We start from the raw sequence: 263,623 nt of genomic DNA, 5'->3' as shown, positions 1-263,623 counted from the left end.
CCCAAAGTTTTAGCACACAATGCAAAATAATATTATCATACTATCATACTTAATCATTTAGTAAAGGTAAATATGTAACATATCCCATATCTGCATGACTGTCTTTAGTACACCAGTTTCTAAAGAAGCCTCAATTATATTTTTCTGTCTTACCCAGAGCAGACCAAGATAACTGATTTGAAATTGTTTGAGGATTATCTAAGCAAGTTACAACAGGAAACCTTTGTAATTAACTTAGCAATGGGTTTTATTGGAAGAGATATGCTCTAGCAGCCCAGTCGCTCTGGGCTCTGAGAATTAGGCAAGATACAGCAAAAACTACTGTGGGTGCAGCTCTCCTATTTAAGGTTTTTCTTCCCCAGAACACTTGATTTCCCTTCTTGGGTAGATCCAAGTTCAAAGTTGTCCCTGCTCTGAGTGAGGAGATGGACCAGACACTCTTCAATGTCTCCTTCCAACCTCAATTATTTTATGATTCTGTGATGAAAGACATTTCTAGCAGATTGCATGACCTCTTTCTGGGCTGCTCTATTGAAAAACACAGGGCAAGGGGTGGAGGAAAGTACAGTCAATCCAATCTTATCATATGCATATTTTGCTTCTCAGGAAGTGCAGAAAAAGTTGAGAAGTAAACCCCTATTAAGTCACTGCGAGTCAACCTTTCCATTCCAAAACCTGACCCAAATACTTCTACTTACACACTGGTTGTCGGGCTCAACAGTTTCACAGAGAAATGTGCCTTTAAAAGGCTCTGGCACCAAGCAAGTGCCACAACTGTTCCTCTGCACAGAGCAGATGTTGGGGCTTCGGGGTGACAATCTGTTCCAGTGCAGACCTGGAAAAAGCAGATGTTTGTCAGGCTCCTTGGCTCTGAGCGACTCCTGACCGCACCAGCAAAATCAGTAAATAACACGTTACACAACTAGGAATCTGAATAGTAAGTTCAGCAGAGGATTATTCTTCACAGCTAGTGTGTTGTCAGGCTCCTCAACTCACCCAACACTTTTGAAGGCATTATTATGTTTGACAAAGATCCCCACATGTCTCTCTGCATCTGCAGAGGACATTTAAAACGCTGAGTCTAGATTTTGTCATCGTTACTTTCTTGGGATATGTAAACTGGTAAGTCTAAGAACAGATCTGTTTGCTTTCAGTAAGAATTTTTTAATTGCTTGGGTTTTACCTTATAAATATCAGCATTAAATTGAATCGTCCTGTGGTTTTTGGTTTGGTTTTTTTGTTTGTTTTTGGGTTGTTTTTTTTTTTTTTTTCTGGAGAATGTTTTCTAGGTTAAAAATGGTATGTGCTGAATGCAGCACTGGTACCTTAACAAAGCCTTTCTTTCTCCAAACAGACACACTATTTAAATAGTTATTTGCAAAACCAAACACAAAGATTCTGGCTAAATATTGCCTTGCTGCTCATGTGGCTGGTTTTAGTGTCTTGCCTCCTACAGCAAATAAATACATCAGTTTTCAACATTATGGTATAGGAAAGATCTATTTGGGGTGTAAAAGTCAACCAGGTCAGAAACAGATAAATCCCTTTCAGCATCATTTTTTAAACCTTAAAAGATCCAGAAATAGTTTTTGCTTTGTGGAATCTCTCACAGGTGTTGTTGTCCACTTTTCTCTCTATGTTTGCCTCTGATAATATCATGACTTTACTGCCTGTATCAGACTAAAGAGTTGTTTTTCACTACAGTCACCTAGAAATAGTCATAGTACAGTACATGGCTCTCTTTCCAAAGGATTGTGCTGTGTGTAAATTCCTGTGCTGCAGAAAATACAGGGACCATCTAAAGAAGAAAGGAAACATACCTATAAATAAAATGTGTTGAGATGAGACCATGCACATCCAAGATCTACTTTAGAATTTTAGGGGTTTTATTAGCAGAAGTAACTGAAGGAAGGTTGTGATCCCTTTCCTAAGTCTTTGGAAAGCAATGTGATGGGAAGATTGAGGGTGTTCATGACAAACAACACTCCAGGGTATTCCAGGGGTTTAAAATGTTGTTCTTTTAATCCCGTGAGGTCAATGTGCAACAGCTCATCATAAAAATCCTCAGTCACAGATTTAACCTGATTTCTGGCACTCACAAGCAAGTTGTTGTTCAACAGAGACACTCAATATTACACAAGCCTTGAGGAAGAAGTGATCTTGACAACTTGCAATGGGAGAAGAGATGGCTCATAAAATAACCTCCTTCACTTTGTCATTCCCACCAGGAAAAATCTGGCTTCTACTGCTAAGGGCTGTTCCTGGCCCCCTGTTTTGTAAGTCAAATGACAGTGTCACCAAAACATGAGAGGTATATGAGGAACATGCCTGTGATGTGAATTTCTGTACTTGTTCTCATACATTGATATGTGCATGCTGTGCTTCAAATTACAGCTGAAGCCTAAATACCAAAGTGGTGAGGACAGCAGATAACTGGTAGTGTTGCCAAAACCTTTAATGGACACAGGTAATAACTTCTTAAAAGGAACCAATTTCTGACCCATCTGTTTCCTCACTCCTTTTGACAAGGCTTGTAACCCACAGATGAGGAGCGGTATTACAGGGAGTGCAGGAACTGCAGCTGTGTCAAGCAAGAAAAATGGATGACCTAACTACTACCACCAGCACTCAAGTCAAGAACGTGGGTCAATTCTGTCTCAAATGGTCTCCGATGTCTGTGAAGAAAACCTCACAGAAATCAACCACAACATAGTTTGGACATAACCTTCTCGCCACTTGTTTTGAAGTTACCAGTTTCTGTTGTTTTCCAGGGAAAACCTGCAGCATCATTGTAAGTGCATTGATCAATGAAAGCACAATGGAAGCTTCTACAGAGTAAGCCCAATATGGGTCTTACTTGCATAAATATCTGTCAGCCATTGAACTGCTGGTGTTGAAAAAAAGCTTGCAGAAAACTTGTCCTTAAGAAAAGTAGGGAAGTAATGCAGATGTTGCTTTTGTTTGCTGGAAAGTAAGATAAGGCATCATTTGAGTTTTACTTTGGTGGTTTGGGGGGTTTGCAATTAGATCGCAACAGCTTTTGCATCACTATACATTTAGCGGACTTTAAAACATGGTCAGTAGTGTAGCAAGTAGGTTGATAAAGAGGATCAGCATGTGCACCCAGCTATGCAAAAACTTGGGGGATTCTCCTGAACTGCAAGGAAGGAATGCTGCAATTCCCTGTTTTCTGATGACAGCCCAAGCATTTCCAGCCTTGCATAGCAAGGTTGATAGGAGCATGGTTTTTCAGTCACCACTGCAAGACAAATACGGTCAATACATCTTTTTCTCTCTGCTGCTACTCAAACAGCAGGCCAGGTAGGCACTGGGCAATTGTAGTAGCCCAAAGTCATTCGTTATGGCTTTGGCTATGTTTTTTCTTCCACTGTCTCCTGGATGGGACTCTGGAATAATCACAACAGGCTGTGGAGGGGTTTCGTTAGGTGGAGATATGTTGTTGAATTAGTCAGGCCCAAAGGAATCTCAAGGCCACTTTGAGAAGCTGAGAACAGAATCTGCTGTGAGAAAGAGGGGCGTTTCTTCATTAACAGGGCCTCAGCATGTTGTGAGTCGTCGGACCTATCATCGGTGGGGCGCCAGCGTGTGGACTGCCCGTGATACTCATTTAGCGAATCCACGCTTGGAACGTGGACGCATGATTACAGAATAGTTGCGTATATAAGGAGGCTTGTTTCTGTAATAAATGGCTTTGCGTGATTCACATTAAATCAGAATGCTGAGTCCTTTATCGCTCCAACAACAGGCTCCTCTAGAGAACTCACACAGGATTTATATTCAGCCCAATAAAGGCCCAGACAGGATTTTGGAAGTCTAGTTAGTGTCTCCTAGTTGCACTGTGTACATCAGCAAGAATACATCTAACCATGACACCAGTGTGGACTACTTTACTTGCACGTTTTCAAGACCTTTTCCTCCACAGTATCCTTTTGTCTGGAGTTATTCCAGGCGTACAGATGATAAATGCATATGAACAGGGTACTTCATCATGGAAACTTTCTTTACTTTCCAATATTAATAAACAGAGTTTTCGAAAATGGAAAAAAAATATCCAGATACTCAGAAATATAAGTCAAATGTGCAGGGAAGCAATGAGAGCTTTATAGGTCCTGAGTCCATCTAAACTTTTTGGGATAACAGAAGCAAGTTAGTCTATAAGCAAGACAACAATGATAATTTATCCGCATATTGATTCAGTTTTGGACTATGTCTACAGGGTACACCTATAGACCTCGCCTTCTAGGGAAAGCAGAAGATAAACACTAAGAAATCTGTACAAGTTCTTCAGGGATGCCTTATAAAAGTTAGGAAAATCTGATAGACATCTTAAAAATACCTTTTAGCAAAATTTTAATCTAAAGAGAAATTCCAAAGAGAGCACTCTCATTACACATAACATGGTACACTCAGAATCCCGGGTCTTTAATTTTCTTGAAATTATTATTCTTTTAATATGTTTCCTCCCTTCATGTAGAATTGGTCTTCACATATTAGCCAGGACACAGCATCAGAACTCCTGCCATGGGACACAGGGCTCAGTGACAGTGTCTGAGCAATACTCTCTCAAGCTCTCTCTGCTCCAAGGTTTTTCACGCAAATTTGTTACCATTAATGTGACCAGGAAAGTGACAGCATGGGCTGGTGCTCCCCCCAGAGCCCTCCTAAACCAGCAGCACGTACGATTTCAACAGCAGTGTTAGCAGGGTTACGAAACTTTTCTTTGACAGTCTGTATTTAATCATGGAACAGAAAAGGCATCTTTAGAATATGCATCATATAGAATATTACATAGATATGGAATATTCTACTTCTTGTACCAGTTATGATTTGCTGTTTTGTATTTCTTACGGTGTTCTATATACAAGAGGACAGCAATAACAGATGAGGGGAAGAAAGAGCATCAAAGAGTGGAAGGCAGCTCACAGTTTAATTTTATAACCTTGTTAGAAGTAAAATTGAGAAGTTACCAGAATTTGTGCTGCATTACAACCTGAAGAAGGAAAAAATACAGTTACCAAATGGTCCTACACACTAGCAGAGACAGAGATAATATAAGACAAAAGCTGAAAGTTAAAGTCAGATTCATCGAATTGGGAAATAAGGTCCATGTCCACAGCAGAAAATATAGATAATTATTGGAACCATCAACCAAAGGAACCAATGGATTCTCCATCCCTTGACATTTTCTAAATATGATCAAAGTAGCTGTTTTTCTCTTTTACAGATAGATAGATAGATAGATAGATAGATAGATAGATAGATAGATAGATATTCTCCTATATAGAGATATTATCTTATAGAAAGATATTTATCAAATAAGTTAGTAACAAAACAAGTTGAAAGTCTATATCTCTTGCTATGCAAGTGATCAGATATGCAAGAAGTGACTTCTAGCTTATAAATGTATTCAGAGAGAAAATTGATGAGATTATTTTTTTTTGCAGCTGATTAGTTAAACCATGCTGGTAATGACTGAATTCCTTTCACTGCTGCTGTGCCAATATATGGAACTGTCTCTGAAAAACAGAGTTTCTTTGGAACCCCACAGGAAGGCATTGTAGCTTCTTAACAGTGTAGGGAAAAAAAAAAAAGCATATCATGTTAGCTTAAGCTATTTAGCATGAATAACCCAAGGACGCAGTCAAGAGAGATCTGACAGATTTAGATGAGGTGATTGAAGATGATACCAATACCAGCTGTCTGCTCCGTGGCCCTCTGCTTGGTGCCTCAGCAAATATATGGTGTGTGAAACAGGCTGGCCGAGGTACAGGTTTCATATTATTTGGCCTTGTCTGTGTTGGCAGAAAGGTGGATTGGACCTCAGTGCCAGTAGTGTCTTAAACCACCGCATTTTGGACTCCCAGATCCTCTCTGTTGGTGGTCTCAGCAATGATGAAGTGGCAGCACAGATTTCAGAGCAGGAAGGACGCCAAGCACAAGCGCCTCAGGGATCTGGAATGCATACTGCATGTACTGTATTCTGCAAAATAGCACCCTGGCTAACAAAGCAGACAAGGAGAAATTATACTGCATATGTCAGTAGGAGCTACTTATTTCCTAATGTAAAATGACTTTAACATAGGGTGAAAAACAATGAAAAGTAACTGAAATTTTTGAGATAAATACTTCCTTTTTGTACTAAAAATGAGAGACATATTTTGTGTGTGTTTGGCAAAAATCAGACAGAAGACTATACATATACATGCAGCCAGGTAATGTCAGATACTGTTATCAGAAAGTCTCATTTGAAGGCAAAAATTTCAAGGCAAATTTGCCGACAGATTCAGAAGCTATTGCTTCACACAAGTCATTCCTACCCTGCATACCCGTTTGGGATACAAAATGCCACAGGTGGCTTTGCATTCTCTGGACTGATTGCATTTATGTTATGAAGAGCCAAATTAAAAAAGAGGCTTGTTCAGCTACATTTCTGAAGACACACTCAAACATCCCTCCCTCATAAAGTCCAATCTCAGGCTGACATTGGCTACGTAAACACTTTGAAACTTTGAAGATTACTGCAAAGCTGAGCCAGGTGAAATCCACGAATGGCTAGAAAGCAAATCCAAATTCTGATTCTACAACCTTGTCCAAACACCACTCTAGAGAACCTCATACCAAGTCCTATTGCCACATCCATCATTTCCTAGGAGGTATGGAGCAGCCGCCAGTCTCATCAAGCAATACTCAAGGTGGGTTTTTCCACACAGTAGTGCAAGGGAAGCAGAAGTAGATTGAGATAATACCAAAGCCAAGTAGCACAGACAAAAAACACTACAGCAAGGACCTCCCAGGAGGTGTCCTACCAAGCAATGGCTCTTGTCTCCCCTTGCAGGCACAACACCGCTCCTAGACAGCGGAGGTAAGAAAAAATACATGTTTTGGCAAAATTTGCTAGCGATTTTGGGTATGATGCTCTTAACTGTAACTCTTTCATTTCCTGTACGTGGTAATCCACATCTGTGTAGAGAGATGACAGATGGCATTTCACACTCTGTAGCACACATACTACATCAAAAAACCTATGCAGTTCCAGTGTCTCCCTTCACTTAAGTGATCTACCAGAAACCACCAGTAGTTTAACATAGCACAAGCTGAAGCTGTTCCTCCTTTTCGCTTCTGAAATTGGTACATGTGATTCTTGCAGATTCTTGCAGAGTCCTGTTCTAATTTGGACAAATGCTGGTGTGAAAGTACATGAACTTGGATGACATTCTAACAAAGCAAATATTCTCACAGCATTTCTACTACTTTGTTTTCCCTTATCATCATGCAATGGAAATGACCTGGACTACACCAACTCTTTTTTTTTTTTTTTGCAGTTGCTTTTCTCCCAGCTGACCCAGTTGATCTTTTACTGGATGTGCTGACACCTGCTATATACTCAAAGACCACAGTGAGGCAGGTATGCTCAGTGAGTTCTTGCCAAGACTTCAGGATTAACAGTTTATTTAGTATTCCGCCTACACCCTGTCACTCTGGCCTATGTGGGATTTCAAGCAGAAAGCAGTGATTACTCAGAATGCTGCTCCTGTTACTTTTAAATTTCCTTGGCTGACTCAAGAGGGACTGAACTAAGTCTGCACATGCTCGAGAACTTCCAGTCCTCTCAACAATTATTTTAAGGTACTAAATATTGCTCCTGTTGAGAACAAATAACACACATACACAGCTGAATTTTCTGAAGGACATAATTAAAACATACAAGGCTTAACATAAACACCTGATTGCAAAAACAAACCAAAACAAACCACTCAGTATTTCAACAACCATAATATCAGAAGCTCAGGACACTGAAGCAGTGATTTTGTGTGCTTACTATGCATCTAATTTTTCTCTGAGATTACCCAGCATAGAAACAAAAATCATCCCAGAACAGTTACTCCTGACATAAACTTGGATGAAGAGAAAAATCAGATCTTCTGTCGCTGCTTCAATTCCGTTGGAAAAAATGAGCAGAGTGTTGTGAAATGAAAAATAATGAGGTGCTGGGTATTCTTCCGTTTATTTGAGAAACATCCAACTATGATTGATTTCAAGCACACATGAAAAAGACAGAGAGGACAAAAAGAGCCAATTTGTGGCTTTGGATGTGCTACCCAAGTGCTTATTCTGACAAGCTGCGTCCCTTCCCTGGCAACGTGCCCTCTTCTTCCCTTCTCTTTTGTGTGTCCACATAGCTTCCTGATTATGCAAATGCACAGCAGAAATAGTACATCTGAAAATGAAAATCAAGGCAAAACAGAAGACTGAACTGGTACATGAGGGTTTTGTTTGTTTTGTTTTTTTTGTCATCAGTCATTGCACAAGGCAGAGTTTCCCAGTCTGACTTGAGGATGACAGTGTTTGAGCATGAGGGTGAGCAAAAGCTTGAACAGTGAAAGCAGGTGAAGGTCCAGCTTTCTCATGCAATTTTTTTCCAGCTCAACACACTCTTGCCACACAGCTAATGTTTCTGTGAGATACCTCACGGGTTTCGCATGTTATACTGGGTTTTGTTATTCTAAAATTCTGGATTAAGCTATAAACCATATCAGATTTTCTTAGACAGAGTTAAGATACCCATGCATCACTGGGAAAAATCGCAACTAACTGGCTAAGGGAAAGCTTCCAGATGGCAGCATGACTTTCAGAGAGACACTCCTCCTTCCCAATATGCTTTTGAGCAACTTCCTCATCTCTCCCTTCACACAGAGCTGCACTGAGCCAAGGTGCTCGATCAGAGACTTTGTGATTCACTTGGAATGAACAAAATACTGTGTCTTTCTATTCCTGTGCCAATCTGTGAGGCACTTCTGTCTTGTGCATGCGAAATTTTTGTCATCCCATCCCAAAATAGACATACTAGAACCAAAAGCAAAATGAAAGCCAAAAGGGAAGAGAAAGTAAATTCCATGCAATAGGAAACTGCATAAACTAATACTTGGGTGGATCCCCAGCTAAGAGATGTGATATGACAGAAGCCCATTAAATCAGGAATAACACAGAGAAGATGGACAGGCGACAATTATTCACAATTTGTCATCACACATGAGTAGGGACGTGGAGTAAAACGTCAGGTTTGAAAACAAATTCATGGAAATATTTATTCATATAATTAAATTGCAGTTTTAAAATAAGAATATATTCCTATAATGAAACACCACTGCAGCTGAAAATGTAGATGGGTTAAAAATAATTGAAAAATACTATTAAAACGCTGATCTCAAGGGCTTATTTATTCAGTTTTTGTGTATCAAAACCAACCCAACCATTTCGACTCTGAGTTCTGCTTTTCAGAAGAATCCTCTGCTCTTTACCATGTACAAGGAAAAGAACAGCAATAACAAATGGCACCATCCCTGGTCACTCTTCCCAAGGCAGGAGAGCAGCCTGAACCTATGGGTGCCACACCATACCCACCCATGCCAAGGTCAGAGAATCCCTTTGAGGCACAAGTCTGGCCTCCCCTGGCACACCACCTGCTATGACAGCAGTTGGAGGACATGGGACGTTTGGAAGTCAGGACGCTGACTACTGGGGACAGAAGCTGGTGGTGCCCCTGGGCCTGAGGCCTGTCTGCTCCCCAGTGGGGACCCTCACACACAGTAAGAAGGAGGCACAGCTGTGGACACGTTCCACTCTGCACCCCAGTGTGAGGGAGAGTCTCCAAGCTTGGGTAGGACAGTCTCCACAAGCCTGCCTGCAGGTTTCTATTTCAGCAGATAGCCGTACATGGGAAACATAGCAGCCTGCGTGAGAAGGAAACAGATACATGAGCTGCTAGCTGGTAGGAAGCAGGCTCTATTTTGAATTCTTAGCCTTCAGCACTGCTTCTAAAATGCACAGATCTGATTTGTTTTATACTTACTAAAAAACAGAAACTCTGAAATAATTGCGTAGTTGTTGCTTGCTCACTTTGGGACTCACTGACCGCAAACACAAATCTCCACTTTGCCCTGTTTTCAAGAGAGTAACCAAGAATCTAATAACCCCCACTATAGATAAATATTGGACTAAAAATCAGTGAGTGAATGATTTTGGCACTGTGGTGAGGGCATGGAGAGCAGATTTGCACCCCAGCCTCCAATGTGAGGAACACCCGTACTGCATGCAATGCCTCCAAGAGGAGAAAGAACAATCCAAGAATAACCAGGTGCCGATGACAGCCACAGGGATGTGGTAGACCAAAGCCTTGATTCCAGCACCACGTCAAGGATGTATCCATGAAGATATGCTCCAGACTGGTAGAACCACCCCAACCCCTGCAGCACGGCCAAGTAGGACACTTGAGGATGGCCATGGGGCCTAAAGAGTAAAGGCAGCTGTTAGCTTCTGCTAACCCACAGGGGTTTAATCTGAGGGAGACAGCACCTGTTTTCCTGCATAAGAGCACTCTTTCCCCACTCTATATCTGTTTCTCTGAGCAGTCACTGCACTGTGTCTGCAATTATCCTCTGAAGGACTCAGATTCTTCAGATACAGTATAGGTGAATGGTGTCCTAGATTTAACACAGGATGAGAAGTAAAAGGCTATTTCACTTCAAGTGAAAAAGAGGTGTCATTAAAGGAACTCAGAAGTGCCCTGTCAATATTAATGCAAACTGTAGGGTCAGACAGGCACTGAGACCCTCTGCAGAATGTGACCAACTCTGACCAGATCAGGAGCCGTGTCTAGAAAGGGACATTTCTCCTTCACTTTCATAACATCTAAATGAAATGGTAGAAAATGAGCTGGTCAGAAAACAAAATATCCATTTGGAAAGAAAATACAGTCAATTTTAACCACTACCATGACTGCTAATTGTATGTTATATATAGTGTTTATAGTGTTTCACAGAGCACTAAGAAACAGCATTCCCATCCATGACTTGAAATAAAATCCTCCTCGTTTACACATTTAAAGGATCTGTCAAAATAACAGATGCCATATTTGCATTTGATAACGAGATGTACCTTTTATGAAGAAAGGGCTAATGTGTCTACACCAAATTATTAGCCATCTTTTCAAATGCAGTCTCTTCATAGGAAATGGTGGGGACAACTGATAGAAAACATATTTGCTGGCTGAGACAAGCAGTTTCTCAGCTCCAGTGAAGACGATAACAAGTAACTGTAAAGGCAGTGAGTGTTGAAAGAGTTCAGTAATGCATTTTCTTGCTAAAACTGGGTAACACCATTTTTCCTCTCTGTAATAAAGATAGTGAATGTGCCTCCAAGTTCTCTAGCAAATCCCTGTAAATAACATAAAAAGAAATCTGTTTCTACCAAGCATCTGAAAAATCTGCAAGGAAACACTGTGTAAGATAACCTATTAATAGATTGTCTTACTCTTCTTAATTACACTGTGTGGAACTAGATCCCACTTCAGAAATCAAGTATGTAATTACAGCCTAAACCATAGAAGTCCCATTTTTAATCCTAGCTACTTGATATAATAGTATCAGTGCTACCTATCTGGATCTTACTAGCACAGTAACATGGAATAATTCCTCTGCTAGCTGGGAAATAGTTTGGATTTGTAACAGTGCAGCTGAGAACAAATCAGGGCCTCATATTTATTGAGGTTATTTGTATCTAGCACAGTCATTGACACCAGGGTAGCCATAAACCCTGGTGCTGCTGTCAAGTGAATGAGCAAGCTTTCGCACGTATTTCTATCCAAATTACAGCTGTTTCAGCTTCTCTCTTTGAAGTAGATAAATATTTATTTAGGGATTACTGTAGCGGGATTATAGCACATCTGAAGATTTTCTCGCAGATGTAAATTTGTTTAAATATCAGCTGAAATCTTGAAATCCTTCTGCTAGAGCATTATTTGTAGTTCGAACCTGGATTTAACCACTGACTCAGCAGAAATGTGCTTGGGGGTAGCTGTTTCAAAAGCACTTGAGTGTTTGGAGAAACAATGTTGCATCAACATTTAATGAAAGGTGTATGTCCTGGTAAGCCTCGGTGCTTACCTTCCCGGAGAGCTGGCAAAAAAAGAGGCTTTTCCTTGATTCTTGAATGCACTAAGTGGAATGTTCCACATCTCAAGAACACCCCAAATGTTCTTGGACCTTGAAAGCTCTCACAGATCTTGCAAGTATCCTTGTGTTGGGGACATAGGTCTGCAGTGAAAATAATATTTGATTAAACATAAAAAGTCACATAACACCAGCCCATAGCTCAATGGACAAACCCATTGCCAGAAGGACACTCACAGAGTTGACAAGCTCAGTGTTAGCATCTCAGGTGAGACATGCTCTTGTACCCTGAGAAAGACATCCCAAGAGCACTCTCCAGAGTATTCTTCCTCCCTGCATTTTGAAATTTAAATAACCAAACAGATCAAATTTGAAATAAGATATCCTGCAAGACAGATTATACTGTTTTAAAGTTGTATTCACTGTTAAACTATGAGAAGCTTTGGCCAAAAGCCATGGATCACAGTTTCAGAGTAAATCTTGACCAAGCAATTGTGCTCAGCATGAGAGAGTTGATCAACTCCTTCTGCTGGAAAGACAGCAGAGGCAGCGCGGCACTGCTGGCACTTGCCTTGTAAGTATATACTCTGTTCTTAAAACCCCTGTATCCATATGATTTCTAGACTGTAACTCTCCTTAGTTGGCTTCCTGAAAGACAACATTTTCAGAAATGTGCTAAAATTCCAACTGGTCATTTACAAGTTTTCCAGATGTGACAAAATTATCCTGTTCCTGTATTACATATTTAGTTTCTTCTTCACTGCAAAAAATCAAATACAACTGAGGCATTTTGTTTCCATACTTCCCCTACCCCCAAATTCCTTTTGAATTTATGTGTTCAGTAAAGGTGCACCAGCAGCGAAGTCCTGCTGCACGAGGCCTTTGTGACAGATCTGTTGGATCTTGAGCTTCTTGCTCAGTGTGTTCCAAGGACCCCAGGGATGTTCAGAGCCCCTGTTCAGGCGTGGATGTGAAGCACCAAGTGCTTTGCTGTTTCTGGGCAGCTGTAGAGCTAAGCAAGCCCTGACCTTTACACAGCTGATACAAAACACATGGAGTTTACATAATAAAATCAATGCTTCCCCTTGGATTAGCTTCAAAATCAGTCACTAGATCAAAGGCTTGATCCTGCAACCTGTCCCCATGTAAGTGATCCTATTCAACACCATGGTACTGTTTACCTGGCAATAGGAAGTAAAACATGGCTGCTGTGTACTGACACAAATGTCACTGAGCAAAGGGGCTTTGATTTGTTGTAGAATGAGGGATGTACTGTAAAAACATGCTGGAAGAAATTCACCTCATGTCCAGTCCTCATTGAAGGGGGAAGAAAGAGAGGAGAAAAGCTCCAAAGAAACCCAGTCTCCCATTAGATAAGGTGGTTATGATAGATTTTCGCAGAAGCTAAAAGAAAAAAAAAAAAAAAGACTAAGAAGAAGGGAGACTCAGGGGCTACCAGCACCCTGATTTCAGCAAGCAGCTCTTTGAAAATAATATATATAAAAAAAAAAGGACTGTCTGCATCGAAGTGACAATGAACTAACAAGCCAACTGGGTTTGTAGTGTGCATGATTCAGGGCCATGGAATATTTTTTTAAAAGTGGCTTGCTCCATAAATCAGTCTTGTATTTTGCTTTTACAAACAAGCAGAAGAAAGTTTTATTAATAAGGTGTTTTGAATGTTGATCTGCTTGGCACAATCAAATGGGCAATTGAAACCAAAATAGTCACTGCAAAATATATTTTGGAACATATTTTCCCTCTGATCCAACATCAGTGGTTGCCAACAAAACAGTGAAAAATGGCTAAGGCACAAATTTTTATATTATAAACATTGTTTGTCAGTTGTGGGTTATTTTCATAATGCCCTTCTTAGAAGTTTATTTATTTGGTACAACTCTTCAGAGAAGCATAGGATAACCACAGTGTCCAAAATAATGCCTTATGTGCTGATACACCTGATTTTTTGTTTTCTTTAAAGAGATAGCCAAAATAAACAGCAAAACCACCAGAACTTGTAAAAATAATGAGGCAAATGATCCATGGATGTATCTCAACAGTCACACAAGTATTCCCTGTGCAGTCCCTGACATATTGAAGGATCCTTTCAGTATACAAGGACTGCAAAGCTGATCCTAATTCTCCTTTATGTGTTGTGGTGGTACAGGGAAAAAATAGTAAAGAAATTTAGCTCAAGCCTCGAGATCAGACATTACTCATTTGCAGTTCTGAATGTCTTCATTTGGCTCCAACGAAAACAAACAGAAGCAAAATAATCTGAGAACAACAAAAATCTTAATGGTTATAGCAGCAGTGACCTAGGAATATGAACCTCCGTCCTTCACTTTCTGGGAGAGGCGGGCGGCTGCTGCAGCTGCATTTGCCACGGGGTAGGAAATGTTTTGCTGCACTTCCCAGCCTGGGGATGGCCCCGTTGCCTGACATGTCCCCTGCTGTCCCAGAAAGATGATTGCTTCGTAGGTTGGGCTGTTGTCCTCTAGCACTGGCTCCAAGCCACATTGCTTTTGTGTTATTACATGTATTGGCATGTAAAACCTTTAAATCCAAAAGTTATGCTTTCTTTCTCTGCAAAACTTAGAGTCAGAAAATTATAAGAAACCAGATTTACAGCAGCTTTTGCATCTTTAATCCTACTCTTTTGTATCCTTATCCTAGGAAATGATTGCATAGTAGAGTCACATAGTTAAATGCTATATCATAATGCACAGTGTGTACTTGTAAGGCTCACCTATTTAAATTAAAAATAGGTTTTTACTTGAATTTTAACACCCTCTTCTCTTTGTTTCATATGTTACCCACAAGAAAAGGGTAGAGAAAAATCAGCTGAAATATTTATTTTGTTATAATTTTCCAATTTGGTGATGTTGAAACATTTTGTGGAAAGGTTGTGACTTTGACAAAGTTCCAGCAGAGCTCACACGTCCTGAACAGTCCATCAGCATTATTCCCTGTTGCCTGACAAGGAGTCATGCACCAAACAATGCAAGTTGCTATATTTTCAACTGCTTGGGAGACAACAGTCCCACGATTACCAAGGTCTGAGACTGGCTACATTCCCCAGAGTCAAGGTTGCAGTCCCTTACATTAAAAATATGATGTATTTTGGTTTTGTGGCTCAGTGGAACAAAACCAAAATATTAAAATGCCCCATGAAGGTGTCAGAGGAGGCCTCCAGTGCAAACTGCTTCCTCCTAACTCAGTAGTTGCTCCGTCAGCTGTCGGGTTCTTGCAGCCTTGCTTGGGTAGGGACACAGGCTGTCATTGCTGTGGCACGTTGCAAATGCCCAGAACAGTAGACTGAAGAGAGCGAAACAGCAGTGACGGTTCACCCTAAACAGTATTTTCTTTGAAACCCAGAGATATTTCTTTTTGTTTTCTCCCAGTCTTTTGCAAACAGGTTGGAGGTGGTGGTGCTTAAAGAGAAGTCATAATGTCCTCAGTAAGAAACAGCACAAAATACCTTAAAGATGGGTTGACGCTTAGTCCATTTTCCCTCCAATTGTGTTTTAACTGGCAATCAGAAGCCAAGTCAAGAATTAGCAGAGCCACACCTGCTGGGTGCTGGGGTTCTAGGAATCTCTCTTAAGAGTCTTCAACTCAACAGGTCCAAGCAACTTGAGAATAAGAGACAAATCTCCTGTGCACTCTTATTGACTACTGACACAAACGTATGTGCAGTCTATTTCTACACTGCTTTCTCAGCAGAGGCTGCATCCACACTAAAACCCAGATGCTGACGGCTGCAGCAACACAAAGCTCAGCCTAGGCTTCAAACCCCATCCAGCAAGCAGGGGAAATGGCCATGTTAGGAATAAAGCCATGTGCCTATGTTGTGCTGTAATTTCCAGGGTGGCTGCCACCTTGACACACTCTGCAGGCAAACCAAAGGCAAGGTTTTATTAGAAGGCCAATTCACACCAGTACCTTGGGGTAACAGGACAAAAGCTGCTTTACTGAAGTAGGTCTCCCATCACCACCAAGAAGTCCGTGGCTGTTCTCTCAGTCAGTTCCCCAGCTGCTTGCTGATGCCCCTTCACACTGTTTATTCCATCATCTCCTTTACTCCTTCACTCCATCTCTCCCAGACCCTGGAGGTGCTGGTGAGCACTGGCCAAGGATGGGTTAATACCTGCCTGCAGGGCCCTTAGGGAGTTATCCCAGGTGGCTGTGGGTGGTCCATTGTTCACTGTTGGTGGTCAGCTCCATGGGCTCTCTTCTCTCAGACTAACAAAAGTGTTCCCACACCGCAGCACCACCTCAGCACTGTTGCCTATGCATTATTGCTTCTCACTGCCTTCAGCAAATGGGACATGAATGCTAAGGTGGGCCTTAAACAAAGACATCCCACCCGCAGCACTGCTGTCTCCATCCCTGTCTCTCACCATGCTCACCCACGTCTTCCCCCACTGAGGGCTGTGCACAGGCTGTGGGACCCCACACCTCTGCTGGGGGAGTTCTGGAGAGCACAAGCCATGCCATGGCTATGCTGTCCCCCACTCTTCAAGCAAGGACAGCAGCAAAGTCATGGGCTGTGGAGCACCCAGAAGGGTATTACCAGGAGATGCCCCTACCTCCTCCCTGTCTTCCAGGTCACTGCAGCTTGTCATGTCCCTATCTGATCTCAACAACCCATCAACTTGTGTGACTCACAGCAGCAAATAGCATCCTCCTATCTTCACACACCCCTGCTCTGGGTTCACTGGTCCCTTCACTGCAAAGGGCACAGCAGAAACAGTATCTTTTCTGCACTTGACACCTGGCTATGACAGCCTGGAAACTGCCCAGCTGGCTGGAGACCTTCATGGCCCAGAGACCTGATTCAGCTGTCACAGGAAGGACCGGCTTCTTCCTGGGCTAGTGTGGTTCACAGGCTCAGCAGTCTCTTCCCATTTCTAGGCAACCAAGCCACAACTGCTCCAGTCTGTGAAGGCATCACACAATACAGCACACACACAATAAACAGACAGTACCACTCACCCTTTCCTGCACACAAGACAAAAGGGCAGGCTCAACCGGAAGCAAGGGTGAGTCAGAAACAACCTGCCAGGCTTCAGCTGCTCTAACTCAGCCAAGGAAGCTTCAGGTGGGGGTCCTGCAGGGTGAGGTGGTGCAAAATGGTGCTGCGAGACACCTTTCTCTCCCTTGGAGCAGGGCTTTCTGCAGCATCTCACACAGGTATCTGGCAAAAGCACAGCAAATTTGTTTCTTTCATTACCTTCTAAAATTCCCTGCCATTATCCTTTCAGCCACCAGTAGATGGTGATACTTTATCTCCATCCAAGATGTATGTGTACACTGGAGAACCTGGGAGGCAGCGTGACAGCCTGTTTGAGACTGAAAAATAAAATATATATATATATGTAATTCCAAAAGTCAGGCTCCGGACAGCCTCCTGCTTGTGCAGACGCTGATTTTGGAGGCCTAGCTAATATCCCGAACCTCACTCAGGCATCCTGGTTAGATTTCCAGAGCTGCAAAAACTGCAACTTCGACTATATCACTTGCTTCCTGGTGTGATCCTCTGTGTGTGTTTGAATGAGTGCATGAGGGGAGGCCCGAAGGCACAGCTCTGCAGGGAGACTGCACAGTCCAGGCACCAGAGAGATCAAGGAAATTTATTTAGTACTGAGAATGCAAATAACAATCTCACCACCTCTAACAAGGCAAAATCCTGGAGGTGTGTTTGGTGATCACATTCTCTTGAAGATCTGCCTTTATTTTACAGGCTTCTCTTCCTGCAACAAGTGAAAACCAGTGTAAATCTCTGACCTACACAGCAGTGTAAATTGCTGATCTACACAGTCCTCTGTAGAAAACTTATTCTCACACTTCCAGCTCATGTAAATTGCCTTCGTAGTTGTGCTTGTGGAAGAACTAACCTGATCATAAGAAAAAATAGATTGGATCTGGCTAAATCTTGCCTGAAATTGCAATGGCAACATTTTTGTCATTCATGATTTATTGATTTATCATTTACTTAGGGGCAAGACTGGTGTGGTCATGAATGACGTGATCCTAAGCACAGGCAAAGGGTGGCAGGATAAGAAAGCACTGCCTCGCGCTATGCCACGTGGCCAACCGCCTTGCAGGCATTTCAGGAGTGACTGAAAAAACATGGACCATGGCAGATCTTCCCCCTGTTATTGCTCCAATTACAGGCCTGGTCTTTTTCTCCCAGAAGCTCTGTGGGTTACATGCGCGATCATTTTGTCTGTTCTAAAACCATTGCTAACACATGCTCTCGCCCATTCAGCTGGGAGTCGTTTTCAGCAGACACATTTCTTAGATGTTCCCATCTCCATTGTCTGGAGAAATTACAACCTCATCAAGTCATCCTTGTTTTGCCCAGACACATCTCCACAGCTGCTCCAGGTTATGGCTTCAGTGCCACCAGCCCATATGAGCATTTCACAGCTTAAGGTTTTCCAGCTTGTGGCCTACAAAAGGCAACAGCAGATGCCAAACCTGCGGACACTTCATGGTAGGGATAGTAGGGTGCAAGTCAGAACACAAGAGGCTGAGGTCAATTCAGTAGTTTGAATTCAGGGCATTGAGATACTACCAATGCGAGCTCATCAGATAGTTACGAAAACAAGGATCTAAAATCAGCTCTCCCTCTTACACGAACAGTACACAGAGCCCAGTAAAATGGTCATCTGAGAAGAAAGCAGCCTCTGTTAAGCTTCCCCAGACAGAGGACGTTGCTATCAGTTGGGTTTTAGCCTTACCTACTGCACAGTCAGCAGCAGTTAGCAGTATGGTTTTTCCCTCAAAGTACAATTTCCAGACAACTAATTTGGACTCAAAATATGTCTCTCTGATTAGGGTTTGAAGAAGACAGAAACCCAAATTAGAGAGGAACTATTCGGATTTAGCAAGAGGCTGTAAACATTTCACCCAATGAAGAGAATAAACATCAGACGATAATTTTAGAATCCCATAAAAGAGGCAAAAGCCACCCAGGCAGACCTCAGAGAAAGACCTCCAAAACACACATACAGAAATAGGAGATGAAACAATAAAGTACAATCAGTCCTCAGAAACTCCCACCCAGAGCAGTGAGGCTGAGATTATGCTGGCCAGTCCCAGGAGAGAGCTAAAAGAGCAGTTGGGGCTCCAAGAGCACCCCGCTGAGGGAGCAGTGCCAGGCAGCAGCCCCAGCCTGCGCATTTCTCACCTTTGGTGGCATGAAGTCCCGCTTTGAGCCCCTCCTGCATGTGTGGGGAATAGCTGAGTGCGGCAGCTGGCAAATGGCTCTGGTGAGAACAGCAAAAGCCCTCGTTAAAATTAAAAAAAAAAAAAAAAAAAAGAAGGTGAGAGCAACAGATACATTTGAAAGAAAAATCACATCAGAAGCAAGTTATGGGGAAATGCCTGCTGTGAAATTGCAGCTTTGGGCTAAAGAAGTACCTGCTGTGCTCACTGTTAATTAATTGGTGTCAGATGTCGCCAGAAGTGCCTCACTGTGGCTATGCGACATATTGTAATGTTGTGAGATGTGCCTTGCCTGTGAAAAATTTCCACTCCAAGCACCTTGCTGGGGAATAAAACCCCTCAAGCCGTCTGGTAGGATAAACGCTTCCAGTTAGTCTGGATCCCACCATCCTGGGACAGGACTGGGACAGGTGGAGGTTTGAGAGCCTGTGCCAAGGAGGCTTCAAACCTTCGTCACCTTAAATCGCTGGTCTCAATCCAGGCTCAGGAGGAGCTGCTTGTAAGAGATGTTCCCCATGCAAACTGCTCCACACAGTTTTGATAATTTCTGCACTCCTTCTTTACAATGCCGTGAGGGATGGCAGAGCACAGCCAGCCGGGAGTTGTGGCAGCGGCATCACCTCTCAGCTCTGCTCAAGACTGTGGAAGAGAAACGTGAGTCCACAGACCAGGCACTCAGCCCCAGACTGGCTGCACACACTTCCCTGAGGGCACAGAGGGTTCCCCCTGCCAGCCAGCAGCTCCTGCCTTCCCTTCGTGCTGCCCCCAGCCTGCCATTAGCTGGAGCTCAGCCCACCCTTCTGCGGGGCAAAGCCTCAGAGCTGTCCCCCAGGTCAGGCTCCATCCCCACTTCCTTCCTCTGTCCCATCAAGTCACTTGTCACCTACAGGCTGCAGGGACCCAATTGCCCCCTGCCTCCATCCTTGATCATCCTATTCCCCATCCTGCAAGCCCCATGTCCCTGCTGTCTCTGCCCGGAGGGGACCAGCTCTTTGCAGGGGGTGAAAAGCCTGGACCAGCGCTGACAAAGGATGTTCCATCTCAGTGCAACATCAGGAGCAGCAGCAGGTGTGTAATACCTTCGTCCTCTCTCCTCTCAGCACCAAAGTTTTTTCATTACTTCCATGCTGCTCAGCTCTCTTATCCCTTATTTTTAGCCATGAGCCCTCCCAGCCCAATTTATAAAATACTCTTAAGAAGGTACCTGTCATGAGAGCAGCTCCCTCTCTGAGCCCCTGCCGCATGCCAGGGACGCAGACAGCCCTGACTCTGTGGCATTTCAGCATCAGATTTATTATTAATTATAGATGTCATTATTATACAGCACCTACGAGCCCTGGCCATCTAGCAAAGCCCCGCGCAGAATATTAAAATGCTAATTTCCCTCTGAGACGAGAACTTGCTGGTGTCTCTCTGCTCATTTGTTTGCAAATGTCGTTTTCCTGCTGAGGCTGTATTCCCAGCAGGCACGGCAAGGAAATGTTTGCATAAACAGCCCCTGTTTAAGAAACCATGTATCTCACACATTCATGCATTATAACCCTAATTGGGATTACTGTGACACTATAAGAAAACTGCTTCGTTTTGTCTGATGCATTTTTAAGATCTTGTTGTGTCTTCAGAAACCTCAATGAAAGCTTGAGGATACATAGCGGAGGGCGTATTAGTAATTTTCTTCTGCAAAGCATGGCTTATCTGGCTGTAAAAAGTTATATTAAGGCACAGCTAAGGTTTGTGCCCCTCTGCAAGTCTCCAAATGGCGTGACTGCTGCAGCTGTCCCAGGTTTGCTCTGTTATCTGGTTCTCACTCGGAGGGCAGTCAGCAGCGTGGCTCTTGGCAGTGCTGGCTGTCCTGGGCCAGGAGCCAGCGCTTGCTGTAACCGATGAGACCCCTCGGACCACTGCCAAAGGGCTCGGGGGCTGCGCTCCTGGACAGAGATACCCTCTCTATTGGCGCAAGACAGAAACCCCTCTATTTTTAATGACAGGGATTAATAGGGTGTGCTTTTTAATGCTCGTGATAAGTAGGTGGGAAGGTGGCTCAGGGAAAGGAGAGTAAAAGGCTTCAATGAGGATTGGACGTGCGGTGAATTTTTTCCAACATGTTTTTACAGTACATCCCTCATTCCACAACAGATTAGAGCCCCTTTGCTCAGTGACAGTTGTGTCAGTACACAGCAGCCATGTTTTACTTCCTATTTCACGGTATCCTCGCTGCTGGTGGGACACTCTGATGAGCCTCCACAGCAGAGGAGGTAAGTGTGGCAGCTGAGGAGGGAAGTCCCAGCCACTGGTGGGAAGCGTGGAACATCGCAGCTCAGCTACACCAGCTCTGTGGCACATGAGCAAATCTGCTGCTCCTGCTGATGGTGCCAATGGTGCCTGACCCGGCAGGCTGGGCTCTTGGGATGCCTTTGCTCTGCTCATTAACTTAGTCTGCAGCATTATCTGACAACTCAGTCATAAAGGAGCCATAATATATGCCCACTAATCTAGAAAACAGGTTCCTTGTGCAAGCAACAAGACTCAGGCAAAACACTGCTTATCTACATGGCAGAGATACGAGGCAGGAAGGCACTTGCTGTAAACCATGGTGCTGCTCTTCCTGCACTGGGAACACGTACAGATCCTCTTTGCCTGGTTGCCTGGGCCCCAGATCACAAGAGCACTCTGGTATGTAAACAGATTCAGGCACTGCTGCCCAGAGGCACAAAACTCCCAGACAGCCAGTATGAACCCCCTGACATCTGTCCCATCACATCGCCGAAGTGCCCAGCTGCCTGATCCCCCCTGGCCCAGACAGACCGTGCTGCTCTGACTGCACCAGCCAGGGTTCTCGGCAGCTCCTGCCCAACCTGCGGGACATCAGCCTCAGCTCTGGTCTTGGTCCCAGTGTGGGCAGGTGAGGAGCCCATCCCAGGGGCTATTTCCCTTGGTGGTCTTGCCTCACTGGCCCCACAGCCAACACTCTGCTGTAGGACCATCCTCATCTCATCCTCCTCCAGCCCTAGAGGAAAAGCACTGATGACATCTGCTTTGGCAAGAAAGTGCCAAAGCCCTGAAGCCAGCACAGCTCAGCGATCCAAAACTCTGGAGAAAACAGGCTGACTGTGGGGTGGTGTGTGAGGAACTGTGTGGTGGTATCTACGGGCCCTGTTGGAGGTGGGCAAATGTTGGACACAAAGGCGAGGTGTTGGCATCAGGCTGTTTGTGGTTGCCAGGCAACAGCAGATCAGGTGTTTCAGGGCTTCTTTTTGCCAGGGCCACATCCTTCTGCAGCCCAGCCAGAGCAATGGGGTTATGGAAACAGGCTGGGTGGTAACGCAGACTTCATCCTCGCCAGCTGGAAGCATCACTCTGATGGGCCCCTGGCCCTACTAGAAAAGCATAGCATTGTCTCTGGCCAGAGAGATGCCATCAAACCACAACAAGCTTTCTTTTTTGAGCTCACTCCTGGGCTCCATTCGTCCCAAGGGATTTGCCAGCAGATGGCAGGCAACCCCTAGCAGAGGTCCTGGCTAGCCACAGAGATCCTGGCAAGTTGCACTTGGCTACTGAGCTCCTCTGTCCCATGCCAACAGCAGAAAGGTCTCCTCCCAGCTCTCCTGTCACTTCCTCAGGCACCCCCGCACCTGTGCCTGCACCAGTCACCGCGCTGAGCCAGACCACATGGACTGTGCGTGCAGTAACACTCTGTGGGATTTTGCAGCACTGTAAGGAGGTGGACAAAGAAAAGCCAGTGTTCAGCTAAGGCTACTTGGAGGTGTTCAGTTCCCACACCAGCAGCACAGAGAAGAGAGCTGCATTCAGGTACCTGATAGCCATTTAGCCCAGAGAAACACTTTTGCATTAAAATTTAGAAGAAAAAAAAAAGAGTAGGTTTCTGATTCCATGCAGGGTTATGCAGATCAGACTTTGATTTTTTATTTATTTATTTAATTTTTATTTAAAGAAAAAGATACCCATGATCAAAGACACCTTGTCAGCACCAAGGAACAAACAGATACTGCACCACAGACTTCAGATTCAGGGCCTCTGAACCTACTCACCTTGGTTGGGTGTTGCCAAAGACACAGGCAAATAAAACCACATTTACAAACCCCATCATAACACCATGGGCGCTGCTGGCAGAGAGACTTGCCAACCAGAAAACAGCAAGGGCTAGGGACAGGCATTTCAATTTCAGGCCTCAAGAAGCTGCCTGCAAAAGCAAAGTCAGACTGCAACAGCTTTGCTTTGAAGTCTCCCGATGAAACCAGTGACAAGACTGCTCTAAAAGGCTCTAGAAAAGGAACTGGCTCAGACCTGTGCTCAAATTGTTTGAGGTTTGTGTGAAGTAGAGCATTTAGAGAAACTCCTGTCAAGAGATGTTAATTTCAACATTTGTATGTATCTACCTACAAGGGGGGAAAACCCACCAAACAAAACCCCTGTCTGATAAACAGGACCAGCTTCCTAAAAAGCAATTCCACTGCTGGGAGGGCTGCAAATCCTGGCTGTCCTGCAGTGTTCCTGGGTCAGCCACGGCTGGTACCAGTGAGATGGTACCAGCTTCATGGCCATTTCGGCTCAGCTGAACAGCCTCAGCTCCATGAGCTGCTGGGCTGGGCAACAGGGCTTCATGGCTCTTCCCCCTCCTCCAGCTTGCATGTATTCTCACCAGCTGCCAAAGGGCACCGTATGTAGCCTGCACATTATTCATGGTCTGGCAGTGGGTATGTGCAGGGCCTGAGTGATTCTCACTGCAGCTCTCCCCTTGCAGATGCACACATAGCTGTTCAGAGGAGTTAAATGTCTCTCCCAGGCTTTGGTTAACCAGCACGGCCAATGGGGTTTCGCCCTCCCATTGGCACTGCCAGGGCTGGCTGGCACTGCTGACCACAGCATACACCAGCCTGACCTTGTCTGCCCCATCTGCCCGCACACAGCACGCAGGCTGGCGTGCTCCCTGTGCAGCTGTGGGGCTGCTCTCCTCTCCAAGCATGACGGGAGCTGTGGCACAGTCCTTGCAGGGCCAGCTCTGCCCATGCAAGGTGCATGTTACCTCATATCTCTCGTCTTCTACACATGTCCTCCCAGGAGCTGCACCAGCTTCTCCCAGCCAGGACAGCCATCACGCCTGCAGCAGTGCCCAGGGGGCACTCCTTCTCCTAGCAGGGATGGGGTTTGGGACAGTGACATCTCTACTGTCCTGATGAGTGAGCTCATCGTAGCCCAGCCATGGGCAGACCTACATCTTGTCTCCATGGGATGGTCCTGAGCCTTCAGGCTAGCAGCGGCTCAGAGAGATTTCAGGCCCTCTGCTCTCAGGCTCAGGTAGCTTTTGGAGCTTTCAACAACCCTCCTGAGAGGGGGTTTGGACTTAATGACAGGCAGCTTCATGGAGGAGCTTCTAATGAACACTGTCATATTGCTGCTGTGGACATTACCACAAACATCTCTCTTGGCCTGGGCGTGCCTCCAACTGAGGCTGCTGCCTTGGAGCTGTGTTCCCCTAAACAGAGCAGCGTAAGATGATAATACCATCTCCTGACTCTCAATCCTCATCCCGAGATGCTGCTGCTCAACACAGCCCTGCTCATGCGTAGGTGAATTTAGTTAGCCTCTTAATGTTAAACAGGTCAGAACTGACTTCCTCCTTTACACTTCATAATACAACAGGCAAGAAACTTTTAGACTACATCGCTCTGGGTAGTGGATGGGAACCACGGGTCTGTGGTGATGCCACCACCACTGAGGTCCAACAGCAGTGACTGCTGCAGGGCTTGCGCTGCCCAGCTACACAGCGAGGAGAATCAGTACGCTGATGGCCCAAGAGTCCAGCGAAGGAGTCAAAAAGGGGCTCCTGACCCCTCATTGCAGAATCTCAACCTTGTGCGAAAAACAGAAGCTGGGAGAAACTCTTCCAGACTGGCACTTGCTCATGGTTCAAGCTGAGACAAAGTCAGCCCAACCTCTCCCCACTAGGCTCGCTGGGTCACACACACACACATGCACACACACATGCACACACACACACACACACACACACACACACACACACACGGCTGTTAAAGCATGTTCTGCTGATAGAGAAATGTGTGATTCAAAAGAAAACAATGAAGCCACTCCCACCTGCCCATGTGAATGTGAATCATACGGGCCCAAACCCCAGCCAGATTCAAATCAACAGATCATAAACAAAATTTAAAGAAGTACCCCCTGAGGCCTGGCAGCCTGTCCCACCTCTCTCCCCCTCCCAGGATGTCAGTCCCTCTAACGCGCTCTGACAAGGTTTGTTCACATCCTCCCTAAACAATGCTGTGCTTGTTCCCTGCCAGCACCTGCACAGGGAAGCAAAAGTGTTAATCTTCCAGGGCTTTCCCAGAAAGGCCCAGTTCTTGCCCTGTTCTGGAGCAGAAAAGTCATTTGGATCAGTGTAGGTCTTTTGCTGGTGTTCTGTGCCCAAAGCAGCTGCCACCTGGGACTTTGGGGTGGGTAGCTAGGGCTGCAGAAGGAGGAGGACAAGGAGATGATGTCAGTGGGGTGCTAAGGGTCCCTCTCTGTTGAGCAGGAGGGACAGACAGGCCAGCAAGTCATCCTGAAGCACAGCAACGTGACGCTGGAAACTCCCTTCTTGCTTCAGCCCCTCCGCTGCCTCCCTTCCTTCATTGGGAAGGGGCTGCCAGCCCAGCAGATGATTTAGGGAGGCAGTAGTTTGCACCAACCACACCTCGCCTAATCCAGAGGGGCTGGTGGGAGACCTGCATCTGTACAGCATTTGCAGAATTTCTTTTGCTTGTCACAGCCAAGGAATCCAAGTTTCCACCAGCCCTTTCTGTTTGACTTGCAGGTCAATGAAATGTGTTTCGTCAGCAAGACTCATGTCCTCCAAGCACAGGATCCAGCTTCATAGCAGATGATGTCTGCCATACTGCTGAACTGGCTGGCTGGCTGACTGCTATGTAGGATTTTTGTCTTCTTCCTAGCTACCTCAGTAGTATCCCATGAGGCACACAATGCTTCCATCCACACTGGTATAATATGTAAGAAAATGTGAAGACAATAATCCCAGGAGGGCTCAGGCTGAGCTCTGAAATATGTGTTGTAATGTTAGACGGCCTGACGGACAAACACCAGAGCTGTCAGACAGCTCCCCAGGACCAGGCAGCACCAGCAGCAGAAAAAACCTCCCCAGCAGTAAAAACAAAGTGAAATAAACCACTCAAGGGCTCTCTGAATATACTCTTTTTTTTCTTTTTAGTGCATCTACCATTGACCATAAAACGGTATCCTCAGGTGCCGGCTGCAGTAGGTCTGGAGAAGAGAGGGTTTGTGTAGGACTGGCCAAGCTGCACCACAGTATTTAGAGGGGTATTTTAGCCAAAGCTTACAGCAGCCCTAGCAGGTGAGAACAAAGTGGGGAAGATCAGAGGGGATCACATCTCTCCCAAATCCATCTGAATTCAATGAGCTGCCAGTGACTGCGTGGCCTTCCAGCAGGACAGACCTTAAACACAGCAAAACGAAGTCTGGATCTGGGGCACCGCAAAGAGGCAGTAAGATACACTTCAAAAAACTTCCAAAATTCCTACCCTCACCCACGTGCGGGACTCGTCAGACCCTCTGAGCAATGTCAGAGCCTCAAAGGGGTCGGGTACTGCAGACCCACTCCATGGAGACACGCAACCATGGAGCTGCGGCAACTCAGTGCATCACCTTTTCACAGTCAGGAGTGAGCTGGTCCTCACGTGGCACCTTCCACCTCTGACTGTCCCACCTGGAGGCCCTCAGGAGTGGTGTGCGTGGGGAGGAGAGGCAGCATGCAACATGCCCATCGCTGCACTGGCTGGCACCTCACTTCTGGCTCCTGCCTTTTCCATGCTTTCAGCTGCTTCTGCTCCAATTTGCAAGGGCGTGAATTGCGATCAGGCTTCAGGGGGTTCAGAGAGTTCTTCTGAAGCACCACATTTTTTCCACAGCATCTGAGAAAGCAGACCCCACTGCCAAGAGCCTCTCTGTACCAGGGAGGAGAGCAGCACAGCAGCAGTGCTACCCTCTCCTGGCTCGCCCCAGGTGCTTCTGGCACCTTCTCGAGACGCCCACTGCCTGCAACGTGTACTGACAGCTTGTGTAAGGTGGGTCCATTGCTCCTGGGGGCTGGATAATCTCCCTTCCCATCTCCACACGTGGGTCTCACAGTTGGAGACGCCCTGTGATGGCACGTTGTGTTCACCACCACTTGCATTCACCACTACAGCTGTAGCCCAAGAGAGGACCTCTGCATTGACCCCACAACTTCCAGACCTTCTCAGAGGACCTACTCACTCAATACTTTGAAACATTCACAGTAGCAAAGATCCACAACAGATGGGTGCCATGGCCCATGGAGGAGCTGACAAAAAAGCCGAGACCCCACCTGCAGTCCTGTGTCCAGCTCTGGAGCCTTCAATACAGAAAAGACACAAAAGTGATCAGAGGGCTGGAACACCTGGGCAAACACCAACCACATGAAGTTCAACAAGGACAAGTGCTGGATTTTGCACCTGGGACACGGCGATCCTGGCTGTACATACAGACAGGGCAACAAGATGCTGGAGGGCAGCTCTGCGGAGAGGGATCTGGGGGTTCTGGACGATGGCGAGTTGAACATGAGTCAACAGTGTCCCTGGTAGCCAAAAGGGCCACCCGTGTCCTGGGTGCATCCAGCACAGCATTGCCAGCCAGGCGAGGGAGGTGACTGTCCCGCTCTGCTCTGCACTGATGCGGCCTCACCTGGAGCACTGTGTGCAGTTCTGGGCACCACAGGGTAAAAAAGGTATTAAGCTGCTGGAGAGTGTCCAGAAGAGGTTCACGAGGTTGGCGAAGGGTTTGGAGGGGAAACCATATGAGGAGCAGCTAAAGTCACTAGGTTTGTTCAGCCTGGAGAAGAGGAGACTGAGAGGAGACATCATGGCATCTACAGCTTCCTTGCAAGGGGAGGAGGAGGGGCAGGTGCTGTTCTTTTCTCTCTGGTGACCAATGACAGAACCCAAGGGAACAGCAGGAAGATGTGCTGGGAAGGTTTAGGTTGGACATCAGGAAAAGGTTCTTCCCCCAGAGGGTGATGGAGCACTGGAACAGGCTCCCCAGGGAGGCAGTCATGGCTCCAAGCCTGACAGTGTTCAAGAAGAGACTGGACAAGGCCCTCAGACACATGGTGTGAACTGTGGGGTTGTCATATGCAGGGACAGGAGTTGGACTCAATGAGCCTTGTGGGTCCCTTCCAACAGTATATGATTCTATGAGGACAGGCTGACAGAGTTGGGGTTGTTCAGCCTGGAGAAGAGAAGGCTTTGGGAAGACCTTACTGTGGCCTTTCAGTACTTAAAAGGGGCCTATAATCAAGATGGGGACAGACTTTTTAGCAGGACGTGTTACAACAGGACAAGGGGTAATGGTTTTAAACTAAAAGAGGGGAGATGCAGGCTAGACATGAGGAAGAAACTTTTTACAATGTGGGCGGTGAAACACTGGCCCAGGTTGCCCAGAGAGGCAGTGGGTACTCCATCCCTGGAGACATTCAAGGATGGGGCTCTGAGCAACCTGACCTAGTTGAAGATGTCCCTGGTCATTGAAGGGGATTGGACTAGGTGACCTTGGAAGGTACCCTCCAACTCAAACCATCCTTTAATTCTACGAAATTTGCCCACGGCACAGATCACCTCTTCTTGCAGGCGGGATGGTTCTGGCTGGGAAGAGGTGAGTCTGAGTCAGGTAACTGTGCTCCCCACCAGCAGCTGCAGGGCTGGGAGAATGTCCCACACATAGCTGAAGGAAGAGGTCATGTTACATGGCGGGGATGCCTGGCCCCGGACATCCCAAGCTGTGGTACGTGGTGTAAACCTGAAACCTGCTCGATGAATGTTCAGCACCGTTAGATTTAGTATGCACAGCTATTCCAGCTACAGGGGGTATCCTGTTCTATCACGGCATTTTTGGGAAACAGAGTAATCCTTAACTCCATATTCGGATATGTGTGTGAGAGGAGCAAGATATAGGAAACTTGGTTAGTCTTTTTTTTTCAAATTTAAGAGGGGACAGATGACTGTCAATGTTGACATGGTGTTATTAGCCACCCCGGCCTAAACAAACCTAATAATTTAAATGAGCGTACTGCTGGGGTTCACCTGTCTGGCAAGATCATGAAATCCAAAAGCAGGAGCATGTTTTGTTTTGACATCCACGTGTAGCATACCCAGAGACCATCCCTGACCCCACACAAGTAGGGGTCCTTCCCACTCTCTTCCCCTGTCCCCTCCATAAGTGAGCCATGTCGCATGCACTGGAACCTCAGTGCACATGAGGGCAAGTCTGAACACTGTGCTGTGATGCTCTTTTGATTTCATTTTCAAGGCAGTGTGGAGACTACCCAGAGTCACAGACCAGTGAATTTCTGGTCTCCCCATAGTCAGGCAAAACATCATGAAGAAGCTAGGTAGAACACAAATGGATTACCTCAGCTCTGATACGTGAGAAGCTGTAGTGATAACGCTGTCTTGGAACAGCACAATCACTGTATATTAATAAAAGCATGACGCACTATGACTGGTACATGAGTTTGGCACATTATGTGGGAAAGAACACGCCTGTTTCTGATCTAGCTGGCAGGTTGTTTCTTACATCCTCCAGCACACATGATCCACTGACAAGTATTTTATAAGATTTACATTAACAAGCCACAGTTGAGCATTACTCCACAGACAATATATGTAAATGTTATCATGTGAGATTGAGTTCTTGGAGATGAAAGCATATGGCCACTGTGCACGTATGATACACTTCACAATCTCAGATGACTCAAATACACTTAAAAAGCTCTAATACCACCCTGGGTGATAACAGAAGTTATAATACTTCATTCCTGCTTCCCAGAACCAACTGTCTCAAAGTCACAGGGGACTTCCAGCTTTCATCCAGGAGCAGCACAACGTACAAGCAACTCTTGATAATCCCCGTTGGGACATACCCACCAGGGCGTGTTAGTAGATGTCCCTATTGTTTCTTAAATGGGTAGGGATTTATTTCTATGCTTGTGGGATACTGCGAGCTACAAGAAGCTTTTAAATGTTTAAACAAAAGCTCCATTATTACCAGGAGCAGTATTTTGAAACCATAAACTATGCAGATTTTTATGCATTTATGGGTGGCTAAACCCAAAGTCTATAAACTTCTTGATACGATTGAGTCAGCCCGCTTGTTATCTGCAGGGAATTTTGTAAAGGTGACTCACTCCTGTCAGCTTCGCTAGTTATACCTTCTACAGTTGTGATGCTGTACTTATGAGATAAACATTTCTCTTTCAAACTTAAATGTTTCCCAAGAACTGCAGTTACTACACAACACCACGATATGATCTGCCTGCTCAAATCTCCTCTGCTGCAGTGAAAGGAGGAGACCAGCCAGAGAAAAGCCTGATCCCTTTTGGCTTCTCTTTGTTAGCAAGTTAATGCTCTGAGTTTTACTGCCAAAACCAAACTATTGGAAACTGTCCTTTCTTCTGTACCACTGCAAGAACAAATCATACAATAGGTTGAAAGCAGAAAATCATAATTTCGCAAACTACTCATTCTACTTCATATTAGATAATGGCAACACCAGCAACAGATGTTTTTGAACTGCACAGCCTAGCAATAATAATGTGATCTGACAATTTACAACCATCTCGTAGCACTATCTGTCAAACTGCAGGACTAGTGAAGCGTTTTGCTGTGAGACTTTAAGCCTTGAGATTTGCAGTTCTCTGGCTCACCTTTCAGCCAAGGAAGTATGTTTTCTTTAAAAGCTGATTGCTTTTCCATAGACCTGTGTGACCTGAGCTTACAGGTTAAAGTTCAGTGTCCACTTCTGTAAATTTTCTGCAAGACTCTGAGTTGACAACCGTGTCCCTGACCAGGTCAAGCATGCAGAGTTAGAGGTCATCTTTCCAGAGTATGGCTGTGCCATGTTGCCCAGATAAGGGTAGAAAGCATTTTTAACAATATGAATGGTAAATTTACACATTTAAATGCATTTAAAAGTTCATAATGTTCTGGAGAACTTCAGACATGTAAACTTGACAGCACTAACACTGTTACAAAATCAAAAGGCTGCACATTTCTACGGCTTTTTTTTGTTGTTGTTGTTCTTCTTGCTAACATCCCAAGGAATTACTATTTGTGGATGTAGGGAAGAATCTTACCAATGTAAGCCATGGAAGGAACGTCTGAGCCATACATCATTCGGCAGGACCTGGTCCATAATTAAACTTTCATCTGCTGATGATAGGTATGAGGAATTCCTTTCTTCAGTGCTTCACGTATTGGGTTTTTTATTACTTAAGACACATGATCAGTCTTGTGGGATGGAGATAGCATAAAATGCATTATGCTGGCTACCATGTCACATCCAAGACTCAGTGACAAATACCTGAATTTTTGTTCCTTATTTTTAAAAGTTATATTTAAAAAATAATGCAGAGTCTCCTTTACTGCTTTATTTATAATATTTACTGCTAGTGTAAGCAAAGCAAAACTCCATTCTGGCAATGGACTGGGGCAAAGTTATCCTTTCTGCAATGACTTCAAACACTATTTGGAGGCTTCACATAACTTTTTACTAAACATCAAAAGACATTTTAGCTAAAGGACTGTATTGCTGAATACTTCATTCGGCCGTGTGTTCGATGTGTGCAATGTACGTATAAAAGTTACATACTCTCAAGCTCTCTGTCCTCTTCAAGATACTTTGAAGAACACACTACAAAATAATCACAGAAATGGTCTGTTACAGTTTGTACAATACACTTACCAGCGTGCTGGTATACAAAGCTGGAAAAACTGATCCTATAGCAGTATTCCAAGGCAAGCACGTTATGTAAAAATTATTAGGTAGGCTGGCATTACTTTCAGCCTTCAAATAATAACAATCATCATTATTTTTTTAAACACCTACTCTGGATTATCTTGGATCTCTGTTACATAAGAGCCATGGTGCTCCCACAGCCCTTTCAGCAGCTCAGCTGTGACTTTGCACACATCTTTCATAACCTTGCTGGTGGTTTTAATCTATCTCAAACAATTACTGTTCTCATAAATATTTCTTGCAAATGAAAGAATCATTGTAGTAATCATGCAATAATATTTTTCTACATTACTATAAAAATACCAAAATAAACCAAAGCTTCTGTTTTTTCTGCGATATTAAACAAGGGCATGAAGTTCTCTGGAATGTAAAAAAGCAGTACCTACCTCTTAGAAAAACATTGAAAGTAAACCATTGTTGACCTTTGCTGGCTATTGGAACAATGCTTGCTCAAGTGCCATGTTTAGCCAGATCAAATTGCTACTTGGCATCAACATGATGCTTTCTGTGGTCAAGCAGCACGTGGAAATTACTCCCCATGCTATTGCTGCGTATTGTCTAGTAGTAAAAAACCATGATATTACAGTGATTGTTATTTGCACTACAGAGTGCCTGCAAGTGCCAGTCATGAAGTTGCTTTATCCAGACAAAATTACCATTTCTGTCCCAGGAAGCTTCCAATGGGTGTGCAGGGAGGTGGATACAGGTAGACTGGAGGGTGTAGTGAGACATGGGGACAGTTTTCATTAACACAATAGGTACGACTCATAGCACAGCAGTAACTTACAATATTAAACTTTTGTAGATGTCAAAGCCAAAGGGTTTTAATGAGTGATGCAGAAGACATCTAGGAGGGAATTTTTCAGAAGTTTCTGCAACAGGTCTTCAGGAAGAATGGGTAATTGGAGTCGGAGCATAAAAATTCTTATTTGGGAATCTAAAATAGGGGAATGTAAAGGCTGACCTGGTGGGATGGTCATATCCGAAGGTAACTTAGATTAACTTATTGATTTGAGTAAGAGGGATGGGGTAACAGCAGGCATTGGCAGTGATGTGCAAGGGAGGAGAGCAGCTTTACATCTAACATACCAGAGATGGCTAAGCCAGGGCAGTAACACAAAGCAGGAAGAAACGAGTCAAAGCAAGAGACTAATAAACAATCTGCTCTGCAACCTTCTTAATGGATGTGAAATAGAAATTGTTTAACTGTTAAGAGCAGAAAAAGAGACAACACAATAATTCAAATCAGTATAATGAGGCTGGATTAGACTGTAAACAGCATGACCAGGTACGAAAACTAGTGAGAGATGCTGTAGAAGAATGAAGACTGGGACAGAGGAAACATAGGAGGTTTTAAGAATTACATTCAAGTCAAAGCTGTTGACTTATCAGCACACAGGACAGCAGAAAAAGAACGGAAAATATAAAGGATATAGAGCTGAGGATGCTCAGTTGCATTCAGGCTGAAACAACAGCTCTTTATTTATGAGGTGTCGGAGGTGCAGAATAAGCTTTTCGGCAAAAGGTTACTTCTATTTTCACCCTTGTGCAAAGCGAAGCCTCTTTCTTAACACAACTGGTAGCACAATTAAATCCCAACCATTCTTACCCATGCAACTGTTATGGAGAAGACAAGTGGGATTTTTGGAAGTGTACCGGGTTTGCGTGGCAAGGTTTTGGTAGCAGGGGAGCTACAGGGATGGCTTCTGTGAGAAGGCAGTGGTGTGGTTTGCTCCTCCCATGGGAAAAGACAAACCCATTCGTGGAGTTGTCTTCGCTCACAGACCCGGGTGTACTTGATGGGTATTGTGAAAGCATGGGGAGACCCAGTGTGTGCCTCATGGAGATTTAACCTTGTGGGAAAAATAATCTGTGATGTGAGTCCTATGTTGTAGGACGTAATGTAGCAGGAATGAAGGGTGAGTTCCACAAAGAGCCAGATGAGGGCACCGATGACGCAAAACTAGCTGGTGTTAGTGTCCAACAATCAAACACACCGCTTCTCCTGTCCTGAGCGCTCGACAGATGGGCCCCAAGTCATAGTCAGTTCTTTATGAACATCTGGAGGAGTTGAAGAAGCCCGTGGAATGGCCTGTTGAAGGAAAGGGGATAGCAGTTAATGAGAATGTGTGTTGGGTATAAAGATGGTTTAAGTATGTAGTTTAATTTGTTCAGTGTTGGTAAGAAGGGATTTCAGTAATGAGAATTAAATACAATGGGATGGTTAGAAGACAAATACATATGTATTAAATTATGTGGGACCTGAGTACGATGCCAAGGGGTGGATATTGTAATGGGACTGGCTGAGATGGAGTTAATTTTCCCCATAGCAGCCCTCATAGTGCTGTGCTTTGTATTAGTAGCTAGAAAGATGTTAACACACCAGTGTTTTGGCTTCTGCTGAGCAGTGCTGACACAGCACCAAAGCTCTCTCCAACATGCCCCACCACCAGTAGGCTGGGGGTTGGCAAGATCTTGCGAGGGGACACAGCCAGGACAGCTGACCCAAACTGCCCAAAGGGGTATTTCACACTATTTGATGTCTGCTCAGCAATAAAAGCTAAGAGAAAGAAGGAGGAGGGTGTGCATTTCTTATTACGTTTGCCTTTCGGAGCAACCCCTACACGTACTGAAGCCCTGCTTCTTGGGAAGTGGTTGGATATCACCTGCTAATGGAAAGCAGAGAATAAAATTTTTGTTTTCCTTTGCTTCCACACATCCTTTGCTTTTGTTTTATTAAACTGTCTTTATCTTGACCCACGAGGTTTTTTCCATCTTCTTTTCTCTTCCACCACGTCCTGGCTGAGGTGAGCAATGTGGCTTGGTGGGCAGCTGGTGTCCAGCCAAGGTCAACCCACCACAGTCCTTTTCGGCATTGATAGCCTTACTGTGCTGGGGGAGCTCTTTTGTGGGGAGGATGAGGGAACTTGGGAACATGCTAGCACAAACAAACGCTGTGTGCTTTGCCCCAGCATTGATGGCCTTGTGGTGCTGGGGCAAGCTGTTTTGGGGAGAGGATGAGGGAATACATCTCCCTCTTCCTACCCAGGATTGATGGGGATAGTTGAAACGTGCCCTGAGGTGGCCGGTCCCTGGGTGGCAGGGTGCGTGTTGAAGGATTTGGGCAGGTTCCTAGGGCAGTTATGACCTCTCACAACCTGGGACTTTACACCTGACCAGGTAAGCAACCCTGGCAAACTCATGTGCCACCCCAACGAAAATCAGCAGCTTCTAGCACTGTATTGGGGCCTGGCCTGTGCCCATCGGGCCACAGCTCAGTCCTGTCAGGGGACTGTGGTTGAGGCAGGGACCCAAACAACAACTACAGCAATCGACCCAGTAGCGAAAACACAACAGTGGACAAGGGAAACAACAGGCCCATATAATCAATCAGCAAGGGGGAAGGACGGTGAGGAAAGGTTTGATCAAGCAGCTGGCTCTTCAACAAAGAAATGGGAGGAAGGAATGAGAGAATTCAGACAGGAAGTGGAATCTACCCAGTCCTTGACCTCATCAGGACTTCAAGGCATGTGGAAAGATTACAGCCAAAAAGAGGCAACAATTTGCAGTCTCTGGAGACAGCTCCTCTCAAGTGTGAGGGAAAGATATCCATTCAAGGAAGATCTTGTGAACTCCCCAGGAAAGCGGACTACTGCAGACGAGAACATCCAGTACCTGAGAGAATTAGCGGTGCTGGAAGGCACCTCCAGTGATCTGGACAATGATGAGGTCTCCAAGGATCCAGAGGACGTCCTGTGCGCATGGGCCATGTGGAAGAAGTGCTTCAGTGTAAAACCAGCTTTTTTTCAGAAGACACATCTACAGGATTGACACTTAAGTAATAATGAATCTCAACAAGCGGCACTGGTGTGGCATGCCAGAACAATTTTAAGCAGAGGGCAAAACCTAAAAGAACTACTCCATTGATTCTGTTTTCCATAAGGCTTCGTTCTATTTTGATAGACACATACCCATGAATATCCTTGTGGGCATTTTAAAAGCTGTAATTTCAACTCTGAGGTTTTGCAAGCTTTGTTTTGTGTGGTGTATAATATCATAAACATCCTGAATATAATTACAACTGCAATTTTGTGGGCTCAATTTTCCCTCTTGGTAGCCCAAAGCCAATGTTTATAAAAACTTTTCAGTGCACTTATTTGATTTGAACTTTTTATTATTATTACAAATGTATATTATTTTATTAAAAAAATTCACACTGAAGCAAAGTCAATTCCATTTCATTACAACCGAGAATATAAAATAAATGCAATGAACTCATAGTTTAGTTTTAACAGTCATTTCAAGAGTGACATCAGGACAACTTAAAAGCAGTAAACTCTCAACTCTAGAATAAGAAACAAGAATTTTGCTTTGTTGTTTCGCTAGCCCATTGGCACGAGCACTGCCAAATGTGGCCACCACAGAGCTAGAGCGGCAAAGTTTTGTGGCGGCATGAGGCGCATACACAATAATTTCTAATGAAAACTACAAAAATGAAAGATGCGTGCACAAAAATATTAGAAAAAAATAACTGAATAGAGACAGGCACACTTCCACAAATAGTAAACATGGGAAAATACAACTAGAACAATTTGAAAAGTTACTACCTTACATATATAAAAAGTTATTTAAATTGCTGTTAAAAAGGACATGTTCTGTCCAGATTTTGTGTAATACTTTTTAGTGTCTACACAAGACAATTTTTTAAAAAAATTAAATAGTATTAATTTACTACTAAATATTTAGGAGATAACAGTGCATTAAGGACTTTTTTTCATATAGTAATACACATCGCTCCTGTCTGGCGACATTTTTAGAAGATTACGTATGGCCTTATGTACAATACATTTATTTAATCCTAAAACAATTCTTTGCTTAATGGTGTTAAAGTACCATTCCTGAAGATTATGAAGGGGAACTAAGCTTATTATGCTTATATAAAATATTATACATATTTGAACACTTCTAGCTTCCCGCCACCCCTCCCGCTACGAACGCTCTTCCCTCCCCCTCCCCCAGATACAGTGTCACAGATACAGTGCAGGACTCGCAGCTTTCCCTATATTTTTTCCTTCATTGTGCAGTTTGTGCTACATAAGCTTCACCGATGCAGACCAGGCTGCTCATCCCGCTCATTCCCCGCACGTTTGTTTCCTCTGAGTCGCGATGGGAAAAGCTGTAACTCTGTGTCCTGCTCTCCCACCAGGAGACCAGGATGGAGAAGACAGCTCTGCCGGTGTCACCCGCCTCTCTCGGCACCGGTGTGAAACACTTTGGTGAGGGTGTAAAGGTTATGGGCAGAGACAGAACTATGAGTACTAAAGAAACTGCACAGGCAAAAAATAACATAAAAAATTGACGTGGTCCTGGCTTCTCACGACACACTGCACAATTCACTTCTGAAAGCGGAGTATTTTGACCTCATGGGATGACCCCTGGGAAGCAAGGCTTCTTCCACCACGACTGCCACCCATCCTGGCAACACACATCAAGCTCCCAAGCAAAGGCAAATTATTTCCCCAGCAGGAAGGAACCAGAAGTGTGTGCACAGCCTACATTTCACAGCAAACACTTTTGCTTTTAATCATTCTCCTCCCAGTTGTGAGTTTGAAGGCAATGGAGAAAGTCATCATGGCTTCACGTCTGCACAGAGAAGCTGGAGAGGAGCAGCGTGTGGTCATCTGCCAGACCCAACCAACGCAGAAATGCCAGTTCAGCTCAGTCGCGCTAGAAACTGGAAGCTCACTCAGTTAAAGCACCTTACATTGCTGTTTCACACTCTAAACACAGATTAATCTACACTGTGACTTTGCCTTATTGGCAAAAGAGCCCACCTTAACTAACTGTACAGTAACATGTCTCCCCGCCACCTCCTGATGTTTGTGAATTTTGGTCACAAAATTCTTGGGAGAAGAAACGTTAGGTAACTACAATGGAAAAGACAAAAGGATTTTGAGAGAATGGAAGGGTGAAAACAGGGTGAAAACAAAAATTTCTCTGTCAAAGGTTAACTTCTAGAAATGTGACATTCAAGTCACAAAATATAAAACTAATATTACTTTATAGCATTGGCCAAATACCCATTAGCTCAGAGGTACCTCAGCCTAACATCAGTAAGAGTGAGACATTCCACCCACAGAACACAACCACAGACTCACTGAAACAAAATAAAGGAATAATTAAAATCTGTTCTTTCAAACATGCTACTATGGTACATATTAAATGTAGCATTTCAAGGGTTACACAGTGAAAGTATCCTTTGGGAGATTATTATTCCTCAGAGCTAATTTTTTCCTTCAAATTGCTTAGTTTCTTTTTCACCACCTTCTTACCCATTTGATGACAAAAGCAGGTTTTATTTGCTTTTCCAGAGAAGCTGGGTGTTGTCAAAACCACATGATGGTAGATAGGGCCAAAGCAAGCCAACTGTTCACAAAGGGTATGAAAACCATCTTTGAGGGGGAAGGGGTACCGAAGGTGACCTGGAGATCAAATCCAGCAGGAACATGTATGTGTCTAGCTGTGATGAAAAGCATTCTCCTCAGAGCAAACAGATTTACTCCTCTTGTTAGGTCTGACCACAACTTCAGCGTGAATGTCTATGGGTATATACAATTTTTTTTTGCAGGGACACAGGACAGAAGAGAACAAACACACTGCCGTGTAAAACCCTGTAACATTAACCGTTTACATACAAATTCTTCTCACTTCACCTCTTCTCTGGACACCAGTTGCAGCAGCTCGCTGAGGTTACGTTGCCAGGGGTTTTCTAAATGCATTTTTCCAGGGTTTCTGCAACAAGAGCCAGCCTTATTTCTGAAGGCAAAACAAAGCCGTCCTAAATTACACGTTGTGTCTCTCTGAATAACTGTGGTTGCAGAAGTTGGACAATGATCCTCTGATTATGCTTCTGAACTCTTGCTTATTTACAGGGGATTTTCTGCCAGCTACCCATCCACTTACAGTCCTCAGGCACAAGCAAAACATGTTTGCTCTAGGGAAAAAGAAACATTTCAGTGCAATCAAGCGCATCTGGTGTAACTAATCTGGGTTAATCACAGCAATGTGAGGGACACAGAATATGCATCATAAACATGAAAAAGGAACAATTTTCAACATGCTTTTGAAACTGCACAATAATTTCTCTTAGTCATTAATTCTAACAGAAAACAATGAAATGCACTTGTTTTCACAAGTCTTAGTATTTCTGTCACCTTTATATTTAGAAAACTGACTCAGGAATGTGAAAGAAAGCTAAATTTATAGAACTCTCACGTACATTATTCAGGTGCTTAACAGAAAAAGAAGCCCATCATCCACATTCCTATTCAGACGTGAGGGCAGTAAATACATTTTCCTGACTATTTTGGTGTCCAGCCTGGGAAGACATTCCATTCCTCTGTTCCAACAGATCCTGAAAGCATCTCCTTTTTATTTGACTGTCCTGGTTTCACTTAAAATAATGCTTAATTTAAAACTAGTCAGCGCATGATCACTGTGATCTCAAGAATTCAATGTGAATGAGTTAAAAAATACCAGCAATCTTTTGTTTGGCGTTCAGTCCAGTAGCATGAAGCATATTTGTTGCTGCAAAGACTTGGGTGGGTTTTTTTCTTTTTTCCTTTTTCTTTTTTTTATTTTCATTTTTTTTTTTTTAATTTTTAAGACCTCGCCTGAAAACTAGACTAATAAAAACAGAATAGTAAAATACTCTGGAACAGTAAAATTTTGCTGTTCTTGACATCCATGAGCAAAACAGTAATATCCTGTGAAAATAACATAGTGCTTTAAAAAGGTGCAATATACCTGTATAGCTAAACTGGTTTGCCTAGTATAAAACTAACTATATACAAGCTTGAAAGCCTGGGAGTTCAAGATTTTAAAACTTTAAAATCCCATCAAAGAGATTGAAAAGACAGATTTATGGCAATCACTACAGCATAAGGAAGGTGCACCAGGAATCCTTCAAAATTCCAAAGGTTAAAGAAGTTAAGTGCTGGGTTCAGATCAGAAGGGTTCATTAGAGTAACCACAATGAAGCACATGCAAGGGCAGGGAGGAAGGAAAACTTCACGAGAATCTCCTTTATGGCAATAAAGGGACAGGGATAGGGTGGGGAAAGTCTTCAGTGAGTGAAGTTTTCCTTTTGTCATCGCGAATTTTCATTCTGCATCACAATCTGTATTTTTGGTTCTTCTCATTGTTATGAACTTCATATTGCTGGAGTCTTCTGGCTTTTAGTCCGTTCCTTTCTCAGTGCAGTCTGTCAGCTCTCTCAGTACCTGTGAGACTGGTGAGACTGGTGATACTGGGAGCTCTGCTGAGATGACGTAGAATAGCCCATTGTACTCTGGGACTGAGAAGATCCCTGAATGTTGCTTTGGTAACTCAGGCGTGAGCTGGAGTGCTGCAGAAAGAGAGAGCGGCATCAGGGGAATGAAAACCAACCCGTCAGGACTATGCAGCTCAGGAAACTTTTAACCTCTCTGAAGCTCATTAAAATGTGGCTGTCGGAGAAGCTGACTAGTGGTACTGCTTGAGGTCCCATAAACCAAGTAATTTATCTGATCTGCAATCAGCCTTAACACAGCACATAAAATCCAGGCATCTAGAAGTACAGTACGTACACACCCATCTTTTGAAGGAAAAATACATAAGGCACAAGAGAGAGCCGACCCAATTTCAAAATTCAGCTGTTTCTTAATCTTGCATCTATCATTATTTTAAGTGTTATTAATGCAAAACCAAGCTGCTAAGGCCACAAACACCCTTTCCTAGATAGGTAATATTAAATGTTACAGAGAAACAATATATTCTTTTCCTGAGAAAGAGACAACCATGACCTAAGGGTTACTCAATTTATCTAAACGAAAAAATGCCCAGTAGGATAAACTAATATGATTTTAATTGAGTCCTTCAGCCTGCTGCCTTATCTACTGGAAGCAAGGACAACTGCTTAAAGATGGGCATGTGTATGTGCAATAACATAACATTTATTTTCCTGAATGCTTTTTTTTTCCCCTCCACTGTTGGCTCAGTGGTCCCCAATCTCAGCAAGTGAATTCATGGATCGTTTGTGATCTCCAGCCTGTTGAATGTGCCCTTTTATTACCATATCCACTCCCTGTCCAGAATTAATAGTGAGCTGCAATAATGTAAAGCTGCAAAATAATGCAAGCTGCAAAGCCACTTTGCATGAAAAGTACTGCTCCATGGACAGGAGACTCTCCAGCAAGGTCAAACTCACCTCAATCCAGAAGAAAAGTCTACAAAACAACCCAAAACTCTTTGGAGTCAGCAAACTGTTTGTTTGCAGTCAGGTTAAGTGCAGGGTCAGACAGCTAGTCAACAGAGTTCTGTCCACTGTCTAATTGATGGTTCTACTTGGCTACGTCCAAGGGTCATCAGCAAGACTGTAGCCAACAGCAATTATTTAGGAAAAGCGTTAAGAACCTACATTCTGATTAAATATCAGGATTATGAATTACAGAAGGCCTCGAGAGAAGTTCTGAGTTCCAAACGGAAATTCCATGGAGACAGTGGGTCTGTAATACCATCACATCCTCCACAGACCAAGAATCTGCGCCAGGAAGGCAAGACCCTGGTCAGTGGTCTCCATCTAACCTTTGGATACCAACCAGGTGAGCTGTGAAAGCCTCCTGACAACTTTTCAGCTGCAGGATGAAGAGCAGAAACCTAAGGCTCAGGCAGCATAAAACGCTTCTGCCCTTTATTTCTGTACATAGCTTTACACCTTCAAGTTTTACATATATTGTAAAATGTACTAAACCCTAAAAAATATCAGATTACTTTTTATGTGTTCTGTCTAATGCAGGAACATGAAAGTTGTTTTCAAGGTGAAGTACAGTGAGGCTAACAATAGAGAGATAACAGCTCAATCTTGCAGACCTCTGTATCTCAATACAATATCTATATAACTAACAGTTGTACACAGTAACTTCACTCATTTTTAAGTGTCAGTTTGGGAGATAACAGCTCACCACACTGGCTTTGGAAGAGATGTCTCCCAGCAGTATGTATGCTGTTAATAACCACATTATGGCTGGCCTGCATGGTTAGCCTGTTGATGGAGTGTCTGAAACATCAAATTTGTCTCAAAATTCTGAAAATTTTTGCAGCTTCTCACAGAAAATAAAATAAACTGTGATAAATGCTATGACGTTATAGGAACTTGTTCTGGACGAAAAGCATCAGCTCACCATGCTAAGCAAAACACCCAAGGTCACATAAGGAATGCTCAGTATTAATAAAATTCAACAAGGAATTCACACTGTCATTTGTGGAAGCAACCTACGTTGAGGTTGGTGAACTACAAAAAAATTTCAAAAGAGACTTTGGATCACAAGCTTAATGAAACTCAAAGCAAAAGGAATCTTCTTCCTATATCTGAATGAGATATAACAGAGTAAAATTAATGCCATGGACTACAAGAACGCATTAACTTGCCCATGCTTATTTTTGCTCCACAGAAGAGAACTTGTTTTTAAAGTAGTCTGACTTGGACAAATTGCAGACATTCCTTTCTAGAACAGAAGACCGTCAGTTAGAATTTAAGGGCAGATAGCCAAACACAAGTGTAAAAATGGATAATCAGGCCATACGATTTAGCAAGTGACATAAAGGAAACATACAGATCATCATTTTGATGCCTGTGCTGTTAAAGCTTAGAAGGAAAAAGTTGTAAGGGGTTAAAAAAAAAAAATCTGACTGAATCAAAATGATATTTTGAGTGCTAGCAACTTCTAAGGGGGAAGTCTGCCAACAATACAGAGAGCTGTATGAAGGTTTTATAACGGACATCATCAGATGCAGCACACCCATCCTCAAAATACAGACCGAAACAGGCCAGCCATAAATACTGTGTAGTCAGACAGCCGTAGTGATCTGTCCAGACCTCAAGCCTGTCTGCAACTTTTCAAAAAAGAAACCTACTTGTCTTTACCCTTAAATTGCCCTCAATGCCTTCATGGTAATTTGTAATTAAAAAAGTAAAACAGAAATGGGAGAAACATGTCTGGCACTAAGAAATCAATTGTCTGTGGAGAAGGTCTGGAGGGCTAAGTCAAAGCAACTCCAGATCTGAGTTTTTTAAAAGCTACTTATTTGAAGTTTCAAGCAGCCTAAAAAGGCCATTCTCCAAGGTAGGATCCTCTCGAAGGCTCATAGTAGACAGAATCCCTAACATCTTTTAAAATCTGCCTTTAATATCTGCCTTCTTTCTTATTCTGCCTTTAACTCATTACTGTCCTGGCAAGTATAAACTCACAAGTATTGAAGCTCCTGGTAAGTTCAATGCTTTCTACGTTTAGTGTAAGTCACTTTTTCACTGGAAAATATAATTCTAGTAAGCAAAGACAAGTACGTAAATTAAAAAAAAAAAAAGTGATACTGCCTTCACCTATGAATGTTACTGTGCTAGCAAACATCAAATCTGTTCACCTTTGGTCACATTAGAAACCATGTGTGTCTCTGTGCCCTGTTTCAGCATGAATCATACTGAGGAACCAAAACATCATTCTTGTGCTAACATGCATTTTTTATTTTACATTAGAAGTAGACTTAGCAAGATACTAGAACAGACTACAGATCCACTCCATACATGGGATGATATGAGGTAAAATGAAGCAGGAATGAAATGAGAGACGCCCACTCTAACTTTGATTCTGCTTCTCAGGACCTTGTCAGATCTGCATCTTGCAGAGGATTTGATGTTGCAAAGAGCTGAGTACCCGGAACTTGATCTAACGCAGCATTTACATGCATGAAATAGTTCCACTGGCATCAATAAGATTAATCTGAAACATAAAGTTAAGCATATATTCAAGTGCTTTCCTGGAGTGAACTAATCTGCAATGCATTATAGGGTACAGCAGATACAGCTCTTACTGGTATTCTATCAAAAATTACTAACCACAGAACATAACCTTTAAACCCACATTTTTGTCTAATATATCACAGCATGCCTGCTCAGGTTACAAGAGAAATTCATTAAAACATGATCTGTTCTTGCAGTGGGGAAGGGTAAAAATGACATTTTGGCCCTACAGTATCAGAAGCAGGAAAAATCCAAGAAGTACCTGATAATCTGAAGGCATGACAGGCCCGCCTGAGTTAGCGCCTGAAGGCCCTATGCGTGGTTTCTTGTTGGGAGGCACCTGGTTGAGGCTGGAGTCTTGGCTGTGCTGGAGCCCTGTGCCCGTGCCCCCTCCTCCCGTGCCGGCACCCCCGGCCGTCCCGTTGGTCTGGGTGCTGTTCTGCTGCTGCGGTGGCTGCGGCTGCTGCGGTGCTGCCTGCGCCTGCTGCTGCTGAGGTGCTGTTTGCTGCTGATGTTGGTTCTGCTGCTGTTGATTCTAGGGGAAGAAGCGACACGAGAGGGTCACTTGGCTCTGATCTAGGCTGGGAGCTTTATGGAGTTGCCCGCCCCAGTGCCACCGTGCCTGTGGAGAAGGATGCAAGCCTGCCAGCTTGACAGGCAAACACAGCACGGCTGTGTGTCGGAAGAAACATGTCCTCTGTACGCTCTTGCATACTTTGTGGGGGTCGCTCATTTGTGGTCATTTTGTTTTTTTTAACAGAGGGGTGTAGAGCCCTGGAACAGGCTCCCCAGGGAGGTGTCATGGCCCCAAGCCTGACAGTGTTCAAGAAGACACTGGACAAGGCCCTCAGACACATGGTGTGAACTGTGGGGTTGTCATACCCAGGGACAGGAGTTGGACTTGATCCTTGTGGGTCCCTTCCAGCTCAGGACATTCTATAATAACGCCAGCTAAGCTAAAACTGGAAGGACAGTCTAGTGCCTCCTACAGCTAGAAAAACACAGAGAGTAAGATGGAAGGAACCATTTATAAAGCAGCAATTGCCTAACTGACTTAATCAAAAGCCCCAAAATTTCACTTGTGCTCAGTGGCAGATGTGGTGAACCACAGTAAACTACTTCAAGTGCTTCAACAGCCTTCTTCACTCAGAATCAAAACCACTTTTCAAACTTTCACATTACGAAGGAGGTGGGCAGCATTACTGCCAGAAAGGTAAACAAATCAACACCAGAGAAATGATACCATTTCTTCCAGGTTGTGAAGAAATTCTGTGGCAGAACCAGAAATGGGTTTCATTACCATTTTATGTCTCCTGTGCTTCTAAGTACCTTGTAATGAGTGGTATGTTGGGAATACAGTCCAGAGTGGTGCACTAGGTATAGGGTCAGAAAATCTTATTGGAATAGCAGAAAAGTGAAAACTGACCAGAGACAAATAGTTGAATGCAAAAGAGGAGGAAACAGTAGAGGGAAGAATCTGGCAAGGGAAGGAGAAGACTAGCAAAGCGAGAGGAGGCAGGCAAGTAAGATGACCTTGGGACCTAGCAGGAAGAAAGACAAAGAAAAGTACCACAAAAGGGAGAAAAAAAATTCAGAAGGGGGACACAAGAGTAAAAGACATTGTGCTCTTCTGGCTTCAGAGAGTTAAAGCAAGTACTAGGGAACAGAGAGAAGGAGTGCAACTCTGCCCTCCGTGGTGGGACAACTGCAAGGAAAGACCACCCATGTGTCAGCTTTTGAGCACCAGGGATGGCTCCTCCACCCAAGCACTGAGGCACATAACAGAATTGCAAAGAAAAGCAATTTCACTCCAAATATGAGACATATTACTTGTTAATCACAGAAAAAACCTACAGATGTCATGGTTTGAATTGAAAAGCCTTACTGCTCTCCCCCCTCCAATACACTGTATGAAACATTCCAAGACAGTCTTTTTTTTTCCTAGGATATCTGCTTCTATAATTATCAAAGCTTTGAGTATGGCAGTCTTTTATAAAAACCTGAGTTTATTAGTTTCTCAGAAATCATGACAACCAGTTGCCACTAGCAGAAAATTCTTGATGCCCCCAATCACCAAAAGGCATTTAGTTACCTCTGAGAAATGACAGAAAACATCTGTATCTATGCCATTCATCACAACGGTCTCCCAAGATACATTCAGATCAAATCTGCAATGATGTATTCATTAAACATTACAAAGCAGCCTTGCGTCTTCAAGTATTTAGAGGTGGTTTGAATCTCCATTTCACATTTAGCAAAACCAACAAAGTATCCTCCTGCTTGTAGTCCTCGAATCTCAGTTAGATTCTGCTTCTCAGGAGATTTAAACTTCAATAATTTTTAAAGTTAATCAAGCCAGCTTGTAAAGAAAAATTGTTAAGCAGCAATTTGTCTTTTCATAATGGTTTGAGCTTCACTTATACAAACAAACACCAATAACTAAGGTGGTATTTGTGCTAGAATTCTGAAAATTGTCTTTTCATAGGGGTGTTTGGATGTGAGGCAGTTGGTACTGTGAGAGCTGACTGCAATTTTGTTACGTGTAAACAAATACTGAAGGAACTCTCACAACTGAAGACAAGGGTTTGTCGTAGGTCCCCTGTTTTGCGCTTTGGATATTAGCACAAAATTTACCTGACTAGTCTGAGTTTGCTCTTCTGTGCAGCTACTGCTGCTGCTGCCTGGGCAGAGACCGAGCTCTGCTCTGTCAGACTCCGGCTGGGCTCTACCTGCACCACCTGAGCACACAAAAACAGCTCATGCAGCAAAACACTGTCCTCAGGTTGGTGTAGTTCATGGTGTTTCCTAAATGAATAAACTTGTAAAAGGTCTACAGTTAGTAACACATTGCCACCTGTCACCTCCCAGGTACAAATTACCAAAAGGAAGCTTGGGTCCTACCTAGAAACCAACCCAGTAGAAACGTGCCTAACAGAATCTGAATGAGAAAATAATCTTTTCACTTTGTTTTACAAAGACTCATTTTAGTTTTGATGACTAACGGTTAACCATTTCCAAGAATGGATGCTTACATTAAAGGTTATCCAATTCAGGTGTAAGTTCCAATTAAACAGACTCAGAAAACTAATCTAGGTTTCCAAAGGACTATACAGATATTTATGGTTTTAAAAACAAACCACAAGCTAGTGCTATTAAAAACAAAAATCCTTTCTACTTGCAACATTATTAAAAAGAAACAAAACACAGTGCAGATTCAACTTCCAGAATACCCTTTACCTTCAAGTTTTCTACACTGTGGGAACACATTCAATGAGTAATGTGTGACTTATATTATTTAAATGGTCTGAAAATAAGTTTAATTTGGAGTGTACATAAATATGTCACTGTCCCAAACAATCTCAAAGATCATTTATATAATGGCTGTTTTGAATATAAACATGCCATTGTTTCCCACCCACCAACACTCCCAGGAAAAAACACAGATATTTACTTTTAGATACAAAAGCCAGAGTCATTTTAATTCTGTGTGTCCTCTTTTTGGGAAAAAAAACCAACAACAACAACAACAAAAAACCACCCAAAAAACAAAAACCAAAACTATCTGGACACAAAATTCCAGGATGTTACCACTTGTTCTCGGTACAGAAGAACCTACAGTATCTGTTCTAAAAACAAAACTTGCTGTTTCAAATGCATTGTCATAGGTTTGTTTTTAAATTTGGCTAGTTTCTCATGTTACACAAAAAAATCTGAAAAGAGAAAATGCATGTAGTCAAATGGTCATTCCAAAAGAGTAACACCCCAAATAGTCCTCAGATAATTACAGTTTAAGGTCTTTTTCTTCACATTTTGCTAGCTATAGGTTACTGTTGGTGTCTCGCTGTACACTTCTAAGTGAAAATAACAAGCTGTATTGTCCACCCTTCACAGGACGGGACAATTACTGCAGTCACGTAGCACAGCTGAGCTACACACACAAAGCAGGTCAGATTATGTTGCAAACACACCAAAATTTACTGTGCACACAAACAAGTTCTTGCCCATGTCTACAGGGCTATGGGAAAGGGAGTATTCAGAGCAGATTGTTGCTACCAGAACATTTCATTGTCCTTATTGCTCCTTTGTCTGAGGGCCCTTAAAACACGATCAGGAAACCGCATGCAGAGGGATGAAATGTTCTGATGTAGTGCCAGAAGCAGGCTGCCACTATTGATTTGAGACCCTGACAGCCACCTACTTTCAAATGTCTGGATATATGCCAGTCATACAATGGAAATGCCATTCTTTTCATGTGATCACAATGTATTTTCATCATGCGATGTTGGAGGAGGTAGCAAGGTCCTTTTGGAAGGATGGCAGCAGAAAGCAAGCTACTGTTGACAGACCAACCCGTCCAGCTCATTCCCCACAGGTCAGGGCAAACTGTGCTGGTGATACCGCCTGAGACACCCCAACGTCATCTGATACTTCTAATCTGCATGGGAAGCAGTTTTAAGAGCGCCTTGCCTGGAGAACACATTTTGGGTTAACTCTTCATGTTTCATTATTTTCAGTTGGTAGCACCATGAGTCTTCCTTATTGCATACTTAAAAGAAAAAGAAAAAAAAAAGGCGTTTTTTTTTAATACCTTATCCCCTTTCTCTTCGGGTTCATCTTCATTGAGGAATTCTCTTTTAGGATATGGAATCTGACAGCCAGCAAATACACTGAAACACAGTGAACAGTAAATACCCAACAAACATGTACATATTACACACATTTACTTCATGCTATATTAAAAACAAGTGCATATAACAAAATTTAACTTTTTGTAATTTATGAGTTCTGTTTACATAAGTGAGCAGCACTGTGAGCACCCAAGATAGCAGCAGATACCAGCAGTCAGGTGCTGATCGTAATGTCGGATCTCTTTGCTGTTGGCATGAGGCCATCATTTAGAAATCATGGCATGGTTGAGCATGCCCAAAAGCCAGAACGACCACTTGTTGATCCAGATGGCAAAACGAACAAACACAGTGTCAGAGGTTCCACAACACCTAGTTGGAACATGCATGGATCACCGAACAAAGGGCCCGATCCGAAGAGTGCTCATGTCGTATGAACTCACCTTGGCTTACAACAGGCTTAAATATATTTGCCAATCACAGCTGCAGAGTTATTTTTAATTAGCTTCTCACGTCTTATTTAGAGAAAAAGAGATAGCTTTTAAATTCAGCTGGTTAATACGATTTGGAACATTCCTTAATGTTTATGGCAGAGACTTTACCATAATGTTACCCTGTAATACATGGGGAACTATAGCTCTACATAGAAGACTATCTGACAAACACTAGATAGAAAACTACTGGTAGATATGACCACTATCAGTTTCTTAGATTTCTGTGCCAGCATTCAGAATTTACAATACAATAAATGTGACATGATTTTTTAAAGTGTGTAAACACTTCCTAATCTAGCTGCTAAGTAGTGTTTGGCTTATCCAAACAGACAAAGAAAGGAAAAAAAAACCACACAACTAGTCTCAGCTAGACTCTTTTTACACTCCAGTGGCTGTTGTCTCCTTTTAGTGTTGCCTGCTAGCTGAGGAAACAGCGAAGGCAAAGGTGGAAGATTCCCCGCATTCAGCTCCTGTGGACCATAATGCTATGAACCACCACGCTTCTGAAAACAAAGTCAGCCAGTAGGAACTGAATATATCTTCTGAATTTTTCATGACAGTAGAATATATAGAGATATAAAATCTGTACTGTTGAGTCTTCTGAACAAGGGACCTGTGGGATTTTTGGCAGACACAAGTCTCTTCACCCTTCTCTCGTCATACTGCTACTGGGTACACGAGGGCACAGGAAGGGGCTGTAGGTCAGAGAACTCTCCTAGTCCTAGGGAGAGGCCCAGTGACACTGGGCAACGGAGAACAGGGCTCTGTGAGGCTGCGGATGGCAGAACAGAACAGGGCACAGATTAAATCTCTCAATACTGCAGTAATACGGTCACACTAGCTTTGGTAGTACATTCAGAATTAAAACACTAGTGTGGTACTGGGTTATTGCCCATGATGACTTAGTTCTGGCACCAGCAGATGCAGACACTTCAGTACTACACTAATAGCTTCTACTGAGCATGCCAGAGGTACTACTTCTTGTGGATACAGCTAGATATCTGTGAATTTTTCAGCCATCATCCATCTCATTTCAGGGATTAGCATTGAGCAGAAAGAAGACACTTCTGAAGAGCACAGAAGAGGTAATACATACTCTGATGTAGGCAGAGGATCCTCTTGAAAGTAGGGGTCCTGCAAAGCCTGCTCTGAGGTAATTCTCTTTGTAGGGTCCATAGTAAGAAGCTTCTGAAGCTGCAAAGTGTGACATTGAAAACAGCAAGAAGTTTATAAAACTATCATTTTTCTAACTATGATTTATATGTCTTGGATTGTGGATTGTTAGATTATTTGTGGCTTATCCAGACAAGCCCAAGTTAGCATTGGTTGTTCAGAAAAGTTTCCAAGAACTAGCATGTACATCCATCAAAGCGCTGTGGTTGTGAAATACTTCTCACGTAAGAACTACAGTTATCAGGCAATGTAAATCGCTAAGGCTGAACCACTGTGCTAAAGTGACACTAAATGCAAGTACTACAGGTTCATAAGGCATAATTTCTAAATAATGGTGTTTCATTGTGGCACATGTATAGATTTTATAATGTTCTGTACTGCTGATGCAACAGGAAGTGTCAGAAGAGAGTGAATGTGATCAGGACTCTCCATATCGCTTTAGGGACAGAAACAATAAATCTTCATCTCTTGTGCTGGTGTCATTCCCCAGTCAGAGCCCTTTGCCACTCGCGCAAGTTCCCAATCCCAGTCTGATTGGTACTGAAATGAGAAAGAGGAGGAGCAGACCCTTCCTACTAACCTTTCTTCCCTGATAGGAGGAAAGCAATACTAAATTTATTAGCTAGAATGCTGCTGACTGCAGCAGGCTTTAAAATAGGATTAGAATATATTAGTCGTATAAAACAGGTATTACAGGGATAATGTACCATTTCTAGTTATTTATTTATCACATTCTGATAAAGTCACAGTAAGAGATTTGGTTGCTCAAATTATGTCATACAGGATCCTGCTCTCACACAATACTCTCTTAATTCAAGCCAACAGTGAAAATTAAACTCCTCTGCAGAGGGCATCTTAGCTCAAACTCTGTCTTCAAGATCTCCAACAAAAAATCCCTGGATATTCAGCAAAAGAATGCAATTTTGGTATGGGTGTTTGGGGCTTTTTGTTCCAATAAATCAAAAATCTGATATACAATTCTATAGCTATGGTAAACAGCTTCAGTAAAAGCACACATCCTCATCAAGAAAGATAATTCTCTGTATTTCCTTTCTCAACAGTTAATCCTACTTTGTAGATAGGGTCTTAGCAAATTCTCTGTACTTTTGCCACTTCCTTCCCTCCTTAAACCCATACTTTATGTGCCATAGACCCCAACAGACTGACAAGACATCAAAGAGTCACTTGGGCTGTCACACCATCTATCAGTTCACTTGAAACCAGCTCCTGAATTGACTCCTGCATCTTGTCCAGAAAAACACCTCCAGATGGTCCTGCATTGCACACACCTGGAGAGTTTGCATGGCACACTTACTTACTGTGGTTTATGTTGTCAGACAGCCCTTAACACTATGTTTCCCGTGTATCTTGACAAAATTCAACCTGAAATGTGCTACCAGCTCTCTACACAGTGACCTCATGTGTTACGATGAACACAAGACAACATTTAGGATCTTTATTTCAAATCGGCAACTCTCCCTATGTGTAAAATTTTTGTTAGTTTTAGTGGCTTGTGACACCATTACGGGTGACACAAATTTATTCTCCCCTGTTCCTCCATAGTGACAAACACTCACAGAATGTTTGGGATTGGAAGGGACCTCGAAAGATCATCTAGTCCAATCCCCCTGCCGGAGCAGGAACACCGAGATGAGGTTACACAGGAAGGCATCCAGGCGGGTTTTGAATCTCTCCAGAGAAGGAGACTCCACAGCCTCCCCGGGCAGCCTGTTCCAGTGCTCTGTCACCCCACTGTGAAATGTGTTCTGTATAAGGCAACTCCTGATCTTCGGTACCAAATGTGGTCATGGACAGAAGAGTACAGGGCATCAACCTCTGTTCCCTGGACTCCTTCTTCAGAACTGGCTGCTGCAATACTACTCAACAGAAAGCTCCTCCAACTTTCTGCCATATAGCACCTTCATCACAAGCTGGCTCCAAATGTGACCTGTATTCTTCACTATTCAAAGATAAGACCGTTGTATCACAGCAGAAGACCTATCTAGAAGATTTTTGACCTTTTAATGATGTACTCATGCCCTTAGTAATCCCCCTCCAACCCAGGGGTTATGATCAGTTTGCCCATTCCAGGTGATACCACACATAACATCACTCCAAGTAAGATAACCTGCCTATCAGTGATGCTACTGTGAACCAACTTTCTTTGACAAAGTCTGGTTTTCTGTAGCTTTTGTTGCTCCTAAAAAAGTGAATAAAATGTCTGGATACTTTTTTCTTTTTTTTCTTTTCAGTGTAGCAACTCCTATCACAATATAGAAATCCTGTGAGACTGGGCTTCATCAGTCTCACACTTCTCAGCAGCTCTCAAGATTGCTCACTGTCAGGCTCTACTGGCCTGACACGACAGCTATAAATACTATGCTTATAACTTTTCCAGGACAGTAAGAACAGATGCTTCTTCCTGGATGGAAAACATTCTGCCCTCCACATAGCTACTAACATTCAACGTCAACCAGCAGGACAGCACAAAATGCTCCTCTTTGTCAAGAATCGACTTGCTGTCCTGCACTGGTCTACTTGATGCCACATTTTCTCCATGCATTGCACTTTCTGTACTCATTAGCGTGAAGTCTTGACCAACCAAAGTTACAAAGTAGATGTGTTCTGAGATCACCTTGCAAGATGGAGGTTACCTCAAAAAAATAACTACTTTGGATATGAATAGGAGTTTTAGGGAGTCTGCTTCAGAATATATGTACCTCCAAGCTCATTAGCAGACACATTTCTAATACCTTGATTTGGGAGAGCAAAGCACATCTTTTCTTCAAGATCTGCTAGTTTTTAGGATCTTTCACAATATAAGGCAGGAACTGAGCCTCTTGGCTACAGTATGGCTGTGGCAATTTAGCTACATGGACCTCCTCGGTGCAGTAACGAGGTGCTAAGATAATTGCCCATGTTCCTGGGCACTCTTATGCAGAGCCCTGGAAGACTGACCTATTTGAGTCCAGTCTCCATATCCGTGGTTGATGACTAAACCACCATTATCCATCTCTAATTACAAACACTGAGAAAAAAAATGACTCAGAGAACCTACCTTTCTAAGCGAACCATCTTCACAATGTTCAGAAACAGCCCTTAGATTTCTGGATATCCCAGTTCTCATCCTTACAATCATATAGGGGAATACATAGGTAGACAACTATCTGTTTCTTCAGTCACCCTGTAATAACTTACTTTCACTACTTCTCCATCATATAAAGTTTCATTATTTCTATGTATATAAACATACATTCTATGCCATATATTTTGCCACCCTATGGTTAGTTTTGTGTTCTTTACAGATCTGGTCAATATTTCCCCCTGGAAAAGTAGCCTACCCACTCAAGATGACTCTAAACTTAGTGTTTACAGTTTTGACGAATTTGCCATATGAGCTAACAGCAACATACCGGCTTCTTTGCCTTTCCACCAGGTTTTCTGGTGGCTTCCACCCTTAGTGGGAAAATAGAGGGAAATTCAGATGCTAACTAATGAGGTCTCTTATGACTGTTGCCTTTTCAGTTCAACTCTTCCTTCTGATCATTCCAGTATGTGCCCAGTAAGTTGAGTTTCAGAAATTTTAATTATTTTTTCTTGAAGTCTCACACTTCTTATGTCTAAGAGCAAATCTTTGTCAGGATCTAGAGAGAAGACTGCTAAGCTGAATCTGTAACTAGTGATGATCACCCTGATAGTCTTCATGTTTGACCAACCTGATAGCTTTCTATGATGGTATGACTGGGTGAGGAAATGAGGGAAGAGCAGTGGATATTGACTACCTTGACTTCAGCTAGGCTTTTGACACCATCTCTCACGAACTCCTCATAGGCAAGCTCAGAAGTATGGGCTGGATGAATGCATGGTGAGATGGATCATGAACTGGCTGGATGGCAGAGCTCAGAGGGCTGTAATCAACGGTGCCAAGTCTAGCTGGAGGCCTGTAGTTAGTGGGGTTCCCCAGAAGTCAGAGTTAGGTCCAGTCCTCTTTGATCTGTTCATCAATGATCTGGATGAAGAGACTGAGTACACCCTAAGCAAGTTTGTTGATGATATCAAACTGGGAGGAAGGGCTGACACACCAGAAGGCTGTGCTGCCATTCAGCGAGACCTGGACAGGCTGGGGGACTGGGCAGAGAGAATGTAATGAAGTTCAACAAGGGCAAGTGTAGGGTCCTGCACCTGGGAAGGAATAATTCCAGGCACCAGTACAGGTTAGGGGCAGACCTGCTGGAAAGCAGCTTTGCAGAGAAGGACTTCGGAGTTCTGGTTGACAACTGGTTGACCATGAGTGAACAATGTGCCCTTTTGGCAAAGAAGGTCACTAGTATCCTGGGGTGCATTAGAAGAAGTGTGACCAGCAGGTTGAGGGGGGTTATCCTTCCCCTTGACTCTGCCCTGGTGAGGCCACATCTGGAGAACTGTGTCCAGTACTGGGCTCCCCAGTTTAAAAAGGGCAAGGAATTACTGGAGGGAGTCCAGCAGCGGGCTATGAAGACAATTAAGGCCCTAGAGCACCTCTCTTATGAGGAGAGACAGAGAGCTGGGTGTGTTCAGCCTGGAGAAGGCTGAGAGGGGATCTCATCAATGTTTATAAATATCTCAAGGGTGGATGTCAAGAGGATTGGACCAGACTCCTTCCAGTGGTGCCCAATGACAGGATGAGGGGGCAACACGCACAGACTGAAGCGCAGGAGGTTCCATCTGAAGAAAAACTTCTTTACTTGGAGGGTGCCATAGCACTGGAATAGGCTGCCCAGAGAGGTTGTGGAGTCTCTTTTTCTGAAGACATTCAAGACCTGCCTGGACACATTCCTGTGCAATCTACTCTAGGTGAACCTACTTTAGCAGATGGGTTGGACTAGATGATCTCCAGAGGTCCCTTCCGAACCCAACCATTCTGTGATTCTGTGATGGAAACAGACCACTAGAACTCAAGCTGCATTAAAAGCCTCATTACAGAGACTCCCTTTTCACTTTGAACTTCATTCCTAAATTTAGACAGCACTAAGTCATCACAGAGGCATCCAGAAACGATGCTGTATTAGACACAAAAACCCTGTAGTCACTTACAATGAATGACTCAACTAGGTAACCAGCAAATACATGTTTAGAGACACTGTTTGGAATCACCCACAGAGCAGGGGTGGACTATCATTAGAGGCAAGAAATAAAAAATAAAGAAAAAAAAAAAGAAAGAAAATTACTGCAGGAAATAATTTCATTTCTTCAAGATGTTTTGACACATGCACATTCATTTTTCTTTCCTCTTCTCTTTCTTCACAAAATTCTTTACCTCCTGGGAGCCTTTGCTAGCTCTCCAAAACAACATGGACTCAAGGGATATATAATACTAATTTTCTTATTTGCACAGCAGAGCTAAGGGTAAGGCTGGATATACAAGTGCCTTGCAGATCTTAATTAGATAAAAGCTTCAGATGTTGAATACCAGAAGCTTAAGAACACCCTCAGCGTGAACATATATGAAGAAAACAAATCTCAAAAATGGCCAGTTAGTGATAACTTGCTTGCTTTAATGTCAGTGTTCATTAGAATGAGATGGAGTAACAGACAGAGATATCACCATCAGAAATGCATTTAATTCCTATTATCATAGTGATTCTCAGGTTGTACTTACCAAAAGAAAAACTTTGCTGTCAGGCTTGACTTTGTGTTTCTCCATGTATTTTATGAGGCTACTGTTGGCATATCTGAAAAATACAGTTAAACACAGACATTTCTGAAATAATACAGCATTAAGAATATGGAACTGCACCAAGCGATCACAAAACCATTTACCAGCCCTTATGAAGTAAACCATAAAAAGAACTGCTGTTGGAAAAAATGTCAGATATTTATCTACCAGTTGACACTCTAAGTGTGACACTCTAAGCTTTTCACTAACAGTAATAGTATCAACTGTGTACAGATTATTTCTGTGGAACATGCAGCTTTTATAGTATATAGATAAGTTGTTGATACGGGCATATGACAAAGAAACTCAAACTTTATACTCTAGTTTTCTAAAGCAACTCTGCCACAGAAAGCATACAGCAGTTTGTAGCAGCACAACAACTAAGCTATTAAGCTGCTTCCAGTTGAATTTGGCAGAGCAGTTACTTTACCATTCTGTCTCCCCGACCCCAACCTGCAGCAAACCACACAGTCCTTATGGTTCCCTAGTTCAAAAATGTCAAATATGCACACTCTATGCCTTGCCTTCAATCTACAAATCCACAGGATACCTATAGCCATTTTCAGAAGGAAGAAGCTTCAAGCACAGACAAGCTTCATATCTTGTCTAAAGCCAGTGTAATGAATCCAGGAAACAGAATCTAAAACTCCTGAACTCCTGTCCTCTGCCTTACAACTGAGTCTATGTTGCTCCTTACACCCTCTGATCTATCACCACCACTTGACTAATTCAGACAAAGCACCAAGAAACACTAGTAGTGGAAAATTCCCAGACCCCAGATAGGTTTTGGATCACAACCTATTGACACATCACCTTCCACAGGAATTTCTGCCCTCTGCTTTACTGTCTCCACATATCTGCTGGTCAAAAGGACCAGGGAGGTGCTTCCCTATTTTTTCTCACACAAAATGGATGAAGTAACAGCAAATAAAGTGGTTTAACCAAGCTCATTTGTCTGTGCCTGCCATAGATTAAATGGCACTTACAAGGACCCCTTCTAGGGAAATGAGAGGCCACTCAGTTGATGCTTTTAACAAGCAGCTGAGGGAAAGAACACCAGTCAAGCAAAACAGCTAATTCAAAACAGATCAGCTGTCACAGTGTGAACCCAAACACTCCAGAATCCCCTCCTCAAAAAGCCAGAGGATCGAAGGCAATTTCTGCCTATTTGCTACACTCACTGAACTGTTGTTGCATTATCATCACTTACGTTGTTCTCCTGAAATCTTTCTGAAGAGTTGGATATTCTGGCATCTTCCTTATGTCTTCCCAGTCTTTGTCTTTGGTGGAGGGGGAAAAAAGGAGAAGCATTTACAGCTCTCAAAGTGTAGTTTAAGTAATACATGAGAAGAAACAACAACAGCAGCCATTTGACTTTCTGGTTTTTGGCCAGTGCAATTGTTCCATAATTGTCAGCGTTTTCAAATCCATCAGACTGACATCATCTTTATAACTACACAAACAACTCATCATTTCCTACAGAAAAAAATCAACTCAGTTGCATTACATCTGACACTTCAATGAAAATAAATTACCTGCAGGGAATCCCATTACACTGAAAATGCGATCTAGCTGGTCGTGATGAAAAGGATTACTTGTTTTGATGTCCTCCTGACGACAGTGAAATATAGGTTCTGAAGTCAATAGTTCAGCAAATATGCAACCAATTGCCCAAATATCTAAGAAAGAAAGGGGATAATGAATGCAAATTTACTGTATTTTGTCACTCTGTTTTTCGTTTATGCACAATTTCTCAACAACTTCTATAACCACAGTAAGATAAAATGCCTCACCATACAATTACATACCGTACTTTAAAAATAATGCATTAATATATTAGATTTTAAAAAGGTAAAATGTGGACACAGAGGTTTTTTTCAGTCAAAGTCTGAGTCTTCAAAATCTTTTTCAAGCTGTACACGGGCAGTCCAGAACTTATTCACAGTTATGGCAGAAACATATGTAATATTTGCTGATGACACAGCTTAAAGGGCATTCAACTGACCATCAACAATAAACGATAAATCCTCCATAAAGATACACTGAAATAAAAGTTCTATCACATATTTCAGAACAATTCAAAACACATTATTTATAACCAAATAAATACTAATAAGGAAAAGACTAATGACACGTATGTTTAGCCAAATAGTGCAGGCTAGTTAAAACGCAGAAACAAGATCCTAACTTCAATCGACAGTAGAAGAGTAATCACCCAACTTAAAGAAATCTCCTACTTGACAACTGACTTCCACTGGAACAATACCAGAATTGACTCATCTACATCTCATGTATCTACAGAAAACAACAGCATGATATACTGATGTTGTAGGGAAATAAAATCACTTGTATTCATGAATTTATCATTAACATGTCTTTCAAAATTACATCTGTTGTGGACAAGAGCATTTATTTTGTTTTCAGGAGAAGAAATTTCTAGATTACATGTACTTAGTCTAGTTACTATTATCACCAGTCATCTTAGTGTTCTGTATGGCCCAAATGCTTTATTATTCATCTTAAAATGAAAGTGTGGATTTGTCAGCGAGAAGGTGGTTACTAGCAGAAAATAAATGGATTGACAATGGATTGACAAATACGTGTCTGGGATATAACTCTGGAAAAGATGTTGAGATCAAATGGATTAGGAACATAGATTGCTGAATACAAGAGTGTGGAGACTTGCTTAGTAGCTGAGATTAAACTAGATGACACTGGGAAACCGTTTGGATTTTATCAAATTTAATATCATAAATATAGAAAACTATTTACCCCTATTTTATAGGTTTAAGACAGGAGTGTCAAACTCATTTGCACCGGGGGCCACATCGGCCTTGCGGTTGCTTCCAAAAGGCCAAATGTAATTTTGGACTGTATGAATATAGGACTGTGTAAATATAATTACTCCTACATTCAAATTACATTTGGCCCTTTGAAGGCAATCACGTGGTCGATGTGGCCCCCAGTGCAAATGAGTTTGACACTCCTGGTCTAAGAGATTAAGAATTACCTTACCGGAGTTTGGTGTTTCTTTGGAATTCAGACTAAAGAGAACACCAAGAAAAGTCTCTGCTTTGTTACCTGCACACAACTAATCCAAGACTCAGAAGCCCACCTGCTGTCTGTGGGGGTGGTTGGCTCAGGCTGCCTGGGAGATGTGCTCTCATGAACAAAGAGAAAAGTGTGGCTCTCCTGATCGGTTTACGCAGGGAAGGAATATAGAGTCATCACACTCTCTTGACCAAAAGAGGTCAGTTCCGTTTCGACCGTGTTACAGGTGTGGAGCTGTGGGTGTCCCAATTTATAGGCTTTTCTCTCTGCTCCCCTTACAGGAAAGTCTGATAACATTTCATTTATATTTCACAGTTTCGACAGGGTATAACTTGCTCTGTGCATTACATCACTTTCTCAAGGTTTCATCTTCCTTTCATTTTCTTATTAACCTTATCTGCAGGAAAACAAGATCTTTAGCTCCTGAGATTTTATCTGCTCAAGCAGCTAATGCGGCATATTAATCAAAATTCCTGTCTGGGCAGTAGGCATAAATTATCTACTCCAGCATAGCAATCACTATTTGAAGAATGGCATCTTCATTTAACAGCATCTACTCACTTTTTTTTCATACTAGATAGCAAACCATTTTGGAGATGCTTTTACTAGAGGCCAGCTGGTTTTCATGGCTTTCTGCAGTGCTCACTATTCATCGAATTCTGAGGGAGAGGATGGGCCACTGCTCATTCTTCTATTCACTACTGTTGAATCTAGACTGACCTTTTCCTTTTAAAGAAAAAAAAAATCTAGTATTCTTGTTGACAGTAAAGCTGAACTGGGAAATTTCCCTGATGTGACAACACAGCAAACTTCAAAATTCTGGTTCTCCTTCATAAGCTGAACTGTGCAAGAACAGGACCACTGTGGCAACACATTTCCATCTCCTGACAGAGAGCACATTTTAAACCCTTGGAGAATTCAGAAAGACAGACATTCTACCAACTGGAAGTTACATCTGAATAAACACAGGTCACCCCCAAGCTGGTGTTGCATTTTCTATGGAATGGCATTAACTGGAGAGACTGGACTCTGATGAGTCACTGTATTATCCACTAGTTCATAGTGCTGGGGTTCAACTCTTTAGGTTTCTTGCCAGATACTCTTCAGCTTCAAAGAACTAATATAAAGTAATCCAAAATACTTACTACAGAAAACCTGAAGCTTTCATTTCCGTAGGCAGCTCAAGCAGGTCAGGGTTTTCTCTTTGCGAATCTAACTTTAATGTAACCTGATCTCAAATACATCCTTGGCACATATTGAAACCATTCTTACACTTAATGATTTGCTGGCAAGTTTGGCTAGTCCTTTTTTTTTTAAATAATATTCATAATTTACAGTAATTATTTACCACATGTGCCATGTTTTCTAGCCAGAACGCCTTGTTAAATTCTGGCAAGTTTAAAAGCTTCATCAATACAAGCCGTCCTAATAGGTATTTATTTCCTACATTGTTCATATTAGGCAACCAAATGCAAACTTCAGCTCTAACTACAGAAAAACATGTCAAAAATTATCCATTTCCCTACTCAGTGCCATTTCATATGTTTTCAGTTTGTGGTCCCTAAAAGAGATTAATGATTATTACATCTAATTCAAATAATAAGTACTACCCCTCTGAAATGGGTATTTATATGGGCAAATCTTAAAACACATATGCAGTATTTTTCCAGTATAGTACATTATTGGTGCACATCATCTGCCTCTAGCACAAGAGTAACTTCTCATAATGTTGTATAACAATTTCATTACAAATACAATTTCTTTTTAAAAGCAACCACCAAAACTAAGCGGCAAAAAATATCCAAGAATTGGTTCTCTGCTCCCCCCTCCACTAATGATCAAGAAGGTGAGTTGTCTCATTGTTCCCGAGCCAAAGCAAAACTACAGACAGTATCCACTTTAACTTGTTATGTCCTGGGAAGATCCTAATAAATTCACCAGACCAACACAACCATTCCTGTAAGGATAGTTCTGTTTCCTACAGCCTCTTCAACTATCATTAGGTTTCAGGAACGATCAGTGGGCTTTACTGCTGTTTTTTTGGGGTTTTTTGTTTTACTTTGACCTCAAAGACAGTTTCCTCAGGTTCCATTAAAATCTATTCACCAGTGAAATATCCTTCCACTGTGACAATATATCTCAAGTACTACATAACTTTATAAAGAGAAAAAATAGCCTTTTAAAGATGTTTACTTGTGGCTGGTAAACAGACTTTCCATATATATGCCTGGGTGTACATATTATTAGAATATTTGTAAGGGTGCCCATGTCCCAGTTTTAAAACCTGTGACTCTAATAGCTTTATAGGTCAGCTACTAAAGCTGAGAAAATCCTGCATGCCCTGCTCTACTTTAGTGTTGTAGCCAAGGAGCAAGTACAAGAGGCTGCTGACATAGCCATTTCAATGATAGGGCTGATTAAGCACATAAATGCTCATGTATTCTTTCCTTTCTATGGCACAATAATCTCACTTTTGTATTTGTTCCAATATTTTGGAAATACTCTTTAAGAACATTATTAGCACTTAAGACAATAAGACAATTTATTGAGCAATAGCTTTGATTCTCAAAATGAAACATCTTTTCCCCTGCATATTAACTAAAATGTTTCACAGAGTCCAAGATTAAATACTTTGTGTTTCTTAACTACATCCAAGAAAATAAATACATAAACAAGCTCTTAGTCTCACACAATTCTTGAACAAAATTCCATTAAAGAAAGTAAGTCAAGAATTGCAAAACATCTATTGAGCTGCAATTGATCTGAGGAATTCATCATCAGTGAGGTTTGGTTTAGTAGCATCTGTACGTCTAACAATCTGGGGATTTTTTTGTTTTGAACATAAAGTCTAGACTTTAGGACATGTCTGAACGCTGGTAAAGGAAGCAAACAGTGGAGGGACACCAACATACAGCTTCTCTATGTCCACCAAGTGCTAACTCAATGACCAGGGTAACCAAAAGCCAGTTAGTGAAGCCTTAGCCCAAACAAGGCCCCACCCAGGTCATCTGAAAGAGCTACAAGATTCACTCAAACTTTCAAATCAAGGCAAGGACAACAAATACCTCACCAGACTGGAAACCTGAATGGGGGCTGTGCAGGCAAACATGATATTTATTTGAAAAAAATAGGCACAATTGGTCTAACGAAAATCTTGTACCTCTTATGCTGAGCACAGCAGCATTTTCTAAATTTATCTGGAATTCTTATACATGGTCACCTAGGAACATGGAGATACTATAGAAAAAGATTTTATTAATTTTCACACACACCTAAAAGTTAGATTTAAAAGAGCAATTTACCTTTAGAGGGGAATTTCTTATTTCTTTGGTCTGATAACAGCAACAGAATATACCTGTTGCTATCATACACATGGGGAAGGTCTTCTTTTTTGTATTGGAAGGTCTCAATTTTGGTAGTTTCATTTAAACTTCAGTCAGCAAAATATAAAGTCAAGGAAAGAGTAGTTACTAGCTTTTTAAATTTGTCACTTTCTATGAAGAACTGAGAATGAGGTCAAATATTTACATGTGACAAGCTTTTCATGGGGAAGCAAAAAGTGGTGTCAGTGGGCTAAGGGTCAGAAAGTTACTCTTACTCATTGGTAAGTTAGGCAATGTTTACTGATCTTTAACAAAGATCAGTAAACTTGACTGAAGAACAGACAGTTTATACTGTAAAGCCACAAAAATGAATGTTCTGCAGACAGAACAAGAAGTACCTCTTGGTAATCTGAAGGATGCTCATGGGCAGCCAGACACATGTCTAAGAGCAATGTTTTATTTCAAGAGCATGTAATCTCCTGTGCCATGATGTAGGGTCAAGGTAACGCAAAACTTTTAAAGGCAAAACCATATTCATTCAAATCAGTCATGAAATCTATTATCCTCACACTTTTTTTTTTACCTTTGTGCCTCAATCCTAACCATTTAAACTAAGCTGCCCTCCTTTCATGTCTGTACTTAGAATTTAATTAATTTCAATTACTACAACCTTAAACATTCTCAAGTATCTTGACGATATTCTGAGTTCACTGAAATCAACTGTAATTTTCTATAGGGCTTTAGTGGGCCAGGACTAATTCATCCTCTCCAGAGTCATTTTATGTTGTTGAAATATTCACCTTCCCACTTGAATTTCTCTTCCTCAGTATATCAGCATTAAATGAAGATCCTGGATCATATGACTTCAGACTTCTGCTGTGCATTAGACACATTATCTAGCTTGCAACATTACACTTGAATTACTGTGGTAAGTTGACAACACAGGTACAATAGATTTAATACAGGAAGTGGCAGTAGGACCAGAGGTAGTAATCCTCTCAGGCAGCAAAAACATGATTGCAAACAAAGAAATCCTGTTAAAGAACTTAAATCTTCAATGTACAGAACTTCACAATCAAAAATGTGGAAATTCCAGGTTTATGGTTCTATATGCAACCTTGTATTTTCCTTTTGCAGCTTACATACTGAAGAAGACAGGCATCCTCAAAGAAAGGAAAATGCAATCTTAACAACAATTGTACTACAGAGCACAAGAGCTAAACTTTCACCAACATTATACTGCTTTTGTAAGGATTTTCAGTACATACCTTCCCAAATGCTTACCCCCCTAGATCCCCCAAATCCTATATACCACATTTTCATCAGCAATTCTTTCAACTCTTCACTTGCGTCTCCAAGACTACTACTGTATAAACCACAGATTAACTACATCAGCTAGCAGCAGAGCAGGTTAACATCCTTGAGAGATGGTATAAAGCGATGGTTGCATGAATGCAGAACAGAACGATGGTTTCCTCTACCCAGAAACTGGGGTGGGCTCCAGACTCAGGTGATGTTGCTTCAGGGCAGGGAATTAGGTCACTGGGACAAGCACTGCGTTCTGGCAAGGACAGTGTGTTACAGCCTCATTTTCTTCCTAATCCTAAGACTTCAGGTGCGTCAGAGGGGCTATTATTTTTCTGCCAACTCCAGTATCTCCAAGATGTAGTAAAGAACGTACTGTTAGTTTTGTTCCAGCAACAGCAGTGCTTGTACCTCGGAGGGTCCATGAGGTACCCTGGCGGGTTGCCAAGGCTCTTCACGGAAACAAAAGTAAAAAGCAAAATGTTCTTTCAGTGACAATTCATCGAAAGCACAAGCAATGTAACAGCTGACACAAAAGGCAGCTTTGTAGCCTCAGGGCTACTTCCCCCTACCAAATATCAAACAACTGCAGCACGTAAAGTAATTATGAAAGCTTCTCATTGCAAAGGTCACGAGCCTCTTTTCTACTGCAAAGTATTAGGTAGGTCTAACACACAAATTGTTACTGATTGCTCCAGTAATGACAAAATAATTAAGAACAGGCAAGATATGTCGCTGTTTGGTACAACAGTATTTAGAAACCTTTTCAGAAACATCCACAGCTTTGCATTTACAATTTATCATATGAAAAAAAAAGCCTGATAGTATCATCTGATCATAGGACTGGAAAGCCAGGAACACCAGGTTCTTAACTATGGTGCTTTAGCAGTAATTTCCCCCCTCCTTCTCCATTTTTTTTCCATCTTATTCCACCACTGCAGGTAAGTGTCTAATATAATATAATCTATATTGTACAGATAGCATACCATATTAGCAAATCGTTGCCATTTTTTGTGCTCTTCTGAACTGCAGTGAATGAGAAGAGAGCAGTACATAATCTTTGAGAGGGAAATATACCTTTTTTTTCTGAATTAAATGCAGAATATTTTAACAAACCAACTTTTCTGTACACAGTGGAGCTCTTTGGAGGTTAACTGCAAGCTAAATGAAGAGGGACAGTGAGTTTATAACCTGTTGTGTGCTCTCACTCAGCTTGTGTCATTAACTATTACAACTTTTTACTAGGTCCAACATGTCAACATCTTCAGAGCTAATACAAGGTGAGCAAAAGGCCTGCTATCTGGAAGACTGAGTCATAACAAGGACCATGTGTGAAGAGTACTCCCCTGGCCTGTTCCAATCCACAAGGCAAGACAGTCTTTTCTGGGAGTTATTAAACCTTTCGATGTCCACTGTATTTCAGTCAACAGAGGAATGCACACAAATAAGCTTTGTGTCTTGGCACAGAGACTTATTTGTCCTTCTAAACAGAGGACTTTACAATATCTTAACATTTCTCTTACTAAGGGGTTCAGCCTAACAACTATTTCTAATAAGGCACAGAGAATAACTCCTACATAATTACAAGCGAATCTATTGGATGGGCAACAGAATAAACTGCTGTGAAACTTAATCCTGCTGTCAGTCACAGCTATTGCCAAGAAGCCTATTTGTGAAGCAATCCTACCTGTCCTGAGAACAAGTCATTCTACTCAATCAGTGCTGTCGTGATGAAAGTTTCAGTTGATATTGCTGAAATAATTGTACCTCAAGATCAAACTGACGGATTAGCTAAAAAAAATTCCTCTGCATCAGAAGTATGCATCTTGTTACAACAGTAAGTACTTGGTTTTTAGCCAAAATCAACTTTTGTAAGTGAACTTTTCAGATAGGGTAGTAAATAGAGCATATTAAAAGCCTTTGTTACTCCACTAGTTAGCTAGGGTAAAGTGTTTATGGAACCAAGGTTTTAAAACAGAAAACCTTTTGGATCTAGAAATGTCAACCTCATGTTTCATTTAAGAAAATGAAACCAGCCTTTAGTCCGCTGCTTTGTAAAGGAAGCCTTTAAAAAAACAAACAAAACAAATTAAACACCTTGGAGATGCAAGTTCAACTCTGCACCAAATTTCTCACACGCTCATATATAAAAGGAACAATATATTTCCAGTATATCCCAAAGAATCACAATATATCCCAACTGGCATGTACAGAATGGAATTGAGTATGAAGAGAAAATGGGCAAAATACATCTCCTGACCTTCTCTAAATGCTGAGTCTTGCTTTTTTGTGTCATCATTCATGTTCCATTTCCACGTTAGGATCCATTATTTGCTCTGGGTTATGTAAGACATTGCAAGAGAACTCCTGCCTTACTTCCCTAAATATTTATTTTCTTTCTTTTTTTTTTTTTTTTTAAACTAAGTTCAGTGTAGGTTGCTCAGGGAGCTTAGAGAAACAACCCTGCTGCTGCAAAGCTCATCTGCCTGGTAAAGTGAGACACCAGGGAAGGAAAAGCTAACCCATGTAAGTGGCCCTATATTTATTAACACTTGGGAAGAACACAGAACTGTAAGGAAAAAATAATTTGAAGGAAAAAGACATGAAACAGAGGGGGTTTGGCCCACAAATCGGTAATGATTTTTCATGTACGTGGACCTAAGCATAGACAGATTTTTTGAAGGCATCTCTTCTTCAAGGTGATTTTTAATGACAAAGTTCTTACTAAAGAATATATTCTGCCATCTAAGTATTTTTATGTTATTTTTCCTGCTCTAAAATCAATCATACACAGTTACATCATAGTAATCATCACACAATAGCAAATCTGCCAAAATACTGAATAAAAAGGCAAAAGGTTCTTCCTTTCATATGTTTTGCAAGAGGAAAGAATCATGAACATATGAAAAAGTATTGTGTGACCATGAGTGAAAGTTTACAGGTTAATTTACAGAGCAATCTAAATCAGGACAACTAGCAGATTCTAGTTATGACTGAAGATTCAGTGGGTTTGTTTTTATTTTCTTTCATAATATCCAGAATGTGTATATTAATATAACAATTCTGTGGACAATTGAGTTGCTGTCAGCACTCTCAAGTTTCCCAAAATACTAATTAAAATGTAACTTTGAAATGTTGTATTTAAGTGACCTAATAATCCTCTATATAATTTTACATTTCTTATGTGACTGCAGTGATAAGATTGTGGAGTGCAGCAATTTTTTTTTTAAAGAAGAAACATGCATAGTATTTTAAAGATCACTGTCAAGCAAGAGGAAAGAACAGCAATAAATCATCCAGCACCTGCAATAACTAGATAAGACGGCAACAATTAATCTTTGGTATTAAAATATTTTGCCTCTCAGAAAAAGCATGAGAACGGCTGTGATAATCAAAATGAAGAAAGTTTACCACATGCCAAATAAGTTTACCACAAAGTATCATCTGAATCCAATTACTTCCCATGTCATATAACATTGCCCAGGGCATGAACAAGGCTCCGTTCTTGGCGTAGTCTGAGTTTTTCTTTTCAGAGCGAATAAATGAACATTTTCCAAACTTCTCTACTTTTCTTGTTTTTCCACAGCTCCTCCTCCTCAAATCAAAATCTCTAACAAACAGGAATGTGGATCCTATGCAGCAAACGGAAGCTGACTGACTATAGATTTACTTTTCTGAACTCTCTCTCGTGGATGTTTCAAAGCCGTTCCCATACTCCCATGGCTCCACAGACTACAGGTGGGGAACCTCCCCTGTGCATTTTTGCTAAGGACTTTCCAGTCTTCTGGTTGGCCCCATTTGTAATGTTTGGTTTACCAGATTTTCCAAGTAGGTCTTATTTTTCCTCCTTCCTCCCAGCTCTCCCAGAGTAAGAGATCAGAAGAGCTTCAGGCATCGTTCCAAGATTTCCAGAGGCCCCACAGCCCGGCCAGCGTGCCAACAATCTGTGCGCACACAGTAAGGACATCTGATGCACTCGGAACGTGTGGGACTTGCTGCATAGGCAATATGGAACACATATGCACATATTTCCATCCTAAATCCTACATAATACACCCCTCTTCTTCCCCCCTCTCCCCCCACATAAAGTTGTATAGAGTTGTTAGAACTCTGAGGGATCCCAGCAGTCGTTATATAAATGAATTCCCTTTGTTACAGCTAATATTTTCCCATGATGTTTGCTTTTAAAGGCATTTTGATATTTGCTTATACCTTTCACACATTTCCAGCTTCTATAACCATATGTTATTCTGGAAATAGGATGAGGTGACAGTGTACTGCCCAAGCTTTAAATTACAGTTTCTCTATACCTAAATCTTTTTCGGGCTCGTGAATGCGATTGTCACATGGCCATTTATGACACTCCTGACGACTTATGATCTAGACAAGTGAGGAAAGATAACCACGCAATAGAGATTTCTCAGGTTCCCAGACTTTCTTTTTCACAATAAATAATCCCATCCTTTTTTTGGAGCAGGACAGTGTTTTATCCTTGCTTCAGGAGTGGCTGAATGATCATTCTGAAGAACTCTTGCCAACAAAATCCAAACCACCTACAATACTCTAAGCTGTCTGATACCATTTATCGAATATACTATTTAATTAAGGTAAGTGCTAAAGAGAGGTAAGATAACATGTTCTTGTTTGATAGCACTGCTAACTATACAAGGTGCAACTTGATAAAAACCAAGTCATAATTATGCTACTTCCTTGATGTTATGCTACAAGATGTCCCAGAATGAATCACAGTAGACTGCCACATGCTTACTTAAAAACCTGTGACGAAAAGGAGTTCTTACTACTTTACTTACTAAAACATTATATTTTGATGTTCTGAGAGTGAAAAAAAATCTGATTCATGTCTCCTTTCAAGCTGGAAGCCAGCTTAACTTTACCTTTATTTTGCCACAATCATTTCCTTTACTTTCCTTATAGTGCAGAAGCCTTTGCCCATCAATTAAAGCAGCACTGTATCTTTCCACTTTCTTCAACCTTGTTTCCTTAGTACTTTGAGTAAAAAAAATCATTTTCTGTTGTGCTGCAGACTTTCTAAAAGTTCAGTAATTTCATTAACATTTCCACGATCACAAACATTTTACATTTTCCCCCATTACTTGTTTTCACCTGAAGCCTGTTCAAGTTACTTTCATTTGCATGTTTTACCTCTTTCCTAGAGTATCTGATGAACACAGAGGAACAGATTCTGCTTTTAAATTATGGTGGTGGAAATGCAGACCAACTTCCACAGGCTGTAATGAATTTAGTACAGATTTATATTGTGGTAACACACAGTGACCTTTGGCTTATACAACATCATATTCCCAATTTGTATTCATCTGCTAAGTTAGTTGCCTGTAACTACAGTACCAGGGAGGAAACTTTATTAACAAATAGGGTTTAGATTATAAATATACACAGTTCAGGAAACTAAATATTATTCCCCATGAAACCTTAACATGGGCTTTTTATGATCCTTTTAACATGCAGAAAGCAAAAGCTATTTCTGTTTTTCAGCAACACTATTTTCCTGACTCCTGTATCTCCTTAAACCATGATGTTAAATACATGACAAACAACTACTTGTTTGGCAAGCAAATAAATGAAAAGTAGAATATTACACTAGTACGAAGGTACAAATCAAATAAATGCAAAAATGTCACTGAAAAACTACCTCTAAAATAATGCAATCTGTTGTTTTGTATAACGCATATAATTATTTCTAAATAGACTGTATTTAGTTCAATTTTTCCCCAAAGTCAAACCCACAAGATGTAACTAAGATCAGATCCAGAAAACACAGACAAAAATCCTGAATGAGACGCAAGTCAAATTCTAATTTCATTCTTTGATCATGTATGAGAATTATTTACATGCAAGTAAGCCTCCCTCAAGGATTTATTTCTACAAAACAAAGACAAATTGGACACTATAGTGGACAGTCTCCAGGATATTATGAATACACTGCTAATAATTACATGCGAAGCTAAGATAACAAAGGGAGTATTAGATACAGTATATAGAAGATATATTTAAAATAAAATCGAGACTAACCCACTAAAAACCTAAGCAAACATCCAACTTATGTAGCAACTGTTAGACAATGTTCAGCATGTTGCAGTAGAGAACTGATGACAATGCATTCCTTGTTAATTCAAACAAAAATATTTCTCACAATGCCAAAATTGGCAGAGAACAGACTAAAGCTGGCATGACGATGCTTTTAGCCTTTTATTGATATTTACTAATTATACAAAATTATGTATTATATAAAAGACATAAGAGAATAGCTATGGAAAATAAGCAGCTATATGAAATAGCCTGTCATTTCCTTTTTCATAAATTGCTCTATCTAATCACCTTTCTTCTCAATTATTTCTAAGTGAGGAGTAGTTAAATGAGAATCTTTTATAATCTATGAGTTATTACTAAAAGCAATACATAGGGCTCCTGAGAATAATGTAATATTAAGAGATGTTAAAATTATATGTCTTGCACAGAGATTTAACAGAGAGCTTTAAGCATTAACATCCTTTGCAAAAAACATTAGCATTCACGTTAAACTCTCACTATCACACTTAGCTCATAAAAATTGCCTTTTTTTAAGTGCACATAATGCTAGAAGCAAAACACAAGTCTGGACTCAAACTGCATGAACATCACCGCTGTCATTTTGTTACCCACTTCTTCCTTTTGTCTTAAAGCTGCACACAGATCACCTACACGTACCTTTATTCTTTTCTATTCAGTCACATGCTCCTCTAGTCCTCAGTCAGCCTACAAATCCCACCTTGCAACTTTCCTTGTTTGCATTTCTGTACTTTTTACCTTCCTGCCCAAACTGTTTTGGGTGTCCTCAGCACCCACACTGCACACCAGGTACTACATGACCAATTCGCACCCCTCCTGGGGATTCACTGAGGTAGGTCTGATACAAAGAAATAAAAGCCCCAGAAACAATAAACTAGTAGAAAAAACAGATCTCTCCGAAGTAGCATCATCCCTTAAAGTTTCATAGGGACTCCTTCTCTGTGTTTTAGTGTGGAATACATATCCCTTAGGGCAAGAACCAAGTAATTTATTACTTAATTAAAGAAAACAATGGCATTATACTAGTTCATTCTTCAAACAGATATCCCGAGATAATGGTACGTATCACGCAGCCTAATCTGCAAACAATACGCTATCAATCAAACACAGGTAACTGTCAGTTAAAGTAACTTCCCAGGGCTACACATCCAGGTCATTCAGTAATCTGCTCCACTCACACTGGTGTCTCACAAAATCAACAGTCGGGGCAGCTTAAGCACCTAATTTGGCATTTCATTAATTTACAAGCATTCAAGGCAATTCTGTCGGCATCTTCTTTGAACACTTCTAGTAACTGTTTTCACCCACTACAGGCTGCAGCAAACAGAGACTTTGGAAGTTAGCAGCCCAGTCTGCATGGTGGCAGATGCAAAGCAAGCCCTAAGAGTCTGCTGCAGACAACATGGGATTGTGCCACAACCCCAGGGGTAGACTACAAGGATTCATCCCCAGCACCCCCTGGAGAAGATATCCTGGAAAGTGAGAAGCTTCAACTGACCCAGAGCTCCAGGGGTGCTCCCACCCAGGACTCAAACAGCAGGGTGACACTGGCCTCACAGCAGGCACAGTATGCTCTGGTTGGAACACTCAATCACCAGCAAAAGGAGCTGTGGGAGGAAGTGAACAGACTCTGTACCATCATAGAGAATAAACAGGGTCACCTCAGGGAGCTTGCAAAGATTTCTGGAGGATGCTGGGGTAAATTTTTTCATAGAGGTACTACATGTGTCTTCTCTCAGATCTGCTACTCAGGAAGAAGGAAGAACTGGTTGGGGATACAATCATCAATGGCAGTCTTGGCTGTAACAACCATGAAACAGTGGAGTAGTAAAAGCAAATAGCAGAACACAGGCCCTGGGCTTCAGAAAAAACTGGCTGGATCATCAGGGTCTGAGGATGGTGGTTAACGGTTTACACACTAACCTGGAAGGTGATTACAAGTGAAGTACCACAGAGGCCTATGAGACTTATCCAACTTAGCATCTTTACCAATGCCAAGGAGGAGGATCTGGAACACCCCCTCACCAAGTTGTGGATGAGAGAAAACTGGGGAAACAGTTGATACGCTCGAGTACAGAGTTGCCATTCGGAGCAAACTAGACAGGCAGAAAGAGGAATGGACCACAGTAAACTCATGAAATTCAATGAGGACAAATATAAAGTCCAGCATCTGTGAAGGACTAACCCCCTATGATGTTTCGGGCTGGACTGACTGGCTGGATAACATCTCTGCAGAAAAAGATGTGGGGGTTCCAGTGGACATCAGGCAAAACAAGAGCCAGCAGCATACCCTGGTAATGATAAAGACTAACAGCACCAATAGGATATATTTGCTGTATCAATAGGAGCACAGCCAGTAGATTGAGAGAAGTGATTATTCCCCTTTACTCAGCCCTTGTTGGACCATATTTGGGACAATCTGATGACCTGAATACAAGACAGACTTTGATAATGTGGAGCAAGTTCAGTGGAGAGCCACCAGGATGGACAGAGGCTGGAGAACCTGCTCTGGGAGAGGAGGTTGAGGGACACGGGCTTGTTCAGATTAAAGAGGAACCTATGAGAAGCCTTCCTACTACCTTCAGAGGTGACAGAGATTATGAAGCCAGGCTCTTTACCCTGGTATATGGCAAGAGAATGAGAAATTACAGACATAAACAAGAAGTTTTGATCAAGTATAAGGAAAAAATGTTCACTATGCAGATGACTTAGCCGTGGAAGAGGTCATTCGGAGAAGGTGTGGAATCACTGTTCTAAACGGTTTTCAAGACCTGGCTGGACAGATCCCTCAGCAGCCCCATCTGAATTCAGAGCGGATCCTGCTTTGAACAGCAGGATGGACAAGAGACCTCTTAAGGTTCCTTTCAACCTGATTTAATCTACCTGCAATTAGTATTTTACTTGGCCCAGGAGTTTGCTTTAGAAATGGATCTGACTGTCCACATCTATGACACTTCAGCTCGTGCTGCAGAGTTCACTCAGAATACACAATATAAATTCCTTCGCAATGAAACTAAACCAAAAGCTGTGCATCAGCCACTAATGAGCAGTAGTCTACTGGACCAGGCCAGAGGAAGCCCAAAGTACTCCCCATTCTCCAAAACACATACAATGTGAATGCTAAGGTACTCAGTACCATTTTGTCTCTACGGATGCACTGCTACAGTGTCACACTACTTGCTAATGTAGACACGACCATCTGAAGAGTTACACTTTTTCATTTCAGCAGGGGAAAGGGAATTCCTGCATATAAATCGCAACTTTTTGGCTTTTTGATGCTGACAAACTTTGTCCAAGGATAGAAACACATGTTACTTGCCTTCAAGACTGAACACACCCTCACTAAAGCTATGCAGAAGGCTTTTTGCCCTTCTTAATAGTTCCCACACACTCGAGGCAAGACCAACAAACAAAGCTGCATTTTGCCCAACTTGGGTCCTCCTGCATTAGAAGATTCCAAATGGGACAGGAGAACAATAGAGAAATCTGAAGTACCAAATCTGCATCAAAGAAGTCAGGTGACAGTTCATTCATTTTTAAACCTTTTATTGTATATGATAGTTTGATAAACAGGAGTCATATGAAAAAGCCGGTTTCTGAGACTTAATTAAAAGTGTTGGTCAAACCAACTGAACATTCAATGGAGATGTTAGTAGAAACGTGTTTCACAGATCTCTGAACAAAGACCCACGTGGCATCTCCAAAAACTTACGTAACAGAAAAACACCTGCAGCTGCCAAGAAAGCCCCCTCTGTAGACACAGGAATAATTTAACCCCATTAACAGGGGGACAGAGTTTCCTTTGCAGTTCTCTTCCATGTATAGCCTACTAATGTAGACAGGACACCTCCCGTGCATCGCAGTGTTTTGATTCTCTGACTGTGCTTACAGAACTCACTAAGGGGGCAGGGAAGACAAGGGCCTGGCCACCAGCATTTTCTGAACATGGAGCTTCTCAAGTCATCAGGAATGAACGATGGAGACCTCCCTTCTCCTGATCAAGCCACGCTTCATAGAAGCATCTGGACATGAAGCCCCTCAGAAAAATGCCACTTTAACAGCCATAGCTCTTTCCCTTCTGAAGGTTTACAAGATTACAAGATTTTGGAGCCCTTATCGGAAAACCATATAAACTAACGTGAAGAATATTTTTATTTCAAAACCAAAACAAACAACACATGTAAAATGTCTGACATCAACCTTATCTCATATTGAAAAATAAAAGCACAGTTCTCAGAAACTTTCTATCTGGATTAAACTTTTATGAATTGGATCATACTCCATCTATGGCTACTCCAGGAAAAAAATGAGCTTGTCAGTTGATCATCATATCTACTACAAGGTTACCCTCCTTTACAAAACTTAAAGGTAAACCTCCTTCTTACACACAACTTACCAATGGCCTTTGTGTAATGTCTGGCTCCAAGTAACAGCTCTGGAGCTCTGTACCAGAATGTCACCACAACCGGATCCAAGTCTGCCAATGGCTTCAAGGGTGAGTTGAATAATCTTGCAAAACCCATATCAGCTGGGGGAGGGGAAAACAAACAACAAATTCAAAATTGTAATATAAATACACGAGAATTTAACAATATTGCGAAAAAGCAATCACAACAGAAGTTCAAAAACATTAAATTTACTAATCAAAGTTTTCAAGAAAGCAACAACTTACTCATAACAATACTGGGCCAAATTTATCTAAGGCTAAATTCCATTCACTTCATTTATAAGACTATGAAGCATGATGTTTGACTTCAAAGTGTTCTCATAATTGAAGTAAAACTTCACATAATACAGATGCATGCTTACTTAAATAGAACTGTAACAGAAACCTGGTTAAGTAGAGTCCATAGTAGTAGGTCTCTGAAGTAAATTTTCTCTCTTATTTATATATATATTTACATAAATGTGAGCCCTTGCAACTGCTATATGTTTACCCAAAACGACTGCAGTGTAGATTGGTTTACACTATTTTTCAAGTTATGACTCCTCCTTGATTTGGAGGAATGAACTCCAGAATCTGGAAGAAGTTTAAACTGAATCAGTGAGTATACACTATTACAGAGACGTGTTTTAAATGTAAGCATTCGTTTTATATAACTCAAAAATTCTCTCTAGGAACAACGCCGTAAGTAACATTAAGAAATGCCAGACAGGAAGGCACAGAATTTGGATATATATTCAAAACTACATATCTTAACCCAAGTCTGTAGCTTATCTTTTACATGACTTCACCTAAACCTCTCTGGTTCCGAAGTTATGAAATGCCCAGTATCATTTTCTTGAAGTTACCCATACTAATATAAGCATATGAATAGAAAAAAAGACTAGTGGAACATTTTCAAATGCGACAAAAGTTGATGAACAGAAAAGATGTTCCAAGATATTACTCCTTTCTGATGATTGCCACATGCTTTATTATAAAAAAAGTTTATATCCATATGACTAATGCTCATGATCTGCACAGGTGTTTTGGATAAAGACCATCAGAGTTACCATGTGTTTCCCACCTTGATGTCAAAAAGCCTTTTGCATAACAAACTTTTGGACACCTACAAACATGTTCATTTATGTTATTTATATAAATATAATTAAGAACAAATAACACAACTTATAAGTAACAATGTTATACTAACTAATCATAGTAAAAGTCAGAAGAACTTTGGCCACAGCCATAGTTCCATGTGCTTATTACTTTCTTGTTTCCTGCAGATGCTTTTATCTCACCAAATGTCCTTGGCAAGATTTATAAATGTCTAATAATATGCTTTAAATCTCTTAAACTTGTAAACTCAGCGAATGAGATTTAAAAATTGAATTAAATGTTGTGCATTCATATACTTCTAGAACAATGAAGATTTGTTTCTATCTTACACTGAAGATGCAGCTTTTGAAGTAATTCCTTAGCTGTGAAATGAAAATTTCTCATGATGTTTACCTATTTTGACTCTTCCTCTCTCAGGACCTTCACCCATTACCAGAATGTTTGCTGGTTTCTGGAAAAAAAAAAAAAGCAGATTATTTAGCCAACCAGCCCTTGATGATTATCTTAATGAATAATAAAAATTTGTACATTTATTTTATAATTGAAACATTTCTATGAATTCCCTTAGAAATCTAAAATTACCATACCTTTATGTTTTGCTGACATTTAGTTTTTATTCCTAGTTCCCAACATCACAGTTAGAAAAAATAGTACTTTGACATTTCACAGTAAGAAATGCAATTTTAAATCAAATCTGCATTTTCATTTTTATCAGAATGATCATGTTCATTACTGAGATTTTCTTCTACAGAAACTTCTTCCACCAGGCCACCATTTATGCCACACATCAATAACCTGGCAAGAACTACTTTCGGTAACTTATTGAAAATGATGCCAAATCTTGGTATGCAAATGCATAGATGAGAGTTGCTTTTGTTACCATCATATATAATTACATTTTTAAAGCTATGCTTGTTTTTAGTGTATGAATGAAAAAAATCACATCAGCAAAAGCAATTTTTTCCACAAAGCACATCTCATGCTGAGATTTCACTTAAAACAGGCCTATACACAGACAGCTGCGTCCACAAGCTTTTGACAGTGTAGACAACAGCTTTACAAGTAGAACAAAACCTTTATAGGCATTTTATACAATCTGCAGTTGTTTGCAACCAGCTGCTTGTGAACACCATATAAAATCTGCACATGACATCACAGCAATTGTTCTGCAATTAGGATCTAGGTTCCCTCAGACATCAATAGTCATTCCTTGGAAGCTTTTCCCCCATTGTGTTAACAGCTGTGAAAAAGTAAACAAGATTTAAAACATTAAGTGATTTGAATGAAGAGATGCATAACAAAGTTCCAAAGCAGAATTTTTGGAAGGTTCATCCAAACATTCATTATGTTTAAAATCCCTAATGCCTGAAGAGGTCTGCTCAAGCAGGAATTACTCAAGAATCTGAAAGAGACATCCAGAAAGCCAGCACCACAGTCCACTTAATTTCTCGGTTCTTCACGCTTGCCACTGTTTACCTTGAATTAAGACACTCTAAATTAAGGTTACTAAATTTGGCTCAAAATTGCAAATCCTTAGCTTTTTTTTGGGGAAAACAAACAAACACCACCAAAAAACCCCACCACCACAAACACCAAACAGCACTACTTCACCTATTCTTTCTCCTGCTCCCCAGGCAGCTGTTCTCCCTTCCCACTTCCCCCCCAATCCCAGCCATCGCCTCCTCCCTGGCTCCAGTCACAGCCTCTTTCCAACCCTGCTCCAGGTGCTCTTGTCTCTTTTACTCATCACCATCTCCGACTTCCCATTCCCCAACGTATTTTTGGAACCCTTCAAAGAGGGGAATACGCATTCCATTCCTGGAGAACGTAATAGCTATTTTAATTGATCTTGAGTAAACACTCACCAGCAAAACTAGGACAGATAAAGATCATGCTTGCTCTTAGCTAATATTTAATGATCATGAAATCTATACTCCAAAGCAACTGGTCAAACTCTGGTTTCACATTTACGTATTACTTGAATTGAATATTCTGGAAAAAGAGAACAATCCTATTCTGCCTATTCAGAAACCAGGCAGCAAGGGAAGCATGCAAGTTCACATTATATTTTATCCATTAGAAATCACATAGCTAAAATTGTCCCAACCGAGACAGCAAAATTCCAGTCTTCTTGTCAGAATTCTTGTCTGAACTCCTGCCTAGCAACCTCGATTGAGAATTGAGTATTAATCAAAACAACTTCAATAGACCTTTACATTCAGGATTAGATTTTAGGCACTATAAAATGCATTTATTTGTTAAGTGAACAGAGTTGATAAAATGTAATTATTGCACTGATTTCTAGTTGGGTTTTTTTTGTTGTTGTTCTGTTGTTTGTTTTGGTTTGTTTGTTTATTCCTAGAGGAATTATGTTGTAAGAAATAAAGTGTGTAACACCAGAAGATGTTCTAAGAGAAAATTTAAAATCTAAGCAGATACAACAAGATTCTCAAAACAAAACACCTTATAAGATTCATATTTTATATGTCTACTACAAGATTCTTCACGCAACAATTTCTTCATGGAAAAAAAGTACTATATTATTCACTGACGTAAGCCACACCATGCACAGAATAGTTCAGGTCATAGAAGACCTCTGGAGATCAAGTCCAAATCCCCTGCTCAAAGCAGGGTCAACTACAGCAGGTTGCTCAGGCCTGAGTGCAGTTGGGTTTTAAGTATCTCCAGAGATGGAGACTCCACAGCCTCTCTGTGAAACCCCAGTGTTTGATCACCCTCATAGTAAAAAAAGGTTTCTTTGTCCATTTAATTTATGACCCTTGTCTCTCGTCCTGTCACTGGATAGCACTGAGAACTCTGGCTCAGCTTCCGTTATTCCCACTTACCAGGTATGTACACACATTGGTAAGATGCCCACTACCCGAGCCTCCTCTTCTTGAGGCTGAACGGCCCCAGCTCTGTCAGCCTCAGAAAGACACTCCAAACCCCTAAGCAACATAGTGACCCTATACATAGAAGGGATACCCTAGGTTGAAAGCTGTGGAAGCAAGGAACTCGTCCATTTATGTATTTTTAAGCCAGAAAGTTTTGAAGAGATGTTGTTCCATACAAAACTTAAATCTGTACTAGTATTTAATCCACGGAGGATCAGAACCCTGCACAGGCAACCAGTAGAGAAACATGCTAATTTATAAACTTACTAGATGACACATCCATTAGCTCTTGTGAATCTCTCTATCTGACAGAGTCATGGCAGGAAGAGAGAGTGAAAACAAAAAAGAGTAAAGTGTGAAACAATTGAAAGCTTAGTCTTATTTCAGAAGACCAAGTGCCTCTCCTGAGGCACCACCACTAATGTGGAGACAACAGGTATTTTGTGGATGGCAATCTGACACCTGTGGGATCCCCACCAACCTGCAGACCACTGTCTCAGTGACAGCTTGACGGTGGCAGCTTCCCGAGAGGTAGGAAATCTTCATTCAAACGTGCTCCTTACGTCAGAAGGAGAACACACCTGAACTTGCTTCTTATTTCCCACACAAGCAAATTACTGCTTGGTTATCAGCTACTAAAAAGACGAGAACTTTCCCAGTTCCGCTTGCTGGTTCTGTTCTGGTTAGGAAGCATTTTCTACTGTATGCATGCTGAACCAGTCGAAGAGTAACACTAACTGGAGAGGATCCATCTTTCTGACAAATGATATCCAGCTCTGCTGCCCATACATTTTTATTTAATAAAAATTAAAAGCTTCACAGGAGCTTAAAACATAGGTAATGTGTTTTGTGGTTGTGTCAGCAGGGGTGGTTCCTCAGGGTCTTGGCCATACGAGCGGTGCCAAGGCAGAGTAGAACTTCGGGTGCTCACGTATGGAGGAAAGACTTTGGGTTATTTCAGAGGGATTAATTTGGTATCAGAGATACTCAGGAAAGTAGGTAATGAACATTTCCAACATGAGGTAAGTCAGAGGACTGCTAAAGGGAATGCAAACAACTGCTTTTTGGAGAAGGGAGAACATGTTGGTCTAATCTCTAGATACATAGGATTTTAAGTATCAAAACATTTTACTCTGAGATAGTCACTTAATAGTCTACTCTAGAATTGCATTCTAGTATAGTATAGTTTCTGGACAGCTGCAAAAATCAGATTAAAACGTGGGAATGAGAGAAACTGAAAAGCCTCGTGCTTCATGTATGTTCAGGTTAGATGCAAGTTACAAGCACCAGTCTGGTTCCTGAAACAAATCTTGCTGCTGTGCATGTGATGAATAAAATGGAGTTTTAGGTGGAAGAAAACATGAAGGCCCAAGCAGCTAAGAGACCAAAACATGACACACACTTCAAGTAAATCATGTCTCTTTCTGAGAGGACAGAATTTTAGTCAAGAAAGTTTGAGAAGCCCTGCTTAAAATATTTAACTAACTACTCAATAAAGGTGAGGTAACTCAACAAGGACTACACTTCTGAGCCAGTTACATCCCGATTAATAACCTCCCTATTTTCCTTGAACCTCCCCTTGCTGAGAACACAAAACACCAGCTGGGAAGCAAAGCGATGCTGCTGCATCTCCACCTATCCAGTTGCTATAGAAACAACAGAAACAGAAAGAGTTAGGAGTCTCACATTTAAGATCAGCTATAAAAATGAACAGAGAAATCCCTGCTGAGAAATGCAGTTGAGGTTTGACTGTCTAAAGAATATTTGCGAAAAAGAAGAAGGTCAATAGCAACAAACAGCTGAAGCAAAAACCTGAACTATCTGCAAAAGGAGATGCAGATGGCAATGACTGAACAGGTTCTCTTTCCAAGTAATAAGCATGGATAATATATTTACTTTTCTACATCAGTGGGAGAGTGGGAATAAAGCAATTAACAGATCATGGTGGGAGAGAAATGAAAATGTTTGGCTAACAAGTATGTTTTAATAAATAATAGAAGTATCACGGATGGGACTCATATGGATATCCATGCTACCTTAATCAATTTATTCCTATTTAAATATTTAGACAGTAGATTAGAATAAAGGCTGAAGGAAAAGAAACGATTTATGCTTTTGAAAGAGCATAACAGGTCAAAACAGGAACAACAGCCTAACAATAGATGGCAATACTTCAGTTTTAATGGTTATTGTTGTTATCTCCTCAAGTACAGCAGTGACACAATTCTTCAGAGATTTGGTGGAGAATTATATTCTTATGAGAAAATGTCCATAGGGACATACCACTTTCCATACACCATTCTTTATTGTTTATATCCCAACAAATGTGTTTCCCTTTTGGAATGTATCACTGAACAAAGAATAATCTGAAATTAAGAGGTTTCCATTGTGAAATATATTGCAAGTCTTTTAGATAAAAGCTCTCCCCACAATTAAAGAAACTGGCTTGTGATGAGATCCTTTCAAGTCTCCATTATTTAAAAAAGCAATTGTAAACAGCACAGTGTTGATACATAGACGTGCTTGCAATATACAAGAACCAGAGCAGTGGTGATGTTGTCTTAGCTTTTGGCACACTGCTCTACCAATGACGTGGCTCTTAAACAAGATGAGAGTGCTCTACTCCGCGGGCACTGAGTCTTCTTCTGGAAGATTAGGAAGAAGCTGCAGATTGTTCACAGAAATTTGGAAACAAAGCTTTTGCTCTTCTCGTCCAGAAGGTAATGTGGGCACTTCCCTGCCTTGGGTCAATGCTGTTCAAACGCAGACAATGTGTTCAGATCAATACACTGGCATACCGGCCCTAACGCTTTTGATAACGATCGATCTATTTAATGCAGGATTTTAAAAAGAAATGGTTCCAAAAAGATTTTATCATGGACTGCAAACCTCCAAATCATTATCACTTCCATTCTCATTACTTCCACATACTGAAAACCATACAGAATTTTTTTTTATCATCATTTCCTTCTCCTTTTTTAGAAAACCATTTGGTGAACATTTTCCTGATATTGAAGCACCAGACAAAAGTATATCATATAGACTAATGTATCTTCACTTCTGCTTCTTTTTACAAGCATTACATACTGTGAACTCATATTAGAGTCACTGCTCTGTCTACACAGCCTCACTTTCAGCTTGGTTTGTTTCAGCTGTTAGCCTTACCTTTACAAAAAAACCACCACCTATTTAATGTTATTGTTTGCCTAGATTTGTAAATCCATACCATTTTCTTCTACTCTTTCTCTGCTCTGTTAAAATTATTGACCTTGCAAAGTGATATCATTAACAAATCTCATCAATACATTTATCATTTGATTCAAATCAATAATGTTTCTACAGATATTATCAAATCCAAAAATAAAACTGATTACTATGGCACATCTGAAAAGGCAGTAAAATCACAAGGAATGTAAAATGCTTTGAAATAGTACATAATTCAAATGAAATAAAAACTTGTTTGAATCTAGAAAGGAGGAAAAAAAAAAGAAGCAGACACATTAAGTAAATGTATGGCAACACAGCAATCAGAGAATACCACTAAAGGCTTTTACAGTTAAATTAAAAAAACAAAATCCAAAACAACTAGAATCAATCAGTCCACAAGATTTTGCAATAAAAAATGAAATTACAAACAAAAGCAGACATAAAATTTTACAGCTGTCACTAGATTATCTTTGAATTCAAAAAAGTACTTGATTAGCTATCATCAGAGGAACATCATCAACAACAAAAACACTTTAAAATGTATTCATAGCACATAGGAAACTATATTTAATGCATATAAACATTAATATGAGAATAATACATACACGGTAACAGTTCTTTTTCTCTCCACTCTTCTTTCTTATAAAAATAATTTTAAAATGAAACATATACAGAACTGATAAAGACATTGGTAGTGGGTGCCGTTGTTTGAGAGGAAAAAATCTTTTGTATAATTCTGAGAGATGGAAATGGGATATTCCATCATAAACCTTGGTGTCAGATTATCTTAGGGACTTGCATTAACTGTTGAACTGATATGGTCAAAATAATCACTAATTCTAGACATCAGCAATTCTAATAGCAACCAGAAGTGCAGAGTGCACCTCAAGCTCTGGAACCAATGGTAAGTAGCTAGAAGCAGGAAAACACTGCACAGAAAATATCTGAAATATTTATTTGGAATGCCTTAGATAAATATTTCGGTTAAACAGATTCCTTGCCTGTGTCTGTTATGTGTTGAGAGGGGAAACGTAGCTTTTTCTTATCAGAGCTGGCTATCAAAGAAATCTTTTCATGTTTATATATTCTTATAAAACTCCTCTATGCACAGAGAGCAAAAGCAAGCAGAAATACTAAAACTATGCCTACAGTGCAATCATAGATCACCACATATTAAAAAAAAAAAAAAGTCCCTGAAATAAACTTAAGATTAAGCCTACAACAACAGCAAAGATGTGATCACGCTGGCTTCATTACAGACTGATTCAAACCAGTCCATGACCCTGGACACTCTTGGAGAATCAGTCAAAACCATACAATGCGTTGGGCTGGACAGGACCTCTGGTGCTGCAAACAGGGAGGTCACCCCGCTCAAACCGGTGCCAACTTCCAAGATAGAACTGACTGAAGCTTCATCAGGTCCCTGAGCATCATACCCAAGGTAGTTGCAATTCTCCAAGGATGGAAGTTCCTGAGCCTTGCTAGTGGGCAACCCCTTACCCTGTCTGACCTATCTCATGACGAAAAATTGTTTTCCTTCACATAATCGAAATGCCGCTTGGGGAAATGTGTTTCTGTGCCTCTTCCTTTATCTTCTCTACAACCTCCCACTAGGCAGTTAAAGTCCACGTTGAAAACGCTGCATGTGGACGAATGCAGTGGCAGAAAAGCTGACACAGGCAGAGCTCTCTCCATCACCCTGCTGTACTGATATTGCACCTTGGGCTGAACAGTTACGTAGCTGCTATATTTTAACACTGGAAACATATATTTAAGAAGACAGAGCCAGCCTAGAAGTCCAGACTCTAGAACACACTCAGTACAAACTTACTTTACCATGCCTTCCCTTACTCTCATACATAACCACCCTTATGATAATGAAATCAGTAGTCAGGTGAAGCATTCATATCTGTTTTGCTTCATTTTTCACTGGCTGGATGTTCTCTTGAGAGGCATATACCGCAACTGACATTAATTCTTTAAATTCACTCCAAGCACTCTCCTGAATTAGCCAAAATATACATGTTCCTTGTAAGAAGACTCCGCTTCAAAAACAATTTGAAACAATGGTTTCTTAGGCAATTGCTAGAAAAGATATTTAATTTATAAACTCAAGGTGTTTGATGATTGTTGAAACAGGAAAAGACTATTCAACAGACTCTATTCCTTGGTTAATCTATGGATAATATAGTTACAGTTATGTCACTGGAAAATGGACTGCAGACACAAGGGGAATATGAAATACGAGCAATCACAAGAGGAGAATATAACTCTGAGCTACATAAAAGTTCAGAAGTGAAACAATCTTCCTTCCATACACCATTCTTTCAGGTTTCTTATGGCTGACAGAGCATTAAATTACCGCAAGACAAAAATGAAAATTCCAGACAAATTTGGATGCCGGGCATTGCTTCTATTATGACAATCTCCACAGTGTACTAGTTTGCCTGTGGTTCCACTCCAATCAATGACAATGAAGTACAAGTGACAAAGAAAAGAACGAGAAATCCTCACATTAGAAGAATGCCAAAATATTAGACATCAATTAAATTTTATGTTGCTATGCAACATTATCCAAAGCATTCTGCTCGTGCTAGTGCTGCAATGGCATATTTGTACTTATAATGTGACATGTAACCTTGAGAAGGACAAAGAAGGGGGAAGATGGAAACAAAAAGAAAAATATGATCATAAATTATCTATGAAAATTAAAATGTCACAAAGTGAATGTTTAAATAATACACTGAATTCATATTGTCCCTGGGATTTTCAACACATTGCAGTACACACTCCAGCAAAGTTCCCATGAAGGCCCTCAGCAATCATCTAGGGCCTTCTCTTCAGGCTTTGTCTGGGCTCTCTGAGAGCACCAAGGGGGGCACGGGACAAGACAAACTCAACCTCTGCTGCCCCATTTCTGACAGTGCAGATGTGCAGGCCCATTGTGCATGGGAACAGATGACTCACCTCAGAAATAATATGGAAGAATGTTCTGCTTTTTAAGATATTACGAATAGGAAATGGAGAAATAAATTTCACTCCATAGAAGCACAAAGTCTTCTCTCTGTTGGGGCTTCAAGAGACATCCCAAATGCCCCAAAATACTGCATCCGAGCCCAGTCTGTGCATCTCTGCTGTCAAGTCCCTATTAGATATTCTTCACGCATGATCTTTACTCTGAATAACAACCCAAAGGCAAACAAACTGAGAAGATATCTGCATGTGTGAAAGATTACAAACACTACCACTTTCTTCACCTATTTAAAGGAAAAAGTGAAGAGACAGCAAATCTGACAGAACTCTAACCTGAGAAAGCCTACAGCTGTACGAACCTTGGGACTGGAATTTGAGAGGAGGGGGAAATAAGATCATGAGATTCTCACCTGTTCCTGCTGTTAGAACTCTTCATCTATTTGCATGAGTTTGTTTCTATTACAGCAGTGTGAAAATGAGATACCATCAATGTTCTAGCTCTAATTCTTTCAGCTGCAGCACTAAATTCCACCATTGCCAAATCCTGGTATTTGTTTTATTCGACTGGTTCTGACTACACCCAGTTTAGTAGGGTTATTAAGACAGGAGGATTAAGCCTCTACCCAATCAAAGGACATATGACTGAAAGTGAGAGTGCTGACACTGTCATAAAACATTTTGTTAATTGCCTTTCACAAAGCATCTTTGGCAGTAAAACTCCAGTACCTCCATTCCCCTGAGAGTCTGGTAGACTCAAAGAATTAACAAAGCTTTTCTGACTGCAATAAATAATATAGTACCAAAAGAATAGATACAAATGTAACCCATTTTCATGACAAATCAGCTTCTGTTTGGATAGCTTAGTTTGAATGTATTAGGTTGAAACAGAAAAGTCCTTTAATGGAAATTTCAAAGGAGGGAAAGAATAAGAAAAAGGTAGCATGGTTATCTGAAGAGGTTATTTCCATATTAATTGGGTCTTAAGAGTCCCTTTTTGTCTGCACACAGACACACGAATACAGCTTAAGGGAGTCAAAACTATGGAATATATTTCATTATTATTTTACAGCATAAACTTTTGGTAAGATTTAGAAAAGCAATAAATACACTAAATTTTACAAGACCTTATAGTTTTATGTCTAATAATATTTCATATTGTTTAGTTAGCTCTTGTCAGTTTATTAAGTAATTCTTTTGCAGCATTAAGCTACAATATTTATCCACTTATCATTTATGCTCTTTTACTATACTTAGAATCTCAAGGGAAAGAAAGATGAGGACCCATCTTTCCTCCCTGCTTCTTCAATGCTGAGTCTGAAGACTAAAAAAATCTAATCCTTATATGATCAACTTAAATGTCTGTTATACTACAGCATCAATTTCTCTCTCGTGTGGAAATAATTTATATCATAACCCAAATATTTTCATACTCCTTCTAAGACTGTTTTATTGAAACAAGCTCTTGGTTTCCAGTGTTTACAGGAATAAGTTACATGCCACCTTCTCACTATGGTTTATCCAGCAGATGAGTGTTCAGGTTTCAGGAAGAAATTTTAACACTCTATCACCAGCCTTGTCACCTACAGCAATACTAATTGGGATTTAGCAGTCTAGTAGACCCTAAGGTCTCAGACCCACCATCCAGTTACCACGTTCTAGATGACTTAGTAATGTACCAGCTGAGATAGCACAACCTTACATGGTTTGCAGTGGAAAAAAGCAACTATGGACCACAAAGTGAGCAGAGGCACAAAGTACGTCAGCTGACACATTAATTACAAACAACATTAAGCAAAACATAACCTTTAAAATCCATTCTAATACAAACTCGTTTCTTAGTTGATCACCATCACTCTGTTAGTCCCAGGCCCCAGATAGAACCTCTCCATCTCTCAGTCAGTTCATGTTGAAGCTCTTCCCTCACTCTACAGTTTCCTGACTTTTGAGGATCTTCAAGCCCATTCAGGCTCTGATTTTTAAGGAGCTGAGCATCAATGGCCAGGTTCTTTAGCAACAATTGTATTTCAAACCCAGCCTTGTATCATAAAGCTGCATAAAGCTCCTTGTTTTCCCTTGGGTGTGGTCCCAAGGTGTCACCATCTGAACAAGCAACTACAGAGTTTTAAAAGTGACCAGTAAATAAGTCTGCCTTTGTGGTAACAAATCCTCAGTTTGTTTCCCACTGTTATTCAGAAGTGCAATTGTTTCATAACTTCAACCAGAGTTCACAGGAGAAGAGAATCTCCACATCAGAGAGTCACAGAATGGAGGGGGTTGAAAGGAACTTCTGGAAGATCATCTTGTCCAACCCATCTGCTAAAGTATTTTCACTGAGAGCAGATTGCACAGGAATGCGTCCAGGTGGGCTCTGAATGTCTCCAGAGAAGGAGACTCCACAACCTCTCTGGGCAGCCTGTTCCAGTGCTCTGGCACCCTCCAAGTAAAGAAGTTTCTCCTCATATTCAGATGGAACCTCCTGTGCTGCAGACTGTGCTCGATGCCCATCATCCTTTTGCTGGGCACCACTGAAAGGAGTCTGGTCCCATCCTCTTGACATCCACCCTTGAGATATTTATAAACATCGATGAGATCCCCTCTCAGCCTTCTCTAGGTTGAACAGATTCAGCTCTCTCAGCCTCTCCTCATAAGAAAGGTGCTCTAAGCCCCTAATTGATCATCTCAAGTGCTGTCCTGCATCACGCAGCCCACAGTGCCCCTTCAAGCAGGGCTCTCAGCTGGCTGGTCTGCCCAGCCTCTGCTGGGGCTCCACTGGTTCTTTCGGATCCAAAGGCACTAATGAGATTTTAGGAGGTGGTTAACATAGCAGGAGACACAGTAAAACATTTTTGGATACACTGCAATACCAGCACTTAGTACTTGACTTCAATATCACAAAGTTGGTAAAAGACCAATACAATATGATGATTCTCTTAAGTCTTCATAGGTTATCTGCATGTAGAAGAAAAGGTTAGGCAGAGGTCACAAAGGATATGTTTAGAGATAGATTCATAAGTTACAATACTTCTACTTGTTTTTTGAAGCCTGAAAGACTTATTCATTACCTGCCAGTTTTAGTTACTCCCACATACAAATGAGGTTAAAAGATATCAGGTAGCAAATCTGCGTGTGTTTATGTTAGTGATGAGACTTTATAACGTTTCTCAAGACCAAATATATTTAATGTATGCACCCTCCTCAAAATTTAGAAGAATACTGCATTCCCTTTCTGCTCACTTCATCAGTAAATGCTATAGAAAGGAGCCTAATGGTCAGCTGGCATTCAAAATCTTATGGTATTCCTTCTGCAGAACAAACTCCAATCTTCACTGCAGCATAAACCCAGTCTAACAATAAAGTTCTATACAGTCTAGATCTGACTGAAAAACTGAAGACCTAATGCTTATACCAACACCAATTCAGAATTATCAGCATCCCTACTCAATTTGAAACCTTCCTGTCACAAGAATTCTTCAGATAAATTAAAGGTCATATGTGCTTAAGCAGATTTTCCACCAATTCAAAATAGTTTTCTAACAGGTCAGGCAGGAGCAAGAATAAACCACTTGAATCCAGAACGAATTTTCATCAACAACCATAAACAACTGAATGTTATTGATCCAGAATACTGCTATTCCAAACACCGGTGAACACTGCCCCTGCAACAACCCAGTTCAAGTATTTTATTGTTTATTTACGCAACGCTTCTTGTACACAAAGGGCAAAATGGGTAAAGTACTGAACAAAATGGCTGTCTTTTTAGAAAGCTGTAATCAGAGGCCAGGAGATTAAAAGGGCACAGGAGCAAACACAATCTGCACATCGGGCAGGGAACAAACAGCAACTGCAGAGGCAGAGCTCAGGGGGTTGGTGTCAAGGAGGGAGAGAACTTGGAGAACAGAAACTGGAGAGGTTCTTTCAGCCAAAGACTGACCCATAAAACAACAGAGATGGCAGGAGCAAGGGACAGAGACCAAGGGAAGTACCTGCAGGCACAGGCAATGCTGGGAGAGGCTGGGAAAGGTATATGAGAAGCAGGGAAAAAGTTGGCTCTTGAACTTGGTTCAAGAAAAGAAAAAGAATTTAAAGTTAAGATTTAACAAGCCAATTAAAAAGTTACAGAGACCACAAATTATCTCTTAAGAGCCTCAAACATTTATCCCAGTTACTTAGCTGCTGTATGTATAGTCCAAGATAGTTCAGTTTTCTTGTCCTGGGAAAGAGAAATACTCTAGTTTCTCAAATACCATAGTATTAACACAGCCTGACAAATATTGGGTTTCAATTTTTTTTAAACATTAAACAGTTCCACTTTGTAGAATGGCATTTGTAATTTGTGTTTTAACATCAACAGTCACAGCCCAAGAAGAGCTGGAAGCAAAGGTTGTAAATACTGTTATGTACTCTGCTGTCATGGGCATGAAAAGTGTTTTTCCCTACTTAGAACTCCTTCTATGGTTTCCAGGTTTTGCTCAGAAAAACGTAACTCCTTAGCCAGAAGAGTCTTTCTTTCTGCAGAATACTTCGCAGCTGCTCATTTCAAACCAGCACCTCTAAAATTTCAATATAAAGATTCTGCAGATACCAAGGCAAAGTATGCTGGACACAACTAAGAGAGACTCTTAAGTCCACAGCACTATCACTTAAGTGCTGTGAATACTGCTCTTCCTTTCACAGATTATCAGAATGGATGGGGTTGGAAGTAACCTCTGGAGATCATCTAGTCCAACCCATCTGCTAAAGCAGGTTCACCTAGAGTAGACTGCACAGGAATGTGTCCAGGCAGGTTTTGAATGTCTCCAGAGAAGGAGACTCCACAACCTCTCTGGGTAGCCTGTTCCAGTGCTCTGGCATCCTCCAAGTAAATAAGTTTCTCCTCATGTTGAGATGGAACCTCCTGTGTTTCAGTCTGTGCCCATTGCCCGTCATCCTGCCATTGGGCAACACTGAAAAGAGTCTGGTCCCATCCTCTTGACACCCACCCTTGAGATATTTGTAAGCATTGATAAGATCCCCTCTCTCAGTCTTCTCCAGGCTGAACAGACCCAATTCTCTCAGTCTCTCCTTTCCATCTATGAATCTCTTATTAGCAATAAGATAGCATTTGAGGGTGAAAATTTCACAAGAGTTCATGGCACCCTGTTTGTGAACCTACAAACCTCGGCCACAAACAGCTCACACAGCACTTTGGTTCTAGTGAGAAATGCCTCAATGCCTCATACATTTGCTTGAAAAACCAAATGCAGCAAGTTTAGTACTTCTCAACAGCATAAACAAGGTGTGAGATTCCACTTAAAAATGGTTTATATATATATATTTATCCATTAAACAGTCTCAGTTCTACAGGCATTTTCATGTGCAGAGTAACACACTTGAAGTAGCCTTAGAAATTTGTGGAGTTAGATGATCAAACTATTTGGCGAAGTGAAAGTGTGAGCTGTCAGCACCTCCGCCAATGCACAGGTAACCACACACAGAATCGCAGAATGTCAGGGATTGGAAGTGACCTCGAAAGATCATCTAGTCCAATCCCCCTGCCAGAGCAGGAACACCTAGACCAGGTTAATACGTCCAGGTGGGTTTTGAATGTCTCCAGAGAAGGAGACTCCACAACCTCCCTGGGCAGCCTGTTCGAGCGCTGTCACCCTCACTGTGAAGACGTTTCTTGTCATATTTAAGTGGAACCTCTTGTGTTCCAGTTTGTACCCACTGCCCCTTGTCCTACTGTTGGTTGTCACTGAGAAGAGCCTGGCTCCACGCTCGTGACACTCACCCTTTACATATTTATAAACATTAATGAGGTTACCCCTCAGTCTTCTCTTCTCCAAGCTAAAGAGACCCAGTTCCCTCAGCCTTTCCTCATACGGGAGATGCTCCAGTCCCTTAATCATCTTTGTTGCCCTGTGCTGGACTCTCTCCAGCAGTTCCCTGTCCTTCTGGAACTGAGGGGCCCAGAACTGGACACAATATTCCAGGTGTGGTCTTACCAGGGCAGAGTAGAGCGGGAGGAGAACCTCTCCTGACCTGCTAACCACCCCCCTTCTAAAACACACTCTGATCGTGCAGGTATTCTGCAGGAAGCACTAAGCACCTCGCTCCTTTTCATGAAGGAATAATGAACGGTATCTTTTATTTACCGAGGATACTGCTGGTAAAAGTGTGCCCACAGGCAGGTAGGGCAGATAAGGAGTTTCAAGTTCATACTGTCACTTGCACCCATCATAAAGTTGTCTCCGTCAAGAAAACATGCCCATACTCTGACCTGCAAGTCTCGGATGAAGAGGTTCCTCAGTTCAGTGACTATGCATATGATAACCAAGCTGTAGAAGAGAAGTGGAGAAATCTCTCTGATAAACGAGTTTATCCATCTGCCTCGATTTCTTACAATGTTTACAAAGTCAACACAGGACTGAAGCAACTACATTTTGTCAAATTCACAATTATTCCACTAAGGATTCCATAATATTTATGACAGCTTTCCAGTTCTCAAATTTAAAATAACCCAGCTAAAACAGAGTGCTTGTATATTTGATACATAATTGATACAGTGACTTGAAGTATTCATAGAAATTACTACAGTTTATTAAAAGCTGCACACTAGATAGTAAAATGTTAACCTTCTGCCCTAAAACTGTCGTGATTTGTGAATATAAGCAGACAAAAAAAATATGTTCGAAAAAGCAATGAAGGCAACCAGCTCTGAATAACTTACACAAAAAGCAAGTAATTTCTTCATTTCCTTTCTTCGGAAGTGTATGAAGATTTTTTTTGGGGGAAAATAAGTGCACTAAATACATTTATTTTACAATATTTAGTGTAATGTGCTACTACAAGGTGGTATTTCAGATTCTAAAAGTTTGTTTCTGTAGTATAGTGCTTATATTTTCACTTTTATTTTCCTACCTAATAAAAATGCATCAAAAGACAATTATGTTAACAGATGCTTTCATGAACAAATTCATTAGGTATTAGTATTACTTGTCCTCATTAACGCGAACCAAAAAGCAGTTCTTGGCAGGATACAAACTGGTGGTGCTTAAATATTTAGGTAGCCAACTTGAGACAAGGTGTGGGAGTCTGATCGTTAACCGCTTTTGAAGATTAGGTTCTTTCCAAATGACATATGCAGCTCAAAACCAACAAATGATTAAGTCATCTTAGAAAAATTTAACCTAATACTCTATCAACTATTCATTTATGTGTTCATGTCTCTGGAGTTACTTGCAACGTTTTTGTAACAGTTCTATAGCAAGAATCAAGACCCCCCCTTACACACGGAATTGAAGCTGCTGTACTGTACCTAATACTCTGTGGAAGAGCTAATTAGTTATTGACTTGGAATGCCTACAGCCAGTTTTCAGCATCAGCTATTAAAAGATTTTTTCAATCAATCACCAATCAAGGCCGATTCTGGACTGAAGTCTGTGGCTGAAGATTTTCAAACACATTTACAAACTTGCCATGCAAAATAACTGGGATCAGCTTGACAACTCCAAGAACCCCATGGTCAGCAGCAATACATATACTTCCAATAATATAAATAACAGAAATATTTCTGGGAAGGGGTGGTTTTTTGTTGTGGTTGGGTTTGTTTGCTTGTTTTGTTTTTTGTTTGGGTTTTTTTGTTTTGTAAGTTGGTTCTCTTTTTACTTTTGAAGCATAAGGACAGAAAGTTGCCTCCTGTTAAAGAAAAAAAATAGCACCTGCCAAACCCAAAATAGATAAAACTCTTTTTTTGTTTTGCAAGGGATTTTCCCAATAATTTCCACATGCTTTAGAAGAATTAGATATAAACTAAGACGTGTCAGAGCTATAGACTGCAATAGCTCAAACATACATGACCGTGATCACATCATTCATGCTTAAAGCTACTAATGGAAGTTAAAAGCTAGAAGGCATAGGGAAAGAAGATTTGGTACACACAATATTGAATGAGGAATCACAGAAAAGCTGTTTTGGGAAGCCATCTTTTCTGAGGCAGAACCACCGCAGTAGGGACTGTTACCAACTTCAGAATCTAGAGACCCTCAGGTATTAATGAGCCTATGAACTTTTTGAATGAGTATGGTACTTTTAACTAGAACCTAAAATAAAGAAGGACCACCCCTCTGTGTCGGTCACGTTATGAAACGTAGTGTTCTACCTGCACCAGCCACAGAGCTCCAAGTTGTGAAGGCTGAAGGGAGGAGCAATAATTAAGGCTGTGAAGATGAAAAGGTGTATTCCAGGAAAGTCAAAGCTGAGTCAAGGTTATATGAGTAATGTTAAAGAGGCGGCAAAATGCAGATCAACAGATACAGGTATGTGGGCAGAGGAGCAGGAAGTTGGAAGCAAATGAAAGATCTGCATCAAGAAAGAAAACAGAGAAGTTGTGAAGAAGGCTCTACGTGCCGAAAACAAAATCTGAAACAGTTCAGAACTAATTATAATATTTTTCCATTCAACAATTATGCCCTTTTTTAAAATGAAAAACAACTTGCATAGACATGCAGTGGCTCTGAGATACCAGCAACTCCTGAGAAACATTCTGTGATTCATGTCGAAAACACGAGCCTGTTAAAGTGTGGCAGGTCAAGCTGTCCTATTTTTATTTTTTTTTTTTTAATTAAACAACTAGAAACACATAGTACACTTTCAAAGAAAGATATGATTGTCCTCTACTACAGCAAATTTGCCCCCTTTTGCTAGGAAAAATGTCTATGTTTTTAGTGCTTGAGGTTTATGATTTACCTCACAGTTCACAGCTGATGTTGCCAGTAAGTCCTTGGACATTCTCAAGTGCTTCAAATGCAAATAAACTCCCTGTGGGAATCTTTTTTTTTTTTTTCTAAACTGCATAAATAGGCCAGGCTCTCAACTCCTGTTCCTCCAAGACAGATTATGACTATTGAAAAATCTACTGTGCAATGAAAAACCTTTGAGAAAACGTCTAGCTTTCCAAGATACCATCAGAGCACTTTCTAGTCCCTGGTAGTCTGTCCCATGCTTTGCATATGCTATGTTCATCACCTGAAATTCTTCTCTATAGTTACAACATCCATTCTGAAAATAGTCACACTACAAACTAAAGACCACGCCGAATGTCTAGGGAAGGTTTATTTCAGAGGCAACAATAGCTTTACTACAGATTTAATGGCTGTAATGTCCCTACTATTAAAAATCTAAAGGCTATCAACTCATTCAACAACTTGAAATCTGATACTAATAAGATTAAAAAGTATACTGGCACACCCCCACTAATTCTGAACTCTTTTGTAAGACTGAAGTGGGTCTTACATACCAATGACTAAATTAGGCACGCACTTTAGGAACTCTGTCCCCAAAAGGTTGAATTGTTCTACAAGTTCAACATATGGGTGCCAGTCAGAAAAAAATTATCATAAAGTCATTATTATATCGATATGTTAGGTACCAGCATTTTAATGAAATCATCCTCAGAAACAATGCAAGTCACTTGGAATTTAACACAGTATCTGTCCAGTTTTAATGATGGTCAGTTAGGCAATTTTATCTCGCTCTCATTAAGGAGCAAGGTATCAAAGGGCTACGCATTTTCTGCAGGTAAGCAGTTACTACAGAGCAACTAACGCAGAGTAAATCCACACCCTAGACTGCCTTGCTGTAACTTGTTCATGTAGCCATACTCTCTGCTCTAGTTTAATTTTTTTCAACTATATTAAAACTACCTAAATAGCGAAGAAGGGTTCTAAGTCATGTGCACCAAGAAAAACAGCTGTGCAGTTTCAAGCACGGCTGCATCTAGCAGCCCACGCTGTCTCGCTGCTGGAGATAATGACCCAGGCAGTTGTGGTGAATGGGCTGCAGCCCTCCAGCCCACTTTAGCACCTCGGTAGGAAAATATCCCTTTGTCAAGGGCAAAAGTGAGCACTCGGACCGTGGGCTGGGAGAGCGGCAGCAGAGAAGTGCAGTGGCATCTTCTCCCAAGTAGCAAGCGATAGGACAAGAGGAAATGGCCTCAAGTTGCACCAGGGGAGGTTCAGATTGGATATGAGGAAAAATTTCTGCACGGAAAGGGTTGTCGAGCATTGGAACAGGCTGCCCAGGGAAATGGAGTCACCAACCCTGGAGGTGTTTAAAAGGTATTTAGACAAGGTTCTTACGGACATGGTTTAGTGCTAGACTTAGGTTAGGTTATGGTTGGACTCAATGATCCTGAGGGCCTCTTCCAACCGAAACGATTCTAAGATCACTGCCCGTGTGGTACCCAGCATAGCCTCCAGCAATGGAGGGCTGGGCGGGCTGAGACAGCAGCACCTTGCACAGGTACAGCAGAACTGAGCACAACTCCATTTCCAGACCACTCAGAATAGCCACAAAGAAGTTGAACACAATTTAGTTGATCTATTTCAACAGACAATGCAGACTTTCCTGAGTGTTCCCCAGAGGGAAAAAAAGAGGGAGATTAGCATCTAGTATTTTTCCAACGAAGCAAAAAGTCGTAAATGAACAGAACTGTGGGGACCAGCACTTCAGTAAACTCCAGGTTACAAAGGGATACATATCCACATAGACAAGGATAAAATAAGCATCAAAAGGTGCGCATTGCAGGAGGAAAAACAGCTTGAAAATTCAGTAAACTAGTAGAAAACAGCTCTATTTGTTTAACGTTTTTTCAAACTGAACACACCACTTGAGTATACGCTTAGATATTTTCATGTTACATAGAAAAGAGAACATTTAGGTGCCCTAAAATGTTCAGTGCTACTGTACGCCCTTCCCATCCCACTACAGAAGCTGGCACTGAAGAACAAGCAGTTCCCCACCACAGAAAGGAGACACACACACACACACACACACACACGGATCAGCTTCCAAGTAAATCCCAAGTCCCAGCAAACTGCAGCAGTCAGCCAGCCACAGCATATGGATTTGGTGACAGTAAAAATCAGTAAGAAGCTACTGCAAAATTATTATACTATCCAGCTAAGCAGAAATTTAAAGCACATGCATTACCCCAAACCTGCATTTCTCTTGGTTTTAACTATCAAGAATTCAAATTACTATTTACTTGACAAACGATCAGTTTTAGAGCCGAGACTGGAATTCACATCCTGAATTTCAATAAGAAAAAGCCCAACTATAATATCCCACTTAAGAGACTTAATTTCAGCTGAGCTGACAAACAGCCAGTCGCGCTCACAGTTCAACAGCCACAAAAATATTCTTCTAGCATTAGAAGTCAGTATCAGCTCATTAAAATATGACCTACTGGAGTTTGCACTTAATTCATAATTCTAAGAATCATCATCCACAACTGTTACATCAAAAATAACCATATGAAAGGGAAATCAAAGTAAAAATGTACAAGCATGTTTCATGGATTAAAGAAAAATGCAGAACAGAAGATACATTTGTGAAAAACCCACTCTGGCAGCAATTACAGCACAAGACAAAATGGCTTGAGTAGCTGAAATCCCCCATTCCAAGAGGAATTTCAGGAATGTAAAATATTGTCTGCAGAATAATTTTCTTACACAGGAGTTATATTTGAGAACACCACCCATATAGAACATTATCATGCTAAATTTTAGGATAACATGCAAGTGTAAACTCTAAGTACAATCTTACTTCATTTTTATTACCCTTTTCCCCCCTGGGGCGGGGAGGGGGGGAGACGACAGGGGTGTAAAATGCTTCAAAAATAAATAAATAAATAAAAATCACACACACACAAAAAACCCCCAAACACACAGAAGTGGTTAAATAGAAATAAAGCAGAAATAAAGTGAACTAACACAAAACCAACCAAAATTTACGTTTAAGTTTATTATACCAGTAGGAACCATCGCATCACAGAGGAGGGCTAGCTTGGGGATGGGAGGGAGGGGTTGTCTGAGAATGCAAAACCATAATCCAAATATAAAATCTTTTTTTTCCAGATGCCATCAACTTATTTAAATAGAATAAAAGAATTTCCACACTGCTTTTTACTACTTCACAAGGCAGAAGAAGAAGGTTACTGAACTCTCAGGAAGTACTTCTACAAGCCACTGAAAGGAAACCAGAAGGTAACAGGGAGTTGGGCTCTAACACCACTGAGGTGCTGAACAGACTAGAATGGGGGTCTGTCAAAACGCCTGTTGTATAGTCACAAGTGCTTTAGTATCCAGAAGGCAGGAAAACAACAAAAAAAGAACAGTTAAAAAAATCCTGTTAGCCCAGAGGTTTGATATACAGAGAGCTGTATGTGTTCAATACTGACTACGTGCTTGCACTACGATGAGCCTTTATTGACTAGAAATCTTCACTACTTCGCTGTTAATAGGTGAAAGAATATAACGAATACTTTTATCAGTGGTCCAGACATGCTGAAGGTTTGTTCCTGTATTTATTAAAATGGTTTGAAAATTTAATTTCAAGGTATTTTTAGATGAAATTCAGAAAAACAAGTGTAAGATTACCATAATCCTCCCTAAAGATGAATTTGAAAATCTAGTGTCCAAGTTCTCAGAGGACCACTTCACATCGTTGGTCACTTCACAGATTACATAAAGGATTTCCTTCGTTTTCATTAACAGACGTAACTGTGCTATTTGATCTTATAGCTAAAGTAAGGCCAATGGTTTCTGAAATGTCAGCCAGAAAGCAGAAAGGATAGAGGTTGGAGAAGATAAAGAGGCCTTGAGAGAAGCCACCAGTGAAACACCAGCTGATCAGTCACTTTTGCAGAGCCAGTTTCTTTGACAAGGTTCACACATAACAAAACTGGAGAATAAAGTAATATCGTTTGTTAGTCACTGCAGCTTGCAAATGCAGAGAAATGAGAAATGCACACAAGAAAGCACATGATGGCAAGCAACATGAAGAAAAAATGCAGAGTTTTCATTTTTTCTTTATTGTATGTTGTCTTCATTGATTTTAACATACTTCTTTTAAGCTTCATTACTTTCTATTACTGTAAATATGAACATGTCAACAATGTGGTGACAACCTTTGCAGCCTTATTCAGAAGGGGCAACGAATCCAAACAGAAATAACCTGATAGACACAACTTGTAACTAATCCCATTATTCCAAAGGCACTTCCTCCAACAGAACTAAAAAAGTAAAAAGTCTTTTATGAAAGAAAAACTTTTAAAAGCTTCTTCTAAACTTGGTCTTTTTCATTTAGAACGCAAAACCCAGTTTGCTCACTCTGGTCAGCTGCACCAGTAAGGTAAATACATCATGTATTTACCAGAAACCTTCATACAGCAGATGGTATCTGAGTTGGGGCTCTTAGAAAGATGACATTTTCCTTCTGTTTCTTCTGTATCAGGAATAAACCAAATAAATTCTAGAATTACTTTAATACTTTTGCTTCCTTCTCACCCTTTTTTCACCTCAGGAAAAGAGAGATGAAGCTCACAGGAGCCATATGTTCTCTGTTGACTTAAGCAGCAAAACGCAGCCAACAGAACATTAAATCAGTCCCTTTGTTTCTTCTGACTCATCTGAATTTATATCCAGTCAGGTTTTTATGGGCACAAGCTTGTTTCAGAACCTGAGGTAAAACATTTTTCTTCAACTGCAATTATTTTTATTAGTAAAAATTAATCTACAAACATCTTAATACTCTTGCCACAAACCAAAAGGTATGCATTACTCAGTCTTGGAAAAATTGTTGTTTCCATGTACTCAATAGAGGTAATACTCTGTGCAGGTCTTCATAAACCTTTCTGAATCACATGAAGATCGTTTTTAACAACTGAAGGAGAAAAACAAAGTTCTGAGCAATGAGAAATGCACTATTTTTGAGTAGGTGCCTCTCAATATATGTCTAATATTTAAAAAGAAAATTAAAAAAGAGAAAGGCATACACTGATATGCTCAGTTTACTGAGTACTTGAAATTTCTGTGTTGTTTCCATATCTAGAAGCATGTATCCATACAGACACATATGTAAGCACCCACATACTGTTGTTCCTCAGCAGTACATAAAAAGGCCTATCCTCTCTAACCAGATATGAAAGAAGAAAAATATGTTAACCTTTCAGCTAATAAATTCAAATCACTTTCTGAAGTCTGAAGTCTAGTCTCTCAAAATACATAGGTTTAGCTTGTATTTCCTTTTTTTGAGAATCTGCAGGCTGAGGATGATCATGAATAAGGTTCTTTGACACTGTGGGAAGTTCCCTTCACCCCAAAGATATCATGCAGATGGAATAATAAAGGATTAAGAGGCTTAAACCCGTACACAGCTAGGGAAGAACGTGAGTTGGAAGTGCGTGTCCATACACATTTGTGCACCCTTCTCATGCGTGCACACACACACGATGACACAGAATGGTGTGGATTACAATTACAGTGTTTTTTAAAAGTTTAAAGAAACTGGCAGACAGATTGACTCACTATTTATTTATAGGAGGTGTGTGCACACCCCAAAGGGTGAACAGGGCCAAGAAGCTCTTCAAGCCAGTGCAAAATCACTGGCAGAAGGCAGGACCCAACAGTTCCACATTCCTACATAGCAGCTGCTCATCAAGAAAGAGGTGCATGAACCTACGTCTAAATTTATTTTTGATATCAGCACACGAAAATCCTTTTTTAGAACTGCTGGTAAAAGGGGAGTTTCCCACACTTGCCATTATACATTTTATCTTGTCATTATACATCTTATCTGCTGCTTTTTAGGTAACTTTCTATTTACTTACTGGCCTGGAAAATCTTCTTGGGAGGGCCCAGAGAGGAACAGGACGGAGTAGTTAAACACTATAAACTAGTAATAATAGGTACTGAGAGTTTTTTTCATTTCTCAAAGGCTTTGACATGAAAGCAGAAGTAAAAGGTCAGTATCCACTTCACAAAATTGTAAGAAATTTTCTAGTGCCTTCATACAACATGCCATTTATTATAATCCTTAGTCTTTGTTAATACTTCCAGCTCATAAGAAAAGTATCAAACAACAGAAAAAATAGCTACATAAAACACAGATATTATACTGCTTTCAGTCAAAGATTTCATGGCACTTAAAGCAGCAAGTTACAAATTATACCCATAAATAGCTAACAGATTGGGAAATAGAGGCAAAGACAGGTCAAGTGGGTCATATAAAGTGGCAGCAAAGTTTCAGAGCAGAGTCCAGGTACCCATCCATGGTAAGAGACTACAGATTTACATACTGTCTAGAGGAGGATTACCATAAGAAAATAATGACTGGGTTTTGGATGAACCCCCAAACCAAAAGTCAACTGGTCAACTAAAAACCGGAAAACTGTTGGAGCTTTATTGAATTTAATATAAGTGAATTATTGAAGATTTGCTAAAATCTTGGTATTTCATACAAACACAGCAATGGATTACTAAAAATACAAATTCGGAATATATAAATAACAAATAACATTCTCACTAGAGTTAGAGAATGAAACACTACACAGTTTAATCATTTCTGAGAAGGCTGTGCCTTTGAGGGAGACACAATTTGCTGATTCCCACAGAAAGTCACCTCTCTGGCTCCTTCAGTTTGGGCTTTCCCCTCCTCCTTGCCTTCTGACCGCAGAAAACCCACAGCCTCCAGACAGCTACTGTTTCCAGATAACCCTGAGAGAGAACAACTAGTACATTGTCCCCTGCACACCACTCCCAAGAGATGTGGAGTGGGAACACTGGGGAAGACAGCTTGCCCTGAGTGCAATCACGGCCAGCTGGAGCTGGCACCGGTCACCACATGGGCGTCTCGTGGCTCTGCTGAAGATTTACACTTGGAAAGGAACTGAGTTTACTGTTACTGCAGTGAGTAGATATTCAGGGGACCTGTTAAGAAGCCTGAATCCAGGAGCTCACATGTCTGATCCCCCTAAAGGCTGTCTATAGATATTCACTACATAAACAGACATGCAAAGTCAAAATTAAATAAAATCTCAGCTGTCTGCTATGTCCTTCTACCAAAAATGCACAGATTAGCACTCCATGAATTCTGTAGATGGCAGAAGTGCACAGACACTCCATAATCCCCTCCAGGAAAAAACAAACTGATGAGATTAAGTACACAATGAAAATACGTTAATACAGATGAGAAACTAAAGAACGCATATATGATCTTCTCCTGCCTCAAGAGACAAGGATTCGGTAATTAAAAAGCTGGAGATGGAAAACCAGTGTCAAAGTCTTTACCACAGCTGGATTACTCCTCCCAGTCCCCCTTAGTGAAGCTGGAGTAAGAAGGCTGACTTGGAGAAAAAGAGTTACACCAAGAAAACCACACATGGACATGGAAGCATCATCAGCTTAGCCAACCACAACAACAAATCTTAGACTTTGTGTGCTGAGAAATTTCAGGTGTTTATCTTAGTCTTACTGGCCAAAAGCTAAACACCAACAAAGCAACAAATTTACAGGTGCCAAAACGGTTATGAAGGGGGAGGATTACAGGTCATATACTTCACACTACCAGCAGAATAGGACAATGTCACTGAAAATGGAAATCTACCCTTCCCTTATGTCCAATCTTTGTCCACTTGGCTCCCACACATATACCCATTTTGCCCACATATCCACCTTACATAAGCATTTGTGTAATTGCATGCTGAACCAGATCAGGGAATGAACTTGCATACAGATTGACCTCTTCTTCCTAAATCTAATTTTAACTCACATTAGTTTGCCAATCCTCAGCTCAGAGGAGGAGGAGCACAGTGGGGCAGAGACGAGTAGAGGCAGCATGGGCTCCTTCTTCATCAACACCAAGTTTTACACCCAAACCTGCCCAGGGAACCACCGCGTCTAGAATCTACCCTCTGCCTCATTTGTACTTTAGACACCCAAATATTTTTCTAAACATAATAATACAAATCAATTATTAGAGTAAAAGGATTTTTTAAAAAAAATCTCTGCAGTTTAAGACTCATGGACACCTTTTGTTCCATCAGGACATGTTAACTCTGCCTTCTGTACGTAAATCAAAATTGTGAGTTCAAAGATGTGTCAAACATTGAGTATTTTCACATACGTTGCTCTTTAATTTGTAAAACAACACACACAACCAATTTAAATATTCTAAAGCTGTAGAGGAGCAATACAAGAGAAACTGAGAAATCCTTAGTCAAAGTTAGTTTGTACAACTATTGCAATGAGAAATTGTCTGATTTCAGAGTGCAGAAACCAACCGCTTAGCACAATCCTAAGGGGAAAAGGGGAAATAAAAAAAAATAAATCTGCATTTCTCTGGCGAGTTCAATTTCAAACACGCATTTTTCAACCAGTAGTTTTAATAACATTAAACAGTACTCTAAAGAAACGCTCAAGGACGTAAGTGGAATCTTAAATTAATTCCTCAGTATGGTTTCTGGCACTTAAAACATCTCATAGATAATACCTCCCTCCAGGAAAATGCATTCTATTACAAACAGAAATTGCTTTTATCAAGTTCTAAAGCAAACGGTATCTGCCTGCTTTTGTCCTTAAGCAACTAACATCAACTACAGAAGGGTCATTAGCACAAGAAACAGTGCCAAAATCCTTTCTGTTGCTAACATGAAGGCACACTGTGAACAGTGTACGGAATATCTCCATTTTTAGACATCTCTGCAAAGGAAGGCCTTTGTTGAGCATTCCTGTAGCATCTAAATAATTCACATTTAAGGGAAGAGGGGACAAAGACATCATAATACCCTGAAATACTGTACTCTACATGCTGCATCTTCTAACTTGCTGTTAATGCAAGGTATGGAGCCCAATTTTTTATCTCCTTCAAGTGGACAGCCCACAGTGTATACAGAGTACTTTAAAAAAGAAAAGCTTAGTATGAAAAGGCTCTTTCTTTAATATCTATCTATATTAACCTCTGGTTCACAATAAAGTGTCCCAGCAGCTAGCGGAGCCAGCAAAGCCTCCCTTGTCTCACTCGTGGCTTTCAGGAATGCTGCTGTCTTGAAAAGGCAAAATTATCGCTGCCCAACAACATGCAATCCAACAACAAAATCCCATTCCAAATGGCTTGACAGGAAAACAAATGTATGGATTTTTATAGACTTGGGTCAACTCCATGGTGTATGAACTGACACAATGCTATTCAAAGAACCCAAAACTCTAATGCTCCTGTCCCGTAATTTGTACTGGTTTGAATCTCAAGGCAAAGAAAGATACCGTTGAATAGGTTTTAAATCGACAAAAATTAACAGTTTAGCCAAAAAAACTATACCTAAAAAGTCACTTAGCACCTTTCAGCTACCTTCAGGATAAGAAAGCTAGAAACAAAATAATTCAAATATTACAAGAAATTGGAAGATACCCTACACTAAATTATTTTTATATTTCTAGAAGTATGAGTGTGAGTGTATATGGTGTTATAATTAGCCTCAGTTTGGTCGCTTTTCTAAATTTGGAATTGTGTTGGGAGAGTTTAAACTGACATAAGTCTTACATCACAATGGATTCAAGGCAAACATAAAAGCTATATTGATTTAGAACCACAACTGAATCTTTTAAAAACACTTGCATTTTCACCTAAGAATTAAAAAGGTGCATTTGAACAGTATCTGACCTAATGGTAGATGATGCTAAAATGACCTGTGGAGCTTTCAGCCACCACCTCCAGCTCCCACACACACGTGAGCTCCCAGTGAGATCCCTCAGGGAGTTAATCCTGCAGAAAACAAGCTCTGCAGGAGGAAAGGGAACACCTTCTGCAGGTCTAACTCCCTGAATGAGCTCACCATGAGCGCAGGTCTGCAAGTTCATCATCTTCATCAGTTCTACTACTCTATCATGCTTGTGCTGGCTACTGCTAATCTTAAAAATAATTTAAGAGTAACAAACTTATCTAGAAGTAAGGATCCATTGAGAACTAGGGTTTTTTAAAAACAAATTTGGAAACTTGGCTTCTTTAAAAACTCTTAAGACAGTTCCAAATTCAGATTTTAGCTATGTTCTTCAAATACCTCCAAGCGAGCACTCTCACAAATACCCAACCTCCCATGTTGCTGTCTTTTTCATTGCAACTTTTGTTAAATAAATTCCAAAGGTCATTTCCATGGCTCAGGAGAATTTGACTAATAGTAGGATAAATATTATTGGAGAACCTGATTCTTTTTTAAAAAACCCAACAAAATAAGCATAATGTTACTTTTATGGTTGCCACCATCTTTGGTCTCCATCCAAATGCATGCTAAAAATAGTAAGAACAGAGTTATATTAAGCCAGGAAAGTACAAGGTGTCTTGATGCAAGATTTGGTTTACATAAAATAGAAAAACATTTTTTTCAGCGGATGTAAATTAAAACAGCTAAGAGAAAAACACCAGACTGTTCCACATCTTAAGACAACACTGAAGAGCTGGCATTTACATACTAGGTAAGAAACTGACCCCAGTGAAATCACGCCTGAGGTACCACTCTTAAAAACAAAAATCACAGGTATGAGCATATTAATAGAAATTAAAGCTATATAAAATTTTTTGTTAACTGAGAAGTTAGATTGGTTACTGAATGATTACATTAACTCTTAATTTCAAGAGCAGGCAGGAACAATATAATTTTTTTCTTACTGTGAACAAGATATAAAATAACTATTTGAAATACCTGAACTCTTCAGAAATCTGCAATATTTTTTAAAAAGGCAAGAGATTCTTTAAGTCAACCAGTGTACCAAAGCAATTTTACAAATGGTTTCCTTTCTCTCACCGCAGTATCCCAGAATCCATTAGCTTAAGTTTATTCGCACATCAAGAACACATTAAGACTTCACAAATTCCTGTTCTTCTCCCTTCTCAATTATGCCAGTATCACTCAAGCACTACGACTGCAGAGTCACGAAAAATAGTGTCTTCTTCCTTACAGCAACCATCACCTCCCAAAGTTGCAAGAGAAAAGACGGAGATATTAGGCGCCAGCTTTGCTGCAACTCATCAACAAGAGGTAAGACCTGTAAAGTAGCAGCACCAGACACACAGAGCACCTGGTGCTGCAGCCTGGAAATGGCAACACCAGCAAGAAAATTCTCTAGGGTATTTGTTATTAATATCTTAGATACTGTCTTGTATTTCCTATCAAGATATCAAGTTCATTTATGGCATGTGAATGTACACATATTCAGTAGTTCCATGAACACATACACTTCCCTTAAACATAGTTGAATATAGACTTTTCAGGTGTTCTTCTCAATCTGTATCTAATCACATGGCAGCACTCTGCCGAAGCAACAGCTGTCTCCTTAGGAAAATAATAATTGTAGCATGAAAATCAGCAATGTACCTGCTTCCTGCTTTTGCTCATGGTTACTATTCCAGAGGAATAAAAAAACAAACAAAAACAAAACACAAAAAACCCCGCACCCAAATGACCTAACATCTGGAATTTAACAGAAAAACTGACAATAAATACCAAGGACTAAGGTAAAAAATAATCCATACCAAAACCTGAAACCCCCACTTCTGGTCACTGTTATTAGGTGTTATGACAGAAATTAAGTAAAATTTATTTCAGAAGATGTCTGTGACTTCTATTCCAGGCCTGCCTTGGTTTATTCATATCTTTTAAGAAAACATTTGCTTTACATCCAATATTAACCCAAGCTCCTATTTACTATTAAAGGCTGAAGAACAATCTATGTTGCACAAAACTCAATCAGTGATTTTACATTTCTGGACATATTTTGATGTATCAGAGCAGCTACAAAAAAGTATAACCAAATAAAAGCAGTGGCTTTATAGACGGATTACACTACATCTCCTGCCATACCTACTACTGATGTTACAATAGCACAACTATTAGAATAGATCCGGCATATTTACCATCATGTTGTTCGTCTCAGGCAACAAATGCTAGTTACAATGCAAATGGCAGCAAGCACTATACCCATATTTGTATTCTTCCTTTTGCAACCCTTGGTAGCACTTCACATAAGTATGAAGAGTGGTGGGAAAGTTTAAGAGGAAAAAGGGTAACTCAGACAAGGCAACCGGCTGCCCTTGTGATCTACAGTCAACTTCAAGAGCCACTTCAGGTCATGAGAAATTCCAAGATGACAACTCCTTCGTAGTTCTCTTCCCACGGTCAGAAAAAATGCCACATGGAAAAGAAATACCCTACGAAAAAGCTGTTCTTTCACTAGCTTTTATGGTAACTTGCACGTAAGCCAAACAATGTACAAGGGTATCAATCACTTTTCTACTTAAATGCCTTTTCAAACTCACGTGCAAACTTATAAGAATGTTCAACCAACATATATCAGCTGGCTCATGTACTGTTTTCGGATATTGATATCTGCAGTCCTTTTACCGGATCTAGCATCATTGTCTGAGCTCAGATGACTCAGATAAAAACAATGTGAAAACATGGTTTGTTTTCATGTTTAAAGTCTCTACTGGTCTCCTGCAACAATAACAGGAAGAGCTGTACGGATCGATACGCCAGATTACTAATAGGGACTTTTCTTCTCCTGCCCAACAACACGCACGTGAGACTTTCTTAACCAGGTAATACACGCAGCACTTACCAGATCTCTGTGAAGCACCCAGTTTGCATGGAGGTAATGGATTCCATCAAGGATCTGGTAGAGCAGCGATTTAACCATAGATCTTGGCAACTGCATGGGCTTTTTATTTGCTTTTGAGGCACGGTGAAACTTGATAATATGCTAGAAATAGAAACATGAAGCATGTTAGATAAGTAGAAAGGGTTTTTGTTGTGTTGGGTTTTTTTGAAACTATTAACACTAAATAATGGAATGAAATACAAAGTTTGTTCAACTTCGCAATCAAAAGTAACAGTGATGTGCTCATGATTTTCTTAAACTGTTTTTATTCTCCGAGTTGCTTTAAAAAACAGCTGTCAAGATCTTGTCAATACCTAAAGATGAGCTACTTACCTCCAGTAAAGGGTCTTAAACACTCTCTTCCCTCCCTCCCACTTGGGATCCTTCTATCCTCAACTGCTAGAGCAGAAGCTTCCAAACCAGCAACATCTACCAGAAAGAGGACCACACTCTATGCTTTCACATCCTGCCCCTCTATCAAAACACCCAGGACAGAGTGTTTGCAATTACTTTACTGTTCCCCCATAAATCAGAATCCCGGTAAAGACAGAGAGAGAGAGAGATATTAAATAAATACTTATATAAATATTTTAGAGTGGGTGACGGAGGGAGATTCCAAAAACTCCACACCCCCACACCACAACATCAGATATCATATTCAAACATCTAAAAATGGTTATATTATTGCTTTTAGGTTTTGACTGCATATTTCATTGATGATGACAAGCTAGTGGATCTTGGACTACAGAAGTCAGTCAGCCCACTGGAGGACAAATACCACTTGAAACATGGAATGCAGAAAGGGACCCCAGCACTAGTCATTTGAAGGAATGAAAAAAACAGAGTATGAAAAGATTGCTAAGAGATCATGAAATATTCATAAGCTAATTAATATTTATTGTGAGATCAGTGTAGAGATGATGGGTTACGTTTGGCTTTGCTACCCTGTACAAGAAATAAAAGTGGGGTGAGGCCATTCTACCTTCTCAGTCCTCAGACAAGGTAGGGTCATGAGAGATACAAACTCAATCTTAATGTATTGCCATTCAGGAAACGACTAAATCCATTCATTCAGATTAAAAAAAAAAAAAAAAGAAAACAAAACAAAACCAACAACCTCCGTTTTGAAGGCAATTCAAAGATGCATCTCAAATAACAAAGTAGTTTCCAATTAAGTGCTTTTTGAAAGAGAAATAATAAAGGCAGTTTGCATTTTCACTGAAAGCAATTCAAAATGCTAATCTGTAGAGAGAACAAGACTACTAATTACCCAATTCTTTAAATAGGATTTGTCTAGTTCAAGATCATCCCCCTCCCCTAGTTAAAGAGGTAGCCAACAGACATGCTTTCATTAGACCTCTGCTCCCTCCACCACCAGCCCCTCCCAAATTTGTCACTACTGGTCCCAATGACAGGGGTAATAGGCTAATGTTTCCTCATGGTAAACGCTCCCTCTGGCTCTCATCAGTACTTCAGCCACTGTCAAACTGTGCTTAGCAAAGGTGTAGAGAATGTTGTTAAAGAGAAATTTTAAAAAGAAAAAAAAGGCAAATTAATCAGAACAAGAGCCTGCTTACTGCCTATCAACAACAATGTTCCCACTGAGCCTTCCACTACTACATATACAAAAGTGATGGCTATATATTAAAAAGCAATAAAAAAGCAATATATTTGATTATCAGTTTTTAATATACAAATGAGGATCAGCAAACAAAACATGCTCTTATTACCTTATCCTTTAATTGTGCAGTCACTCAAAACTACACTGGAACGCCTAAGGAAAGTCTTTCCTTAGAAAAATCTTTTTCTTGTCACGTCACAAGTAGATTCTATGTCAAAACTTCAACTGGGAATCCGTACTTTCCAGTACCACACAATGCCCAGGGGATAATGACCTTCACACATAATTATAGTATCATTTATAAAGCAGTAACAATATCATAAACCCACAAATTATTAACAGTATCTTTATCAATATGCAGCACGAAAAAAATACAGGGGCAAACTTTGCAACAGAGACCCATAAACCTAACTTAGCCTTTTTTCAAGGTACATGTAGTCACTATTTCTATATCTATTTAAAAACTGACTAGGATCCACAGAAAACAGTATTCCTCATAATAAAGACTTATAGAAAATGAAACTGAAAAAGGGTCTTGTGGGACACAATTAACCATGGATGTGTGAGGAGGAACACTGGGCCTCTGGCCCTACCGCGGCCTCTCTGGTCCCACTGGAGGACAGGCTGCTGCCCTTCAGTTTCTGCCCCTGCTCTCCCCCATGGTTCCCTGGTTCCTTCCAACACAACATTGAGAACCTCGCCGAAGGCTTCGTCCTGTGCAAACTAGAGGGGCGAGTTGATGTTTAAAGCAACGCCAGAACCCGTTCAGGAACAAGACACTATTAATCAGTCAGCTACCGGGATGCCAGGGCCATCTGCTAGATCAGCAATGCAAAGCTTGCACTGGGGTAGAGGAGGGGAAGGTTTTTTCAGCAGTGACTCAAAGGAGCAGCATCCCTCCAGACAATGGCAGAGCTTGCTTTTATCTGCCTCTGAAATACCACTTAGGTACATTCTAAATTATCTTGCTTGTCCCAGTCAGAAAGGCTAAGAAAGCAAACTCCTTTCTTGAGGGAGTTATTGAATTGCAGAAGTGAATTAAAGCTGATAGTTTAGCATTAAGCAACCAATATCACCACTAGATAAAATTCAATTTCCTAAAAAAGCACCCAAAATTTATTGTTGTTGACTTGCCCTACAGAAGTTTGTAGTCAACAAATTACAAACTTCATCCCATCAATGGTTTGTAGAACTGAATAAAAATTGAACTAAAAACATATTGCAAGGCCAGGAAAATGAAAAACTGAATTTGCCCCAGGCCATTGGAATGAATCCACAGTGCTTGTGACCAAGTCCTGTTCTCAAGAGTTTTGTGAAAGTAGTTCATCCAATTTGTTGTACGCAACTAGGCATATGAAGAAAGAACAACACACATAACCAACAATTTTAATGTCAGTGTCCATCTAAGAAACAGAAGGGCAAATAGGTGCCATTGCTGAACAGCATCTTTTCTACTGGAGGTAGCAAACGCAAGGTTTTTCTTATTTCTTTATATTTTCAGAAATAAATTTATACGGCCCTAGCATATTTTTTAATTTGGCCATTTTTTATTTGACCATTTTATATGGCCCTACCAATATTTTGGGAAAATATTCCTCAAATTAAAAAAAAATTATAAACATAAAATAACATCAAAACAGAAGTAAATGAATGGTCATAGCAATTTGACAAAAGTTTCAGAGATCAGACATATCAGGCATACAGTAAGCTCCAAAGCAAAGGCTGCCATTACAGCACAACTAGGCTGAAGGAATGTTTTGACTTGAGCAATTCTGCTGATTCTTGTTACGGCAAGGAGATGTACTCTTTCCATGTCAAAACATTTATGATTTAATAGTTTAAATCCAAGACCTCGGGTGTAGAAATGGGTGCAGGTGCCAGCACAGCATAGGCTGTTCTTTATACACAACTGCACTGTGCGAGTGAATGAGGAATTCTCGACTCTCTTCTTCAGTTCCTGAAGAGTCCCAAAGTCTCAAGTACAGCTTGTAACAGCCATAATCTTAAACCTACTGAAGCTACGGATAATTTACAGGAATTGTAAGCTACATTTCACATTCCCCAGATGACCGCCCTGACACTTGGCTTCAAAAATCACACTCCTCCTTTCTCTGATGCAGTAAATCTTTTTGCAGCACAGCACTAAGACTGGCCCTTGAGCTGGAAGTACAGACTTCAGCTCGAGAAGGTGCAAAGGACATTCTGCATCTCTCTCTGGGAACCAGGTGCTCTTGGACATTAAAGCTTCTAGCTTTCAGGTACACTCAAGTTCTTTGCCTAGTCTTACACCTAACAGATAACCACTAAGAACAAAGCATGAGTCAAGTCAAGTCAGAGAGGAATGTTTGTTGCAGGGTCAAACAGTTTCAGCATTCTCCCCATCTTTTTTCACTGTTACTCCCTAAAGCCACCTTAATTCCCCTATTCTGACAGACCACCCGGCTGCAACTGGAAAATACGCAGCCACATTGAGAAAAAGTTTAGGGAAGCCTTAATTCTCAGTGTACATTATATCAGTCACGTAAGACAGAACAGAAACCCATCCCCAATGTTATCCAGCCATTATTTCATTTTAATTTGTTCATTAGAACACCTCGGATGCAAGCTCTTGTTCTAAGACACTTCAAAACAAAAGAAGAATGCTTATCATATGAGGTAAGTGAAACTCCAAGCAATATTCAAATCTATTCAGCAAAAGTAGGAAGTTGCCTTTCCTTTCCATGCAACTGTATTTTCAGATTCCCAAATCTTAAAAACATGCTGCCACTGATTGGATTCCAAAAAACAATGTGAGCCAGTTAGGTATTCACTTTTGAAAATAAACATAATGTAAAAGTATTTCACATACTTTGTTTTAAATTTAAACAAGGCATCAACTTCGTGGCAGTGGTTTTAAGTCTGTATTCTAAATTAAATTAATATTTAATTGACCAACATTGAAGTATACATTTATTAACATTCTAGAAAAGTAATGATGCTTCCAGAGGCTTGCTACAATTTGCTGTTTGCAACCTCTGGAACTATTGGTTTTATTTACTCACTGCATGTTCCAAATTTTCAATTAAAAAAAAATATAATAAAATTGAGGGGAAAAACTGATGAACTGGCTTATTTCAGCAAGACCATTTACCTTTAGCAAAGCAAGACCATGTAAACAATAATAAATAAAGAAGTGAAACAGAGCTAAGTGTTCTAAAAGTAAACACAATGGTGATTCAGGACACAGTCTTCAGTCTAGCACTTTGTCTGCCTTCTATGTTACCTAATGTGTTGAAATTGGTTTGAAAATTGGCTCCTGAGGAAGTATGTACATTTTCTAAATCCTCTACCATAATCAAAGTAAACATAATGCAGCACAATAAAGAGCAAACTCACTTAGCTTGTTACATGAAAACCTCTAGTACATACCCAGTAGTTAAACGAGCGTCCAGAAAGACCATAAATTTAGCCTGAGTTTAGTCAGGCTGATGCAAACACATTCTCTCCATATATGTGACATCCCATTCCCAATTCTGAGAACTGCTGTTCAGCATGACAGAGGTTAAAACAAACAAACAAGTCATACCTGGAAAGTTCTCATGGATGTAAGAAGTCAGCTAAAGGAGAGATTTTACACATCTGACTAAATGAAATTACAGTGTGAACTCCGACCTCAGACATGAGATGATCCACAGAACTCAAAACACAACCCCCTAGAAAACCTGACTTATTGAGTTCTCCTGCTTAAGGCAATGCTTGTTTCAAAATTACATGCATCTCCATCAAACAAACAGAATATTGTAAATACAGACACCTCTCTCTGCTGAAATAAATTGTCTGTTTGCTCCCACACTTCAGCAAAAAACATTCTTTCTATCCAATCCCTAATCCAGCGTTCGATAACAAAACACAATTACATCAACGCACAAGTAGAAAGTAAAATTACGTTTTAATATTAAAAAGATGGAAGCTTGGATACATGCTAAATACGTGTCAAGGTCAAGAGGAAGATTCAGATTATATGGCTTCAAGTATCTTTTTAAACGTAAAATAATTTCCACCTTTTCTCTTCAGCAATTAATACCCAAACAAAGGTGACAAATACTGTTGAGTGTTAAATGTAAAGCACTTTAAAAGCTATGAAAAAATAAATAAAAATCTAACTCATTTCAGACACCACAGTTATAGACACTAAAAAAAATTTCAGAAAGCACATAACACAAGTAAAATAAAAGAAAAAGTAAGTAACAGTATTTCTACAGCAATCACTTAAGTTTCCAATTTTGGGAGCATTACAGCAATAAACACATAACAGTCCTTCAAAATAGGAAGGAGGCAAAAATATGCCTCAACAGCCCTCCTCTAAATGATGCCAGTATGCTGCCATCGTCAAGTATCTTTTTTAGATTAACCAAACTGCCTAATGAAAAATCCATTTCTGAGTGACAAGAGGTCACCATTTTAAGTAACAGTGAAAGGAGCTTTAATACATTAACTTTTGCTAATGCTAACTGGCTTTAAATACCTAAACTTTGAAGCACAGAGCAGACGAAGAGACTCAGCAGCATTTTCCTGGGTTTTGTTGGGGTCTTTCTAGGTCTTCTAGATCTTTCTGATCTAAATATAACAAAATAACGCCAAACGACGATAATAAAAACCATCAGAATTCAGCTGTCTTTTCAGTATATACTTGAAACACTCAGTACTCATGCCATTCTATTCACATTAATTCTTCACACACTTTACGCTCCTGTACCCTTGTGTGGCAGATGCACACCCACCTCTCCTCCCCGCTCCCCCTTCCTTGGATATGGAATGCGCAGGCACATCCCCCTCTCCCTCAACACATCCTCTCTCCCCACCCTACCTCCTGCAATGGTGTTGAGGGTTTTGATTGCGGGGTGACAATAAAACCCTGGCAGATGTATTGTTAACCCCCTCTTCCCCGCTTTCCTTCCTCAGCCCCTCCCTCTCCTCCCCTTCCCACTAAGGACAGACGATTGGGAGGGAAAGAAGGACACAGAGAAGAGAGTTGGAAAAATTAAAAATGTTTTACTAATGCTACTAATAAGAATAGAGAAAATAATACAAAATCTACAGAACTAATCTTGGAAGTCCCAGCAACTGCAGAGCTGGCACCCAAAGTCCTGGACTGGACTCTGCAGCCAACCGGAGCTGGATTCAGTCTCTCACTAGGCCTCAGTTCGCAGGGATGACTAGCAAGGTCCTCTCCTAATGTCGGCCATAAGCAAAAGGACCAAGATCCTTGTGATCTCCCACTTTCATATGAAGTATTCACATGAATGGGATGTTATAGTGTGTTGGTCAGTTTCTTGGTCACCTGTTTCTCACTGCCCCTCTTGCGAGATGTGAATCTGTCCTTATCAATAACCTCGCATTCCGTTGCTGTTTACCAAAACATGTATCTGGGTCTCCAGGAAAATGCAGCTAATATGAAGGTTTTAGCTGACAGGCAAATTGACTAAAAGAGAAACTTGTTTTTAACACAACCAGGACAAATGAGGGTAACAGCTTCTTTTGCTTGACCCCAGAGCCCGTTGGCCAGGGTCATTATGAGAGAGGAGGAGTTGGGGGCACAGAGGCGCCAAGGAGCCGCTGGGCCCCCACAGCTTGGGGGGGAAGGGGGTTGCCCGGAAGTTTCAGAGCACCCCACAGACAGAGTGGGGGTGCAGAGAAGCTTCTGGAATGCCCACAGTCAGATCTGACTCAGGTATATAAACAGGACCCCGCTGAGGCAGGGGCTTGGCCTGTCCTCTCAGAGCGCAGGCCAAATGTTGCCACTGAGAGCCCTCCCCTAATGCAGGATTGCTGCCTAAGGTGATCTCCCAGGACTGGGATTGCCTCAACGAGCCACGTGGGTGAGCGATAAACTTCTTAATATTTCCTCGCAGGATTGCGGGTGTTGTTTTTCCTCACTTAGGCAAAGTGACGATATTCCATGCCTAAATATGAGCACGTGTATTTGTTTTGTGGAGTCAGGGATGGCTCTGGCATTGTTTTTGGTGAGCCACGTTGTATGCACACTGTGGATCTCCACTGTTATTACTTGCTGTACCCCAATAATTTCCTCAACTGATACTCGAACCTGTATTTACATTACTGGAGAGTTAAAACCCCATTCCTTACCGGTTAATCTGCTGTACCTTTTTGACCAGAATAAAAGTTTGTTTTGGACCCTGTTGTCCGCCTAAAACTAACTTCAAGGTGCCTCGGTGACACCTTCCCTCCGTAAAAAAACCCTCATACAGTGAGAAAGGTATTTTCATGTATATAAAAATATTTGCGATCAGCTAGCATTTTATTATCCTCATGACTAAACGCTAAACTGAAGCCTAGTGAAGTGAGAATTACAACTGATTACACCAGATTCGAAAAAAGACTCAGATCTATTAGAAAATATTCATGTGATTAAACAAATGTGCAAGTTTATTGCATAAATCAGTATGCAATTTCATTTAGCATAAACGAACATTATAGAAATGTTGTTAGCTGAAATTAAGTATATTTATTTGTATATTGAGAGAGTTAGCTGGTGGTATACGTTATGTATAATACAAAGCCAGTCTGTCCATACATTTTCGTTACTGTCACACGGAATGACAGAATGTTAGGGATTGGAAGGGACCTCGAAAGATCATCTAGTCCAATCCCCCCGCCGGAGCAGGAACGCTTAGATGAGATTACACAGGAATGTGTCCGGGCGGGTTTTGAATGTCTCCAGAGAAGGAGACTCCACAACCTCCCTGGGCAGCCTGTTCCAGTGCTCTGTTACCCTCACTGTGAAGAAGTTTCTTCCCAAATTTAAGTGGAACCTCTTGTGTTCCAGCTTGATCCCATTGCCCCTTGTCCTATCATTGGTTGTCACTGAGAAGAGTCTGGCTCCATGCTCGTGACACTCACTCTTTACATATTTGTAAACATTAATAAGGTCACCCCTCAGTCTCCTCTTCTCCAGGCTAAAGAGACCCAGCTCCCTCAGCCTTTCCTCATAAGGGAGATGTTCCACTCCCTTAATCATCTTTGTTGCCCTGTACTGGACTCTCTCCAGCAGTTCCCTGTCCTTCTGGAACTGAGGGGCCCAGAACTGGACACAATATTCCAGGTGTGGTCTCACCAGGGCAGAGTAGAGGGGAAGGAGAACCTCTCTCAACTTGCTAACCACTCCCCTTCTAATACACCTCAGGATGCCATTGGCCCTCTTGGCCACAAGGGCACAGCGCTGGCTCATGGTCATCCTGCTGTCCACCAGGACCCCCAGGTCCCTTTCCCCTACACTGCTCTCTAACAGGTTGTTCCCCAACTTATACTGGAACCTGGGGTTGTTCCTGCCCAGATGCAAGACTCTACACTTTCCCTTGTTATATTTCATTAAACTTTTCCCCGCCCAACTCTCCAGCCTGTCCAGGTCTCGCTGGATGGCAGCACAGCCTTCTGGCGTGTCAGCCACTCCTCCCAGCTTGGTGTCATCAGCAAACTTGCTGACAGTGCGCTCTATTCCCTCGTCCAAGTCATTGATGAATATATTGAATAGTACTGACCCTGAGGGACTCCACTAGATACAGGCTTCCAACTAGATTCTGCCCCCTTGACCATGACTCTCTGGCTTCTTCCCTTCAGCCAGTTCGCAGTCCACCTCACTATCCGATCATCCAAACCGCACTCCCTCAGTCTAGCAGCAAGGATGCTGTGGGAGACTGTCAAATGTTTTACTGAAATCAAGATAGACCACATCCACTGCTCTGCCATCATCTAGCCACCTGGTTGTGTCCTCATAAAAGCCAATGAGGTTGGTCAAGCACGACTTGCCCTTAGTGAAGCCATGTTGACTGCCCCTAATGACCCTCTTATCCTTGATATGCCTTGAGACAGTGCCAACAATAAGTTGTTCTATGATGTCAAAAATAGTTTCAAGATGAATTTTACTCCAAGTTTCTCAGCCGTATTTGATGCTAAGCAGTTAGTTGCTAGAGATCACTGGACCTAATAATATGAGAGGAACCTTCAACGAAACCTAAAAAATACCAAGATCATTATTTAAATGGTCTTAGTGAACGTATCATCACAGTCAGTATTATCAAATCACATTTAATAATTTATTTAATCACTTATTGTATTTACTGTGATAAAAATGACACTTTTTCAGAATGAGATGAAAAAAATAAAATTGGAAGTTTCTGATTTAAGTTACAACATAGACATCCAGAATTGGTTATCTTAAAGTTTTTAAGTTACACATTAAATAAGTCTGAGGATTAACTCTGTACCATAGCTAGAAAAGACACATTATCAGTTTAGAACATCAAAAAAGTTACAAAAATTATATAATATGTTGCTTAGAAAAAAAGGTTATTTAAAAATACAGAGAGTACAGAATTGAAGACTGCTTATCTGCTGTAGCAAAACTAGTAATGTGTTCTTCAGACAGTATTTCCAATACCAAAAAGCTGATGCTGTGAAAGTATGGGAGGCTGGCTGGGAACAAAAGAAAAGCTCTACGTACTACAGCTTCTCCAATGGCTACAAGTAACTGCATTGTCAACAAATAGAATTCACCTCCAGAGCAGATCTCATTTGTATCGAACTTCAAGAAAACATCGATTACCTAATCACTATGCACTTAATATATTTAATATAAGTTTGAATTATGCCTTAATGTGTGTGAACTTTACATGGGAAGTTCTGGATAGCAGTACACAATTTAAGACTAAGGTAAAATAAGAACATACATGAAAGTCAAATAGGAAAATTAGTTATTCCTTAGTGATAAACCAGCAAAATTTCATGCATTTAAAACAATGTTGGGTTTGGTTTTGTTTTTTAATGTCAATAATGAATACAGCAGAAAACTACACATATCAGCTGAAGGAATTACATTCTCTTGGAAGGATTTCACGCATGCATATTTTGTAAGACTACGAAGTTCTAACCATGTACTGGAAAAGGTAACTTGAAAATAGTATCAGTTCCACTCATAGACTTCAGATTAACTCAACTAAGTGTTAACTGAATTACAGTTTTTAATCTCAACATAAATTAAACAAGGCAGAAAAACTGGACACAATTTGGATTAAAAGCATCCAAGACCTTACAAGTGGACACTGAAAATAAAATGTCCCTCACAAGAGAAAAAACAGGAGGTGGTTGGTTCGTGGCTATGAACATCTGAAGCTGAAAGTTTCAGACAGTTGGAATATAAAGGTGTGGGACTGAAGCAAGTTGCCAGGAATTAAGAAAGGATGTGGCATATAATGTATCAGATATTCAATGGTGTCTGTGGACATAAACATCTTTAACCTTGGGTCAGGTTCTCCTTTTACACTGAGGTACAAGCTAAGGAATCTTGCATTTACTTTATAGCATAAGCATGTATAAGCAGTGATGACAGCGTAGACAATACACTATAAATTAACACGTGACACATCCAACAGCCTAAGAACTTTACCAGTTGATAGAGTAATAGACAAGAAAAAACATACAGAAATGATTGTGGATTACACTAAGTATTCTAGTAATTAAAACAAACTAGAGTTACAAATCAATTGATCAAAATAATGCCTATATTCCTCAACACTCTTTATTGTAATCTCATAAATGGCTTTGCATTGTTTTGTGTATTGTAATTTGAGAAGTGATGGAGGAACAATCTTTGATAGGCTTTGTTATTAAACAGTATGTTTGTAGGCAAGGACAACATAATAAGTCTTCACTGATACTTGTCAAAAGTAGTTCAAATTACCATAGCTTTCTTCATCCTTTCGTAATGGTATCAACAGAAGTTATAGCCAATTATAAAGTGTGCTGCTATCTATAATCAAATTTCAGATTTAAGCGGTCTAATCCTTGGGAATTAAATGCAAATCAAAAAAAAAAAAAAGTTCTTGCTCACCATAAAAGAACTTTTTAATAAGCTTAATTGGCACCATAATTTTTCTTCATAAGAACAGGACAATTTCTTTCAACATTACAAAAAGAACAGAATAAGATAGCATCTAATACAGTTTATTCATCTCTTGCCAAATGTTTCCAGTACAGAGGCTGAAAATATAATGATTTTGATTAATCTGATGTAAGTGATGAGCATTTACTGTTCTCATTGAAGCCACCAGGAGTTGCTAAAGCTGGGCAGCTTTGGACAGCAGGACGATTCCCATACACAGCCAAATTTGGTAAGTAACGCAGCTACCTACATCTGAAACCTTTGGTCTCTGGGAATCTACGTATCTCTAGTAACAGCACAAAACTTAAACCCTTCAGAACTGACACCCACAAAACCAAAACAAGTATTTTCATCATATAGTGCTGGTGGAGCACATGGTGCTAAGCAATAACAAAATGTTCTGGTCCCCTACTACGATTTCTACCCCGAAGAGCTGGAAGGGCACAAGTTGTAAAGCACAGGAAATGCGAAACACAACACAAAACACAGACAGAATGACAAGTGGTTGTTATTATTGAAATGCGTTACAAAATAAGTGGATTTGCAGGAGTTTTTTGAAGGAGGATAGTGAAGGATCTTTACGTACGTTAATTGGGAGGCTGTTCCATGTGTAGGAGGCAGCGTGGAAAAAGACACAAAGTTGGGAGTGAGCAAAAGAGACAAAAGGGGAATTAAGAGCGATGCTTGGGAAGTGCTGACAGTAAAGGAAATGAGGACCAAGGTTAAGCCAGAACCAAGAGTGCCTTGAACATGTGGCTAACTCTGTGCAAGGGAGGAAAAAGAATTCCTGGCAAAGGCTTAAGAAGCAAGGAAACATGGGCAATTATACAGGAAAGGAGAAATGATTTGTGTAGCATGTCCCATAGAAAAACATGAGAGTTAGGAAGTGGGAGACCAGTTCACATCAAATAACTAGGGCAAAAAACACTTCAGTCTCAAATAACAGAAAAGAATTAACCTCACTGAGATTATTACCAATACCCAGCCAGATGTGAGGAGTGGTAAGAAAATTAGACTGCAGTGATTCTTTATCTAAAACTGCTGGATCATGTGAAAAATCACCACATAGTGTGAAAAACATATACCCCAAAATAATTCAAATTGAAAAGGTTAGGAAAAAAAAAAGGTGTTTTAAACATGCCATTCAATGTAGTAGTAAAATGTGTTTGCTGTGGTCGTTCTAGAAAAATCAGTAAGCTCAGCTGATGTATCAACAGAATTTATTTGTGCAGAGGTTTAGCTGTTGCATTCCCACTCATCATCACTGCCACTAGTTGTGAGAAATACACAAACTCTCACTGTCCACTGAACTTTGATGAAGAAAACTTAAAATATAAAGCTGCTATCTCATAAGAGAAATCAAATATTGTTAAAGCATGTAAAGGGGAATGAAATACCATTACTTCACTTGTTCCGAGCCAGAAGTATCTTTTTACATGGTTTAAGTTTACTTTCCTTACACATTACAATTTTGTATCATTTACAAGTACATATTCATTAGCTCTTGAGAGTTAAGTACAAAAAATATTGCATAATTTGTCACCAACATTAGTAATAGCAGTTTCTATATTACTGAATCCTTAAAAAGTAATTTTGGAATTAATAATACCACTTCCTCTCCTTGCCCAGCATTTTCAAAAGAATTATAAATATATTGATTACTCTTAGTAAGTGTCTGTTATCTTTTGAGTTTAAACACAAGTGTAGGTCCAAACAACTCACATCTTATCAACTCATGATGTCATTGATGTTCACCTCTACAGTAGATTAAATCAAATAATATATGACATCATATTTTGCTGGAAACTTAAAATAAGTGTCTACTCCTCTTCCATGTAGTGACAGTCCACCAGTAAGCCCTATTAGCACTGCTTACTTTTTTTTTTCCTTTTCTTTCTACTCATACTGTCACAAATTCACTGTTCAGAATTAGATGATTGAATGTTGGTCACTTCCACTGTATCTTAGTGAGAGGACTCAGTGAAGCAGTCCCTCTCCTTTTTTCTTTTCGTATTTCTGTGTGTGTGTAAAACTGCAGGAAGAAGAAAACATTAAATACATTTCCAAACTCTACTTCAGAAGGTCTCAATTTAGGAATTCTTTCTTTAACTCCAGTTAAAGCTTATAGGAAAATTCCTTTAGCTTCAAAATGAAATCTGACTTCAAAAAACTCTATGTAGCTTTTTGCAGGTTTTAAAGTGTACGAAGAACAGGATGTCAGTTAGAGCCTTAACTAGAGAGGAAGAAATTTATGCATCTCTGCGCTCGCTATATGAAGGTACACCACACACACTTCAGTTTGAACAAGCTCCTATCTCACTACCTCAAACACTAAGGAAAATCTGTACTTACCCACAAATCATGTTCAGCGTAATCAAACAGCAGCCAAACCTTTCTGTCGCTGTGAGAAAGGAACACCTTCTGCAACGCAATCACGTTAGGGTGCTTCAGCTCTCGTAAAAGCTGCAGAGAAACAGAGATGATCTTGTTACTTCTGTGCATGTTAAGGGAAGCAAACACAGCAACAAAAACCAAAATGGGTCTTAGCACAAATAGCAAACAAGTAATCCTAAAAAAGACCCTAGAAGAAAAGATGCCACTGATTCAGCACACTATCTTCAAAATGTCAAAATCAGGATACACACAGTCCCCGTGGCACAGGTTGCTGTTCTGCAAGCACAGCAGAGCATCACCAGCTGCCTCTGTCCCACGCTCAGCACCCAGCTGCCCATCCTACCTATTGATCCCACACACCCTCAGCTTCTCTCCTGAAGGATGTTATTCCGCACAAACTAACTGTTTTCTCTTATCAAAAGGTGAACATCGGGATTTAAGGATGTCAGAACGAAGCTTGTGCAGCTGGTCTAGTTCTTTGTGTGGACACCACAGTTCTTTATCACCACATAATTACTGTATTAGCAATAATCTTCTTTTGCACTGGATCCCTGCCTCACTTTCCTGGAAGTCCATGGGATTGTTCTTCTCAGAGCATAAGGATGTTTTTCAAATCAAAGTTTACCAGAACTCTTTTTTGTAATCGTTGTTTCAACTACTATCCTGAAATCCAGAAATAAACCCAAGCTTATTTACTGCTTGCCAGAAAGAAAACTAGGTCTCATGACTAATTAGACAGCACGTTAAAGCAGGCACCGCTGCTGAAGTCACCCTTCTGCCGGATAAAATCAGCCTTCAGGAGGAGCTGGGAAGTAGTACTCCCAGAAATATAACTGCCATGGACTCCCTGGTTTTGGGACTTTTTTCCCCTCCATACTGCAGCCACAAGAATGATGGATCTCTTCTGTTCTATCTGAAAATTGCCTGTATCTGCAGCACTAGTATATAAATTGCCAAGCATCAATTTATACGGCAAGACAGTAAATGAAGTCAGTTCCAAGACACATTGAGAGAAATTAATCTTCCCTTTTTTCACCTTGCAGACGAGGACTTGAGATGTTTATATTTGGGGGGGGGGGGGGGGGGGGTGAAGGAAAAGGAATATTCTATTCTATTCTATTTATTTGGCTATACAGATCTGTCAAGACAAGAAATCTTCTACAAAATATTACAACTGCTTAAATCTATTTCAGTTTTCCAGCAAATGAAAGAATTCAAATGTTCCTTCTACCACGCAGGAAATGTTTTCTTTTTGTTTCTTTCTCTCCCTAACACCAAGCATTTCTAGCTCTAAAAGACAGACATTCCTCCCTAATGAACTGATCAGTAGTCATACTCGGGTATCACCTACAAGATAGAGTAAAAATCTTTTTGTCACTTAGTAACAAATAGTAACAACTTGCAGAATGATAAACTAACAAAACCCTAGAGATGAAAATCATCTCTCTTTGACATGTGTCAATAGATGTTGCCATATACCTTGTCTTTACTAGCAGTACAAGCTATTTTCCAGTAGGGATTTGATGTGATGCCTCTGCTTCTTTTCTTTTTTAATAAATAGCTCTTTTCATTTTGGGGTAATTTTTAAACTAGGGAAATTAAAAACACATTACAGTAGGCACTTTCTTAAAATTGCCATTAGATTTTTCTTAAGGATACCATTGACAGAAATAGTGATATAAAATAATTCAAAATTAAAAAAAAAAAAAAAGGAAAGAAAAGGGCATTCTCTCAAAATAAGCACAATTTTGCAGTAAGAAACAGTCAAATAGGATACAGTTCCATATCAAATGCTAGCATATAATAAGTTAACAGAAAACTTGTGTAGAGCATAACAATAGAAAGAAAGCCTAAAGTGTCGTGCATTAACAGAAAGGTGCTATAGGAAAATTAAGACAGGAATGTGTCTATTCTGCAGCTCCCAAACACCACTGCTCATGCCAATCCACACTGCGAAACCATCCTTAGCAGTGGTGACCAATCATAACAGCCTGATCAATAAATGAAACCCAAAACCTCTCCTCTTCACACAAGTTATGAAAAAGGATACTTTCAGATCAAAGAAAGTAGTAAATTTCTTATCCAAAACAACGACATACACTCATTTACAGTAAGCTATTTCTAATGCATTGTTCTCCTCTTTTGAGCCAACTTAGATGACACAAGCAGCATTCTTACCTCAAACCCAGCATTTTTGACATGATGAAAACTGTTATTGCTATGACCTTAAACACAGCTTTTTGTAAAAAAACATGAGAACACAAGGAAGAAAACACTATGTTAGTTTTATACTACACATGTGGAGTTTCTAACAGACCATTTCTGTATCTGACCCAAAGCTGAGGAACACAGCACCCTCAGGCTAACAAACAGCCTCTGCAATGATGTTCTGACGCTGCATTTTCCAGCTACTTTATGGCTTTTTACGGCTGTACCCATAGCCGGGGGGAGCTCCCGCCAAACTCACCGTGTCTCTTTAGGCAGGTCACAGACACGCTCCCTACTCGACTCCTTCTCAAGTCTGTTCTGTTTGGAAAACCTCGCAGTTTTTCCAAACCATATTGTAACCGAACACATTAAAAGCAATAAGGTTATTTTTATAACTGCAATCTAGAAGATGCCGTGATGTTCCCAATACCTTTATTATAGGGGCTACGGCAGCTTTATAAATAACAATTTTTGTTGTTTGTTTGTTTTCAAGAGGAGCAGTTACAAAGCAAAAGATTGAGACATGAATGCTTACCAAAACACATCTAATCGTTACATTTAAGAGGATATTCCCAGTTTATACAGAACATTTAAGGACTTGATTCCCTGACTGAAACTCATTCTGTGGTTGTATTAGACACTGACCAATATCAAAAACTAGACAGAAAATTTGTTAAATTATCTTGTTCCACCTAACTGTGTAACAGAAAATACTGATAAGTTATTATTAAGAATATTTAAATAAACTTTTGCATTATGTATTCTGTGCTCCAATAGATGAACAAAATTGTTAATTGAGGAGGAAGACAACTCAATTTTTGTGTTATTCTCATCTGTTATCTTAACTGAATGCTTTGCAATTACCATGGACAGTCATTTTGGAAGTGCTTTTGTAGTTTTAGCAAATAAAGGACCTTTCTAATGTAACAGGAGGTTGTAAGAAATTTCACACACAACAGAAAGCTCCAGGTGTAAAGCAGTGGCAAGCATCCAAATCAGAAGGGCCCTAAATGCTAATACATTCCAGCTGCCCAGATTCTCAGTGCCCCAGCGGGAGCCGGACCAAGAGAAGGTCAGCCCCAGAGCCCAGAGCAGTAAGTGGAGAACAGTAACTCTGCTCCGCTCCAGCTGCCCTGGGCTTGCAATGGTGCTCGACACCAACCCAACGAAATCAAAATCCATAGTTTACATACAAGTGACCAGTGCGAGTCACAAACAGAAATGTTGGTCAGATTTACGTCTAAAAATGTAAAACCTCACTAATGTTTATAAATATGTAAAGGGTGAGTGTTAGGAGGATGGAGCCAGGCTCTTCTCAGTGACAATCAATGATAGAACAAGGAGCAATGGGTACAAACTGGAACACAGGAGGTTCCACTTAAATATGAGAAGAAACTTCTTCATGGTGAGGGTGACAAAGCACTGGAACAGGCTGCCCAGGGAGGTTGTGGAGTCTCCTACTCTGGAGACATTCAAAACTCACCTGGACACATTCCTGTGTAACCTCATCTAAGTGTCCCTGCTCCAGCAGGGGGATTGGACTAGATGATCTTTTGAGGTTCCTTCCAATCCCTAACATTCTGTAATTCCTCTAGAGATGGACTACAGCAGAAGAGAGGGCAACCACAGGGAACAAAAGTGATGTTGCTCACAGGAACGAGAAGAGTCATTCAAAAAGCACTGGGAAGATGTGATCAGAAGAGAACATAGGGCAGAACCTAATGGAAACCAAAATATGGCAAATCTGAGACAACTGTTTCAAACGCAAGTGCAGATTCAAGGTTTAGTTAAAAAGTAATCAGAGACTTCAGAAATAACATTTTCATTAAAGCAGCCAGGTTGGAAGCTACTAAGGTGAAAACACAGGGACATATTTAAAGCTACCTGCAGCATGGTTATAGCAACTGCCTACCCTAGTAACCTCTATGTTTGACTAGAATTTTGTCAACATTTAATTTCTACACCGCCTAACTGTATTGCCACTAATTTTTGTCTAAATAGCTTCAAAATTATGTACTGTTTTAAAGGATGCCAGATAGCACCTAGTTCTTCAGCTAACTCTCATGTTGAAAACAAAGACCTAACTCATCTCATGTTAGACTTGCCACTTCTGCTTTTCTACCGGCTTCTGCTATGAAGGGGTTCCTATTGCCTCTGTGCAGGCTGAGAACAAACCTGACTTCAAATTCTTTGAATATGGGAGCAGAGGAACTAATTTTTAAATATACTGTCCAAATAGGACATACAGTGCAGAAGGCGGGGGGGGGGGAAGTGTTGTAGGGTATTTAGGTAAGATTTTATCTTAGTCTACAGGCTCACCTTCCAGATTTGCCTTTCTGCTACTCCCTTTATTAGCTATTACACATCACACAAGTCTAACAGTTAATTCATGCACCTTTTCCTGAAATGCTTTTATGTCAATTCATCACCATAACCACATTGACAAATGTGCACTTTAGCCATACCTAGAAGACCAAGGACAACCTCAGAGAAACAGTAAATCATTACCGACAGCTTTTCTACACCACAGATTGCCATATAAACTTTAAACATACAAAATGAATAAATGAAACATAACAACAATAGTATCCTTCTTAGGCCTTGCTCAGAAGTAAATCAGTTTGAAGATTTGGTTCGTTCAAGTCTGGAGTTAGAAAGAAAAAATTAATATACTATCATAATAACTGAAAGATTGCAGTGTATCTGACATTTTATTAAAAGATAACAACCTGAACATAAAAACGATCTGCAACTGCTAGTATTTATTACTAAGTGAACACAGCATCACATTTTAATAGTACTGTAGCTTACTGCTCCTCTAAAATTTGAGTTACATCATACCCAACTTGCAGTAAAATGCTGTTATAATAAAAACCTGTCTCTCAGGTGAGTTACAGTACATTTCTTTCTTGGTAACAGCATACAAAGTAGGTTAGGCAGAAAGCCATTGAGAAGGACATCATTCTGGACTGTCAACACCTGTGCAACCTTGACCATCCTGTACAGTAGTTTTCTTGTAAACATATTACTTCTATTTTATTATTATTATTCTTCCAGTCAAGAGAATTGTACAAGCATCTTTGCTTTTTACAGGCTCTTAGCTGACGCCACAGTCTCAGATTTTAAAATGCTGCATTTGGATAGCCCAGATAGCATGAAACAGCTTGTAGGATCCCAGACAGCTACACAGTAGATGCAGAATTGCCAGGAATTTCTTCTGCTGTCTGACAAGTAAGTTCTCTCACAAGAGATATTGAGCATTTCCCTCACAAGTGAATGTCTCTTACGGCAGGGCAGGGCTGCAGGTTGTGATGGGAAAGTCTCTGATGAATGACGAAAAAGTTAAGCTGGCAACAGAATTGCTATAGAGCTTGAAGCACTGGAAATCTGAAGTGTCAACAGTCAAGCTGAGCTAAACTTTGAATTGAAAAATCAAAATAACCAGAAGAAATTGTCTAGCCAGAGAAGGAGCACAAGAGTGCACAAGCAGAAGAATAAGAAAATAAAAGCAGGATATCATATTGTTTAAAGACAAAAATAAGATCTAAAATATTTTATCTTTGGTTTTAATGACAACTATGATACTGATCATGCAAAGAATGAACACACAGACTCAAAATGCCTCACATGTCAGATAAAAGCAGAACTCAGAGGCAACATCATATGATTAGCAAACACAGCACATTTATAAAGGGGACACTGAAAGGAGATAACCATGCACCAAAAAAAAAAAAAAAAAAAAAAAAAAAAAAAAAAAAAAAATCACACAAACATTCTGAAACAATGAATATAAAGAAAAATGTGTTAAAAACAAACTACTCAGATTTTCTTCTCTGATAACTGATTTTTTTTTTTTTTTTTTTTTAAAACACAGGCAGAAAATCTGTCTTTTCAAGAGCGTTAAGTACTTCGTCAGGTAGTTAAGATGACAACTGGAAGAAGTTTGAGGTGAGCAGGAAACTACCTAAAAGGGCAATTGCTGACAAAAAACATTTAAAGATAAAGTAGTTCCATATATTAAATATTTGCAGATACTGTGTTTATTAATACAACCAATCTTAGCATCAAAATCGTGAATATGAATGAAATTATGTGATTAAATAAAGGTGGCATTCCCGATGAAGAAGAGGAATGTGATAATACACTATCTTGTACTATACTTTATGACTGAGTAAACAAAAAGTAACAGAAATGGGATGAAATTAACAGCACAAAATCTGAATTCACGGGAGCAAATCTGATACTGGATATACTGGTTGAAGTACTTACAGGTGAGAAAGGAACACATTGGCATAAATACATAAAAGATTTCTGTGATATATTGTTAAAATATTACATACAGTTTTCTTTATCTATGCCCAAACAGCTCCCCCCCACACACACACAAGGATGAACCCACCCTGAAAGCAGCAAAGGGTGATTAAAGGAGCACACAATCTATCCCTCAACAGGAAAGAAAAGGCTTGCTCAATTACTGTAACTAATCAGGTATTGAAAGGAAATAAGATTGCTATCCACTAAAATACAAAGGCCTGAGGACCAAAGATGAAAGACGTAATCACCTAAACGGCAATCATGGTTCAAGTACAAACAGATACAACTGATAAATTTGCACTGTAAAACATCATCGTTGAACGGTTATTCCACATAGAAATGTCACCATTCCACATAGAAATGTGGATCAGAAGAAGTCATATGAAAGACCAAAGTACAAGCTCATAAAAGCAATTGTATGGTACAGAATTTTAAAGCTGGGTCTTGTGTGATTAATATATTCAAAGCCTGTTAGGTCACTGATGTTTTAAATAGAAGCTGAGGTTTCCAGAGGAAAGTATAGATCATAATTTTACTGCTTCAGCAGCTCTTTAAAAATTCCAACTTATTTAGATGTTATTAATCAAGACTAGACTCTCTCCTCTGTGTTATTAATATTATCCTTTCCACATAGGTCCTCTCATGCCTATTATCATACTGAGCTCATACTGCAGCTTTTCCCTCAGGGAGGGATATATGGGCCTCTCAAGAAAAAGTAAAGCCAGGTATCTATTCATTTTATTAGACTTCTAAGAACAATCCTTGCCTAACTGTGCTACAGGTCTCAAATTTATCAGGAAGAAGAAAGGGGAACTGAAACAGCATACCACATTAAAAACCTGCTCAAATTTCAGCTTTGTTTATTGTTGATCCAATTGATTCTCAAGTCTGGGATTTTCCAATTCGGATTGCCTTTTCTAGTTGGAGAAATTCCACTCACAGGGTCACTGCATAAGTAAAAAAAAAAAAATGTGGGCAACATAAAAATGGACCTGGATACATACACACACACTCAAAAAAAAAAAGTTCTTTGGGCAGTTTCTTTCTTAAGAAGATGGGTAACAGTTCAAGTGGCAGCTTTAGTTCTGCTTCACAGAGGACATACTCTTTGTGTACTGGGCTGCTCAAGCCCTGGCCATGGACAGCCCTTGGTATGCAAAACCAAGTGGGGAAGCAGATTGAAAAGCCAAAAATTAACAACTGCTGGTCTTCTAGGAATTGCTAGGGGTGTTGCCTCCGCTCACAAGGCACACTCTAAATTAAAATTAACAAGCTAAAATATTTTAAAGCATGAGTCCAAGCAGACTCTCGTCTTCCCTCTAATTCTCCTCTACAAGCACCCAATTTTCATCAGTTTTATCCCAAGCAGTCCTTCATAATAGAACATCACTCCAAGTCTGCTCCACACTTCCTTTAGCATTTTCCTTTCTTCACTCTTTCACCTCTCTAGAACACAGAGCCCAAAAACTGTGAGGGCTCCAAACTCCCACAAAAGAAAGATAAAGTATGTTTTAAAAAAATAAGTAAAAAGATGTCGAGCAGAATCCAGCCAGTAAATCATCAAATGTCAGGACAGGAAGAGGACAAAAACCTGCCACACCCTCCTCCTATAACAAGAATTAAGAAAGTATTTATTCTATAAATATTTTCATTTTAGGAGCTGAAAATGGCCTAGCATTGCTAAATAACTTTATTATTCTGAAACAAAAGCTTGGCAAAAGACTTTGTATAAGTACTACATTTTAACTAAAATAAAGCAATAGAAACCAGGGTAACTGCATTCCCAGCAAAAGAAAATTTAGTAACTTTAGCATTTTTCTTGAAGAACATAGGCAGAAATACAAGTATAATGATTCTTTACATCTCTTAGTCACCAACATGGTACTACTATGACACAGACTTTTAAAGAAAGTAAAATTACTTCCAAAACAATAAAATCGTTAATTTTTAATACAACTATATAAGAAAATGCCATCATTATGATCATACAATATCAACTTAGCTCCAGTGCATATATTTAATATGCCATTTATTTTCATATCATTTCTATAAAATACATCTGAATTATTGTACAATTTAATTTCTGCATCTTTGAAATGGAAACTGTTTCCTTTAGAATGATCAAATGCTATGCTCTCTCTTCTGTTAAAGGCAGCTCTGTAGTCAAATTTGGTCAGTCTGACAGATTTAACAACCACCATTTTCCTGCCAATTGAGCGGTATAGAGAAGTTTAAGCTTTGTCTCTCTCAGAGAATTCTTTATTTGGCCTACAACAAGAAATATTCATCCCCTCAGATAACACCAACAGCTAAATTGAAAATATCTATAGAAAGTAAGTTGGCTGCTGAAAAGCCATACGGAATGTTGTCTTTTCTGAATATTTTAAGATACCTTGATTTTCCTTTTTGGTTGACTAGAAAATAAATTTCTTCTGTTACTGAGAAGATTAAGAAATTTCCCACCAAACTAACACAGACTCTCAAACCTAAAGTTATACTAGAAGAGTCTTTACGATGGGGCAGTAGGAGCAACACATCACTTTGCTAATATATCTTTAAAATTCAGAAGTAGTTTCACACAAATCCACAAACCTACACATTCAGTCTGGGGTTTTAAACTGCAACTGGTTTTCCCTGGCAGTGCTTATTCTAACATTTCGGCAGTTTTCTGATTTCCTGGCAACCAGTTACCACCTTCGTCTTGCACTGTATCTCACAGAGAATCAACAGTGGTTTTCCAAAAGTAAAATGGTGTTCTTTCCAAAAAACAGAGGTTTTCCAAAACCCTTGTAGAAGGGCAAATAAGACTAGACACCAATTCTGATCAGTTGTCCATTTTTCAAAGGTTTTCCTCTCAAAAGACTTCAGAAAGATAAATGTTATATGAACCAAAGTAAGAAGGATTGTGTTTTAGCAAAAGAATGGCCCAGAAGTATGTTTTTTCAACCTCAACATAATTAATTATGGCACCATAGTGATGGATCTCTTGGGAGGCAATAATTTTCTAACCTATGCAAAGGACTGGGCAGCAATTGTAATGCTATCCTGAAAAGAATTCCCATAGAAAATATTTTTACAACCTATTTTTCCCTTTAGTCCTAAAGTTTACTTATTATCTCCTCTACCTAACTGCCTTTTTGATTAATGGTTTTATTATTAAATCCAGTTTTCATTTTTCTGATACTCCTCCAGTTTTCCACAGTTTATACGTTACAAACTACACAATACAAATTATCATACAGGCTATTTAACAATTATCATTAAAATAAAATCTAGATCTTGAAAAAACTTCTGTCCAACAACTTCTTGTGTTTAACTAGTGATAATGACCAGACTCACAACTTGGCAAATACGTCTATTGGATTCAGAGAAAAACACAAGTCTGTGTGTTTGCGTTTGATCCTCAAGTTAGCTATTATATGGTATGTAAAATGTCCTTGTTTTGCTTCTGTATAGATCCAGAGCACACCAAGTGTGACAAGGCTGAGCTGCTCAACACCCCTCTTGAACCTATACCCAAGATACAGAATCTATGCCAAAAATCACCCATAAGATTCAATCCATGAGGGGTTCTCTCCTATCATATGTAACAGATTTGGCTCTGTAGGAGCTGGCTGGGAAGCTGCTGGCACGTCCTCTTGATCTGACAGCTCAATAACCAAAGCAGTCCCACCAAGTGGCAAATCTGGCTTCAGTCTTCCTCTCTGACCTGATGAATGGAAGGGGCACAGTGCGTGAAAGTGTACAGCTTGAGCACATGAGACTTGGTGACAATATTCCAAGTAAACAGAAGTGACTCCTTGCAGCTTGAAGGAAAGTATCCCAGCCCTAGAAAGAGCCAAGAAATGTTGCCTACATCATGGAACTTACCCTGTGTTTAATTTTTGCTCCAAAAGATGCATTAAGGCTTATTTTCAGGGGATGTCTTATTTTTCTATGAACAAAAATCTACATTTATTCCTGAACAAAAAAGAAAAAAAAAAAAAAAAAAAAAAAATCAACATTTATTCAAATACGGTCATGTCATCAAATTCTGGAACATCATCATAACTCTCCAAACCCTGAATTCCATCATGAATTTCTTGGTTTGGGTCTCATGGGATCTTTTGAGTGTGATTCTTTCGAGAGTGTCTGGTTTTCTTGGTGAAGGGTCTATCCATCCTGCTGCATTCTACTGCCAATTAACTTTACTTTTTTACATGTATAGCTGCCTGGACACTATTTACATTGACTTTTTAAAATTAACTGTAACTAGGGCTTATTTTTGGAGTAGGGCTTGTATTTCAAGCATCCTCAAAAATCCTGAAAAATCATGCTAGGGTTTATTTTTGGGGTAGGTCTTGTTTTCAGGGAAAAAGGGTAAAACCTACACAGTTCCTCAAGCATGCATGCTGAATGCTACAAATTCAGATCCAGAATTTAACTCTGCCCCTGCTTTGGAAGGGACTTGGTGTATTATTCAAGGTCAAAGAATATGCTGCTGCCAAATACTGTCACATCCAAGACCTCAGCTTGCATACAAGTATTTCTCAGATACAAAAATACACAGAAATACAAATCAAGTGTTACAATTAGGCAGCACTCTAGCAATATTTTAGAAAGTCCAACAGCATCTTAAAAAGGCATCTATCTCATAACATAAAATACAAATCCAACTCTCTCCTGTGATTCAAAACTGTTTGAAAAAGATCTGTGATGGCTTAACTTTGCATCTACTGGTTTTGTCATAGATCAGGTACCAGCTCTCCTGCAGGCAGCATAAAGCAAATGCTCTAAGAAACTGAAAAGAAATTAAATCAAGTGTCTATGCCCCAGTCTGGATCAAACACTGATGGCTGATCCACCAACACAACAGCAACTTCCAGACAGGATACAATTCTGTTAGGTCTTGTTGCTATGACGCTTCATCACAGAAACAGATTTTTCAGGAAGGAATAATTTCATTTTGTACATTACACCAAGTTTTTAGTGAGAGTTGTACACGGCATAAACTGTCTGTATATTCATATTCCAGGATTAAAAGAAAAAATTATCTTCTTACAGTTAAAAAGTGAAAAACAGAAAAAAGAAAACTTAATATCATTCTTCATATGTACTCATTCTCCTTACTTCAGACTAGGAGACAGGAGTTTAGATATATAATTTATAGTTCAAGTCTTCTTTAAATGGAAAATTAAATCAAATCAGAGGTATGAATTCAAAACATACTAAGCACATTAAACCTCTGTTCCTTGTGGGAATCCAGTTAAAGCTGCTTTAGTTCTGAACAACAGCATCCATTAAAGTTTGATGTACTTCAGCTGATCTGCTTTAATGTCTCACCTCTAGTTAAACAAGCTAATAGACAAGCCTACAGTTGCAAGTATAAATTGAGCCTAATACTATACTTCAAGTGAGAACGCGTCTGCAGACTGGAGGAGAAAATTGAGTATTCTGGGGTTCTCAACTTCCTTTAATTAACTCGGGTCTGTTTAAAATAGCAAAAGCTTTGCACATAGTTTTACAATCAGGTTTCTTGTGTACTGTTTCAGAACAAGATTCATTTAAGAATATTACTCTTCCAGAGTTTTTACTCAAGAACTATAGTGGCAATTAGTCTGTTGACATTTACAACAAACCCAGCATTTCACTCTGGAAGCACAAGGCTAGATCATTCTCAATGTTTCTTAACACAATAACCCATTAAATTTGTTCTGCTTTTGCTCATAGGTTTTCACTTTTTACCCACATTTTCTGCAATCCTTTTAGCCACACTTGAGACAAACCTAACGTGCAAAGCAAGCTAAAACAAGATGTGCATTGGCAGTCTCCCAAGTTGTTAAACGCCTACTATAAGACTCCTCTCATACTCTCAGGATCAGACTTAAACTGGATAAAGAAAAGTCAGTTTGTAATGTAAAGCCTGCTATTTCCTCATTCTTCAATTAAATATGAAAAATTTTTCAATGAGTCAATGACTGCAGCAAACCAGTATTTACCCTAATAAGGACCGATACTGTTCAGGAAGGCTCAAAATGGGGATTAATCTAATTCACAAAATTTGGAGAGCAAAGAGATGCAAATATAAACAAGGTATAGTAAATACGCTCTTATGGCAACCTATAAGAACTCAGAACAACATCAGTTTTCTAAGGGAGATTTTGAAACAACAGTAGGTAATAAGATGAAGAAACCAGTAACTAGTAGAAACTACTAACTGGTTAATATGTACCATCACGAGAGGTTAGGTATGTGGCATTCTGTATTTAATCTTCCACTGAATATAATCTTTCTCTAAAGTAATTTTCACTGCAAGCAATTGAGTGCTCAACTGACTTTTTTCCATAGGCAGCAAAAGCCATGTGGCCCTGAAAACAACATACCACAAACACTCATGTTAGACTTTCTTCCCGAGAACTGAGTGCAGATACTCTCCCAGGTATTATGCAGAAAAGAATAATTGGAACTCACTCTCAAGATCTACAACAGAACTCTTCCAGACCTGGAATATCTCATTAAGCATGCAATTAGTGGTAGCAAATAACATTTTTATAATCCTAACCAAAATGCAGAGTTCATTTATGTGCATCTTCCTTCTAGAATAACAACTTCAGATTGCTTGAAGAAAAAGAAATACATCTTTCAGAAGTTCGGAAAATTTCTTACACTGATATGGTATTCACCCACTGCTAAGAACCTCCAAGACTACAGCAAGCCTCCTGCAGGTGTGCAGCTCCTAACTTTGCCAAACTAATTGTTTGGGCTGTGATTTTCCAGCCTGGGCACCAAGGAACGTCTGATTGTTCACATGAAACATCTACCTATTTACAAGAACACCACCGATGACAAAACACGTAATACAGGTGTGTTCCTACTCAAAGTAGTAAGAGCTCTGATACTTGATTCAGATTCAAGAATCATTTTAAGTCTGCTGACTCTCCTGTCCCTGATATAGCTGAGGCAAACACCAAGGAAAAACAAACAAACACACACCAAAACAAACACACCACATAAAGCAGCACATTGACAGCACAAGCCCTTCATGGCATACACAGTTAGCTTCCAACAAGCCACCACATCAGGGACTTGACAACCAGTTTAAATCAAGGCACTTCACAGGCTTTGTACATTTGCTCAATCAGTCCCCAACCATATTCCTCCTCCCCAATTTAGACTATCAGAGGAGGAGCTATGTTTCCAAATTAAGTTGTACTGAGGAGAGACTGGCTATCTTCCTTCAGTTGTCCAAGCTCTCGTGTTCCAATAAACACTGAATAGCAATTCCCTAATTAACTTTTCCATATAAGTCTGTGATATCAGACCCCAATGTCTTGCTTCAGCTTCCTCACTTCCAGCCCACAGATTCCCACTCTATTTTGTCTCTCTTAGTACAGAAGTAGTTTTGTATCACCAATTTTCTTGAATCCCCTTATCTTCACCTCTTCTAGTGCTACTGCACCCTTTCTGTGGTGGAAAGGGATCAAAATGGCACACAGACATTCAACATCTGAATACACCAGGGATTTATGAGGTTGACAGAGTCTGGTTGGCTCTCAGCTCTTAGCTCCAGTAATTCACTTTTATGTCATTCTAGTGAGTTTGAATTTGCCTTTTTGACTGCTCCTGAACTTGCGAGATGTTTCCAGAAGACCAGTGATGAAGACTCAAAGATTCGATCTCTCCCCTCAACCTGCACCCCAGTAACGATCGTTCAAGAAGCCACTGCTGTCTGTAAATAGCTAAGGTTGTTTCTCTCCTATTTCCACTACATTAAAATTCAACGCTGATAGACACAAACAGAATTTTATCACACGTGTTATTCAGTATTATGAGATATTTTGCACCTCTGCACAGGTTAGCAAAGAAACAAAACCAGGTTAAGCAATTTTGTATCATAAAACTGTCATCTGATGCTTCACTTTCCCTTGGGGGAAAGAAAAGTGTTATTTGCGTATATTTGGCATATGCTCTGAAGAAATGGACTAATAAGACCTTTAGAGCTGTTAAATGACACATGTTGGAGATAGCTCTGGCACTAAACAAAGGAGAAAGTTTCCCCTATTTTTCTCCTGCCTAATTCAGAGAGGGCTGACTCCTTCTGGGGCAAGGGACATGAAACTCACTCCAGGAAGGGGAGAGGTAGGAAGACAGTGAAGGAAGAGTCGGTCAGGAGAACCACCCCAGGGAGAGCTAAACCAGCCAGCAGGAAAGGGACACCGGCTGCAACACTGGGAGAGGAATGGTGGGGCCAGAATCAGCAGGGATGAGACACATGAGGCCTTGGAGGACACTAGAGAAGAGACAGGACCAGGGAAGAAGATGCATAGAACCATAGAATTGTTTTGGTGCAAAAGACCGTTAAGATCATTAAGTCCAACCATTAACCTAACACTGTAAAGTCCACCACTAAACCATGTCCCTAAGTGTCACATTCACACATCTTTTAAACACCTCCAGGGATGGCAACTCCACCACCTCCCTGGGCAGCCTGTTCCAGTGCCTGAACCTTCCCTGGAGCAACTTGAGGCCATTTCTTCTCATCCATGGGTGAAAGAAAGAAGAAATTACAATAGTAAGTCAGTGGGGGGGAATGTGACTGGTTGGGGAAACAGAAGGGACGGGGGAAAACAAGTAGGGGGCACTAGCAAACCTGAAGAGTAAAAAAAACTGCATTGGTGAGGCAAGGAGTGGGAAATGGGACAAAGAGTATGAAAAGGAATGAACTAGGTAGGAAAAACAAGACTAAGGTAAGAAGACCAGAGGAAGGGAAAGCAAAGGGCAAATACAGAAAATATCAAGGAGCGAGAGGCACACACAAGAGTGTCCAACACAGCAAACACCCCTCCTAACCTTAGCACAAAGTCCAGGGCCCCACAAACCCTCTGGCAAATGTGCCCTCCTCCTTTCTTCTTTTAAGCATTAGTTCCCATTAAAGTGAGGTTTCTTAAGATGGCAAACTAATGTCTGTGTTTTGAGCACAGGGTCAGAAAGAAAAAGAGAAAATGAGGCATTAGAGAATGGAAGCATTGCAGTGAAATGAAGGGGCATAAGGAAGAAGCTTCTATTTCTAGGACAGAAAACTGAAAAATGTATAGTGCCTGTCAAATTCTTTTTTCCTTTCAGCATGACCTTCAGGAATAAAGTCAGTCAGATTTGTATGAAAAGGAAAGACTGAAAAAGATGAGGCCTCAAAGAGCATGTAAAATGTGGTGAAAAGAACCTAGGACTGATGACATGTGATACAACTAAACTGTAAAAATGGAGAAAACGCTCATGAAAGCAGGTGAAAAATCCACAGAAGTTGATTGTAGGATTTTATTATAAGCACTCCAGAGGACAAAAGAGGCGGAAAAAGTAGTAAATATTGCTGCTCACAGATCCTGTGATAGAACACGGAAACACAAGGAGAATCAAAAAGTGTATCAGCAGAAAAAAGCAAGAAGGAACAAAAGGATATAAGTCATGAATACTTAAACACCAGATATCATAAGGAAGTGCAAGCAACAGAATACAAAGCATACTATACAAAGAAGAAACTACACCACAAAGGTTAGAAGACGAATTAGAGACAACAGGACAATAAAAGAGCATCTCTGCTAGCGAACACAAACATTTAAGTAGTATTGCCCCTGACTGAAGAGGCAAACACGAGCTAATAGATCCAGCTAAGCAACCAGATGCATCATCTGCATTAAATTACAAAGCATGAATGCAGGAGAGTTCACAGAAAGAGAGCCAGAGCCAGAGGAAAGATGACAAGCAAAAGATTAGAAGTTACATGCAAGTAGCCTGGTAATGAGGATTAAAAAACTCCACAAATAATACTTTTTTCCTACTCAGACCACAGATGTTTTACAATGGTTACTGAAATAACTGAATGTAATAAGACATTTTGTCCCAATCAACGTGTCACTACTATACAATAGGACAACTCAGCCAAATAATCTAAGAAGTGTAACATGCACTTTGTTTCCACTCATGACGACATTTTCCACAGTTAGATAAAAATCAAAACAGCACGTCCTTTATTGGAGCTGATAAAAAGAGAGTAGGTCAAGGATTCTTCCTTTATCCTATTATTGCAAAGACAGAAAACATGTTTTTGCAATGCCCTGCCTAAAAAACATAGACTAGACCTTTTATATTTGGCAAGAAGCATGGAAACGTTCAGGCAAGGGGCCAGATGTTTCGTTAAAATGCATAATGGCATGGCTTAGCTTTGCTGAGGACCCACAAACAGCGCCCTGAGAATCTTGTCCCAATGTCCTCTCTTCTTACTTAATACCCAGAACCAGACTTCATTAAAGGTATAAAAATGTATTTACATACCTCCCCTCCAATCTCTTATGAAAGACAAGAGCATATCCTACGCTGTAAAGGCTACAATAACCTCTCAAGAAGACAATTGTATATACATAAGCAATTAAATAGTTTAATTCATACACAAAGGTACTTTAGCACAACCTTTCATAAAAGCAATGCATGCTGTTGATGAGTGCTACAGTGAGAGAGCTTGGGCACTGCTTGTTCCACACTGTCCCCTTCAGCTCTCCTCTGTTTCTTGCCACTGTCCCCACCTACTTAAACCACCACGCACGTGCTATGTCCCCAACTAAGCGGCACATGGCGGGGTTTCATATATATACATGCCTATATGGCTTCCCTTCTGCCCCAGCTTTTTGTACCAGGAGCCTTATCTCAGTAGCTCTGCCTGGATTCTGACACACACAAAATCATCAATCTCAGAACAGATTTACATGACTTAGAAAAAGCCCTCAGTCTCTCATTGCACCATGAGCATCCTTTTATTCCATTGTCTTTGGATTTTTAGGTATTTTAAATGAGCAAAATAAATTACTGTGATACGACACAGATTTGATGGAACAATGGGACTCAACAATCATGAGAGAGACATTACAAATAGCAAATAAAAAGAGTGAATTATATTGAAGAAAATACAATGCTAAATGAAAGTGTTAAAAGACACCCTGATGAGTGCTGTTTTATAAACCACAAATATTTCTTGAAAATCTCATTCAGGAGAAGCTATGCAAGGAAGATTCCTTCCTTCAAATTTTCTTTACTATTCATAGCATATGAATTGGACTGTATGCAACAACAGAGCAATTAGTTTAAATACTGCCAATATTCTCACTGGTGATAATTGGTTGCTTCTAGCAAGAACATCTGTTCCATCTTTCTTAAGAAATGAAGTACAGACCCTGTTACCTAGACAACAGAATCCTTCCGAGCACCACACACTATAAAAGGGCAATATCAACCTAAGCCACACTTCATATTTATTCTCCCCACACTCCCATATCGCTGTTAATGCAACCAAATGCCATGACTTTTTAACATTAAGCCCATATTTATCAGATCTCATAAACTCAGGCCCACTTTCACATGCATTAGGAGTAACAGCTGTGTTACTGTTCTTTGACCAAGGAACAGTCACTTTGGGCGTTTGTATCCGGCCAGTTTCTACCGCCCTGACTGCCAAGTTGTCAAGATGAAAATGCTGCAGCTTTTGCATACTCTGAGAGCAAGCGCCATCAAATCTAGAAATCTCAGCCCAGTCCCCTTTAATGTGATCCAAAAAACAGTCACCTTCACCATCATGCCCCTGGATTACGAGAGGTATTCAAGTGCTTGGGGGACTTAGCCCACACCAGCTCTCACCAGTGCCCTCCAGACAAATTAAGGAGAGTAGCAGCACATAAACCTTCGGAAGATGTCTTTTGCTGCCTTAGCAAACTCATCACAATTTTATAAATATTGATGAAATATTAACAACAATTAAGTGCACCAGATGACAAATTCCTCTGTGTGCCTTAGTTAGATGCATGGATTTTTTTTTTTCCTGTGTGCATGTCATGAAGGACCAAAGAACATGGAAGCTCAAATGATGTGTGAAACCTAAGGATTAAGCACTCAAAGGAAAAGAGAGCTCACTGGGGCAGAACAAGCTGCAAAACAATCATCATCACTCACCTATCACTCTAAATTCATCTCATTTTATCTTCCTTCTGATAACACCCTATATTACTTTTCTTCCTCAGAATCACAGAATCACAGAATTGGCTAGGTTGGAAAAGACCTCAGAGATCATCAAGTCCAACCCTTGGTCCAACTTCAGCCCATTTACTAGATCATGGCACTAAGAGCCATGTCCAATCTCAGTTTAAAAACCTCCAGGGACGGTGAGTCCACCACCTCCCTAGGCAGGCCATTCCAATGCCTGATCACTCTTTCCGTAAAGAGCTTCTTCCTAATATCCAGCCTAAACTTCCCCTGGCAGAGTTTAAGCCCATGTCCCCTTGTCCTATTGCTAACTGCCTGGGAGAAGAGACCAGTTCCCACCTGACTATAACTTCCCTTCAGGTAGTTATAGAGAGCAATGAGGTCACCTCTAAGCCTCCTCCTCTCCAGGCTGAACAACCCCAGCTCCCTCAGTCTCTCACCATAGGTCATGTGCTCAAGTCCCTTCACCAGTCTTGTTGCTCTTCTCTGGACCCGCTCCAGCACCTCAATATCCCTCCTGAACTGAGGGGCCCAGAACTGAACACAATACTCCAGGTGTGGCCTCACCAATGCAGAGTACAGGGGAAGGATCACTTCCCTTGTCCTGCTGACCACACTATTTTTGATACAGGCCAGGATACCATTGGCCTTCTTGGCCACCTGGGCACACTGTTGGCTCATGTTGAGCTTGCTGTCAATCAGTACCCCCAGGTCCCTTTCTGTCTGGCTGCTCTCCAGCCACTCTGTGCCCAGCCTGTAGCGCTGAAGGGGGTTGTTGTGGCCAAAGTGCAGGACCCGGCACTTGGCCTTGTTGAACTTCATCCCATTGGAATCAGCCCATTTTTCCAGTCTATCCAGATCTCTTTGCAGAGCCCTCCTGCCTTCCAGCAGGTCAACACTGCCCCCCAACTTGGTGTCATCAGCAAATTTGCTGATGGTGGTCTCAATCCCCTCATCTAAATCATCAATAAAGATGTTAAACAGGACTGGACCCAACACTGACCCCTGGGGGACACCACTAGTGACTGGCCGCCAGCTAGATGCAGCCCCATTTACCAGCACTCTCTGGGCTCCTTCACCTTTTTCCCTTCTTCTTAGCTGCAAAAAGAGGAGCAGCACTGTGTATCCTCAAATGCACATGCTGTAGCTGTCCCTGCCATAGGAGAACCCCTATAGCTTTTATGCATTTGGGTTTGCATGTGCAATAGCAATTGTACATTGTGTTCTGGGTATACACTTATAGCTTCAAGTTAGTCAGTCTGCACAAGTCAATAGCACCAGAAAATGCCAAGCAAGAAAAGGAGAAAGGCTGTTAAACCAAAATATAAGCAATCAGCTCACGACAGACCACACAAGAGATATGAACACCCTAGGACCTCAGTAATGCAAACACGACTGATACTTGTATGGCAATGCTCTGACAAGTTATATCTCCACATATTTCTGCTAGTACAACACAACAATAATTAGCTGAACATCTGATAAGCAAGTAGATGGCATTTTGAGCATTACCTAGAGTAACCAAGAGTATAAAGTTTAACTATAGAAGATAAGCATGGGCTTTTATTTGCTTTGCAGATCCTGCAATTTTAGAGGGGACTTCAAGGCCACTTAATTTGATAAGACAAAAATGGAATGGTTTGAAGGGAGGCTTCTATAGCAGCACCTTCTACAGCAGTGTTTCATAGGAAAAATATAACATTTTAAATAATCCCAGCGGGACAGGAATGCAGATCCCTTTTCCAGGTGCACTTCTGTTGAAAAAAAAAAAAAAACCCACGAGCTCTTCAGTCACTGAAGAAAGAAAACAAGAGCTTGAAAATGGTCTGGATTTGAGATGTCCAGAAGAACAAAAAATTAAATGATCCATCTGGTCTCAGACTGAAAATCTAAACAATGGAGATAGCTGAAAACCATTAAAACTTAAAATCACAGTAGAATTCTGTATTTGCTCTGAGCAAGTTTGGTGAATTTCAGATGTGGGACAGCACAAAAGACAATTTGGTAGCAGTAAAATATATTTTTAGGCCAGAAGTATAATAAACACTTAGAGACAGAATGCAAAGCTGCAAGAATCACTCATTCTCAGAAAAATAAAACAGACTAGATAAAACCTAGCCAAGAACAAATCGCTAATACATAAAAATAACATGTCAAAAAAGAAGAAACAATTATTAGTCTGAAGTGCGAAGATACCAAGGCAGATGAGGATACTGAACAAAACTTAAGAGTTCGGTCAGAGAAAGATCATTAATCACAGTAATAAGAAGCTTCTTTAGAGTAGAAGCTTAGAGAAGTCAAACAAAAATGGATCCAAGACAGAGTTAGTGGACAGGAAATCACTATATTGCTTGTAAATATTAAAAACATCTGGAGATAAAGGGAGCAGAAAGCAGGGAAAATAGTACAATAGGCGACTGAGGTAAAAAAGAAACTAGAGTAATCTAATAAGCAAGTGAAAATACGGAAAGAACGAGAGCTGAGAAACTCTGCAGGAGCAATGGGATGGGATAAGTTCATTAGCACAGAAAGAAAAGGCAGAGGCTTCCTCAAATGTCTTCAAGAACTGGAAGCAGATCTCATATTTCATAACTGCCTATAGTCAAAACTATTCTACTGATAGCTTCTTCCAGTATACTGTTCACATATTCAAAAAACTGATAACTTTTTCCAATAGCATAGCCTGTCAGGACTAGCCTAACTTCAGTATCCTTGGGTGGCTGCACATGAAAAAGCTCAAGGTCAAGTATACTAAGCATATACATACACCCACAAAGAGGTGTATGTGCTTCATACAGGCAACAGGCAGGTTTAAGGAAGCATCCTGACACTGTTAATGAGATGGGAGGGATGAGCACGATGCTCTTTCTACAAGGCAGGAGCATTTTGCCAGTCAGATGGTCAAATGGAACAGAGAACAAAACCACAATGCTCACAACTTTCTTATCAAAATGCAAACTAAGCAAAGTCTACATAGTAAAAACCTCCCACTGTAAGCCTATGGACAAGATGCATCACAGAATTAAAGACATCCAGGCTATCTATTTAGTGACGATTCTACTGTTAACTATGGTATGGAAACAAGAAGCCTTCTTGTGTCTCGAAATCCCCACAAAATAACGTATCAAGTCACTGTAAAGACAGGAAAAGTCTCAATAAGATACAGGGGAAGTTGTATTTAAAAACAAGTAATTTTTCAGCTTACCATAAAAAAAGGCACAGAGGTTCACAAGAAAGCAAATATCACACTGAAGCTTTTAACAGAATGAAATTCAAAATGAAGAAAGTTTTAGTGAAAGGTGATGTGACATCTTGCCTTCAACAACAAAGGTGAGTACAATTTACATACAAAAACCTGCAGAGTAAAATACGACGGTAGAATAAAAACACTATCCACTCAGCCACACATGGGGCTGAAACCAATGTCAAACAATGTCTTGAAAAAGAGCAACTTTTTTACTAACATTTGATCAAGCCCTGAGGATTTTTCCATTGATGCTCCATTTTCAATGCAGCCATCTCTGTTCTGTATTAATATATTCAGTTTGGGCACTACTAATAACATTTTATTTCTATCTCACAGATTCACTGGGCGCAGAGAAGCCTCAGACAGCTTGCGGATCAGGATCAGCAGAGAGACCAGTAAGGATGAAATTGTGTTGGGTGTACATTACAGAACCATCTGATAAGGATGGGGCATCAGATGAAGTCTCCTCTACAACTCAGAGAAGTTCCTGAACCCCAAACCCTGCTTCAGGAGAACAGACCTCAGCTTCTTGAAGGAACTGGTGCATGGCCATGGGGAACAGCTCTGAAGAGCAAAGGAGCTGAGTAAAGCTTGCAGATCTATTAAAAAACAGAAGTATCAGGAGACTGGCTTGGCTACATAGATTGCCAGAGCTCCAGTGCAAGGAGGGCAGTATACGGAGGGGTGCAAAGAGCGTCAGGTTACACAGGAGGAGTTTATAAACATTGCCAAGGCATGCAGGGATGGTGTCAGGAAAGCTGAAGCTCACTTTGAATTGACACGTGCAAGGAATGTTGAGGGCAACAAGAAGAGCTTCTGCTACTACATTGGTTGTGAAAGGCTGAACAAGAAAACGTGAGCCTGCTGCTGAATGAAGTGGGCTATCTAGTAACAGTATCTGAAAACAGAAGTCCCAACTTAAAAAGAATCCATCATCTGAAAACCCATGCTATTGCCTCTCAGTTCGAGGCATCAAAAACAGTCACATGTAATACTGAATTAGAGAAAGGCACATTCTAGAGTCACATAAAGTCAATATACCCTTCAAACAATTTTATATCTCCACACAGAATAAACTGAAAACACCTATAAACTATTTTCTTGACTACAGGAAAGTACAAACAGAGGAACATAAGGAAAACATGTAATGAGAAAGAGAACAAGACACAGAAGAGAAAAAGATAGATTTATGACACTATAACCCCAAATTTACAAAATATTCCAGCTGAGGCTCTGAAACATCAGTAAATGTTCCTATGTGCACACATGCATGCAGTCTTGCAGGCAGTATTTAAGTTTGACAAATAAGTATTTAAAAATTTCTTTCCTGCATTATCTGCAACTCTGTTCTACATTATCTGAGTGATAAAGCAGCTATTTGCTTTCAGTGCATTGCTGCCTACAGCTTAACCTGAAGAGGCTTGGCTTTGCTTTTTTGTTCAGTTCTGTTGAAGGCACCATCAGTTGGTTTTGCATTTGTCTGCTCTCAGAATATTCAAGATGAGAAGTGAACAACAAAGCCTGAACAGCACTGAACACCCATTTTGCCCAGTCAGCTGCACTGAGAATTTGGATTATATCCCAACTGATGTCAAGTACCAGATTCGTACAAAAGCTTCTTCAGTTCACACTGTATTAGAATGGGGCAACAGCTTCCTTTTTCTTCTTCTTTTTAAAATACTTGCCATATATTTGTTGATATTGTTCTCCTGCTTTGAGCAGAGACACAACTTTAATAACAGGAAAGTAACCTCTGTATAAAAAAAAGCTTCAAATTTTGTGTTTAGAAAGGAATTGTGCTAAAAGCAGCATTCCCCTTTTTCTTTCTTCCCTGCATGCTCTTTTTTGCCATTGAACTGCTGAAGGAGGTGGCTGTAGTTGGGCAATGGAGCTGACGCTGCTTCAGATGCTCTACTTCTGTTACCATTATTATACTTGACAAAAAATTATATTTCAGGCTGCAAAACTTATTTTCATAAACACTACAGTGTCTTTATGGGCCAGTAAGAAAAAAGGCAACTTCATTGATTAAAATGAAAATCTCTTTTTATACTACAGATTTACTACCTGTGTATTTTTTTATTTAATGAAGTTACGTGTTCTGTTAGATACAACAAAATAATAATTAAAAAAATACTCACAGAATTCTTTTGAAGAATAACCAAAGCAGGAATTTAGGTATTCCCTTACACAAAATGCATTTAAATTACACAGATTATACAAGATTAGGCCATGTAATGCAGAAAGCTGTTATTCTTCCTATGGCATGCAAAACATGAGTTGTAATGTGGCTAAACCAAAAACCTCCTTCCAGCTGATTCATACTTCTAAAATCACGATGCAGAGACACTTCTAGCCAACACATGCCTTAACTCTCTAATAAAGATCCCTTACAATTTTTGGTTTTGATCTTATACTTATTGCACTACCTCCAGCTATTGAAAGAAGGAGTAGAGTTTCAAAGTTTCCACAAACAAATCTGACAATCTTTTCTAATTAGTTAGGAGAGAATTTATGGGGAGTTTTTGCATTGCCAAATATTCTACATATTTATATTGTCTTGGCAAGGAAAAAGAAGTTTTGACATTCAAAAGGAATCTCCTACAGCAAATGTACTCAGAAACACAACTTTTTTAAAGTCTCATTTTACCTAACCTTGCTTTAAACAAAGCCAGGGACCAAGGTTGAAAACCTATTTTCCTACATAACAGTAAATACGGCAAGCTGTTGTGATAGCCAAGGTCAAATAAAAGGTCAATATAGCCAAAGTAGAGCACTTGTACCTATTATGAAATTCGATGTAACTGTATTTGGAGAGAGCTAATGGCATTAGAAATCTTCAAAGTGTTTTATTAACAGTGAAAAGTTATCATTATTCCTGTATAGCTGATCCTTTCTGCATTCTTAAGTGATGCAGAGACAGGTCAAATGGTTTATAAGGCCAGTCTGATCCACAGTCTGAAATTAAGTAGCTTCACATTTAGTTCATTTGACTAAGCGGTTTCCAACCAGGGAGTTGAGGGCAGCTTGTGAGTGACATGCAACACCTGACAGAGGTAAACGCAAATAAGCTTTACGAGCTCTACCAGCGCAGCACGACTTGTCCCCTTGAGTGCCCCTGCTGCCAGCAGCAAGGGCAAAGGCACAAAGTGCTTCCAGATGGAGACAGCAAGTCTAGCAGGACCTCCCTGGCTCAGCTTCACCATCACAACACCACACACCCCCAAAGCCAAGAGGAAGGAGAGACAGTCCCAGAAGAGCTGCCTGTGTGCAAAAGGAGACCATGGACAGCAGGGAGGTGGAAAAGCAGCACGTAAATACAGCAAGAGGGAGCCTTGCTCAAGAGACCTGACAAAGAGGTTACAAAAACCTGTTGTTTAACCTGTAAGGCTTCTAAAACCCTGGCCACCCTCAGAAACTGAGGATGCCAAAATATTTGTACCCTCTAGCACTTTGTAATATATATTGCATCAATAAACAAAAAGCCTAGAGAATAATTTGTGCATACTACACTGTTCGAAGGAGCTTTCAGTAACTCATGTAACATTACAGTCTGAATTATTTTAGCCTATACCCACCAATGCAAGTATGAACACAAACGCCAATTAATGCTCCCACTAGTGTCCCACAGCACACTGGCAACGTTTCAAGGTCTCCCAGAAGGAACAGCTTCTGGCAGCTGCACTAACGACTGGCACGCACCGGCACGGGATGTGGCTGCTAAAATGGTTATGTGTCCCAGACCCACCATTCACGCAGGGCAAACCCGCAGTAATTCAGGGCATTCTTAAGCAAGGCAAGGAGAGAAATGCTGCTGGTTTGTGGCTCTACCTCTCCCATTTAAATCATCTGTAATAGCTTAGCATAATTTTTTCCCTCAGAGAAAAAAAGGCTACTGAGCTATAAAAAACCCCACTGATACAGAAAAATCCAAAGAAGTTTTGAATTAAGATCACTATTTACAGAGAAGATGGTTAGAGTTGGTAATTTTTCCTCGGAAGAGGGGAGGTTCTAAGTGTTGGGAGTGGAGAGAAAAGCTGGAAAGAACCAGGAGTTGACAGAAGAGCCTCCTAGGACCTAACTCAAGTCACTGGTTCACATTAAGCTTTTAGTATTTAGTAGTCATTTCTGCCCACAGGCTGAGCTTTAGAGGGGAAAAAAAGATCTTCAGAAACTACATTCTTAAACCATCCTCTTTTGGGTTAAGAAGAAGTGCAGAGCAAGACTTTATTCACTGCAGTGCAAGTGACTGTTACAAATACTTCGTTGGTTTGCAGGACGTTTGCAGGACCTACTATATTTAATATACTTACATGCAACTGTCTCAGTAAGAGAACAGCCAGAACACACTAAAGACACTGACTGTTTGTCAGAGGAAAACCATATGGCATTGTTTTGGTGCTTTATCTTTAAGAAATATGTGCAACTCATACCAGGGAACTGTTGTACTAGATTAAACATGTATTTTGGTGACAAGCAGACCCCAAAAATAAATTTGGGAATAAAGCTCAGACCCTTCAAAAATTTTCCAAGAACACTGCCTGAGATACCTTATTTCAGTGATCAGTCAGGAACCTCAGAAGAGCAACTCAGGATACAAGAGGGACTTGCAGTTTTTATTCCAAGTTACCAAACCAATGTTTCTGCATTGTATTTCACTGCCGAGTAGTGTATAATCATGTTATTTTATTAGCACAAAATGCTTATCTGCTTATTAGAAATTCACCTGAAAGGCATGGCTCTATTTCTACTAAATGGACAGAAATACTAGATTATTTTATAGAATCATAGAATCTTTCAGGTTGGAAGGGACCTCTTGTGATCTAAGCCCAACCTCGCTGCTCCAGCAAGGTCAGGTAGAGCAGGCGGCCCATGACCGTGTTTAGTTGGCTTCTAAGGATTTCCACAGATGGAGATTTCACAACCTCTCTGGGTAACCTGTTTGATCACCCTCACAGTGAAGAAGTGTCCTTTCATATTCAGATGGAATTTCATGTATTGCAAATGTGTGTCCATTACCTCCTGTCCTGTCAACAGGCACCAAGAGGAGTCTGGTTCCCACTGCTTAATTCCCTGTCATTGGGTATTTGATAAGATCCTTAAGCCTTCTCTTCTCCAGGCTAAACAGTCCCAGCTCTCTCAGCCTTTCCTTATTTGTCAGATCTTCTGGCCCCTTTATTATATTTATGGCCCTGCACAGGTCTCACTCCAGTTGCCCCACGTCCTTCTTGCACTGGGGAGGCCAGGACTGGACACAGATCTCCAGATGTGGCCTCAGCAGTACTGAATTAGAGGGGAAGGCTCACATCCCTTGGTTTGCTGGCCACACTCTGCCTAATGCAGCCCAGGATGCTGTCGACTGTCTTTGCCAGTGGTCAGCTTGATGTCCACCAGGGCCTCCAGTATCTTCTCCGCAGAGCTGTTTCCCAGCCAGTCAGCCCAAAGCTTGTACTGGTGCCCGGAGTTATTCTACCCCAGGCGCAGGACTTTACATTTCCCTTTGTTGAACTACATCAGATTCCTCTCAGCCTAGCTCTGCAGCCTGTTGAGGTCCCCTCTGAACAGCAGCACAAGCTTCTGGTGTACCAGCCACTTCTCACAGTTTTGTGCCAACTGCAAACTCACTGAGGATGGACTCTGTCCCAGCATCCAGTTCAAAATCACATGCTCTTTTGCTGCACAGGCTTCTAATGGATCCTTAAACTACCTTACAATGAACATGCTTGGATGTTCCCCTTCTGAATGGAAAGGAACAGAGTTTTCTTAAGGCCTTAATGTCTAAAAATGTATTTTATTTCTCTTCCATCTTCTACAATGCAAACCGAATTAACACATTCCTAGAGCCATTTTGGTTACAAATAGCTCTAGGAATTCAGGAATTTTTTTTTTTTTTTACCACATTACAGAAAGAATTAGAAATCCCACCATGATGTTCAAGCAATAAGGAAAACTTTCCATTCATCATTGGATCCAAAATAAGCCAACACAAGTCTTGAGCTGAAAGAAGTATCACATTTGTTAACTAAATAATCATGTAAAAATGAAAACTCTTTCATAACTCTCATTCATATTTTTCAGCTCTACTCTTCAAAAATGCTATTGCTTAAGTCCAGCAATAATCTGCCTCATAACAAGAACACAGAAGTAGTTGGCATTTCAGTTACCTTCAGAATAGACTCAAGTTACAGGAAATAAATTAGTTTGATTTTTTTTTCCTCTCCACAATTCTTTAGCATAATAGAATCTCCTCTAGTATTGTCATATTCAGTGCAACAGAATTGGCTGAAATATGGATTTCTTCAGCAGGTATCACCCTACAGTTGAAAGAAAGTAGTCATCACTTGCCCCAGGAATCACTGCCCATATGAAGTTATCATTGACATAAGCCTTTTTCCATTAAGAGCTCATATTAATAATGGTAAAAGAAGTCTTATTTTTTTCAAAGTCCTAAGCAAAGACAGATCAGCTTGATCTGTAACATCAAAAGAGAGGAGCCATCAGCCCTTTCTCCGAGGGACAGTTGGCCAGCAGATCCTACTAAGAGTGTCTAAGCAATACTACACATCAAATGGTCTCAGACTGTAAAACCAAATGCCTTTTAGTTCAGTAAAGTATTTCTTGAGCACATCATCAAGTGTCCTCAGGCTAATAAAATATTCTGCACACACACAGAACCATGTGCACTGCTGCTTCTTTCATTTTCTCAGCTCCCATAGAAGGAGTGGGGTTTGAGGATTTTTTAGCATTGGGGAGGCTAGAGCTGGTGGTTGTAAGGGGCTTTTTGAACGTCAAAAGAACTACTAATGACATTTTAACATAGCCTCTTTTTCCAGGCTGATAATCTTTATTTAATCAGTAAACATTACCTTCTTTGTTATCTATCATCTAATCCTTTAAGTACAAGATTAACTATTAATGCACTAACTATAAGTCTGCTTCTCTTGATGGAAAATACATTTGATTCTGCCTGTTTCTGTATAACAAAAAGCTGATATTTCTTTTTCAACTATTTCACCTTTACATTTTCACATTTCTAATATTTTACTAACCTGAAATTTCAGAGGCAAACAGTGATTCACAACATTATCTCAGGTTTTAGAATTCTACAGTCAAGTCTGAAGAGTAAAATATATATTCAAGGATGAATTACAGGAAGAACCATTGAGAGGATTCAAGCAACTTGCACAGTAGTTGTGAAATTTCCCAGGTTGTTCTGAACTTTGCACAAAGTTTCATAATTAAAAAAGAGTTTTAAATTAAAATCAAGACTGAAATGGTCATGTATCATCAGAGGAACAAAAAAATTACATTCTCTACTTCCTCACGATGTTGTGATCCAAGTACGACAGAACCAGCTCCACACCACAATGCTATCATGACAACAGGAAAGTTCCTTTGGACTGTGCCACACATCATCTACATGGTCATACAATTTAAAATAAGCTAAGGACAAGAATCAAAGAAACAAAAAAATCCCCCCAATGCTGTCAAAACCAACTTTATAGTAACAAGAATATACTCTAATAGTGATGTTAAAAGAGGATTTCTTATTTCCTCCAAAGGCAGAAATTATAGCAAAAGGGTCACTGGGTAGGTTCTGTGCAAAGTAACTGGCAGCAATGCAGCCACCTCTCGAACCCACGACTGACCTTGAGCTTATAATGATAAGCACTTTAAAAGGATAGTAGTTTTAGCTGCTAAGTCTCTTCATACAGAATTACTGTGGGCACTACACTATACAGTTATTTGTTCAGTTCACAAACATCTTGAGTTCCTAATGTCTCACATTGCATTGCACACCTGAATCCTGTATTTCAATGCAACACTACCAGATTACAAAAAGCTTTAGGCACAATCCTAACATACATTTCAACAGCCTTCAACATAGTGACAGCATTAAAACAAGGCAGATATTTGATCAAGCTAGTGCACTTCTGCTGCAATGCAAGTAATTCTTGCATTACAAAATTTTACTCTCTATCCAACACTTCGACAGTAACGTGCGAGGGCGAAAACTCATGGACTCCGCACAATTCAATATGAATTCAAGCGAAGCCATTTGTTACAGAAACAAGCCTCCTTACATATGCAGTTATTTCCTGATCATGCGTCCATACTGCAAGCATGCATTAGCTGACTGGATATTGTCCATGTTCACGAGCTGTCCACGCGCCCAAGTCTCACTGCTGTTTTTCAGGATGCTGTTTTTCAGCCTTCGGCCTGGCCTTGAAATTCCTTTGACTAGTTCATCTAGTCCATCTAATAGAAACCCATCCACACAACAACCTCAATAAAATCCCTCAAATCTCCCACAATAATGCATATTTTCAGCAATAAAATAAACATTTAAAAATCAAATGCTACCTTCATATACAAAAACCTAATTTTTACCAACTTTGAAGGAATGATAGGCATTACTGTGCTCAAGTGTGCAATTTCTGAATGCATTTTTCTCCTAAGACACACATAATAAAAACACAATTAATGCTGGTTTTAATTTTGCTAAAAAATTTCTCTGTACTTAGCAAAACAAATAAGGAATGAGGAAAACAAATTGTTCTCGGGTACTAAAGAAGACTAAGCTACCATTAATCTGAAATAAAATACATTATTAGCAAGCAGACTTGTAATGGCAGCTGTAATCTTTCAGAACTTTTTTCCTTCAAGTCATTTTAAAAACATCCAATTTTTAAAATAAATCTTCATTAGAGGGTTCACATGTATTTCCCTCTCAACACATGATAGCAGTTAAAACAAAATTACACCAGAAAAAGGCATTACCATTGTCTAGCAAGAACACCTCTTTCCACTAAGAAAAAAAAAAATAACGTATTATTTAGAAAGCATTTTAAGGAAAGCTCATGTTTGAGTAACTTTCATGCTTGCATACTTTAAAGAAAACATATCGACAATCTTTATGTTACTTAATTCAGAGAAAATAAAATATCCGTTGAATAATAATGTCAGTAAAAATACTTTCATTTATGTAGACTTACTGCAATCTCTCTACAGGCCGACATGGATATCCCTGTACCTTCAATTTGCTTCAGTGCATACTCCTTTTCATCTTTTCTGTACACAAAGAAAAAAAATAGAGAGGAATGTTTTTAGCTCTGACTTAAATGACACCAATCAATACAAGTATACTATAATAATTTATTTTAATTTAGTCTGGATCAAGAAGCTGAAAAGTCAATCTGGTTTTATGGATAAATTACACTTCGATATTAAAAGTAGATTTCCTTTTAACACAGAATTCAAAAATTCTAAGCAAAAACTTCTACATAAGGAAACTTCGTTAACCGATACCCATTTCTCTCTGAAACCACACAGATAACTGCAAATATGTCTACACACAATTTTGGAGGACACTTTTCCTGAAATCCCAGGATACTGTCTACTATCATGAAAAAGCCACACAGTCACATCTCATGCCTGGAAATCTCTCCTAGAAATCACAAGGTTCTTACTTGATTTTACGAGCCACTGTCAATCCACTTTTACTTGTGAAATATTGCTACTTTAAACTAATTATACTCATTATATAAGCACTGGCTGCTGACAAAGCCCGACACAGCACATGAAACCGTGTGCTCTGAAGCACAAAGCCAGAGAACGTGAACGTGTTCAGCCCAAACACGGTACTGTCCTCTTAAATAGTCACAGTTTGAAGAGACTTAGAGGGAAGACCAACAGAACAAGAAAATGATGGAGTACCTCGAAGCCCTTGCGATACAACATAACCAGCTTACTGCTGACAGTAAGGTTTCGCAGGATTTGGCTGTCACGGATAGAAGCTGATAAGCACCGATATACACCTCCTACGGCATTTCTGGTAGACTTCAGTTTCCCCTTCGTCTGTTCCCAAGCCATTTTATTTTGCTGTGTTGAAGAATTAACTTGAATTAGTTTCAGCCTCTCTGTTTTTTTAACTAGAGGTCTGTGTCCTGCCCAACTCCAGCCTCCTTGCCGTTCCCATCTCTAAATTTCATAGCATGAGAAGTGGCTGAGGAGAAGAATGTGATCAACCAGAAGCTCTAACTGCCTACATGTATTAGTAACTACAGTGTTTTTCCTCAGCAATTCTCAGTGGCAGTTAAATCCATAATGCATATCTATAGTTAATACTGTGCTTGGCTTCCATTTTGCACTATGGTTTTTAAGCAAAACTGTGACAAGAAAAATTCCAGATGTATTCTGACTGCACATGAAAACTCAACATGCTGCAAGTTCTGCAAAAAGTGAATCCACCTCTGAAGCAGAGGTCCCTCAGCAGCTGTTCCAACTGGGAAACCCGAGTTCTGGTGCTGCATCTTAACTCGGAAATAGTTGTTCCTCTCTCAATCTGCTTTATTTCAAGCAGGTTGTTTCAGTGTGTTTGAGATTTGGTGAAATATTGATCTCTAAGGAAGCAAGCCCAAGCCTGTTTGGCTACAGCCTTGAAGGGCCTCTTTCTCCAGATAGGTTTGGAATAACAGAAGATCCTCCTGCAGCTGAAACTAAAGGAATGGGTTACTTTGAGGGGACCTAAATGATTTTGGAACTGCCAAAGAAAGAAATACATTATTATTCTGTGCAGCTTTTCTGTGGAGAAATGGTAAGGATGGCAACTTACAACATGCCTTGCAACTACCCCCAAAATATTCACCCATTCAGATATTTAGATGCAAATCTTAACAACCAACATACAAGACAAATTAATGTAACATGTTGGACTCTCTTAAACCAAACTCTTATTCCTCTATGCTAACTAAAATGACATTGCCTCATACCACAGTATTTTAAACACAACTTCTGATTATGTAATAAAGCGGGGGGGCAGCAGGGAGGGAAAGAAACACTCAAAACTTTTCAAGGGCAAAAGAAAGCCTAAGAAGTTACCATTACTAAAATCAGGTCAAATACTGCAGTAACAGCTTGTAAAACCTGTTCACGAAGTACATTTTCAAGAGTAACATCAGAAGTGGATGTGTCTTCTTCCTAAACAGAAGGATTCACCAGGATCTACTGATGCGATAATTCAGGTTCCTTCTTTGCTCCCCACTAAGCAGCCCTTCATTTTCACAAATTAGTAATTTACAAGAACTTGGCTCAAGAGGCAGACACAGAACCATGAAATATGTAACTTTACAGGTAATAAGCTCATACTTTATCTCACAAATTGCTTTTGACTTCATTAATTAGTTCAAACTTTAAAGAGTAAATAATAAATGCCCATCCCCTCTCATACACGGTTCTGCTACCTATGCAGAAGATTTATGTAAATGCGATGTATTAACTCCATAACCCAAATTGCTTACTGAGTCTGTGAAGACAAAGTTATATTGTCCACAGAACCAAAACCAACTCTGGGCATTTAAAACTGGTCACGGCTTTTAAACTACGGTCACATTTGAACTACACATTACAGAAAAATCCCACGTACACATGTCAGCTTGAATCTCAAAGCAACATAGTCACTACAGCACTGTAGCAGACACCCTTCTTTTGGTGCACGTCCTTCCCCGGGCACACACCCCACTGACAGAGCTGCCCTTGAACTGGCTGCACAAACACTGGCGCTGCATTCAGCCACTCAGACCTTCCCAGGCTGAAGGTCCACACAGAGACTGGGCTGGCGCTGGGCACACAGCATCGCTTCACAGCACCAAACAGCCAGCCACCCTACGCAGGATTTGAAGATACAAACGAGAAATTATGAAAGATTAAAAAAATAAATAAGCAACCCAGCAACTTAAGATATTATAGTATATGGGAAAAGAAGGAAATCTTACGGAGCTGCAAACAACTTACTTCTAGGACGCTGGGTTTTATGAACATTCAGCAAACACAGGGAAAATGAAATACCCAAAATAAATAGGTATTGAGGATACAGAACTCCAAAGACACCATATTCTAGATCCCACAAAATGTTTTTTACCAACAGTTTCAGAATCATAAACATAGCATCCTTTAAATAAGTATCACTGACTTGCTTCGGCAGAAATGCAAGTCTATACGAATACTTTTCCAAAGTTAACTGTTCTTATTAAGCAAACATAATAGCACTTTCCAAAAGATCTTCAGCAACTGGTATTCTAACTAGACATATTTCCCATTTAACAGTAAACCCAAGGTAATTTGAGAGAGAAAGAAATATTTAAAACTTCAATACCAAGTCAGCCAATGCAATCTGATGAAATACACTATTATGTTTGCTCAATAAAACGGTATTAAATGGCCAAAGGAAAAAAAAAAAAAGGGTACTTTATTAGCTTTTTCCCAGTTTGTAAGAATTCAATAAATAATGTCAAATGGTGCATGTGATAGGTAAGTATACTGTTCAACCCCCTAAAGACCAATGATCTTACAAAACACTTGAGGCAAGGGGAAGTATTTCTACTTCATGCTGAATATACAGAAAAACTCTAGTGAACTCTGAACTCATTTCAAGAACTTGTACAGAATTATACAGCAGAAAAGTTTTCATAAATCCTTTCCTGACAGATACCATATCAGTACATTTTTCACTAGAGAGTGTAGCAAGCGCGATTCAATTTAAAAACTAAACCCGAACAACAATGAACTTCACAGCTCTGTACCTCAACAAACAAGGCACTCATGCTAGGGATGGCCAAGCAGACACAAGGTCTTTGTCTGTAATCATTTTCAACTGGTCCATTGAAATACTGGCCTGGGAGCAGGAAAACTAACTTGAGGGTCCTGCTGTGTGAGGCTTTGTCTGAGGGCAGGAAGCAAGTGCCGTAGACCAAGGTTTAGTCAAGCAGGTTCTATTCAACAGCCAGTCCAGGCTAATGGTGGCAATGTGCTTACTGAATCCGAGAAAAAAAAATAAAAATAAAAAAAAGAGCAAAGCAGAACTGAAAGGGAATCTATTCCTTAAAAGGCTGCCACTTAACAATTTTTATTAAAACTTTTCAAAAATCAATGCAGAAGACTTTGCCTGATAAAAGTACCACCACATCACACCACCACCAGGCTTCTATCTCCATGCTTCAAGTTCCCTTATCCAAAACTAGGGGTAAAGATTAAAATCAACATTGTTCCTAGTTCCAGAAGCATTACAACTCATACTGCTCTAAGAGGAATTCACCTTTTACAAAAAGGAAATTGCTGATGTGACATACTCCCATCCTGGAAACCTCCTGACCCTTTATCTCAGATTGCCATGGGCAGCATCCAAATGCAAGGGTCCTCATGCCTACCAGCAATAATTGAGAGCATCCCTCTATTATAAAAATCCATAGCAGCATAAGGCTGTAACTTAGTCTTTGAGATTAAGCTTTTCTCCCTCACCAATAAATATCCTGTTCTGCAATCCTTTACCTTAATGTTGGCATTTTAATTTGTACAGTGCAAAGAAAAATCCTGTGCTCTTGCCCCAGAAAATTTTCATCAGCTGGCTTATGTCCAATTGTGGTATTCAATGCAAAAAAAATGAATATATGATTACTACTTTTTCTGGGCAACACTTCCAGCTTCCATTTTTCAGATGCTTTGAAAAGTACAAAGTACGAATTACTGAATTCACAGAAAGGTACAGTTCAGAAGACTTAGAATAATTAAAACATTTCAAAGGAATTAAACTGTTTTAACTATGGCAATTATACTTCAGAGTGCTCCCATCATATGAGAAACTACTTTACAAACAAGTCAATGGAAAACTAGAAACAACTTGCCCAAAACCGTAAAAAATAGGAGGATTTTAAAATAGTGCATGGTTCAAACTATTGTTTTATCCCTATTATTCAACTTTTAAAACTTTTTAATGATGGTCCCTCTTGAATTCACAGATAATTTAACTTATGTCTCAACTTCAGAATTAATTATCCACATCAAGGAACTGGCTTGAAAGACTCCAATCCCACTGAAGATACAACTGTAACTACCGCATCAGTTAATATAAACATTATATACTAAAAATGTATTTCTTAAATTAAGTGCACAATATCATAAAATAATAATTAAAGTGCACATTTTCTTAAACAAATGAAGTGCACCACAAAAACATTCAAAGATTGAGATAGAAAAACCTAATAGAAAACAACACTTCACCCTTGTAAGCAACACTAATGGACTTTAAACATCTTGATTTTGTAGGACAAAGCCTGAGAACACTACAAGAGTTCAGTGCCCTTGAAAAACAGTACTGCCCGGAACACAACATTCATACATATATCTTGTTACACTCTAATGACTTTGTTTAATTGCTGCCATACAGCATAAACTTAATCACTCCGTGGGAGATCAACAACAAGAGTTACAAACTTCCCGTTCCACCCCCCCACCCGGAGATAAGGCAAAACCATGACACCAAAGTGCACCTGGAAGTTAACAAAAAAACCCTCTGTAGTATCTGGAACACGGCAGCAAAGCCACTAAATCCATCACATTCAGCACTGATTACCTTATGCAACCTGCTCATCAGCTCTATACATAGCACATGGCCATAGCCCTTTACAAAGGTAATAGTACCAGCAAAAGTATCTATGATTCAATGGAAAAAGGGACCTAATCCCTCCCAAAATGCAATGAGTTCTTATGCTTTACTGTTTTTATGCACATAGAAATAGCCACTAACGTAAAAGAATTAAAAGATCAAAAAAATCCACACATGGTGTCACCAAGGTATATGTTCTTCAACAGACTAGGAAAGTAATTCTCTTTGATCATTATCCTCAAACCATATCAAGCCTTATCCAGTCAGCAGCTCAGCCAGCTCCTTTTCATCTACACAGCAACCAGCCACAAATGACAGAGACTGGAATCTACAGGTTGATCTTAATTTACATCTAGAGAATGATACACATGCTGAATTCCAATGTATATATATTAGCTCATTCTGAGCGCTATGTAAGAAACTCAAGATATGAAACAGTCAGGACAGTGAGCAGAAATTGAAAATAAATTTGACCACATCAGTCCTTTAGAAGGTTTGTCTTTCTTCACTTTGAAGGGCAGCTGTCTGCTGCTCTGCTAAAAAACCTCACAGCAGCTACAGGTTGTTCCTACAGCCCAGTCTCAGACGAGTTAAACAAGACATGGATACCCCAGTTGTATTTGGCTGGTTTTGGCCATGAAAATAATGAATGAAACCAGCAGACTTTTACCTCATGGCACTACAATGAAAAGCTTAACATTTCAGTAATGTCTGTGGAGTGCATAGCTGGCCTGCCTGCTGACACATTCCTCAGAGCTTCGCTGGGAACCTTCTCAGTGTTGCAAACAGAAGAGCAGATGTGTGTAGAGCACAGGGCAGGACTTCTCACACAGAGCAGACAAGTGTGTCACCTCATCTGCTCAAACCTGGGCCTGGACTCTCCTCTTGGTGGCAGGGTGGGAGGCCAACCTCTCCAGCAGGGAATGACTATACAATCTTTAAAAGTTGAGCTGGCACCTTGTCTGGAACAACATCTAAAAGTAAACTCAGGGAGTGGGAGCAAGGCAACAAACCTGCACCAAACAGAACAGTCTTTACTATGCACTATAAAAAGAGCTAGAGGAAAAAGAGAATCTCCAAGGCTGATTCAGGTACAGACAGGGAAAACACTTTTCGGAATGGAAACTATGCTATGCTTCATACTGTGTTTCTGAATCTTTTGTCTCACAAAGTCCTTGTAACGTCAATTTTCAAAAAGGGGCCTGAATCATAGTATAAAATCACAGAATCATTTTGGTTGTAAGAGACCCTCTAGATCATCAAATCCAACCATTAACCCAACACTGGCACTAAATCACGTCCCTGAGAACCTCATCCGCACATCTCTTAAACACCTCCAGGGACGGTGGAGTCACCCTGGGCAGCCTGTTCCAATGCCCGATAACCCTTTCCCTGAAGAAATTGTTCTCAAGATTCAACCTAAACCTCCCCCGGTGCAACTTGAGGCCATTTCCTCTTGTCCTATTTCTCGCTACTCCTGTTTTCCCTCCTTCCCACTGCTGCCCAGTATGAGCTCACACACAACCCCGGCTCTCCAGTTAACAAACTCAGCTGAAGTGCATTCAACTGCAGCCAGGAGATAAGAATAAGAAAACACAACAGGCACTTGGAGGATGGAGATGTGATGGGAAAATGCCCAAAGAGAAAATATTGTATATTCCCTCACCAGTTTGTTGGAATTTCCCACACAGAGAAATATACATCTTGCCACATCTGTTCCGTTGTCATGGAAAGACCAAAGACTTTGAATGCTTTGCTTGCCACTGAAGTCATCAGGATAAATTTTCATGTGTTTCTATGAAAACTGTTACGGAAAACATCTTCTCTGACCTGTTGTTAAGGTTAGGGGCTTGTCTTCAGCCTCACCTGAGCCTCACTGCTGCTACCAAGAGACACAGAGGACTCATTCCCTGTTCAAGTCCCCAATATCAGGCTTTGCTGCTAAAGCTTCCCATCAGAAGTACCTCTAACATTTATTTTCTGATTCTACTTAATCCATTTCTCAGCAAACTGGCATAGAAAAAGGAAAAGTCTGATTCTATGAAAATAGTGGCTCTATGGGAACATAAACTGACATGTTAATATCACTGTAATGGTATAGTCCACTAAAATAATTTTCTCTATGTAAATGAACCCCATGGTAGCATCATGACACCTGTGACAGTGTTATGCATATGATAGAATGATGTAGATTTTGCAGAGAGTTTTATATTTTAAAAAAGTCTTCACAGCGAATACGCTCATTCAAAGCAATTGATAGAGGCCTGGAAAGAGAGCAAAACTAGAAAGTTCCCCAAGGAGACACTGACATGAATCCTGCTACAGCTAAAAGGAACAACAGGGGATTAGAAAGGAAAGTACCTTCGAGTTGAGCAAGCATGGATGTAATACATGTAGTGAAGACTAGAAAAGGATGCTCTTAGAAAGCTTACAGATTTTTTTTCTTTTTATTTCACAGTTACTGGTTTTCTGGCTCATTTCTTCTGGTGTTAGGGTCACAAATAATTACAAGAAGAAAAAAAAAGCAGATAAGACAGTCAAGGAGAAAGCTGAATTCCTCAGGTGTCTTTCTCTGTACTCACAACAAGCTCCCTCCACCAACAGTCATGGCCCCAGACAAACAAACACTGCCTCCCACCTCCTGCACATCCTGACCCTGCCCTTCCCAAGTATCTTCCAGTAATTTTTATTCTGTCATAGAATCACAGAGTGGTTTGGGTTGGAAGGGACCTTCAAAGCTCATCTAGTCCAACCCCCTGCCATGAGTTTAGAAACAAAGAGGCAATTTTCCAAGTTCTGGATGATTAGAGTGTATTAGTTCTATGGAAAGTACAAAAAGAGGGAAAACTAAACCAAATAAAAATCTGTTTCATGGTGGTGTGAAGAAACAGAAGGAAACAAGGTTCTCATTCAATTCACATCTACACAGCTGTGGAAAACCTTCCAGAAAATTCTGTAAATTAGAGGTGTGATCTCTACTCTCCAACCTCTTCCCCTCAGGTGCCAATATCCCTACAGCCCAACTGGATGTCCCCAGCTCCAGACCAACGGTGACACCACAGCACATGTGACATCACCCAGGCTCCCAAGGCCTCTCTGTGTGTTGCCATGATGACCCCACACACTCCCCAAGGCCATCTGGCCCCTGACAGCCCACCTCCGTGGCCAGATTTCCTGGTGCTCTCCAGTCTCTGTCACTGCAACAAGTAGCAGACAAAGCCAACATTATCCTCATCAATCCTCATCTGTCCTCAACCTCATCCATCCTCCTCTTTGTCTGTCCTCATCATTCCTCCTCCCATTTGACCACCCCAGCTGAGACAGGTGACGGACCAGAACTCGTGCTGGGGGAGGTTTCAGAGCTTCCCTGCCACAGTTTAGCACCAATTATGGGCTCCATTGCATGTGATAGGAGATTCATCACCAGGCTGGAAGTACTTTGGACACCAGGAGAAATTCTGTCAGGCTGCTCTTCATGAGGAGCCAGAACCTCCATGGTGTCAATCCTCCTCCTGTCTCCCCCACCTGCAAAAAAAGCAGTTTGTGGGGTGCACAGGGCAAATGACCCATGCAAGTCAGAAGAAAATGTGATGAGCCAATTAGCCCCTAGAGACTCCTCCTGATGCAAAAAAAAAAAAAAAAAAAAACAGGACAGAAAAACTGTAGGTTTTGAAAAAGTGAGATCTTTCCTTCCTGGCCCTATTCATCCCAAGAAATCAGGGTGAGGAAATCCACCTACCCCCAAAAATCACACTTGGGATGCGAAATTGTGGGGAAAGGAGAACATCAGGATGGGAAGCCATCGCAGGGCTCAGAAATCATTGCTGGGAAACCATTGTCAGGATGGGAAACCATCATTTAGGGCAGGCCAGGCCAGGCAATCACCAGCAGGACAGGAAATCACTGAGATGGGAAGTTGTGGTGTGAAAACTCAATCCCTCATCCCTCTGTGCTCCCCCCAGAGAAGATTCCTCCCCAACCTCCCCAAGTACGTGGCAGAGGGCAGCTGTCCCAAGGAGCCAGTGGTGGCGGGGGGGCTGAGGGATGACGAGGACACCATCCCTGATGTCCCCGACATCCCCCACTTGACCACCTCCCTCAACAAGCTCCCTCGCCTCTTGGAGCGCAGGGCAGAGGGCAGCTGCAAGGAGGAGCTAGTGACAGCAGAGATGCTCCTGGATGGGGACAACACCTTCCCTGATGGCCCCGACAGCCTGGCTAGCAGCACCCTTGTCACTGAAGTCCCTGACTTCTGGGAGAATGGGCCAGAGGATGACTGCCCTAAGGACTGCCTGACAGCAGCCATACTGGGGGACACTGACCCCTTCTGGGGAGTGGCAGCCTCCCCCTCGCCAGCTTCTCAGGGGATGCAGGGTGCTGGGGCAACAGACCTGCACCCCTGGCTGCAGATGAGTCCCCTGGAGACCCCTGAGCAGAGCTCTCCAGAGAGTTATGAGGAACCTTCAGAGGACAGTCCCCTGGCCAGTCCCTGCAGCAACCCCCTAAAGGACCCTCTGGAGAGGCCTCTGCTCAGCCTCTTGTGGGTCCCCATGCTGAGTCCCCCCCGGCCAGCCCCCTGTCTGCCCCCCAGCCTCACCTGCCCTCCATGGCCCAACTGATGGAGGAGCTGCAGCACAGGCAGCCCCGGGTGCTGCTTACCTGCCTGCCCCTGCCACCAAGCACCATCTCCTGGCTGGGTGCTGCCAGGACCAGGAGCACAGGGGCCACCAACACCAAGCGCCCCACACCAGCCAGAGCCCCCAAGGGCCATGACACCTCTCTGCTTTACAACATCCCACCAAAATGGAGAAGATGATGATGGGGCACCAGTGGCTAAACCAACATGGGAGACCTCTCTGCCCACCACAACAGCGCCAGCCCCACGCCTGCCGAGTGCCAATTCTGCCACCTTCACCTGGCAACCCTGCCGTCCCCAACCCTGAAGAAGAGGCCACAGCCCCGCCCAACACCTCGCAGTTACTCAGTGGAATCAACAGCAACACCCCAGCCTGGTACCAAGAGCCCTGGGTCCGTCACCTCTACCCCATCCTGCTGCTGACAGCCCCACGACAGGCATCACCACCACCTACTGGAACCAGCATCCCCAGGAGCAGTGTCCCAACCGGGCGCTGAGGACGCACCCACCAGGGGACACACTTACTGAACACCGGGGGGTCCAAACCACAGCAGCTGAGCTGGCTGTGCCTGCATCTATGGGGCCAAACCCACCACAGGGGCTGTGGCAGCAGCTGCCCAGGCCCCACCACTGCTGAACCTCCCATCCCACAGACTCCCCACCATCCCTTGGGCCCTGAGGTTTCATGGCTGTGCCAACCACACTGAGGAGCGGGAGGACTCGGTGCCTATCACACCCCAGCAGAGGCGCCAGCAGCAGCACCTGAAGAAGTTGGCCCAGGAGGAGCAGAAGCAGGTGGCCCTGTTTATGTCACTGGGCAGCTGCAGGTTTCTGTGCAGAGAGAGATGGACATGGAAACAGTGACCAGTACAGTCACCCATAACCCACCGCTCCAGCACCATCCCCATGGCACCCACACCCAGAGGAGATGTGGAAGCAAAGACCTGTACCCACTCCCTCTCTCCAGTCCCAGCCCCCTCCCAGATGCTGCTTTCTTGCTTCATTCATTAAACTGGTTGGGTGTTGGCTTTGCAGTGCCTCTGTCTTCAGTCATTTGTGCGGTGGGAGGGGGTGAAGGCAGCCCCTGCCCATCCCAAGGGTGGCTGAGCTGGGCTGGCAATGGATATGGAGAGAGGATGGGAACAGAGGGCATCGCTCCAGGGCATGGTCACCCGGGGGAGAAACCACAGTGACTGGCATCAGTGTTGGAATAACAGAGGCCTCCATCACTGCCAGCACCAGCATGACCATCCCTGCCCCAGCACCGCCGTCACAGGCCCCAAGCTGCTGTCACAGAACATTCGCACCCATCCCATGCTGACTGAGAGGAGAGGCCAGAGTGCAAAGTAGAGAATTACAAGGCAAACCTTTTTCACATGCAAGCAGTGCCCCAGCCCAACGGAGACATCCCAAACAGGGCTCTAAGGGGGTGCTAACGACCTTCAGTTTTTCAGGCACAAGACAACTTTGCTAATCACCACCACTCATACTACCCATCACTAAGCACAGTCCAACTTGGCAAGGCAGCTCTAGTTTTGCAGCCTGTTCCAATGCCCAACAACCCTTTCTGGGAAGAAATGTTTCCTAACACCCAACCTAAATGTCCCCTGGCGCAACCTGAAGCCGTTTCCTCTCATCCTCTCGCTTGTTCCTTGGGAGCAGAGCCCAACCCCCCCGGCTCCAACATCCTTTTAGGCAGTCGCAGAGAGTGAGAAAGTCTCCCCTCAGCTTCCTTTTATCCAGGTGCCCCTGCCTGGCCAGTGCTGCCATAAATGTCCCTCAGCAAGTCAGTGTGGCAGACAAAAGCACTTTCAGGGGAAGATAAATTTTCACTGAAAGTATCTAAAAAACAAAGGAAAAATATTTTGGTGTTGTATCCAATTTTTGCTTGTCTCCCATAATGGTGGTTCACCAACTCAGCATATTCCAGAAACAATTTTGTGGTGTTTGCCTGCACTGTCGAGGCTGCTGCTGTAGCACACACAATGTGTTCTAGTGACATGAGGCAGTGACAGAGAGCAGTGCCACCGTGGCTGCCAGCAGAACAATGTGATTTCAGGGCTTTTTTCATTTATTCAGCTCCTTTAACACACTCTGCAACCAGCCCTGGGATTCCACAGAGTCTCACAAAAGATGCTAAATATCTATAAAAAGAAACTCCAATGTTCACCTACCATAAGTGATGTGTTCTTTATGTACAAGATGACAGTTGGTTAAAAAGACAAAACAGTGACTCTGAGCACTGATGAGATTCTGTTATACCCAAAAAAAAAAAAAAAAAAAAAAAAAAACCTTTACCCAGCTAAAATTTCTTTAGACTGGGACTGGGGAGGAAAAGTCTCTTAATAGCAACACAAGGAGATTGGATCTACCCCAACACCATTACATCTAACTTAATCATATTCTCTTTTCTTTCCAGTAGTTTTTAATTCACAACATTAACAGAAAATCTTTGTAACATAGATAACTGCTAATAACAGCTTCAGACTATTTCACAGTCACAACAACAGAGTTTTAAGATCTCTGTAATAAGATGGACCATGGGAAATCTTACCTCATTTGGCCTTTACACCCTAATAACGAAAGTTTGTATTTGTAAGGAAAGAGAGCACAACTTCAGTCACTGCCACCCCCACTCCAGATCTATTGAATATCCAGAGATCTCAACCAGCTACTGAGTTGTTGCCATTGCTCCAAAATACCTTGAGTGACTGAGAACTGTGAATTTCATGCAAGAAGGTTTATAACAGATAGGCATAAGCAGACTTGACAGCCTGCTTATAAAGGTAAAAACTGAAGTGTTCGCATTAAACCTAGAAAGCTGTAAAATTCTTCTGCTGCTTCAGGTAATTTCTTCCAGCATTTGCTACATTAAAGCAGGGGATGTAGCTGTACGTGATGTTATTTCTTTTTAGACAGGCTTGATTACAGATAAAGAACAGATTTCGGAAATACCCCCCTTCCAGAAAGGATACTGCATGTCAGGATTGTGGCCCTAAAATAAGGAAAAGCAGCAGCAGCAAGGAGAAAACCACCTCTGAAATACAGAGGAAATAAGCTTTTATTTATCTGTGATTTACCAAGGCTACAGACACAAGGTCCTTTAGACTTCCCCAAAAGATAATCTGCCTTTTGTTTCACCAAATCACTCATAAGAAGAATGTTTGTGGCTAACTCTTCATGCCAAGAACATTAGCTACCTGGCTTTCAGTGATTTAATAAAGAATAGGTCCTAAAGCCATAGTGTAAAAACATACTGTAACCATACAGTCCAGCTTTATGTGCATCATGTCTTTCTCCGTACTGCTAAATCTGGCTGAACAGTCCAACTTTGATAGATGGAAAATTACTATTAAAACACCAAATATCAGGAAGCCTATTTCTTCTAGCGCATTATCACTAATGGAGCATCTACACTTTTCCCCTCCCTTCAACATCAGACAATTATGATTTCACAAAGTTACAGATGTCTTTACTCCAACCACTAAGTGAGTGTTGCTACTTCCCAACAAGGAACAAGGTCTTTAGTCAGTGATCATCATATTTGTTCCCAAGGAACCCAAGTCACATTCTGCCTCCTTTGAACTTTAAAACTGCATGTCCCATAAGAACAGGCTTCTCTCACACTCTTTCTGGAGCTTAAGAGCATCATTTGGATAAAATTTTACACTGATCTTTTTCCCCATCACTGAACTCATGCTAAAGGTAGAATAAATAGCATTCAACTTGTGACAGTCTTTTGGTTGTTCTGAATTGAAGGTCAAATTCCATTTGGTAATTTGTCTACCTCTGTTTCTCATTTGGAACATGACAGAATTGGACAAAGGAACAACTGGTTATCCTGTACAATGACTGGTTTTAATCAAAAGGTATGAACATAAAGCTAACTTTGAAGTCTACAACGCCCTCGAGAACACAGCAACAAGTCATACAGGAACTCTGTTTCAGGATTAGACACATTCAAAGACACAGGCTGAAATCCACTGACAGCTGCACTGACAATAATGAACCAAAGCAATGAATGTGGCACATTTGAGCGAGCCAAGTGATAAATCTTAGCAGGAATCCGTGGTAACACATGGAACTATTAACACGGGTGAGAATTTTCTCTAAATATCTTTGAATTTGCAGAATTCACAAGCACCTCTGTCAAAAGATTCTACTTAGGAGTCAAACAGTTAATCTCCTGCTGCTAGAATTTCATGATTGAGTGGCCTTCGCATCATCAGATCTCTTCAGGCACTCAGACCCCAGGACATACCAAAGTGGTGGGCAAGTCAAGGACAATCACAGTCAGAGCAGTCCCATCAGTTACCTGTGTGAATGCTTAAAGTGCTCTAGAAAAGGCAGGGAAAGGAAGGGGGGACAGAAGAGGCAGAAAACGTTCTGGACACATAAAAAGCATTGACTCTTCCTGCAATTAATGCATGAGGAAACCAGATACATTGCTTCAAAACAGTGAAACATACCTCTGGATGTAGTTTGCATTCCAGCAGATCTAGCTTCTGCTTCCAAGTCAATTCCCTATAACATTTATTTTCACTTGATTGAAAAAGAAATCAATAGCATCTTCTACTTAAGCCAGCAGGGAAAGAATTAAAAAACAAGAAGACAAACCACACACGAGGCCCAGTTTGTGGGAACACATGTTTAAAGCCATACTGTCTGAGACGGTTCCCAGTTTGTATCTGTGCTCTTATTTAGACCAGAACCCTTCAGCGAGCGATCCGACACTCCCAGCAGGCACAGGAAACTGGAGCTGTTGCTCTGCCTGTTGGAAAGCCTGACCTCAGTGTGCTTTAATCTACAAGATGAATGACCCTTGAATATTTCAAAATCACAAACTTTGGAGAAAACAGATGACAACTGAGGGAAAAACAAGCAGTTATGCAGTAGCCTCATCTGAAAACACTTATTTAAAACCTGCTAATCCCAGGAAAGACTGAAGCAAACATTAATAATGCCCTTTAGAGATCCACTATTCCAGTAGTCTTGGCTCCTCCAGTCTTTCTCACAACCCGAAAAGTTAGTTTTGCTTTTAAATAAAATTAAAAATAAATAAATAAATAAAACTGACACAAAATTTGCAAAGGTCAGTTGACACTATCTCTACAACATTCCTCCCCTTTCAGACAGCCTTACTAGATACACTAATATTTCATACAGTCTCAAAATAAAATCCACTGCTAAATGAAAGACTTGTCGTCCCACACAAAAGTCTAAGAAAATATTAATAAGAAACTCAGATACAGAAGTACAGACGTATCAGTTGACTTAAAGACTCTCACGGGATTTTGTTAACAACGACTGATTTTGTTTTACAAGGTTTCTGTACTTTTTTCTTCTTGAATCTGTTGAGACAGCTGAAGTTCACAAGACCTATAATAATTTCTAATATCACAACTAGCATTTTTATCTGTCAGTCATCTAACTTACATGTAAACCAAGTCCCCAGAGCTGGGAGATCTTTTATAAACCTAAATATTTAGGTATAGGCACTCATAAATCAAGCCAAAACAGGGAAGTTTTTGTATTTGCTATACAAGTAGAAACTGTTGTTCATTTCCTAAAGTCACATGCCAAGTTAGCCAATTTATTCCAAAAGCAGTTGTTCTGGACCAGTTTCAGTATTGCTTCAGGCAAAGACACTGTTATTGAAACAAATAAATCTTTTTAGAGTTCCAATACTTTGCTTCAGTAAAAAAGAATAAAAAATTGCAGCCTGTTTCAGTTCTCAAATGCCCGCAAATAAGCTCAAAAAGCTATATCTTCAGAAGCAGAATGTGAGAGCTGCCAGTCACTTCCACTAACAATCTCTTCCTCAATCATACATGTGGACCATATCATCTCCTGAACCATACATTAAGCAGCAGTGAGCACATGCAAATAGAATCTTAATTCACAACGTAGAACTTGGCAGCTAAAAATAGAGGAGAAAGACTCGGGTCAGAATGCATCTATGCAAATCATGAGATTGATTAAGGCCACAGAGGAGGCAAACACACCATTTCAGTAGGTATTTTCAAAAGATATGGGAAAATTTAATGTTACTAAGAAATCTCTAGAGAAATTGGGTTAGAACATTCCACAGAAATTCTGGTTACTAGTGCAAATACATCTGTAGTGTTCTGAATTACAGCAATTTCATTTTTTTTTTAAGTCATGCATGATGTGAAAACACTCATCTTGAAAGCAAATTTATGAAAGAAACTAAAACACTCTCCTCTACAATACAACAGATTAGATTGGATGAGCCAGAAATATACCGACATATTAGATTTCTATGTCAAGTAGTTCACAAGAAATATTTCACTTCTGACCTAGCCTCTATTTTACATTGCTTTGCACTCTCTTACCAACTGGGGGGCTGAAAAGAATCTCTTCCACCCCCCTCAAGCTCTTCCTTCCTTTTCCTGCAGCACTATTGGAAAACTCTTAACCCACTCACTCTGTCACAGGAAACTTCTTATCCTCTTCATCTCTTCAAAATAAACCACCACTAAATCTTGAGAGGTTTTCCTTCACAGCTTATTATGGGCTAATTTATGCACGAGTCTTCCTCTGTAAGCTTGGCAAAAATCTTTTATGTGTTTCTCTCTCAAACACAACTTCTTCTGTGTCTCATCACCCACACTCTCCTCCTTTCTTCCTCAAGCTCCTACCACCACCACCACACCTCTGTGATTCCCACAGTATGCCTGCTATTTGCTTTCTGAAAGGCTGTGGGCTCTACGTTTCTGCACTTGGTTTCACAGACAGTTACAGAAGGAAGGACAAAATCACCATGGGAGAGACCATAGGCCTGTGGGAAGCACTAGAAGTTACTCGTCACCACTTGCACTGCTCCCTTGGGCAGGAAGCAAAGCCGCAGCGTAGACGTATCAGCAGCTCTCAGGAAGGCAGAGTTACAAAATACTAACGATCTCTTCCCCGATTGTTTTTGGGTTTGTTTTTTTTATTAGAATGCATTGCAAGCAACTAGTTAGACGGGTCTGGTTTAGTTCTGCTGCTCCTTCTCACACATATTAAGAGGACTCAGCGCTAACAAGTATTTTCAAGATTGGCAGGTAAATCTAGTATTTAGGTTTACTTAGCTATTGAGAGATTATAGTGAGGCACAAACATTTTCAGCCTTTCTGCCTTCCTCAAGATAAGTTTCATCACACAAAAGAAAACAATGAAAGTGAGGAGCAAAACCTAACTTTTCAGATACCATCATTGGTGGAGATTTTGCTGTAGAGAAAGGTAATTTTTCAGGATCAAATAAACTGCTTTCTGACTTGGGTCAATATTTCTGTGATTTAGCCTCTCACAGGATTACATTAATAAACAGCAGCTACAGCTGAAAACTAAAATCACTTACACTCAAGACAATGTCAAATAAGGGAAATAATAAGATGTAAATATGTCAATTATTAGACACGCTGAAATATCTACAAGTACATATTTGCATTGATATATAACACTCCAGTTTCACATTCAAGAGAGCATAATTCTTGCCGCAGCGAGTTGCCTTTCTCGTAACAGTGAGTGTAACTGCAGCACACATGCACCCATTCCCCTGTGATTTTACCGTCAACATTATTCATTTGTAGCATTTAGTCAACTTGAGTGCAAGTTTCGTTTCCTGACACACTCGTACTACATGACCTCAGTAATTTAAGTTCTGCAGAATAACGGTATGGGGCAAACAGTACATAAATTATTGCTACATAAATACCGATTTAAGAGAATAAGCAATTACCTTTGCCTCTCCTATACTCTGCCACCAGAGTGATCTTAGTCTTACCTGTGACCAGCTGCAACCTCTGAACAGCGTAACAATATTAGCAGAAACTCCAACCATGGCAAATCAAGTCAGAAGAAAGCCTGTCTTTCCAATACAGCCATGCCTCACAGCATTTTTTCTGTCTTAATCAATATTTTTCTGCTTCAATCAAATAAGATTTGTGAAATAAAAAACCTAAAACAAACAAACACGGCAAGGACCACAGCCAGCATTCCTAAATTAGATTATACACTTGCCTTGGCTTTGTTCTTCTCCTTCCTTTCTCTTCCATCAGACACATGGTGTGAATTTTGGGGTTGTCCTATGCAGGGACAAGAGTTGGACTCAATGATCCTTGAGAGTCTCTTCCAACTCCGGACATTCTATGATTTTATTATTCCCATGCCTTAACTTTCACTTGACTCGTGTGGACTTGGATGCTGTAAGCACTTCAGATCTGCATTAAGAACCTTACTTAATGGTTCTGCAAACCTGTATCAGTCCAAGGAGGAAAACAGACTCTCCTCTTCACTTGCAAGCTTACAGTACTCCAAAAACGGAAGGCAAGGAGGTGGACAGAAGATTTCATTTGTCTCCCCCTTCCTATGCTTGTACTTTACAGTGATATTTTTGGACTTGCACCACTGTTGCCCAAATTCTAAATGGGAATTCCATATTTGGCAGCTCAGGTGAAGCCTGTTTTATACCAATTCTCTTGTTTGAAAGTTACAGATACATTAACATCAAAGCAATCTGAAAAGTTACAAATAGTAGCTTTCTTAAAAAAAAAAAAATCTCAAGTATATTACCATATTAGCATAGAAACCTACACACTTCACTCGGCCAATACGTCGTACAGCACAAGGCAGTGCCAAACCTTTTATTCTTGCCAAAGCATAACATGGCAGGAGAGCCTGCCAGGGCAGCACCAGCTACTGAGCAGGCGATGGGCCTGGCAGCTGCCCAGGGTATACAGCTCCTGGCCCTTCTGCTGCCACCATCTCAGAAGCTGATCACTCTTTATTTCTGTCATTCCGTCCATAATAACATTAAAAAGCACATAGCTACTTTTTAAAATGGTGTTTTGAAACATGCAGATTAAAAATATTACCTACCTAGTTACTTTGAAATTTAAAAAAAATATTTGCAATTTCATTTTAATAACCTCTGTTGCCCAAACACAGGTAGTGAGTGAAAGAAAAATATCATAGCCACAGCATGAGATAAAGCAGCCACCTCAATTGTTTGTTTAAAGGCAAGCAGAAGCAGCAATAACTAGAAAGGTTTTATTCACATGAAGATTTCAGCTTTTGCAAGTGTTACATCTGCTGTCACAGCTACAGAACAGAGTGGCCTATTTTCTACTTGACTCGTGCATCCCATTATTCCTTGCGCATGCCTGACTAACCAAGAGCTGTATCTTGTCTGCTTGCTGACTCCTCCAAACATCCTCCTGCAGGTGAGGTGACACCCTGGTGAAGGATCAGAAATACTATGTTGTGGCCTGGACTGATACAACTGATCTTTCCTGAAGAGTAAAGGGAAATAATTCAGGCATATACAAGAAACAAACAGGATTTCCAACCCTCACTTCATCACAAAAATTGCCTGCCATCTGATAAGGAGATTGATGAAGTGAAACACCTATGTGCCACATCGTGGCTTAAACTGTGATCAAAGAAACAGCAAGGAACATAACAAGGAGATATAAGGCATGAAACTAAATCACACTTGCTTAACCATGACTGGAAAAATTGCATTCTCTCTTTTACTGAGCAGATATGAACAAATGTCAAAAAAAGTGTTAGCAAAAATCAACATGATGTTTTGAGGCAGTACTCACACAAAAATCGCAAGAGATTTTCCAGCTACATAAAGAGCTAAATACTCAACACTGATAACTGAATTGTAATCACGAAGCTTATATCACTATTTCCCTCTTCAAAGCTACTGTACACTGAAATAAACCATTACACAGCTTATATAAAGACCCCTATTTTCTAGCCCTTCTCGACAACAAAGATACTCATGGAAGTGTTGTACACCCAGGTGCTTAATTCAGCTAAATGCACAGTGCAGGCAGTACCGCTAGACCTCACCAGAACACCCAAATACTACTAAAGTAAATAGAAGCTGCAGGTGCTCAACATCTTTAAAAATCTGCTCATGCAGTGTATGCAAATGTCATGCTGACATTGTTCAAACCTGACTGCCTATTAAAAAAAAAAATAAATCTTTTACCTTCCACAGAAATCAATCAGTTCACTAGAAACATGCCCAAATGATATTACGCTCTAGGCTGAAAAAGCAAAACTATGCTGTTACTTTGCTGAGAAACTGCTTTTATGCCCAAGCCATTCATGGAGATCTAAGCAATACAACCACTTTTTTTACAAGCATTTTATCGAAGAGCTTGCCAAGCTCCGTATAAACACATTTTACTATTTCATAAAGTTTATATGCCAAGTTTTTGAAACATGAAGTGACAGGCTCTCAGTGGAATTTCTCCAGAGCTACAAGCTTCTTATTGCCCTCAGCCTCCCAAGACTGTAAATAGACCATAAGCAGCAAGTAGCCAGAATCTTTCCCTTTTATACAGGAATCTCTTGCAAATTTGAAATATTGAAACAGTCTCTATGATCAGCCAAAGAAGAATTCCCTTACACAAGGCTCATATCCCCCAGTGATCAGCAAATTGTAAATACACATCACTGCTCAGTGTCTGTGGCCAGCACTAGAAAAAGTTTCTCTCCATCAAGGACCCCTTAAAGTTAAGAACGCATGCTAAATATCTTCCAAGCCACAGAGATATTCCAACTAGATGCTTTCATAATTAAATCATCTTATTTTAATGATTTGGGTTGTTTTCTAACTTGTCCACATCTTATTTTCACCCAAGGTCCTAAAGTTACACAAAAGCAACTGAGAGCGAACTCACCAATGCCATAAAAAGGAAAACCAAAAAAAAAGGAGAATAATCCAGTTATAATAACCCAGAACAACCCATAAGTTCATGAAGGAAAACCCCTGAGTATAGAGTACAGTTGCATTTGTGCCATATCACATTGCATTTCAGTCTGCCTACTGAAACTCTGCACTTCCTTTAACCAGTTAGTTTTCTTATGGTTCGGGGTCTCCCTTTGATTATTCCCAGCTTCGACACATTAGCTATCTTTTTATCATGTTTACTTTTGCATTACTACCCATTTGCCTTTATAATACTATTATTATTGTAAGGATTTTGAAGACATGCCCTTTATGGTGCTTTGTAGCATCAACGTAAATCTTGCAATGGCTTTCTATTGCCAATGATGGAAACAACACACTTAAGTTAGAAACAGACATGAAATACCTTTTTTTTTTTTTTTTCATAAAAAGGTAAAATCAAAGCCCTGCCTCTTTTATGCTGTTCTTACAAGCAGTAATTTTAGGATTCCTATATCAAACAGCAAAACACATTTAACCAGCACTCTGGATGTTTTTACTACCACTTCCTCTCATATATCTCTTTATATACAAAGATATATTAAAACTAAAAACCAAACGACTAAACCCACAAATATAAGAAGAGCTCAGTGGCAGCTATAATACCTAGAAAGGCCTTAACATTTCCGTTTTAAGTTAGCTATGCTCTCGTATTCTCAAGGTTGCAGAGCAAGGTAGAATCAGAGCTCATTTCCCAGCATTTAATCCTCCACCTGAACTAGTACGCTTTTAGTTATTAATCACTTTGATACTACATCCTTTGAACTCAAGAGTTTAAATTTTCAAGACACACATGAACGCAATTTACTTATACACAAAAATCCCTTGACTTCTCTATTAATCTAAAGCAGCAGCATTCCATTAACCACTTCCAGAACTTTGTTTTCTAAATTGCCATTTTCCCATATTCAGTTTTTTTCAAAGGTTCAGTTGCCTATTACTCTTTGGCTGTCTCTTAGAAAGGTGTCCTCTCCAATTTGCAAGTTTATTTTAATTGACCTTTACAGTATGCTTAGAACACTTCCATAAATGCAGTCTGTTTATGTGCTCTTCACACACCTCAGCGAAAAAGTGCTTAACGGCTCTTCTGAAAGAAAAGGGTTGTATTTGGAACGTGCACCTGTGTGAGAGTCTTATTCCGGCCTCAGGACTGCTCCTCTCCAACAAATGCAGCCCAGCAAAGCAAGCCCAAATTGCAATCTGAGCTCCTAATCACTCTCTTAACCACAGTACAGTAAAAACGGCATTCATGGGACACCCATCCCATGGTGCCGGCTGTCTTTTTCCCAGGGGAAGAGAAGGAAGCCTTGCTTAGCCAACATAAATGAGCTTAATAGCTAAATAACCTCTCTGGACCTAGCCAGCAGGCAGGTATTTGGGGACAGGGGCAGGTATCATGCTCTGGCATGGCAAGCCCTGGCGAAGGGGACACACCTCCCACACACCTGTGTGCAGGTACTGACAGCAGCTGCCGGCTCTGCCTGCAAGGAGCCTCCCCGACACACCGCCAAGCCGAACGTGCCTGGCTCCGGGCTCAGCAGGGCACCGGGGGCTGGGGTCAGAACAGGGACCAACACACTCCCCGGGGCTGCCTAGGTGCATCGGCCTGAACGGGAGAAGACGGGATTGGGGGGCAGCCGGTAGCCAGGTGCTGCCCGCATCGAACTTGCTCGTTTTCCAATCCCCTCCAAGTTCTCGGAGCACAATGTCAAAGCACGAAGGCAGTCACACAAAAGATGAGAGCGGTGACCCGAAACCCGGTACGAAAACCAAAGGCGATCCCAACGGCACAGCCCGCTGACACAGCACCCCTCTCCCGCCGCGCCGGCGGGGGAAGCGGGGGGGGGGAGAGCGGTACGCGGCACGGCGGCCTCTGCCACCGCGGGCGGAGCGCTGCCGCGTCCCTCGGCCGCCAGCACGGAGGGCACACGCCGGGCACCGCGACAGGAGGGCGGCGGGCGCAGCCGCGGGGCAGAGGCGGGCGGGCGGGATGGTCTGGCCCCTCACCCGACGCCAGGGCTCGGCGGGCAGCCGGGCACCGGCCCGCGGTCCCACACGCACCGCGCCGCAGGGCCGCGAGCCGCCCCCGCCGCGGGGCCGGGACATCGGAGCCCGCTGCCGGCGGGGCGGGGGCTGCCTGGGCGGGCGCCGCGCTCCGGCCCCCCCCCCGAGCTGCCACAAACTTTGCAGGGAGGGGAGGGCTCGGGCGGTGGGGGGAAGGGGGCCCCGCCGCCCGTTGGCGGCGCGGCCCGTCGGCGCGGCGCGGCCCTTACCCGTCCTTGCGGCGGGCCTTGTAGACGTGCCCGTAGGTGCCTCTGCCCACTTTGCAGCCCTCATACTCGAACAGGTCCTCCACCCGCTCGCGCTCGGCCGCCAGCTTCGACTTGAACTCGTAGTCCATGTCTCGCCCATGGGCGGGGAGGGACGGACAGGGGACGCGGTGGCCGGATCAGCACCCTCGGCTGGCGGAGCCCCCTCCCAGCGCCGCCATTTCCGGGGCTCGGCGGTGGGCGAGCGGGGGGTGGGGGGTGGTTTGTTTTTGTTTTGGTTTGGGGCTTTTTGGCGGGGGGAGGGGGTGCGCTCCGCCGCCACCCGCTTCAACTGGGTTCCTCGCGGTGCGGCGCGGGGGATGCCGGGAGTCGTAGTGCGGCTGCGGGCGCCGACTCTGGCAGCGCGGGCGGGACGCGGCGGCGGCAGAACTACAACTCCCGGCATGCCCCGGGCCGCCCGGGCTTTGCGGAGTCGGCGCACTTGGCTCCCCAGGGACACCGAGCGTTTCAGCGGCCGCTGGGAACTTGCTGACTCTTCACATTGCGCGGCAGAGGCGGGAACGGCGATCGCAGCGCGGCCCGACTTGGCGCCTCTCGCTGCACAAACCCACGCCCCGCCGCCGCCGCGCCTCACAGTGTACACCGGGCTGCACAGCACTGAATAGTGCGGCAACTTGTTTATCTCACGAGCTGCCACTCAAGACCTGGCCCCGCCTCTCTGTTGGATGCCGCCTCTGATTGGCCTGTCTGACCCCGCCCCCGCGGTTGCTCGGCCGAGGGCGCGGGAGGGGCTTCGCCGTCGCCCCGCCCGAAACTGGCAGAGGCGCGGGCCCGGCGAGGCCGGGCTCAGTGGCTGTTGGAAGCAGTGGCCCGAGTGCGGCTAGTTCGCGGCGTTTTGGAGGGGCCGCTGCTCGCCTCAAGGGCGGGGACGCGGCCGCGGGGCTGGCGGTTGCCGCCGCTCGGCCGGGTGACAAGCGGCCGCGGAGCAGCGGCCTCGGCCCCGTCCGACTCCCGGGTGTGCTGGCCCGACGGGGCCCGGTCACCCTTGTGTCGCTGCGGTTCCGTGTTGGAAACAGGAATTCTTGGGAAGTGTCTGGATGCGGCCAGGCGCTGCTAGATAAACTCGGTTTTTCGTTTTAAGGACCCCAGTCGCAGATCACAACGTTCGCATTCAAATGCTAACCCAGATTTATTGCTGAGGCTTTCTGATTCGATAAAGCATAGAGGTTTTTAGACGAACACGATGCTACTTTCAGGTTCACATTTCATGCTAGTTATTTTCAGATTCTAGAAATACTTAGGCCTTTTATGTGTCAGTCTCTCTCGTTCAGGAATTTCTTTGTGAAAGAAGCTTCACTTTGCGAGCATATTTGCACTATGGAAACACCACACAGAGCTAACCAAATCAGGATTATATCGTGTCATGCAAGCAAGTAATAATCCCCATCTTGTGCACTCAACCTTAGCTTATAACAAGTGAGTGAAACTGAATTAAATTAGCAAATGGAAGAGGTTTTTGTACATAAACCATCTTGGTTCATCACCTGCGCAGCCAGTGTGAGTTGCCTACATGGGAAGTTGTTCCAGTGCCGAACATGCTGGATGGCAGGCGTAGCCGAGCTGATGAGAAGCTGTCATCACTGACAAAGCAAAGGGAGGGGCCAACTGCTCCATAAGGTAAGGCACTATATATGATTACTAGTGCATAGCTAAGTCATGAGGTGCTAACCAGAAGTTTGTTTCTCAAGCAGTGGCACGAGTGTAGCCATTTTTAAGTGATTATTTTTTCCAGAAGGCAAGAGATGATTCAGAATTTCCCCTGTGCCAGGTCGCTAACAACTAAAACTCTCAGAAAACTTCATCACTTCTTTACCAAAGTGATGTTTTCCAGAGAACTACAAGTGCTTTTCTCTGCAGTTCCAGATATGGATCTTTCTGAACATGGCCAGATTATGAGCTCGCAAATTTCCTAAACACAGGAGATGCAGGACCATTGATCTTTCAGGGTCAACATTAGATATATTCGCTAAAATTAGAGCTAAGCATTTGAATTTTGCAAAGCATTCACATCTTGGGTCACCCAGTAATCAAAGCCAACACAGAAAAAAGCGACACAGACTTAAAAAGGCAAGCATGTAGCTGTAGAAGGTTATGCTGCTGAGATGTATTCATCCATTCTTAGAGTCACTAGGAGTAAGGACTACCTTGCTGTTGGTAATAGTAAACTCTACAAGTAGTTCCCATGGTCCTCTTTGAACACCAAAATAGTTGTTATTGCCCATTTTCATCACTAAGGCTTTTGTTTTCTACTCTTTCAATTCCACCATGTAATGTCAAGACCATCTTTTACTATTATATAATTGGTTATATGTGTGCAGACACAGCAAGAGAGGGCTAACAGCACCCTCCATTACGGAAGGCCAGCTAGGCTGGCATTTGTAAGCCAAGGCAGCTTAATTCCCCTCTGCCCAATACTGTCCCTAGCTCCCTAGTGTTGCAAACAGCCATTTGATTCTTTCTTCCATAAGCTGAGCATGCTTTGCCAGTAAATGTTTTGGCCATTGCTGCTGTTGCTGGGAGGCTGTCTGAGAGAAACCCCTCTAACAGCTGGAAGCTGTTTTCAGACCTACGTTTCGCTGTGACCAGTCAACATCCATCTTTTCTGCCTGTGCAAATACTGTCCTGAAGTAACCTTTCCCACTCTCATGTGTGTATCCCCCGCCAAAAGTATTTATAGACAGCAATCTCATGCCCACACAGCCTTTATTTTGCAGGACTAAACAAGCTGTGCTATTCTCATCTCCTTCATGAGCCCCCCCCAGTGGAAGCTGAACTGGTACAAAGCTGGTTATGGGAAACACAGGACATGATCTGTCCCCTGGTTCCTTCTCTGGTGACACAGCCCTGCTTCCTGTTTCTGAATCCTTATACTGGCCACATAAAAGCCATCAAAAGCACAGAATCAACTAAGCAGCTCCAAGCATAGGCCAGCTCAGAGGACAGTAAGAGCGAGGCTGCCTTCTCATTTGAAGCAAAAGTTTTAGTTATTCATGCTTAAAAGATGGAAATGGGCACATTCATCTCTTCTATATGTTGAAGCACATGGCAGAATTCCACTTCAAGTTCATAAAGATGGAGAAAATGGTTTGTGTGGGCACATGCTGTCAGGTTTGCTGGAGAACAGGTTCCTGGCATCGCCTCTCTGGGTGGTTCCCAGAGGAGGAGCAGCACTGTGCAGCCATCTACAGAGCAGAGATGGATCTCTGAGTGGCAGCAAATGGGCCAAGAGGAAGAGGCAGAATGGTACTGTGACATTTCCATTGCTCTTCCGTGTTAGAAGAATGGTTGTGATACCAGTAACACATGTTTAATAGCATTCATGTTTTTTCAAAGTGTTTTATTTATTGAATTATTCACTTCTAGTCAGAAGATAAATGACTGTAACATTTTTAATATGTAATGCTGTATCATTTGTTAATTGTGCTGATGAAGAAAGACTGAATAGCCCCAACAAAGAAAACAGAAAATTACAGGCTTGCAGATTCCAAGTATGATTTTCTTCAGCCTGCCAGCCTAACTGAAGGTGCTGGGTTGTCTCTTGTTAGAATCACCGTTTCTTCCAAATCTCAAGTCACTGCAGTTAAATAGTTCACAGACTGTTGGAAAGATGTTTCAAGGAAGACTGAAAGTTGCGGAATTGAGTATTCTCACCAGTTCTTTAAATAATTCTCCAAGACAGATAAGACATGAATTTCTAATGTAAAAAGGAAGAACTTGGTCTTGAACACTTCAACATCAAGAAAGTGACACAAGCTGAAAATTTTTCTTCTTTGCAAATTGCCTTGCACATAAAATACACTGTTTTATTTCATTTCTGGCTTGTCTTAACTTCATTCCTTGACTTGGAATGTTGTATTTTCTGTCATAGGCAATCTCTTTCAGTTTTCTCTTCATATATTTGTGAGACCAAAACATGTGTTTTTTTCTAGTTTTTCTAAGCCACATCTGGAAGTTGTTGCACCTTTTCTTAACTTGTTCTCTTTGTAAGCTTTTACTTGTTATTCCAAAGAGAAATTTTGGATTCTTAGGGATCAGGACAGCTTTTTTTTTTCTAGCAGATCTTGAGTGAGGCATTAATAAACATATACATACAGTATCCACTTATGTCAGTCACATTTAAACTGATGTTGCTTCACTTAAAAGTGGAAGGTTGCATCTCAGAAGTCTGAGGAATAAGAATAGAGAAAATTCAGAATGGATGTCTCACATGAACAGTATCATCATCTCTACAGAAGCGGAGAGAAACTAACATTTCTATTAAAAAAAATGTAGGCATATACTTGGGATTTTTAAACATAGTGTGAGATTGTGAAGAGCCTAATGAAAGTGAGACAACATGTCAGAGGATTTGTAATACAGATAGATCAGAAAGTCTTCAACTGGCTGTTAAGTTCATACATTATAATTCCCAGTAAAACTCTGAATTTTTGAATCTTTTATGTCAATTAACTTCTATACACCTATAATAACTGTATTGACCTTAATGTATAAGTTTAGAAGATAAAGTACATACCCAAGGGCCTCTACCAAAGTTTTACAGCAAATCTAGAGAGCATGCTAGGAATGGAAGATGGGAGTCCTGACTTCTGCTCTCATGATATAATTATTTGGCTAGCTCTGGGGGGTTTTAAATTCATTTTTATAGTACCATAATCCAAATAGTACTAAAATAGAAACCTTGTGCTGCTTTTCTTGAATGTAATCCAAGAGCATGGTCTCAAAATAGGCTGTGCTGCTCTTCACCGTCTTTTTTTCCTGAGAAAAAGAAAACTCACAAAATCACAAGAACTATTCCCTACCTTCTCTCTACAGACTGGCACGATTGAACAGTTAACTGACAAAACCAAGGGAATTCAGCAACTCAAAACCCATGGGAGACAGTAAAGTAAAGGTGAAAGAATTCTGTGTTACATGGTATGCCACAGTTTATCATGGTGCAACTACGACTCAGCCTTATTGCTGATCGACTAGTGTAACCATGTGTATAGCTCTCATAGCATATCCACTTACTCCTTGTGAATTGTGAAGCAAGATGCATGAGTTTATTTTATTTGGGATACAGCAGGCAGTATAGCAGGCTTGCTTCGGTTTGTCAGAAAAAACAGAGGATACTATTAACTAATGCCATTATGTTCACATTTCAGAATCACCATGAGAGCTAGTTTAGAGGGCCAGACAATACCTCCAAAGCAGAGATTTAGAGAAAGCCTTGAATTCTAAAGATGTAGGAGTTGCCCATAATTATGGAGAAGGCATAAACTCTAATTCTGAATATCGCAGCCCAAAATTTTATACTTTAGAGCTGCACAGGTGGCATAACTTAGTTTCTTTGGCTTCGTTGGTATACAGGGTTTCAGTCTTCCCACATTGTTGGCATCCTCATTCCAGCACCACCATATTCCACTTACTTTATTTCCTTGCTGGTTTTTAAAGTTTTTTGGAAGCCAAAATAATTCTCAGCTTCCCTGTAGAATCCACTGGTCTTTTTCCATGAACTGGGACTGCAGCATGTAATGAAAAAGGAAAAAAAGTTTCTTTAATTATCCTTGAAGAATCTAAAGGAGAATACAGCAAAACTGCACTGTCTGATAGCTTTCTGAAGTTAAATCCATTCCCACAGAAGAAACAGAGCTATGCTAAACAGATAACCTGAACCTGGATCAAATTCTACAGTTATGTTTTCAACTTTTTCCATTGGATATAATAGGTTTTATACCACAGTACTGACAGAATCCATCCTAAAGACAAGCTATGGCTATAGAACAGTATTTCCTAACAAGTCTATAGAACATATGTAATTTATATGTGTAGAACTATTATACTTTAGTGTTGGTCATAATGAAATAGATTGTGATACCCTATTATAAGTGTTTTCATCAGCAAATGTTCAAAAGTGCTTTAATAAATTGCCTTTGGGTAGGAGACAGGACAAAAAATATCAAACTTCAGTTGTAACAAATGAGATTTTTAGATAGGAAAACCTTTGAGTGATCAAAGTCATATAATTAAATTGTCTGGAGATATCATGTAATCATCAGACTAAAATTAAAATCATTAGATATTTTAAGAAAAGGTTAGATAAAGCTCTATCAGAAATTTTGTTGGTAAAGTAGCAATAACATAACAAGGAGAGTAGCTAGAAATTAGATTCCTTATTTTTCTTTCCAGCTCTATTTTTCTATGACTCTCTTATTACATATGACATAAGAAGGAGTCTCATTTTATGGACTAACCAGTTAAAAGGCAAAATGTAAAAGACAGAAGTAAACCATGAGTTTTTGTGACAGAAGGGTTATCCAACAAGGATTCATACTTAAAGCTGAGCTGTTCACAGTTCATAAGTGAACTGGGAAAAGGAATGAATGATGATGTGACAACGTTTGAAGAACATGTCTAATAATTCAGATCTAAAGTTGGTTGAAAAATGCTGCAAGAGGCTTCCATGACTCTGAGTAGTGGTAGTTGAAAAGTGATGTTTCAAAGTGCAGCCTAATGCACACGGGGGTAAAAAAATACAGTCATAATAATGAACTCTAAAAGCTAGTATCAGTCAGAAAAAGTCTTGAAGTCACTGTGAGTGATTCTCTGAACAAAGGTTCAATGCCTAGCAGTGGTTAATAGGACAAGGAAGGTAAACTTTTTTAGGAGAAGGATAAGAAAACAAAACAAAAACCACACATGACTCCATATAACTATGGTGCACTACTCACGTATTGCTTTCAGTTCTATTAATAGTTGCCCTGTCTCAAAATCCATATAGTAGGATTACAGTAACATTCAGGCTTGGATTAACAAAACTCAGAAATATGAAATGGCAAACTGATGGGACACAAATACATTAGCAGCTTTGAACACAAAATACTGCCCTCTGTTTTAGCAAGTATGCAGGACTCAGATTACTGCTGTTTGCTTGCCCTTTACTTACACTCTTCTATTGTATGCTAGATGATCTTATGATCCTATGATGAGAGGCTAAACACATTTGGATTTGTTAGCTGGGAAAATTAATGATTGAAGGGCTGATAAATGACAAAAAATAAATTGATCCAAAAGACATAATTAGTAGTGTGTCATTTGTAGCTATTATGTACTGTAGTCCAGAGGAAACTTCCAGCTCAAGAGATCACTATGACACAGTTCATTAGAAGCTGAGAAGATGCACTAACAAAATAAATGAGTAATCCAAGAGCCAAGTCCCTCCAGCCAGTGAATGATTTTGGGCTTTGTGAAATAATGGTGGCATTAGATTTAGGAAAACCTAAGAAGAACTCATATCCTGAGAGCTTCGATAGGTTACTGAAGTCTGGTTTTCTTTTTCCCACTCTAATTTTATTATTTCCTAACTCCATCCATGCCTCAGCAGCAAAATCCTAAATTGCCTAAATTCCAGAACTGTATTTACAGCGAAATAGGAAATGACAGCATTGGCTGTTGGCTTGCTACGCTGAAGAAGTTGAGCAACTCTGAATTTTAAAAGAAAGCCAGATGGTCTAATGAAAGCAGGAACCAGGGTTTCCATTGTCCTGCATGGTTTTATTTATTTTGGGACCAGGTTTTCTGTCTGCAATGCAAGGCAGAATATTTCCCCATCTTTAGGAAAACTTTTGAATTAAAGAATTACTAAACCTATCAGCTTTACAAGCCATGTTCATCAACCAGTAAAGAATTTGCAGTCAGCCAAATTTCAGTCAGCCTGAAAAGGAGAACTGGCCAAAATCTTTTTATATTTCAGGCTGTGATCTTACCACTACAACTCTAAAAAAGAAAAAAAAAAATCCTGAAGCAAATGCCTGTTGTTCGTGCCATATACAGAAAAGACCAAGCACTGACTGTTGAAGCAAAAGTACTTTTTAAACCCTTTTCACCAGATGTCAAATGTTTTATTGTCAAACCTTTACAGTGCTTCTGGCTGGATAAAGTGTCACGGAGAAGGTGGCTGTGGCTTTGGACTCACAGAAGATGCAGAAACAAGAGGTGATGCAAGACAAGTGTGGGGATGACGCATCCATAGACAGTTGCTAGCTGCTCTTGCTACAAAATGTGAATACTTTTGCTGCTGAGTAAGACTTCTTATCACTAGCTTCTATGTTATCCTCATTCCAATTTTACACATAGGCATCCATCAAAACAAAGGCAACCAAAAGTATTAAATTAATGCACCTAAGCTGAAGTACTTTCAACTGCTGTGTTAATGTTTCTTTGAAAGACGAAGTGCCCTTGGTTCCCTGTAGCCTCTGCAAGTGTATTGTGGCTGGTTGGAATTAGCTTAATTTTCTTTACAGCAGCCTGTATGGTGCTGTGGTTTACATTTGTGACCAAAACAGTCTTAATAATACACCAGTGTTTTAGCTATTGCTGAGCAGTGCTTGCGCAGCATCAAGGCCTTCTCTGTTTCTCACTCTGCCCCCACAGTGAGTAGGCTGACATGAGCTGACCAGAGATACTGCACGCTGTGTAACACCATAACATCGTGCTCAGTGATAAAACTGGGGGAGAGTTTTTGCAAAGTTGCCACTGCTTGCAGACTGGCTGGGCATCAGTCTGCTGGTGGGAGGTGGTGAGTGACTGCATTTCCATCACTTGTTTATTTTTTCTTTTTTTTTTTTTCCTTTCCTTGACTTACAAAACTGTCTTTATCTTGACCTCTGCATTTTTCTCACTTTCACCCTTTTGATTCTCTCCATCATCCCACTTTGCAGGGAGTAAGAGAGTAGCTGAGTGGATGTTTAGCTGCTTGCCAGGGTCAACACACCACCCATAGGAAAGCTCTGAGGAAAGGTTGAGAAGGAAGTGGGGTGCATCTTTCTGGGCTAATTGCTTTGCCATGGCTTTCATCTTCTACTCTGTGTGTAGAAATTAACAAATCCCTATTTTTAGGACTGGGTGGAAGAAATCATAGTTCATTTTCTCATCCCCATCTACCAGTGTCAGCAAGAAGGCAGTATGGATCTCAGAAGGATGAACAAATTGATAACAGTTCCTGTTGTGTGAACCAAGCAACCAAAATGTCCTGCTTCTTCCAACCTCTAATGCAGGCATAGGCAACCTATAGCTCTGAAACCACATGAAGCTTGTGTGTGGCTTCTGTGAGTGCTACACCATATGAGAGACAGCAGGCAGCGCAAGTACAGAAGTTCCTGCACATTCTGTATGTTTAGCTGCCAGAAAAAGCAAACAAACTGAAGTCGCTGAAACCAGAATTACCCTGGCCCCTTGGACTCAGCTCTACAGCAGAATGTATACTAGCAGCCTATAATGTCATTTTACAGTTTGCCCTCTCCTTAATGTGATGAGATGCCACATGATTTAGGGCTTTCATCTCTCATCTTCTTCAACCTGAAACTATTGCATTTGATTCTGCACAGCTACAGTCTGATATGACAGCCAAACCAAAATTTTCCTCTGACTGAAGTTTTCTTACCATTGTGTAAACCTCTGGCAAAACAGGCTCCTCTGCTAACCCTGGTATTTCTGAGAACTGTAGGAATTTGGAATCTACAGGTGTGTGAGCTTTTCTGTACTGTCTGAAAGCAAAAAAAAAAAAAAAAATGGAAAGCTGTTTATTTGTTATCTCAGAGTATGGAGACTTAAATTTTAGGGAGTGAAATTCATACACTCTTTAAATCAAATGGAGCTTCCACAGTAACTTAATGGAGCCGTGTTTATGCCAGAGTCTGTTCCAAACCCCATTATTACCATTGGAAAACACTAAATTATATCTTTCAGTTCTTGTGTCTATAAAGTAGAAACAATTACATTTAGACATCCTTAATAAGACTATCTGAAGTCTTATTGGTAGCTTTGGACACTCTGAGTAGTAACTATTATTTGGTTGTTATTACTTTATTATTGCAAAATGGTAGTTCCTAGTGCAAACAAATCTTTCTTCATTTAACCTATTGAGTCCATCACTTGCAATGGATTCTTTGATATGAGACAAAACACCAGGAGGTGTAACTTTAGCATGCTTGCTATGGAAGCAAGCATGCTTGAAATAGAAATTGTGATATCAATGGCAACAGAAACAATAGCAGTAGATTAGCATCAGATTACCAAATTGTTCTCAGTAGTGAAATCCTGAATACTGTACACAGTGAACTGGATGCTTCTGAGAAAGGAGATAAACTAATTAAAAAAAATGTTTAAATAGCAGCTGTTGTGCTGATTACAGGAGGAATCCATTTCAGGTGCCAAGCTCACTTCAGTCTGTTTAGTTTTGATGTGTTGCTTTTGACTCAAGTCGTTCCCAGGTAGAGATCAAGTTGTGTTGTTAAGAAGTGTCGCAAAGGAATCCCTGGCTTCTTTGGATCCATATCCCATTCTTTGTCCTCTCCTGGTGTCCACAGCTCGGGCTCCCTGCCCATCATCAATCCTCCCTTCCCCCAGTGTCCACAGCTCCTTCCTCCTGCCTCCCAGCTACCAGCTGGGTGAGAACCAAGGGGATGTGGCTGCTTTTGAGGTAGGCATGTGCTGGCTGCCAGCAAACTAAACATAATAACTAACCTTTGAGCTCAGGCAGCAGCCTTTCAGTTACAGTAATAATTTGAAGGACGTAGTTTTTTCTTCACTGAGCTGTTACATCTCATGAAACTTGGAGGAATTTCATAGCCTGCAGCTTTCTGCTTCTGTGTCAAATGTAACTGAAATGAACTTGTGGGTTCAAAAGTTATTAGAGAGGATCTAACAAGATTGGTAGGCAAACAGCGTATCACTTAAACCCTGTTTCCTGAGGCTTACAGTCACAGATAAATGTCTTCTGACAATATCATAGGTACAATTCTTGGTAGTTTATAAATAAGGTTTGAGGACAGAAGGTCTAGGCAATGTGCAAAATGTTGGTCTCAGGAGTTTCCATACCATTTACAACATGCAAAGGATATCTCCAAAGCCATTTGCTTGCATCACAGCAGAAAAAAGTGCAATTTTTCTGATTTATCAGGATTAATACAGGATTTAGTAGAGACTGGGATTGCATTTCAGGAGCCAGAACATGAGTCTTTGTTAAATGTCTCTGCTCCAGCAGTTAGGCATCATTTCCCAAACATATGAATTGTAGTCTGTTGTCAGAAACCAGAGTTTATTTGTAAATTAAAAAAAAAAAAAAAGAAAAAAAAAGAAAGTATTAATTGGTGTATACTATACAACCTTACTGAATGAAAGATTTTTCACTGCCTTTAGGACTTCCTACATATGAAAGATCTTCTATTAAACATCCACAGATGAGAATCATATGCTGTGTATAGGAGAGTATTTTCTGCCATTATTAAGTGCATTCTTTTTTTCACATTTTCAACATTCTAGACTGTACCCAACTTGAATTCAAATGCAGAAAGAACTGGGTTTGGCACAGTGCAGGTAATATGACACCTGATAAAGTCTGATAAAATTTCATGTTTCTTTTGTGTGTAATCTCTTTTCCTTGATATCACTTAAGTATTGATACCACATGTCATCCTTATCCCACCTGGAACACATTAAAAGTTGGGGGGGAGGGAGAGCCAAACATCAAATTCACCTTGATATGACTTCGATGGAAAGAAGATAAGTACATGAGCTGGATTCAGTGGCATTGCAAGTGAACTTATTTCTGTTTGACATGTTCAGATTTCTTCGAAAGTATGTAAGGTCACTGAAACAGTAGAAAAAGCCATTTAGTGTCAAAAAGGTCTTTAAGAAGAACTTAATTCCTGAAAGCAATCTGGTGGATATACCAGTTCTGGATGAACTGAAAATAGAGGAGTAAATTTGGTAAATTACTGATGATCAAACAATAGGCAGTGTGAAAAATGCAGTCGTGATTCGTGCTAAGATGTTTAATGTTTAAAGGTATAACCAAATGAGGCACGGACTCTGAACTTGAAAAAGGGAAAAAGGTGGTTAAGTTCTATGTATAAAAAAAAATTAATTATGAAACTTGTTTAGGAAGTTATATTGATAGAGGGAACTAATATTTTAAGGGTTAAGCAACTATATTATAAGGGCCTACTAACAAGCTAACATTTAAACCACATAATTAATATCTGTTTTAGAGCTATATGTAACCAATTGTGCTAAAAAAAGCAGGACTTCATTAAATGCTGAGATAAGAAGTTTTACAGCTCCAGCTGCAACCTTGAGGAGACAAGATAGCCAAGATTTACAGCAAAAAGGGGGCGCCAGTCCGGTTTCAGTCGGTTTGGTAGCTTGGGTTCCAGCCAGTTCTTCATAATGAGCAAAAGGTAAAAAGTCCACTGTGACGAAGCTGAAGGAGCCTTCATCCAAAGACCCCAAAAGACCCTTCCTCAAATTCACCAAGTGACATTGCGCAGGCGCAACAGGGGAGGGTCAAGGAGGGGAATATGTAGATGGTTATATGAAACTCATTTTAATAAAAAGCGGGAAAGGTCATGAATATGTATAGGCGTTCCTGGGGTCATTATGAATATGTAATACCTTACTGTATTTAAACACACTTCTTATTGTTAAGAGTGTGCGTGTTGGGCGGAGCGAATCCCCCGCGCACCCAGCACTGTTTTGCTTATGCTCTAATGAACACATGTTTAAAGAATACAATTAAGAGATTGGATTAAACATTGTTTATCCATAGAAAAAGCGTAAGTTATTTATTACAGGAGTGATCATAGCTTATATCCGTCAGGTAGCAAGGCACATAATACACTTTCACAGCGAAAGGAGGTAATAGAGAAGTTCTGCACATCTATATGAGAAACAACACTGAAAATAAATATAAAAGGTGGAGGAAAGCCCAGAGAATATGGGGAATTTCCCAGCTCAATCTGGTCATGCATAAAATGCAGATCTAAGTGCTGTGCCGTGACTACTGCAAAGCTTTCAGCAGGCCAAATCCCATAAAATCCCCTTCAGGAGTTCTTTCCTGCATACAGAAGCTACATGTACTTAGCTGAAGCAGTATTACCCAAGCAAGTTCAATTGTGCACAGTTTCTCTTACATGGACTTTAAAACTATTTTTATGTGTTTGTTTTATGACTGTACATTTCCACCGTAAGCACGATTCAAGTTTGCAAACAGTTCCTCCTTTCAGAGTCGTTACTGTTCCCCAGCCCTTCATCACTGACCTTTTCAAAAGGCCATTTCCACCCACAGTTCTGCCAGGCTGCTCCAAAACGGGTCCCTCAGTGCCAGCAAGACTGGCAAACAACCTCCAGTGAAGCGTTCAAGGGGACGAGCCAAGAAGACCCTACACAACAAGATATGTGTGCAGTAACCTGCTGCTGGATGGTGGCAAGCAAGGAGATGTCATATGTTCACCTGCTCCAGATATGTTGGGAAGGAAACTGCAACCTGTGCCCTGCTGATGGCTGAACCAGTATAAACGGATCTAAACCACGATAAAACCTTGACTGCCCACAGCCTTGTGTACTGTACTTGCTATATTGATTTGGAGATCAATACTGCTAACCTAGTAACTTCTTTGTGCAAACATATTTATAGCATTCTAAAGGGCTTTTTTCCCATTGAGGTGATATTCCTATACATTTACCTCTAGTACAGTAAGTTATTTTCTCACCATCTACAGCAGGAAGTTGTGTTGCATCCTGAGCCAATATATAAGCACAAAATGAGTATCTTATCTTTATCTACATCTTTTCTTTATCTATCATCTCATGAGACCATTGTAATTTAATCTCATCTAATTATACTGTAATATAAAATAGTGCAATTTTTAAGTAATTCTAGTCGGCCTTTATTATTCTAATGCAGCAAAAGGGACACCAAAAAAGGCTACTGAGTAGGGCCAAATGAAGCTGTAACATAATGAAGCTGGGAGGGATGGGCTGTAAGGTATTATGATATTCTTGTGTTGTGTGGTGTGGAGTGTGCCACAGTGAGGGGTGCTGATAGTGCCCAACTGTAGCCAGGTCTCCTGAATGCCCTTTTGTGGCATTTGAAAGGATACAACTTGAAACCAAGTAAAACAGCAGAATAAATGGATAACTTCTGACATTAAAATCCTTCAGTCCCAACATCGTATTTATTACACAATATATTTCTAAATGATGCTCCTTATTTAAAAAATACCTTCCTTGAGAAACCTATGCAGAAGTCATTACTATGTGTAAATATACATTGAATGTATAAATACATAACATATAAAATTATTATAGATTTCTAATTGCAAGATTGTTTTAACAGGGGTACATCTGCTTACCTGCTTGGATTCATCTATCTGTGGCTTCACTGTGTGGGTGTGCTTTCTAGCAGTATTGCATGTTATCACTTTTATAACTGGTGCATTATTGCCTGAAGTGTGACCTTCAAGTGCATTGCAGCACCATGCCTTCTGAATGCTTACATACTGTCATAAGGGTCTGCTCTTCCCTTTCAGTTTGCCTGAACCACGAAGTCCTCAGAACTCACCGTCCTGCTGAAGCAAGTGAGTTGTGAAGCTACATACAGGCACAACAGACGTGGAGAAATAATACTTGCAGGTAATACATATTCAAACACCATGTGCTCGTGGCCACATGGTGGGCAAGGAATCCCATACAGTGGCTGTTAGCCACACAAGTACCTAGTAGAGCAGGAGCTGAAGACAGCCATCCCAAAGGCAGCGTCAGAGTTAGAGACTTCAGAAGTGGCTTAATACTTACTAAAAGCTCCACCTAGGCACTCTACACATCTTAGGAATGCAAATATTTTGCAGCACTCTGATCCTGGTAGGAGGTTCCTTCTTTGTAATCTTAGAACAAATGCAAATCCAATCATTTTATCCTGTGGGACAATTTCTGCATGAAAATAGTGAACTCAGATATCTTTCTTAGTCAGAGGATTTGAAGCTTAAGTTATACTGAAAGCTTCACTGTAATTACTATGTATGTAAAAAAAAAAAATAAAGAGCTGAGCATATGCAGGCAAAAGCTTAATTTCATGGTTTAAATAATTTAAATGCAGCATTAGAAAATTATTAGGTGAGACATAGAAAGACCATAAATTAACACATGAATTTATCTACTTTTTATAGCCAAGGTTCAGTTTACCGAAATAAAAACATTCTGACAGAAATACCAAAAAGGGGTGGCAGGAGCTGATATCCTGATAACAATGGTAAATTGTGTAAGGGTATCCCAGAGAAGAAGCATATGCTGGGATGGTCACTGACAACCATAACAATTATTTAGTCCTGCTGGTATTAATGGGTTTACTGCTGCCCTTTCCTATTTTTCCTTTAGAATAATCTTGCATAAGAAAGTTTGATGGAAAATGTACATGTCTTCTTAGCTCAGGAATAAGAAACATGTGGAAGGACCCTGAATACAAACCACCCCTGAAGCATAAAAGCAATGCTTTGTGTTGAAAGTCAAGACATGAAGAAAACTTGACATACACCCTGTCTTGGAAAACGTTTGGCAAAACATGATTCCATACCATTCTGCAGCTCGAAACAACCATACCACTTGGTATGCTGGGTGGGAGCCTGCAGCAGATTCCATTGTCATTGTACTCACTTGTGTAGTAAAGGCCACCTTGCACCATCATCTTTGTTGACAGAAAATAAGGGAGTGGTATATCCCTGTTTTACAAAACAGATGATCTCAGCTCCTGGCACAGAGTGTTTGACTGCATTTCTCACTGCCCTGAGTTCAAAGAGATCAACATGTGGCTGTGCTCTACCAGAGACCACAGACCTGAGCCTCCACACTCTCTCAGGAGATGCCTATCTGCTGCTGCTACTGCATTTATGCAGAAAATGCAGGAACACTCAGCAGCTTGCCCAAGGTGTGTCCCTGACAGATATAAATACCTTGTATCTGTTTGCATAAAGTCTCACAGAATGTGTTAAATCAGTACAGGGAGCAACATTACCCAGAAGAGGTAAACAAACACAGTGCTCAGAGGATCAAATTTGTGCACAAGCATTGTCATTCCTTGTTGGAGGTAGGGTTTGATAAGAAAATAGTCATTTAACTGACAGGCTTAAGGTGTTGTATGAGAGCCAGCTGTGACTTCCAGAAATTTAGCATGAAATCCAGAGAATAAGGAATTTGTTGTCTCTATTGATTTTTTTAACAAACGTAGCACCTAAGCTGTGTATAGACATGTTTTTAGAATGGTTTCAACCTTTGTATAGCCCCCCTATTATCTGTTATAATTACACGGGAACATTAACCATGTTAGTCTCAAACTAAGAATGCTACTTTTGTATTATGTTTATTACATTATCTTATATACTGATAACAATCTTACATACTCTTGCTTTTTTATGCTGGTGTTTTCCATTAAATGCACTTGTGTTATTTTAAAAAAATCAATAGCTGTATTATCTTCAGATTGCCTCATGTATTGTGGCACTGTAAGAAACTAGGTGTTGGAAATAAAATGTTAAGCCACCCAAAGCCACTGCAGTTAATCATATTTAACACTTGACTAAACTGGGCTCACCAGAGCTTTTGGTAGGATTGGGAATAAACAATCCTGCTCAAGTAATTCTGTTGTATTTACGTGAGAGTCCATTAATAGCTGCAGTTTCTACTAAGGTTGGATGTAATTCTAGAAGCCAAAGGCCCTGTTCAATTTCAGGAATATTTTGTACCTCTCATTTCTCTGGTACAGCAGGTCTTGGAAATGCCTAACATGTACTTTCCTATGACCTATGGACACACTGGCTATTGATCATAAGTATATTTGCTTTTAATTAATACATCAGCATGAAAAACATAGGAGAAGAGATGCAGAGAGTGTGCTCTGCTGGGTGACTTCCACAGTGATGCCAGAGCACTGAGCTGCTTTTTTTTTATTCTCCTGAGCCTGTAATGAAAATATACATACTCTACCACAATTAGAGTGTTAATTTTTGTCATATTTGTCCATATTTTTGTTGCCAAACTGATATGAAAACTCAGCTTTTTTGTTGCCTGAATAATGTAATTCCCCCACAAAACTCACACTTGAAGTGGAACAAGAGAAAAACTCTTCTGAGGAGCAAGAAGAGAGCAGAGTGTTAAGGCAGGGCAGGCACCAGCGTGGAGACCTAGGGGTTCATTGAAACAGCGTGGGATTAGATACAGATTGCTGAAGAGGCGAGATGAGTGCAGCAAGGAAAGGAGACAGGAGCTGAAGGATGTCCTACTGGATTTTACTTTAAAAGGTATGCTTTTTCCATGTGGCAACACTTGAACTTGACTTTTTTTCTTAAAAGGAATAGCCTTTTATTCTGTGGCTTAGCATAACAAAGGAACAAGCTTTTAATGGTACTGTGCTTTTCTTTGGCTTTCAGACAAGGGAAAAGTTCTGATTTCCTCAGAGTATTTATTTTACCCATAGAAAAATTGCCTTTTTATCCTCCTGAACCCTTTTTGATCACTCTACACAATTTTCTTGGCTTCCCACGCTTTTCTTATCTCTGCTCTGTAGAGATACACTCTTGGATCTTCCCAATACATATGGTTGGGAACCTGCAACTCTGTGTACTTGGGCCTTTGTCACTGCTGGGGATATTATGATGGTCATAACCACTGCATCCTGTGCTGAGTTTAACACTGACTGCATCGTTACAGTACTCATACTTCAAGATCCCCTTTATCAGTTCCCCCTTTCATAGGACTCAAAGCCAATAAGGCAATCCCCAGGAGTTTAGCATCCCTGCAGCAATGCCTTTACCCAGAGCAAGCTATCTGGAAGGATACAGACCTTCCTGCAGGGAAAGACATCTTAGGAATTTCCAAATTCCCTCTCTTTCCTGTTACCAAGCAAATCTAACAATCTCTCCTTTGACAGAGAGTCCTGGCAAAATACAGCCTCCGTAATTGCTGAAGGACTGATGCAGATTAAGGAGCGGGGGGGGCATGGGTTCAACAAGGGATAATTCATTTCCAGACCCTCTTTATTCCACAGAGAATGCTGACTGGAAACATACACAGGAGAGGCAGAACATCCTTGGGAAAAAAACAACATGCTTCGAGAAAAACAGGCAGATAGGTGCATCTGTTACCAATCAGCTCTTTAGACAACAAGTTTAGCAGTCGTGGAGCAAAAGAAACAACCATTCCCTTAGGCTCAAATTCCTCCTTGGAATTTTTCAAATGTCCATGGCTGCAAAGCTGTAATTCCCAGTCCACCCTAGGAAGAGCAGCCTCTTTATCAGCCTCTTTTGCCAGCCTCTCTACCAGCTTGAGAACCCAGCCAGGGAAACCAGCAAAAATTTTGCTACTTGTATAGAAACGATACTGGCTAGCTGAGAAAAGTTGCCTTAACTGTACATTAGCAGATTTAGCCCATTAATCTAACACTCCAACAAAGCGTTGATCCATTCCTGATTGTATATGTACTCAGTCGCTGTGGTTCTTTGTTTGTTTGCTCTCAGTAAGCATATTTAAATTACAAAATTAACTTCCTGTGAAGTTGTTTATAGTACCGATTCAGCTTTTCTCTGTGAGAATGGAAAACTGCAAAGTACATTACCTCTATGCTGTGTGCTCATATACTAATGTTAAATGCAATCAAACTCCAGCAGTTTCCTTAGCATAAGAATAGGTTTGCTTTGTAATGACAATGTTGACTGAATAGCAAGTTTCTGTAAAAGCACTTGCATTTAAAGCTTGAACAGTATCCTTGTACAACACCCTCATCCTTATGGCCCTAAGTGCTGGCTCCCGGCTCCCTCCTCACTGCCAGCTGCCCCAGGTATCCACACACCTCACTTCTAACTCCAGCAGCCCAACCTGCCTTGCTCTTTGCTTGTCCTTCCTGACATTTTGCAGGCAGGGTGGTTCCTGCCACTTGCCACTCTGGCACCGGGCTCCCCTGGTGGTTGTTGAAAGGAGAATGGGACCTGCAGTGATGGACTTGTGGGGGGAGGGAACCTCAAGGAGAATGTTCTGGCCATATGGACAGTGCATCCACATTGCTATTTTTGATTGGAAGAGCTTTTGTTCTGCAGATCCATTCCTGGGGGTGTGCATTGTGATCATGTGTGCAGCAGCAAGAGGACACTCCAGAAGTGCCCGGCATCTGTGTTGTATGTTCTCTTGCTTTTAAAGTGTGTTCTTGTGCTCCTGGATATTTCCAAACCCTCCCTCAGCCTCTGGACTTTGACCTCAAATCAAGGAGAATTCAGTAATGAATGTAGTTAATTTGAAACTGATCAGTGTTTCTAACTTCAATAACGGGAAAACTGACTATCAGCAAACAGCCCTCCCGAGAGCACAACTTTACAGGGATCTAATGTTTCCCTTAACCAAACAGTGCTATAGTAACTAACCTCATGTTTGCCTACTCAACCTGCCAATCTACTGCCATGGTTTCCCTATTGCTTAAAGCAGGCCTCACAAAACCTGAACTAAAAGCGTGCAACAGTTACAACAGCATGATTATTTCACTCATACTAGGCTTAGTAGGTTGTGTTACTTGTGAATTTTAAGTAAATCCTCCAAATCCACCTTGCATTTGCCAAAACAAATGTTGAATCTCTTCTTTTTGGTTCCTGCGCCTAGGAAACAAAGGCTAAGTTTACCTATCCACACTTCAATAAAAAACAATCAAAGAAAAATTATTCCTGTAAGTACTTTGTATCCTCCTTTATCAGCCAAGGTTTACATTATGGACAAATATGCCCATTTGTATTCAGAGGATACAGACTCAGGGTGCGTCCAGCCTAATTCCCCACCACAACCTCGTCATCCCCCGCTTCAGATTCCTCTGTTCCCCAGGCACCACCCTGATTCATAATCTCAAGAAAGCAGGAGACACTTAATGATCTTGCAGATCTGCTTGAGAACTGTTTTCACTGTGGATTTTCCAGCCCCATTGATTGCCCCCTACATGGTAAGCAGGCCGGCATTACTAACTTCTAGAGCATGAATGCTATTTGCTTATCTGTCATCATAGTGGCTCTCACTCCAGCATCTCTTTGACGAAGGCCAGGGCCAGTACCTCGTCAGCATACAATTTTTTTATGTGGCTTTCTTCACTCTTAAATCTCTTCATTCTCTGCTAGTCACCTGAAGTCTGCAACACAAAATTTCACCTTCAGGTGTGTTTTTTCAGGCCCAGAAACATTCTTCTGTGCTATTAAATTTGTTTTTATCCCCTCTATAAAATTTTGTCATTTTTATCCCATCAGTAATCACCATTTTAGAAGGGGTTGCTTTAGTTCCACATATGTGAAGGATATGCAACCCGGAAATGTGAGGTACATTACCTTTCACAGATCTCATGCTTATGGCAGAGAGAAAATTGAAAAGTATGGATTTAAAAGAAAAACTGTATTTTAGAATGCGCAATGAAGAATTGTGAGAAACTGATTCTAAAATCTTGACACTGGAAAAAATCTGCACAGGAGTGCAGCACAAGTTAGCACAGGGAGACCTCCCCACGTTTTGCTGTGTCTCCACCCAGTACAACCACACTTGGTGAAACTGGGTTGTTTCAGGCTGAGCAGCTATGTATAAACGTACTCTGATGTTGCAGTGTCAGCTGATGCAGGCTGACAGCATACTTTCTCATGTAGTCATATCTTTAAACCTTGGGATTGGCAGTTACTCTGCTTTGGCTTGAAGTTGAGAGAACTAGCTCAGATGCAGACATCAGAACTGCAGACAACTAAAGCCAGATAACACAAATTCTGGTGCTGGTGCTGCAAAGATGGAAGACAAATGCTCCCAGATCAATGTTCAGCATGTGTCTTTACTGCCATTCTTCTAAAATTGTCTAAGAAACTTATTGATATTTTCTCTCCAGTAAAGATACATAAATCTTTCTGTCCCAGAAAAAGAAAGGCATGCTTTTATGCAGCTGTTTCATGCAGCATTCATAGAACATTCTTAGCAGTTTAAAGAATTATAGTAACAAAATAAATTCTTTCATAGTTTATGATTTATTGTAGCATAGTTTGTAGCATTCCTGAAAATGTGTAATAAAACTGTTGCCGTTGATGCACACACAGTGCAATTCTCTGCTCACTCTTCCCAGACCGGCCATATAGTTTCACTGCCAACCTTACACCTACTCTTCCAGTAGAACAAGTAGACCCTTTGGTGTACCTAGAATATTTAATGAATCCTTGTCTAAAATAGGTCAGATGATTCATGCCCTAAACCTACTTGTTCTTCTTCATTGACCACCAAGGGAAGCCCTGGGTGACACATCTTAGTGTTCAACGTCTGCATTGCATATAGAAAATTTAAATGAGATTAATTTTTCTGGTGGTGCCTGTAATTGCTTCAGATATTTCATAGGAAAAACAAAATGACACCTTCCAAAGAGCTCAAATTCATGTTTTTTGAAAGCCAAGAAAGGACTTGAAAATTCTTTGACCAAAGCAAAATAATGATCAACTTTTTCACAAATCTTCTTGCCATGGAGTGATGAATGTCTTGAAACTGTCCACAAAGTAAATGCACACAGATGCAGTTGAGAAGAATAAACAGACAGGAAAAGGTACATAGATCTGGAGCAGGTAATCTGAGGCAGAGGAAACACCAGAACCTGGACAGAATTTACTGCAAGTCTATATAAATAAATTTTTCAAGTTTTCTGTGTGAAATGCAATATGAAAAGTTTCTTGGACTGAAATGTACCCTGTTCTAGGCTAGCAAATTAAACTGAGAAAACAGTAAAACTTCATCACTCTAGTAGTCATGTCAAATGGCGTAGTGTTGGCATGCTGAATTACATTATTTTCCTGGCATAACCAGACCTGGATACAAAGAAAGATAAATACATTCTTAGATTACCTGCATAAATCTTGCAATTTTTCATATAAAACTAGAGATCAATGAGATTTTCTGAATTAGATTCTTGCTCTAAATCACAGAAAAATAAATCTAAAGTAGTTTTTGTACATGATGCTTTACAATTCAAAGAACTAATTCTAAGTTATTAAGTTCTTGTACCCCAATTATATTGGGTGACTGTGAGTCAAGAAAATCTGCACTGTCTCCTACCATTGTCTGTGTGTGTCACTCTTAACTACAAGGAACAGGTTTCCTCGTTGGCAGCAAGTTTGGATATAGGGTATCCAGATCAGAAGAGTTCTTCAGATGAAACGCCTTGAACGCCTTGCTGAAATATGGATTTAAGAGACCAGAGAGATGGTAGGTATGAGAATAAAAGAATTTTTTTAAAATAAAAATGTACAATCAAGTTATGTTATATGTTGCAAGCACTAAGTTAAAAACAAATCAGATTATTATGATTAAACTGACTGTATTGCTTAAGATGTGCTCACAGTAAGAGATACCCTGTTGATCAAGTGACAAAAAGGCTCCTGCACTTCCAGTTAGTAAAAAATGTACAGAAGTTCAATGTGTGTCTTCTACCACAGTTGGCCTAGCTGGTGCACAAATGCAAAACTGCAATCAGAGACAGTTGAGCAATTTAGACCTTAACTAGTATTTTGAAAACATAGAGGGCGGGGTAGTATTAAACTGCTAAAGAATTATTTATGAAAATAAGGGCACAAAGTACACTGTGGTTTAATTGAGGACTACTGATCCATGGCAAAAAAAAAAGGAGTGCCATCATGAAAAACTAAGATTTTTTGCCAGCACCCTGTTGGACATTATGATCAGCTTCACTAATGTACAACTCTATGCAAAACCTCCCAGTCCCCGAAACAGCTAGATTACTTCATCCAAAAATATGCCCTTTGTCACAGTTTATCCCAGAGCAACTTTCAGAAATGAGTCGTGACCTTTATTGAAAGGTTTCATTTTTGAAATGCTGACACAAGCTCAGCCGTAGTGTGGTCAACAGGGAATGCTACTACAGAGAGACTTAAATGATGCTGTCAGGTAGAGTAGAATAAATTATTTCAATTGTAAACCAGCTAATTATACATTAAATCTGGTTTCTGCTCCTCTTTGTTATAAGAAAGCTTTTTCATGCTATGGATGAAATATAGCAGTGTGCATAAAACCACATAAAAAGCCATTTTGTTTTTATCATATCAATATCACTCAGTGTCTTATTTTGAGATTGGTATTTCTTTTAATGAGATAGCCTTGTGTTTTCTTTTGGCTTCAGTTTCAGAGTTTTAAGATTTGGAATGTACACATTGACGAATACCCCAGAGGTCAAATCGCAATTAATTAATGCCTGAAATCTCATTATTTTTGAACAAATCTCATTAGTTCAAGACCTAACTGGTGATTTTTTTATGCTTGGGCTTATTAAAATTGATAATAATATAATCTATGTAAATCCCTTCTTTATATAGATGAGCAATTAGAAACAATGTAAACAATTACAAGCTATATAAATATCTTTTTATTACTTTTGTGATACATGTGATGAAATTGTCCCTGCGGAAAGTTGATTATAAATCAATCACAATCAGATGTCTTTGCAGAAGTGACCAGTATAAAGAGAGACAGAGTGGCTTTCCTCAGTCAAGTCAACTTTAATAAAGATCTCTTATATGTTCATTTAGTATTTACCTACAGTACCTGCCAATACAATGAAATAATTTAACTAAAATATCTAATTTTTTTGTGGCGTTTCTCGTGTTCATGAGAACTGTGGGCAGATGGAGGGGAGAGGGTAGAACAGATAGAACTTGAGTTCCTATTGAAAAATAAGCAGAATAAAATTTTGTTTTGTCAAAAAAATCATAAATAAGAACAAAGGGCGCGGTTCATTTTCCTCCCTGGAAACCCTCTCCAAAGGTTAGTTGTGATGATGCTGTATCCCGGTGACAGATCACAACAGATAATACTGTAAATTACCTTTTCTTCATCTCAAAGGAGCTATGAGGAAGCTGCCTTTCTCATTCTGTTGTGCATGCTAATACTTCCGTACGTGAATAGCTTCATAGATCTGTGTACCTCTGTTGACGTCAAATTAGTTTAAAAGTTAAACATGTAAATGTTTGCAGGAGCAAACATTTGTTTGTGTATTGACTTTCTTTAGACTGGACTAAAATGACCAATACAACCAGGGGCGATTGGAGATTGTGGAAGGGGCGAAAGTATGAGCTTTGCTTACATCTGTGTAAGATTTCTCTTGACTGACAGCTTTGTTTTCAAGTGCCACAGGAAGACTGGGGTCATATGGAAAGCTGTTGGTTTGCCTCATTTAGTAACACAATCTTAGATGTTTTTAGGATCAGAAATGGTAATTTTCTTGCTTTGTAGTGGTGACTGCAAAAGAACATTGCTTCAAAGATAAAACTGATGCCACGGGGCAGAATGAGGGAAGTTTAAGTGAGTCTTTTCCTTTTTGGCTGCACAACTGAAAAACATCTCAAAGCAGCAGTTTCCATGTAGTTTTTTATCATCCAGATGTAGGGATAGACACAAATTTTCAGAACACTGAAAAAATAACATCAATAAATAAAAAGCAGGATTACCCAGTTCTCTTTCTTCAGTCCCTCTTTGAAGATTACCTGTAATAGTGTAGAATATGTTTATAACACATATTTAGCAAATTAGGTACAAATAAAAAGTGAAATAGAAGGTAAATACAACTGAGCCAAAACTGTAAGTAATCTTGATGGATAAAGACAAAACATTTATGTTGTAATCCTTACATTGTGAATTACATTCATTATTGTGTTCAACAGATTATATTAATCAAATGCATATGAAAAAGCGTACAGGCATGATAGTAATTACCTAAGAAAGAGAAGTTGACACTAATGACCAAAGAGGGCTACAACAGATATAAACCTATTTGCTTAGATCAAAATTGATTTGGGGAAAGATGGTAAGAGCTTCTACCCCCAAAGTGAACAATATTCTCAATTTCAAGAGGACAAGCTTTGATAAACAAGGGAATTTACTTGTCAACTCCAGGACTGAGGAATTCAAATATTAAGAATAATATAATTAATTTAAGCTAAAAGGATAAAGGTGTCTGGACTTTGTGTCTCACGAAAGCAAGGAACGTTCTACCAAAGAGCTTCAGATCTAGTTGAATAAATAACCACAAGCAAAACCCAAAATATTTACAAAATGGCAAAGAGAATTAAGCACAGAGGAAATGTTATCTAAGGGATCAAGAAAAAGAAGGACAAAGTGAGAATTGCCAAAAGTCAAGCTGAGCTAGACTTCCAAAAAGATAAGAAAAGCAAACAACATCCCCATAACCAAAAGACAATAAAGAAAGGACTGTAGTGCTACGGAATATGAAATGGAGAGAGATGGAAGATAATCTTGGCAAAAGATAAAGTGCACTCGCTATTGACAGCACAGTGACTGATCACGGGAGAAAAGACAGGTGAGATAATGGCAGGAGTGTGTGGAAAAGCAGGATTCAGACCAAAGGTAGAGCAGAACTCAAGAAAATGAATGCAGCCTGTTCAAGAGACGCATCTTCTCCACTCCATTCCTGAAATGAACTAGGACATGAGCTCATGGGACTAGTGCCAGCCGAATAGAGAGGAGCAAATTTCACACCTTTCACCAAGGAGGTGGTTCATTCCGGCAGCGGTGTTTTTATAGCCCATTCCCCTGACATCCAGGCCTGCAGAACACACATGAGCTAGTAGCAATTACAATTTAGGCCAAAATTGAAATTCCTAGCCTTTTTATTTCATTCACCTCTTCCAAATGTAATTGACTGATCATTTTATTTGCCAAATATTTGGTGCTGGAGAGGTAAGCTAAACTTTGAGAAGCTTCAGGTATTTTTAACAAGACATAATATACACTGTCCAAGTATTAAATGTACACCTCTTCGACTATTACTATTTAGCATATAGAGGATTTTATAAGACTTAGTTGTCAAAGCTTCCTTTTTTTTTATTGGCAACTGTCATTTGTCAGGAGGTAAACTACATGGCAGTACTACACTTGCAACTATTGGTCAAATCTGAACTAATTTCAGAGGAAACCATAATGACATCCTGAAAAGATTTCACAGAAGAGCTATTCTTTGTATTTACTTTCCTCATTTAATGTAGAATATTTGCTGCTTGTAGACAATTAATACATATATTGAGTAGGAAATAACCGTATAAGGTACTTGCAATCACTATTTTGAGCTAGAAATAGCTCAAGTTACTGAAAGATCATTGCTGCTTGTTACTATACTGACACAATTTAAAATTTCTATCATGTAGAAGAACAGCCCAGATTTGCTGTTCCATGACTTTTGACCCTCTGAACTGTGAAGCTGGCTGCGGCTGCTGTCCTGTCCGTAAGCAGAAATCTGAGAAGCGGGGTGAGTAAATCAGAATCGGAATGGAGGAGCAGGGCCGGGTTGGCAATATTAGAGTTGGGTGCTTTGTTTTTAAAGAGAGGGAAAAAATGCCTTGAAAGTCATGCATTCTCTGTGCCTACACTGGCTCTGTAGCAACTTGCTTTTCTGTTCTTTTTGTAGCACCCATCAAAATAATTGAGGAAGACAGCAAAAGTCCTCCTCCTCACAGCACTCTACAGTTTTTCCTTCATGGTCACATACCAGGGTTGCATAGAATTAGCGTAACATAACTTTTACATAAATATTAACAATGAATGCTCTCCTTCACAAAGAGTGAGCACAATTCTTTGCTACCCATTGGGTGGAGGGCTGGTAAATGTGGCTTTATTCCATATTTGAAACTTCATTTTTCTTGGCAATGCCTCTCATGTAAGTTGGCAGCTCTAAATTACTTTGCTGCCACAGCCCCCTATGGATCATTGCAGCAGCTCAAAATAGCTGTTCAAAGTGAGGAAACCTCTACATAAGGAGTATTCCCTAGGGAGAAATTTAGAGAACTCTACAGCCCCTTTGTGCTACTGGGAAAGTGTAAAGAGACTGGATAAGAATACAGAATTCATCATTGTCCTTTCTGTACAATAAAACATTCATACTTTCTCATCTTTCTTTCTGGACTTAATTATTTGTTGACACCAAGCTTGCCCTATTCAACAATATGGGTAAGAGCAAAGATTTCTTCATGCTAACTCTGTGAGCTCTGCGTTCTGCAGCTGGTTTAGCGATGAAAATGGAGAGCAGCTTCGGCACCATACAGGTGTGCATCCTCTTTCTGACTGCCCAAAAGCTCTGTTTTCATATGTGGGAACTCTGAACCACTCTGACTGTTGGGCTTGGTTGCTCACCTAATATTAAAAAACGCAAAAAGGAGTTGATATAGTTAAAATATTTTTTACTATGTACTATGTCCTCCTGTGCACAGGGTAATGTACATGGCCAGTTAGGGCCTGTTGCACTAGTGGATTACTGCAAAAGAACCAGATTATAAATTATTTTTGGGCCCTTGTATCACAATGGTATGATGATATCTGAGCCTTTCTGTCTTTTCAAGCCTTCCTTTCTCCAAATTCAAATGTTTGACAAATGGTATTCAATCAATTTAGAAATTGTTCTATTTAAGTTAGTGCAATCGCTTTGAATGGGCATTTTCAAACCTGCTAGTCCTTCAGCTTCAGTTCTGCCCTTTATCTCCGGGTAATCTCAGTTGTAAACACGAATTCAGCAACCATGTTTCCAACGATGACTCACAGAACCTCCCTCTAATCCACAACAATCTCCTTCTGTCCCTCCTGAAACCTCAGCCTATCTGTCAGACAATACTTTGTTCATGTTTAGTTGTCAGTCAAGTTCAAAAGAGAGCTTTCAGTGTTTCCCTCCCTTCTCTCCTCCACCTGTTTGATGTGCATCTTTCAGCAATCCAGCCCCTCATGAAGGAAGGTCTGCAGCCTTCAGTGTTAATATAAGCCTCTTTTCAGGTGTTCATACTCTCTGGCTTCAAATATACTACATCACCCTGCTACTTTTCCTATCACTTTAGACTTTGTTTTCAAATACTTTCACTGTTTCATCTTACTCTGCATTGAGATAATTTCCCTCCTCATGTCAGCTGGTAATACTGGGCTGTATTGTCCCTTGTTAAACTTTCAAACAAGTATGTCACACCGTTTTGTAGATTATCTCTCACACTGAGAAGCTTCCTAAAAATAGAAAAGAATTAACTTCATTTTTTTTTTAATCTTGTCATCCTCTGCAACATCTTAGAAACATTTTTATGGACGATTCGTGTGCCTTAGAACCAAGAGACAATGGTCACAGCTGGTGGATTAGGCACACTCAGGCTAGTGTTTGGTAGCAGGTGAGAAGACACCTTGAAGTCCTGAACTGGATAAAGGCAGAGAAAGCACTAGTTGAAGGGGACAGACAAGAGCACAGTCAGACTTCAGAACTACTGGAATTTGTGTGCACGTGGTCAGAGATATGGGGTGAGACCACACTACAGTCAAAGATCAGGAAGTCAGAGACTCCGCACATGACAGGATCCAAGACAACAAGAAGACACATCTGGCTGGAGCAATGTCACACAGATTGCTTGCAAAGAAAAAGTAGGATTGAGCATCTGGCTGAAAACCAGGGACTAATGTTAAACCAATGGGAGACAGGACTAGGAACTCCTATTACAGATCCAGAAACAAGGATGTGAGGGCTAGTATTAAAAACAAATGGGGAATATGGCTGGGCAGAGTTCACAAACTCTCAGCTGTAGTTTCATAAGCACCTTAAGCGATATAACCCATCATGGCTACTGAAACAAGCGGTCCTGCACTCCCCATCCATAATTCCTTGTGCATGCCCAAGTACAACCTCTTATTTATACCAACACAAGCATTTATGTAGCTGAGACATGAAGTGACTTAGGAAGCTCACGCAAGTTAAAGCTGATCATGATTAAACCATTATTAAAACAAAGTAGTTAGCATTAAACGTGATGCAGTCCACTATGTAGCCACAAAGTGCTTGTACTGGCACAAAGAGGCATATCACAGGCACACAAAAATGGTTGAGAATGGAAGACCTTCTTTTTATGGTAGTAACAACTTATACAAAGTTAATAAAAAACAGTGAAACCACAGCACTGGAGAACATGTTTCTCTACCAGCTATAGGGCTGTGTTCAGGATGCATACAGTGGCAACTAGCCACCTAGGGAATGATTCACATCCAGCTGCCTTGGAAATGACTCACTGACTCATGAGTCATTTCTCCGCTGGTGGACAGAGCCCACTGCTATCATGTTGTCTGATACGATCTCACTGTCTCCTAGTAGGGACTCATTCATCTATCCTCAGCCATCTGCTGCTGCTTGTCCCATGTGTTACACTGTAAGCTCATTGGGGCAGACAGTACTTTCTGATCTTCATTTGTTCAGTAGTGAGGGTTTCCTTGGACTATGAAGTATTGATAATACTGGACTATGAGATATAATATTGATGAAAAATGTTTTAAACGACCGTAAAGTTGTTTCGTTTGCAAAAATTTGTTCTACAGATTAAAAAAAAAAAAAGGCAGGTAGGCAGATATTTACACATGCCTATACACTCACTCCCCCCAGCAGACACTTTCTCTCCTGTGCTGCACATACAGCTGCCCGTGCTCTCCTCAGTCACTTGTTCCTTCTGCCACACACAGAGACACGTATAAATAACTTCGTACTTCTTGTTCACACACACACACAGCTCCTTGAAGGGAAGAGTGGAGCGAGAATTACGTTTTAACGCTCAGTTAAAGCTTCCTCTTTACTAGGTAGTAATACCCACTAGAAAGCGCAGAGGGAAAGCAGTGTTCGGTGCAGAGGGAGCACTGCAGCTTCGGCCCGGAAAGAGCCTTTATTTTCGGACTTGCGCCTTGCTACGCAAGTACTTGTTTCGGGGTTTGCTCCCCTGTCGTCTCTCGGCCATGTTCAGCCCTGCTCCCCTTCATATCACCCCCCGCCCCCCGATCGCTCACTGCCAACCATAAGCCGCGTTTTCCCCCCACCTCTGGGGCGGCGCGGCCCGACCCCGACGCGGCGGCCACACCGCGGTCCCAAGCGCTGCCCTGGCCTGGCCCTGCCGTCGTCCGCGCCCCTCGCTCCCGCTCCCTGCGGGAGGGCGGGCGGGCTGCAGTGGGTGTGGCCAAGGGAACCGGCATATGCCTCGACAGACGTCAGCGCCGCCCAATGGGAAGCGGGAAAGGGCGGACCCGAGCAGCACTGGTCCAATGGCAATAGCGATCGTACTTGATGCGGTTACCTGAGGGGCATAAAAGCTGCTGCGTGCGCGCAAGCCCCTCGCTTACACAGTATGGCCGGCGACATTAGCTAGCGCTCGCTCAACGCTCTTCTCTGTAACAGGGGAACACACGGACTACAAGGAACCGAACCACACCGCATCGCCTGCCCGCCCGTACCCCCGCTCAGACTGTAACCCTCTCACATACGCTCACGCCGCATCCGCCGCCGTGCACTCCGGGTGGTTTTCGCCCGTTTTTTTTTTTTAATTTTTTTCCTTTTTTTTTTTTTTTTTTAAATTAATATTAAAAAAAAATTTCTCTAGAAGGTGAAACGCGCCCAGGACAGACCGGGACCCGGCGGCGGCAGCGCGGCCCGTGCAGCAGCAAACGGTAGCGGCCGGGGGCGGTAGTTTGGTTGTCGTTAATTTCTGTGGTTGTTGGTTGCCGAGTTGTCTCACCATGAAGGAGAACGGTGCACACTTCTTCGAAGGGACCGAGAAGCTGTTGGAGGTGTGGTTCGCCCGGCAGCAGCCCGCGCAGCAGGAGCCGCACCAGAGCAAGGGGTCCGGCGATCTTCGCACCATACCCAGGTCCGTTAACGGCCGGGGCGGGGTTGGGGGTCGTGTGGGGGGGGTGGCGGTTGGGAGCGTGGCTCTTAAATGCCGGGAGGGGCCGGTGAATGGCCGGCGCACGCGGGGCCCGGGTGTGGTGGCGGTGGCGGGCGAGAGTGTGTGAGAGGAGCGGGGCGGGGATTGGGTTGGGGGGGGTAATGGCCGTGCGCGGGCTGGCGGCAGCGCTGACGGGAGGCTGGTTCCGGGGTGGCTCGGGGAGAAGCCGTTGGTGGCAACGGCCGTGCGCGCGCGCGCGGCGGGCTCGGCCCGTGCGTGGCCGCTGGGCTGCCGGCCTCCTTCTCACTCCCTCGCTGACAGCCCCGGCCTTTCCCGCCTGCCGCCGCAACGCCGCCGCAGCCGTGCACTGACCTTCCGCTGCCCTCCAGAGACCCCTCTCAAGGCCGTGGCGCCGGTCCGCGGAGGCGGGGAGCCTCCCTTCGTCCTGGCCGGGCCCGGGTTGGGGGGAGTGGTGGCAGTGCCGGGGACGGCGCGGAAGCCATTCCGTGCCGCCACCTCGTGCAGCCCCGTGCGGTCCCTGCCGGCAACATGTGGCGGCGGGGAGAGGAGAGCAGAGTCGGGCGTGTGCCGCGCTGGCCGGCAGTGCCCGCGGGGGGAGGCGGATGGCGGCGTGTCGCAGTGCTGCTGGCGGCCGGAGCCACGGCAGCGGCGCCCGCTTCTCTGCACCAAGCCCCCGCGCACGCTGCGGCTGCCGGCAGCCGTCTGGTAGTGGCTCGCCCCCCTGGCAGTGGGAGCCGTGGGTGTCTTTTTACGGCAGGGCTTCTTGCTCCCGCAGGGTTCGGGATGGGAAGGCTTGGAAAATCCCTGCCCGGTGTCACTGGCTGTGCTGTGGAGACTGGGGGATAGGAATCTCGCTTCCAGTCAGTGGAAGCTGGAAAGGGGAGATCTCTCTTGCTGTCGCGACGAGGATTGATGGCCTCACATGGCCAGTTTCGCAGCGATCTCTGTCACTACGTAGCTCGACAGGTTCACACAGCGGCTTGCGCGGAGGGGAAGCAGGCGGCACATGGGAACCCTGCTGTGTCTCCGTGTGTCGGGGTAGGCAGCGGCGGGGGTGTGTGGGGAGATGCCCCCCCCGGCCTCCTCCAGAAGTGCGGCCGGAGCCACGGTGTACACGTGAGTGTCTTGGCTCTGCTCCCGGATCGCGCTGCCTCTTCTCTCCCCCATTGACAAGTTCAGGCCAATGGGAGCCGGGCGCCGCGGAGGGGTGGGCCCGCGCCTGTCACCCAATGGGCATGTGAAGAATGTGCTGGCGCTTCTTTCACTGCCACCCAGGGTGGGAGGAAGAAAGGCCCGAGGCCCACACCGCTTCTTGTGTACACGTGTTTCAAACTCGGGCCTCGCTGGGAGGGAGCAGCTCTTTTTTCCTATGGCCGGGGAATGCCTGATTGGCCTTTGTTGGCACAGTAGCTGATGGCCACCTGCCGGCATACTGGTTGGCCTTGAAACCATGCTGGGCAAGACAGATGTGAGATGGCTTTACTGTAGCTTGCCAGTACAGTATCTTATGGGGGGAGTTCTGGAAAGACTACAATACCTAGACTTCCAACTTGGGGTAATAAGGGATCCAGCTGTAAATCTGCAAAAAATTGTTCTGGCACAAGTGGCCTGGAATTGTCAGAAAATGGACAGTGCAGGCTTGAAGTACAAAGCAAGTTCTGCTTATGTACCATAGAATGGCACCAGAACTATGTATTAGTTTGCAGAGATACCAAGATTGATAGGTAGGTGTAACCAGCTGACATAGTTGAAAAAGGCAGGCTTGTCTTAAGCATGCAGGGCAAATCTGAAGGTTATACTTAATGGCAGTAGTTTACTCTCAGTATGGTAAACTGTTCAACTTCAGGTTCAGATGGTAGCTTGAGGGTCTGGTGTTTTACCCAGTGGTCTTTGGTCAGGGGGCTTAGAGAAGGGCTTGTCATGTTGTATTGATCTTTGGAATATGGTAATGATGGTAGAGTCTATTTAAAGGCATGCTTAACACATGCTGTTTGCCTTTTCCTTTGTTTTGATATTTCTCAGCAAATATCCTGTGTGTATATATTAGAGTTTGCTATCCAAAGATCTGAATTGCCAGTGGGCAGATAACTGCCTTTCCTGAAACAATGAATAGCCCATGTTATATATATACACATACTGCTAGCTCATGGAAGCTTCATTTCTGTCATGCCAGAAACACTGCAGGATACATGTTTAGCTCTGACCTTTTGGTATAAATGAAGCAGTTTGCTCGTGTAACTTTCTGACTTGTGAAGATATGTAGACCTTTTTGAATAATGTGCTTAACACAGAAATCATCAGATGTGGTTTATACAGTTCTTTGAGATTTAGTGGTATAGCAGATACCACAAACTGACAACTTGTATATTAAATATTCAGGCAATCCTGGAAGGCTATTATAAATCCTAGGTGAAATGTGTGCAGATGATCTGAGTTATGTAGGCACTTCAGGGTTCCTGTTGTGTTTGACTTTAAATGTGAAGGATTCCAAACGTACTCATTTGGCTTAGCATTAATATGCTAGATCTAGTTTAGGGATGGCATTCTGCAGATGCTTTCCTCATTGACACATTCATGCTCTCTAGAGTTCTGTTTGTCAGCTCAGGCTCATGTTTGCAAAATAATAAATTTTTGAAATTGCTTAATGGCATTTAATGTCATTGCAAGGCAGGTACTGTGACAGTTCCTTGGTATGGTTTAGATATAGCTGTAAAGTTTTAATAGAGTAGATACGAACTGTTAACTGTTGGACATGTGGTCTTTAACTGTTTCAGAGCTGTGAGCAAGCTTCGAAGGCATTTGTGTTAATTGGCCCTTAGAAGCTGTGTGCTTTTTTGGTAGGAAGCTGTGATGTGTCTGAAAATTACTGTTAACCTGTGTCCAGGAGTAATTATCAGTGATACTGTGTTGCTAGTATGAAATTAAGTTTCAGAAACTCTTTTAGTGTACTGTTGGAATTAGTTTATTTACTACACTTGATAGATGCAAAAGAAAAAGAAATTGAATATAATATATCCCACTATGCTAATTCTATAAAGGTAATTGAATAAGCTAGTTTGTGTCAAACAGAACTTGAAATCAAAGCTGAAACTGTAGAACAATAGCTAAATTAGAGTCAAGCTGCAAACCAGTTGAGCTTGCCTTTTGTATTGTAATACCTGCTTAGTAGTGAAATGTGAGCCATTCATCTACTGAATGACTAAGCTGATGTTTAAAGCTAAAAATTTCCATGTTGGGTGTGCTTGCTAGGGATTAGATATGTTAAAGTATTTGTTGGTTATCACCAGCATAAAAAAAAGAAAAAGTTAAAGAATTGATGCAATTAAGAAATTTTTCACATTTTTTCTCCTGTTGGCAAGCCTGCCTTCTAGAGAATAATTTGGATTTGTACAAAGTACTTCAGAAAAGATATGTACTTATTGTTCTAATACATTCAGTAAAGGTCCCAAATAAAAACTTAAAAGTATGGAACATGGGCTTTACTTTGCTGTTAAGATTTGGGGGGCATTCATGTGCTAATAAGTTCTGTGGAAATGTCTTGTGGTTGAAATAAAGGCGGGGCTCTGAAGATGCTTACCTTACTCATACTCAAAAGCGAAATTAGATTAATGTTTTTGTGGTCTCAAAATAATTTGCTTTAACTTTAGTGCTTGTTTTCTTGATGCTTTGTAAGGCTTTTTTTTTTTTTAAGAACCTTAAACTATGTATAAGAAGGGAGGGTTTGCTGAAAATGCAGTGAACATGCTGTGAAGCCTGGACTTCTGTGGTGACTAAATAGTGCATTCACTATCCCAACAGTAAAAATAGCTGTTTAGTCCTTTAGATGATGCGCAACTATGCATTTCCTATCTCAAGAATTATCATGATCTTGAATCATTCAAGTTAGAAACCATAGGTTAATGATGCAGGTATTTACAAATCCATATCTCAAGCATTCAGCCTTGCAGAATACTCTAAAGCTAAGCTTGTTTATGGACCTTTAATATATTTCCTGTTTATATTATGTGAACACTCAAACTGGAGGAAAAAACTGCTGTAATGAGGAATATGGAGTGATACTGAGATTCTCATCCTGTGTTACACAAAGTTTGCTAAGCACCTATACAAGTCCTGTAAATACTTACTTTGTACTGCACCCTATAGTCTGAGTCACCTCACTGCTCTGCCTCTGCTCCTTGTAAGAGTTCAGTCTTACCCCTCATCAAAATCAATATTCAGAAACTAGATTTTAGAAACAAATTCAAAGTTACAGGTATGTTTCCTTTCAACTATCTCAGTTGTAATTAAAAAATGGAAAGGAAACAAACCCTTTTACCCTCTGATACTACTGATTGTGATACTGCTTGGGGGAAGTTGACTTATGTTGAAGGCTTTTTCACAGAAGCACAGGACGTTAGGGATTGGAAGGGACCTCGAAAGATTAATCTTTGATATCTTCCAGCCTTACCACTGAAACTGTTAAAGAATTTGGTTAGTCACTTTCTGCCAAAGATCTGCTCTCTTAATGAGACTCTATAAGGCATCCTGGTAAGATCTGTAGCTACTGGTGTATTCCTAGAAGGCCTTTTCTAATGGCTGTTTACTCAGCCTGGAGAACAGGGAGATTTGAGGGTTATGGTACATGGTTACTACCTTATGGCATGTATCTTCTGGAGAAGTTTACATTCCAACTTGCCCTGAAAGTTGACTGTAAGGTTTGTTGAAGCCCTGATGTGCCTATTGGGGCTTATGTTTCCTTAAACATCTTTGGTGTCAGGTATGTTTAGTCCTTTGATATAAGAGACTTAGGAACACCCATCAAATATCTTGGGATGTAAAGGATGGAGTCACCATTCCATTTGTACTGCTGTGACTGCAATAACAATAAAGGCCTGTGACAGGAGTGACATGGCAGCCTTCAATGCATTATCTGTGGCTTTGTGCAACTGCTGAAATATCTTGGTGTCATTTGGGAATGATTCTCTTAATAGTTGGCTCAGGATTTTACAGGTAATAAGTATTTTCTGATATGTACTGCTTGGTATCACTTTTGATATGGATGCAATTTTCCATTCATGTGCTGGTCTTTAATTCAAGATTAAGTACATGTCTCTGGAAAGTTTAAGATAAGGGAGAAGCAGTCTTTCTGTGTATGTGTATTCAGAGCATATAGAGGGTGTGTGGGTTTTGTGCACTTCACAGATACTGCTGGAGTGAAATTATCAAATTGCCAGTACCTTGTGTCTAAACTTGGTGTGTGTATGGTTCCAGATATTCTGTCTTCAATTGTAATTTATGAACTAAGTCATGGTTCTAATATGAAATAATTCACATGCAGCTGTTTGCATCAAAACATGCCAGCTGCTAGGAGGTACTTCACAAAGCTTGTGGGTTTTGTAATGTCAGTCTGTACCGTATCAACCTGTATCAGGATGCTTGTAACAACGTTGGCAACTCTGCTGACACTAATATTTAGCCAGCACCCATGTGTTTTAGCTAGAGCTCCTCTGCACAAGCAGTTCAGACAAGACATTAAATTTGAGTGTTCTAAATCATAGTATTGGTAGGAATTTGCCTGCTTAACTGTAGCCTGCTAATGGGGTAACTGGTGTATCTGCTGGCTTCTAAAAGTATTTAGTAGGTAACAGGTGAAAGAATAAAAAGTTGCTCTGCAGTTGAACGCTTGATTTTCTTTTTTTTAAAACAAGGACTTAAAGTATGAGATTAAAATGATTCTTACTTTGATTACTTACAGGCTTGTCAGCTGTGCTCTTTTGATGAAAAGCTATGCAAGAGTATGTATACAGCTTAAGCTGTCTTTAGGAGTTCCACAGGATTTATTTACTAAGAATTCCTGCCCTACTGTAAAACAACTTTTCTTTCCAGTGCTGTCTATACTGCGTTAATAAGGTACTGTTACTGGGGCGAAGGGATGGTACACTTGTGAAGACTGTTAGTTGCTGATAGGAACAAGTTTTTGATGAAGTTCTTTATCTTTTAAAATGATCCTGTTCCCAGTTGGCCTGAAACAGCGGTATTGTGCTGCTGCCTGATATGCCTGATTACTGTTAAAAATCTGTTCTACCTGTGAAGGTAGAGGCTCCAAATAGGCCAGTAACTGGAATTAAAAAGGATGGTTTTATCTGGCAAAGAAAACTTGATTCATAGCTTACTCATCATTTCACAGAAATATGAAATAAAGGAGAAAATAATTATGGTTAGGAACTTGGTTGAGAGGGACTGCTGACAATTACATTACACACTTTTAGCATACTTCCTAAAAGTAAATTAAAATGCTTCTCTGTTCTGATAGATTTTCCATGCTGACATACCTGGGTGGCAGTTAGAATGGAAGTTACTTACACTCCAGTAACAAGTCTGTGCTGATATGGCACTAAACATTGCAACACAGGTATGGGAGTAGATTGCTAACTTTTTTGGCTTGTTCTGCTAGTCATAGAACAAGTACCTTTCTACCATTCAAGCATGGACAGTTAATCACACTTGTGTAGATGTATTCCAGTTTCGTTTGGTGTTCTCTGAGCACGTGCAACCATTTAAGATGCATGTTGCTTATCTACTGGAGAAATTATTTTGGCTTTGAGTAGTTGTCAGTTGAAATTTCAGGAGCAGTATCTTACAGCTTTGGAATGAATCTGGTAGTAAGCCTACATAAAAGCCAGGAACTGGTCTCAAATGCCTTTTCAGTTTTGTGTTCCAGTGGATGTATGCCTGCTACAGAACTTGCTGTAGCTACCAGTGATTGTCATGCATCATATTTCCAGTGTGCTTGTCTTGAGTATAGGGAAGCAGTCTCTAAACAAAGTGTTTGGTGTTGTCCTGATGTCTGGCTGTGGGGAATAATTTAGGAAATAGTAATGCAATCCATATACTTCCCATTGAAAGGGGAATTTTGAAGAGTAGAAACCCATGATGGCATTTTATAGAGAATTAGTTTCTTTGGTTCTCCCTTTTCAGTTGGAGCCTTTGCTTCCAAGTTAAAAGTTCACTTAATTGTGAAATAGTAAGCAATGTTATCAAGTCTTTCAAAGTTACTAACTTGACAAAATAAAGTGGGATTAGCCATAATATGTGTGGATAATAATAAATATTATTTTTAAGGTGGGTTTTTTGTTTCCACATTAAGTTTGAGTGAATGTTGATTGTCTATGAATAGTAATACTTAAATAATTATACAGATTAAAGAAAAGGAAGAAATGTGAGAGTTAGACTTTTAGTGAACTCAGTCTACTTGGTACAAAGTAGTCCCAGATGTTCTTCTTTAGCTCTGCTTTAAACAATGGAAAATGTCAAATACTAAGGTCATCTTGTTTAAATAGATTATGTTGAGATAAAATCCAGCATGTTAGTGGCCTTTTGGTAGTTTTCTGTGCTTAACTTTAAAATGCATATAGGTGCAGCCCAGTATCTCTGCAAAACTTTGCCCTAATGTGGTCAAGTCTCATTGTGGGTGCTGCAACCCTTCGTTAGTCTGTTACTTATGCTTCTGGATCAAGCCTGACATCTTGTCTGTTTCTCAGTTTGTAGGCTTTCTTCTTTAGTGCTACTCTAATTAGACCAAATTATTAATTTTTCCTTTATTCCTGCAAAGGCTGAATGCATGAACATTTAGCATATGCTTAGCTATGGTTTCTGTAGTGGAATAGTGAAGAGTTGAGTGAAGTTTTAATATGCAAAGGTCTTATGCAACTGCAGATTTAAGCCATAGTACCTAAATACTAATGAGCATACCCAAGGACTGACTTTGCATGGTAGACTTTGGATTTAACATGCAATATTGTAGTGTTAGTGTGCTGTACTGGTCCTTCATTGTTGGACTCCTTGAACACCAAAATTGTTACATCTTCCTCTACTAACATGTGACTGAAACTTAAATGAGCCACTTTCCTGAAGTGTCTGGTGCTGCAATACAGTGGTACTTGTATGAAGAAAATTCTCACTTGTCCACATAAAGCTAAGGTTTTGACTTGTCTGGCCAGGTAAGAAGCTTGTGAAGGCTCAGACGTATGCTCTTGCAAAGCCTGAGATAGTTACATACCCATTAATGCTCAGACAAGTACAAAATCAGATTTGTAGTCATGTACAAATGGGGTTACTGCAGCTCAGCATCAGGCAGTGTAAGGGAACTCTACCTCAGCTTTCAGAAATGCCATGCCAGACACTGAGGTTTTCTTTAATGGCAGATAAAATATTGCCATTAATGGTGCTGGAATGATTTGAATAGTTATTTCACCAAGCTGAAGTAACAGATTACTGAATTCAGATTACAGAAAAAGCATAATAGGATGTTAGAGGGAAGATAATAAGGCTGGCGAATTTGTGCAGGTGTGCTGTAACTTCTAGAGAAAACAAAATGGTTCAGTCCTCTTCTTAGTAGAATAGTGTGATACTCTAGGAGCATTTAAAAAAATAGGTATAATATAAACTCTTTCACTTTTTGCATTTACCATTTTTTTCAAAGGCAAGCAGACACTTTGATTTTCATGTATACTTGAGTATCAGGAACAGGGCTAAACACATTCAGTGACTTAAGTGTACAGCTGAATAAATGTGTGGGACTTCATCTGAGCATTAAAAACAAGCTGGTTTTTTATTTAATGTGGAGATTTGAGGGTTTTGTTCTGTCATGTCTATAGTTGTAGAAAAGTATTTCATCAAGATTCACTAATTAGAATGGTAGAGAAAACTTCACTTCGATTTTAAGTATCCAGTTATATCACTGAGTTCATAAACTTGTTCAGATGTGCTCTAAATGATGCATAGGGTTCTCTTAAACTAATTTTTAATAGCTTCATTCTCACCCAAAAGGAGTCTATAGAGTGAGTATAAGTTGACTGTATTTTTGTTTGACTCCTGTATAAATATACCAGTTTAGTGCAATATACACTTTAAAAGGGAAAATCCTCAATTAGTAGTATTAGCAGTAAAGTTTTCGTAGTAAAGGTACAGAATTCCGTTCCAGGAGGCATTCTGAGGTGAGGGAGAAATTAAGGTATTTATTTGCTGGGGTATTCATTTTTTTTAGTTATATGTACAGCAAATCTAAAACTTCAACTTTGCAAACTGAGCAGTTTTCTAAGGGCTAAGTTAGTGACAGCTGGAGGATCCCTGTTGATAGAATTAGCAGTGAGTGCTCTATTCTGAAATACAACTACTGAGCTTTTGCAGTGTCAATGAAGGGAGAGAGGTCTGATTCCTGACAGAGAATTGGGTTGACAGCTGTATGGGCAGCAGAGCCAATCAAATAGCTCACTTGGTGATGAAGAAATTGCATTTCTTCTGTACTCCCAGCTCTGAAGGGTCCTCTAGTTGTTCCAGCTCTACTGATGGGCAGCTTAATTTTATGCTGTGTTAGTAAAAGCCTTGGTTCATGACAGGCCCAGCACAAACCTGCAGGTGGAATATCCTGTGGGAAGGGAGGGATGGGAGAAGTGGGGTGGCTGTCAGTGTTAAATTTTGACTTCAGGAAGCTGTATGTTTGTCTGCTTTATAGTAAATTTGACTGTATTGTAGTCTGCTAATCTGGTGTAGACATGAGACTGAAGTGACAACTAAAGTAACTTTTTTGCAAGTCTGTCACTTCTCATGAGTACGTTGAAGTCTTTAGGCTTATTTTGACCCTTTGATTTTTTCCAGTTTCTTAAAATTCCTTGTAGAATGAATAATGACAGTAAAGAATTGAAATATTAAGCTGCTACCTCCGTACTAAAATCTAGCAGTGTATATTCAGATTGTGCTATGTGAAAAGCATTCAGTTTATTTTCTTGTAAGTGTAATATTCCAAACTATTTGCTATAAGTATTCTGTATCTTCTAGAGGTAGACACAATTCTGTGATCCTGATTGATGAATGAGGAATTCAGATAATTGAGATGTATTAGTTTATAGGGGTGGTATTCATACCTCAAGCTATAATGATTTTATCTTAGTACATATATGGTGCAGGACTTAAGATTATTGTGACTTGCCTAGTTAGAAATTTGGGGTTGCTGTTTCACAATTGTCCTCATGCAACAGATTACACTAACAGATCCTGAGGAATACTTAGTCATTCTTTGAGAGCTGAGGATATTACTGAATATTACTGTATTGTGATAGTCCCTATATAAAAAGTCCTCGCCTTTCATGCTCTTAGATCCAGCAGCTCAAGAGCTAGAGTCTTGTTTGGGCTATACTACTTACCCAGGATTCCAGAAAGCTTCAGTTTGTTTAACCTGCTATTTGTGCTCTTCTATAATTCTTCACAGGATTGAGTGGGACAAACTTCTGGAGAATGTGCATTGTTTGATCATAAGTGTGACAAAAACTGACAAGCAGGAAGCTTATGTACTCAGGTAAGCCACTAGCTTATTCTTTTCATCTACAAGAGGTTAAAAAGTTAAAGCTGTTACACAGGATCCACTTGGCTGAGAATCCAGCCTTGGGTTAAGATCTGCTGTTCATGACTAAAACTTGCAGGTGCCTGCTAAAAAGATTAAGGATAGGGCTGTGGTGTATCTTCACCCAATAGTTGAATTTTGTCCAGGGATAAAGAACTTTCCCTAGTGAAGAACTTTAGGATTACTTCAGGAGGATAGTGCATCTGAGTGTCACTTTTTGATCAGCAAAAACTGTATTAGTACATTGGCTTTAACTCCAGATAATACAATGAAGTTGAATGACTCTTGCAGCTGAGCAAAGGACATCTGTAAAAATTGAGCTTTCCTGAAATCTTGGAATTCTTGTGTTGTGCAGCTGTTGGCTGTAAGGACACTACTTCTGCTGTGTGTTTTATCTTGCAAAATACTTTCAGGTTTTTTCTACATGAACTTTACAGACACTGACATCCTCTGTTTTACTTCAGATTACAGAAACTGAAGGTTTTGTACTCTGAAAGACTGCCTTGAGGGCAAGGTTGAGCTAAAAGCAAGCTAGTCAAAGAAACTGCTGAATTCTTGTTTTGCAAGCTTCATGTATGTAAAACAAAATTCTGTAAATAATGTAACTAGTTACAACTGTGTCCTAAATCAAGTATAACCTTTACTTTGAATACTTAAACAGCATTCCAAACTGAGTTATTTAAGCTAGACTTATTCCTATTGTTCAGTTACTTGGTGAGAAGATGCTTGCTATACATGTTTATTCTGGATATCGTATCAATGCTTATCTCCAGTTGAGTGGGACTGTAGTTAAGTGGCTGACTTAAAGGCATATAGTGTAGCTCATTTGAGACTTCCTGTTCCTGTGGACAGGTGCTAATTTACCAGTTTCCAGTAGTTGCCTTTCCTAGAAGCTGCAGCCAGACAACTTATGAAATTTTGTTATGGCTTTTGCCTTTTTTGACTTTAGGCTCTCAGTCTTTATTTCAGCTGAGAAAGTCAGATTTCAAGCTCGACCCTGTTAGGTGTCTTGGTTAAGAAGTTAAATTGCATATCTGTGTACACACTTCACAGCATGTTCATATTTCTTGAATAGATTGAGAATATGTAATGCATGTGGTACCTCTTTTCCTGTAGTATAGTAACTGTGTAATAACATGTTTGCAGCAGGTATTTGTTTAGGGAAATAATAGCTCTCAAATGTTAGCTAAAAATCTTTTGTGTTGATCTGTTTGCCAAGCATGCTTATGTACTATATGCTGAATGTTCACCTACAGTTATGCATTTGGTTGTGATAAGAACCAAGATCTAACCATTCTCTACTGGCATTTAATGTTTTTAACACTTTTTTGCAGTGAGAGTAGCATGTTTGTCTCCAAGAGACGTTTCATTTTGAAGACGTGTGGTACCACCCTCTTACTGCAAGCACTGGTTCCCCTGTTGGAGCTTGCTAGGGAGTACAGTGGGTTTGACTCAATTCAGGTAAGGTGCCAAAAATGTTGCATCTTCCTTAGGATGTACAAAAAGCATTTTACTAGTATGTCAAATGCCATGCTTTTATTAAATGTTCTGAAACGTCCTTTGCCATTTATGTATGCTTCCCACAATGGGAAGGTTGTAATACAAGATTGCTTGCTCTGCTCTAGAATTTAGCTTTTTATTTGCCTCTTAAGGTATCTTAAAGGATGCTAACTTACAAATGCTATTGTGCTGAGTTGAGGTTACTTAAGGGTGAAGGAATCCCATGCCTATGTTGTCAGTGCTGAAGTCACTGTTTTATTGTGGAAAACAAATTCTGAAGTTTACAGATTAAGCTAAAAAAACCCCATATGCCTCTGAAATGAAAATACAGGTAGTGGTGTTTTGACAATGAAAACTTAGGTCCTGTGAAAGCTTATACTAAATGTTTGCATTTATCTAGATTTTTAGATTCAAGGTGAATGGATATATTCAATCTCTAAAACGCACCTTATGTTTTTCAGAGCTTCTTTTATTCACGTAAGAATTTCATGAAGCCTTCCCACCAGGAGTACCCACATAGGAATTTCCAGGAAGAAGTAGAGTTTCTTAATGAAATTTTCCCAAGTAAGTTCATGAAACTTCAGCAAAGTTGCATAGCTTGTGTAAAGTGTTGATGTGAAGTGACAAGCAGTACAATATATAGAGGCTGCCAGGACATTCATTCAGCAGTGCTTGTAGTTCTGCAGCCGGCACAAGCTTTGGCTGCATATAAATACCTATTTACTGAATTTCTGACCACTGACTTGCCAAGATCAAAATTACAATCATATTAAGCTTGACACTCTAGCACTTCGTCTTAACTGAGGTCATCTTCAGACTTCCAAATAGAGTGTTGTAAATCAGTCTGCAGAATCCAGCTTTTACTAACTGTAAAAACCTCATTAAGAAGGTAGAATAGTAATTTAATACACTGAAGAAAAATGTAAGCTTTTCTCAGAAAAGTCACTGCACCAAAGATTGAATTTGAACATTTATCAAAATATAAAACCTGCAATAACCTTGAATTTTAACCACTGGCAGAAAAGTTTTTTTGATGGAACAGGGAAGCAGTAGTACTGGGATCTCTGGCGCACAGCTAAAGCTGTAATCTGAATTCCATGCTAGTAGGCTCTGAACTGGAGTATCCAGACCACCTCTGAAGGAGCCTGTTGTTCAGGTTATTGGCTTTACATTCCTGAAGTGAAATGCCTGCTTACTTGATGCAGATGCTGACTGTATCAGTGAATCCTCTTGGTGTTTCGTCAGAGACTTCTCCTATATTTATATATGCAATGAAACTAATCTTTTTATGTGAAGGATTAGCTGTGGTACTTTAACTGGAGACTTTTTGTCTTGTCAGATGGAGCAGCTTATTGCATGGGGCGTATGAATTCTGATTGCTGGTATGTATGTGAAGACTGAAATCTTTGGAGCTTACAGTAGAACTTGGTGCTGATAATATTTATTACATAAGTAATTTGTATTTTATGTAGGTACCTGTACACCCTGGATTTCCCAGAGAGTCGGATATCCAATCAGCCTGATCAGACACTGGAAATTCTGATGAGTGAGCTTGACCCAGTAGTTATGGACCAGTTCTACATGAAAGATGGTGTTACTGCAAATGATGTCACTCGTGTATGTTTGCTTGAAAACTAAGCATTTTGGGGAATGTTGGAAATTGGGCAAAATGCTTCACTTACCATTTAATGCAAGATTTATTTTCTAGTAGGAAAGATCTCATAGAAAGTGTCAGGTTAATGTTTTGGGGGGAAAGCGGATTTAAGTCTAGAATGTTTTTGGGAATATAACTTCACATTTTCAATGCCGCTGATTTAATCTATTGAAAGGAGCAATTTTTAGTGCTTTGAGTGATTGGAAGCTTATCCTCTAAAGAGTAGAGAAACAGGAATAAAAACACAACAAGGTAACTTCCACTGAAGGATGACAATTACGAGAAGTAAGACTTAGACTGAAGATATGGAATGTTGAGGGAATCTAGGTATCAAAATAAGTCTTGAAGCCATTTGGATAGTGTGGGGGAGAGGGACTTAAGCTTGTAAGTACAACTTGGTGGTTTTGCCTCATTTTCTCCTTTCCAAATGGGAAAGTCCTGTGACATGAACAAGTTTGTCTGACAAGTACATTGACTTCATCTGGTTTTCCATTTTAGGCTTTAATTCTCCTACTGTATTTGTTATTGAGATTTGGCTGTAGCTCAAGTACTGTGTGGGAAATCAAAGTGCTTGGGATTGCACTTCATTCTGGAGTATAAAGTAGTATGTTCTCACTCTGGAGTAAATGTAAACAGCCTTCACTTTGTGGATGCTGCTTGAACAGGTGCTCAGTTTTCCATTTTAATTGCAGAAGCAATTATGTATTAGAATTCTAAGTTGTTCCCTTGTCTTGGAGGTATGCAGCTTGGTTCTGTAAGAGGCAAGTATCTGATAACTTGCATACAACTGTCACTTACTTGGTAAGGGACAGGCTGCAAAGCAAGTTCATTAACAATGGTACAAATTATCAAACTGACTTGTTATTGGGAGAATGCTTTTGTCCTGTCCCCTGAATTGGTCATCTTTCTGCCTTTAAGTTAAATCTAAAGAAGTGTAAGGATGCATTATAAACTGAGTGATGTAATTTTAACTTTTGTTTCAGATGAGTGGAATTCGTGACCTGATACCAGGTTCTGTTATTGATGCTACGATGTTCAATCCTTGTGGGTATTCAATGAATGGGATGAAATCGGATGTAAGTTTTACACTTATTGGTAATTGATGTTAAAATAAATATTATTACCACCAAACAATTACTTTTTTCTTTTCAGGGAACTTACTGGACTATTCACATCACTCCAGAACCAGAGTTTTCTTATGTTAGTTTTGAAACAAACATAAGTCAGACCTCTTATGATGACCTGATTAGAAAAGTTGTAGAGGTTTTCAAGCCAGGAAAATTTGTGACAACTCTCTTTGTTAATCAGGTGAGTTTTCTTGTCTTGTCAGCTCCCGAAATGCATATAGACACAAAGCAAGGCTAGAAACTTCTTACTGGGATGTTAGTTTCCAGATTGCCTCTGTATTTGGATGGTAGTTTCTTTGAGAAGTAAAAATAGTCTTCAGTATTGCTTTGGCATGCATGAAATCTGATCTCCAGAAAACTTAAGAAATACTGAGATCAGGCAGCCCAGGCTCAGTATTCTAATGACTTCCTGTGCAGTTCCTGTTGATAACAGTATCACAAGAACCAGATATAAAGCATATATTGTGCTAGTCCATCTTTAAATGCTGTTTAAAAGTAACTTCCGCTTTTTTCTTTTCTAGAGCTCTAAATGTCGTACAGTGTTTTCTTCTGCCCAGAAGATTGAAGGGTTTAAGCGTCTTGATCACCAGATTGCCCAATTCAGTGATTATAATTTTGTTTTTACCAGTTTTACAAAGAATCGCCAGCAACAGCACAGTTGATTAAGAATGAAGAAAAAGCGCAAAAAGAAATCCCATATAGAAGGTGGTGGTTGCTTTCTAGTTAATGATTCAGGGGGCCATGCTTTCCACTCCCACCACCTTGTAGTTGTGGAAAGCCCTAGGTGTAATCATAGTATAACCATTTTGAATTGTATGCATTATTATATCAAGGAGTTAGATATCTTGCATGAATGCTCTCTTCTGTGTTTAGGTACTCTATGCCACTCTTGCTGTGAAATTGAAGTGCATGTAGAAAAATCTTACTGTATGAGATATTACAACACTTGTAAAAATGATTCAGGTAGAATTACACACAGTATAGTTTTTCTCCAGGTATCACCAAAAATTCCCCACAGACAAGGCTTTCGTCCTCATTAGACTTTAGCCTCAACCTACTCACTGGGAACAGTTCTCTGTTAAATTGTCACTCTTTTTTATCTATGTTGTGATTTCAGTCTAAAACAGGTTTTGACAAACTTTATGATTTCTAATGAAGCTGATTCCTAATTAACACTTTTCATGTTTGGAGAAAATTCTTAAAACAGTTACAAATTCTTTTGCTACTACAGGTGGTGGTTGATTTATTTTTAAATTGGACTGACTTTTCATGCTCTACTCAAGCTTACAGGAATTTGCTCAGCTCTACTGCAGCACTGGGCTAACACATTGGTCTTACACCTTTAGAAACTTGGGTTATAGGTACTAATACAAGTTAAATTTCATCCTAAACCTTAATGCTCATTTATCTGTGCACATCCCCGAGCTGTCACGCTGCTACACAATGGCAGAACTTGAAGGTCCAAAACTTGATAGGGGAAGAGCTGAGTCAGGATGCAAGTGCTTTGACATACTGGTGTGTCAGCTCTGCAAAGTGCAATTTCATATTGGCACCAGACTTTCTTTCCTAATCACCAATTATGTCAGATGAAGAAGCTGCTGGTGCTCTTGAGCACTGGCAGGTAATCTAGTGAAGGAGTAGAATTTGCTGGGCTGGGCATGTTGATTGGTTTGGATTATTCTCAGTAAAACCTGTGACCTACCACTTCTAACTGTAAAGAGTGCTTCTAAACTGGTCCAGTGTCACTTCATTTTGTTGTTCCAAGCAAAGCTGATGCCTCTAACTTGTGACAGTCCTGTGACATTGTTGTGCATGTGACTTATGTTGTATTTGAGTGTTGTGACTTCATCTCTTATTTTCCTCCTAATTACTAAAGGTGGTTCCTCTTTACTGTGACTTGAGGGCATTAAGTGAAGGCATAGAACAAGAACTGTCTGGGACACCTGGACAGAAGTAGAATGCTATTCATAGAACATGAATAAGTGTGTAATTCAAAGTCACTTTAATGGGTATTGACTAAAATGCAGGCTTTAAAGAGCTGGCACACTTTCAGCTATGTTTGAAAATACTGGGATTTTAACAGCTGTGAGACCAGCCTGTTAAAGACAAAATTGAGATTTCTTCCCCCCCTACTTCTTGTCCTTGCAGTGTTTTGACTCTTTCTGGTTTGACACAATGGTTTTTTGTTCCTTCTGTATTTATAAATGAAGCACTTTTTCAGTGCTTCTAAACTAAAGTCTGCTTGGTTAGAAATCAAGTGGTTGAAAAACTTTGAATTTTTTATTTTAAGCATATTGTTGATGTTCGTTACCGATGTTATCAATTACATGCTGTAAATGGCACTAATGCTTTTTGCTGTTAATATTGAGGACCAATATTTCAGTGATTTTTTTTCTTAAACTTTGTCCCAACTGACCTTTGTTGGCTTGAGGTCCTTTAAGTAGACTGAAGATCCCTTTTCAAGTAATACTGAAATACACATTTTACAAATAGATGTATAAGCCTTGGCTATAAAAATGGAAGCTGTTGAATGGATTATTGAACTATCTAGGGTGATCAGGATGGGGGGAGTACGGTGTTTATAATTTCTGTGGTGTTAGACTTTGATCATTTAAAAATACCTGTACCACAACTTAATGCTTCAATAAAAGTTCGCTTAAATTGTTTGTAGTGGTGATTCAGCAATTTCTACCCTTCACATTCCTCATGCTTTTTGGTACCAAACGGTTTAATTCTGAAATAGATTTGTGTTTCTTGTCCTGAATTGCAACACTGCAAGCTTGGAGAAGAGTGGCTGGAATGCTCCCTGGTGGAAAAGGATCTGGGGGTGTTGATCAACAGTCAGTTGAACATGAGCCAGCAGTGTGCCCAGGTAGCCAAAAAGGCCAACAGCATCCTGATGTGTGTCAAGAATAGTGTGGCCAGCAGGACTAGGGAAGAGATTGTCCCCCTGTACTTGGCACTGGTGAGGCCTCAGCTCAAATCCTGTGTTCAGTTTGGGCCCCTCACTACAGGAGAGACATTAAGGTACAGGAGAGAGTTCAGAGAAGAGCAACAAAGCTGTTGAGGGGTCTGGAGCACAAGTCTGATGAGGATCAGCTGAGGGAGCTGTGGTTGTTTAGCCTGGAGAAAAGGAGGCTGAGGGGAGCCCTGATTGCTGTCTACAACTACCTGACAGGAGGCTGTAGCATGGAAGGGTGTTGGTCTCTTCTTCCAAGTAGCAAGTGATAGGACAAGAGGAAATGCCCTCAAGTTGTGCCAGGGGAGGTTCAGATTGGATATCAGGAAAGATTTTTTTCAGGGGGAGGATTATCAGGCACTGGAATAGGCTGCCCAGGGAAGTGATTGATTCACCATCCCTGGAGGTCTTTAAAAGATGCATAGATGTGGCACTTATGGTTTAGTGGTGGACTTTGCAGTCCTAGGTAAATGACTGGACTCGATGATCTTAAAGGTCTTCATCCAAAATTATTCTATGACTTCTCAAATTACTTTTAAATTTACTTTACCCTTTGTAGGGGATGTATCTCAACTGTAACCATGTTGATAGTTTAAAATGAAACAGCAGGTCAAAGGAAGCCAGGTGAAAGTGTTATGCTGTTCTTGAGGCTAAAAACATTTGCCTAAATGAACACAAATATGAGATTTGCTCTCTTCATCTAATGTGTATTTTTTCCAGGGCATTAAATATTTACAATATTCCTCTCAATTAAGACAGCTTGTGCTTGTCTTAACTAACAAACTCTGGCATACATTTATGGTATTTAAGATTAGAACAACTTTGAGAATTCAAGGTGAAGTTTGTCTCAAGATAAAGTAGGCATATACTGAACTGGACAGTAAACTAGACCAGAAGCTATTGACTAGAATGTCATTGCTAAGCAGATGCAACCAATAGAACTGAAACTTCCTTGATTCTGTGTGAGCAGTCCTGCAGGAATAACAGCTGCAGTTTAACCATGGCTACAAAGCTGGTCTCCTGAAGTCACCTAAGTAGGGAAAAGTTGAAGGCCAAACACCCTTAAATTGTTCAGGTCTGAATGTTCCATTAGTCATCCAGAACCTATTCTGTGATGCCACACTTCTCTAATTGGGCTTTGCATATCAAAGAATCGATTCCAGTTGTCTCAAGTATGTAGCACTGTTGAAAATGCCCAGCCAAGAAGAAATTCTGTCTTAAAACATCAAGTGATCTTGTCTAACAGTCTCAGCTATGGCAAATTAGCAGTAACCTCCCTCTGAAGAACTGTTTTCTAGACCTCCACAAAACTGAATATTCATCCTCATGTTTTTCTATTTTAACTCACTTTGCCTAAAGTTTGCAGGTTTCCTGTAAAGTTACTTGTCATCTTCACATTTTTTACCTCAGGATTGTTCTTCAGTAATACTCCTTTATACAAGACCTTCTCTTGTGACTGTTGTAGTAACTGATGTGAAAATATGGTATTTACATGATTCTGTTATAGCAACAGAAACGCAAAGCTTGCTGTACTCATTAGCTGTGTTAGATGTTTGTATTTCTCATAAACCAATGGAGGAAACAAAACTGGCTGCAAGGCCACTGAATTTCTATAAGTCATTGGAATAACCACTGTGGAGGGGTGGGAAGGGCTTTCTGTAGATCTCCCACTGCCAGAGAATCCCATCCAGTCCCAGGGGTTTGTAAGGTCCAGCTTTAATTGTCTCTAACTTGATGCCACCTGTAGTTTAGGGAGCACATCTCATTCCACAAAGTTCACTACTATGAATAAAGACCTATGTGCTTTGACAAGACAGACTCTGCAAAGACTGGGGTTCAGGAGAAGATATTGAGTACATCAGGTTTGTTTTTTCTGGTGCTAGGTCACTTCATTGATTCAGCTGTTTTAAAACAGCCAAGTCAAGTTCTAATTTTATTTCTGTGTGCTTAGGAAATGCTTTGTATTTCTCTTTAGCAGCCTGTCCTTCCCTTCATTTCTTGTGGACTTCCTGCATTCCAACGCAGTCTGGAGTGATGTGTGCTAGGATCACTGTCCCAAGAAAAAGAAGAGATGAGCTTCAAAGCTAATAGAAGTAACTGCAAGTCTGATGAATGAGGATAATGCTGGTTATTGCAAAGCTGGAGGGGGAGAGGGATTGGCAGACTGCAGAGTGCATGATTAGTCCAGGTAAGGGAACAAGGCAGTTCTGTGTGTCTGGGCACCTCAATGGAATTTCACCACAGGGTGGAAATAGAGCTGCTGATACTGAGCCATTAGAACAGGCATTAAAAGCCACCAAAGAGTGAATCTGCTCTAATACTCGGGTCGGAATAACTCTAGGGACAGGTACTTGCTGTCTGGCTGCTGCTTTGCTGGTATGGAATTATGTGTTGGCAAAGAAATGTTGAAGCTTCCCAACTGGAGCAGTGTAAGCTTAGGTTTCCCTGGTGATAGTCCTAACAGCAATGCCACCAATACCTAAAGGCACAAGGCTTGCAGACAGTGCTGAGGATATGTTCAAGTGTGGAGTTCTCCCAAGCTGTACAGCCAAAACTATGTTAGAGGTGAAAAAATTGCTTCCAAATACACTATGTATAATCTGAAGCTTGTTGAAGTGTTGAAGCAGAGCCTCTGTCTGAAGCCAGAAAGAACAGGATAGTTCAGTGCTGACCTAGTAAGCTCCCAAGTGACCACAATAATGACAATTCAGTAGAAAAGTTAACAACCGAGGAACAGCACTGACTCAGCTAGATGGAGCTAAGCAAACAGGATTCACATGAAAAGGAACACAGAATCACCTACATATTCTTCAATACTCTAAAAAGATATTCCAATTGGAAGAGCTTGCACAGCCACACTGCAAATGTACCTACAGACAAGCAGTTGGAAGAGAATGCTGTCCTTAGAAAGCTACTGAGACAGGCATTTCCTGACAGTTTGTTCCATCTGACTTTCAGTTACATGTTTAACTTCAAGTTAAGTTACACTGGCACTTTTTCATCCTGATGTATTTCAGATTGTGGAATTGCTGGTGGTGGAGTCCATGGGGTATTCTGCATATTACAGTTCAGGCTGGCCTCTGCTGTTGGGGGAGATTGGATTAGGGTAAAAAATTGCTTAGAACATTCATGCCCACAAGGAAGCACTGCTAGAAATGAGGTTTAGCCAAATTTCAAGTTAACTGTTCTTCTTCTTGTTATACACTGTACTTAAAATACTGGATCTGCTGTTCTATTTAACAGAACAAAAAAAATGAAGCAGGCCCTAGAGAGTCTACTGCTGCAGCTGCCTGAGAGCCATATTCTGATACAAATTTTACATTCTCTGTAGCATGCATAGTTTTGCCTTTTGCAATTGCTATAAATTGTAAATACATGTATGCAGTTACAATATGTAGAATCACATTTAGGAGCAAATCCAGACATATGAATATAATAATCTCAGCATTTTTCATTCCTAGATTAGCCAGAACATGAAACCACGTTTGTGCTATGATGTGGTTTCTAATGTAGGTGCTTTACCTAATCCCTAATTTTAAATTATGTAATTTATAAAATTCCTGCTATTTTCTCCATGTACTTTTTCTAGATCATATTGATCCCCTCAGTCCACCACTCTAAATTTGTCCTAAAATACTAAGATTTCAAAATAGCGTGGAAGGTATCTGCCCATCTGAAGACATGCACTGGCATTACTGCTTTTTAAGGCTGGAATGAATGTGCCAGTGCAAGGTTCCTGGTGGTCAAACCAACCCCCAAAAAAGTCCAGTCAGCCCTGAGAGAGGCCAAACTGGATCCTTAGTGACCTTTCCAGACACAGTAAGCAGGGAACAACATGTCCTGTGACTGATACGCATTTCCTTAGCAACTCGTAGACTTCTACAGGCTTAAATGCAACCCAAGATACAAAAAGTGCAACTTCTTCTTCCTCCATCCTGTCTATCTACTGAATTTTATTTTGCTTGCTCTTGAAGAGTTGCAGAAACAATTGCAATGAACAGGAATCCAGGTACACCTATCATATTATCCACAATATGTAACCTAATACTGGCTGACTTGCAATTATGTTTAATTTTCCACTTCTTTAGCAACATTTGAAGATTTTTATACTTAGAAAACAAAAAATCCTTGATTATGATATGCAAGTATTTAACCTCAGCCTAAATTAGAAATCCAATTTTCCAAATTATTCCTGTACTACCCATTTTCCTCAATTAACTGTTACATGCAATTTAATGGACTCAAGTATCACCTGTAAAATATACTTTGTGTAAATATGTAGTTGCTGGCACATCAACTACTATAAACCCCAAAGCAGCAGCGTGGGTTAAGTGAGAAGATGACTGCCATGCAAGATCATAAGGCATATGCATGGCAGACAAACCACACCCACAGACATAGGCACATACCTTACACCTCCTAATTTTCTGCATCCATCTGAGCAGAAGCAAAGGCTTATTAAACAGGCAGCTCCAGATGAGCTCTGTAGTGCTGAACCTTACTTTGAAGGTCTCATTAGTCAAAAATGGGTCCATTCTTGAAGGTGAGTTACAAAACCAGCTACCTCTTCATAGTTTCTTAAATGGTTCACTCAAAGTTTTCATTATGGATACAGTGCTTGATCTCAGTTATCCAGTTTAGAATATTCCATTTAGACATTACCAGTTAAAAAAATGAAAGTTACATGAGCTGCTAGTAGTGTACTTGTAAAACGTGCCTATTTACAAAAACAATGCAGCAGACTTCAGAGACTCTGAAATAAATTCAGATTCCAGAAGCTGTGTGGAGAAAGTATCCAGACACTAGAGAAATACTCCTGCTGTCAGTTTGTCCTGCTGTCTTGATAACAAGCATGTGGAGGTAGAAAACAAAGGGATACTCCTTCCAAACCACCTTTATGATAGATAATTAAATATTAGTTCATTCCATGATCAGAAGTTGCAGGCATCTATGTGTAAGCTTCATGAAGCAAACCCTGTTCTTGCTGTTAAACAAATACACTACTGAATATTAAAACTGAAAAAAACCCAAGCAAACAAACAACAACAACAATAAAAAACCACAAACACCAAACAAAAAACAACCACCAGGTATTTTGTAGAACAACAACAACAAAAAACACACAAAAAATCCCTTTTTAAAACAGTTGAATTTAGAGTCTTAGGTAGCTCAAAGTACTCCATGAAATCATACACTCATTTAACTCACAGCTTATACTGCTATTGATTAAAGAGAAAAGGATGGGGCACTGAGTGGTCATGGGTAATGAGTATTTACTCTTGTAACTTCAGACGCAGGGAACTCAATGGAATGACTTATGGGAACATGTTCCATAGTGGAATTGTAACTGAGTGTTACAGCTCTCAAGATCTTTCAAATTTCACATTGGTGTCAAAAGTAATGGTGCATTTTGAGTAAGATTATCCTTGTCAACCGTAATTCAGAAATGAAAGGGGACTTCAAAACAAACTTCCCTAAAAATAAACATAGCTTGAGAGTGAATGAACTGATAGCATTATTGTTAAATCTATTTGGCCACTTAAATGTCTGTTGAGTCACTAATGCAACTAAGTTACAGTTAAACACACTGCCTAGCTGTTATGCAATTGCATATTTCATCTTTCTAAGAACACTTTTTGTACTCTGTTATAATGTGATCGTGTTCTTATTTCACAATTTAAAGGAAATTATTGTGCAAATGGATCACTATAGCATCACTGCTTTATAACTGCAGATATGTTGATCTATGCCTTCCCATTACAAAGGTGCAAAGTTCTGGTTTGAGTTTGTAAAGCAGCTGTAGTAGTGGAAGTTCTGACTCTACTTGTTTAATTCCCATCTGTTAAATTTCACGGACAAAAGTAAGGTTTTGGTACTTGTTTTACACTGTTAAAAACGCTGTGCCAACAAAGCTTTAAAAGGCAAGAGAAAACCAGCACAGGTTTGGAGAGAGTTGTCCGTTGCAGTTCCAGAGCTAAATTCCATCCTCTTTTCCATGCGCAGACCTACTGTGGACAGGAGTTACACAGATGTAACAGAACAAGACAAAATGTTCCAAGTCCATTTTTCTTGCTCATAAACTTAGAGCAATACGGTGCCTCTTCATCACCTGCTTCTTCCAGAAGAGGCACTGGCCTCTGTTCCTAACAGATTATTCTTTAAAATGCTCTGTCAACACACGCACTGCAGCTTTACAGCCATCTCCAATCCCTAAATTTGAACTGGTTTCTTTCAAATAACTTACTGTGTATCTGTCAGCTTCACTAGACTCATCTTTAACAGCATGTGCTCTTAAGAGTTAGAAAATGTTTAGCTCAATACAAGATCAGATTTCCAACCACAAAATTGGAATCCAGGCTACACAAAGGTAAGACTAGATTATATTTAACCAAGAGATTTCTTCTTAGCAGCTCTGGTATCCTGCAGCCAGAATCCTTAACAGCCTAGGCAGCAGCAATGTACATTTTACACGCTGTTTCAGGATGGAACTTAAAACTACCCAGAAGGCCTAAGCCCTCGAGGGCTGTTCTCTAATGGTAACCCCCTCCAAACTCACTGTGTTCTTGTTAAAGATGTCGCTCTCCTGCTTTTATTTCATGATGCTGTTCTAAAGCAAAGACAGTGCTGCTGCATTATCTGAAAGGGAAACGTGGTTTTATTCAGTTATTAAAGCATTTCAAATACTGTTAAAATATCCTGCAAGGCAAGTATCATAAAGAGTACTCATTGTACATTCCTTTGAGGAGACTTTGAGATTTGTGTTCTTTAGATGCTGTATATTGCCTAAAACCACATTATTAGCTAGGTTATAGATAGGATGCTCTGTCCATACCATACTATGGGGAAAAAAATAAAAAAGAAAATGACTCATTCTCATTGCAGAGAATATATTTTACCTAGAATACTGTGGTGAAAGCTGATGTATATATAAGAAAAAGACAAAGCTACAAAGGCTTCACGGTGTAATTGGTGAAGCTACAGTACTTACAACTGAAGGGTACTGAGCACGAAGCTGACAAGGACAAGTGAAAACAGTACAGCAAACAAACAACCACAGCTGTAATTGTCTGTACTCTTCTATGATTCCTATTGGTTTAAATGTTAGCATTTAATTTGTTCTGCAGTGCTTTCACTGCTTTTAGGCAGATAATAAACTGTAAATTCATAGTTTTTAATATTCTAGTTTTAAGCTTTGTAAGTTTATTTGCAGCTGTACTCTCTTGTTAAGTGCCATGACACGGGAAAGCGGAACAATTTATATTTGTACTTTTCAACTCTTCCATGTAGTGTGCTGCTACAGAACAGGAAGATATGTTTTCTGATTACCTGCTCTCTTAACATTGCAATCTCTTAAATTCCTGAAATAATTAAACTATGCAGACCACCCAGAAGGGCTGGGCAGACAAGAAGTTACAAACTAGTGATTTTCTCTTCAATTCCTGATGTTACTATGTCAAACAGTAGGAAAAAAATGAATCAGCTAGTGGAAAAAATCTACCTGTTTACATTTTTCATTAAGCAAATACAATAAAGACACATAGAGGTCACATATTTAAACCAGCTTTTGTTAAACTGTCCTAACTCACTTTTTAAAAGGAGTAATCCTAGTTATTCCTACTAAATGTGGACAACTGCTATCTGATTGAGCCACTTCTCAGTTTGTTACAGTAATAAAGCTTAACTATGGGATTTTAGTGTAAAAGCTGATCTATAGATATTTGTTTCCTGATCTTCTAGATCTCTATCAAGTAAAGGCATAAATGTGTGTGTGTGTGTATATATATATCACAAATATACTTCTTCATATGCAAGAGAAATACGGCAGTACTATTTTTAAGCAACCACTGCTTGTCCAGGCCAAGAGTTCTCAAAAGATGTCATTGTCTAAAACAAACACTTACATAAACCTGTTCAGAAATCAGAGGGGGTAAGCGGAGGGTACTGCTTGGTATGATTCTGTGTGTATTTATGTGCACATGTGTTTGTCAGAGAGAAGAACTAACACAGGAATATGTACAGAAGGAACAGAGAGCCAGTCATAGAAGGGCACAGAATATGACTCCCAAAAGAAAGGCATAATGATAAAACTATTAGGTTGAGTGCTAATTGAAAAAAGAGTGGAGGCTCTGAACAAGGGAAGTCTCTGCTTGATTCCTTCCATGTTCAGAGAAGCAGGACTCTGTCTACTGGTTTTTTGCAGGATTGTATACAAATCCCTAGCGAATTCAAAAGATTTAGGAAAAAGGATAATTAGATCACAAAAAAATAGATAGTTACAGAAACAGATGGTTAGTCTATACTGAATCTCTCAAAATATTATATTTTTTCAGTTTATATGATAGTGACTCAATAAATTATTATAATATCTGTATCCCACATGTAATACATCTTTTAGATACAAAATGAATACATACTTCTCTATATATTATATAATAAATATGGAAACTATAAACAAACACACAAAATATAAATTATTCTAGAATACCACTTTTGTAACAGTTCGTGTCTTTTTATTTTTTATTTTTGGAATCCTTAATTCTCAAGATTGTTCAAGACTCTGAAGGCAATTTAAAATTATTTTGAGCACTCAGTATCTGCAAATCTAACCAAATTGCTCTCCAAGAACCATATGTCCCATACAATTTCTTAACGGACCTTTATCTTTCTGCAAAACTATATATTTTTAATGCATCTTTTGGGATGGAATGGGAAGATTTGAAGTTATGCCTTTTGCAGATTCCTTCCACCACCACAAGGACCCTATAAGAATATGAGGAACGATTCCCCGTATGCTGATAAGAATACAAATATCACATACGTCTCCCCCTTAAAGAATACGCCAAGTGCAGCCAAGCTCCCGAGGAACAACACATAATGAAGGAATAAAGCATAAGGACAAGTTGCCATACCATCCAAAAGAGACATGTAGGATTTTACTGCACTGATAAGCATCCTGGAATACAATACATCATCTGAAACTACCCAGACAGACAACTGTCTGTTTAAACTCTTTAAAGACCAAATAGGAATGTGACATGACCTATAGGTCAATCTTGAAACTTGGACTTCTAGGGAGTCAGTAGGTCTGCCTGCAGGAACGCAAGTCCTTACCCTTTTCATGATCTTGTAAACCAGGTATACAGTATGGAAATAAGGATATTCTGCTTCACCTGACAGAGGAGCACCAATGGCAACTAGAATGTTAGAAAAGGTGGCAACATGCAGAGGCTGAATTAAATGCTCCTTCATTAGTAATTACCCTGACTTCCCAATATAATGAGGATTCTTTTCATAAGACAGTCTTAAGGCTACATAAGAATATATATATGTATCCTAAATTAGGTCAAGAGATCTGAACTACTTACCCCCTTCTGAGTAACCAAAATGACATCGATTAAAGTTACTGGCCTAAAGATGTAAAGGTTGAATCTTTTTTGAAGTTTTTTTGCTGTCTCCAGCAGTGAAAATACTCATCACAGTATCTCACTTCAGTGCTATACTAGGATTACTTTTATAGTTTCTAAAATTCTTGAGAACGCTTCCTGAAAAAAAAAAGATGCAGCTGGGGAATTCCAGAGAAGCAGCAAAGCCAACTAAATGAATCATTTACTGCTGGTCACTGTGTTTATCTGCTAATATGGAAGAACTGATTTGAATAGCACAAAAGAAGGCAGGGAAGAAAATTATTTGTTGCTTCTAGTCACAAATTCAGGGCTCTTGCCTGCTAATTCTGAGCTGATTAGAGAAAATGAAGTAAAAGAGAGATGCTGGCAGTCAGCACTGTTCTTGTTAGCAATGCCAAAACTGGCCATTCTGAAGCTCTCGCCAAACACACAATCCCTTGCTCAGACTAGTCCAAAGCTGGCCTGGTATCAGCAGAATCTTTCCATCTGGATTGCTCCCAAAATGAAGATGACAGAAGGGTGTTTGTAATGCTTCGCCTTGCCTTTTCTGCTTTCCAGAACAGTGATGGCTGAATGAGCTTCAAGAAACTGAGATGGTGCCAGTTACACATCATTATATGTTTTAACACACTGAATATGAGGGAAAGCAAGTCTAAGGTGCTACTCTGTAGTTTCTGCAATGGGAAAAACTTTTCTGCTTCCAAGTGCACAGTGGGAGTGTGCTTTATTCTAGAATAATTACTTAAAGACAGAATGTCTTTGGGTTTGCCATAATATCTTTTTAAAAACTGTCCCCTCAAAAAAAGAAAGTATTTTGCTATCTTAAAACTGGTACCTGGTAATTTTTTTTTCATAAGAATATACGTATCTAAATGCCAACATAAACTTCTATTTGTTAAAACAGAAATCTCTTACTCCTTCACAGTATAATCCTGAGTCTATGATAAATAATAAGATGTTCAAATCTGACCTTTGGAATGTCATGTTAAATCCTTTAGGGAAAATAAATCAGTAATATCAGATCAAAACACAGATATGACAGCTTAAACATATAGGCATCTTCTCTCATCTCCTAAAAATCTATTGCTCAATTAGTGTGAAGGCCTTGACAGATAAAGCAGTACTTAATAGCAATCTTTTTTTTTAAAAACTCATGTAACGCATGTTCAGATGAATTGCTTCAGCATCAGTCACCATTCAATGAATGATGTTTTATTCAGTATATATATTCAGAACGCAAGAACTGCAATTAAAAAGTTATGAAATTAGTTACAAAGGAAGGTATAAGAAGCTTTCCCACTGGGCACCTAGTACAAATACAACACTTGACTGTAAGAGCAGAATTCAGAAAATAAAGTCCTGAGTTAATTATAGGTAGAGGGCATAATATATGTGTTGCTGCTGATGGTAAAAAATTATCCTTAGTGTAAACAAAATGCCTTCAGAATCCCCAAGAGAGCAAATCAAAAGAGCTAAAAAGGCTAAGGCAAACAGAAATCAATATTCTCCATTTTTATTGTAGACCTGTGCAGAGGTACTCAAGTCTATCCACCATTCAGAAATCCACAAGAGAAGATAGAAAGTCTCTTCTCAAAGCAGATCTGTACAGCAAGAAAAAAAAAAAAAACCACAAATCAGCAGTAAGTACTGCTGAGGCATTTTCAGACGGCTACTAACTACCACCCTCCAGAGCTGCATAGGTCCAATTTGGAGTCTTCACTAACAATGGCATCTCCCTTTCTCAGTTGCTTGCTGGGAAAAAATGAGCTATGCTTCCCTGCAAATGTAAGTAATCAAGGATGGTAAGGTCTCCAAGCCTTAAGGCTAAAAGATCTTTGGTTTTTAAAAAGGTGGTTCATCTGCTTTTTTTTTTTTTGCGTGGGGAGGGGAGGCAGGATGGGGGAAATATTTAAAATTACCCTTTTTAAAAAAAATAATCCACTCTGGTATAGTTTAGAAATCAGGAGTGTACATTCCTAAATATTGAAAGTATCGCAAGCTTACTGTAAACTAAATGAGACAATTGTCAGCATTGATTTTTTCTTTTTTAATAAAGGCAAAAATCTCATTGACACCAGCTGTAGAAATACAAGAGAAATTTTCTCAAACTTCATCTCCTGACCCACATTTCTGTCTAGCTTACAGACACAGCCATGTCTTTGCTCTATTCATGCTTTGAGCCAGCTGGACATAAGACCAGCTTCTTTCCAGAAATCATGTGGCCACATTAGCACAGTTCTGAGCCCAAACTAATATATTCTGCCTCGCAGCCAGCCTTATTAACTCACACTCAGCAACACATGAACCACAGCTACAGAGCTGCTAAACTGGAGCTTGCTCCCAGCTGGCTGGTTCAGGGCACAGGCAGAGTGAACGTGTCACATCCATCCATGTATCAATAGTTATATACCCTGAAACGACCTTAGGTATTGTGTGCTGTAACAAAAGCTATTTTTAAGAATTGGTTCTCCAAATAATTGCACTTCAGTTACATAATATAAGCAAAGCAACTAAATCTTATAGGATATGCTAGTGTGAGTTTGTGTCAACATACCCACAAGAGTGTGGCACCTGAGCATGCCTATGAACCAACTTAAAATAACTGAACAGATGCACTAACTTGCTTTAGTTTTTTTCATTATCATTGAAAATATGTACAAAAATCTACATCTTGTCCTGTAGCAGGAAATTGATACTCTCTAGAATGCTTCTATATTGCCATCTAATACCTGTGATCATGCAGTTTCTGTTGTGGTACCTAAAGCATTTGAAACAGCAATACATGTAAAAACCTTAAAAAAGAAATCCAACTGTCATGGGAAAGATTATCAGGTTGCCTTGCTTTCTAAAGACATCATCTATCAAAAATGAAGCAAAACAGGAAGGTAAGAATTACTGAAAGAATGTGGTCAACCACAACTACTTCATTCTTTCAGCTTTTTGCTTGGCATTTTTGAACAGTGTTCCTCAAGCAGTGGAAATGGCAAGTGTCCGTTGCTAGAGATTCGGGTCCTTCCCTGTTTGTTACCCTCCCTTCCTCTTGAAAACAGAGGTAAGACATGTTGTTGTTTTTAACTCTGATTTGACCCAACATGCTTTAGCAGTGCAAAAGGCTGGTTTCACATTTCCTACATAATTTATACACTGGTGTTAGTGTTTATCCTCCTTCCCTCAAATATCTAACATACACAGTATTGCACTATCCCAATTTAAACATGTTATTCTCCTATTCTAGGTTTTAGGGTTTTTGGTGTTTATGGAGCAATAGACCTTTAGTTCTTATAGAAATGCACACACAGATAAACGAGTCAGTGCATCCTTCTTTTGGTTGTACAACTGGACTTCTTTGTTCGACTGTTCTTCACTATTTCCTACCTCACCTTTGTCAGTTCTGTCCTGTTCTTTGAAGATATAGAATACATTTATGATTTCACCCACTTTGTATGAACAAACATTGAAAAACCAACATTCTAACACCTTGTAGTAATATCACAGTAAGAAAAAAAAATTCATAGAGCATTTACCCTCAGGCTTCAGCAATATGATTCTTAGTTTTTATACTGGGTGAGAAACACCTTCTGTAGGTCAGCGGGCATACCTGCTGCAAAAGCACTAAACTACCAGGAATTCAAAACTGCTGCCAAGTTACACTTCGGTAAAAGCCTACTGAATTAAGACTGATGTTTCTGATGCACGTTGACTAATAAGTATTTTTTATTTCCTGCACTGTAAACCACTTTGGCAGTTCTTGAGGTGTGTAAAAATTGCTTTTAACAGCATTTCACTAACAAGCAAAGCGGTGTTCATGTACAAGGAAAACAAAACACAATTCATTAAAAATATTCCACTTTCATAACAAGCCCTGGGAGCATTGATCAAAATCAGTAAACAAATATGAAACAGAAATAACCTTCTGCTTTTACATAATTGTATGCAAAAAAAATCCAAATGCCCTTTGTATCAACTTGTTTTAAAGATATTTTAAACAAGCATAGACAGGTCAGCTGAGATTAAATAAGAGCTTGGCCCTGAAAACTAATGAGTATTTCCAGTGACCTTTGAAGTCAAGGCCATTTGAGTGCTTTCAGCCCAACAAGTGTAAGAATTTACATCTCGGTAAATAACTGATACCAAATTATCTGAGGTCATGTAAAATACTCCAAACATTAACATTTCATAAATCAGCAAATCAATTCTAGAGATAGAAATGCCCTTCTGACCCAGCTGGATAACAAGTAACAAAATTTACTCACCCAGCAAACTACTGTAGGATCATCTGTGTCCAAGTCTCCCTCCCAGCCCCTCTTCTCCCTCCTTACAGGCTCTTACTACGCTCATTGCAGGACAACTGAAGTGACACCATCTAGATTAAGAACTGGTGGAAAAGAAAGGTCTCCTTCACTCAACTTATTCCTTTCCTCCCTCCTACAGTACCACATCTCACTCCACAGTCAGAGTAGACACTAAACAGAATAAGCACTATGGAAATAAAGCACACCTTACTTTGCCCTACTCTTCTCTGACTGTGCTTTGTCTAATAGAGTTGCTAGGGTTTCCTTACATAATCTTTAAGGAGCTTTTTTTTTTTTTTGGTTTCCGACATCCCTGAGCTAGTTTGGCTTGCAAATTCCTAACTGAAGAGGTGTAGCAATGTAGCTGCAGGGAAATGAAAATCACCCTTGTAATACTATGAGCAAATTACTTTCATCCTGGGACTGAGTTATCTTTGTAACCCTGGCTAGAGACAGAAAAACACACCAGTCTGTTACAAGCTTTCTTCTACATCTCTCTGCACCTTACAACACTGTATTATTACATTTAGCCACTTCACATGGTAACATTTTACTAAGGAGTCTCTTCTGATATTCACAGGCAATCACCTTTTGCTACATCATCAATTTTAGTTACACTTCCAATTTAAAATAAACCCAGAAACTACAACAGCCTTCTCCTGAGGTGGTCAATCCAGCAAATAATACAGATTTATAGACCATATATCCGTACTCTGTGTGAGTGTGTATACACACATGTATGATCTATTATAATCTTTTACATACTAGATTTTGTTAGTTTTACATAATACAAAAGGTTTACAACCAGAGGCACTCACAGTCTAAACAGACAGACAGATAAAACTCAAGAATTTAAACAAAGACTCTATCTTACCCTGTGTTTTTACAAAACATTTAACCTTTTACTTAGACAGACTAGTGCTGGGGCCTCACAAAGAAATTAAGTGCTCAGGAGGGAACAGAGAAAGGGCAATTGCCTTCTGCAAAAGGACTGAGAAGGAATTCCAAGCATGAAGATAAACATCAAAAGAAAACAGAAAAAATGAGACAAAGTAGAAAACCAGAATTTATTCATTATGTGTTTCAATGAACCTTCTCTGATTTCCTGTAATGTACCTTAACCACAATAACATTTATTTGCTAAAATAGATAGTCCAAATATCTAACCCATGGACTTGCTACAACTAAAATATGCAAATGACAGGGCCCAAAATAAAATACACATTAACATGCTTAAATTGCAAGTGAGCCCACCGTAACTAGTGCATACATACTATGTATATTGACCTCAAACACGATCATTTATTTTAAATTTACCATTTGGTCATCACTGACTCAAACTGACCCAAGTGCCACCTAGGTACGTGCCTCTGGCAGCATGCACACATAGATCTGTTCAGGCACTGACATGATTGTTAGCTGAGGCCTCAGAAACCCAAAACCTGGATCCACAAAACATGTATTTCCATATTTATCTTATCAAGTAGTTCAACCTCCCTGGCAGACTCTGGGGACAGTCTCTGGAAAGAGAGAAGTTGTTGAAATACTCTTGCCAGGTTATGATAGACGAAGCAAACCACTAATGCCCACAGCAAGTTCAGCTTGACAATGAAGTAACCTCTTTTAAAATACATTTGGCGCTAATGCACCAACAATTTCCCATCATTCAACTGCATGCCCTGCCTCATGATAACCAGGAGACTGAGATTAGCACAGATTCTACATGACACTCAGGCTAGTATAAAAGCAAACAAATGTACTGACTCCTTCATCAGCAGTTCATGCCAGCCTGTTTTGCACAGGCTGATTTGACACACATTTATGTTCTTGTAAGGGCTTCCTGTAGTTTTAGCTAAGTCACTTAACCTCCTCCCATCTATAAAAAGAGAATTACGGCATTCACGTAACATTACAGAAACGTGGTCAGTTCCGACAATTAATTTTTAAATATATATATTCGGCATAGAGAGTTTATTCTGATTTATTCAAGCAGAACTTTTTTTTTTAAACAACAAAAATTTCACCTTAAGACAGGAAGACCTGGTGCAAAAATGTAACTGTGAAATACAGTGATTTAATAGAAACCAGTAGTTAAGAACTATTAAAAGACTGGGTTTACTACACATGTACTCATATTATACAGCATAAATAAGATCAACCAGCTAAACTTAACAGCATTTACATGCAGCTTTAAAAGTTAGACGCTCATTAAAAACATCTATCAGAAATGTTCAACAAGCTCTCTAAGCATAATTTTATTTATCTATCTCCTTCTAGTGGCAGAACATGAAATCAAATACTCAAAAACTTTTTTTTTGTTATTTTCTAAAACCCTTTAATACAGCAGCCCACACCAATCAACTTAACAAGCTATTATTTTAAAATATCTGATAATTAACACTTGTGATATACCAAACACCTGTTCCACAACTATAATCCCCTGCAGTCAAAATTCAAGCCTTTGCAATTTTTCTAAGAGGTAACATGCCCCAGCATATTTTTCTGTATTTAGAACTAACCTAAATTGCCACCACAGCAGTCTGCAACATTCTAAGACAAGATCTTAAAAATACAAAAAAACAAAAACAACACTAAAAACACAAAGCTTAATAGGAAATTACACGAAGCCTAAAGCTGGCTTCCCAAAGAGAAATCCTGCTAAACTTACTTGATATGTTTAAAATCAGTGATTTTTCTAGGAAAAGGAGAAACGCATTGGATCACACATATCTGGACACTGCTAAGCACCTGATATGGCACTACACCGACATTTATTTTTATCTTATACGAGACTGAGGTTAAGTAGAGGCTGAAAGAAAATCTACAGTGAACTCCCTTGGGATCAGTTTTTATTTAACATTTTGACAGAATGAGTAGGAAGACACTTGGCACAAAATCAGAAACATAACATACAGAAGGAAAAAAATGAGATAATTACATTACAAAATACAATATAAAACTGAGGATTATGGAGTGCAACGTCCTGCACTTACAAAGAAATAAATTAACAGGTTATTTCAGAAATCCTTATCAGATGGAAATCAGATGAGAGTGTATTCAAACCTGACAAGATAAACAGAAAGAATAAGGCACAAGCCACGAAAATAGCAAATACAGTTTAACCATGCACAAAACAAAACATTTCCCTTTCTTTCACTGAAGAAGGGTCTGGCAAGATTTAACCTGCAATGGTGCCTATAAGGCCAACACACAAGGAGGGAGACAAGTGGCACAGGTGTGAAAACGGGATACCGGGATGAGGAGGGAAACCCGGACTCTGTCCAGCAGAGATGAGGCGCCTGGTTCGACCTGGGAAACGAGGCCGGAGAAAGGGCTCTGACTCTAGCAAGGTCTGTGGAAAACCTGAGGTAGTGGGAAGTGCAGGCGAGGCGGCACCAGCAGAACAGCTCGCGTACACGGACGGTGACGGAGGATGAGGGCGCCCGCTTGATCAAAAGCTGCTCAGGGCCTGGAAGGCGCTTCCTGCCGCAGCCGCCCCCTCTGACCCCCAGAGCCCGCCCCCCCCAGAAACACCTCCTCCCATTGGGTTGCCGTTCCTCCCCTCCCGCTGCCACAGCCCCGCATCCTACCGCGGTCTCGGGCTCGGGCTCCTCCCCAGCCGGGCTTCACCCTCTTCGCCCGGGCCCGGCCGCTCCTCACGTTACACCCGCCAACGGTCGCCGCGGCGCGCGCCTCACTCCCGCCTCCTACTGGGGGCGGCTGGCGCGAGCGGCGGGGGCGGGGCCGCCGCTGCCATTGGTGCCGTTTCCAACCCCGCCGAAGGGAGGGGGGAAGGGCGGCACCGGTCGCCCTCTAAGATGGCGGCGCTGGGCCCACGTGGTGCGCGCTGAGGGGAAGAACGGGAGCGGGGCGCTCGCTGGCGACATGGCGGCGGAGGAGAGGGCGGAGGAGGGGGAGAGACGAGATGAAGCAGAGGAAGAGGAGGTGGAGGTTGGTGCATGCTGGGACCGGACGCGCTCCCTTAGAGCTGCGTTCGGGGAAGGGGCGCAGCGTTTTCTACCTGTGACCTGGCCCGGCCCTTTCTCTCCCGGTCAAGAGGAGCAGGATGGCATAGGCTGCTAGGTGGGGCCGCGTCCGGCCCTGTGCCCGCTGGAGACCAGCGCCTGCTCCCAGGCTCCGCTGAGGGCAGAGCTGGCGGCTTTTCTCCTACTACTGCGTACCTGCGAGCCCTTCCTTCCCCGTTCTCCGGTGCCGGCGGTGTGAGGCGAGCCGGACGCGGGGCCGCCGCGGGGGTCCCCGGGCTGGCGGGGGCGTCGGGCGCGGAGCCGGCGGGTTCCCCGAGGCCTGCCGGGTTTCTCGGGCTCTGCAGCCGTGTCGTTAGGGCTGTTTAACTTCAGCTCTTCTGGAAAACGGTGCTGTCAACAGGCGCTGTTGCAGTTTCAATTGCGTCCTACCCCCGGAAGATTTGAAAATACAAACTATGAATATAATATGATGTGTGTTTATAAGTGTTGAGAAAATGATTCTTGAAAACTCTCTTTGTCCTTGAATAAAATGTTTTTTTCAGGGTGTCTGTCTATTGGTTTGGTTTTGTGTTTTTCTCACCACAAACTTTAAGAAATTATGAACAGGAATTGATTTCAAGACAATGTGTTAAAAAGAGTTTAAAGTTACCATTTCAAGCAGCGTGTTTCTTAATTTAACCTTTTGCTTTTGTGTCTTACATAGGTAGGTGCTAAAAGTTTTAGGAAATGTATTTTGGAATATGTGACTGGTCGTATTGTTATGATTAATTAATCAATAGGTCACGTTGATTTCACCCTTGAAAAGTGATCACCTTTTCTGTATGGGGAGAAAAGGCCCGGAATTTGGAGTGTGAAGCAGGTGTATGATGGAGTAGCAGGTTGCAGCATTCCTCTGGGTACTGCAATATCTGTCTGCCATTTTTTCTCAACAAAATCAGATTTGGGGTCTGTTTATTCTTGAAAGTCTGGGTCTTTGCGTTTGGGGTTTTTTTGTTGTGGGTTTGATTTTATTGTTCAAGTATATAATCACAGATGCACGTTATAAACTTATCTTCTAGGAGCAACTGGTCATGGTGGAACTATCAGGAATTATTGATTCTGACTTCTTAGAAAAATGTGAAAACAAATGCAAGATTTTGGTGAGTGATTACAGCACAATAGGAAAGGGGTAAGTCAGTGTGCATGTGAACGAAGGACTGAGGCTGTTTCTAGATTCCTTGAAGTTGATGACATTTAGATAAAATCTTTCACAGGGAACTATGCACTTTATAAGCTAGGACCATTATCCCCTCTGATTTCAAGTTCATTTTTTTAAATGATGTATTTAGCACATTTCAAAAATTACTGCTAAGCTCATTTCTTGAAATAACTTCAACACATCTGACAGGTAAACCCCAAATCTTTCTAAATTGCGCTGTATTTACGATTTTTGTTTTTTGCAGACACTACCTGGAAAGTTCAAGTTTTCTAAAGAGTAATTGGGTCTTAAGCATTTGGTAAATGGTTTTGGATGTTGTTTCTTTCACTTAGTTTGTTGTGAGAATCTGGCTTACCTGTCCTTTTCCTTTAGAGTTGTTTAATCACCTTATATGGGACAGATTTAATTCACCTTTCAAAATCTATGTGGGCCATGTGAGCTGGGTAGGTAGACAATTACTACTGATATGCAAATAATTTGCAGTCTTTTATAAAGGTCCATTTTCACAAAGGCAGAAGAGAATGTATTGGAATTATGCCAATGATTAGAAGTATGTGAGGTGATGAAGTCAGTTCTGAAAATCTGAACTGTAGAAATACAATCAAAATTCGTAAGTTATCAATCCCTGGGTGGATATGCTTATATTAGCAGATTTGCTTCTTAGGTCTGACCTAAGTCGGTTGACGTGTTACATAGATGGTTCATTACTGGTAGCTGAATAGCTATGTATTCTTCAGTACCGTTAGATGTGAGTCTTTTAAATTTTGTGCTTTGAGATTCCTTTGTGATATTTCTAGAAAAACTTTAAAGTATCTATACTGTATCTTGGTCGTATCCAAATCTACCTGTGCTCACTCCACAGAGTAAGCATTCATTGAGATTTTTTGTTATGGTCAGCTGTTGTTAAAACTCCAATAAAAGATTAGGCTTTGTATTATTCTGTTTAGCAAGTATTCTGTGATGCTGGTTACATAAGGGGAAGACAGTCTCCATTTTTGCATAGTCCAAAAATGAATGCAGTCAGCCAAATAAATAAAGTTTTGAATATTAAAAACCCTAATGCTGCTGCCTAGTACTGCTTATTAATTTTTTGTAGTAAAAAACAGACCACCACAAACAAACTCTACCAAAATATGTTCTACACGTTAGCTTAATGCTGTTAGTGTTCTCAATTTATGCAGCAGAGAGAGAATCCCAGAGATTAAATCTTGCTGATCTTAGATATTTCTGTTTGTTAGAAGTATAAGAGGAAAATTGCACAAATTCCTGTTAACTTGTGTGGTATTCTGTATTTTATGCAGTTTACCACATTGTGCCTCATCTTCTAAACTTTTAGTGTGTGCTTATCTTCATGACCTTAATAATGTTGCTGTTAGCAGTGTACTGCTAAAAGACACTTTGCCTTAATTGGTGTATTCTGTTCAGGCATTAATTTTTATCCAAGTATAGTTTCTAGTTATACCTTATATCAAGAATAATGGGATCCTGGCCTGTGTGTTTGGAAGAGCTCTGCTGCAAAGGAAGGGTATGAGCTGATAGAACTGCTGCCCTACTCTCTCACTCTTTGTTTAAAAAAAAAAAAAAAAAAAAAAATCTGACTCATTCACAATGTAGACTCAGTAATCACAGAAGCTTCTGTGACCCTCCAGTTGCACCTCTGGTGCTGTTGTGAGGCTTTGTGCTGGACTTCTTCACCTTGTGTCTTTTCCAAAGAATTTTGTGAGTTCTCCTGTTTTACAGAACTCTTATTAACTGGAGCTTAGAAAAAAACTTTTTTTTTTTCATGCAGATATGTATATTTTTATTTGCTAATTTAAAACTGAAGTTAAATTAATTTCCTAAAGGAAATAAGTGTTTTAAAATTATTTCGTGTAACCTAAGTAGACGGTTGGCTGCAGTTTGATCTAAATTTCTTTGGTCCTTTTTAACATAGTAGAGCATTTTCTGTACCAGTTCAGCATTGTTTGTTTTGTTGTGATTACTAGAACAGTTTTATCTGGTACAGTCTTTGTATTTAACATACTTAAAGTAACATGTCTGATGATAGACTGAAAAATTATCATTGCATTTTAATTATTTTTTTTACAGTACACTGATCTTACAGTAAGATTGGCTAAACCCTTTGTAACTGTTGTTACCACTGCTTAATCAAGCCTCCTACAAAAACAGAAAGAAAACTCCTTGTCCCCACACCCCTAATGTTTAACTTTACAGAAGACCTCAGAGTCAGTTGTAATGACTAAAACTACTTTTATTACAGTTTTTGAAAACTATGAAATATTTAATTGTATGTCTTGACATTGTTTCAGGGTTCTGCTACCTTCTGTAAAATCATAGTGTCTGCTGTGCTCTCTTACACACTTCCATAAATCCTCTTTTAAAGATGCTGTTTTCTTCATATGAAGTTAATAGTTTGAGAAAGCTTTACAGTCTGGAATCTGTTCCTTTTCTCTAATACCAAAATATATGTTTCAGCTAACATTTGCAGTGCTATGGAATACTTATGCTACTGTTATTACCTTATCCTGTGTTTTTTAAACTATTTTATCTTTTCAAGGAATTGATATAATCTGGATTCTGCTATATTTGTCTTTTATGGTCTCGCAGCAAGAAATTTGCCTGGACTAAAAGAGACCTGACATCTGTGCAACTTTGTCCCTTTTTTTTGTAGGGAATAGAGAAGGAGAGGCCCATTTTACAAGTGGACAGATATGTATTTGCTGGAGACTATGAAGGTAGGAAAAATGGTGTGGATACGATCTCTACTTTTTCGTATGACCCAGATAACTTTCTCAATGACAGTTAATTGCACTGCAGATGAAGAACGTGGGCCTGTGAGTTGCTGAAGTTCCGGGTGGTGTTTGTGTGATACCATATAGAGCAGCAACAGTCTGACATGGCTAAATTAGCCATGCACCTGTGTTACATACTGGAAAGGATGGCAGCAGGGTGCACCAGCAGGTATTTCTGCAGGGGAATGTGGGACATAAAATGCCTCAAAGTAAGACTGTGATACTCCTTGCTGTGTCTGAGTTGGCAGTGTGGTCTTGCAAGGGGCTGGAGGTCAGAACGTTTGTAGCGCTGTCCCACTGGGTGCAGTATCTGCAGCTGATATAAATTAGCCTCTAAGACTCTAACACTTTTTTTTTTCCATAGATACCTTGGGAACCTGTGTGGTTTTTGAAGAAAACACAGAGCATGGTAATTGTTGTGGTTTGATGTCCTGTTCATTGTGGTAGCCTGGGAGGTTAAAAATAATCTTTGTCTTGTTTCAGCTGATAGTGGACTTCGCTATAATGATTGGGTTTTGGTTATTGTTTTTTCTCCTCTCTTCATAGTAGATGCAGAAGGCAACCAAAAAGTACAGCTGAAATACAAGTGTCACACAATGAAGAAGTTGAACATGACGCGGACACTTTTGACAGAGAAGAAGGAAGGAGAAGAGAGTGTTGGTTAGTATGCTTTTATGCATAGGGATGTGGATGGCTTATGCTTAGGAGTGTCATCCTTGGTGGTTTAATTCAAGAGCATGCAGGAAGTTAGAGGAAGTTTCTTTTTTAGGCAATAAATGTGTGTATGTAAATAGAAAAATACAAAACAGATGAAGAAAGATACTGCTTCTGACCAGTGCTGCCCCTAGAAGTGCCCAGTATGAGACTTCTACAGAAGAGTGTAAAAACAGGGCAAACATATGTTGATGTTATCTCATATGTTTTTCTGTCATCTAAAAGTTTTGGCACCAGTTCTGAAATCGGAGGTGTTGTTTAGTAGTTCTTCATTGATTTCCCTCCCCCCGCCCCCAATCAGTTTTTCTCATCACTTTTTGAGACTCTGATTGTTGAGAGTCTATAATATTCTTAGTGAGAAGTTCCATGTTGTATGTACTACAATGAATTGTTATTACTTAATTTACAGTTAATTGTAAATTAATTTAACTTACTTGCAAAGACAGACCTAGCAGACCATTTCAATTGATTTTCACTCTGTAGGCAGAACTCAGTGCTTTTATGTTTGCTTTATTTTGTACGAAAGTGCTCTTACATAGTCACATATTGAGTATCCTCCATATATAGTACTATTCATTAGCAGTATCCTATTGCTTTTAGTTGCTTTTTTCAGTCAGGTCAGTCTTCCTGCTTCATATTTTTAGAGTATGTAGCAATCAGCTGGACATTGGAGGTATGACATGAAATGTCATCTAGAATATAACCAAACATTAGTCTTATCAACACCATGTACTGTTTCTTCTCTCCATAGGATTAAGTAGGTAATATTAAACAGAAAGTACTCTTTTTGAAGTACAGTAAGGGAGAGAATATGTTGCTTAATACAAAGGCGTGTTTTGTTCTGGGGAAGCAATAATGATAACTGCTGAAAAATCGTTTGTTTCTGTACCATGACAGAGGTTTAATGTTGTGCACACAAAGTAACTATAATATCTTGTGAATGGGCGATGTGTCTTACCTAAAAATCTAAGTGAGAGAGGAATCCCAGTTCTGTTTGGAGTCTGTTTGATGCATGTTGTAAGAGCTTGATATACTTGAATTCAGGAGGTGACACAAATTCTTGCACTATTTCTGATGTCATTTCCTATCATTACCAGATGTTCTAAGATTTAGGTGGACAAAGGTTTTATTCTTTTTATTGTAGTTGTAAAAAAATTTTCTCAGCACTTTGAATTATATTTAAATTAAGAGTCTAAGGCTGGTGCCTGACACGTGAATACTACAGGAACTGCCATACTGGTTTAGACCAAAGGTGATGTAGTCCTGTGTTGTATTTCTGACTATGGACAGCAGTAAGAGGATGTGTGGAAAGTAGGAGGAGGGGGGGGACGTAACGTAATTCTTAATTTTGGCTGTCATTCTGGTGTTCAGCAGGTCATGAATATCCTGACGAGTTTGCTTTTGGTCTATAAAGGCTCTGTCGTCTTCATTTGCTTTCTGAACCTGTCTGCTTTTGACTTCTGCCACTTTTTTATAGCAGTTAGTTTTCAAATCACATTCTCTTGTAGGGAAAAAGTACAACTTTACTAGGGTTTTCTTGATTGTTCTCTTTTGTGGTTGTTACAAATGTATGATCTGGTGCTACCAATGAGTGCAAGTTACTTTAATTGTTATCAAAATTAGGAGAGAAGTTGGTATCTACTTGTTTTCTAGTACAGCCTTATAAACATCTGCCCCCTCTGAGCTGTCTCCAAGTAGAATTCTAGTCTGTCATTTTTTTGTTGCTTTTTTTTTTTTTTTTGTGGTGGTGGTTGTGTGGTTGGTGTTTCGGTTGATGTGGGTTTTTTTTAGTCTCTTCCATTGAGAGCTAACTATTTTCACCAATTCTTGGGGTTTTTTTCCTAGTTTTACAGTATGGGTTGAGCAGGACACAGTACTCATGATGTGGATGTAGCATAGTTTTCTATCTTGACATTCCTACTTTTCCTTACTTTCCTAGTAATTTTATGTCCATTGTGACTGCTTTTAAGAGACTGAGCTGGTATTGTCATTGAACCACACACAAGGTCTCCAGTATCTGGAGCTATATGCCTTGGTTAAGTCAGTTTAACCTATGTGTGTTGTTGGTACGTTTCTATTTATTTTAAGCTGGTCTTTATCAAATTACTTTCCGTTATTCATAGCCCTGTTTTACAAGGAAAATTAATGATTCAAGCCCTATGGTGAGACTCAAAAATTAGCATTGGCCCAAATTCTTGAAAGACATCCTTCCATCCTAAGTGGTTCTTTTACTTAAATGTTGATCAGGCTCAGCCTTAATAACAGTGAACTCAAACTAAGAAAAAAAATCACTGTTAAGTCCTTTTGTCACTAATACCAATTTTCCTTCTTCGCATCAGGTGGAGTGGAGTGGTTACAGATCAAGGACAGAGATTTTTCCTACAGCAGACCTAACACGATTTGCAGTTTTCTGCGTGAAAAAGAGGATTCTGAGGAGTCAGCTCAGGCCCAAGATAAACTGGCTGAAGAGTCAGAGGGAGAGGTGAGTGTTGGAGGAAATTCTGACATGAATTGTGATCTAGAGAAACAGCACAGCTTGGAAATGGATGCCCCTCTTCCTCTGCCTGACAGCCCTGCTTCCAGGGCAGAGGATTCTCCTTCTGGAAGTGTTGCCTTAGACGATGCCCCTCCATGAGATCAGCTCTGATCTCTTCAGGATTTCTTCATGAAGTTAATGGGCCCACTTTTAAATGTCAGCCTGTGATGTGATTTCCAATTTATCTGAGCAATTAATAGTGGAAAAACAGACATTGTGTTCCTGTGCGTTGCCTTTGTATTTGGATTATAATGGGGAGGGCTTAGGTGTTTTTTTTTTTTTTAAATGCTAACTGGAAATGTATTTATCTACCTCAAAATTGTAGAAGAGGAAATGGTCACATAATTTTAAAAAGCCCCCTACCTTAGGAAAATGTTGATGTATTGTACAGACTGGGACATTTTGTAAAAAGAAAAAAATAATCATTCCTTAAAATAAAGTCTTGAATTTTTCAAGTGCAGCCTTGCCTTCTGTGTTGTATTCAGGTGCATACTGTGTCTGTTCTTGTACTGCAGTTACTGAAAGAAAATTCAAGAAGTGTGCTTTTTATGACTTGTTTGATTACTCATCAGATTCCATAGTTTGGATTTTCTCTAGCATCCTTTGTCCCCTGACACATGTCAGAAATCCTTCCTGTGGGAAGGTATTTTAGGTCTCTTGACCATCTCCTTACTTAAAAATAGGGTCAGTGCTGAATTCAGGCAAAGTTGTTCAGGGCTTTGTCCAGTCAGGTCTCAAAGCCGCCTGTGGACCAGCTGAAATCTAGGTCTTAATTTTGTATATAATATATGTTATACAAAAGGAAGTCTGTTTTTCTGATAGCTTGTTGGCTCTGATCTGCTGTAACGGTGCATCAGTTGTTCCCAGGCTGGTCCATGTGACTGGATTGTGGCCCCTAGCTCGTCCGTGGGTCGGTATTACATATGTACATCGTCATGTAGTAGTTAATGGAAAAGCTGAGCGAGGGGTGCAGGCAATGTAACGCCCCGCGCATGCTCAGTGCTCCAGCCCATGCGCTTTTTGGCGCCGCCTTGTCCGCGCGGATGTGACGTCCCGGATGCTGCGGCGGGACGGCGGCGGGGCGCACACGTGAGGCGGCTCCCGGGCAGCGATGGACGCGCTGGACCGGGTGGTGTGAGTGTGGCGGGGGCAGCGGTGCCCGTCCGGCCTGTGAGGGCGCCCGGCCCGCGGGGTGGACCGGTGCCGGGCGGCTGTGGGGCCTGGGTGGCCTTGCGCTGAGGGCGCTCGCAAAGGGCGAGGCCGGCGGAGAGGAAAGGCCCGTGGAAAACGTGCGGGGAGGGGAGGGAGAGCGAGCGCTGCTGGTTGGTGGCCAGAGAGCCCCGACCCGGGGACTGAAAGCAGCCGTGGTGACCGGCTGGTGTGGAATGTGCGTGTTTCTGTACGCTTGAAAGAACCGCTCGTTTGCAGTTGGAAGTACCGGTGTGGGGGTGTTCGCTTGTTTGAAAAAAAAAAAAAAAAATACAGCTCTTCAGAAAGAAGTTGTTAAAAGCTTCACATCCATCTAGTGGGGAAATGCAGTTCTAAGCCGTGTCGTTATTAATTTATGCAGGCTCCGTGGCACTGCTAAGGCTGGTGTGTTTCACCTAAATAATGCACAGTACTGCAAGTACAGATATGCTATACTTGAGCTTTTCTTTTGGATGCAAGGCTCTGACCTGGGGCCGGAGCTGGTGTGGGGAAAGCTTTCAGTCTGTCAGAAGTCTGTGGGATTCTAGTCTAGCTTAAGCTTGAAATCAGCAGAAGCTGTTAAGCCCAAGACTGTAAAATCACCTTTGCTAGCTTGGGGTGACAGAGAGGAAGAGTGGCAGTAAAACACATTAATCTCAGACTGAGTCTTTAGTATTGATTGTGATTCTGCAGGTTGGGATGAGTTTGAGTCACTGAAACAAGTAACTTGAACACAGCTTGTTCCAATTTTTGTTTTGGTTTACTGTTTTCTGTGGTGTTGAGTGTTTTTACTGATATTATGTTTTTTAACTCTTAATTTAATTTACAGAAAGCCTAAAACTAAGAGAGCAAAACGATTTCTTGAGAAGAGAGAACCCAAACTTAAAGAAAATACAAAAAATGCTATGCTCATAAAAGGAGGAAATGCAAACTTAACCGTGACAGAAGTGCTTAAAGACATTGTAAGTTGTTGGGCATAGTGTGCAACCTTTAACAATATGACCTTTGGTGCTACACCAAGAGTACCTTCCATTCTCTTTTTCTTACAATTTGCAGATTCTCTGCTGCAAGATCAATATTTTCATACTCTTCCCATTCCTCAAATCTTGGATTGACCAGTATTCCAAAGGTGTCATTACCTACCCTTCAATGGAGATTATTTTCTTCCAGTTTCTTCTTTACCAGAAGTTTTGAGCTTATTCTCTTCCTTATTATTTTTTCCACAATTGCCCAGTATGTAAGGAGAAATTTTGCAAGTCCATTTGAAAACAAATTCAGAATTGGGACTGGATCACTCAGCTGAAATCATGTCCCAGAATCCTGTAAACTGCTTGTGTGCATTGATATGGAGCTTTCAGCCTGTCCCAAAACTTAAACTGACCAATTCTGTCTCCGAACTCCATATCTGAAAATATAGCTGTTGATACATTCTTTTATTTTCTCCTTTCTTTGTTGTTTTCTTACTGTCTTATGCTGATGAAAATCAGGTGGCTCACTCACTGTTTTTCCTCATGCCCCTAGAAGCAGAGAGATTCCATTATGTAGCTTTGATTTCAGCTGTTTCTCAGTTATTTTGTTATTTTTTTAGTTTCTAGAAATAAGTTCTTCTGCAATTAATTAGGCACTAAGATTGCTACCAGCTTGAAGGGTGTTATTGTGAGCAGGCCTTTTGAAATGACTTCCTTTCTAGGGTGATTTGCGCAAACAATTACTGGAATTCTTGTGATCCTGTGAGTTGTTGGGTTTTATAAAAAGCAGTGTTGTGCACTTCTGTATGTTAGAGATAACGTGTGTTTGACTTTGTCTTTTGCAGTATGCTGTGAAGAAGCCTTTTGCTGTACTGTATAAAAAGTAAGTGGTCTCACTTTGATGTCTTTGAATCTTCTGACAAAACAGCTTTCGGTAGTTTCCAAGCATGAATAGTCTGGTTCTATGAGAGCAAGGTTCTGTGTCAGATGGGTAGGCTGGAAATCTTCTATCCAAATTCTTATAAATTAGAATTACAGGTTGTAATGATAGATGCATCTTGCTCAAAATGGGAACCCAGTATCTGTATGGTTGTGGTGCAGAGACTTTAATTGTAATAGCTGAATTCAGTGTTAGATGAACAAGCAGTGGCAGTTGTGTATGAAGTCAGGCCCCGCGAGACAGGAAATGTGGAGGAAATTACTTAAGATGGCAACTGTGGCACTAAGGAACTCCTGGCAGGATTAATATGGCTTATGACTTGAACTAAAACTGAACCTCTGCTGCTGGAGTTTCCAGTAGAATGCAGAGTTTTGATGTTATCGAAGAACTAATTAAATGTGCTTATCTGGGTCTGTTCTTTTTAAAAAAAAAAAAAAATTTCCTCCTTTCAGGAAAAATATCACTAGACCTTTTGAGGATCAAACATCACTGGTAAGTATAAACCACATCTTCTCTTGTAATTTTACAGTCTTAAAGTAATGAAAAACTTTATTTTAGGATAATTTTCTATTACTCTGTGAGGAACTAGATGAGAAAGAAAGAACTAGATGATATAAGTTTATGGGGAGTTTGGACAAGTTGAAGGTAGGGATGTGTCTACATTTCTGGCATCAGTAAGTAAATTCTTCCTCTGGCTGTAAGACAGAAATGTCAAGTTGTGAGGACTTTTTCTTTACTGTAAATGTGTGTTTCTGTAAAGTGATGGGCAAATGTAGAAGTCTGTAATGCTATTATAAGTAACTGTGCTTAATATGAAAGGAAGAATAAAGTGGTTTATTTTGGTTTTCTAAAAGTTAGTCCTCTAAAGTGCCATAGCTTATTGAGAACTTGGTTTTGATTTGGTGAATTCATAGGTTAAAATAGTTAAATGGGGAGGATCACAGCTTTCTGTGACTTCCTTGTGTTTGAACAGAGGCAGAAAAGCGCAGCAGAGCACCGCATCCATCCATGTGCGTCAGCCGTGCAAGTGTGAGATGGTCGCCGAGGGTTCTGTCCCAACATTCAGTCAAGAGCTGTCAGAGCAGTGTGCAGTTTCAGTTGAATATGTGTATTGGACCTGCAAAGAGGTTGCAAAAGAAGTGGCTCTTCAGAAGCTTGGAGGGTATTTTGGACAGCAGGGGGGTGTATTTGGAAGTATTTTGGGGATATGCCCTATGTGGATTTGGTTTTGATTCAGTCTGTAAGGTCAAGATAATTTGTGGGCAGGAAGACTAAAAATAGGGGGGGGATAATCCTAAGATTATATCTCACACATTTGCGCTTCAATTGAGGCATTACTTAAACTGCTGAAATGTGTCTGTCATAAAAGCAGTATATCTATTTCCTTCAACAAAATGAAAGGAGATAGTGAGGTACAGCTGTGGTTTTACAATAAAGACAAAAATGAATTATCCCAAAATAAGTTGTTTGTTTCCCTACGATGATATTTTGATAATGTTTGCTCTGTGCCACTGCTGACTTACATAGAGAGATAAGGGTCAGCTTTCCAGTGTGTGAGGCAGTCATTGAAATAACTCACTGAAAATGCATGCGAAAGTTGGGAGTTTTGGGGAATTGTGTTAATTAACTCTGTGTGAAGAAAAAAAAATCACATATGCAAGCCGAGCACAAATACACTTTCTTGTGTGAAAAATATTGTGAAAATAAAGGGGAAATGTATCTAAGGAATTCTCTTTAAATAAAAAGGGAGAGGAGGGGAGAGATAGCTATTGATCCTTAATGATCACTAAGGATCCTTTTTTTAAAAATCAAGTGAAGGCAGCCAATCGTGAGCGCTTGAGGAGTTGCTGAATTGTGTTGAACAGTTGACTTAAAGCATTTTTGATGTGTTGTGTACAAGAAATCATTGTGCTTGCAGCATAGATACATCAACGTAGAAAGTTGCCTAATCTGCGTAAATACTGATGCTGATGTTTTGTAGCGTGTGCTTCTGTTCTTGGCATGAAGGACAGAAATGCAGCCATGCTGAAAATCTGGTGAGTGGAATGAAGAACTTACTGTAGGCAGGAAAGAAAGATTTGAGACATTATTTGTTGAAACTAAACATCTTAGAATCCCATAGCTGGATCACTTGGTTTTACAGTCATATAGGAACTAGCTGATCATCATCTGACCCCTGGTTTAAACTTCTCATAGTTTCTGGGGAAAAGTGGTAGCTAAAACTGTTCTGATATTTTAAAAGGAGGTTCTTCAGGGAACCTCAAAACAGTAGTGGGGCTGGGTGATTGAGAACAGTGTCAACAAATAAACAGAGCCTAGGAAGTTTGGGTTTCTTTTTTTGGTTACAGGCCTTTTTTTTTTTTTTTTTAAACAAGAGAAATTTTGCAATGTATGTGATGTTGCAGTATATACAGGACACATTTGAGACATTTGAGTTTGTTGCATCAAAGCGTAGAGTCTTGCATCTGGGTAGGAATAACCCCAGGTTCCAGTATAAGTTGGGGAACGACCTGCTAGAGAGCTGTGTAGGGGAAAGGGACCTGGGGGTCCTGGTGGACAACAGGATGACCATGAGCCAGCACTGTGCCCTTGTGGCCAGGAAGGCCAATGGCATCCTGGGGTGCATTAGAAGGGGGGTGGTCAGTAGGTCGAGAGAGGTTCTCCTCCCTCTCTACTCTGTCCTGGTGAGACCACACCTGGAATATTGTGTCCAGTTCTGAGCCCCTCAGTTCCAGAAGGACAGGGAACTGCTGGAGAGAGTCCAGCGTAGGGCAACAAAGATGATTAAGGGAGTGGAGCATCTCCCTTATGAAGAAAGGCTGAGGGAGCTGGGGCTCTTTAGTTTGGAGAAGAGGAGACTGAGGGGTCACCTTATTAATGTTTACAAATATATGAAGGGTGAGTATCATGAGGATGGAGCCAGGCTCTTCTCGGTGACAACCAGTGGTAAGACAAGGGGTGATGGGTTCAAACTGGAACACAAGAGGTTCCACTTAAATTTGAGAAGAAACTTCTTCTCAGTGAGGGTAACAGAGCACTGGAACAGGCTGCCCAGAGAGGTTGTGGAGTCTCCTACTCTGGAGACATTCAAGACCCACGTGGACACCTTCCTGTGTAACCTCATCTAGGTGTTCCTGCTCTGGCAGGGGGATTGGACTAGATGATCTTTCGAGGTCCCTTCTAATCCCTAACATTCTGTGATCTTCTAAATAAGATACCATACAGCTGTTAGAGAATTTATATATATCAACATTCAGTGATTAACAGAGCTGTGTGAGCAAGTGTTTCAAGGGAATGGTTCTGTTCTTGATCTGTCTACAGCCAGTACTTTTCAGGGACCTGGTGGCAGAGCTCAGTGCTGGGCTGTGCGCTTTCTGTGTGTGATTAATCCAGGCTCTGCTTGCTCCTGGGGCTGCTGCCTCTCCTGACCTCCCCGAGGGGCAGAGCTGCTGTGTCTTTGCTGAGCAGCTGCTGTTGCAGGGCTGGGAGGAGAGGCAACAACTTTGTGCTTCACAGCTGCCAAGCGCAGGTGTGGAAATGCTGGTGCTTCTGGGAAGTGCTGGATAAAAAGTGTGTGTGTATCTAGGAACTGTGGTTGGTATGGGATGAGGGGCTGCCTTGAGGAGCAGCAGCACATGAAAAGGCTTTGAGGTTGGATATCCTCAGAAAGAATTGCTGTAATGTTGACTCTGGACATGATACCATAAGAGGCTCTCTATCTGCTCCACTTGGAGAAAAGCTCTTCTCCGACAGTCACCACTGGCTTGGTTTTAATTAGCCTCTTAGTCTTAAAAAATAAGTTGATGTGAGGTTACTCTGTAGTAGGACTCTCATGCCCAAGTGTGAGGACATTAGATATTTGCAGATGTTCCTGGGCTTACTGGCTGTTCAGAAATTGTTAGGCAAAGCTAATATGCTGCATAGAGCTTAGCCAGGTAACAAAAATGAGGCATTACAACTGCAGCATACTTATTCTGCAGGCAAGGAGAAGTGGTTGAAGATATCTTGTGTATAAACAAGTAATGAGGAATTATGAAAAAGGGCATTACAGATGAAATGGCAAGAAAAAAATTGCCTGGCTTGATCTTTAAGGCTGCAATGGGAAGCAAAAAAAAGAAGTGAATTGTTATTTGAACCTTGAATCCAGCTGTCAGTTTTAGTTTATGTGGACCTGGACATGCTCAAAACTCTTCTGGTTGATCTTCTCATTAAGCAGCTCCTAAACTCACTTGTTTGAGACATAGACCTTCACCAAATATTTTAAACACTACAAACTGTAACTCATGAGTTTTGTTCTTTTCCTCAATTGTAGGAATTTTTTTCCAAGAAATCAGATTGTTCTTTGTTTCTGTTTGGCTCTCATAACAAGAAGCGACCTAACAACCTGATAATAGGTAATACGTCTCATTTGGGTTTTTATTTGAATGAAAGGTCTAGTTTTCAATGAATAATTTAAATAGCTGGATTTTCTTTTTTACTTTCACAGGTCGCATGTTTGACTATCATGTCCTAGACATGATTGAGCTTGGCATTGAGAAGTTTGTATCCCTGAAGGATGTCAAGGTAAGGAATCGATAAATCGGTATTTCACTGACATCTACTGGTGGATTTTTTTGGTGCATTGACTCTTTCTGTGCTTTGAAGCAAGGACAGGAGTTGCTTAAAAAGGCGTTTCTTGCAGTATATGAGGATTGCAAATTTGTGTACTCTAGAATGTTATTTTTATGCTCTGCTTTATTTTATTTTGGTGTTTTGAGCATTCTTGCAACTCTTTTTGCTTTTTTTTTTTTTTTTTAGATTTGGTTTATTCCTAGTATTTCCCTTTTTAATTAAAGAGTTACGTTTACAAAATTCCTTAGGTTCTGCTTATGGTAGGTTCCTATATAAATTGGTGTAGGCTTTGAAAACTGAAATCCCTCTTCTCAAATATTATCCAAAGATGGTCAGTCTGCTGACTGAGATGATTCTGAAACTTTCTTTAGCTTTCAGCAGTGCATAGATGCCTGTTTTCAGGGAACTATACTTAATTCACACAGGGAGATAAGATCTTGATTATTTAAACCGAGAGAAAATTCACCTTTTATGGCTATGTTAGGCTCATTTTGGCAAGACTAAAAAACATTTCATATGTGTGTACTTCTGTATCAAGCAGCTCATATACTGCAAAAATAAGGAATTTTTATGGTCCTTATTCTCATCACAGTGTATAAATTGACAGGAAAGTCTAGAAGGATAGTGAAGAAGTTTATAAAGATGAGTTTTCCCCTTGAAGTCGGATTGTCTTGTGTATCTTCATAACATGGCTTATAGCAGGGCAAGTATTGTTAAGTAAACGTGTTTGGCCAGAATTAAAATTATATAATTGACTAAGCTGATCTTTTAGCCTTTTTCATGTACTATCCAGTGTCGGAAGCACAACAGACTTGTTTGCCTCTGTTTGTTTTTTCTCGTTAGTAGTTGCAGTTAGATTCACTCATTTTCACCAGGAGGTGTTATCTTACACATTGTATAGTAAAGAATCTCATATTTTTAATCTAGCACAAAGAATAATACAGTTCATCCTCTTAAAAATAAAGTCCTTTCATACACATACAGTGTTGTTCAATGAAAAGAAAGGGTCTGTTTTGTCCATGTTGATCACAGGTCTTAACAATTTTTCATTCAATGTTGAATGGCTACCCACTTATTAGGTCAATAATATGTTCCTTAGCATGGTCTGAATTTTTGTTCTGTTTTAAAATTCTTATTCCACAGAACAGTAAATGTCCTGAAGGAACAAAACCTATGCTGATATTTGCTGGTGACATGTTTGAGGTAAATGAAGAATACAGAAGACTGAAGAGCCTTCTTATTGGTCAGTGTTTTGATTATTTGAGCAGTAGGATTGCATAAATCTGTAGTAATATCTGTTGGGAAATGCTGGTTTGTCAATAAATGTTTGCTTATGCTGGGCACATAAAGAAAACAAGAACAGGCACTTTTAAGATTTACGTCACGTGAAATTTAAGTTGGTCATGACTGTTGGAGGGGGAAGACTAGCCTAAAAGAGTCTGAAGTCAAAACTTTGTGTTCAATAAATTCATTACTTTGATTGTGGGAAAATTCTGATGTTTTTCAAAAAGTCTTTGCCTTGTAATTGTACTGGATCATCACTTTTCTAGCCAGGTATTTTTGAAGTATCTAATTGAAATTAGTGGATTAAATTCAGAACATGGGATATTTTTGCTTACAGAAAAAGTCAGTTGTATAATTGAGCTTGTGTTTTTATAATGAAAGGATTTTCTGTTGGAAATTTGACCAACTCTAACAGAAGTGCCATTGAGTACAGTTCTTGGAAAGAACATGTGCGGTGAAAATCAGCTGTAGATAATAGCTGTGTCTAACTTCCAGGCAGGCTTGGAGCTTAGTAAACAAGCTGGCAGAAAGTTTTTTACTGTCTCAAGGTTGGAGACCCTGGAAGATAAAGCTCATTGTGGAGTTTTTTCCTGAGGAAATATAAAAAATTATTATGCTTAGGTTAGGTTTTTAGGACATAGAAGTCATATGGTACTGTACCTCTTGACACTTAAAAATGCCTCTTGCTTGATAGAACAAATCTAGTAAGTAGGATGGTGTATTCTTTCTTTTTAATAAGTTTCCTAAGAGTAGATTACTTTTCTGTTTTTTTTAAAGCTCTGATAAGTTGCTGAAACTGGCCCCGTAAGAACAGTCTTGTTCTTTCAGTTCCGTTCTTGGATTGTAGCAATTCATAATCTTACAGTTTTGCAAGATCTCCCTTTCATATAAAGTAAATATTGATTTGGCTCTTCTTTTCTAGACAAACAAAAAATGATTGCTCTTTAGAAACAGACTTTAAACATAATATTTTTTTTTTCCCCTTAGTATTATAATTTCTTAAAGCAAAACGCTTTCTCTGGAATGAAACTGAAAAGCGAGCAGGAGAGGAGAAAACTTGCATCCTCTCAGTACAGCTGAGTGGTTCTTGGGGACAGATTACAAGCTGATAACTGTGTTTATAAACCTTTGAAGGTGGGGTAATACTGAATATGAAGTGAGTTTTAATACTGCATATTTATGTCACTGTAAATGAATATTTACACTGCAAGAAGCGGGTACATTATTTTCTGAAGTGTATCTTGTTCAGACATCTGCACAGTGTTGTTGATTGGCATCCGGATGTGCTTATGCACCCCACCATCAAACAGCTTGGTACCTGAAATGGAAGACAGGCATCATTAGATAGTTGCCAAATAACTAACTAGCTTTCCATGTCCTGTTTCATTTGATGTTCGTTTGTCCTTTCTCCTCTCCGATTTCTTTGCCTTTAATGACTCTGCAGTCAAATGCACTCGAACTGACACCCAATCTTTCTTCTTGAATGTACTCCAACCACTCCAGATCTTAATGTTCTGCTGACTTGTATTAAATACCCAGATGCAAAACAATGGACAAAAGAAAAGGTTAGGGAATGTAAAGGCTTGAAGGTATCACTAACCAATTAAAATCATTTGGGTAATAATTTGACCTTCTTCAGAACTACCCTTAGCTGATAGGGAGGAACTGATTATTTCTGTTCTTGCAAAAACGGCACTTTTAAGCTGTCACTCTATTGCTAAGAAAGACAGAAAAATGTCTTTATAGCAACAACAGCAAATATTTTGTTACTGTAGCAGTGTTGTTGGCCTCCCAAAGGGAATATGAGGTTGTTGACAGCTGCTTGTTGCCAAAGCAGTGCGATGCCAGTGATGCTGGTGAACAACCAAGCTATCGTTGGCTTTTGTGGTATCAAAAGTGTTTATGCATGTTTGGAATATTGTCTTACAGCAGCTTCTTTGTAAAATTAAAGGCAAGGGTGAATTATTGTCTTCATGGTGGCTAAACCCTGTAGTCCACTTAAATTGTGAAGTGCAAGAAGTTGTTCAGAAGAAATAAAGAGCAGCTGCATTTTTCTTTAGAGACCTGGAAGACAAAAGCATCCCATTCTTTCTCCTTTGTTTTTCATTGCCTACTGATGTGGTAGTGTAGGAATTCATTTGCCGTGTAAGTCCTTGAAATGCAGTTCATGAAATTCTAATAACCTTTTATGCTCGCATTTATAAAATGTTTCATCTCTTAACAACACTTCCTGCTTGCTGGTTGTTATTGCACACCCATTTCATCCTTAAATGGCTTGTCACTATGTGACTTGCTTATACACCTTCTAAAATGTTGGTTTCCAGGAGACCTCTACGATTTTTAGATTGCCCATCAGCTTGTTCTTCATGCGGCCCTCCTCAGGCAGACTTTTTTGAGTGTCTCAAAGATTTGTGAGTTCCTTCTGGCCAAGAAGGGACGACTGGGATAGAATTTAAACTCCACTAATGCTAAGCATTGCTACATAGGTTTCAGCGTTACCAGCTTTGGGATATGAATTGATACAAAAAGAAGTGTACAGACTCCTGTTCCAAAATAACTTAGAAATTTAATCTAGAAATGGAAAGGTCCTGTGAATTTCTTTGCAGGAAAAAGTAAATTTAAAGTTCTGGAAACATGGTGAGGACAAGGGGCAGAAAGAACTAGGAATGGAAAGAAAGGAGAAGGCAAGTCTCTAGTCCAACCAAAGCAAGAGTTGTAAATCAAGAGTACATTAAAAATCCTTCAACTCTCTGGGTATACTGAAGTGTAAGGTTTCTGCAGCTGTTCAGCATTGCCAGGAAACAGAAATTCCTGACCACCTGCGTATGTTTGGAAGAGATCATCCTGTGGGTAAAAAGATGTATGATGCCACAGGAAAATACTAAAGAGAGATGTTGCCAATAAAACCACTGTAAATGTGAGCTTGTGTACCCACAGAGAACTAGTCGAGGGGAAAATATATGCCAGAAATAAACAAAATGTTTTATTTGCAACTGTTCTTCTAACTACAAGCTCAACCCACAAGAGGCAATGTGAGAGTATTTAATTGACCAAGGAAGTTTCCTGGCTGGACTCCAGCTGATATCTGCCAGCAAGACTTTGTTTTGGATATCGCTCTTGAAGAAGGTAGTGGAGGAAAAGACAACTTAGCTGAGGGATCTGAAAACGGGACAGAACGGAAAAGACTGATGTGTTTTGCATCTGTTAGCAGTTCTTCTCTGTTTCAGCGTTGCCCTGTCATGTTTATTAGCACACCTTGTTCCCTCAGTCAAGGTCACATTCTTTCTCCACCCTCTGCATATGTTGGACAGATTGCTGTGCTTATTGCAAGCTCTCTGATTGCACAGTAATTTTTTCATAGCCTGATAAAAGAACCTTTCTAGAGAGAGCTCATTTTGTATTCAACCTGTATTTCAGTGTTCTCTTTGCAAACTAAACAAGTATTTCAAGTGTCTTATTTTTATAGTTACGTGTTGCTTATTAAATAGACAAGGCATTATTTGTAAAGACAAATCCTGCTTTACCTAAAGGATAGAAGTGCTTTGTTGTGAGGGAGGTGTGAAAGAAATTATATATCTAATTCTTTTTCCTATAAGTCAGTGAGAGAAAATGTAGATAAGAGTAGACAAGATATAGTTTTGATCTGTTTTGTACTGGTTTGGATCCTTCTGTGTACTCATCCAAATGTGTCTCTGGTTAAGAATCTGATTAAGTATCAGTTTGTTGAATCATGTTTTTAAACAGATATCTGAACTAATGGCTTCTCTGGGTTGATATGTTTAGCTGAGCATATGACCAGATCTAAACACCAAACAAGATACATTTTGTTTTTCTGAGTATTTGGAAGAACAGACAATGCAATTATCCCAGTTAGTTTAATGAAACTAAGTTACTGCTGTGGAAGTATATATGCTCTTATCCATGCACTTATTTTTAAGTAGCGTATATATTGCTACTGAATTACCTCTGGAAAGTCACTATTTTCCTGTCAGGATTTCTACAGCCAGCTGGTTTGACCAGTGTGGGAACTGACACCTGAAGTGTTAAGTTTCTCTCCTGTGTTTTCGCAGAGCAGCTGCTGAGTGGGGTCCCTGTTAAACACACAGATATCCCATGTACAGCCTTGTTTAGTTAGATGCAACAAGAATATCTATATAGGCAAGGAGTTCACATCAGTGATGTGATGTGGGTCCCTAATTAAATAAACTGATGTTTTATAGTCATCTGTTAGTTTGCTTTTCAGCCACCTGGAATTTATTCTTTTAAAATATCCTTTCAGATTTCTTCAGAGGTCCTAGCGTACCCAGTATTCGCCTGGCTGGTTTAGAGTATGTTCTGCATTTCACAGCTGTAGATGGGAAAATTTACATGCGAAGCTATAAGTAAGTATGTGTTTTATCTATTTGTTTGCTTTTTGATATGCTTGTCAACTTTTCCCCAAATTTAGCCTGTAGTTGTGTAATTGAACGGGCTTGAGCAATAGTTTGCTGCATTTGAAACATGTAATGTGCAGAGGTGTTCCAGCATGAGAGAGTAACTTGTACAGCAGAAGGAGAACACAGGAGCCCTAAGCCTGTTGCTTCCTTCTGTGTCAAGCTCCCCCTCATAGTGAGGAGGATTACTCTTTCGTGTGGTTGTGTTAGTGAGGTGGTGTGACTTAGCTTGTGTGAATTCCCAGCACTGTCTTAGACTTCAGACTTAGTCTGTTATCCAACTGCGGCCAGCTATACATAAGGAAAAACGGGAAAAGGCAGGAGAGGACAATCTTTCTGGCTGCACTGGAGTTCACCCGTGCAGCTCACGGCCTTGCCTTAGGAGGCTGTGAGCATCCATAGCTTGTGTTCCATGTGATTTTGATTTCTCTTGTAACAAAGTGACTTTTATCAGTATCATTCTTTAAAACAAACAAAAAACTTTCCTAGTTAGTGCTCAGGTTATTTTACTGTAAATGACAGTTGATAGTTTTCATGTTTGTTAATACCCAGGGCACTATTTTCAGTTTGAGGTGTGATATGGCTTTCAAGGTACTGGCACCGAGTTTTAACAATACTATTGATAATAATAGTTTCATTTAAAAAAAAAAAAGTTACCTTAGCCAGATTATATTCTGGGTGTGTTCAAATAGTAACGGAACTACAGGATTGAACCTGCCCTTTAGGAAGACAGTTAAGTCTTTATCACAAAGGACAGCGTTGATTTTGGTTGTTTTTCTTCTATAGGGTGCTTCTGAAGAAATCTGGCTGTAAAATACCAAGAATTGAACTGGAAGAGATGGGACCTTCGTTGGATCTGGTTATGAGGAGAACACACTTAGCTTCAGATGACCTTTATAAGCTGTCTTTAAAACAACCAAAAGCCCTGAAGGTATGCACCATGGAAAATATATTACTTCCAGATCTATATGTGAAAAAGAGCAAAAGCTGAAGTATTAATTATTCTATATTTGACCAAAGCTTACTTTTACATAGGCTGATTGATATTTCTGGGGCTGTAGCACTTTTGTGGTGAATATCTGGTGTACAAATTCCCCTCTGGTTGCAGACAAGAGCAGAACAAATCTTAATCTCTAAGCTCCAAATAGTGTATGTGGCCTTGCTTTTGCCACTTGATTTGGTAGTTTAATTACTGGTGAACGTGGTGATGGTAAGGCCGGATATCTGGCTTCTCACCAGAGCTCCTGGCACCCCCTACTCACAAATACTGATGTTCTTCCTTTACAGCCTAAGAAGAAAAAGAATATCTCTCATGATGTGTTTGGTACAACTTATGGTCGAATCCACATGCAGAAGCAAGATCTTGGTAAACTGCAGACGCGAAAAATGAAAGGGTTAAAAAAGAGGCCAGCAGAGAAATCAGCTGAAGATGGTGGGGTCCGACCCAAAAAGTCAAAATCAGCTTGATAGTCTGGAACAACTTTGAAAACTCTTTGTAGCTTCAAATTTATTATATATATTGTAATATAAATGTGTCAGAGATAAAAGATTCAGCTGCTGTTAGCATTAGTTTTATAAAAAAAAAAAATTTTAAATGATTTGTGATTTTAAAGGGAACACGGGGTATTGAGCTTTGACATGGAACTTGATTATTTAAAATAAAAAATGAGATAAAACTTGCTTAGTTTTCCGCAGCTGAGTATTTATTCTCTTGGTGTTGGCAAACATATAGTAGTCAAGCAGGTGACTCGTTTCCCGAACAGTTTTCTGGCTATTATGTTGGGAACCCTTGATAAATCAACTCATCTTAAGAATTATGCGCAGCACCAGAGTAGTATATATGCACAACATACACAACACAATTTCTGTGTTCATTTATTTATTATGTATTTCAGGTTTTGCAGAACTCAAACTATAAACCATTTTCTAAAGCGTGAGCTCACAATATGTGTCTGATGCCAGACTTATGTTTTTAACTATTGCACCAAGCCTTACTTTACACTTGCAGAATCAGGAGTGATTAAGGTGTTTTTACTGTGTTCATCACCATGGTAGCAAAATACCTGATGTTTGCTTTAGGCATAAATGAAACCTTTGCAGTTTGAATTTCAGTCTTTGATGCTTGATTTGCACCCAGAATGGAAATATTTGAAGCAACCATGAAAGGTACAAGTCTGTTCTTACCCTGTTTTCCTCCAAAGTTTGTGCTCCTGAGTTAGTGATGACCTAATTAAGCACTTGGGTAAAGGGGATGAGAGTTTAAGAGACTTGGTGTGGTGTGTTATGTTTTGGAACATATTGAAAAACCTTTGTTATTTTTGTCCTTGTCTCTTTGGGAGCTATTGCCCTGCCCTTTAGCATAAGTATGATAAAAGTGTACACACTTTACCATCAACACAGCAAGCTTGCTCATCCTACTTACTTTTTTAATACTCTGTCTTGTTAGTTTTTTCTGTGTAACCAGCTGAAGTATCATATCAGAAATAGGCAGTTTGTTATTTTTTTTACTTGTCTTCTGCACCCTTGATGGAAGCAGTTGGGCAGCTTTGCTGTCCTTACACGAGAGCTGAGCCATCATGGTGGCTGTGCAAATGCTATACATGATGTTTTTGCTGTACTGGTTTGATAAAACTTGCAGTGTGAAAAAGAGCTTTAAAAGTCTGGGACCTTTTGGAGACATAAACATATTTACCTTCAATGTATTACCTTTTTTTTTTCATATCATTGCACGAGCTGCATGGCTCTCTCTAAATCCTGTTCTCCAATCTATAACCATGTGTTTGAGAAATGGATAATTCCATAAGCTACTTCAGATTTGTATTTCCTATCATATCTTTCTGAAATGCAAATCTCTGTGCTTTTGGCTGAAAGCCATCTTTGGTAATAGCTGTAGAAGAAATGTACTAATGGGCATGCTATCTTTTATGAACTTACGGTCATAAAAGTAATAGTAAAAGACTAAGTGATAGGTTGCCCAGCCTGGGAAGGGTGCAGAGTCCTCGAGCGCAGGAAACTGGTCAATGGGAGAACTCCAGTACTTATATTCACCCTTTGCAGAGTCTTTTGTCTTTGCTGACTAGGGGTGGAAAAACTGGAATGTGTGGTGTCTCACACCTGTGGCTGTTTGTGTGAGCACCCTTTTATTTTTTTTTTTTTGGTACTTGTGAAATACACATACATGGTGGACAAAATGCATTTGATATGAGAGGCAAGGAGAAATTCACCTGGATATAGCGTAAGGATATTTAGGCTATGCTTTTTCATACTAATAATTTTAAAGTTGTGTTGTTAGCAAGGATTAACATTTGCTCCATTTCTAAAATACTTTGTGCTACTCAAAGGGGTGCCATTTCGGTGCAAACTCTAGTGGAAATGCTGTCTTGTTTTGTTCGCATGGCATAAATGAACCACTCTGATCTCTGTATGATGAGATAGCATTAAGCAAAATTAGCAACTGAGTTCACCCCATTTCTTTCAGAGA

At 40.5% G+C, this 263,623-nt stretch overlaps 4 protein-coding genes and 2 long non-coding RNA genes across 12 annotated transcripts; 3 read left to right on the top strand and 3 right to left on the bottom strand.

The window, feature by feature from the left end:
- Positions 1-36,219: 36,219 nt before the first annotated feature.
- On the bottom strand, positions 36,220-173,964 carry CDK19 (cyclin dependent kinase 19). Of its 3 annotated transcripts, none has more exons than XM_065834115.2 (13): positions 173,568-173,964; positions 150,462-150,537; positions 119,652-119,762; positions 105,703-105,843; positions 75,594-75,651; positions 74,052-74,183; positions 57,425-57,568; positions 57,100-57,169; positions 55,833-55,905; positions 50,118-50,215; positions 48,491-48,569; positions 44,165-44,437; positions 36,220-40,473 (listed from the first exon to the last, which is right to left on the bottom strand). In XM_065834115.2, exons 1-13 carry the CDS (start codon positions 173,693-173,695, stop codon positions 40,342-40,344), a joined length of 1,515 nt encoding a protein of 504 aa, XP_065690187.1. In that variant the 5' UTR covers positions 173,696-173,964; the 3' UTR covers positions 36,220-40,341. The 3 variants fall into 3 exon arrangements, with proteins under 3 accessions (XP_065690187.1, XP_071662743.1, XP_071662742.1); XM_071806642.1 differs by lacking the exon at positions 173,568-173,964 and adding an exon at positions 165,011-165,200; XM_071806641.1 differs by lacking the exons at positions 119,652-119,762; positions 150,462-150,537; positions 173,568-173,964 and adding an exon at positions 117,886-118,131.
- A 2,891-nt stretch (positions 173,965-176,855) lies between these two features.
- On the bottom strand, positions 176,856-239,147 carry LOC136100461 (uncharacterized). Its single transcript, XR_010651190.2, has 6 exons — positions 239,083-239,147; positions 185,140-185,253; positions 183,046-183,148; positions 179,033-179,125; positions 178,302-178,379; positions 176,856-177,789 (listed from the first exon to the last, which is right to left on the bottom strand). It is a non-coding gene; the product is annotated as an uncharacterized lncRNA (long non-coding RNA).
- Positions 195,438-203,514, bottom strand: LOC139827599 (uncharacterized). The gene is made up of 3 exons (XR_011738419.1): positions 203,316-203,514; positions 197,933-197,968; positions 195,438-195,645 (listed from the first exon to the last, which is right to left on the bottom strand). It is a non-coding gene; the product is annotated as an uncharacterized lncRNA (long non-coding RNA).
- Positions 203,618-221,503, top strand: AMD1 (adenosylmethionine decarboxylase 1). Its single transcript, XM_065834261.2, has 9 exons — positions 203,618-204,139; positions 214,425-214,511; positions 215,891-216,017; positions 216,518-216,620; positions 217,396-217,438; positions 217,529-217,673; positions 218,694-218,786; positions 218,863-219,018; positions 219,359-221,503. The coding sequence occupies exons 1-9, from the start codon at positions 204,009-204,011 to the stop codon at positions 219,497-219,499; spliced, it is 1,026 nt and encodes a 341-aa protein (XP_065690333.1). The 5' UTR covers positions 203,618-204,008; the 3' UTR covers positions 219,500-221,503.
- Positions 239,148-239,243: 96 nt separating the features above from the next.
- Positions 239,244-247,178, top strand: GTF3C6 (general transcription factor IIIC subunit 6). 2 transcript variants are annotated; one of them, XM_065833816.2, is made up of 6 exons: positions 239,244-239,443; positions 240,537-240,617; positions 243,348-243,411; positions 243,833-243,877; positions 244,018-244,128; positions 246,522-247,178. In XM_065833816.2, exons 1-6 carry the CDS (start codon positions 239,378-239,380, stop codon positions 246,815-246,817), a joined length of 663 nt encoding a protein of 220 aa, XP_065689888.2. In that variant the 5' UTR covers positions 239,244-239,377; the 3' UTR covers positions 246,818-247,178. The 2 variants fall into 2 exon arrangements, with proteins under 2 accessions (XP_065689888.2, XP_065689887.2); XM_065833815.2 differs by having other exon boundaries at positions 244,015-244,128.
- RPF2 (ribosome production factor 2 homolog) lies at positions 246,568-261,822 on the top strand. 4 transcript variants are annotated; one of them, XM_071806638.1, is made up of 10 exons: positions 246,568-246,664; positions 248,736-248,868; positions 249,720-249,757; positions 250,267-250,306; positions 254,127-254,208; positions 254,301-254,377; positions 255,569-255,668; positions 259,989-260,091; positions 260,929-261,073; positions 261,430-261,822. In XM_071806638.1, the coding sequence occupies exons 2-10, from the start codon at positions 248,812-248,814 to the stop codon at positions 261,607-261,609; spliced, it is 822 nt and encodes a 273-aa protein (XP_071662739.1). In that variant the 5' UTR covers positions 246,568-246,664; positions 248,736-248,811; the 3' UTR covers positions 261,610-261,822. The 4 variants fall into 4 exon arrangements, with proteins under 4 accessions (XP_071662739.1, XP_065689886.1, XP_071662740.1 ...); XM_065833814.2 differs by lacking the exon at positions 246,568-246,664 and adding an exon at positions 247,726-247,852; XM_071806639.1 differs by lacking the exon at positions 246,568-246,664 and adding an exon at positions 247,860-247,994.
- Positions 261,823-263,623: the final 1,801 nt, after the last annotated feature.

This window comes from Patagioenas fasciata, chromosome 3, assembly GCF_037038585.1.
Source record: "Patagioenas fasciata isolate bPatFas1 chromosome 3, bPatFas1.hap1, whole genome shotgun sequence".
Taxonomy (NCBI): Eukaryota; Metazoa; Chordata; class Aves; order Columbiformes; family Columbidae; genus Patagioenas; species Patagioenas fasciata.
Note: the sequence above shows the minus strand (reverse complement) of the source record. Positions and strands in the feature narration are given on the sequence as shown.

Excerpts from the sequence above, each read along its gene's own strand:
- RPF2 (XM_065833814.2), top strand. The coding sequence starts at position 247,830 with ATGGACGCGCTGGACCGGGTGGT. Across the intron at positions 248,869-249,719 it reads CAGAAGTGCTTAAAGACATT|TATGCTGTGAAGAAGCCTTT; the intron begins GTAAGTTGTTGG and ends TGTCTTTTGCAG. Across the intron at positions 261,074-261,429 it reads AACAACCAAAAGCCCTGAAG|CCTAAGAAGAAAAAGAATAT; the intron begins GTATGCACCATG and ends CTTCCTTTACAG.
- CDK19 (XM_065834115.2), bottom strand. The coding sequence starts at position 173,695 with ATGGACTACGAGTTCAAGTCGAAGCTGGCGGCCGAGCGCGAGCGGGTG. Across the intron at positions 105,844-119,651 it reads ACGCTGAACATGATTTGTGG|CATATTATCAAGTTTCACCG; the intron begins GTAAGTACAGAT and ends TTCTATTTCTAG. Across the intron at positions 75,652-105,702 it reads GGGTGCTTCACAGAGATCTG|AAACCAGCAAACATTCTGGT; the intron begins GTAAGTGCTGCG and ends TTTTTTTTCCAG.
- AMD1 (XM_065834261.2), top strand. The coding sequence starts at position 204,009 with ATGAAGGAGAACGGTGCACACTTCTTCGAAGGGACCGAGAAGCTGTTG. Across the intron at positions 214,512-215,890 it reads CAGGAAGCTTATGTACTCAG|TGAGAGTAGCATGTTTGTCT; the intron begins GTAAGCCACTAG and ends ACTTTTTTGCAG. Across the intron at positions 218,787-218,862 it reads TGAATGGGATGAAATCGGAT|GGAACTTACTGGACTATTCA; the intron begins GTAAGTTTTACA and ends TTTTCTTTTCAG.
- GTF3C6 (XM_065833815.2), top strand. The coding sequence starts at position 239,378 with ATGGCGGCGGAGGAGAGGGCGGAGGAGGGGGAGAGACGAGATGAAGCA. Across the intron at positions 239,444-240,536 it reads CAGAGGAAGAGGAGGTGGAG|GAGCAACTGGTCATGGTGGA; the intron begins GTTGGTGCATGC and ends CTTATCTTCTAG. Across the intron at positions 240,618-243,347 it reads AAAACAAATGCAAGATTTTG|GGAATAGAGAAGGAGAGGCC; the intron begins GTGAGTGATTAC and ends TTTTTTTTGTAG.